We start from the raw sequence: 288,358 nt of genomic DNA, 5'->3' as shown, positions 1-288,358 counted from the left end.
TAGGTCAGGGCGTGACTGGGGGGTATTCTAGTTTATTATTTCTATGTGGGGTTCTAGTTTATTATTTCTATGTTGGTGATTTGTATGATTCCCAATTAGAGGCAGCTGGAAATCGTTGTCTCTAATTGGGGATCATATTTAGGTAGCATTTTTCCCACCTGTTTTGTGGGATATTATTTTGTGTTTTGTGCACCACTTAGTCACGTTTCGTTTGATCATGTATTGTTTTGTGCGGTTCACTTAAATAAAATATGTGGAACCCAGAGCACGCTGCACGTTGGTCCGAGTATGCTTCCAGTTCGTACGACGAGCGTGACACTGTCTCATGAGTCGGAATCAATATACTGCAGCCAGTGTACAATATGACAGTTTCATTTCAACCAGTGTTTCCAACCTTGTACATGTATTTCTGTCTAATGCAATGAATCCCAAAATGTTTCTAAAATATGCTGTCTAATCCTTTTTTTGGTTTTGAATGGTGTGTTCTGTATCTTCCAAAAAATTCAACATGTACAATTGTGTCATTAAAATGTTTTTCAGTTTTATATGCAATGTCATTTCCACCACACTCTGTCATTACCACAACACTAAGTCTTTACCACTACTGTACATATTTTTGAGGAAAAGGGGTATTAAATCACAATTGATATTGATGATGTGATCTTAAAATAATAAAAAAAATAAGATTTGATGTGTCAAATACTGTCACAGGCTGGCTCGAAAAAAAACAGGAGAGGTAGAGTCAGGCGCAGGAGACAGAGAGTTCTTGACCACACTTCTTTATTCAAGAAAACTGGATGTGGTCGCCAAAAATATAGGGACGCAGCCCTTAAATAATTCTGCTGTGGTGTACACAATGAAACCAACCACAGGCAGAGAAAAACCAACACACGTTCCTATAGCACAAAACCTGACAAGAAACACAATCACGCACAAACACAGACATCCTACGCTAAACTAAATAACCCCCCCCCCCCTACTAATGACTAACCCAAAACAGGTGCGTGCCTACCTAGACCTAACCAACAGAAAGTGAAATAAAAAGGGATCGATGGCAGCTAGTAGGCCGGCGACGACGACCGCCGAGCTCCGCCCGGCCGAGGAGGGGCGCCACCATCCGTCGGTGTCGTGACAAATACATGTTTCTGAGTATCATCAAGGCATACATGGACATTTAGACATGAGAATGATGAGTACATATAATTAAGAAAACATGATTTAAAACAAATTCATGTGAAATGTTATTTAAAATACCTTAGGCACAAGTTCTGTCATTTCCTTTTCAACTAAAATAGCACAGTAGAGTATATGATGTGGTGGAAATGACATTAGCCCTCGGGTATTTGGGGAAACAGATACTATTTACTCTTTAAGAATATAAAATATTTGTATGGTCTCAGCCACTATTGGATCTTGTTTCCAGACAGAGTGAAGAAAATATTCAGATAGATAAAAAGCACTTTCAAGAGGTTTCATTTTCAAAAATATTTAACATCCAAAAGTGCCCGTATTTGCAAAATCAACCTGATACAGTGCCTTCAGAATTGTACATTAGCGTAGACCTTTTCTATAATCTGAGACAGAGGTGCTGCAGCAGCCATCTTATGCGGAGGCCACAGAGCGGGAAGACAGAGGAGGCAGTGGTGGATGCTCCCTCCTCCTCCTCGAAGGGGTTATTTGGCGGAACTGCTTGTTCATCAAAATGTAAATGAGGGGGTTGTACAGGGCTGAGCTCTTGGCAAAGAAGGCCGGAACTGTCATGCACAAGGGTCCAAAGGTAAGTCCCTAGTGGGTGAAGACGTACACAAAAATGCTAGCACCCAGCACACCATGAAGGAGCTAACCATCATGATGTCTATACGGGTGACCTCCCTCCCAGCCTCCTGGGGTATTTCAGACTCCTGCTGGGCAGAAGTAGCCTCCTTGACGACACAGAGCAGGTTGCCGAAGGAGATGATAACCAGGGGAATGGTGAAGTGGCAGATGAACATGTAGATGACAAAATAATCGTTTTTGACCTCTGGTGTAATAGTCAATACCGCGTGAGCACTGCATGCCCTCTTGGATGTAAACGTGATCAGCCGAACAGAGGGGGCACGGAACCAGCAGCAGTCTTCACCCAGGTGAATGCCACACCTGTGATGGCATGGCTCTCCTCGAAGCAGAAGTTGGTTAAAGCCCTCAATGGTGCAGCTGAAGGCGAAGTAGCCGTTCATGGAGGTGTTGAGCATGGTGGTGAAACCGCTAAACACTGTGAAGAGATCGGCCACAGCCAGGTTGACCAGGATGGAGTTGAGGGCCATCCGCAGCTTCTTGTGTTTCATGATGAGGTAGAGTGTGAGGAAGTTGATGGGAAAGCAGGTGATGATGAGGAAGAACATGTATGCGGACAGACATGCGTAGGCCCAGGGCTCAGCCAGGTGGTACTGAGGGAACTCATAGGGGCTCCACACCACTCCTGTAGCGTTGGACATAGGGATATAGAATGTGGGTCCCTCTGTGCCGTCCATGGTTGCTGTGTCTGTGTAGAGTCTGTGGGTGTATGTGGGTAACCCTTGAGGGGTCCTGAGAAGGTGGTACTGGGATACTCTGAGATACCCACTGAGCACTGACCCCCAATGGTCAGCCTTATAAAGGGGTTCACCTGATTACCAGGACTGATGTGGCGGCATGAATTGATGAATTGATCAATAATCAGTGCTGCTTTGAGTTGACAAGCAACTGATCAGATTATTAGGGTTAATATGTCCATCATCATTAATCCGACTGTGCTCTGAACTAGCTACTCATCAAGTTATTCACGTGATTAGGGCCATTAGGGATATTATTAGAGTTATTATGGCTAATAGGAGGATACCTGTCAATCATCATTAGAATAATTGGTCTAAATTGACACAACACTGTGTGTGTTGGAATCTTCACTGAGAGTCAATTACTCAGATATACAGTAAAGGCCTGCATGGTGCTTTGTCCTACTCCCTTTCCCCCCAACAATGGCATATTTTGAGAATTTAAAATAGCGGCTGTTTTCCACACATTTTGGATAATCAATTAAGAATCACCATAGGGAGTTTGAATTGTGTTTAATTACAATGCAGTGTACCTCATTGCTCCTGGCAGGGAATTAAGCTCAGATCGTTTTTGTAGCATGATAATTAAAATGAAATCAATATACCTTTTTGTGACAATTAAAAAATACCATTCCTATATATTCAAGATCTGTTAACATAATACTGGCATACTTGGAAATATTGCATTGGTCGCTTTTAGTTTAAATCTTCAGAATAAACATCCTTAATAACAATGATATGTTGAAGTGTTTCAATGGTAAGACAGGGCCCGGTTTCCCAAAAGCATCTTAAGGTTAATCCTAGAACCATAGGATCCTACTCTAACGATGAACTTAACCTTAAGATACTTTTGGGAAACTGGGCGCAGGAATGTTTAGGTTGCATTGGTATCCCAAATGAACCGTGTATTTCTTTGTTTGTATTCAAGTAGGTATCAGAGTGCCATCCTATGGTCAACATGTGAAATCACATCCACCCTGTATGTGATCTGACCTATCCCAGTGTTTTGCCTGGACATGCCAGAATTGTACTGTGCTGGTGGCAGAAATATGGCTCTCTACAGAACAATATGTCACACAGGCAGACATTAAGGGATTGAATGATGTGCTAAGGCAGGGTACCTCAACCAAATTTGGCCCGCTGGTGGTTTTATTTAGCCCCCCAAGTTTCCTGAGCAAAACAATATATATATATATTTAATTTGCATGTTTTATTGTTGGACATAAAAGGGATGAATGAGAACACTAGAGGTTTTCCCTGTAGCTAGTTTATTAGAATGGGATGTTGAATGTTGCCCATTCTCGTTCAAGGCCATTGGTTGGGAATGACCTATCGTTCTCTGTCACTAGGAGTGGTGTCTGTAGATTCACAGATCAATATCTTCTGTGGTAGCTATTTTACTGCATGGTAGGAGCCAAGGCTGAGTGTTCTTCTCTGCAGCGCTTCACAAGCCTTATTTATACATCATGATTTCACAGCCCTGGGACACATCTCAGAGATGGAGATGATGCGCCTTCTGCTGTTGATCAAAATAATGGACAGGTCTTTCGGTGAGATATGGTGCAACAGGGTTTCAGTCTTTAACATAAAATGTCAAAAATGTACAATGTTAAAAAATATTACTTTACACCACAGATGTTTCTGCTTTGGCTCGCCATTTGGTCCTTCCACTCCATGCTGAGGGCTTTCAAAGGACATGAGAGTCGCGGCTCAGCATGACTTCACTTGACACCTGTCTACACTCTACACTCTTTCTGACCATTAGAGAGCGGCCCCTGTCTAGATACAATTTTGGAAAACAACAGAAAAGCAAAGGAATATTGTTGGTGTTTGGGAGACTTGGTTGACTGATAAATTATTTGGTGAATTATATAAAAGGGTTTATCTCCATATATGTGAGGAGGGAGTTGGTGTGGGGAGATATGGTGATTTCAGTAAAAACACTGATTCACCTCTTTTCCCTCTGTCTGAATGAACAAAGAAAGTCTCTCTCACTCTAGTACCATCTCCTGTGTCAGGGAGTTACAGCCCCAGAACTGCACTTAACGCTTCTCACATAGTCCACATAAATCACTAGATGAAAGGCCTTATTTATCATGTAGTGTGTTAGAGATAAAGATTAACTGTGCAGGAGGTGTCTAATAAATCTTTGGCTACCGGTTGCAGAGATTTTCAGAGAAAACGCATGCAAATGAAAATAGTTCTGGCATTTTCTAACAGCAGTTTGTCTTTGCTCAGTTGGGGAGAATGTTGAGCCAAAGGGTTAGTTGAGCCACCCGTTGTTTCTAGGAAACCATACACAAAATTAATCATGTGACCAAATCTTTAGGAAGAGGTCATAATTTAATGGAGTCTGTGAAGGAAGAAATGACAAGGAAAAAGTGGTATGCAATCTTAGTTGTAAAAAACATTTTCACAAAGTGAAATCAATTTGTACTATACTGTAGGTTTCATGATGCTTGTATCTAAACCAAAGTAAATTGTTTTAAGATTGTTTTGCACATCAGTTAGGGTCTCTAAGCTTCAATATGAGGTCCTAAACCTAGCATGAAAGTGCATCCTTGTAGCTGTGTGGGCTAATATAGTCCAAATGTTTTCCCTGGGGTAAGTTGAGCCAATGGTCACCATACCCCATACAAATGATTACATTTAGTCATTTTTCTGCATAATATGCATAGTATTTTTGCAATGTGTCATGCATGTAAACTCATTTTTGTTGGTACAGAGCAGACATTATCATACCACGTGTATACAAACATAAAACAAGCAGGGGTCTAGCCCCCCCTTGAGGTTCTTGAGAGGTCAACCAAGGAAGTCAGAAGGGAAGAAATCCATTTGAGCAGCAGCAAGGGATGAAAAAATAGACCTTATGACACTGAAGAGGAACATTAAATAAACCAACATGTACCTGTGTGAAAGAGAGGCTGTGGTAGACTAGCAGAAAAAAAAACTTATCTGATGACATGGAGTCTGAGCTTGCTAAACATATCAAGAATCTCACGGACCAATTTCATGGGCTTAGTAGCCTCAAACGCAAAGAACTTGCCCACGAACTGGCCCAGACAACTGCTCAAGAAATGGAAGGGTAAGTTACATTGAACAGAGAGATCTATATCTCAGTGTAGGCACACATTTAAGATATACAATATACCACACCCCCATTCCACTAAACATTTATCTACCAGCATCCACTGTCACAGGAAACCCCTACCCACTTACCCCAAGGCGGCTCAACTTACCCTGTCCCTATGGTCAACTTAACCCATACCCGGGGTAAGTTGTGCCAAGAGACCACTTTATTTTGGACAAGCTATGTTTTTGAAAACTTATGTTTACATGAATTCTGATTATTTCCAGGGATACACAACATCCTGAAATACACTGTGTACAAAACATTAGGAAGACCTTCCTAACATTGAGTTGCACCCCCTTTTGCCCTCAGCTGTCGAAAGCATTCCACAGGGATGCTGGCCCATGTTGACTCCAATGCTTCCCACAGTTGTGTCAAGTTGGCTGGATGTCCTTTGGGTGGTGGACCATTCTTTACACACACAGGAAACTATTGAGTTTCAAAAATCCAGCAGCGTTGCAGTTCTTGACACACTCAAACCGGTGTGCCTGGCACATACTACCATACCCCATTCAAAGGCACTTATATCTTTTGTATTGCCCATTCAAATCAAATGTATTTATATAGCCCTTCGTACATCAGCTGATATCTCAAAGTGCTGTACAGAAACCCAGCCTAAAACCCCAAACAGCAAGCAATGCATGTGAAAGAAGCACGGTGGCTAGGGAAAACTCCCTAGGAAAGACTCCCTAGAAAGGCCAAAAACCTAGGAAGAAACCTAGAGAGGAACCAGGCTATGAGGGGTGTCCAGTCCTCTTCTGGCTGTGCCGGGTGGATATTATAACAGAACATGGTCAAGATGTTAAAATGTTCATAAATGACCAGCATGGTCAAATAATAATAATCATAGTAGTTGTCGAGGGTGCAACAAGCACGTCCGGTGAACAGGTCAGGGTTCCATAGCCGCAGGCAGAACAGTTGAAACTGGAGCAGCAGCACGGCCAGGTGGACTGGGAACAGCAAGGAGTCATCATGCCAGGTAGTCCTGAGGCATGGTCCTAGGGCTCAGGTCCTCCGAGAGAAAGAAAGAAAGAGAGAAAGAGAGAGAGAATTAGAGAGAGCATATTTAAATTCACACAGGACACCAGATAAGACAAGAGAAATACTCCAGATGTAACAGACTGACCCTAGCCCCCCGACACATAAACTACTGCAGCATAAATATTGGAGGCTGAGACAGGAGGGATCAGAAGACACTGTGGCCCCATCCGATGATACCCCCGGACACCCTCTGAATGGCCCACATACACAATCTCAATTGTCTCAAGGCTTAAAAATCCTTCTTTAACCTGTCTCCTCCTCTTTATCTACACTGATTGAAGTGGATTTAACAGGTGACATCAATAAGGGATCATAGACTGACCAGGTGAAAGCTATGTCAGGTCTTCCCAACCCTCTTCCTGGATATCTACAGTCCTGTAGGTTTTCGGTCCAACCCTAATTTAGCGTATCTGATTCAGCTAGTTAAGGTCTTGTTGAGCAGCTAATTAGTAGAATCAGGTGTGTTAAATTAGGGTTGGAGTGAAAACCCACAGACCTCCAGGAAGAGGGTTGGGCAGCCCTGGTCTATGTCATTAAAGATCAGGTGTTCCTAATGTTGGTACACTCAGTGTCTGTGTAGATATCTTGTTAGAAAGAATACTATATTTCCCATTTTGTTCAGTTAGCCACATAGAAATATGTGTAGGGCTGATGATGACCTGTAGCCTCTTCCAATGAGAAGGTAGTTTCATTGCCTCTGGACACTGCACTGCACATTGTGTATGTACCTTTTCATATCGTCGCAATTCAGTTGAACTGAGGTCTTATCCAGGGAACACAAACGGCAGTGTTTTGCAGTGGGCTTTCAACACACACAGTGCCCTTCCACAGAGGGACTTACACAGGAGATACAATGCATGCAAATCAGCCTGCGGTTTGCAAAGTACAACACACACGAGCACATGAGATATCCATCTGCTGGTTGACCTGACTGAGTAGAAAAATTGAAATGCTAAAAGATTTATTTGTAATAAACATTCCAACACAATGGCTTTTTTGTGCGACCTGGTATTGTAAGCATACTGACTGTGCTGTAATGGACTCCAGAGCTTTGTTTTCTCCAGGGTCTTCAACCATCACTAACTATCAAACAATCCTGAGACTTTCTTCCTCACTCCTGTTTTAGGGATTATTTTTGTTATTGCAGAACAAAGCCCCTTTACCATATGGAACAAAGACAGACACTCTTTAGGCTTCAGGCTGACCATGGCTAGCCGTAAACTTCCTGCTCTCTGGGGCCCGGAGCCTGCAGGGGACCCTTCACTGTGGAGCGGGCTTTGGGAATGGTCAATAACAGTCTAGACTCCATGTTGACCAGTGGCCTCTCTGTTAAGTAAAAGGGGATTCCCTGGACATTCATGTTCTCTGGTTGCATGTGTGTGCATACAGACAATAACATTTGTCCCAATCCATCTGGATAGGCGAAAGCTAAAAAGTGAACGGTATCTGCAATATTGTTTTCACCTATCCCATTCTTTCAGTATTCTTTATGACCTCAGCTCAGTCAAAGATTGTATCACTGACATTTGAAAAATTGCTGATTGCTGAATGTTTTTAAGTAACTCTACCATTGTCACACCCTGATCTGTTTCACCTGTCTTTGTGATTGTCTCCACCCCCCTCCAGGTGTTGCCCATCTTCCCCATTATCCCCTGTGTATTTATTCCTGTGTTCTCTGTTTGTCTGTTGCCAGTTCGTTTTGTTTGTCAAACCTTCCAGTGTTTGTTTTCCTGCTCCTGTTTTCTAGTTCTTCCCGGTTTTGACTGTTCTGCCTGCCCTGACCCTGAGATTGTCTGCAGTTTTATACCTTACCCCACCGTTCTGGATTATTGACCCCTGCCTGTCGTTTACCTGCCCCTGTTGTTAGGAATAAACCTTTATTTCTTCAACTCTGTCTGCATCTGGGTCATACCTCAAACATGATAACCATAAAGTCTTGTGATAATGAAAAATAACAAATGAACATTATCTATAGACATCTAAATAAAACTGTCAGCAGAAATCCTGCCCAGTGAATCAAGGACAAATGACAGCCCCTCAGTATGTATGCCAGTGGTGTCATTATTACGTATGTGTGGACATTATTATTATTATCACCTTATATTGGGTGTGCTTATGTACAGTAGAGTGGTAAATCCATTGGCACAGCTATGCAGCAACCAGGAAGATATTTTTTCTCTCTCAATTATTTAGGAGGTTATTACAGATATATTGTGGCTTGCATCAATGTAATGGTCTGCATAATTTCCAAACCCCCATATTTTTTTGTTGTAAATATATATAAAATATATATATATTTTTTATATATTTTCCTTTATTTTCCCCTAACCCTCCCCTAATTGGAGTAAACTAATGGGAAACAACAGGCTTCTACTTCCAGCTTATACATACTATATACATTTTACGGGCCAATATACAGTGGGGCAAAAAAGTATTTAGTCAGCCACCAATTGTGCAAGTTCTCCCACTTAAAAAGATGAGAGAGGCCTGTAATTCATCATAGGTACACTTCAACTATGATGACAAAATGAGAAAAAAATATACAGAAAATGACATTGTAGGATTTTTTATGAATTTATTTGCAAATTATGGTGGAAAATAAGTATTTGGTCAATAATAAGTTTATCTCAATACTTTGTTATATACCCTTTGTTGGCAATGACACAGGTCAAACGTTTTCTGTAAGTCTTCACAAGGTTTTCACACACTGTTGCTGGTATTTTGGCCCATTCCTACATGCAGATCTCCTCCAGAGCAATGATGTTTTGGGGCTGTCGCTGGGCAACACAGACTTTCAACTCCCTCCAAAGATTTTCTATGGGGTTGAGATCTGGAGACTGGCTGGGCCACTCCAGGACCTTGAAATGCTTCTTACGAAGCCACTCCTTCGTTTCCCGGGCGGTGTGTTTGGGATCATTGTCATGCTGAAAGACCCAGCCACATTTCATCTTCAATGCCCTTGCTGATGGAAGGAGGTTTTCACTCAAAATCTCACGATACATGGCCCCATTCATTCTTTCCTTTACACTGATCAGTCGTCCTGGTCCCTTTGCAGAAAAACAGCCCCAAAGCATGATGTTTCCACCCCCATGCTTCACAGTAGGTATGGTGTTCATTGGATGCAACTCAGCATTCTTTGTCCTCCAAACACGACGAGTTGAGTTTTTACCAAAAAGTTCTATTTTGGTTTCATCTGACCATATGACATTCTCCCAATCCTCTTCTGGATCATCCAAATGCTGTCTAGCAAACTTCAGACGGGCCTGGACATGTACTGGCTTAAGCAGGGGGACACGTCTGGCACTGCAGGATTTGAGTCCCTGGCGGCGTAGTGTGTTACTGATGGTAGGCTTTGCTCCTTTGGTCCCAGCTCTCTGCAGGTCATTCACTAGGTCCCCCCGTGTGGTTCTGGGATTTTTGCTCACCGTTCTTGTGATCATTTTGACCCCACGGGGTGAGATCTTGCGTGGACCCCAGATCGAGGCAGATTATCAGTGGTCTTGTATGTCTTCCATTTCCTAATAATTGCTCCCACAGTTGATTTCTTCAAACCAAGCTGCTTACCTATTGCAGATTCAGTCTTCCCAGCCTGGTGCAGGTCTACAATTTTGTTTCTGGTGTCCTTTGACAGCTCTTTGATCTTGGCCATAGTGGAGTTTGGATTGTGACTGTTTGAGGTTGTGGACAGGTGTCTTTTATACTGATAACAAGTTCAAACAGGTGCCATTAATACAGGTAACGAGTGGAGGACAGAGGAGCCTCTTAAAGAAGAAGTTACAGGTCTGTGAGCCAGAAATCTTGCTTGTTTGTGGGTGACCAAATACTTATTTTCCACCATAATTTGCAAATAAATTCATTAAAAATCCTACAATGTGATTTTCTGGATTTTCTTTTCTCATTTTGTCTGTCATAGTTGAAGTGTACCTATGATGGAAATTACAGGCCTCTCTCATCTTTTTAAGTGGGAGAACTTGCACAATTGGTGGCTGACTAAATACTTTTTTGCCCCACTGTATTTTGCAATAGTTATCTTTTGTTTTTAGTCCCATCCTTCAGCTACCCTCAAACACCTCACATCTATCTCTGAACACCATCCATTTTTTTATTTCTATCCGCCATATATATTTCAATTGTGCTGTTTCATAAAAGTTCTGAACCTATATACATTTTACAGACACAGTATATTTTACATGAGTTATCTTGTTATTTTTAGTCCCACCCTTTAGCTCCACTCAACCCCTTCCATCTATCTCTGAACACCATCCAGTTTTGATTTCTCTTTGCCATATATGATTGTTTCACAAATGTTCTGAACCTTTCTATTCTCATAGTTTCTACAGATTGTAAATGGAAGATAGTTTTTGCTAAGAGTATTATTATATTATTGGTCGATTGACTATGACTTTTTAAATCACCCAGCAGTGCTATTTGCAGAGTTAGATCCAGGTAAATGTTGCAATTATTCAGCCATTCCTGAATGTGCGACCAAAAACAAGCTACATATGGAGAGGACCAAAACAAATGATCTAATGATTCTGTCTCTTGACATGCAAAATCTGCAGAGCTGGGATGTTTCTATCCCCCATATATTTAACATTCTATTGGTTGCAAGAATTTGGATAATCGTTTAATTTGAAAAATACTCTGTTTTGAATCCAGCGTCATTTTGTGTATCAGTTTATAAACCATGTACCTGTCATGACTTCCGCCGAAGTCGGTTCCTCTCCTTGTTCGGGCGGCGTTCGGCGGTCGACGTCACCAGTCTTCTAGCCATCGCCGATCCACCTTTCATTTCCATTTGTTTTGTCTTGTTTTCCCACACACCTGGTTTACATTTCCCTCATTACTTGTCGTGTATTTAATCCTCTGTTCCCCCCATGTCTGTGTGTGAAGTTGTTTATTGTTTCGTGTACACGCACATTAGACTGGTTGTGCTGGGTTATGTCAACCCATATTGTGTTTAGTGTTCTTTGTGCCGTGTGTTTTATTCGCCTAAATAAAAGGCTCTGTTTGCTACCCAAATTCTGCTCTCCTGCGCCTGACTCCCTTACAACCAGTTACGCATACCTAACAGTGCCATGGAATCGGTACATCAAAAATCTCTTCCCAACTATTTTACAATCTGCAGTATACGGCACAGCTGTCAATTTTTTTGTCCTTAAATGAAACTGGTATACTTTTTTATTCATCACAATTTTCTTTAACCAATTTTGGTCTTTAATGCAGGGCAGACATGTTCCTTACTTTGTCCCCCTTCCTCTTACCACTTCCATTTTTGCGGTAATGGTTGTACTTTTGAGTAGAGCAGACATTTCCATATATTTTTGTTAGCTGCATGTATTACATAACTCCACCAGTCCTATTTATGGTATCATTTACAAAGATTATACCATTTTACTTTTTATTTTTCAAAAATATATATATTTTTTTAATCAATTAGTATATTTGAGTTTAACCATAATATTTGTCGTAATATTTGTTCTGTCTTTTCAGGTGGATTAAACTGAAATTGCAACCAAATGTCTATGGCTTGTTTTAAAAATAGCAATATTTTGGAGATTATTTAATCTTCAAGTAACCGAAAGTGAGAGGTTGCAATCTGATTAAATGGAAAAAGGCCATTCTTGAACATGGGGTGATCTGCTAGAGAACCAGTTCGGATTTAAGTATAACTTTTGTATGACTGAAGCCTTTAGTGTGAGGTCTAATGCTTTAAAAACTTCTTAGGGCTAGGCATCCTGCTAGCGGGACAACTTCCAGTGAAACTGGAGGGTGTGCAATTCAAATAAATAATCATAAAAATTATGGATATTAAACATGTAGCTACATACAAGTGTCTTATACTGGTTGAAAGCTTAAATTCTTGTTAATCTAACTGCACTGTCCTATTTACAGTAGCCATTATAGCGAAAGCATGCCATGCAATTGTTTGAGGACAGCGCCCCACATCAAAATATTTTTCCAACGGCACAGGTTTCATAAATTCACAAATAGCGATTAAATATTCACTTACTTTTTGAAAATCTTCCTCTTATTTGTCATCTAAAGGGTCCAAGCTTTAACATGTAGTGTCGTTTTGTTAGATAAAATCCTTCTTTATATCCCAAAAAGTCAGTTTAGTTGGCGCCATCAATTTGAGTAATCGACTCGTTCAACATGCAGAGAAAGGAATCCAAAAATCTAACGCTAAACTTTGGTTAAACAAGTCAAAATACATTTCTATTGACTCCTCAGATACCCTAAAATGTAATAAAACTATAATATTTCATACAGAAAGAAGTATGTTCAGTAGGAAACCGATATTAGCAGGTGCGTCTTGTCTTCTTGGCGTGCCCAATCACACATTTCCAATAGTGTGTCCCAGTACTAAAACTCCTATTTCTTACTCGTTTTGGAAGAAACAAGCCTGGTGCCTTGAACACAGAGTGCTGACACCCTGTGGAAGCCATAGAAATTGCATACTGGGAGCTAGATTTAATAATTTCCCTATACTGTCCATTGTAAGAGCATTGGCTCTCAAAAAAAAAGAAATCTGGTTGGTTTTTCTTTGGATTTTCTCCTACCATATCTATTGTGTTATACACATTCTACATTCTATTGTGTCTCCTACATTATTTTAACATTTCTACTAACTTCAAAGTGTTTTCTTTCCAATGGTATCAATTATATGCATATCCTGGCTTCAGGGCCTGAGCAACAGGCAGTTTACTTTGGGCATGTCAGTCACGCGGAAATTAAGAAAAAAGGACCCTAGCCTGATGAAGTTGTTAATATGTAATCATTCATGCCCTCCGAATTCCTATTCATTATACACTGCTCAAAAAAATAAAGGGAACACTTAAACAACACATCCTAGATCTGAATGAAAGAAATCATCTTATTAAATACTTTTTTCTTTACATAGTTGAATGTGCTGACAACAAAATCACACAAAAATAATCAATGGAAATCCAATTTATCAACCCATGGAGGTCTGGATTTGGAGTCACACTCAAAATTAAAGTGGAAAACCACACTACAGGCTGATCCAACTTTGATGTAATGTCCTTAAAACAAGTCAAAATGAGGCTCAGTAGTGTGTGTGGCCTCCACGTGCCTGTATGACCTCCCTACAACGCTTGGGCATGCTCCTGATGAGGTGGCGGATGGTCTCCTGAGGGATCTCCTCCCAGACCTGGACAAAAGCATCCGCCAACTCCTGGACAGTCTGTGGTGCAACGTGGCGTTGGTGGATGGAGCGAGACATGATGTCCCAGATGTGCTCAATTGGATTCAGGTCTGGGGAATGGGCGGGCCAGTCCATAGCATCAATGCCTTCCTCTTGCAGGAACTGCTGACACACTCCAGCCACATGAGGTCTAGCATTGTCTTGCATTAGGAGGAACCCAGGGCCAACCGCACCAGCATATGGTCTCACAAGGGGTCTGAGGATCTCATCTCGGTACCTAATGGCAGTCAGGCTACCTCTGGCGAGCACATGGAGGGCTGTGCGGCCCACCAAAGAAATGCCACCCCACACCATGACTGACCCACCGCCAAACCGGTCATGCTGGAGGATGTTGCAGGCAGCAGAACGTTCTCCACGGCGTCTCCAGACTCTGTCACGTCTGTCACGTGCTCAGTGTGAACCTGCTTTCATCTGTGAAGAGCACAGGGTGCCAGTGGCGAATTTGCCTATCTTGGTGTTCTCTGGCAAATGCCAAACGTCCTGCACGGTGTTGGGCTGTAAGCACAACCCCCACCTGTGGACGTCGGGCCCTCATACCACCCTCATGGAGTCTGTTTCTGACCGTTTGAGCAGACACATGCACATTTGTGGCCGGCTGGAGGTCATTTTGCAGGGCTCTGGCAGTGCTCCTCCTGCTCCTCCTTGCACAAAGGCGGAGGTAGCGGTCCTGCTGCTGGGTTGTTGCCCTCCTACGGCCTCCTCCACGTCTCCTGATGTACTGGCCTGTCTCCTGGTAGCGCCTCCATGCTCTGGACACTACGCTGACAGACACAGCAAACGTTCTTGCCACAGCTCGCATTGATGTGCCATCCTGGATGAGCTGCACTACCTGAGCCACTTGTGTGGGTTGTAGACTCCGTCTCATGCTACCACTAGAGTGAAAGCACCGCCAGCATTCAAAAGTGACCAAAACATCAGCCAGGAAGATAGGAACTGAGAAGTGGTCTGTGGTCTCCACCTGCAGAACCAATCCTTTATTGGGGGTGTCTTGCTTATTGCCTATAATTTCCACCTGTTGTCTATTCCATTTGCACAACAGCATGTGAAATGTATTGTCAATCAGTGTTGCTTCCTAAGTGGACAGTTTGATTTCACAGAAGTGTGATTGACTTGGAGTTACATTGTATTGTTTAAGTGTTCCCTTTATTTTTTTGAGCAGTATATAAATAGGCCCATTTAAGTTTGCCTGGCTTGCCATTCCAAATAAAATTGAATGTTTTCTGCTCATATCATTTTAAAAAATGAGTTGCTTCAGTAGGTGTATGCATGACCATAAGCAAATGGGTAAACTGGGATGTGACTAAAGAGTTAATCATGGTGATTTTTCCACAAATATTTTCCTTTCCAAGGTAGCAAGATCTTATCTATTTTTGCAAATTTTCTATTAAAATGTATTGTAGTGAGATCATTTCTTTCTTTTCGGGATATGAATACCGAGTATGTCCACTTCACTGTCCAACCATTTTATTGGTAAACCACACAGTAATTTTTTTTCACACCTTTATTTAACCAGGTAGGCCAGTTGAGAACAAGTTCTCATTTACAACTGTGACCTGGCCAAGATAAAGCAAAGCAATGTGACACAAACAACAATACAGAGTTACACATAGAATAAACAAACGTACAGTCAATAACACAATAGAAAAAATCTAGTGATCCAATATGTTATCATAATTTGTTTGTAATCCAGAGAGGTTAGAAAAAGTATCTAGATCCTCTGAGGTTGTGGAAGGATCCAAATTGTGGATTTAAAAGAAAACATGAATCATCAGCGTACAATGACACCTTTGTTTTTAAGCCCTGGATTTCTAGGCCCTTGATATTATTGTTGGATCTGATTTTAATAGCTGACATTGCTATGGCCATATTAAATAGATATTCCGATAATGGACAACCTTGTTTAACTCCTCTTGACAGTTTAATACTTTTGGAGAAGTAGCCATTATTTACTATTTTACACCTAGGGTTACTATACATAACTTTTACCCATTGTATTCTCCAAAATGTAAATGTATATATAAATCCCAGTCGTACTGTATCAAAAGCCTTTTAAAATGTCAACTATGAATACCAGGCCTGGTTTCATAGATTTTTCATAGTGTTCTATTGTTTCCTGTACTTGTCTTATATTATCTCCAATGTATCATCCATGTAAAAATGAATAATAGCCAACAATACCTTTTAAATTCTATGCGCTATGCATTTTGCTAGAATTTTTACATGACAACACTGAAGTGTAAGGGGCCTCGAATTTTTTAAATGGACTGGATCTTTATAAGGTCCTGTTTCAGTAATAATGAAATTAGACCTTCTTTTTGAGTATCTGATCATTTACATTTGTATAGGAATGGTTAAAACATGCTGATAAAGGTCTTCTGAGTACATCAAAAAGGTGTGATATACCTACATTGGTATGCCATCCAGGCCTGGAGTTTTCTCGGACTAAAATGCTTTAATTGCTTTCAAGAAATTCCTCCTCTGTAATTTGGCCTTCACATGAGTCTTTCTGTACAGCTGTTAATTTGACATTGTTCATAGAATAAAATACTTACAATTAACTTCCGTTAGTGGAAATGGAAGAGACTGAAACAAAAACATATGCTTAAAGTACTTTGCTTCCTATCAAAATATTGTTAGGTGAATCATGGGTGACTCTGTCATTTGTAACAAGTTTCAGTAAATTATTTTTGGTAGCATTTCTGTGTTGAAGATTGAAAAAGACTTTGGTGCATTTTTCCCCATATTCCATCCAGTTTGCTTTATTTTTATAATATATTACACTTGTTTTACTTCTTCTATCTCAAGGCTTCTATCTCAAGGCCATCAGACTGCCATGCCCTGACCATAGAGAGCCCTTGGTTCTCTATGGTGTTTAGGTCAGAGCGTGACTAGGGGGGTGTTCTAGTCATTCTTTTTCTATGTTGGTGGTTTGTATGGTTCCCAATTAGAGGCAGCTGGTAATCGTTGCCTCTAATTGGGGATCATATTTAGGAAGCCCTTTCTCCCACCTGAATTTGTGGGATATTGTTTTGGTTAGTGCTTTCTGTGCTCCGTGACTGGACGGTTGTTATATTCTTTGTTGTTTTGTTGTAAGTTTCACTATTAAATATAATGTGGAACTCTACGCACGCTGCGCCTTGGTCCACTCTTTTCAACAAGCATGACAGAATATCCCACCAACGCAGGACCAAGCAGCGTGTTATGGAGGTTAAGGAGTTTTGGACATGGGAGGAAATCATGTCCGGATGTGAGACCCTTCCTTGGAAGGAGACACCAAGGAAGGTGGAAGGGCAGCGACGACGCCAGGGACCGTGGCCCCAGAAACCCCAATATTTTTTTGGGGAGGGGTGGTCGGCGGAGCAGTGGAGTGTGGAAGAGTGGGTCATCAGTCATCAGCCATCTGTGCCAGCTCCCCGTACTCACCCTGAAGAGCCAGAGACCGTCAGGGAGGCAATGGAGAAGTTGGGAGAGAGAGAGATGAGAGAGATGTTGGTCAAGTGTGTTCTGCTCAACATTCGACCTGAAGAGCCTGTTAGCAGTCTGGTGAAGCCTGTGCCGGCTTCACGCATCTGGCATCCAGTGCGCCTTCCCAGTCCGGTACGTCCTGTGCCAGCTCCCCGCACACGCCCTGAAGTGTGTGTCATCAGTCCGGTGAAACCTGTACCGGCTCCAAGCACCAGGCCTCCAGTGCGCCTCCCCAGCCCGGTACGTCCTGTGCCTGCTCCCCGCACTCGCCCTGAAGTGTGTGTCACCAGTCTGGTGCCACCTGTGCCGGCTCCACGCATCAGGCCTCCAGTGCGCCTCCCCAGTCCGGTACGTCCTGTGCCGGCTCCACGCACCAGGCCTCCAGTGCGCCTCCCCAGCCCGGTACGTCCTGTGCCTGCTCCCCGCACTCGCCCTGAAGTGCGTGTCACCAGACCGTTGCCACCTGTGCCGGATCCACACACCAGGCCTCCAGTGTGCCTCCCCAGCCCGGTACGTCCTGTGCCGGCTCCACGCACTAGGCCTCCAGTGCGCCTCTACAGCCCGGAACCTCCAGCGACGGTTGGAGGTTGAAAACAGGATGCACCTGAGCTCATTTTTGAGTCTCATAGCAAAGGGTCTGAATACTTATGTAAGTAAGGTATTTTTGTTTTATTTCTAATAAATGTGCAATCATTCTAAAAACCTGTTGTTGCTCATTATGGGGTATTGTGTGTAGATTGATGAGGAAATTAATGCATTTTAGAATAAGGCTGTAATGTAACAAAATGTGGAAAAAGTCAAGGGTTCTGAATAGTTTCCGAATGCACTGTATATCTCACTATGTCAGGATATTTACGCCTCCATATATCCACTAGTTACAATATATCCATGATATTCGTGACACCCTTAAGTGCACAAGGGTGATAGTTTGTAGTGTGATTTCCTTTATGGCTCATTCAGGTATTTAAAACCGTATTATAATCTCCCACTATAATAATAGAGTATTGTATTGCTTGTAGACTTGATAAAATACAGTAAGGGAAAAATGTATTTGATCCCCTGCTGATTTTGTACATTTTCCCACTGACAAAGAAATGATCAGTCTATAATTTTAATGGTAGGTTTATTTGAACTGTGAGAGACAGAATAACAACAAAAAATCCAGAAAAACGCATGTCAAAAATATTATAAATTGATTTGCATTTTAATGAGGGAAATTAGTATTTGACCCTCTCTCAATCAGAAAGATTTCTGGCTCCCAGGTGTCTTTTATACAGGTAACGAGCTGAGATTAGGAGCACACTCTTAAAGGAAGTGCTCCTAATCTCAGTTTGTTACCTGTATAAAAGACACCTGTCCACAGAAGCAATCAATCAGATTCCAAACTCTTCACCATGACCAAAGAGCTCTCCAAGGATGTCAGAGACAAGATTGTAGACCTACACAAGGCTGGAATGGGCTACAAGACCATCGCCAAGCAGCTTGGTAAGAAAGTGACAACAGTTGGTGCGATTATTCGCAAAGGGAAGAAACACAAAAGAACTGTCAATCTTCCTCGGCCTGGGGCTCCATGCAAGTTCTCACCTCGTGGAGTTGCAATGATCATGAGAACGGTGAGGAATCAGCCCAGAACTACACGGGAGGATCTTGTCAATGATCTCAAGGCAGCTGGGACCATAGTCACCAAGAAAACAATTGGTAACACACTACGCCGTGAAGGACTGAAATCCTGCAGCACCCGCAAGGTCCCCCTGCTCAAGAAAGCACATATACATGCCGGTCTGAAGTTTGCCAATGAACATCTGAATGATTCAGAGGACAACTGGGTGAAAGTGTTGTGGTCAGATGAGACCAAAATGGAGCTCTTTGGCATCAACTCAACTCGCCGTGTTTGGAGGAGGAGGAATGCTGCCTATGACCCAAGAAAACCATCCCCACCATCAAACATGGAGGTGGAAACATTATGCTTTGGGGGTGTTTTTCTGCTAAGGGGACAGGACAACTTCACCGCATCAAAGGGACAATGGACTGGGCCATGTACCGTCAAATCTTGGGAGAGAACCTCCTTCCCTCAGCCAGGGCTTTGAAAATGGGTCGTGGATGGGTATTCCAGCATGACAATGACCCAAAACACACGGCCAAGGCAACAAAGGAGTGGCTCAAGAAGAAGCACATTAAGGTCCTGGAGTGGCCTAGCCAGTCTCCAGACCTTAATCCCATAGAATATCTGTAGAGGGAGCTGAAGGTTCGAGTTGCCAAACGTCAGCCTCGAAACCTTAATGACTTGGAGAAGATCTGCAAAGAGGAGTGGGACAAAATCCCTTCTGAGATGTGTGCAAACCTGGTGGCCAACTACAAGAAACGTCTGACCTCTGTGATTGCCAACAAGGGTTTTGCCACCAAGAACTAAGTCATGTTTTGCAGAGGGGTCAAATACTTATTTCCCTCATTAAAATGCAAATCATTTTATAACATGCGTTTTAATGGATTTTTTTGTTGTTATTCTGTCTCTCACTGTTCAAATAAACCTACCATTAAAATTATAGACTGATCATTTCTTTGTCAGTGGGCAAATGTACAAAATCAGCAGGGGATCAAATACTTTTTCCCCTCACTGTATTACATATATTTTCAAAGAAGCGTGGATCATCATTATTTGGACTGCATAGATTAATGAGACAAATCTGTTTATGGTCCAATAACATATTTAAAAGAATCCTTCTACCTTCCAGATCTGTTTGAACAATTTGCACGTTAGTATCAAAATTGTTAATTATTATCATCACCCCTTTTGAGTTTCTTTGCCCATGGGAGAAGTATATTTTAACACACTCACCTCGATTTGTATTTTATACAGTTATTAAAAAATGTACAGTTCCAGTCAAAAGTTTGGACACACCTACTCATTCAAGGGTTTTTCTTTATTTTTTACTGTTGTCTACATTGTAGAATAATAGCAAAGACATCAAAACTATGAAATAAAAAATATGAAATCATGTAATAACCAAATTAGTGTTAATCAAATCAAAATATATTTTATATTTGAGATTCTCTCAAAGTAGCCACCCTCTGCTTTGATGACAGCTCTGAACAATCTTTGCATTCTCTCAACCAGCTTCATGAGGTAGTCACTTGGAATGCATTTCAATAAACAGGTGTGCCTTGTTAAAAGTACATTTGTGGAATTTCTTTCATTCTTAATGCGTTTGAGCCAATCAGTTGTGTTGTGACAAGGTAGTGGTGGTATACAGAAGATAGCCCCATTTGGTAAAAGACCAAGTTCATATTATGGCAAAAACAGCTGAAATAAGCAATGAGAAAAGACAGCTATCATTATTTTAAGACATGAAGGTCAGTCAATCCAGAACATTTCAAGAACTTTGAAAGTTTCTTCAAGTGCAGTCGCAAAAACCATCAAGCGCTATGATGAAAGTGGCTCTCATGAGGACCGCCACAGGAAAGGAAGACCCAGAATTCAAGTAACAGACACATCTCAACATCCACTGTAAAGAGGAGACTGCGTGAATCAGGCCTTCATTGTCGAATTGCTGCAAAGAAACCACTACTAAAGGACATCAATAAGATGAAGAGATTTTCTTCGGCCAAGAAACCCGAGCAATGAACATTAGACCGGTGGAAATCTGTCCTTGGTCTGATGAGTCTAAATTTGAGATTTTTAGTTCCAACCGCTGTGTCTTTATGAGACGCAGTGTAGGTGAACGGATGATCTCTGCATGTGTGGTTCACACCATGAAGCATGGAGGAGGTGTGATGGTGTGGGGGTGCTTTGCTGGGGACACTGTCTGTCGGCCTCTAGGATCCGGAACCATCACACACATCACCAAACCACTCACCCTCACTGTGGAGCCCAATCAACAGGAAAACATCCCCTTCTTCATCACCAGTTCACAAGATCATCCTAGGCCTACCTTGGCTTCAGCGCCATGACCCTACCATCTCATGGTCGAGGATGAGAATCACCGACTGGTCACTTGAATACCAGAATACCTGCTTTCCTGTCCCCTGTGGTTCCACGTTGGTTGAGAGTCCTGTGGTTGCACTCCAGCCCAACATCCCAGAGGAATATCAGGATCTAAGGGAGGTATTCTCCAAGACCCTCGCTACCTTTCTCCCTGGAGCTGCAGAATTCCTACAATCTCATTCGCATCCGGGAGGGGGATGAGTGGAACTCAGCGTTCAGCACAATGTCTGGTCACCGTGAGAACTTGGTTATGCCCTTTGGCTTAGCCAATGCTCTGTCAGTGTTCCAGGCATTCATCAACGAGGTGTTCAGGGACATACTCGGATGTCAGGTGATTGTGTACATCGATGACATCCTGATCTTCTCAACCAACCTGGAAGATCACATCACTCTCGTTCGAGCAGTCCTGGAACGCCTGTTAGCTAACCACCTGTTCGTCAAGTCAGAGAAGTGCCAATTCCACCAGAGGGCTGTCTCCTTCTTTGGCTACCAAATCAGCCCGCAAGGAGTGAGGATGGAGGACAAGAAGGTAGATGCGGTAAGGTCATGGCCAGTCCCAACCACCATTAAGGGGTTACAACGGTTTTTGAGGTTTGCTTACTTTTACTGCCGCTTCATGAGGAACTTCGTTTCTGCCACTCTCACCTCCCTCCTCAAGGGTGGGCCTCGTAAATTGGTTTGGTTTCCAGCAGCCGATGAGGCCTTTCGTCTCCTCAAGGGGCATTTCACCTCCGCTCCCTTGCCAAAACACCCATATCCCACACTACCTTTTGAGGTTGAGGTAGACGCATCGGAGGTGGTTGTGGGGGCAGTTTTGTCACAAAGACAGGGGGACCCACTAAAATTCTATCCTTGTGCATACATTATCCTTTCTTCTCTTGTGTAACGGCGTACTATCTTATGTTAGTGTTATGTTCTTGGTTTTGTGGTTTAATTAAAACGTTTCATCTGCACCTTCTTCCGACTCACCGCCCCATCATTACAAAGGCAGAGGATGGCTACTTTGAAGAATATAAAATATATTTTTATTTTTTTAACCCTTTTTGTTTACTACATGATTCCATATGTGTCATTTTCATAGTTTTGATGTCTTCACTATTATTCTACAATTGTCACGCCCTGGCCAGGGTGGGCATTCTATGTCCTTTTTTCTATGTTTTTGTATTTCTTTGTTTTGGCCTGGTATGGCTCTCAATCAGGGAAAGCTGTACATCGTTGTTGCTGATTGGGAGCCATACTTAGGCAGCCTGTTTTCCTTTGGGGTTTTGTGGGTAGTTGTTTTCTGTCTTGTGTTTTTCACATGACAGAACTGTTGGCTTTCGTTTTTGTTTCTTTGTTTAAGTGTTTCGTCATTTATAATAAATTATGACCACTTACCATGCTACATTTTGGTCCCCTCTGTCAGACGATCGTTACAACAATGTAGAAAATAGTACAAATAAAGAGAAACCCTTGAATTAGTAGGTGTGTCCAAACTTTTGACTAGTACTGTGTATATATAAAAAAAATCTTGCATCTCTTAATTTATTTCCACAATAACAAATAACATAACCAGGAAGAGAGGTTACTGGAAATGGGGTATTAAGGGTGCCTGGCCAAGTGGAGTTACGGTAAATCATGTGTACTCTGGGCAAAGAGTATGTGAGAAATAATGATGACAGAAGGGGCAGGGATGGGTACTGTGGAATCAAGATTACTGTATGACCATTGATATGATCATGCGATGTGATCATGAGATGAAAATCTGTCTGCAGTGTAATGATGGGAGGGGTTGATTGATGGATGCAGGGAGGGGATATAACTGGAAACTACTGCAGAAAGGTGACAGGAAAGAGGATGTCTAAGGAAAGGTTTTATTATAGATAGGGAATTGTGGAAGATTGGATTTTGAAAGATAGGGAAGAACAAGTGAGTAACTGAGCGAGCTTCCTCCTTCCTTCCACTCTGTAGTGCCGTGAGTTGGAATGGCTAAGATGTTACCATACGCTAGAACTCACTGTTTGGCACCCTGTGTAGTGTATATTTCCCCTTTGAGACACGAGTTTTGCTGGTAAGGTGTTAGAACCTGCCAAGTATTGGAGCCTACCTCAGGTCCGCTTGGCTGGGGGGAAGGAGTGGTCACTTCCTTGAATTCTTTGCGGCACCCCCCCTTCTCAACCAGTGAGGAAGCACATGTTCATGGCCCATGGCCAGATCTCAGGTCTTACGGTAAGTAGGTGAATGAGAGGTGTGTATCACCACTGCTTTGGGAGGGGTTACATCCTCTGAGAAGGCAGGGCTGTGCCGCTGAGGGGGAATTCACAATGGGGCTGGGGCTGGTGCTGAGATCGGACCTCAGAGACATACGACATACCACACACAGATGAGTTGAGCAACCCCTGGACGTGACCTTCCTCATGGAGGGACAGGACAGACTTCCTGGGTGGAACCAAGACCCTTCTTGACCTGGTGTTCTGATTGGGCTGTGTTTGAGGGAGGAGTGGTAGACGGGGAAGTGACAGGGAAGTGACCGTTCTCTGTCTGGTCTGACGCAGCAACCGGTAGTAAGAGTGGGTCACAGTCACACAGAATTTCAGATGAGACTCCAGGTCTGTGGGAAAACAGCATTGAGCATGCTCCATGACTCCACTGGGCAGACCGAGCAGGCCAGTGGCATCCTCTAGGGAATGACCTCAGAGGACATCCAAGTTGCCTGCTGGGGAGAGAAAATAGAATCTCTCTCACACACAGACAGATCTCTCTCTCTTTCTACCACCCACCCTCTCTCTCTCTATCTCTCTCTCTCTCTCGTTCTCTCTCTCTCCTTTCTCTGTCTGTCTCTGAGATTTGCTCACACAGTAATTTCATGCCATTGACTTTACCCGTTATCACAGCTCAGAAATAATATAGTTTAGTTTACAGGAAGGTTTAAGCTGACCTTTCGGGTATACACGCACACGCACACACACACGGCCATGGATAAACAAGGTGGTAAAGCTGTAGTGACACTACACAGACTCAGGGGGCTTTGCTCAGTGAACCCTCTAGTTTTACGGCAGCATGTGCATGCCTGTTTCTGGCATGGTTTTCCCACTTGTCTGAGACTAGACTGATGTAGCAGAGCAGTGAGTGCTATGCGTACATACTGTAAGTACCGTGACGTCTGCATACCCTGGGAGATTTCAAGGCTGTTCAAGTGGGCTACGGAGAGCTGTCTGTGTCACCCCATTCAGAGAGCACAGCACAATAACAGCATCACCGTGATGTCACTATCCTTGTTATTGTTATTGCCTGTGCTAATATTGTCATTAGTCAATGTTCCACTGTTTAGATACTTTGTTCAGCTGTCTCAATGTTCAGTTATAGACTCTGTTACTCAAGTGTTTCACAAAACATTATTATCTGCTGAACATAACAAAATATCAGATCAGTAGAGGACATCCCAAACACATACACGCACACATACACGCACACACACAATTATCTGTAATTAGGTGGCTGATAGGACATTGATACTGTGATGACCTCATGGTGATCCTTGACCCCCTCGCTAACCTCTCTCTTACCCACAGATCAGTGCTCCACACGGGTAGCCCTGCTGTTAGCCCTGTTGTCCTGCATGCTGTAAGTTACTGTCTGGGTATGTAGACCCCCCTCCCCTGACCTTTTCTTTGACCCTTTCTACCAGAGGCTGTCTGAAGGTCAACTGGGGTTATCATGCCCTGCTATCAGTTTATATGGGTCTGACTGATTTTCCTGGCTGCAACTCAGCTCTCCCATCAGGATAGCAGTTTAAACTACCAGGCTACCATCCCAAACCCCACCACTGATATCACTTTGACCTCTGACCTCTGTGCCACGCTCTGTGGACCTCTGGAGAGGGTCTTCTTGACATGATTAATGATGTGTGCAAAGAGCCCACAGATGTGGAGGAATTTAGCATCTCCCCTGGTAAACCCACATTGGCTATGAAGATGAGGTAACTTAACCCAACCAGAGTCGTGTACTACGAATCTAGATAGAGGAGTTAGCGAGCTAACTTTGGTTCAACTTGGGATAACCGGTGACACGAATGTGGCTCACCTTTTAGCCAGGTACATTTTTATGGCGAAAGTTCCTTCAGAACTAGCCTGCTAACTCAGGCCGTGTGCGTGTGTGTGTATACCCGAAAGGTCAGCTTAAACCTTCCTGTAACTAAACTATAGGCTAACTCAGTGCTAACTCTACTTATCCTGAATGTGTTTGAGGCGTGAGTTGAGTACCAATCAAATTACATTCCCTCTATCTCGCAAAGATTGCGTCATCATCCCTTCATTCTCTGACAATATCTGAGGAATATTTTATTAATCAAATGTTCTTGTGTGTTAAAAGAGGGATTGGAATTGGTTCAGGGAACAGAACCGAAAACTGGAAAATAACCTCATTTTTTGAGGAACAAAAACAGAACCGCGAGCAAAAGTGATCTATGCTGTTCCGAAACATAACTGTTATTTTAACAGCATGAGAACCGATTAATAACTTTCTTTTATGTTCTGGGCATTTTTTCCAGCCTCGCAAAAAAAATGTAGCAAAAGCAACTATGCAAAGCCTTCACTCTGTCACTCAGTAACTTCTTCCATTGTCTGCCTGCCAGCTGAAAATCTTTGCCAGTGTGTGTGCCTGTCTAGGCTACCTGAACCTCCCCCTCCGAAGCATAGGCTACTATAATGACATTGCAAGTGTGATTCAGAAGATAGGGAGAGGTGTTTAATGTTTAATAATCTTACCTTTTTGTAGTTAGTAAATCCAATGTGAAATGTGATAACTATAGTATCCTTACCTAGCATTGAAAAGTGAATCCATTCTCTAAATATTATAGAAGAATGGATTCACTTTTTCAATGTTAGTTAAAGACACTATAGTTATCACGTTTCACATTGGATTTATTAACTACAAAAGGGTAAGAGGTGTTTTAATTCTGCTGCCGCTCTGCACACATAAGCTTGTTAACTATATCTGGTCCAGCACTAAGCCAACCCTCGGAAGTTCAAAGTTGGTCCATAGAAGCCGCTCCTCCGTATCTAGGTATATTTCTGTGGGCCGATTTCAGATAATGAATGTCATAACAAGATGCCCAGTGCTTCAAGCCAAGCCTCCTCCTTCACCCTCTCTAGCTCTCCCCCCACGCACAAAATGTCATTCTTATCTCGTGCCTTACGCTTGTCTGTCCATCACGCATTTAAACAACTAGCTTGCCGGCTCCATAGAAAGCTGTTCTATTCACATTGACTGGTGAAGTAATATAATGAGCTAAATGTAAAAAGCGGTCGATTTCACAAGTTAAAAAAGGAGCAATATAAACTGTATTTTTCTTTTGTTTCGAACCGGTTCAGAATTGTATTTTGCTGGTCAGAACAAAAATGTTATTGTGGCACTGACTAGCCCATGGATTGATCTTGTTTCAGCATTGTCTCAAAGCAAACTTTGGCGATTGACTAGCCATGTGCGATGTGGACTCGCAGTTACAAGCCTGACTCGAGTAAGTGGCGGATGCACAATCAATATCTACCTCTGTAATATGGATGAAGCCTGAGCTGAAATGTGAAAAATCCTAATGTCAGAAAAGTCTGAGTGCATCTAGCTTCATTCGTAGTATACACCTCAGGGCCTGTGGTGGCCCGGGGATCTCCAGTGCTCTATGCTGTAGTAACACTTTAATGCAGAGAGTTGTGGAACTTTGAAGTGTGACAGCCTGTCATCACCTGAAGAAACCAGGGCCAAATGGGTAGGTTTCCCAGTGGAGTGGTTAGGGAGAACATAGCTTATTTGCCTGTAGGATGTGGAGAGTATGTTATGTTGAAGTTGTGATGAAAGGTCTACTGTGTATAAACCCACGCTCTCTGGCCGCTTCATCTCTCTCTCTACCCCTCCATTTCTCCCTCTTTTATCACTTCCTGCATGGCTCCATCCAACCTTAGAACCCTTCAACCCCCTCTCTATCGCTCTGCTTCGCTCTGTCCCTCCCTCTACCCCTGTAACCCTCTTTGTCTCCCCACTGCCTCTCCCCTACAACCCTGCAGATAGACGCCCACCCGTCCTGCTCTCTGTTTTGACCCATTAAGATGGCTGAAAACATGATGTTATTCACCCTAGAACAGGGAGGAGGCGACAGGGGGAGAGGAAGAAAGAAAGGAGAGAAAGGTTGTATATCCCATCCCTTCCTTAATCTGGTTGCCATTAATTAGAAGGGAGAGTGTTTTGAATAAGGCACATTCCCAGGATTGTCCAGCTATCAGCTCTGTACAATGGAGCGGAGAGCACAAACCACGGGTGGTGTGTGTGTGTGTGTGTGTGTGTGTGTGTGTGTGTGTGTGTGGGGGGGGGGGGGGGGGGGGGGGGGGGGGGGGTGGTGACTGAGGTGATTTAAGAGAGAAGAGATTTGGGTGTATCAGCAACAATGATGAAAATGATGTTCTCTGTGTCTTTGTTTCTCCTTCTGTCTCGGACTCTCTGTGTCTAACTTTCGAAACACACATGCCTACTTTATATCAGGCAGTGTGTCTGTCACTGCTCCGAGAGTGAACAAGGTAGTTTACAGATGCAATGAGCTCCACTTAGTCTTGTCCCAGTCTGTCAATAAAGCTTTGTACTTGCAGTACGTGTGTATGTTTTCCACTCCGTAATCATATGACGTTCTATCAGTCGTTCATTCATCTCAGGTATTCCTTTCCGCTGATCCAAGAAGTAGATGTTTAACTATTCTCTCTCTCTCTCTTTCGGTGGCCTGTATCCCCAGTCACGTCAAGCAGAGACCTGGCTGTGGACCGTGGCATGTGGTGTATAGCTATAAAACAGTGATCCTGTGTTAAAGACTGGCTTTGGCTCTGGGTTATCACCTTCAGGCCTGCACGTCACGGCGTCTGGAGGCCTTATCAGCCACATACTGTAGCTCTGTCCATTAGCAGCTCTTTCATCTGCCCTCTGTTCCTCAGCCACACCACCAGGTTCTCCTTTTCTTCCCCCCTCTAATGAAGCCGTTTGGGGGATTATCTTTCAGCGGGGCTCCAGGGGCTGGAGGCTGGGGACCTGAGAACCACAGGCCCCAGCGTCTAGGAGTCTGACTCAGGTCCATCAGGAATAGTGCTACTGAGACTCTATGAACAGGTCCTCCCGTGTTCCCAGTTGGAAGCAGTGTGTTTGGAAGCAGTGTGTTTTTAACAGCAGCAGCAGCCTTGGGAACTGGTGTTAGAATGGTTTAGCATTGCTCTGCTACCACTACAGCCTGTGGGGAAGCCTGGCTGGGGACCCCAGTATACATACTGTATCACCTGAAGGGCTACGGCCTGGACTATGTCCTGAGCTACAGCCTGGACTACGACCTGGACTACGACCTGGACTACGACCTGGACTACGACCTGGACTACGACCTGGACTACGACCTGGGCTACGACCTGGGCTACGGCCTGGACTACGACCTGACCTACAGCCTGGACTACAGCCTGGACTACAGCCTGGACTACAGCCTGGACTACAGCCTGGACTACAGCCTGGACTACGACCTGGACTATGACCTGACCTACAGCCTGGACTACAGCCTGGCCTATGACCTGGACTACAGCCTGGACTACGACCTGGACTACAGCCTAGACTACAGCCTGGACTACGACCTGGACTACAGCCTGGACTACGACCTGGACTACAGCCTGGACTACGACCTGGATTACAGCCTGGACTATGACCTGGACTACAGCCTGGACTACGACCTGGACTACGACCTGGGCTACAGCCTGGACTACAGCCTGGACTACGACCTGGACTACGACCTGGACTACGACCTGGACTACAGCCTGGACTACGACCTGGACTACGACCTGGGCTACAGCCTGGACTACAGCCTGGACTACGACCTGGACTACAGCCTGGACTACGACCTGGACTACGGCCTGGACCACGGCCTGGCCAGCTCTGTCCACCCCAGCTCATTTCACCACTCCCAGGAATACCCCCCATACACACATACCTCAGCAGTACGGAATGTGAAATCATAACAATACACAAGGGGAACATGAGAAGAATGTTCATTAGAAATGAATGCTTTTCTATATGTTTCATGTTGAAAGTGAGTGGTGATTAATCTTCAGGTTTTTAGGAAAATATGGTCCTGTTAAGGGAGGACTTGGATTTAATAGCTAAACCCGTAGATATTCTATTGCGTTTTTCTCTGTGAGTGTGTGTGCGTGTGTGCGGGTGCGTGTGCGTGTGTTTCGAACTTCTTGAGTGCTTTCTAATGCTGTTGATAAGATATCCTGTTCCCACCTCAGTCTGGGGAAAAGGTTGGAGAGATGTAACTAATGGGACAAGGCCAGCACTGAGTCCAACCGCTAACTGCAGATGTAAGATCTTAATTTGAGCCAGTCTGCTACAGCAGGAAAATTATTCTGCAGCAACAGAACAATTTAATTATTATGTGGATTATAGTTCATCAACATTTTTGTAGGGGTTAATACATTTTTCGTAAGGTAAAATCAAGTCTTACATTTCAAAGTGGAAATTACAAACTTCAGAATCCTTTTTAAACCTCAAATACACTACAAGTTTTAAATGTCCTGCTTTGCAGGAAAGTTCTCCTGCAACAGGGTGATCAAATTAAGATCCTACATCTGTAGCACTACTCCAAGATGTCCCTGTCAACACACTCCCTGACACCATAATCACTACCGTCAACTGTTACCTTAACCTCCTCTACACATGGCTACTGGAAACACAAACTCTGTGTTATTACCTGAGTATTACTTTACATGCCAGCCCCTGTCATCACTACTCACTCACAGCTTTATAAAAGCCGGAAAATGACTGTTTGCTTGGATGTGTACCACTTTCTTACACTAACAATCTCACGCTGAGGGATTTTGTCGTCCCCCCCTTTCACCTCTTAACCTAGACTGCTCTTTTCACAGACTCAGCAGAATCTTGCTGTTTGTTTGTGTATTTGTCCCTTGGCTATAGTTTCTGTCCTGCTTATATATATATATATATATGTGTGTGTGTGTGTGTGTGTGTGTGTGTGTGTGTGTGTGTGTGTGTGTGTGTGTGTGTGTGTGTGTGTGTCTGTCTCTTTAGCCATGTTTGTGGTTTACCTCCCTGCTGAGTTTACAGGACTTTGATGCTGAGTCTGGGGAACAGGGATGATCTCTGGTTTGACTCTTGTCTTTTCTTCTCCCTCTAATCCTTGCCACGAGATGCAGCTGTGCTCTAAGCTCATCCCTCGGTGACGGTTGTAAGTAAAGGTATACTGCTTTATCCTCTTGCTCTCTTTTTCTCTCTGACCCTCCCACTCTCTCACACTCTGTTTCTCTTTCTCCGTATCCCCTCTCTCTTATCAATCCAGCACTTCCTATAGGAACACGTCCTTCTCAGAGACAACTTGTAAACAACAGGATTGCGGTATCACTTTATACACTCTCTAAGTTTCTTCTATTCAGATGCAGTACGTGCTTGTGTTTGTGTCATGCCTTGGAGAGATTGAGGATATTGACATGATTTTCCCTCCATGGTTACAGTATGCTGTAGAGTTCCAGTGTAACTGTCCCACTGTCGCTCAGTGTTGAGTTGAGCCGAAGGGCTGCAGGGCTGAAGGGAGAGGTTGCGGGGAGCGTGTAGTGCGATACTGCTTCATAAGCTAGGGTCACCACGATCACACTTCTTACGTAAGGCGCCCAACAACAGCGCTCTTTGATTAACACGCACCTTCCAAACAACCGCAGGGTTGATGATGGAGGCAGTGAAATGTTGGCTGCTGAGGAGGCCTGGAAGCCTGCAGTTAATCTGATTTAGGAGGCTTTACTCCTATCTACGTAGGCTCTGGGTGCATGGTAAAAAGTGAATGTGAGAGAGGGGGGGGGACGATAGGGAGAGAGGGATGGACTGAGAGAGAGAAGGAGGGGTAAATAAGTGGAGAGAGCGTGATCGTTTACAGTGAGAATAAGGAGTCATCTGAGGTGAATCAACTGTCTTTAGAGCGTCAGCTCTCAATGACTATGACTAAAAACAATGTACAACGGCTTTAAGAAAAAGGACAGACATTAAATCAAACCCCAAACCCTGTCAACAGAAAAAAAGTTATCTAACATTACACTTCCTGGGTTGGTCTTCGATGCCAACAATGGTCGTCACGGGATCCGTTATAATTGCAAAGAAGCCTGCCATGTTTCACCGCTTTGTGTCAATTGCATCTTGTTTTGTAATTAAGATTTTTATTATGCTGATCCTTTTTTGAACACACAGGACTAGAAGAATCCCAAGACAGACCCAGCATGCCAACCACAGACCATTTTCCATATTTTTATCTGTCTGAACACTCAACAAGAACATCCTCAATGGCCATGGCAGAACACATCCAAACCAGACCGTTTGTCTGTGACTTTTCAGAGACATCTTGCACGAATATCGTTGGATTTCCAAATGTTTCAGAAATCAGGCCTGCCACTCCCATTAGTGTGTTGGTGGGCCATGTGAATAAACATTCCTCACTCTGGAGGAGGGAGGGGAGAAAAGCACAGGCATTCTGACACAGGCAATGATGAATTAACAAGATTTAATTGAATAAACGGATGTGTATACGCGTTGGTGTTTGCTGCGGCGGATGCATTACACTCCTTCCTTCCTGGCTCTGCTCCAGACTGGCCATAGCTCGTGTTCATTGTGTTCAAGGATCTCTGATGTCTTCACAGGGCTAGGGTGGAGGTGTGTACCACAAGTAAGAAAACAGGTTCAAGGACTTTCCAACAAATCCACTTATACTGTCTTAGGCCTGCAGACAGTATATTATTTTTATTAGGATCCCCATTAGCCGACGCCAATGGCGACAGCTAGTCTTCTTGGGGTCCGACACATGATGAAAAAGACATTAAAGACAAAAAATATATAATTTACATTTAAAACATGAACATAGACATTGTGGCAGGCCAGGTACCTGTACTGTCACGCCCTGATCTGTTTTACCTGTCCTTGTGCTTGTCTCCACCCACCTCCAGTTGTCGCCCAGTTCCACACTTATCCCCTGGGTATTTATACCTGTGTTTTCTGTCTGTCTGGGACATTTTGTCTTGTTTGTTCAAGTCAACCAGCGTTTTGTCTCAGCTCCTGCTTTTCCTCAGTCTCTCTTTTTCTCATCCTCCTGGTTTTGCTCCTTGCCTGTCCTGACTCTGAGCCTGCCTGCCGTCTTGTGCCTTTGCCCCTACTCTGGATTACTGACCTCTGCCTGACCTGACCCTGGGCCTGCCTGCCATCCTGTACCTTGGCCCCACTACTCTGTATTATTGATCGCTGCCTGCCTTGACCTGTCATTTGCCTGCCCCTGTTGTTGCAATAAACATTTTTGCTTCAACACAGTCTGCACTTGGGTCTTACCTGAAACCTGATAGAACGAACTGGCCATGACTGACCCAGCAGACTTGGACCAGCTCCGCAATGCCATCTCCTCCCAAGGAGTCCTCATTGGTAGACACGAGGAGTTGCATCTTGGTCTGATGGAAGGGTTCCAGGATGTGGCCGACTGTCATGACCTAGCATTGGACGCTTTGCAGGAGCAATTCTGTGGGTTGCCTACTAGAAAGCCTACAACGACGGTAACCTCCCAGCCCCTCAGTAACCCGGCTGGTAGCAGCGCAGTCACCCCGGTTTCCCGCTCCCCTAGAGCGCTACGATGGAGATTCCAGAACCTGCCGGGCCTTTCTCTCCCAGTGCTCCCTCGTTTTCAAGCTGCAGCCTTCTTCGTTCCCCTCGGACCTCTCGAAGATAGCATACATTATTACGCTGATGTCCGGGAGGGTACTCGCCTGGGCCATGGCGGTATGGGAGCAACAATCCACCATCTGCCTCAGTCTGGAGGTATTCATGGTGGAGGTGAAAAAAGTTTTAGAGGCTCCTGTGTCTGGGAGAGAGGCTGCCCGGAAGTTACTCCAGTGTGGCAGACTATGTGATGGATTTCCACACGCTAACAGCGGAGAGTGCCTGGAACCCAGAAGCACTATTCGACACGTGCCTGCATGGATTATCGGAGGAAGTAAAGGACGAGCTTGCTGCCCGGGAACTACCGACGGATCTTGAATCACTCATCGCTTTAATCATTCGGATCGATGGTCGGTTACAGGAACATCGGAGGGAGAAGAGGTCTAATTACGGTCCCAATCGCTCACTCAAGTATCCCACCTTGTATCTGATGAACTCCGGAGGTCCCCGGCGTCTTCGTCCACGAAAGCATCCGAGCTGACCCGAGTTCCTCTAAGAGCCTCCGAAGACTGCCGATTTCCCCTTCCCAAGCCGATGCAGATCGGCAGGGCTAGGCTGTCTCCAGCCGAACACGTACGCAGACTTAACACCCAGAGTTGTCTGTATTGCAGTACTACAGGTCATTATGTGTCTACCTGTCCCTTCAAGAGACCTAGCTCATTGGTAGGAATGAGTACTCTGGTGGGTCTTATTAAGGATAATGTTGCTTCTTCCCCTACTCGCCCCCTCTAAATGCCACCCTGCTGTGGGGCGACCAGTCCAAGTCTCTCCAAATACTCATCGACTCGGAGGCCAATGCGAGTCTTACGGACGTTATCCTGGCGTCCGAGCTGGGCATCCCCACTCAACCCCTCTCCATTCCCATGGATGTTAGAGCGCTGGACTGGTGCTCTATAGGCTGGGTCACCCACCATACCACCCCCATCAACCTATGAGTGTCGGGGAACCACAGCGAGATGATCCAATTCCTGCTAATTGAGTCTCCGCAGCTTCCTGTGGTATTGGGATTCTCTTGGCTCTAGCAACACAATCCCTCGATTGACTGGTCTACTGGTGCCATCGTGGGCTGGAGCCCGTTCTGCCACGCCCATTGCCTGAAATCAGCTCTGCCTGCCCCGGGACGTCTTTCTGGGGGCTTGGAAATTGCCCCGAACCTCTCCGCCATTCCCGCAGAGTACCAGGACCTCCAGGAGGGGTTCAGTAAGGCCCGGGCCACTTCGCTTCCACAACACCGACCGGTACCCAAGGAAGTTAAGCCGGATGCGCTGGCACGCCACTATAGCCCCGCAGCTACACCCCCAGAAGCCGAGACCTTTCCCCCCTGCTCCAAAATCAATAGCCCCTCTACTGTTGGTCCTCTGTTGCCCCGTACCCTCTGTATACTTCCTACTTTTCATGTTTCTAGATCTAAACCCATGTTTCACAGCCTTTTGTCTCCTGTTTCCTTTGTCTTACCTGAAACCTGATATGTACACTGACTTCGGTCGCCAGTTGCACAGTGTTTCCTCATTGGTGCAGCTGGCTTCCGGGTTAAGAGAGCAGATTTAATTAACATCTGAGAGTTGGCGTGTAGAGAAGGCCTTGATGGCAGTGGAATGGATCCATACAGTAATTGTGGCTCCTAAACACATGAAACCCTGAGGAATTTCATGGTTATCAGATAAGCAATAACATCTTCGGCTCGCTGTTAGACAAGAAAGATCCTCAAGTCACCCAAAGGGGTACAGAGGTTTCAGTCAAGTCATTCAGCGTCTCATGATTTGTTTGTTCATTCTCAAATACACAGTTATGTGCACCATCCCAAATAGCTACAGTTTTCTACAACATATGTAACAGAATCCACCATTTCTCCAAGGTCCTGTTTTGCATTCTACTAACACTGTGTTTTAGTCCAGTTATTTCTCTCCTCCTCCTCTCAGAGTAAGTAATGACAAAGATGTTTTTATAGGAACTGTTAGTGTTAGGATAAGCCCTGCATTGTCTCTGTAGCTTGTCCTCACACCCCAACCCATTACTCACAGGAATCTTGGCCTCTTTTCACTGAGGTCTGCTCTGCCCTCTCTCATTCCTCCACTACCCGCTTCTCTCTCACTCCCCTATCTCTCCCTTGCTCTCTCTATCCCTCTCATCCCTTCATTGCATTACTATTCTTCCCTCTTTCTTGAAATCTCTAAGGATCATAAAGAGATGGGAATACATAGAGGTAGGGACCTATGATAAACTGAGAGAGAGATGGAGAGAAGCACCTGGGCAGAAGAGGCCATTGACCTTATGGGATACAGACATCACAGACAGGGGAAAGAGGTGAGAGAGAGGTACTGTATATACAGCACAATTAGTCTATTTAGTCTATTCAATAACCTCCCAAGGACATATCAGCCACCACAAGAAGAAGCAATACAGAAAGACAAATGAGACTCATACGGAGGAGACTGGGTTAGAATGTTTGCTGCAGTTATCCTCACTTGGACATGAGCCACAGAAATGCACACACATCTTTGTTTATGTCACTGTGAATTATCATTATCCCTCTATAAACCACCACTCCAGTCTAGACCTCCCCAGCTGTGGTGTGTGTATTGTAGACTAAGTAAACCATGCCTGCAGTGCACTGTCAATATTGTACATACACCTTCATTCATCTTGTTCTGTCTGTCCATCCGTCCTGCATAACTGTGATCACTTCTGTTAGGTGGGAACTGTAAAAATATGCCCCAAACAGAGTAAGATGGAGCACATGTCAATGGCATATTCTCTATACAGGAGCCACAAGCTTGGTCAAATCTCAATGGTGGTGGGTTCTTTTTTAGCAATTAGTGAAGTTAGTCCCAGGTCATTCTCCCTCCTCCCAAAATATGTTAATACAGCGATTCCTGTGTACTCTCGTACTTTGATTTGTCTCACTGTGTAAACACCAAATGATGATCCCTCTCCCTACCCAGCCACCCATTTCCTGTGAGGAATAGCAGAATGAGGGTGCCCGTGGCCGAGGGAGGTAAGGAAGTCACACAGTGCCCTGGGAACTCATACAATTTAGATTGGGGTCATCTCTGGTCTGTTGTCCTGGGGCTAAGCCTTGTTATCTGTGCCCTCCTCACAGAGACCCTGGACAACCCACTGGCCAATCACCACACAGCAGGTGCGTGTGCGTGTGCGTGCGTGTGTGTGCGTGTGTGTGTGTAAGCAAGAAGTGAAACTTAAATTAAACATTGCCCTTAAACAAAATGAAATCATGAATTATGAAAATAATCTCTTATTCCTAGGCAAATTCTATGCAAGTTTGTTACAGCATGTGCATGTGTGTGCTCCCTCGCTCGCTAGCTCACGTCATCATTGTATATATTAGCCTCTCTATTAAGATAAATGGAAGACAGAAGTGTGGATTTGATCTGGTGACATGGTCAAGTGATTCCATGTAAGAGTGGTTGAGTCCATTTCCAAGAAGCACATAGATTTGACTGCAGTCAGGTATCTCTTGACATGTTTAAATAGGACCTGGTGTTTGGTGTTTGTTGATGCTTGAGCAGCTGGTCTGAATAAGGCCTAATAGCTTGTTAAACCTGCTGTAACCTTGGTGTAAAGGGCTTTGTATTCATTGGGTAAAGGTAGGATTTCCAACGAATAAGAGCAGTGTTATCGTAAAAGTACACTTGCCACTTGTGATAAACCTGCCAAAAGGTTTGTCTGGAGTCTCATTTTAGGGTTTGCCTGTTATCAGAATCAAATGAAAACCTGTTGTCTTTATGCACTCCCTGCAACAATGTTGTATTTTGTTAAATGAGTGAGCAGTGTGAGTGGAGTGGAGTGGAGCAAGACCGTTGTCATAACGGGACACCATGTGACTTGGCTCCTCTCAGCAGTGACTTCATCTCAGTCCATTCACACACACTGCTCTGAGAAACATCAGCCAGGCCAGGACATGAACTCTACTCAGCATGTTCTGACACTCCCTCTATCTCTGCTGAACTGATAACAGAGAAACATTTGAAATACAGAGATGACTAAAACAGTGAGTGAAGACATTCAAGACAAACTGCTCCTTTTCTGTCTCGTGGTGCTCTCTCTCCTCTCTTTCTCTCTCTCTCTCTCTCTCTCTCTCTCTCTCTCTCTCAATTCAAGGGGCTTTATTGGCATGGGAAACATATGTTAACATTGCCAAAGCAAGTTAAGTAGATAATATACAAAAGGGAAATAAACAAATAATAACAGTAAACATTACACTCATAGAAATTCTAAAAGAAAGAATACATTACAAATGTCATATTATGTATATATACACAGTGTTGTAACGATGTACAAATGGTACAAAAGGGAAAATAAATAAACATAAATATGGGTTGTATTTACAATGGTGTTTGTTGGGAGTTTATCAAAATCGGCTTTGTTTTCGAATTCTTTGTGGATCTGTGTAATCTGAGTGAAATATGTGTCTCTAACATGGTCATACATTGGGCAGGAGGTTAGGAAGTGCAGCTCAGTTTCCACCTAATTTTGTGGGCAGTGTTCACATAGCCTGTCTTCTCTTGAGAGCCAGGTCTGCCTACGGCGGCCTTTCTCAATAGCAAGGCTATGCTCACTGAGTCTGTACATAGACAAAGCTTTCCTTAACTTTGGGTCAGTCACATTGGTCAGGTGTTCTGCCACTGTGTACTCTCTGTTTAGGGCCAAATAGCATTCTAGTTTGCTCTGTTTTTTTGTTAATTCTTTCCCAATGTGTCAAGTAAGTATCTTTTTGTTTTCTCATGATATGGTTGGGTCTATTGTGTTGCTGTCCTGGGGCTCTGTGGGGTCTGTTTGTGTTTGTGAACAGAGCCCCAGGACCAGCTTGCTTAGGGGACTCTTCTCCAGGTTCATCTCTCTGTAGGTGATGGCTTTGTTATGGAAGGTTAGGGAATCGCTTCCTTTTCGGTGGTTGTAGAATTTAACGTCTCTTTTCTGGATTTTGATAATTAGCGGGTATCGGCCTAATTCTGCTCTGCATGCATTATTTGGTGTTTTATGTTGTACACAGAGGATATTTTTGCAGAATTCTTAATGAAGAGTCTCAATTTGGTGTTTGTCCCATTTTGTGAATTTTTGGTTGGTGAAAGGACCACAGACCTCACAACCATAAAGGGTAATGGGTTCTATAACTGATTCAAGTATTTTTAGCCAGATCCTAATTGGTATGTCAAATTTTTTGTTCCTTTTGATGGCATAGAATGCCCTTCTTGCCTTGTCTCTCAGATCGTTCACAGCTTTGTGGAAGTTACCAGTGGCGCTGATGTTTAGGCCAAGGTATGTATTGTATATGTGTGTTCCAGAGCAACGGTGTCAAGATGGAATTTGTATTTGTGGTCCGGGCAACTGGACCTTATTTGGAACACCATTATTTTGATCTTACTGAGATTTACTGTCAGGGTCCTGGTCTGGAAGAATCTGTGCAGAAGATCTAGGTGCTGCTGTTGGCCCTCCTTGTTGGTGACAGACGCACCAGATCATCAGCAAACAGTAGACATTTGACTTCAGATTCTAGTAGGGTGAGCCCGGGTGCTGCAGACGTTTCTAGTGCCCTCGCCAGTTCGTTGATATATATGTTGAAGAGGGTGAGGCTTAAGCTGCATCCCTGTCTCACCCCACGACCCTGTGGGAAGAAATGTGTGTTTTTTGCCTATTTTAACCACACACTTGTTGTTTGTTGTACATGGATTTTATAATGTTGTATGTTTTTCCCCGAACACCACTTTCCATCAATTTGTACAGCAGACCCTCATGCCAAATTGAGTTGAATTTTTTTTTTTTAAATCAACAAAGCATGAGAAGACTTTGCCTTTGTTTTGGTTTGTTCGTTTGTCAATTAGGGTGTGCAGGGTGAATACGTGGTCTGTCGTATGATAATTTGGTAAAAAGCCAATTTGATATTTGCTCAATACAATGTTTTCACTGAGGAAATGTACGAGTCTGCTGTTAATGATAATGCAGAGGATTTTCCCAAGGTTGCTGTTGACACATACCCCACGGTAGTTATTGGGGTCAAATTTGTCTCCAGTTTTGTGGATTGGGGTGATCAGTCCTTGGTTCCAAATATTGGGGAAGGTGCCAGAGCTAAGATGATGTTAAAGAGTTTTAGTATAGCCAATTGGAATTTGTGGTCTGTATATTTTATCATTTCATTGAGAATACCATCAACACCACAGACCTTTTTGGGTTGGAGGGTTTTTATTTTGTCCTGTAGTTCATTCAAGGTAATTGGAGAATACAGTGGGTTCTGGTAGTCTTTAATAGTTGATTCTAAGATTTGTATTTGATCATGTATGTTTTTGCTTTTTGTTCTTTGTTATAGAGCCCAAAAGATTGGAGAAGTGGTTTACCCATACATCTCCATTTTGGATAGATAATTCTCTGTGTTGTTTGTTTAGTGTTTTCCAATTTTCCCAGAAGTGGTTAGAGTCTATGGATTCTTCGATTACATTGAGCTGGTTTCTGACGTGCTGTTCCTAATTTTCCGTAGACTCAGGTTTTCTGGGTTTCTATGATTTTGGTTGGACAGGTTTATCAATTTCTTTATTAGGTTTTTGCATTCTTCATCAAACCATTTGTCATTGTTGTTCATTTTCTTCGGTTTTCTGTTTGATATTTTTAGATTTGATAGGGAAGCTGAGTGTCACGAGTGCTGTCTTCGTATTCCCCGTCATAAATTAGCCAAGGCGCAGCGTGCCGGTAGTTCCACATATTTTGTTGTGAACTCGAACAAAAACAATAAACAGGTGAAACTGAAACAAACATGACGTTCTGGGGCTGCTCACACACAGCTGCACAAAAACAAGATCCCACAAAAACACAGGGAAAAACCGGCTGCCTAAGTATGGCTTCCAATCAGAGACAACGATAGACAGTTGCCTCTGACTGGAAACCATACCCGGCCAAAACATAGAAAAATAAACATAGAATGCCCACCCACCTATCACACCCTGACCTAACTAAACATTGAAAACACAGCTCTCCTAGGTCAGAGCGTGACACTGAGAGGTCAAATATACTGTTTAGGTATTCTACTGCCAGGTTTACAGCTTCACTATTACAGTGAAACATTTTGTCCAGGAACTTGTCTAGAAGGGATTAAATTTGTTGCTGCCCAATAGTTTTTTGGTAGATTTCCACACTACTCTCCTTTTATCTATAGCATTTCTTATCTATAGCATTCCGTAGACGCCTGAAACCCCACCTCTTTAAGGAATACCTGGGATAGGATATAGTAATCCTTCTAACCCCCCCCCAAAAAAAAAAATATATATACAAATGTACTATTATAAAGTGGTTGTTCCACTGGATATCATAAGGTGAATGCACCAATTTGTAAGTCGCTCTGGATAAGAGCGTCTGCTAAATGACGTAAATGTAAATGTAAATGTTAATATTATACAGCTCCTTTGGCTTTGATGACTCATGATTGAGCAAAGCTCTGTTCAAGTAGAGTGCGATTTTGCTGTGATTTGATAGGGGTGTCAGTGGACTGACTGTGAACGCTCTGAGAGACTCTGGGTTGAGGTCGGTGATAAAGTAGTCTACAGTACTACTGCCAAGAGATGAGCTATATGTGTACCTACCATAGGAGTCCCCTCAAAGCCTACCATTGACTATGTATATACTCAGCGTGTGACAGAGCTGCAGGAGTTGTGACCCGTTTTTGTTGGTTATATTGTCGTAGTTGTGTCTAGGGGGGCATATGGGGGAGAGAATGCTGTCCCCTCCAGGTAGGTGTTTGTCCCCCTGTGTGCTGAGGTTGTCAGGTTCTTGTCCAGTTCTGGCATGTAGGTCGCCACAGACTAGTACATGACCCTGGGCCTGGAAATTGTTGATCTCCCCCTCTAAGATGGAGAAGCTGTCATCGTTAAAGTATGGGGATTCTATTGGGGGTATATAGGTAGCACACATGAGGACATTTTTCTCTGTTGAGATAATTTCCTTAATAATTTCTAGCCAGATATAAAATTTTCCTGTTTTAACTAATTTAATAGAGTGGGTTAGGTCTGCTCTATACCAAATTAGCATACCCCCTGAGTCTCTTCCCTGTTTCACACCTGGTAGTTTGGTGGATGGGACTACCAGCTCTCTGTAGCCTAGAGGGCAACCAGTGGGTCCATCTCTTTTATACCATGTTTCTTGCAGGATGACAATGTCTGTATTTCCAATTTCTTTGATGAAGTCTGGGTTCCTGCTCTTTTGGCCAGAGGCAGATGACCTCAGACCTTGTATATTCCAGGATGAGATAGTAAAAACGTTGTGTTCCATATTGTCTAGTGTTGTTTTAGTGTGGTTTAGGTCTGGACCATCACAGTAGGTAAGAGCAGAGCATGTTGAGCATCTGATACATACTGTACCTCTTAGGTCGTATGATGGGGCTTGGGCGGGTGTAATAGTGGGGGTTGGGCCTGTTGCTCTACTCACGGCCTGGGCATATGTCCTGCTATCATGTTGAGGTCCTTGCCGCAGAAGGGGCATAGGTCTGATATGGGGGGGGGGGGGGGCTATATAGAGTGTGGCCAGGGTTTGCTTGGGGTGGTTTTAGCTGGATGGGGTGTGGCTGGTGCTGCTGTGGTCTGGGTGTAGGTCCTCTTGGCGTGGGATCTCTCGGTGCAGGTCCTTCAGGAGGGGTTCTTGCAAGTCTGAGAAGGTGTCTCACTGGTATCGGCGGGGTGTCCGTTGCTCTTTTGCTCCTGTGTGAGGTGCTGGGGCTACGGTTGAGGGTGACGTCCTTCAGCGTCCTGGCAAATGTTGGGATGGCTGCCTTGTGGAGGTGGACCTGGTCGTAAAGTCTGTTCAAGTCCAGGGTGGAGTGGTGGGCCTGGTAAACATTAGGTCACTCAGCAAGGAAGAAGCCACTGCTCCAAAACTGCCATAAAAAAAGCCAGACTACGGTTTGCAACTGCACATTGAGACAAAGATCGTACTTTTTGGAGAAATATCCGTCATACCGCTCAGGAAGGAGACGCGTTCTGTCTCCTAGAGATGAATGTACTTTGGTGCGAGAAGTGCAAATTAATCCCAGAACAACAGCAAAGGAACTTGTGAAGATGCTGGAGGAAACGGGTACAAAACTATCTATATCCACAGTAAAACGAGTCCTATATTGACATAACCTGAAAGGCCTCTCAGCAAGGAAGAAGCCACTGCTCCAAAACTGCCATAAAAAAGCCACGGTTTGTAACTGCACATGGGGACAAAGATCATACTTTTTAGAGAAATGTCCTCTGGACTGATGATACAAAAATAGAACTGTTTGGCCATAATGACCATTGTTATGTTTGGAGGTAAAAGGGGGAGGCTTGCAAGCCGAAGAACACCATCCAACCGTGAAGCGTGGGGGTGCTTTCCTGCAGGATTGGTGCACTTCACAAAATAGATGGCATCATGAGGAGGAAAATTATGTGGATATATTGAAGCAACATCTCAAGACATCAGTCAGGAAGTTAAAGCTTGGTCACAAATGGGTCTTCCAAATGGACAATGACAACAAGCATGCTTCCAAAGTTGTGGCAAAATGGCTTAAGGACAACAAAGTCAAGGTATTGGAGTGGCCATCACAAAGCTCTGACCTCAATCCTATATAAAATTTGTGGGCAGAACTGAAAAAGCTTGGGCGAGCAAGGCCTACAAACTTGAAACAGCTACACCAGCTCTGTCAGGAAGAATGGGCCAAAATTCACCCAACTTATTGTGGGAAGCTTGTGGAAGGCTACCCGAAATGTTTGACCGAAGTTAAACAATTTAAATATATATATATATATATATATAGTGTGCATTCGGAAAGAATTCAGACCCCTTGACTTTTTCCACATTTTGTTACTGTACGTTGCAGCCTTATTCTAAAATGGATTAAATCTTTTTATTTCTTCATCAATCTACACATAATACCCTATAATGACAAAGCAAAATAAGGTTTTTAGAAATGTTTGCAAATGTATTAAAAATAAAAAACGGAAATATCACATTTACATGTATTCAGACCCTTTACTCAGTACTTTGTTGAAGGACCTTGGGTAGCGACTACAGCATCGAGTCTTCTTGGGAATGACGCTACAAGCTTAGCACACCTGTATTTGGGGAGTTTCTTCCATTCTTCTCTGCCGATCCTCTCAAACTCTGTCAGGTTGGATGGGGAGCATTGCTGCACATCTATTTTCAGGTCTCTCCAGAGATGTTCGATCGGGTTCAAGTCCGGGCTCTGGCTGGGCCACTCAAGGACATTCAGAGACTTGTCCCGAAGCCACTCCTGCATCGTCTTGGCTGTGTGCTTAGAGTCGTTGACCTACTGGAAGGTGAACCTCCGATGCAGTCTGAGGTCCTGAGCGCTCTGGAGCAGGTTTTCATCAATGCTTCCGTCTGGCCACTCTACCATAAAGACCTGATTGGTGGAGTGCTGCAGAGATGGTTGTCCTTCTGGAAGGTTCTCCCATCTCCACAGAGGAACTCTGTCAGAGTGATCCCTGCCCTTCTCCCCCGATTGCTCAGTTTGGCTGGGTGGAGATCTCTAGGAAGAGTCTTGGTTGTTCCAAACTTCTTCCATTTAAGAATGATGGAGGCCACTGTGTTCTTGGGGACCTTCAATGCTACAGACATTTTTTGGTATACTTCCCCAGCTCTGTGCCTCGACACAATCCTGCCTCGGACAATTCCTTCTACCTCATGGCTTGGTTTTTGCTCTGACATGCACTGTAAACTGTGGGACCTTATATAGACAGGTATGTGCCTTTCCAAATCATGTCCAGTCAATTCAATATACCACAGATGGACTCCAATCAAGTTGTAGAAACATCTCAAGGTTGATTAATTGAAACAGGATGCACCTGAGCTAAATTTTTTGTCTCATAGCAAAGGGTCTGAATACTTATATAAATAAGGTATTTCTCTTTTTTATTTTTAATACATTTGCTAAAACCTTTTTTTGCTTTGTCTTTATGGGGTATTGTGTGTAGATTGCTGAGGATTTTTTTTAATTCCTTTTTAAACAGGGAAGTCTGTAACGTAAAAAAATATGATCTGCCAAACCACGCTTCTTAACACCCGCCTGCTTAACCCGGAAGACAGCCGCACCAATGTGTCGGAGGAAACACCGTTTAACTGACGACGGGGTCAGCCTGCAGGCGCCAGGTCCGCCACAAGGAGTCGCTGGAGTGTGATGAGCCAATTAAAGCCCACCCTGGCCAAACCCTCCCCCAACCCGGATGACGCTGGGCTAATTTTGCGCCGTTTTATGGGACTCCCAATCACAGCCACTACAAACCCGGGTCTGTAGTGACGCCTCTAGCACTACGATGCAGTGCCTTAGACCGCTGCGCCACTCGGGAGGCCCTAGGAAGGGGTTTTTAATGTTTTGTACACTCAGTGTATATAGATATCTTTGTTAGAAATAATATTATATTTCCTTTGACGGAGTGATGCTGAATATAAAAAACTTCTCAACTTACCCGACTCTCCCCTACCTGACCACACTGGTGAAATTAATGCTGTTTGTGTTTTATCACTTGGAGGTCTTTGTTTTTGATCTGAAGTCTGTGCAGCACATTTGTTGTCCTCAGAGAAAACCAGTATCTGAGGCTGCCTAGAAAATCATAATAATCATAAACAAAAGAGGCACTGCTTCCTTGTGGTTGTGTGGCACACATCTGGACTTCCCTCAGATTAAACATTCCATATGTGACCTGAGCTGGAAACGATTTGTTCACCGGCAGTGCCGTCACTCCTGCCAAAAGGAAAAGGGGGTTGAGAAACGGACCACTCCAGTGAAAGGATTCTAGGTATGGAGTTAATTTGGCCAAAGGTCTTGGTTGAAGTAGGATGATATTTGGCAGAGTTTAAACATGTAATCTCCCATTTGATTTTCATTCACTGGGCAGGATGGGAGGGTGCCAGTCCCCTTCTCCCGGGAGTAAGACATCCCACCCATATCAAGGTCAAGCTGGCTCTTTATAAACATTGATTAAATGCCCTGGAAATTGCCCTCTGGCTTATTTTTACACATGAAAGACAAGAGTACCATGTTGTGAAAGAAAGAAAAAGATAGAAAGAAAGAAATAAAGAAATCACAAGACATTAGTTTACAGTGCCTTCAGAAAGTACTCACACCCCTTTGACTTTGTCCACGTTTTGTTGTGTTACAGCAGGAATTTAAAATAGATTCAATTGTGATTTTTATCACCCATCTACACACAATACCCCATAATGTGAAAGTGGAATTATGTTTTTCAATTTTTTTTAAACAAATTAATATTAAAGGAAAAGCTGTAATGTCTTGAGTTAATAAGTATTCAACCCCTTCGTTATGGCAAGCCTAAAGAAATTCAGGAGTAAAAATGTGCTTAGGTAATAAGTTGCATGGACTCAATAATAGTGTTTAACATGATTTTTGAATGACTACCTCATCTCTGTACCCGCACACATAACATTTTCTGTAAGTTTCCTCAGTCAAGCAGTGAATTTGTCAGAGGAAGGCCCTAAACATTGTCAAAGACTCCAGCCACTCTAGTCATAGACTGTTCTCTCAGCTACCGCACGGCAAGCGGTACCGGAGCGCCAAGTCTAGGTCCAAGAGGCTTCTAAACAGCTTCTACCAGCAAGCCATAAGACTCCTGAACATCTAATCAAATGGCTACCCAGACTATTTGCATTGCCCCCCTACCCCCTTTACGCCATTTCTACTCTGTTATTATCTATGCATAGTCACTTTATTAACTCTACCTTCATGTACATATTACCTCAATTACCTCGACTAACCAGTGCCCCCGCATATTGACTCAGTACCGGTACCCCCTGTATATAGTCTCGCTATTGTTATTTTACTGCTGCTCTTGAACTACTTGTTACTTTTATTTCTTATTCGTATTTTTAAAACTGCATTGTTGGTTAGGGCTTGTAAGTAAGCATTTCCCTGCAAGGTCTACACCTGTTGTATTTGGCTCATGTGACTATTACAATTTGATTTGATTTGAATTTCAAACACAGATTCAACCACAAATACCAGGGAGGTTTTCCAATGACTCGCAAAGAAAAGCACATATTGGTGGATGGGTAAACATTTAAAAAGCAGACATTGAATATCCCTTTGAGCATGGTGAATTTATTAATTACACTTTGGATGGTGTATCAATTGACCCAATCACTGCAAAGATACAGGCGACCTTACTAACTCAGTTGCTGAGGAGGAAGGAAACTGCTCAGTGATTTCACCATGAGGCCAATGGTGACTTTAAAACAGTTAAGAGTTTAATGGCTGTGATAGGAGAAAACTGAGGATGGATCAACATCACTGAAATTACTCCACAATACTAACCTAACTGACATGGTGAAAAGAACGAAGCCTGTACAGAATGAAAATATTCCATTACATGCGTCCTGTTTGCAACAAGGCACTAAAGTAATACTGCAAAAAGTGTGGCAAAGCAATTCACTTTTTGCCCTGAATACAAAGTATTATGTTTGGAGTAAATCCTACACAACACATTATTGAGTACCACTCTCCATATTTTAAAGCATAGTTGTGGTTGCATCATGTTATGGGTATGCTTGTAATAGTTAAGGACTGGGGAGTTTTTCAGGATCAAAATTCAATGGAATGGAGCTAAGCACAGGCAAAATCCTAGAGGAAAACCTGGTTCAGTCTGCTTTCCACCAGACACTGGGAGTTAAACTCACCTTTCAGCAGGACAATAACTTAACACATGGCCAAATCTACACTGAAGTTGCTTACCAAGAAGAAAGTGAATTTTCCGGAGTAGTAAAGTTACAGTTTTGACTTAAATCTACTTGATAATCTATGGCAAGATCTGAAAATAGTTGTTGAGCAATGATCAACAACCAATTTGACAGAGCTTGAAGAATTTTGAAAATAGTAATGGGCAAATGTTGCACAATCCTGGTATGGAAAGCTCTTAGACTTACCCAGAAAGACTTATAGATGTAATTGCAGCCAAAGGTTATTCTAACATGTATTGACTCAGGGATGTGAATACACATTTTTCTGTATTTCATTTTCAATAAATGTGCAAAGATTTCTAAAAACATGTTTTCACTTTGTCGCTATGGGTTATTGTGTGTAGATGGGGGAGAAAAAATATATACTTAATCCATTTTGAATTCAGGCTGTGACAACAAAATGTGAAATAAGGGGGATGAATACTTTGACAACACTGTAACAGCTGAATAATTGCTTTTCAGGATTTTCTCTTGATTCATATTTGTTTTATCATCAGACTGCATCCCAATTGAAGCAAAACGATTAAGAGATATCATTGTGCAACTGTGTCTGGCCTTGTCACTCAAAGAGCAGTCCTGTTTTACAACTGTTAGCAGCAGTCTATAACAAACTGCTCACATGGACTTGGCACCAGTTTATTCAACACAATGTTGACCAAACCAATCTACAAAAAGCTTGAATGGATTTACTCTCTAGGAGTTCTGGTGGGCCTTCGCGCTTCAGCAAACAAAGTAAAGGAGGGGTACTCAACAACAATGACAAAAATCATGAGAATGACTTACCAAGAAAAACTTCCAAAAGGACTAATTCAAGGTAAAAAGGAGATGGAGCACTCAACAAAAAATGTGTATTAATAATAATAATAGGGGAGGGGGTGTAGTTAAAAAATTAACCCCAAAAGGTTATTGAAAAGGTTATTTGAGGATCATTTAAAAGAGGTTCTTTGAAGAACCCTTTTAAAGGGTTCTTCGAATAACTTATAGGCGTTCCCCCAAAGTTTCAATTAGAAAAACCCCTAAAGGATACTCCAGGAACCTTTTACATTTACATTTTAGTCATTTAGCAGATGCTCTTATCCAGAGCGACTTACAGTAGTGAATGCATACATTTCATACAATTTCATACATTTTTTTTTCTGTGCTTTTCTGTTTAGAATGTAGTTAGCATAAGCTGCTTGTTACCCCGGTACTTTAAAAAAACGCACCTTTGCCAAAACATTTCATGAAATAACAAAAAAAGTGTAAACTGTAGCCATTTATTTCCCTTTATAGTTTATTGGCCTAAGCATGACCTTCATCCACAATGTTTGTGTCAGCAATTAGACATTGTTCTTAGGGGGGGCTAGTTACTCCCTAGTACCCTACAGGATGCGGACAGATGACTGACTTTTCAGCGTCAGTCTTCCTCAGAGTGACCTGATCATTGTACTTAGCTCCTATTTATAGCCTAGTGGCTTGAGACACAACAATATAAACAAATTATAATGATAATTTGGAATTGGCATATTATAGCACAAAATTAAAATATAAATATTGTGTCTTGTTAATCAATAGGCCATGTCAAAATATACATAGGTGATAAAGTATTTGGGTTTTTGTGAATCCTGAGACACTGAGACCGAAAAATCATGGCAACAACAGTATAGAAACGAGGACAGTGAAAAATAATCGTTTAGTCCCTTTGGATCCACAGTGTCTGATAAGTACTGACAGGATCCCTCTCTTTGTTTTAGTTTACATAAGATGTTCTATGGCTACAAAGTGCAGGGAGGGAGGTGAGCCATGGTTGGCTTGGATGCAGTGGAGCGCAATAAATAACATAGTCCATGTTTTATTTCGAATAGCAGCCTTATGTTCTGCAATGCAAAGTTTCAATGCGAAGTTTAGTTTGACCAATATAAGCAGCCCCGCAAATACATTTGAGCATGGATATGACAATTATGACATAATTAACCTTCGGTTTTTGTATTCTTTACCTGTTACAGGGTGGTAAAACACTTTAGTATTTGTCGTACTTTCACAATGTACACAGTGTCCACACTTGTAATTGCCATTGGGCGGGCCTGGGAGCCAAGTGTCACCCTTCTTGGGTAGCTGTGTGCTGTGCGTAACAGAATCGGCTACAGTATATTACGCGCACGAAGAAAAATGCGAAGGGGCAATGTTGTGAACTCTCGTAGATTTGGATCACTTTTGAGAATCTTCTAGTGTTTCAATACAATGGATTTGACGCGACCGGCATATGGGCTGTACTCTGTGGAAAAACACAAACGTGGGGGCGTTTTGTCCTGGTTTGACGTGCAGTCTCTGTAGCACGGGTATAGATTGGCCGGTTCAACGACACCCTTCATTAGCTTTGCACTCTAAATCTATGTCCTACAGTTACGTCGGAGTCTTAGGAATTGACCCATCGGTATGTTCCGTTTAAGGTGTAGGGTAATAGGGGGTAACTATCCTCCTCTAAACAATGTTTAATGGCTGACACAAAAAAACTATGTTTGGAAAACAATTGGTATGTGGATGAAGGTCATGCTTAGGCCAATAAACCATAAAGGGAAATAAATGGCTACAGTTACGACTTTTTTTTAGATATTTCATGAAATGTTGTTTTCAGAAAAGTATACTTTTTTTAAAGTACCGGGGTAACTGCCCCCACCCCCCCTGCACATTTCTGCTGTTTCTTTGTTGTTCCTTTTCCATACAATCGACTATACACAATTGCACAAAATAATATTGGAATAACGCAAGATTTTAAATACCAGCAGTCTTTAAAATGACATTCACAGAAGCAAAAGGTTTTCAACAGTTGTTTTTAATTAATTAAAAACATATTCATTGGAATATAATATTGGGATGAAATATAACATTATATAACTTTAAATAATAACATTGGAATATAACATTTAATAACAATAAATAATAACTTAACTAATTCAGTGTAACATCGATGTTGCATCTCTTATACTCTGCTATTGCACAATTCCAATAGGTCACAAATTAAGCTATCCCCAGGAAAATTATGAGCCCACCTCCTGCACTGCTCACACCTAATCCAGTCCCCACCTGTGACTGAAAACAGCTCCTCACAGAAAATACACTCCGAATCCCCTTCATTGGTGGCTGATGTGGCTTGTGTTGCAACAACCTTCTTTGAGACAACCTTTTTTGAAGAACCTGCTTCTTTTTCTTACTCTCTCTCTCTTTTCTTCTTGTTGATGTTTCTGTCGAGCCCTTTCCTCCAGCAACCTTTTGTAAGGTGGGGCTGTCAGTGTGCTGCAGACTCTGTCGTCCTCTTCCTCGGCCTCGCCTCCTGGATCCTCAGTCTCGGGGACAAACCCAATAGAACTGCTGCAGCTGTTGGTTGTTGTTTAAGCAAAAACAAACAAACAAGAACACATGAGTATTGGTACAATAAACACTTCTAAACATTATATGCAAATATATATTCCCTTTTTTTTCTTACCAACATTTGGAGCAAGGGTAGGCTGCAGAGTGGAGGTTGTGGCGGAGGTAGATGTTTTGGCGTTAGAGCTGTTGGCGGTGGAGGTAGAGCTAGTGATGTGGTGGTAGAGGTGGCGACGGTAGAGCTGGTGGCAGTATTGGTAGAGGTGGCGGCAGTAGAGCTGGTGGCCGTATCGGTGGAGGTGGCAGCAGTGGTGGTAGAGCACTGTGGATTTAGATTACCTTTTCTTACCGGCAATGGGCTCAGGCCTCTCTATAACCTCAGTGGCCACGAAGTCCACCTCTGTGAAGATATCCTTCTCCAAAGGCCACAGCCCACTGGCCAGGAAGCCCCCCACCCCTCTCTCCAAACTGGCCACCTTGTTATAGGCCTTTGCGAAGAGGCCAGCCATTTGGTATATACCTATCCTTTTCCCAGGAAGCGTCATCATCCACTGATCTGTTGCCCTGATGTAAAAGGCCTTCAGACCCTTGAAGACGGTACGGTCTAATGGCTGCATCTTGTAGATGCACCAGCGTGACATAGTGATGAGAATCACTCCCTGGCCTCTTGCTGTATGAACAGCCTCCAGGGTCTTATGGGAGTTGTGCCCATCGAGGATGAGGATATGGGGTTCCTCAGGGGTGCAACCAACGCTGTGGGCCAAGTGGTGGTGCCAGTCAACAAACATGGTACTGTCGACCCAGCCTGAGTTACTCACCCTTCCAACGGACCCTGGAGGTGCTTCAACCAGCAGCTGTTCGTTCATCCTCTTCCGGGGGAAGATGAAGAAAGGCGGTACATACTGCCCCGCTGCACTGATAGCACAAATTACTGTGACTGTGAAGCCCCTCTCTGGGCTGGTCATCTGTGCAAACTGTTTTGCTCCCTTGGTGGCCACCACAGTCAACAGTTTCTGGAGATATTATATTCCCGTCTCATCCATGTTCCAACTCTTTGTTGGCCCGACGTCCCTGATGCTGTTTAAAACGTCCTTGTAGGCCATAAAAAACTGGTCAACCTTAAGCTTATTAAAGCCCACCTTTCCAAGACTGGTTGCTTGCAGTACGCAAACTGACAGTGGAGGGTTGCACTTCATTAAGCCACTGAACCAATCCACCCCTGCATACCACTTTCCTTTGTTGAACCTGTGCTTTATTCCCATCCTCTCTGCCAGATTGAAGGCGAGTCTTCTCACGTCCCATGATGTTAGGCCAAACAGGGCTCTGTCCATTTGTTGAATGTGGTTGACAAGGTCACTTTCATACATTTAAGAGAAGACTGGCATCCCACCCATTTGTCTGAAGCCTGGGTTTTTCACCTCCTTTCCTCGGTGGTGCTGTAGGGTTCTTGGTGGAATCTTGAACACCCTGGCAGCCCCCTTTAAGGTCCGCCCATTTTCTATTGCCTTCAGGTCATGCTGTATCACCTCAGAGCCATAGCTTCCACGGTTTGTTTTCTTCTCGTATGTTCTCATCTGAAAACAGGTTAAGGAACTGACCCTAAACCTAAGCCCTGACCACTAATCTAACATATGGCCCCTAACCCTTACCCAAAACCCTCCCTAACCTTAACCCCTAATCTAACAGATGGCCCCTTACCCTAACTACCCCACACAGGACTGTGTAACTTAAGACGAGCCAGTTTCTTTCAAAGCACCTGACGCAAATATTATTATTAACTTTGCAGGGGGGAGAGGTGCCAATTTAAAAGTGCTCTCTTAAAAATGTAGCTAGCTAGCTAGCTATATGACATAAAATGCTGTGTAAAATAGCTAAAAGGCTATAAGTAAGATTAACTGTAAAGCTGCCAGTCACTAGTGGAAACATTTACAACTTCAACTAAGTTATCTTTTTATGTATTTTACCTCAGATCTTGTAGTAAGGTTGCTAGATAGCACTGTCATGCCCTGTTCTGTTTCACCTGTCCTTGTGATTGTCTCCAACCCCTCCAGGTGTCGCTGATTTTCCCCAGTGTATTTATCCCTGTGTTTCCTGTCTCTCTGTGCCAGTTCGTCTTGTGTATGTTTTTCAAGTCAACCAGCATTTTTCCCGTTCTCCTGCTTTTTGCTATTCTCCTTTTTCTAGTCCTTCCGGTTTTGACCCTTGCCTGTTTCTGGACTCTGTACCCGCCTGCCTGACCATTCTGCCTGCCTTGACCACGTAAACATTGAAAGACTCCCACTATCTGCCTCCTGTGTCTGCATCTGGGTCTTGCCTTGTGTCCTGATAAGCATGGCTAGCAACTTATGCTAACTAGCATTTACTGCTAGTGCGGTTGCTAGCTAGCAGGTTAGCATAAACTAGCACTAACTAAATGTCTAAATGACAGGTAGAAACACATTCATAACCATAAATGGGTAACTAGCTCCCAGGAGCCAGGAATAATGTGTCCCTGAACAACGGGGGCCACCAGCTGCATTAAGTACTGCAGTGCATCTCCTCCTCATGGACTGCACCAGATTTGCCAGGTCTTGCTGTGAGATGTTACCCCACTCTTCCACCAAGACACCTGCAAGTTCCCGGGCATTTCTGGGGGGAATGGCCCTAGCCCTCACCCTCCGATCCAACAGGTCCCAGACGTGCTCAATGGGATTGAGATCGGGGGTCTTCGCTGGCCATGGCAGAACACTGACATTCCTGTCTTGCAGGAAATCACGCACAGAATGAGCAATATGGCTGGTGGCATTGTCATAGTGGAGGGTCATGTGAGGATGAGCCTGCAGGAAGGGTACCACATGAGGGAGGAGGATGTTTTCCCTGTAGCGCACAGCGTTGAAATTGCCTTCAATGACAACAAGCTCAGTCCGATGATGCTGTGACACACCGCCCCAGACCATGACGGACACTGCACCTCCAAATCGATCCCGCTCCAGAGTACAGGCCTCGGTGTAACGCTCATTCCTTCGACGATAAACGCGAATCCGACCATCACCCCTGGTGAGACAAAACCGCGACTCGTCAGTGAAGAGCACTTTTTGCCAGTCCTGTCTGGTCCAGCGACGGTGGGTTTGTACCCATAGGCGACATTGTTGCCAGTGATGTCTGGTGCGAACCTGCCTAACAACAAGCCTACAAGCCCTTAGTCCAGCCTCTCTCAGCCTATTGCGGACAGTGTGATGTTCAGTGATGTTCGGATGTACTGATCCTGTGCAGGTGTTGTTACACATGGTCTGCCACTGCGAGGACGATCAGCTGTCCGTCCTGTCTCCTTGTAGCGCTGTCTTAGGCATCTCACAGTATGGACATTGCAATTTATTGCCCTGGCCACATCTGCAGTCCTCATGCCTCCTTGCAGCATGCCTATGGCACGTTCACACAGATGAGCAGGGTCCCTGGGAATCTTCGTTTAGTGTTTTTCAGAGTCAGTCGAAAGGCCTCTTTAGTGTCCTAAGTTTTCATAACTGTGACCTTAATTACCTATTGTCTGTAAGGTGTTAGTGTCTTAACGACCGTTCCACAGGTGCATGTTCATTAATTGTTTATGTTTAATTGAACAAGCATGAGAAACAGTGTTTAAACCCTTTACAATGAAGATCTGTGAAGTTATTTGGATTTTTACGAAATCTCTTTGAAAGACAGGGTCCTGAAAAAGTTAAGTTTCTTTTTTTGCTGAGTTTATATACACTACCATTCAAAGGTTTGGGGTCACTAAGACATTTTCTTGTTTTTTAAAGAAAAGCTCATTTTTTGTCTTTTAAAATAACATAAAATTGATCAGAAATACATTGTTAATGTTGTAAATTACTTTTGTAACTGTAAACGGCTGATTTTTAATGGAATATCTACATAGGGATATAGAGGCCCATTATCAGCAATCATCACTCCTGTGTTCCAGGCTAATTGATCATTAGAAAAACCTTTTGCAATTATGTTAGCACAGCTGAAAACTGTTGTGCTGATTAAAGAACCAATCAAACGGGCCTTCTTTAGACTTGTTGAGGATCTGGAGCATCAGCATCTGTAGGTTCGATTACAGGCTCAAAATGGCCAGAAACAAAGCACTTTCTTCTGAAACGCGTCAGTTTATTCTTGTTCTGAAGAATGTAGGCTATTCCATGCGAAAAATTGCCAAGAAACTGAAGATCTTGTACAACGCTGTGTACTACTCCCTTCACAGAACAGCGCAAACTGTCTCTAACCAGAGTAGAAAGAGGAGTGGGCAAGAGGACAAGTACATTAGAGTGTCTAGTCTGAGAAACAGACGCCTCCAAGTCCTCAACTGGCAGCTTCATTAAACAGTACCCGCAAAACACCAGTCTCAACGTCAACAGTAAAGAGGCGACTCCGGGATGCTGGCCTTCTGGGCTGAGTTCCTCTGTCCAGTGTCTGTGTTCTTTTGCCCATCTTAATTTTGTATTTTGATTGGCCAGTCTGAGATATGGCTTTTTCTTTGCAACTCTGCCTGGAAGGCCAGCATCCTGGAGTCGCCTCTTCACTGTTGACGTTGAGACTCACTATCATATTGTTCCCTGCTTAATACCACAATAGACCCTCCGCCTCCTGTACAATAGATTAAAGTGAGCAATAAGAAATCGACTTGCTTTTTTTGATGAGTACTCCAACTCCTTTTTACCTCGTATTAGTACTTTTGGAAGTTTTTCTTGGTAAGTCCTTTTTGGGATTTGTTCTCTACTTCTCTCTTTTTATTTTCATCTCTTCATCATGATATTTGAAGCAGCTGTTCTATACTCTGAATAATACCTACACGTTATCTATGATCATATCTTACAACGCTAAGTTGAATGTGTTTGATCAAGCGTGAAAAAAGGATGCCTCAGGTCCCCTCACAGAAGAGTGTGCTATTGATTTCATCTGTTTTATTACAACCAGAGAATAACTAATGTAAGGTAGGAGGCATGAAAAGATGCCTGAGCGGAGTTCCCACATCCGTTTTTAAGTTAGGATGAAAATACTTTATCCCTGAAAACCAGTTGTTAGCCGTTTCTGCCGACCCCACATAGTCTACAGAGGAGCTGATGTCAGTATCAGCAGCCCTGAAAAGAGCCTAACTGGAAAATACTTCACCTGCTGCTGAGATCCTGTTATACTATACAATAACATGAACATTAGCGGTGTGTTTTTTTTCACAAGTTGGTCACAATTACAGCTGAACTTTGCACAAGAACAGTATGTGGAAGAGCCGTGTCCAATTCAACTGACTAGAGTTAAAATGGAACTGAGCCACCTAACTCAGGTTACATGACTCAATGGAAGTTGTCTTACTCCCATTGTAACCTAATGAAGAGCTCTTCAATGGATACATGTCTGAGAGTCAACTACTTAAGAACTACCGGTTTGACAGGAGAGGTACAGTATATTTGACATAATGAGTTTCTTCAGGAAGACCTAGAGGCAAAGGCAAGGAGGAACCACGCATTGCTACCAGTGCTTCAGGTTTTGATGGCCCTGCATTTCTTCGCAATGGGAAGTTTCCAATGAGTGCTGTGTAAAGTTTTTAATGTGCACAAGTCCTCTGTGTGTAGGGTTTAATTAATTAAAATGTCCAACACAGGCTGAACAAAACATACTTGCCATTGAGTTCCACGTCATAGCAGGGTTACCAAGAGTTTGTGGAGCGATGCACAGTGCTGTCCTGTGTTCTCCATCCAAACTCAGCCAGATAGTCTGGGAGAACTAAAGGATGGATACTTTCCTCTCCAAAAGGAAGTCTAAAGCAAAAACACAGATCAAAATGAAGCCCTGCTTCCTTTTAAGAGTCAAAAGGCAACATAGTCTGCTAGAAATCCAAGCTCAGCTTGTCTATGAGAGAGACTTGAGCACAGACTACCAACCTGGTCTTTTCATATTATTAAGTAAATCCGAAAAACTCCTTTTAGTATGATATATTGCGTTTTGTATTGTATGTATTCATTTGTGGCTGTCCAGCACCCATTTTGTATGATATGTTATGAATTACAATTCGTATTATATGTATTTAAATTTGCAAAATGTACAATACGTTACGAATTTGCAATGTACAATATGTTACGAATTCTAGCTAGGTGGCTAACGGTAGCTAGCTCCCTAATGTTAGCTAAGGGTTAGGGTTAGTGGTTAGGGTTAATATTAAAATTAAGGGTTAAGTTTTGGAGTTAGGTTAAAGGGTTAAGGTTATGGGAATGGTTAGGGTTAGGTAAAAGGGTTATCTAAAGGGTTAAGGTTAGGGGTAGCCTAGTTGCTAAAAAGTAGTAAGTAGTTGAAAAGTTGCTAAAAGTCTGTGACGAGATTCGAACTCGCAACCTTTGGGTTGCTAGACGTCCGCATTATACGTCTACCCATCCACCTCAACCAACCACCCTACTTTCATGAAGATCACTGACGTCATCATGATACGACCTTGTTTTTTTCTGAGTTCCCAGTTGTCTTCAAAGCACCATAAATCCAGAGAATGCCAGACTTTAATGACAAAGTTTGTTGACAAAATTTGCCCACAAGAATGACCGCAGCGCCACCTTCCTGTTCAAGTGAGCACAGCACAACAAGTTGAGTCCAAAAATGTATTGTATGCTGCTGCATAAATGATGTAATATGCCAGGGAGATATGTATACTGTAGCTAAGAAAGTAATAGAAAGTGTATGTTTTGTAGTACCCTCCAGTCCCTAGACTTCCTGGCGCTGACGGAAACATGGATTACCACAGATAACACTGCTACTCCTACTGCTCTCTCCTCGTCTGCCCACGTATTCTCGCATACCCCTAGAGCATCGAGCCAGCGGGGTGGTGGCACTGGAATCCTCATCTCTCCCAAGTGGACATTCTCTCTTTCTCCCCTGACCCATCTGTCTATCTCCTCATTTGAATTCCATGCTGTCACAGTTACCAGCCCTTTCAAGCTTAACATCCTTATCATTTATCGCCCTGCAGGTTCCCTTGGAGAGTTCATCAATGAGCTTGACGCCTTGATAAGTTCCTTTCCTGAGGATGGCTCACCTCTCACAGTTCTGGGTGACTTTAACCTCCCCACGTCTAACTTAGACTCATTCCTCTCTGCCTCCTTCTTTCCACTCCTCTCCTCTTTTGACCTCACCCTCTCACCTTCCCCCCCTACTCACAAGGCAGGCAATACGCTTGACCTCATCTTTACTAGATGCTGTTCTTCCACTAATCTCATTGCAACTCCCCTCCAAATCTCCGACCACTACCTTGTATCCTTTTCCCTCTCGCTCTCATCCAACACTTCTCACTCTGCCCCTACTCGGATGGTATTGCGCCGTCCCAACCTTCACTCTCTCTCTCCCGCTACTCTCTCCTCTTCCATCCTATCATCTCTTCCCTCTGCTCAAACCTTCTCCAACCTATCTCCTGATTCTGCCTCCTCAACCCTCCTCTCCTCCCTTTCTGCATCCTTTGATTTTCTCTGTCCCCTATCCTCCAGGCCGGCTCGGTCCTCCCCTCCTGCTCCGTGGCTCGACGACTCACTGCGAGCTCACAGAACAGGGCTCCGGGCAGCCGAGCGGAAATGGAGGAAAACTCGCCTCCCTGCGGACCTGGCATCCTTTCACTCCCTCCTCTCTACATTCTCCTCTTCTGTCTCTGCTGCTAAAGCCACTTTCTACCACTCTAAATTCCAAGCATCTGCCTCTAACCCTAGGAAGCTCTTTGCTACCTTCTCCTCCCTCCTGAATCCTCCTCCCCCTCCCCCCCCTCCCTCTCTGCGGATGACTTCGTCAACCATTTTGAAAAGAAGGTTGACGATATCCGATCCTCGTTTGCTAAGTCAAACGACACCGCTGGTCCTGCTCACACTGCCCTACCCTGTGCTTTGACCTCTTTCTCCCCTCTCTCTCCAGATGAAATTTCACGTCTTGTGACGGCCGGCCGCCCAACAACCTGCCCACTTGACCCTATCCCCTCCTCTCTTCTCCAGACCATTTCCGGAGACCTTCTCCCCTACCTCACCTCGCTCATCAACTCATCCTTGACCGCTGGCTACGTCCCTTCTGTCTTCAAGAGAGCGAGAGTTGCACCCCTTCTGAAAAAACCTACACTCGATCCCTCCCATGTCAACAACTACAGACCAGTATCCCTTCTTTCTTTTCTCTCCAAAACTCTTGAACGTGCCGTCCTTGGCCAGCTCTCCTGCTATCTCTCTCAGAATGACCTTCTTGATCCTAATCAGTCAGGTTTCAAGACTGGGCATTCAACTGAGACTGCTCTTCTCTGTGTCACGGAGGCTCTCCGCACTGCTAAAGCTAACTCTCTCTCCTCTGCTCTCATCCTTCTAGAAATATCTGCTGCCTTTGATAATGTGAACCATCAGATCCTCCTCTCCACCCTCTCCGAGTTGGGCATCTCCGGCGCGGCCCACGCTTGGATTGCGTCCTACCTGACAGGTCGCTCCTACCAGGTGGCGTGGCGAGAATCTGTCTCCGCACCATGCGCTCTCACCACTGGTGTCCCCCAGGGCTCTGTTCTAGGCCCTCTCCTATTCTCGCTATACACCAAGTCACTTGGCTCTGTCATATCCTCACATGGTCTCTCCTATCATTGCTATGCAGACGACACACAATTAATCTTCTCCTTTCCCCCTTCTGATAACCAGGCGGCGAATCGCATCTCTGCATGTCTGGCAGACATATCAGTGTGGATGACGGATCACCACCTCAAGCTGAACCTCGGCAAGACGGAGCTGCTCTTCCTCCCGGGAAAGGACTGCCCGTTCCATGATCTCGCCATCACGGTTGACAACTCCCTTGTGTCCTCCTCCCAGAGTGCTAAGAACCTTGGCGTGATCCTGGACAACACCCTGTCGTTCTCCACTAACATCAAGGCGGTGACCCGATCCTGTAGGTTCATGCTCTACAACATTCGCAGAGTACGACCCTGCCTCACACAGGAAGCGACGCAGGTCCTAATCCAGGCACTTGTCATCTCCCGTCTGGATTACTGCAACTCGCTGTTGGCTGGGCTCCCTGCCTGTGCCATTAAACCCCTACAACTCATCCAGAACGCCGCAGCCCATCTGGTGTTCAACCTTCCCAAGTTCTCTCACGTCACCCCGCTCCTCCGCTCTCTCCACTGGCTTCCAGTTGAAGCTCGCATCCGCTACAAGACCATGGTGCTTGCCTACGGAGCTGTGAGGGGAATGGCACCTCCATACCTTCAGGCTCTGATCAGGCCCTACACCCAAACAAGGGCAGTGCGTTCATCCACCTCTGGCCTGCTGGCCCCCCTACCTCTGAGGTAGCACGGTTCCCGCTCAGCCCAGTCCAAACTGTTCGCTGCTCTGGCACCCCAATGGTGGAACAAGCTCCCTCACGACGCCAGGACAGCGGAGTCAATCACCACCTTCCGGAGACACCTGAAACCCCACCTCTTTAAGGAATACCTGGGATAGGATAAAGTAATCCTTCTATCCCCCCCCCTTAAAAGATTTAGATGCACTATTGTAAAGTGGTTGTTCCACTGGATATCATAAGGTGAATGCACCAATTTGTAAGTCGCTCTGGATAAGAGCGTCTGCTAAATGACTTAAATGTAAATGTAATGTAATGTAGTAAGCTGTTAGTAGCCTATTTGCCTCACCCAAATAATTTAGGGTCTATTTTGCCCTCTTAATTTCACCTACTGTTCTGACTTGGTGGTGCACATTTAGCCTATAACCTGTTTTAGAGAAATGTAATCATCAAATATTGTAAGAGCTTTCATTGTCTGCTTATATGCCCCCTTCATTTATCCTATGCTTCTGACTTGGTGTATAAGGAGAACACTGTGAGAACAGCCCATGTTCTGAATTCTGTCAGTGTACATTTCAAAAGTGCTGAACAAATTGTTATGTTGACTATGTCCGTCCTAACTCGGTCATTAATGTCTTATTTTAAATTACGGATGGCCTCTTATCCACTCGTCGTCCCCTTATGCCATAGTTTGTACATCTCAATTGTCAGTAGAAACCACATTTGTTTTAGCAAGTCAGCCATATTAGCTATGTTTTTTTATAGGCAGTAAATGAGGCTGAATTAACTGTTTCGCTGCCAGACAAGGCTCCGCTAAAAGCCAGGTGTAGCGGTGGTAAGGTGTTGGGACTGCTGTTGGGACTCTACTGTTGGGACAGCTTTATGTAGGCCCTAACAGTTTGTGGGAACAGTTTGTACCCGTTATAGTGCAATTTATGTATTGTTTAGTGTTGTGTTGTGTGTATGCATCCCCCAATTATTATTTTTTGCCCCACCAAGATTGACATGCTAAAATCGCCACTGCACCTTGTAATATGGTAACCTACTGTTTAAACACAGCTAGCTAGACAAACTTCAGGTACAGTAGACAATATTATGAAAGGATAGTGGGCCAAAAAACAGTGGATCTCCTCAGAGATAAGCAGATTGGACTGAGGGACTCATCAGGTTAAAAGCTACAGCCTAATAAAATGGAAATTATCTAATTATGTTTAAGGGGATATTCACATGTTGCTCATTTGGACTCCAGACTCTGGTGTTAAATGATTTTGTTTTGGTAGAGCTTTTATTATAATATGAAAGACTAAGAGCATATAACCAATACAGTGGGCCCAAATCATTGTTCACAGTTTTATCAGAACAATTAGAGCTGGACCAAGCATACTGTATATGGAAATTCTGAAATTGCAACATCTCTTCGAGTCCACACCAGAGCTCCTGTGGAAGATTTGGCCAGGGTAACAAAAGTCAAAAAATGTTTAGACTTTTTCTTCCCTGCCTCGAGACACATAGTCAACATGTTTATGCTTCTGGCATTTAATTAAATATAATAATATGCTGTTTTTTTTAAACGTCCTCCCTCTTGATTTGAGCAACGGCAGAAATATTTGGGGAGAGCTGTAGCATTAAAATGCAGTTAGACGTTCGGAAGGCCTTTTTTATAAACTAAAATAGTTAACTGCAGTTTTCAAATAATTCTCAATACGAACCCTAAGAATAAAAAAATTACAGGGTGTGTAATTTTGGAACAGAAACCAGATACCAGTCCTGTACTCCGGGGTTTTGATGGACAAATAGTGGTTTCCAGTTCAAAGGGCAGCTGCAATAATCCTGATTCTTTCCTAAAATACATAAACAGTGGAGAAAAGTCTGCCTCCATGTAGAATACTTGAACAATCATCCATAGGCTTCCCTCGCTTTAAACAGGGCCCATCAATTCCCATTGTTGTCAGCTCCTGTGGATTCTCAGTTCAAGATTAAAAGCATGCACACATCGGCTGATGTTTTGTTGTTGTTGGTCAAAACCAATAAAATACTGTGAGTATGCTTTTTAAATAATTGGTTCAATAGTTAGTTGAAGCCTAAAGGTAAACTCAGTAACTTGTGAAAAAAGGGCTTCTAATGTGTGATTTAACTGCTTGTTTTCATTTGACCATGAACACAAATAAAATGTAATACCTAAAGTCAATAAAACCCAAATGCACCAAGTCAACCTATAATACACAGGTGTTGTTAGGGGACATTATTTAAAGTCTTTCAGGGAAAGCCGATGATGCAGTTTTGAAATTCGTTTAGATATGGTTTGTGTGGGAATCTTCTTTAGTATTAATGAAAATACAATCCATTCTAGTAGATTCACATGCCTGTCTGTGTCTTCTCTGATGATTTGCTAAGAATGTATCTTATGCCTCGATCACACCGACAGCGTCATTGCGTATGAGTCAAACTGTATGCGTAGACAGCTTGACAGAAATGGTAGCAGAAGGTGAACTTTGGTTGCATACATATCAAGATGATGTTGTGTACCATTTTGCGCAACGACTGTAGGTGTGATCAAGGCGTTACTGTAAGTTGAGTAGGGGCCTCCAAAAGGTGAACCCTTTCTGCAGACAGGGTCTGTATTACACTTTTTAACAGTCACTTTATTATGCTATAATCCACTTTTGAACTTGGCTAGTTTTTTTCATCATAACAACACACTTCAAAATTGCCCCTGCTCCAGCTCTTCTACTACTACTACTACTACTACTACTGCTGCTGCTACTAGTACTGCCACTTCTGATTTTAGAATACATTCATGATCATGAGAATGTACAGATGGCAGTTGCTATTGGTTTTGAGGACTGCGGTTTCTAATTGCATCCTATTGCATTAAGACACTTTGGAACCACGAAGATATGGCAGCAACAAGCCCTGCAAAATGGCAGAGGTTCTCTCTGTTCACCCCACTCTCCCTCTCTTCTGTTCCCCTCTCCCTCTCCCTCCCCCCTCTTCCTCCCTCCCTTCCTTCGTTCCCCTGTCCTTTTCTGCCTGCTCTGTGGGCCAACCTCCCTGCCAGTGGTTAGTATCACAGATGGAGATTAGGAACACCCTGGTTGGCCATTGTCCTTTGCCATGGAGTCCCAGAAGGACACACTGAACACTCGATAGCAGTGTGTAATAAGAGACAGACATTTTTTTCACTCCTTTATCAGCTGCAATAGCTTCCGTTGAGGTCACTACCTCATCTCATTTTGCTACCCCCTCCCCTCGTCATCTAGATAATCAGGTCATTAGTTTTAGAGGATGGGGGAATGGTGGAGGAGAAGAGAAGCTTTGCAAAGCCTTTGAAACTTGTTAAGTATGAATTATTGTAGTACTTATTCTCGTCTACCCAAGGTCTCAAAACCCAGACAGACCACTGGGACAGCAATCGTTTAGATGAAAGAAAATTCTCCTGGTTTAAAATATTCTAAAGAGGCGACAAGTTGGATGTATTGAAAAATAACACTTTAAAAAAATTATACACTCCAGAATGACAAAATGCATTGTTGAAAAACATATGAATCCATTATTTAGCCTTTTTTTCAGAGCATGTTGAAAACAGAGCAGTTTCAGATGGAGTTTCAGGAAATCACCGGGTCAAAAGGGATCCCTCTCAGCCTGCTCTCAACCGTGCGTTTGGTACACAAACTACAAAGGTAGGCACCCTCGTGAATAGAGCAAAAATATAGTGTGAGCACTACAGGATGTCCAATAGACTCCAAGCAAGAAAAGGGAAACGTATGCAACAAACATGGAAAGGAAAGAGAAAAAGTAATGATTTGTTTCTATAATATCTGTATTAGTTTTACAATAGATACAGGGAGGGGAAAAAAGTATTTGATCCCCTGCTGATTTTGTACGTTTGCCCACTGACAAAGAAATGATCAGTCTATAATTTTAATGGTAGGTTTATTTGAACAGTGAGAGACAGAATAACAACAAAAAAATCCAGAAAAACGCATGTAAAAAATGTTATAAATTGATTTTCATTTTAATGAGGGAAATAAGTATTTGACCCCCTCTCAATCAGAAAGATTTCTGGCTCCCAGGTGTCTTTTATACAGATAACGAGTTGAGATTAGGAGCACACTCTTAAAGGGAGTACTCCTAATGTCAGTTTGTTACCTGTATAAAAGACACCTGTCCACAGAAGAAATCAATCAATCAGATTCCAAACTCTCCACCATAGCTAAGACCAAAGAGCTCTCCAAGGATGTCAGGGACAAGATTGTAGACCTACACAAGGCTGGAATGGGCTACAAGACCATCGCCAAGCAGCTTGGTGAGAAGGTGACAACAGTTGGTGCGATTATTCGCAAATGGAAGAAACACAAAAGAACTGTCAATCTCCCTGGACCTGGGGCTCCATGCAAGATCTCACCTCGTGGAGTTGCAATGATCATGAGAACGGTGAGGAATCAGCCCAGAACTACATGGGAGGATCTTGTCAATGATCTCAAGGCAGCTGGGACCATAGTCACCAAGAAAACAATTGGTAACGCACTACGCCGTGAAGGACTGAAATCCTGCAGCATCCGCAAGGTCCCCCTGCTCAAGAAAGCACATATACATGCCGGTCTGAAGTTTGCCAATGAACATCTGAATGATTCAGAGGACAACTGGGTGAAAGTGTTGTGGTCAGATGAGACCAAAATGGAGCTCTTTGGCATCAACTCAACTCGCCGTGTTTGGAGGAGGAGGAATGCTGCCTATGACCCTAAGAACACCATCCCCACCGTCAAACATGGAGGTGGAAACATTATGCTTTGGGGGTGTTTTTCTGCTAAGGGGACAGGACAACTTCACCGCATCAAAGGGACAATGGACGGGGCCATGTACTGTCAAATCTTGGGTGAGAACCTCCTTCCCTCAGCCAGGACATTGAAAATGGGTCGTGGATGGGTATTCCAGCATGACAATGACCCAAAACACACGGCCAAGGCAACAAAGGAGTGGCTCAAGAAGAAGCACACTAAGGTCCTGGAGTGGCCTAGCCAGTCTCCAGACCTTAATCCCATAGCAAATCTGTGGAGGGAGCTGAAGGTTCGAGTTGCCAAACGTCAGCCTCGAAACCTTAATGACTTGGAGAAGATCTGCAAAGAGGAGTGGGACAAAATCCCTCCTGAGATGTGTGCAAACCTGGTGGCCAACTACAAGAAACGTCTGACCTCTGTGATTGCCAACAACGGTTTTCCCACCAAGTACTAAGTCATGTTTTGCAGAGGGGTCAAATACTTATTTCCCTCATTAAAATGCAAATCATTTTATAACATTTTCGACATGCGTTTTTCTGGATTTTTTTGTTGTTATTCTGTCTCTCACTGTTCAAATAAACCTACCATTAAAATTATAGACTGATCATTTTTTTTGTCAGTGGGCAAACGTACAAAATCAGCAGTGGATCAAATACTTTTTTCCCTCACTGTAACACAGTTATCAGTTCATAGGGTCAGACTGGATGTTGTTGATTTCCATTCTCAGAGCTAGGCATGGTGGGAAACCAGCTGTGGAACACAGACTTGCCATTCCGCCCTGATTACAAGCCAATCAATGTTTGACCACCATTAGTTGATTGTGGTATTTCTCCCTGGTCTAATCTTTGATAATTACCCCTCTGAATTACATTTTGTTTCTGGAGTCTGTATGTAAAAAGTCACATAAAAAATGGTGTACCTCCCACTCAGGCAATAGCTGTCAGTGTCGTTTTCCACCACTCCTAATTCACCCCAATTTTTAAATCTGCCATTTAAAATGCCATGTGTTGTTATTGTGTCATGGTTGGCATTCCTGTCAAATTAAAACATTCTTGTTGAACAGGACCCATTCTCCACTACAAAACTGAACGGATATGATTAACAACGATGTGCCACCAGAGACGATCATGATGAATGTGTTTTCTGTCGTTAGGCATGTTAAGTATGAGAGAAGGATCACTCCCCCACATGTCAGAATGCCAAGTATTATGTTGTGCTTCATTCCCTGGAGCTTCTGCCCATGCCATACCATAACAGCACAGCACACCACAGACCTGACATTGACTTTTCCTAGAAACACTGCTCATTAACCTTTTACTACAGTGGGCTAAATCAGGGTCATAAAGTGTTTCTTGGTAGTCTTAAACAAATCTACTTTGAAACACCTCACACACATGATTATGGGTTTGAAATAATATATAACAAAACCGGTTGACATAGAAACACCAGATTTCCAGCAGAATCTTTTGAAATTATGTTTATTAATTATGAAATTATGAAAAATATGAATAACATTCCAACCATGAGGCCACTAGTCATTTCACTGCAGGAAGGGCTACAGAACTAACGTATGGATCAACACACACAGTGGATGCCTTTGGGTGGTACCTCAATTGCGGTGGCATTTGCTTTCCTCTCTTTTGCAACCATGAAAAACAACTATTGTGACAAACAGTTACACGCCATACATGTTTTTGTCTCCTTTGGGTGGTACTTGAATTGCGGTGGCATTTGCTTTCCTCGCTTTTGCAACCATGAAAAACAACTGTTGTGACAAATAGTTACACATCATACATGTTTTTTTCTATATTGAAATGTTTATCAATGATGAAACATAATGTAAGTCCTTTATTCTGCAAAATGTCATGTTTATGCATTGTTTAAAGTACTTGGGGCAAGCAAATTGGCTTGTCCCAGTAGTGACACAGTAGAGTAGTGAGTAGTGACATGTTTTGGAGATTTAGAGATATTCATCTATTATTTTGAATGCTAGAAAGTAAGCCAAAGTCTGTCGTTCAGCGCCTGAGCAAGGCAGTTAACCCACTGTTCCCCGGGCGCTGAAGACGTGGCTGTCGATTAAGGCAGCCCCCCGCACCTCTCTGATTCAGAGAGGTTAGGTTAAATGTGGAAGACACATTTCAGTTGAATACTTTCAGTTGGACATTTTAGGGCGAAAATTGAAAAAAGGGGGGATCCTTATTTATAAACAATAAACATCTACTAATAAAATGTCTAAAAACCTACAATTATAATGTGTCCCTAAGTTTGATGTCATTGGTGTTGCCGCCTTGAAAATCAGTCATTACAAAGATATACCAGGACCTTGTGTCACAGGCGTCGAAATGAGTAGACCAAGGCGTAGCGTGTATAGTGCTCATTTTTAAACCTTTAATGAAGACACTTGAACCAAAACAATAAAACGACCGACAACAGTTCCGTAATGTACACTCTGACAAAACGGAAAACAACTACCCACAAAACCCAAAGGAAAAACAGGCTGCCAAAATATGGCTTCCAATCAGAGACAATGAAAGACACCTGCCTCTGATTGGAAACCATACCCAGCCAAAACATATAAAACAAAACATAGAAATAGAAATCTAGAAAAACCCCACATATAAACAGAAAACCCAAAACCACCCAAAACAACCACCTGTCACGCCCTGACCACTCTACTATGGCAAATTACCTCTTACAAGGGTCAGGACGTGACACCTTGAGCATTCCCTCCAGTGGCAAACTGTTATCAGGGGAGGGGTCTATACTAAAGAAAATAGTTAGCTAATCCCACCCTCATAAATTTGAGGATTCCATTGATCGTTATTTTTACTCAATTTAAATTAAGGGAAATTACATTGTAAGCAAAATTAATAATCATATCACTTTAGTTAATTCTTTTTCAAGGGTTAATGACCTTAGATTTGAGAATCTGTGGCCTCCATTTAAGACAATCCTAAATAAGCTGTAGACCACATTATCTACAAAGAGAGTTCTCAAGTATATTATTCGTAGCCATCTATTTACCACCACAGACCAATGCTGGCACTAAGTCCGCACTCAACCAACTCTATAAGGCCATAAGCAAACAAGAAAATTCTCACCCAGAAGCGGTGCTCCTAGTGGCCGGAGACTTTGATGCAGGCAAACTTAAATCAGTTTTACCAGCATGTCACATGTGCAACCAGAGGGAAAAACACTCTAGACCACCTTTACCCCACACACAGAGATGCGTACAAAGCTCTCCCCCGCCCTCCACTTGGCAAATCTGACTATAATTCTATCCTCCTGATTCCTGCTTACAAGCAAAATCAAAAGCAGGAAGCACCAGTGACTCGCTCAATACAGAAGTGGTCAGATGACACGGATGCTACGCTATAGGACTGTTTTGCTAGCACAGACTGGAATATGTTCCGGGATTCATCCAATGGCATTGAGGAGTATACCACCTCAGTCATCAGCTTCATCAATAAGTGCATCAACAACGTCGTCCCAACAGTGACCATACATACATATCCCAACCAGAATCCATGGATTACATGCAACATTCGCAACGAGCTAAAGGCTAAAGCTGCCACTTTCAAGGAGCGGGACACTAATCGGGACGCCTATAAGAAATCCTGCTATGACCTCAGATGAACCATCAAACAAGCAAAACGTCAGTCCAGGATTAAGATTGAATCCTACTACGCTCGTCCAGGATTAAGATTGAATCCTATGATGCTCGTCGGATGTGGCAGGGCTGGAAAACTATTATTGACTACAAAGGGAAACCCAGACGTGAGCTGCCCAGTGATGCGAGCCCACCAGACGAGCGAAATGCCTTTTATGCTTGCTTCAAGGCAAGCAACACTGAAGCACTGAAGCATGCACGAGAGCACCAGCTGTTCTGGATGACTGTGTGATTACACTCTCGGTTGCCGATGTAAGCAAGACCTTTAAACCAGTCAACATTCACAAAGTCGCGGGGCCAGACGGATTACCAGGACGTGTACTCAAAGCATGCACTGACCAACTGGCAAGTGTCTTCACTGACATTTTCAACCTCTCCCTGACTGAGTCAGTAATACCTACATGTTTCAAGCAGACCACCATAGTCCCTGTGCCCAAGGAAGCGAAGGTAACCTGCCTAAATGATTTTCGCCCCGTAGCACTCATGTTGGTAGCCATGAAGTGCTTTGAAAGGCTGGTCATGGCTCACATCAACAGCATCCTCCCGGATACCTTAGACCCACTCCAATTCGCATACCGCCCCAACAGATCCACAGATGACGCAATCTCAATCGCACTCCACACTTCCCTTTCCCACCTGGACAAAAGAAACACCTTTGTGAGAATGCTGTTCATTGACTACAGCTCAGCGTTCAACACCATAGTGCCCACGAACCTCATCACTAAGCTTAGGACCCTGGGACTAAACACCTCCCACTGCAACTGGATCCTGGACTTCCTGACCCATCCCCAGGTGGTAAGTGTAGGCAACAACATGTCTGCCACGCTGATCCTCAACACTGGGCCACCTCAGGGGTGTGTACTTAGTCCTCGCCTGTAGTCCCTGTTTACCCACGAGTGCGTGGCCAAGCGCGACTCCAACACCATCATTAAGTTTGCTGATGACATTACAGTGGTAGGCCAGATCACCGACAATGATTATACAGCCTAGAGTGACGTCAGATAATTGGCAGGTTGGAGCCAGGACAACAACCTCTCCCTCAATGTGAGCAAGATAAAGGAGCTGATCGTGGACTACAGGAAAAGGCAGGCCGAACAGGCCCTCATTAACATCAACGGGGCTGTAGTAGAGTGGGTCGAGAGTTTCAAGTTCCTTAATGTCCACATCACCAACGATCTATCATAGTCCAAACATACCAAGAAAGTTGTGAAGAGGGCACGACAAAACCTTTTCCCCCTCAGGAGACTTAAAAGATTTGGCGTGGGTCCCCAGACCCTCAAAAAGTTCTACAGCTGCACCATCAAGAGCATCCTGACTGGTTGCATCACCGCTTGGTATGGCAACTGCTCGGAATCTGATCATAAGGCGCTACAGAGCGTAGTGCGTATTGCCCAATACATCACTGGGGCCAAGCTTCCTGCAATCCAGGACCTATATAATAGGCTGTGTCAGAGGAAAGCCCATAAAATTGTCAGAGACTCCAGTCACCCAAGTCATAGACTGTTTTCTCTGCTACCGCACGGCAAGCAGTACCGGAGCTCCAAGTCTAGGACCAAAAGGCTCCTCGACAGCTTCTACCCCCAAGCCATAAGACTGCTGAACAATTAATCAAATGGCTACCAGACTACTACATTGACCCCCCCCCCCCACCCCCCATTTGTTTTGTACACTTCTGCTACTCGCTGTTTATTATCTATGCATAGTCACTTCACCTCTACCTACATGTACAAATTACCTCTAACCTGTACCCCCGCACACTGACTCAGTACCGGTACCCCCTGTATATAGCCTAGTTTTTGTTATGTTATTGTTACTTTTTACTTTAGTTTATTTGGTAAATATTTTCTTAACTCCTCTTGAACTGCACTGTTGGTTAAGGGCTTGTAAGTAAGTATTTCATGGTAAGGTCTACACTTGTATTCGACACATGTGACAAATAAAGTTTAATTTGATTTGGTGTTACTATCATTGGTGTTTCTACTCCTACTGGTGGCACCATGTTATCATAATGGTATCATCATGGTTATCATAATGGTATCATCATGGTTATCATAATATTACAAAATATTTTTTATTTTTAAGTCATTTAGAATTAATGTGAAAATGTACCAAAATACAATTAAATAAATACAAAAATGAAGTGTACCCAAATACATTTAGATAAATACAAATTTAGAAAAATGAAGAAAACTTTTCCAAAATGCACAAATGCCACCACAATTCAAGTACGTGCCCTTTACCAGTGTTGTTTCTGTTGAAATGCATCTGTTATGTTGCAATTCTGATATATTATGTGTGAATATGAATGAGTCAAATGATGAATGACTCTAATGCACAGAAATCCGAGACCTAGGGCAACATCACTAGGTCTGGGTAACATGGGCCACTTTGAAAGGGGAGAAACAACTCTGCCAACAAATAATACGTTTGGATAGGCAGGGCTCAAAATGTGAGCGGGAATTGTGCTCTTGAAAAAGAATCCCCTCGGAAACATGAAAGAGATGGACACAATGCGGACGCAGATAGCTAGGCTTATTATAGTCACAGCCAGTCAATTGTTGAAATCTTATAGTGCTGATGTTAGCCGTCATGGCACATGCAAACTACTCACATGTAAAATACTCTCATTGAAAATGACCTACATTTAACTAGCTTCCAATTTTTACACTTGGGCACTAATGGGCTCCGGACAAATTTTCTGCATGTCTATTTCTGCCCATCCCAGAGGATGCTTGTACCTCTGCAGACGTGTATGTTGGAACATTGTTAATGTGGGAGGCAACCTGCCTGCCTTGGGAGACATGCACAATGGCTGGATTTGATTAAATCCAACCTACAGTAGGTTCTGCCTTCTCACTGAGCTCAAACTACAAAAACAACAGGGATTTCCAAACCATACTCTGACCAAGGTTAAATCACCCTTACCATAACATCGACCACAGCGGTGACAAAGCAGAGTACCGAATCCCACAGGGAGAATAACTCAACGGTAACCTGTAGGGGAAACAATGTGAGGTGTGGATAGATAGACCCTCACGATGGGACCAATGTGAAAATGAATCCTGTGGTGACCTAAGGATGGGGGAGTAAATGTGAAAAACATGACTGCCGGGGCTGCAGAGGGTTAATATCACTGCTTCAGGGTGCTTCCCATGCCTTCCCCTTGGGTCAGGAGGGGAACCTAATTAGCCGGCATGAAACTCTAGCCGTATTGGTTACACAAGCTGGGCTTTTCCCCAACCCGCTGGTCACAGCTGAGCTGACCATCCAGGGGCTGGACTAGGCCGGGCACTCTGTAGTAGTGGAGTGACCACCCCCTTGTCACTGGTCTAAAACCAGTAGCAGTGTGTGGGTAAAATCACTGGGGAGGCCAAGCAAGAAAAAAAGCCTTAATATATTACAACCTATGTGTTGTGATAATTGCGTTGTCTGTTCTATAATCTGTTAGTTCATATGCCTTGCGACCGTGATACATAGGCCTGAAGGCAGAGACAATAAGAAGACACAGTGGCAGAATAAAATCAACCACACCTTTGTTTCATCACAAAACCGGAGAGCAACCTCTGTCCGTTGAAGTCCGCAAAGCATATCGCATGTAACAAACAGTTACATAACCTCCAGGATGGTCAAGCAAGTTAATGTTTCGACATTTTCAGACCACTAAACAACTATTGATTTAGAACCACGGAGAGAAAAGAAAACAGCAGCTGCCACCACTATTCCAGCACAATTTCAACATCATGAATGCTCACTAGCCTAACTTCCTTTCATGGGCAACGTTAGCCAGGTAACATTAGCCTTCTACATCTAGCTACATATTGAACATCCATCCTCTTAGTCCAGGGGCACAATGTATGAATTTATGGTTGGATCTGAATCTCCATTAGAATCAATGGCCAGTACGGAAAATTAAGTAAAACCACAAGTACAAATCCCTATCTCCAGCAATGGCTAATTTAGGAAAGGGACAGTTTTAGCTAGCTAGCTAGCTAGCCACCAGAGGACAACAACACAACGAGATGTAATAATTTAAGTTGTTTCTGTCAATTACGTATTGCTCTTGATGCGATGTGACAGAAGAGAAGCCAAATCAAAACTGGCTTCCCTTGAAAAAAATGTGGGTGGGCCAGGACGATTTACAGTTGAGCTCATTCAGTTTAGCTCAACACTGACTGGCTATCATTTTATACTTTATTATCAAGGGAGGCCAAATGCTTGCTGGCTTCCCTTGCATTCAACACTACGGGCTGCAACAATATCATACTCTTTATGACCAGACAGCATCAGATAGCTGGCCTACACATACAGAGAGAGAGAGGGCCACTGTTTCGCGTCTTCGGATGCTTCCCTTGACATCCATGAATACACGCCACTGTCTAAAACATTCATATGGGCACTCAGTGAACCCACCATGACCTCTGCTCAGGTCAGTGCTGCTCTACACTGATCCAAATTATAAGGGTTTGCTAGGAGACGTCTCTATTTCCTTCTTTGGATGATGAATGGATATCCTACAATAGGATGAAGTCATTCTACATTCTTTTATCGTAGCAATTTTTCAACTTATGGGAGACACAATAACTGAGGAAACCCTATTCTGTTTTATAAGTTAGTTTTGGATATAGGGCTCATTGCTAGTACAGTATTGTTCCCTTGGGTTTGTTTTATTTTTTCCCTGGAAAACAAAGAAACCTTAATAAAGGACATACTCGTGCCCCGCAATCCTCTCCACTAAAGAAGATTGAGTGTTTCATTGTATATATTTCAAAGGAATCACAGCCGTTTGACATGGGATATTTCCTGTACCTCCGAAGCCATCCATTCCTAAACAGAAATGTACACAGAAGAGGAGCTGTGGTCAGAAAATCAATTCTTCTGGGAGCGAGGGGGGAATGAGAGCACAGCACCAACGCAGACATTCTTCCTCATCACAGCTGTTTTCAACATAAATCCACACAAGTCAAATTGTATTTGTCACATGTACCAAATACAACAGACATTACATTTTAGTCATTTAGCAGACACTCTTATCCAGAGCGACTTACAGTAGTGAATGCATACATTTCATATATTTTTTCCCATACTGGTCCCCCGTGGGAATCAAACCCACAACCCTGGCATTGCAAACACCATGTCCTACCAACTGAGCCACACGGGACCTTACAGTGAAATGCTTACTTACAAGCCCTTAACCAACAATGTAGTTTTAAGAAGAATACCCCCCCAAAAAGAAATAAAAGTAACAAATAATTAAAGAGCCGCAGTAAAATAACAATAGCGAGGCTATATACAGGGGTACCGGTACAGAATCAATGTGCATGGGCAGCGGTTAGTCGAGGTAATTGAATATGTTTTGGAGTGGTTTTGTCGTGCCCTCTTCACAACGGTCTTGGTGTGCTTGGACCATGTTAGTTTGTTGGTGATGTGGACACCAAGGAACTCGAATCTCTCAACCTGCACAACTACAGCCCCGTCAATGAGAATGGGGGCGAAGCTCGGTCCTCCTTTTCCTGTAGTCCACAATCATCTCCTTAGTCTTGATCACATTGAGGGAGAGGTTTTTGTCCTGGCACCACACGTCTAGGTCTCTGACCTCCTCCCTCCATGCTTTCTCATCGTTGCTGGTGATCAGGCATACCACTGTTGTGTCATCGGCAAACTTAATGATGGTGTTGGAGTCGTGCCTGGCTGTGCAGTCATGAGCGAACAGGGAGTACAGGAGGGGACTGAGCACGCAATTCTGAGGGGCCCCTTTGTTAAGGATCAGCGTGGCGGATGTGTTGTTGGCTACCCTTACCACCTGGGGGCGGCCCGTCAGGAAGTCCAGGATCCAGTTGCAGAGGGAGGTGTTTAGTCCCAGGGTCCTTAGCATAGTGATGAGCTAAGGACTGAAATGGGGCTTCTGCCTCCAATTCATACATATAGTACTGCATGGCTGGCCTTTCTCTCTATAGTAGTTTTATTGTTGTTTAACTTGGCATGGGTGATGCCAAGAAATATATATATAAGTATAGTTCACCCAAATTACTAAATGACACATTGGTTTCCTTACCCTGTAAGCAGCCTATGGACAAGTTATGACAGCAATCCATGCTTTGGTTAAGTTTCCCTGGCACTAACGGTTCAGCATTTATGGCACAAATCTCATTCAAGTCATGGGACCAATATTAGAATTGTTGTGCATCATGTCCAAATCATCCCAAAGTATCTAAACATAAATAATGTGTGTGTGTGTTACAATGCTTTAGGATGGAGTTCTTTGATGTTTTTCTGTGTGATGCTCAAGGTCATTTCTCATTGAGTATAAATTGAGTGAATGTCTATGAGGGCTACAGTACAGAGACAGAGGCAGGATACTGTACTGTACTGTACTGTACTTCAGATGTGTTGTCTTTGTTTCAGTTCAGCCTGAAGTGATTATAGAGGTGACTCACTGCACTGTGCCATGCAAAGAGACAATATGAAAGCATTAACACACAACCGACCGTGCGTTGTCAGGAAATAACCGAACACCTCAGCGATGTGAGAATGCCCTACTTCAGGCCCTTTCTGCAAAAAAGTTATTTAGGTGTGGGACTGTAAGATGTATTTTTTAAATTTTAAGATAACTGTCATTGAAGTTTGTTCTGCTGCCGACACTTGCCTCTTGGGATGACATGCAACTAAATAAATTGCCAATACTCAAACTAACTCTCCGCAGTTGGACGAGTCCAGTACGCGCACCCGTGGGGGCAGAGAAGCGAGGGAGGGGGAATTTTCCAAGATTCAAGCTAGATAGTTTATAGGGCAATTCTTATAAGTATAATTCACCCAAATTACTAAATGACACATTGGTTTCCTTACCCTGTAAGCAGTCTATGGACAAGTTATGACAGCAATCCATGCTTTGGTTAAGTTTCCCTGGCACTAATGTTTTAGCATTTGTGGCCCAAATCCTATTCAAGTCATGGGACCAATATTAGAATAGTTGTGCATCATGTCCAAGTCATCCAAAAGTATCTAAAATATATTATGAAGCTCAACAAAGTAACTTAAATATTATTGGAACATGATGCGTGAGAAATGCTAATATCGGTCCTATGATTTGCATTTAATTGTGCCACAAATGCTAGAACGTTAGCATGTGGAAACAGTGCCAGGAAAACTAAACCAAAGCAAGGATTGCTGTCATACCTTGTCCATAGACTTCTTACAGGGTAAGGAAACCGATCATTTTGTAATTAATATTTAAAATAATACGAGTAAAAAGAGAAACTAAAAGTAAAATCTAAATGTATTAGTTAAAAACGGCAACAATCTGAAAGGGTACTTTTCTCATAGGAAGGGAAAAGGGCATACTATTGAACTCAACTTTTTCATACAACTGTTACGATTGAATGATTTATACAATTCTTGCACAAAGTCAAAAGTGTTCAAGCCTTCATCCCCATTGGAAATGGTTTATGTGCAGTTATACTACATACTGGTTCTCTCTACTTTCTTCCTACTTTAAGTAAACCCTCTTAGCGTGACAGGAACGTTGTTTGGTCTTGAAGGGGTTCGTCATGTCTATGGTGTTTGTCCCCTCCCATCCAGTGGAGGTCCCGTGCACACTGCTGTGCTCCTGTCATCTGCAGTGAGCCTAGCGGTCCCTGTCAGTCCCTGTCGGCCCCTGACACAGTGGGGCTGCCAGCGGGACCCGGGCCAGCCTATTCTCCAGGCCCTGACAGCTACAGAATAGAGTCCCTGACCCAGAACACTAAACTATATCTAATACGACAAAAGGAGCAGTACCCAGGCAGCTAGAGCATAGGGGAAACAAATCTACATCTAGCAGCCATTTGTGGGTTTAAAGATAACCCTGTACCCCTCCAATCCCTCCTGTTTTTTACACACCCTGTTTACTGTGAGGCTCAGTTCAGGTCTGAGCTGTCTTCATCTCGTTAAGGTCATTCAAGACACCCTGGACTTAGAATGATGTGTTAGACACTCTGTGCTGTCTTCATCTCGTTAACATAGTTTAAGAGACCTGGAATTAGAATGTGTTAGACACCACAATGCATGCTTACAGTGTAAAAGCATTGATTCTGTATTATGAAGTTAAATGAATGAGGATAACGTTTTACATTTTACATTTTAGTCATTTAGCAGACGCTCTTATCCAGAGCGACTTACAGACTTACAGTACAGACCATAATAAAGTGGTCTTATAAACTACCTGACTTGGGTGACCTGGAATGAGAAACAGAACACTCTGTGCTCACGACAATAATTCATTTATGACAAATTATCACACTGTATTTCTGGAGACACCCGTGTATCTAAGGAGAGTCTCTGTATGGCGCCCAATCAAAGGATCAAAGAAAAGAACATTGTGTTGGCTGTATTCCCTTTTCTCCTCGTGACATTCTGCATTTTTGGAGTAAGGAATCTAAAATAAAAGTTGTTTTTTAGTGAGAGGAGAGGTGGTGTTAACCCTACGGCCCCCCTACTAACTCTCTCTTTTCTCATGCTCACACTCCTTTTCCAGCTGCCTCATATCAATACACTGGCTTGGGTTGGAAAGGGTGTTGGGTTATCTTTTCAATTTCTCTCACAGCTGAGAATGATTAGGTCATCATGTTGTCCTTTTGTTAAGCACAGGATGACAAGTGAGAGGGGGGAACTGGCCCAGTGCTGCTAACAGATGACATACGGACTCGGAGAACTGATATTACTACTTTCCCCAAAATGGTCTGTCACATCCATTTCAAGTCAAACAAGGTCTGTCTGTCTCGCAACTGCAGTGTTACACCCCTCCCTGCCCCCTGTCACCACCACCACTACCACCACCACAACACGGCTCTACAGTTCACTGTCCATGTAATGATGTTATGAAAGAATACATGCCCTTCAAAACCTTCAGCAGGGGAAGAATGACTCACTACGTATTCATTTGGCATGTAAACAGAGAATTTGGTGGAAGTGTTGAGAGGTTTTTGGAAGTTGGAGACTACACAGCTGGAGGCTTTCTTAGTGTGTGGCACATCCAATGGTACGGCTAGACTTTGCAATTTTTATCAATTCTTTACGTTTCTCTAATCTCTGGTCTCAAACCCTGATAAATATCTGCTTTGGCATGTTGCTATTGTTGCCATTCCATAGAGAGCTTTGATATCTGGGAAGCATTCAAATTTGGGAAAGACTGCCTGGCAGCTGCACTACCACTTGGGCAGTGTCCAGACCTCTAGCTCACCGTCTGTGAAAGCTCAAAAAAGGCCTAATTGCATTTCAGAAGTTCGGCCTTGTTTTTGGTATTCTCTCCCAACGTAAACTATCCCAGGAACATCCTAAAAGCCCACTTATCAGCATGGTCTCATGGACTAGACCTAACATATGTAAATCTGGGACACTGAAATTAGTATGATGTGTTACTTTTTGTATGGTTACAAAAGATAGAAAGTTATTTAAGGTAAAAAAATGAAAGGAGGGTGGATGGGTGAGTGTACAATGCAAACAAAATGAGGGTGATTGGTCTGGTTGGATGGATGGATGGGCATATAATGAGAAAGTCTAGCAACCCAAAGTTTGCCTGTTCAAATCTCATCATGGACAACTTTAGCTAATTAGCAGCTTTTCAACTACTTACTACTTTTTAGCTACTTTGCAACTACTTAGCATGTTACCTAACCCTACCCCTAACATTAACCCTTCCCCTAACCTTAACCTTAAACCCTAAACCTAACCCCTAGCCTAGCTAATGTTAGCCAGCTAGCTAACCTTAGCGTTAGCCACCTACCCACCTAGCTAACGTTAGCCACAACAAATTAGATTTTGTAACATATCATACGTTTTGCAAATTTGGACACATTATATATATTTGCAAATTCATAACATATTGTACGTTTTTGAAATTCGTAATATATCATACGAAATGGATGATGGACATCCACAAATTAATACGTACCATATGAAACGTAAAATATGATACTAAATGGAGTATTTCTCGGATTTACGTACAGAATAAGACAAAATGATCTGAGACCAGGTTGCATTTTTAGCATCTCCCTGCTAAAGTCCTCAATGCTTGCAGCACTGTCTGAAGCACTACTTAAGAGGCTGTGGACATGTGACACAGCTTTATTGTTTTTAAATTACTGTGTCAAAGTTATTCTTTTCAGTTTAATTGCAGTCTTTTTTTCTGCCAGTATGTTCACATATTTCTTAAATATTCATGAACAGTTGTCAATCAGCATTGTTACAGTTATGTGACACAGCTTGTTATGTTTGTGTGTGACAGTGTATGTGTCTCTGTGTGCATGCGCACATAAGAATGTAAATGTACACGTGAGTGTGTGCCTGTGTGTGTGTGCGCACGTGCGTGTGTGTGCCTGTTTGTGTGTGCGCACGCGTGTGTGTATCCGTCTGCCTGTGTCTGCATGTGGGTGTCTGTCTGCAGGTCCTAGGGAGCTGTAGTCTCTCGATGTTTACCCAATTACTGGTGGAAGTGCAAACGGTCCCATCCTGCAGGAAGTAATAAGTGTAAGAGGGTTCTCAGGACCGAGGAGTTATCAAACACCACTTTCCTCTCACAGGAACCCAAACACTCATCCTCAGCTCCTAATCACCACAATCATACACGTCCCTGCCATTTCAACTTCAAATCCTTTGCTGTACACACCACACACACATGTCCCTTCTTCAAAAGGATTTTCTTCCCTGCGGCCAAGGAGGATCCTCCTCACACTGCTCAAGAAAAACGTTGTTGTGAAATCAACAGAATCAGAGCAAGAAATGTAAAACAGAAAGCATAACTGTATGTGCACCTTATGCCCTACTGACTATGTTCAAGAGTTGCATTTTTTTATTTTCCAAGGAAAGGCAATTGAGCATTTTCTCACAGGGAATATCATGGGAAAAAGTATCTTGGTGTGTCACAGTGGTGAAGAGAGACCAGGGCATTTCTCAACTACTATCCCCTGACAGGACCCCAGCTGGAAAGGTCAGCGAGACAACTGAGGTTAAGAGCCTTGAGTGCCTCATACAAAAATGTAATGTAGACAGCAGCATATAGCCAGCTGTCAATGCATGTGAATACAGTCTATATCAGCCCTATTTGTGCAGAACCAAAGCACAGAGGAACTGATGAGTGCTGAAAACTATGGCCAGCCAATCAGAATCACCTTTATTAGCCTAGTACATTTACATATACCCATAATTCAATTTGGTGAAATGGTGCTGCCACAGTAAACAGAATATAGATGATAAGCATAATACATAGACAGAATATATCGATAAAGAATTTATGAATACACTATAAACAGCTAAATCTGAATAATTATGCATGGTATGGATGTATAAACAATTTACAATGGATGGTGTGCAATGGAGCGGACCTATATGCAGTCATTCAGCGCAGAGTTTAAAAAAGAAGGTGCAAATAGAGTGCCTTTGGTAAGTATTCAGACCCCTTGAATTTTTCCACATTTTGTTACGTTAAAGCCTTATTCTAAAATGAATGAAAAGTTTTTTTCCTCAATCTACACACAATACCCCATAATAACAAAGCAAAAACTGGATAAGAAATTTTAGCTAATTTATAAAATAAACTGAAATATAACATTTACATAATTATTCAGACCCTGTACTCAGTACTTTGCTGAAGTGCCTTTGGCAGCGATTACAGCATCGAGTCTTCTTGGGTATGATGCTACAAGCTTGGCACACCTGTATTTGGGAAGTTTCTCCCATTCTTCTCTGCAGATCCTCTCAAGCTCTGTCAGGTTGGATGGGTAGAGTTGCTACACAGCTATTTTCAGGTCTCTCCAAAGATGTTCGATTGGGTTCAAGTCCGGGATCTGGCTGGACCACTCCAGGACATTCAGAGACTTGTCCTGAATCCACTCTTGCGTTGTCTTGGCTGTGTGCTTAAAAAAAATAATAATTGGAAGGTGAACCTTCGACCCAGTCTGACGTCTTGAGCACTCTGGAGCAGGTTTTCATCAAGGATCTCTCTGTACTTTGCTCAGACTTAGTCTTGGTGGATCCAAACTTCTTCCATTTAAGAATGATGGAGGCCACTGTGTTCTTGGGGATCTTCAATGCTGCAGACATTTTTTGGTTCCCTTCCCCAGTTCTGTGCCTCGACACAATCCTGTCTATGAGCTCTACGGTCAATTCCTTCGATCTCATGGCTTGGTTTTTGCTCTGACATGCACTGTCAACTGTGGGACCTTATATAGTGTCACGTCCTGACCAGTAATAGGGGTTATTTGTATTGTAGATTGGTCAGGACGTGGCAGAGGGTATTTGTTTTATGTGGTTCGGGGTGGTGGTTTGTTTAGAAGGGTGTTTGATTTATTATTCCCGGGTTTTGGGTTATGTTCTATGTTTTTGTATTTCTATGTTCTCTCTAGTTTAGTATTTCTATGTTAGGTAATTGGGTGTTGGACTCTCAATTGGAGGCAGGTGTTTGTAGTTGCCTTTGATTGAGAGTCCTATATATAGGTATGTGTTTTGTTTGTGTTTTGTGGGAGATTGTTCTGTGTATAGCCTTGTGCCTTACCAGCCTGTGATTAGTCGTTGTGTTAGCTTTGTGTACGCGTTTGTTTTGGTTCTCCTTCTTGTCCGTTTATAATAAAGAAGATGAGTGCACATTTCCCCGCTGTGTTTTTGTCTAAATCCGACGACAACCGTTACATATAGACAGGTGTGTGTCTTTCCAAATTATGTCCAATCAGTTGAATTTAGCACAGGTGGACTCCAATCAAGTTGTAGAGACATCTTAAGGATGATCAATGGAAACAGGAGGCACCTGAGCTCAATTTCAAGTCTCACAGCAAAGGGTCTGAATACCTATATAAATAAGGTATTTCTCTTTTTAATTTTTAATACATTTGCAAAAATTCAAGAAACCTGTTTTCGCTTTGTCATAATGGGGGTATTATGTGTAGATTTCTGAGGATTTTTAAAAATGTAATCCATTTAAGAAAAAGTCTGTAACGTAATTCTTTTTTGAAAAAGTCAAGGCGTCTAAATACTTTCCTAAGGCACTGTATGCAAGAATGTGCAGAGGTAGTGGAATGAAACTGCACATATCCTGCTGGTGTCCCAACACAGCACACATGGACCTCACCCAATAATCAACACAAGTTCAGTACGGCAAGGAAGTTAGTCATGAGGGGAGGAAGGGGGATGTTAAAAGCAATTAGGTTTCTCTCTTTGAAACCCCAGGACAGAATTCAGCCTCCATTCAAGCTTTTCAGACCTTATCGGCCGTCATCGGAACAGGAGGGGAAGTGAAGTTTACACTGTCTTGAGGAGGCTGCCCTCAGTATGCTGCCTGTTACTGTTCCTTCCCAGGCCAGGCCAGGCTCGGCAGCTCCATTGACCTCAGTGACTGTCCAATGAGAATAACCATGGGGTCCATGACCTCCTGCCACCAGCCTATTGAGGGAGGCCAACAGTAGCCTAACAGCCTGTTCAGAACAGCACAATGACAAATTCATACAACCCTATACAATAAGTCAACTGCTAAGCATCAAGTCAACTGCACCACCACTATTGTATTTTAATCTGAAAGCAATGCCTTGTGGCAATTATCTAGGTATTTTTTTTTCTCTTCCCCATGACCCCTATGTTGTAAAAAGGTTTATGGAGAGTTCTAGGAATGGGATAATTGTAATTGACAGGTTACTTTTAAAGGGGTTCCTGGAAGTAGGATGCGCCACTGTACTGGGCCAACAGTGCGTTTTTATGGTGTGTTCTGAGGAAGAAGTCCAAAACAGCAAGAAGATCCAGAGGGAGCATTGCTCGTGTCTGCATACTGCATGTTTGGAGAGATTGCATGAATATGCTTTATTGGATAGCGAGACAGTGGGAAAGATAGAGGAGAGAGTGTGCTGGAATTGCAGTGGTTGGGATTTAAACCCATGCTGCAGCGGTATATTTGCACCAGAAGGAGCGCCTTACACCGCTAGACCACCCTAGGCCACTACTGTAGGTTTTTTAAATGACTCTGCAGTTAACAGTTAATTTTACAATGGCAAGGTAGTGGCTAGAATACTCACTACACTGAGTATTAGCCAGTAAAAATCATCTATTCTTGGTTGCAACACTCACTACACTGTTACAAACTGCCTCTGGAAGCAATGTCAGCACAAGAACTGTTCGTTGGGAGCTTCATGAAATGGGTTTACATGGCTGAGCAGCCGCACACAAGCCTAAGATCACCATGAGCAATGCCAGGCATCGCCTGGAGTGGTCTAAAACCCGCCGCCATTGGAAACGCGTTCTCTGGCGTGATGAATCACGCTTTACCATCTGGCAGTCCGACGGACAAATCTGGGTTTGGTGGATGCCAGGAGAAGGCTACCTCCCCGAATGCATAGTGCCAACTATAAAGTTTGGTGGAGGAGGAATAATGGTCTGGGGCTTTTTTTTTCATGGTTCGGGCTAGGCCGCTAAGTTCCAGTGAAGGGAAATGTTAACGCTACAGCATACAATTACATTCTAGACGATTCTGTGCTTCCAACTTTGTGGGCCCTTTCGTGTTTCAGCATCACTATGCCCCCATGCACAAAGCGAGTTCCATTTAAAAATGGTTTGTTAAGATCGGTGTGGAAGAACTTGACTGGCCTATACAGAGCCCTGACCTCAACCCCATCGAACACCTTTGGGATGAATTGGAACACCGATGTGAGCCAGGCCTAATCGCCCAACATCAGTGCCCAACCCCACTAATGCTCTTGTGGCTGCATGGAAGCAAGTCCCCGCAGCAATGTTCCAACATCTAGTGGAAAGCCTTCCCAGAAGAGTGGAGGCTGTTATAGCAGCAAAGGGAGGGACCAACTACATAGTAATGCCCATGATTTTAGAATGAGATGTTCGACGAGCAGGTGTCCACATACCATGTAGTGTATGTATACTGTATGCCTTTGAGTTTGGTCCCAGATTGGCTTAACAAAGCATGACGTCTATAGTATCTAATGATCTAATATGCTGAGTCAGATAATCCAACAGATTTTCTCATCATTTAAAATACAAAAAAAGAAGTCATGATTTACAAAATTAATTAATAGAGGTTTGAACTTCATACTGTATGTTAACCAACATACATGTTGTACAAGCTGGTTGGCTACCACAATTTAGTTTGTCTGTTATCCATCAAAAAAGCTCCTGTGGTTAAGCTGCAATGTTTTTATTTCCTGAGCCCACCACAGGCATTTCCTATGAGGCTATTGTTTAAGGTGTGCACCTGCAAACCATGTTAACGGTTATAATGGTCATGTGTGTTGATCGTACCAAAGTAATTAGCTGTAACGTCCCATCTGCTAACATTTATCACTATGTACTCTGGGAGGAGACCAGGAATCGAGAGAGAGAGAGACAGACAGACAGACAGACAGACAGACAGACAGACAGACAGACAGACACAGACAGACAGACAGACAGACAGACAGACAGAGAGAGAGAGAGAGAGAGAGAGAGAGAGAGATTGAAATAGGGACAGAGAGAGAGAGCGAGATTGAAAGAGGGACAGAGAGAGAGCAAAACTGAAAGAGGGACAGAGAGAGACAGCGACATTGAAAGAGGGACAGAGAGAGACACAGAGAGACAGACAGACAGACAGACAGACAGACAGACAGACAGACAGACAGACAGACAGAGAGAGACAGAGACAGAGAAATTGGATTTATACCAAAACATAGCACGACTGATCATATTTACACCCTACACACCCTGATAGGTAAACATATCCACCGAAATAATACCAAAATATACACTTGCTTTATCAACTTCCAAAAAGCATTTGATAATATTTGGCATACAGGACTGTTCTACAAAGTTATTAAAAGTGGTGTAGGGGGTAAAACATATGACATAATTAAATCAATGTATACTGGTAATACGTGCAGCATTAAAATTGGCAGGGACGGGGCCTTCGCCAGGGTTGCAATCTGAGCCCTGCACTCTTCAATATTTACATCAACGAATTGCCCACTATTCTAGAAAAATCCTCAGCCCCTGGTGTTAGTCTCCACAATTCAGAGGTTAAATGCCTCTTCGCAGATGACCTATGCCACCCAAAGTACATGGCCTACAGCAGAGCCTGGACCTGCTAGAGCAGTACTGCCAGACCTGGGCCCTGGCAGTAAATGTAACGGTTGCAGTCGGATAAAGCAGACCAAGACGCAGCGGGGAAATGTGCACTAATCTCATTTTTTATTTAATTGTCAAAGAAGGTGAACCAAAAATAAACACGTACACCAAAAAAGACAACTAACAGTCTGGTAAGGCTATACACAGAACAATCTCCCACAAAACACAAACAAAACACATACCTATATATAGAACTCTCAATCAAAGGCAACTACAAACACCTGCCTCCAATTGAGAGTCCAACACCCAATTACCTAACATGGAAATACTAAACTAGAGAGAACATAGAAATACAAAAAACATACAACATAACCCAAAACCCGGAAATAATAAATCAAACACCCTTCTAAACAAACCACCACCCCGAACCACATAAAACAAATACCCTCTGCCACATCCTGACCAAACTACAATACAAATAACCCCTATTACTGGTTAGGACGTGACAGAAAACCCCAAAAAGACTAAAATAAGGATTTTCCAGAGACGATCCACATCTCAGGGAATTAGACAAAGTTCTCAATTGGTACAAAATATATAGAGTACTGCACACACTACAATTACTTAGGTTTAAAAATGGACACCTTAATGAGGCAGTGAATGAACTGAGAGAGAAAGCACGCAGGGCATTCTACGCCATTAAAAACAAATTCAAATTGAAATACCAATTCAAATTTGGCTAAAACTAATTGAATGTATCATTGAACCAATTGCACTTTATGGCAGTGAGGTGTGGGGTCCACTTGCAAAACAAGATTTCACCAAATGGGACAAACACCCCATTGAAACCCTGCATGCAGAGTTCTGTAAGATTCTCCTACATGTCCTGAGGAAAACTACAAACAATGCATGCAGGGAAGAATTAGGTCAATATCCACCATTAATAAAAACTCAAAAAAGAGCAATTAAGTTTTGGAAACATCTAAAATACAGTGACCCCCTCTCATATCATTACCAAGCCCTGCAATGCCAAGAGCTGAGCAAAGAAAAGAGTCCCCTCATCCAGCTGGTCTTGGGGCTGAGTTCACAAACCTGTTCTACTAACACACTGAAGCCTCAGGACCAGAACATCCAACCAATCAGAATAAACCAAATTACAACACAGTCAAAACAAAACTACATTGCTTATTGGAAAACACAAGCACAAAGCAAAATGCAATGCTATCTGGCCCTAAATCGACAGTACACCGTGGCTAACTATTTGACCATGGTTACTGATAAAAACCTTTGAAAAACCTTGAGAGAGAGAGAGAGAGGGAGATATGGCTGGAGACATTTAGAAGAACCCAATGACGTTCAATTCTAAATGTAATGATCCCAGCAAATCCTAATTTGTAAAGACACAGTGAATGAGGTAGATTCCGTAGAAGGCTAGATGTGGAGTAGATAGATCTACGAACCCTTAGATCTCAGTGTCATTACAAAGGAGACCATGTAGGCTAATGCCAGGATGAAGATGTATCCTAACAAAGCCATCAGTAAACAGTAAGCGATGCCTTTATAATGCCTTTATACATCAAATGATTCAATGTACCATGACTTATCCAGCTATACTATCCAATAAAATAAAATGTTATTCTTCACGTGCTTCGCAAACAACAGGTGTAGACTAACAGTGAAATGCTTACTCACAGGCCTTTCCCAACAATGCAGAGAGAAAGAAAATAGAGAAATAATAGAACAGTAAAAATAAAAGTAATCATAAATAAACAATGAGTAATGATAACTTGGCTATATACACAGGGTATCAGTACCGAGTCGATGTTCAGGGCTATGAGGTAATTGAGGTAGATATGTACATATAACTAGGAATGGAGTGACTAGGCAACAGGATAGATAGTAAACAGAAGCAGCAGTGTATGTGATGAATCACAAAACGTTTGTGCAAAAAGGGTCAATGCAGATTGTCTGGGTAGCTATTTGGTTAACTATTTAACTAACTATTTAGCAGTCTAATGGCTTGGGGGTAGAAGTTGTTCAGGGTCCTGTTGGTTCCAGACTTGGTGCATCGGTACCGCTTGCCGTGCAGTAGCAGAGAGAACAGTCTATGACTTAGGTGGCTGGAGTCTTTGACAATTTTTAGGGCCTTTCTCTGACATTGCCTGGTATAGAGGTCCTGGTTGGAAGGGAGCTCAGCCACACTGATTTACTGGGCCATACGCACTACCCTCTGTAGTGCCTTGCGTTCGGATGCCAAGCAGTTGCCATACCAAGTGGTGATGCAGCCAGTCAAGATGCTCTCAATGGTGCAGCTGTATAACTTTTTGAGGATCTGAGGGCCCATGTTTGGCTCCTCCGTATAGGCTTTTTTTCCTGAGCCCACCACAGGCATTTCCTATGAGGCTATTGTTTAAGGTGTGCACCTGCAAACCATGTTAACGGTTATAATGGTCATGTGTGTTGATCGTACCAAAGAAATTAGCTGTAACGTCCCATCTGCTAACATTTATCACTACGTGGAGACCAGGAATCTAGTGTTGTGGTGCACTGGTTGCAGTGGTGACACACTGATCAAACCAAGGGAGTGTGTAAGCAGTGCTTAGTGGCATCTATGTTACACGTTCAACTATTCTAGCCCTGGTCAGTGTTGTAACAAGGATATTTAGACTAGTTTTAATCTCAGGAACATGACTGCCTGGTGAAAACGTATTTCTTCATGTCCTAAGCTGACAGAGCTGAGCTGACAGAGCCTTCCAGGTGAGTTGAGGGGAGACATTTAGAGGAACTCAATGACGTTCAATTCTAAATGTAATGATCCCAGCAAATCCTAATTTGTAAAGACACAGTGAATAAGGTAGATTCAGTAGAAGGCTAGATGTGGACTAGATAGATCTACGAACCCTTAGATCTCAGTGTCATTACAAAGGAGACCATGTAGGCTAATGCCAGGAGGAAGATGTATCCTAACAAAGCCATCAGTAAACAGTAAGCGATGCCTTTATAATGCCTTTATACATCAAATGATTCAATGTACCATGACTTATCCAGCTGTACTTCCTTCATGGTTTCCAGTTAAAGAACATCTCCACCACCACCAGCAATCATTATTGAAGATGTTTAACTCAAGTCATTTCAGTGATACATCAATCATACTGTAGGCCTAAGTGAATTCTGTATGTATGTCACAGAAACGGGAGTGGCTTGTTTAAAAGGGCGTGCTCCAGTAATGTACCTTTCACTAATCCCGCCCCCCACATCAGCAGTCTGTGGTGTGTGCAGTGTAGCCCACCACAGTTGTCTCTCCGACCCTTCTCTCTGCAGTAAGCATGTTCGCCAGGGTATCTGCGAACCGCTCACGACCCAACGCACGTTACCGGTGAGAAACCCCCCCACCGAAGAGTCAAGGATAATCGATTTGGATGTGGCGCGCACTTGAGAGTTTGAATACGGTGGTAAGCCCGAGTGACCGGAGCACCGGCAGTGAAGGAGGAATACTATATTCGGGGTGGCGCTCTCTACTTAACGTGGACAATCATGCATATGCTGTTTTGGGGACTAGGGTTTTTGCTATTTCTCCCTGACTTTTTGAATGTAGTGTCATCCACGGGGAGATCGCTATTGAGTTCAAGAAAAGGTAACGTATTTCGACTTGCCACAAAACAATGACCCTGTGATGTGTTATGTTGTAGGCTAACCGGCAGACAGAGAATGAATGACTTTTTTCAGGATCAGCAAAGCACATGACTTGGAATGCATTTATAATGGTCTTATGTTTCTTGAATGACTTCATTTCACAGAGGCAAACGTAATTAACTCAAATAACATTATTATTATTGTTATCATTATCATAAGCCTATTACTAGCCAATTAACATTGCTAATTCTATACACGTTATACCATGGGTTTCTTCTCCAGCTAAAATTTCCGAGCAGCTTGGCGCATATGAGATTGTAACTCCAGAGCGAGTGAATGAAGCCGGTGACAACTTTCCCACGAGCGTGCACTTCAAAAGGAAAAAGCGTAGTGTGGAGGGTAGCCCAGGCAACTCCTCTGATCAATGGGCCTTGCCATCAATCCATTACAAAATATCTGCGTTTGGACAGAACTATCACCTCAACCTGACACTCGAGTCGGGATTTATCGCTCCGCTATACACTGTGACAGTACTTGGAGCACCTATAGTTAACATAACGGATTTCACCCCGGAGGAGGAGACGGAGGAGGATACGGAGTATCAGCACTGCTTCTATAAAGGACATGTGAATGCTCAAACGGAGAACACCGCAGTCATCAGTCTCTGCTCTGGATTGGTGAGTCCAAGCACTTTGAGTAGCCTTCCCTTGATACAGTGTGATACAATGTTTCTCTGCACTATGATGGGCGCACCTGTTTTCTGACCAGATATGAAACTGTAATGCTAATAGTTTATACAGCTGTTGTAATACTATGACAACATGAGAACATAAGGGGAACCTTAGCCTGGAGTGCTGTAATGGAGTGTATTTCTACCTCTGCACAAAACGCGCTTTTCCAGCCTTGCGCATTTGTGTTCAACTTAAGTGGTTTGACTGTTAGCGAGAGAATGCCATTTATGTTAACTCTTTTATCCCTGACCATTTCACATGTAAATGAGCTGCTCACATAAATAACTTTAAGCCTAGTAGCCCCATTCTGCTCCTCAACTTCAGCCATCACACTCTGCATGCAGTGTCATGCACGCTTCTCCGGTAACCGGTGACGTCCTACGTTACGCACATCAGTGCAGAGGGAGCGCCAGTGGTGCTGACGTCATCGCGATTGAGTATCAGACAGCGACATAATCCCCATGCGTGCATGACGTTGTGTTGAGTTGAAATTCACTAGGGATTCTTATAGATTGTAATAATAACAATTAAATTCCCAATGTGAATATCATTGAGGTCATCACAAATTAAACAAATGGGACTTGCCTGCACCATATGCCTAGTAGGCTTGGAGACCATTTGACATTAAAATAAAACAAGGTTAATAATGTTAGTGTATTGGTGTGGTTCAGGCCAATAAAATGCACTATTAGAAAGTTACAATGATTCACGTATGTATAGGCTATTCATTCATATACATCTAAGGACTTTTACTTGCTCTGGACCTATTCACAGGAAAACAGTTGAAAGCAGGTATATGACCACTGATACATTATGAATTATATCCACTCAGGGGAGCCAGGCCCACCCAATCAGATTGAGAAAAAAAAGCATTCATTTTTTTAACGCTCTTTACTTGGCAGTGTTCCAAACGGGACATTATTTGTCTTTTTACCTCAACATGCAAACACCATCAGATATACTGTAATTCTGTACTTTAATTCATAGCAAGCATTGCACTGGGTTAATCAGATTTGATTAAATATAACAGAACAGATAAACTGGAATTACATTCACTCTCACGGGATGGGTTGCCAGAAGAACTAACTGAAAGCCACAACCCCAATTAGCCACCAATATGACTGCATTGAGGCATATGTCACTGTGCTTCTATGGCTATATACACCAACACGAGAGCTTGGGACTGACTATAAGGTTCAATCTGCAAAAATATTATTCTGAGGTAATTGTCTTCAACCTTTTACTGCAGTGGGATAAATCAGGGTCACACAGAGTGATTATTGGTTTTCTTAAACAAATCTACTTTGAAACAAAAGTATACACCTCACACACATGGTTATGGGCTTAACAAAATGAAGCAAGCAGCAACTCAGTACCCTTCCATTTTGAGTTTGCATCCCAATATTACACTGTTTGACATAGAAACACTGGATTTGTCATTTTGTAATTTATTTATTTATTAATGATGAAATATTAATAACATTCCACCCATGAGGCCAAAGAGGGTGCTTTTGGTCAATGACTGCAGCAAAGGGCTACAGTTCCGAACCCTAATTGGTTTGATTGGTGGCAGCTATTTTTATTTTGCATTCTTTTGAACATAACATGAATTGGGGTATTTAGATTACTATATAGGAAGAACACTGAACTGAACAAAGCTGCGTCAATGATCAATTTGGACATGAAATGCAGATAGAATCTTACCAAGCTCTCGCCATGCCACTGCCTATTTCATTTGTTCATTTAGCAAAAAACAGCTCATCATTCCGTGCCTTTATCACAGTCAACACTAGGCTTGGGCGATATTCCAATTGTCGTCTCTTCATACCGACCTGGTGCCATACCGGGATTTTTGGTAATACCGGTACTGCACACCAAGGGAGCTATTTTCAAACCTCACTGAACCTTTGTAATCTGAAGGTTAGCAACACTAACAAGTACATGTTGAATCCCATTGAGAACTCTAACCAAATGCTAACGAGTGTATTGCTAACATTTTATAAAGTCTCTGACCTAAACTATTTTCAGGACAGACATCCCAGCTCATAAAGTTATACAAGTAACTCAAAAATGCTACTCACAGTTTGCTAAATGCACAAAACAAATATTAGACAGCAAGGCTCTTGATGCAGGAGGGCCAATGCTGTTACCGGCCAACAAAGCTTGATTTAGGAAGAAGCTAACCACTTAGCCATATAGCTAACGAGCTACTAAATTATCAAACCAAATGTACAACTGCAGAGCATTTAGCATTTTAGGCAATACCCCGACACATTGACTCGGTACCAGCACTCCCTTTATATAGCCTCGTTATTGTTATTTTATTGTGTTACTTTTAATTTTAAAAATTACTTTATTTTATTTAGTGAATATTTTCTTAACTCTATTTCTTGAGTTGCATTGTTGGTTAAGGCCTTGTAAGTAAGCATTTCACGGTAAGGTCTACACCTGCTGTATTCGGCACATGTGACAAATACAATTTGATTAGATTTGGAATAGTTTTAAGATGTCTAGCTGGCAAACATTTAGTTGTCTTCTTCTTCGGTGGTGTTTAATGACAGTTGGCATCCAATATGTTGCAATACCGCACCCAACTGGACTATAGTATAAATCCATTATACCTTGTGATCCAAAATGGAAAAAGGGGAAAATAAACAACCTTCCAACTAACCCTACACTCATTTAAAAACCCACTACCCCATTCTACTACTTTGACCCTATCTGCTCCTGCACCATGCCAACGGCCTGGGAGGACGAGACACCACCACTCAACACACCCTGTAACTCTTCCGAAGTCAAATGTTGTACTTTTCTGCAGCTGCCACTACAACATATATTTTCTGGGATTTACGTTCCATTTCTGCAGTACAGTTAATAACCATTGCTATGAACGCTAAGAAGCCAACCTTACTGAAGCATATGTCACACCTTTCAGTATCCCTCACCCTTAACCTTAACCCATCCTCCTCTACTTTCTTCACTGCCTCAGCATATGACACTTTCTGCACTACTCTGACTCTTGCCACCTCAACCTGCCTTTCTCGCACCGGACAATTCCGATCTCCAGTAACATGAGCACCCCTAGAGTTGACACACACAACTTTATCCAACATTTAGTTGTGAATTCCATACTGTAACTAGATCACCTGGCACGTGCTACACAACAGTGAGTGACTCACAAGGCTTCGGTTTCTCGTCGTTGTGTGCTTGTAAACAAACACCATGTGACTGGGTACTACCGGTAAAACTTCAGAAGGAAAAATTACGTGACAGGTGAAATTAAGAACGCAATCTTCTTTATCTCCTAACATATTGCACAAGACTGTAGGTACTTAGAAATTAGCTACAAATATTCAAATAATAATAAAAAACACTTCAAAGAAATTGTTTCAATTGTATTGACGGTACTAAAAGAACATCCCATGGCTATTTCCAAATATCCCGGCATACTGTATAGACGGTATACTGCCCAAGCCTAGTCAACACACCTCTGTTAGCTTTAATTAGCTTAAATAAATGCTAAATGTGTAGAATAGCATGAGATGAGCTATTAAACAAATTTAGCACACAAAAAAATGATTGTTCAAAATAGTACCAGAAAGGGGTTATTTGGTTTGTAACCATAGTGGAACCCTTTTTGGTGCTATATAGAACCTTTTGTTGAAGATTCAATAAAGAAACATGCTCATAAGGTTCTAAATGGAACCTTTATGGTGCTATTAAAAAAGGTTCTATATAGCACCAAAAAAAGGTTCCACTATGGTTACAACACTGTTTGGGGCTATATAGAACATTTCTATAAAGAACCATTCTGAATCTGAAGGTTCTTTGTAAATCCTTTTGAAGAACCATACTGGGCTTTTTATTCTGGTCAGCCATATTATACTGTTAAAATTCCATAAGTGTTATTATTGTGCTAATTGACAAGTTGAATAAAGTGAGCCACCTCTGGTAGAGCTGGTGGTATCTGAGAAGAGAATCGAGAACCATTCATTGATTTAGTCAACTGTTCTCAATTGGCACAAGGCCATACAGGAGTCTTTCACAAGACACTGTCACTGGCCATAGTCAATTATAACTTGTATTGGCATGACACAACACATTAGATGAACTGGAATGACACTCTCACTCACGGTAGCACAAAATGTTGCTGCCCCCAATACCCCCTCCATAATACTACGAGTGGCTCCCACAACTAAATCAATAGTTGGTGTTGTCATTATATCTTGTGTGCATTTGAGCACAATTGTGAATGTTCCCAATAGTCATTACATTTTGCATACAGCAGACCTGCAGTATATTTGTGAGATTCCCTTTTCACTACTTTGAGGTGGTTTCAGTCTTTTCATCATACATAAACAATGAAATATAATTTCATGGTGAATTAGACTTACTGAGGGCCACCCTATTGGTCTGTAGCATTGAGCAGTGCAGCATTGTCCAATTCATTCTAGATTCGAAATAAGTGCTGTTTCCACATTGCCTAGCTTGGCACTTCACATGTCTGGTGTATCTTTGACCTCCAAGTTAACTAGTAGCACTGCCTTTATGAAATGGAACAAGGCTTCCATCGAGTCTGCAAACTGTGCCAAGAAACAAACAATAAGACTCACATTGTTTTCTGATAGGCATCATAGGCCTCATTCTTCTCATTTTTCCTCTCTTTTTCAGGGACCATTTTACTAATATGCATGCAAATACATGTATTTCAGCACATAATCATAAAATGATTAGCTGTGAATCAAAGCCAGTGGGGGCTCTGACAAGGACCATTTCCAGAACTCTGTGGAGTGTGCCCATGCAGTACGCTCCAATGATACTGCACTTATTTCAAACCATTCTAATTCCTCCTTTTTTCTCCCCCTCAGCTTGGCACTTTCAGGTCACCGGAAGGGGAATATTTTGTGGAGCCCCTTCACAGCTACGATGGAGAACTCTATGAAGAAGAACACACCAAACCTCATATTGTGTACAGAAAGAAAGCCTCTGAGAATGAGGCAGCTGTGGAGGACACTGCTTGTGACACATCAGGTACACTGAAATTATAAGAGTAGAGGTGCAATGGACATGTTTGGTCTGAGATGAGTGTTTTTGGTGTGTTATAGAGTTTGTCAGGAGGATTTTGGACACGCACACACACACACACACACAGAGAGAGAGAGAGAGCTACAGCTAGCTGAGTCAGTCCATTGAGTCAACTGACAGACTTTCACCTGGTGTCTTCCTCTTGGTGCTTCTGCACTCTGATGGCTCTGAGAGGAGAGGAGATGAGATGAGAGAGAATGGGACTCCCTGTGAGAACTGCTACGTGTGGAAACAAATGTGTGTGTGTGTGTGTGTGTGTGTGTGTGTGTGTGTGTGTGTGTGTGTGTGTGTGTGTGTGTGTGTGTGTGTGTGTGTGTGTGTGTGTGTGTGTGTCAGTCTCCCTGATAAAACCCCCCTCGTTACCCGGCCTTTAACGAGTTCCAACAGACAAGGAAGGATAATCGTTGTCTCTCATATACAGTATTATATCCTAAAACGCCAGTATATGATTTGCAATAGGAACTTAAGTCATTTTATAGTCATTTTACTATTACAGGCATGACCATACTACTGTTATGTCATGTTTAGACTTTGATGTAAAGCAGTGGCATAATTTGGCTCATAAAAAAACACAGTAAGAACTATTTCAAAGTTGTGCATTTTTGTTGTAAGGCAGATACAGTATAACAGATTATGAGTGGTTCTTCAGTGACTGACATATCTGATAGACAACGTAACTGTATGGATTCACTCATATGATCCCACCATCAGTCAGTCAAACTAATTGTGGCACAGCAACCTCACATGAACAACTGATTGCAGAGAGTTGTATCCAGATGGAATACCCACTACAATGCATTATGGGCAAAAGGTCAGAGGTTATTCATGTTTCCAAGAGAAAAGGGCAGGATATGGATGCATCTCACCTCTAATTTCCCAAGTTATTCTGTAACTAGGTGCTTTTTCAGCTCAGGCACAGGAAAATCATTTTGGAAGTTCTTCCTAGTATCGCCAAATCTCAGTTTATTGCCACAAGTTCCTGTTGACTCTGGCACTTCCTGTGGTCCTTTGGTAAGAAAACACGATGGGCCCAGTACCATGAAGACACTGTGTATATTGTATTGTATGAAAGTGATGCCAACTTCAAACATTTAACTATTCATTACTATGAAAATAAAGCTGAATGATATTGATTTGAGTAAAACGCAAGACATGTCACTGCACATAGTTGTTTTTCACATCTGAGAAAGGTCTTTGTGGTAGGGTGTGTGTGTGTGTGTGTGTGTGTGTGTGTGTGTGTGTGTGCGTGTGCGTGTGCGCGTGCGCGTGCGTGCGTGTGTGTGTGTGCGTGCGTGCGTGCGTGTGTACATAGAGGCATTTTGAAGTTGAAATGGCAGAGATGTGTATGATTGTGGTGATTAGGAGCTGAGGATGAGTGTGTTTCTGTGAGAGGAAAGTGGTGTTTGATTGCGTGTGTTACATTTCAGATTGTATGACCTGTAAAATGAATATTAAGTCTTAGAAATACATTTGAGTATGTTTTTTTTAACCAGTGGGGATGAATATAAGACATTGTGTTGGCTTTTACAAAGGCCCTCTGTAGCTCCGGATTTGAAATAAAAGAATATGTTGAATTCTGATAAGAATCATGGTGAACAGGAAACAGTTCAACCTTTGTGCTGGAGACAGAGTCCTGTTTCTATGACTGGTGTTGCATTGCAATTGGTGTAGATTTAGTGATCTTTCTTCTAAGAAAACAAGAGTGAAGAGGTACTAGTGCTACTCCATTGAGGTTGGTTGTCATCTCAAGATTACAATCCGACTCAGAAGTCACCCTCCAACCCCTGAAAAACAAAAAGTCAGTGTAGTCTGGCATCCAGTCCATGACACTCCTCCTTAATATGTTGGGACTTTGCTCCATCTTTGGTGTGTGGCAGAGTGCCAGGCTTACCTAAAGTGAACCCCACCCAACCCCTCATCTCTCCTCCTCTTCACTCCTTCTCTCTCCAGGCCCTTGGACCTCAACTCATTCATTTTGACTCATTCCTTCAGCAATAATATTTAAAGAAGAGCAGCAGCATATTTACTTTGGAAGCATTCCCAAGCATGCTCTAGTAGTAAAAACAGGGCTTTCAAGGAAGCGAGTGAGAGTTGATTGTATGATACATTCAATAGCCTGTGATCCCAGCTTGCAGTATACGCTTGTGGTTCATATTGTGTGTATTATATTCATTGGACCATCTCTTTTCCAGGACATAAACACAGACACAAGAGGAACAGCGACAAGATGAAGAGACGTCCGCTGTCCAGCAGTAGCAGCAGCATGCTGGATGACCTGGACAGCCTGTCTGCAGGCCTGACTGCCGATCCCTTCTCCAGAACAGAGCGAGAGAGCGGCAGACGGCCGGCTAATGACAGCAGCGGCGACTCAGGACCTCACAGGAGATCAAAGCGCTTCCTCTCCTATCCCCGCTTTGTAGAAGTCATGGTGGTGGCAGATAGCAAGATGGTGGAACATCACGGGAGCAACCTTCAGCACTACATACTCACGTTAATGTCTATCGTAAGTTCTGCTCAGTTAACTGACAGCAAGCGAGCCAGCCAGCTTCTTTGATTGTAGGGGAAGCCCAGGGAAGGAGTAAACAAAATGTTCAAACGGTCAGGAGAGGGGCAGCGTGAGGTGGACCTGCCTGAGAGCTTTGATGAATGTGTAAAAATAATATCAGGCATGTTGCATAGATGGCATCCTTGTGTCCACTTCAAATAAATGCTTCTTCAGGCGTTTGTGGCTCAGTGCCTATGGGGTAGCTAAACTAGCCCTTTATTGTGATCCTGGACGTCTCCATTCTCTACAAGATCTGACTGCAGCCATAACCAACCTCTCAAACAGGACTATGAGTCCAGGTTTTTCTTCCCTTAAAACTGCATGTTGATTTATAATATCTGAACCACTGATTGAGTCGACTCCTAAGTTCTGGAGACTGAAATGTATTGATAAAAAAAACAGTGTCTATAATCTTTCCCTTCAGGTGTCTTCCATCTACAAGGATCCCAGCATCGGAAATCTGATTAACGTTGTGATTGTGAAGTTAGTCATAATCAACAATGAGCTGGTGAGATCACAGCTCTAAAACACAGCATTCATTCATCAGTTCCAGCAGCACATTACAGTACTGTAAACATCTCCCTTTTACTCTCTGCTGTAGGATGGCCCAACCATTTCCTTCAATGCACAGACCACTTTAAAGAACTTCTGTATCTGGCAACAGAGGCAAAATCACCAAGATGAGAATCATCACTCCCACCACGACACAGCCATTCTCATCACCAGGTACACTGTCACTCCCACCACGACACAGCCATTCTCATCACCAGGTACACTGTCACTCCCACCACGACACAGCCATTCTCATCACCAGGTACACTGTCACTGCTACCACGACACAACCATTCTCATCACCAGGTACACTGTCACTCCCACCACGACACAGCCATTCTCATCACCAGGTACACTGTCACTGCTACCACGACACAACCATTCTCATCACCAGGTACACTGTCACTGCTACCACGACACAACCATTCTCATCACCAGGTACACTGTCACTCCCACCACGACACAACCATTCTCATCACCAGGTACACTGTCACTCCCACCACGACACAACCATTCTCATCACCAGGTACACTGTCACTGCTACCACGACACAACCATTCTCATCACCAGGTACACTGTCACTGCTACCACGACAGAACCATTCTCATCACCAGGTACACTGTCACTGCTACCACGACACAACCATTCTCATCACCAGGTACACTGTCACTCCCACCACGACACAACCATTCTCATCACCAGGTACACTGTCACTCCCACCACGACACAACCATTCTCATCACCAGGTACACTGTCACTGCTACCACGACACAACCATTCTCATCACCAGGTACACTGTCACTGCTACCACGACACAGCCATTCTCATCACCAGGTACACTGTCACTCCCACCACGACACAACCATTCTCATCACCAGGTACACTGTCACTCCCACCACGACACAACCATTCTCATCACCAGGTACACTGTCACTCCCACCATGACACAACCATTCTCATCACCAGGTACACTGTCACTCCCACCACGACACAACCATTCTCATCACCAGGTACACTGTCACTCCCACCACGACACAGCCATTCTCATCACCATCTCTTGGTGTAACGGCTAAAGTGTTGTGTTGACAGTCGCTGGGCCTAGTTTGGAGCCCTGGTTGGGGCTACACCCTGAATTCGCTGCAATATATTGTCTTTAGTTGACACAAACGAGTACACTAGTTGACATAGGGCATCTCTGGTGTCACCGTTCTGGGGTGTGAAACCAGTGGCATAACTTCCATCTGTGTGTTCTTCACAGGCAAGACATCTGCCGAGCGCGGGACAAGTGTGACACTTTAGGTAAGAGGAGCTCTTAGGACACATGCGATAGGCTGTACAACATAACATCTGATTGATGACAGTTTCATAAGCATATTGATGTACTTCTAATGATTCTGCTTTTGATAGTGCTGATGACAATGTAATGATGATGATGATAATGGTGATGCTGTTGGCTTGCAGGGCTTGCAGAGCTGGGCACCGTGTGTGATCCATACAGAAGCTGCAGTATTAGTGAGGATAATGGGCTCAGCACTGCGTTCACTATCGCCCATGAACTGGGCCATGTGTGAGTACGGCATGCTGTTTATTCTTTCATTGATTTCATGTCATTACAATTTTAACGCTGTATTTGTGTGTCATGCTATCTCAGACAGGTGTCTTATGTGGCACTGGTTTTCCTCTTAAAATGTCTCCAAGCTTCAAGACCTAAGTCTGCATGTGCAACGTCCCAAGTCAGCATGCACCAGCCAGCCTTCATCCAGCTTGGCAATACAACCCCAGGCCGCTACATTGGAGACTGTTACAGACTTTAACAACCCTTAGTCAAATAATGTTAACAAACCAATCTTAGTCAAATAATGTTTTTTTGCCACACACTCAAAAGGTGGGGTTGTTGAATTCCATTCTTATTGGCATCAAGCGGTGTCAAGTCTGCTTAGCGACAAAGCTTGGTGGAATACAGTACCTACCTGTCATACTGTACCGTAGAGAGGTACCATACAGTACAGTACAGTACTGTAGGAGAGAGGTACCATACAGTACAGTACAGTACCATAGGAGAGAGGTACCATACAGTACAGTACCGTAGGAGAGAGGTACCATACAGTACAGTACCGTAGGAGAGAGGTACCATACGGTACAGTACATTACTGTAGGAGAGAGGTACCATACAGTACAGTACAGTACCATAGGAGAGAGGTACCATACAGTACAGTACCGTAGGAGAGAAGTACCATACAGTACAGTACCGTAGGAGAGAGGTACCATACTGTACAGTACAGTACCATAGGAGAGAGGTACCATACAGTACAGTACAGTACCGTAGGAGAGAGGTACCATACAGTACAGTACAGTACCATAGGAGAGAGGTACCATACAGTACAGTACAGTATCATAGGAGAGGTACCATACAGTACAGTACAGTACCGTAGGAGAGCGGTACCATACAGTACAGTACAGTACCATAGGAGAGAGGTACCATACAGTACAGTACAGTACCATAGGAGAGAGGTACCATACAGTACAGTACCATAGGAGAGAGGTACCATACAGTACAGTACAGTACCGTAGGAGAGCGGTACCATACAGTACAGTACAGTACAGTACCATAGGAGAGAGGTACCATACAGTACAGTACAGTACCATAGGAGAGAGGTACCATACAGTACAGTACAGTACCATAGGAGAGAGGTACCATACAGTACAGTACAGTACCATAGGAGAGAGGTACCATACAGTACAGTACAGTACCATAGGAGAGAGGTACCATACTATATAATACCTATTCCCTGTGACCTCTACCAGACTCTACCAGACTCTACCAGACACTGGCCCCTGCACAGACCTGCTGCTAATGTTAACCCCAACCAGCCCAGTCATTTAACCCTGTGTGTTACCAGTCTGCTGCTAATGTTAACCCCAACCAGCCCAGTCATTTAACCCTGTGTGTTACCAGTCTGCTGCTAATGTTAACCCCAACCAGCCCAGTCATTTAACCCTGTGTGTTACCAGTCTGCTGCTAATGTTAACCCCAACCAGCCCAGTCATTTAACCCTGTGTGTTACCAGTCTGCTGCTAATGTTAACCCCAACCAGCCCAGTCATTTAACCCTGTGTGTTACCAGTCTGCTGCTAATGTTAACCCCAACCAGCCCAGTCATTTAACCCTGTGTGTTACCAGTCTGCTGCTTAAAGGATGATGCTTTATTTACCACAGTCAAACAAATCTCCCAAAACCGGTCCTTTAGTGCTTAGTTTAGCAATCAGCCTAACATGTAGGTCTACTGATGGTGGGTTAGACCTGTGTGTTGTGGTGAATATATGTTCTCACTTGTGGTTTGGCCTCCTGACAGATTCAACATGCCCCATGATGACAGCAACAAGTGCAAAGAGGAGGGGGTTAAAATACAGCAGCATGTGATGGCGCCCACACTCAACTACTACACTAACCCCTGGATGTGGTCCAAGTGTAGCAGGAAATACATCACAGAGTTCCTTGAGTATGTAACGGCCATTGTTTTCTATTTTAGACAAGCATGTCATTATGGAGAAGAGTTATTGTCGTTAACGTTAGTAGCACCACACTGCAGTAAGGGTTAAATGACCAGTCAGCTATTCAATCAAAACTGGTATCTGCACATTTCTGGGTTAAAGGAAAACAACATGACTTCTGTGTTGTTAGTGTATATTTGGAATGTTTATTACTTCCGTATATATAATTTTTGATTGAATAGAGCTCCAGCTCTTGTTTTCATAGCAATAGCCTTGTAGTAGGTACAGTAGGGGTTCTGTTATTTACAGGATACTACCTCTCCATCTGTACTGAGTGTGTTTTCTGTCTGTTTGTGTCTTTGTTTTTTTTTCCTTTTTTCTTTAAGTCATTTTATTTTTATTTCTTAATAGCACAGGGTATGGCGAGTGCTTACTTGATGAGCCCATTTCTAGGCCATACAGTCTGTCGCAGCAGCTGCCTGGACGGATATACAATGTCAATAAACAATGTGAATTGATATTTGGGCCGGGGACACAGGTGTGCCCATATATGGTAAGAGAATGGACCACTCAGAATTCAAATGACAGTTCACTGTCTAGTCCTACATTATTACAGTCTATGGTTCTAGACATTCTATACTAGGGTCACCTTATTCTGTTAGTTGGCTATCTCTCAGCTTGGCCTTCTGTACGGTATGTGTTAAAGCATTTGTTTACACACTACTCCTCCTGTGATTGAATGTGCCCTGCAAACCGCTGGGCTTGATGTTTGTCAGTGCTTAGCTCCAGGCTTTGTTTAAAGGGCACACGCCTTGTAAGACATGGAAGAGTATATAGCACTGTGTGTGTGTTTGTGGATGGGGCTCAGGCAAGGGAATGGTAACTGTGTGTGTTTGTGGATGGGGCTCAGGCAAGGGAATGGTAACTGTGTGTGTGTGTGTGTGTGTGTGTGTGTGTGTGTGTGTGTGTGTGTGTGTGTGTGTGTGTGTGTGTGTGAATGTTCTATAGGTCCAGTGCCGCAGACTGTGGTGCACCAGCCCAGAGGGGGCCCAGAGGGGCTGCAGGACCCAACACATGCCTTGGGCCGACGGGACTGAGTGCTCTCCAGGAAAGGCAAGTATCAGAGAGATGTACCGCAAGATGAAAGGATCTGATAGGGAAAGGGAAGGAAATGGACAGATGGGGATAAATAGAAAGGGTGAGATGAAGAGAAAGATAGAGTGAGACTTGCACCAGATACTTATGTAGTGTGTACACACAGAGAGAGAGAGAGAGACTTAAATAGTTTCATACACATCTGTGCATGAACACACAACACATTCACATACAACCAAGCCAGCTTCATCACTATGCTGGAGCATACTGGAACATTCAATGTTATGAACTGTCAAAATACACCCCATAAATAACCACAAAGGAAACTTAGATTTTAACTTTCTTTGTTCCTGCCGCTATTTAAATGACTCACAACTACAAAATGTATTTTTTCAAAAGCCCAAATGACAAAAGAAAACAACAAGATCACAGAAACCTGCCAAGAAATCAATTCACCAATGAAGACTCGATATAAACTCGTAGTTGAACAGGAGTGGGACGTACGTGGCAGTTGCTCCAAATTCCTCCATTTGTTTAAACATGGATTTGTTTGCTTCAGAGACTGTATTATTATTAGGCAATAACAGGCTTATGGTGGAGCTGTGAATGGAGGCTTGTGGAGATTTCCCTTTCCATTACTGCTTTAGTGTAGCTTCTAATTAGGCCCTGTACCAAACCCTTCACTTCCTGCCTGTCTGTCTGACATAAAAGGGCTGCGGGGCGGCCGGGCCGGGTTGCTGAGGTCCCACAGCACACATGTTCAGAGCCTGTTCTGTTTACACATTGTATTCCTGCACACAAACCAACCTCATGCCAAGCCTATGCCAGGCTCCTCACCGAGGTTGCCGCTGTTTAGAATGCAGTCGTTGTCACCAAGGGAAATGGATCGTCGGCTATAAACTGAAACATATCTTCCCCTTTGTGTTCACTTCCTCTCAGACAGACACATTTGTAATGGGTGTCTTTTTGGGTTCTGTCTTTTTCCAGTCGTCTTGTCATTTTTCCCAGATTAACATCAAAGGAGGTTGTGAAGTGCTTTCAGGATCATGTGTTGCCAGTGTGCAGACGAAGGTTTCCTACTATCATGCTCTTCCTCTCGCTCTCGCTCTCGCTCTCTCTCTCTCTCTCTCTCTCTCTCTCTCTCTCTCTCTCCACAGCACTGTAAACATGGCCAGTGCATTCCCAAGGAGCACGACGCCACCCTCGTGGACGGGGCGTGGGGAGGCTGGTCTCCGTTTGGCTCCTGCTCGCGGACGTGTGGCGGGGGCATCAAGATTGCTGTGCGCGAGTGCAACCAACCTGTGTAAGCACAGTCTTTGTAGTCATGCACATCTACTGGACTGTGTCTCCCTATGAGCCGCAGTGGTCAATGTACCGTAACATCAAGCCTCCTTAAATGAATTCTTTCCAGAGCAATTCTAAAGTACAGTCACAGCAGATTTGACGCTGTATCTATCTACCACCTTCCTCCAGGCCCAAGAACGGGGGGAAGTACTGTGTGGGGCGCAGGATGAAGTTCCGCTCGTGTAACTCAGAGCCCTGCTCCAAGCAGAAGAAAGACTTCAGAGAGGAGCAGTGTGCTGCCTTTGATGGCCGGCACTTCAACATCAACGGTCTACCTCCTAACGTGCGCTGGGTACCCAAGTACAGCGGAAGTAAGAACATCTCCTCTCTCTTTACGCATTCTTGGTTTTGCATCTTACTAACACAGAGAAAAATGAACTGGACTGTTAGGCCTTTAGAATGGGTGCCGTTGTAAGCTAACTAAGATTTCCTGTAGATGTGCACAAAGCATTCAGAGTGCTCGGTGAATCGATGCGATATAGCATGAGAAGTTATGTGAAGTTGTTGGAACATCCAAATGGTTGAATTTTCATTAGCCCCTATAATGTGGTCAGTGGACTGTTTTCACCATTCCCCCTTCCTCTTCTGTCCTGTAGTTCAGATGAAGGATCGCTGTAAGCTGTTCTGCAGGGTGGCTGGCAGCACGGCCTACTATCAGCTCAGGGACCGGGTCATCGACGGCACGCCATGTGGCCCCGACACCAACGACATCTGTGTGCAGGGCTTGTGCAGGGTGAGACTGACACACAGCCTTTAACGACCTCAGCCTGACAGTTAACCTGATATGCCATTCGTAACAGTCATAAGAGCTGTTATAACAGCTGTCATGATGGCATTATTTTAAAATGAGGAGAATATTATTCATGGAGGAGGTGTGGTTCTTCATTTTACTGTACTCTTGGGCTAAAGTCCATCGTCCCTATTCCTAGCAACAGACTAAAACCAATTATACCAGAATAGAGTTTCACTGTGGTGCTATTTACAATAGAGAATGTCTGTCAGGTGTGTTACAGTTAGATGAATTTAACACACGTAACCGGGTTCGATTCTGTGTATTAGGAAACAATTTATTAGGTTTTATCCCTGCAGGCTGGTAGAAGGTTGCAGGGCACAGTACAGAATTTCATAAGAAATTTCACTACTTTAATGACACTTCTTTCCCCCCGTTTTCTCCTCCTCCACTTCCTTCTCCTCATTTTCCTTCTCTCCTTTCTCCTCCTCATCCCTGTGCAGCAAGCGGGATGTGACCATGTGTTGAATTCCAAGGCGAGGAGAGATAAGTGTGGTGTGTGTGGCGGTGACAACTCCTCGTGCAAGACCGTGGCAGGCACCTTCAACATGGTGCGCTACGGTGAGCCAAACTGTGTGTTATCACAGTGACTGAAAAGTGTCACTGAAACCTTTTCACTATCCCATTATATACTGACCGCCATGGTCACTCAGAGACATTGAGTTCTCCTCTGCTTGTTGTGCTGCAGGATACAACGAAGTGGTGAGAATACCCAGTGGTGCTACAAATATTGATGTGCGTCAACACAGCTACTCAGGGAAACCAGAGGACGATAACTACCTCGGTAAGGCTCAGACTCACGATCAAAACACTTTTAGGGTCTTGTTGGCTGTTGAATTTGAAACATTAGCTGGAGGATTTGATTTGTCACTGTCTGTTATGTCAAAGTTCAGTATGCCTAAAATTCAGAGGTGTCAACAGGTTAAGTATTCTCTTCTTGAGCAGATATGTTATGTCTGGTTGTAGGTGCTAATGTAGTGTCCTGCCTGTCCTCAGCGGAGAGCTTTGGAGGGCCTGTTGAACCTGGCATGTTGGAGAGTTTGGGGCACACATGCTAAAACGTTAATTACCCAGAACTCACATAGCCCTCTGGGTGTAATTTCATTCTCTCTGTGCTGCTCATAAAAGTGTAAAAGCTACTATGCTTGTGTTTCTTGGTGTTTCTTTGTTCGCGTGTGCATGTGCGTGCGTGTGTGACTCTCTGCGGGTGCGCTGGGGCCTAAGGGGGAACAGGGAGAGAACAGGGGGTAGGGGGGCTTGTGGGAAGTGGGCTGGTCTCTGTGGCCACATTACTGTGATGTGTGAAATGGCGAGGAAAGTAACTCAGGAAATTAGCTCCATAATCGCATTAGTGTGAATGTGTGCAGCAGACTGTCTGATGAACAGAACAGGAGGACTGAGATTCCTCCAGTAGAAATGTAGGATTATTTTACCCGAGTTAGGTTTATCTGCTCTCTGGTGCAGCCCTTACTGTAAATGAAAACATCAACTGTTATGCTGCTCTATGTTTTTATCACTGTGTTAAGTGAAAGTTGTTTACAGTTGACTGACTCTCTTTTCAAAGCCAACTCTACAGTTTGCCCATGCAAACACTATGTTCCATTTCCTCAAGGAAGGAAAAAGGAGTTTAGCGAACTTAATAAAGACACTTGTGGTTTTGCACCCTGTCCCGCACTGTACTTTCAAAATCTTATGCTATCTTATTTACTCATGACAGTGTCACCTCCTCTGTCTTATTCTCCAGCTGTTTCAAACAGTCGTGGGGACTTCCTGCTCAATGGCGAGTTTGTCGTCAGCATGTTTAAAAGGGAAATCAAAGTGGGCAATGCCGTCATCGAGTACAGCGGATCCGACCACGTCATCGAGAGAATCAACTGCACTGACCGCATCGAGGAGGAGATCATTGTCCAGGTAGCAACTCCTTACATGACTGTTGAGAAGGTTATGTAAAATGGTTATGATGCAAATGGAACAGTGGAACTGTACTGATCGTTCTGTTTGTCTGCCCTCCGATCCCTCCTCAGGTGCTTTCTGTAGGTAACTTGTACAACCCAGACGTCAGGTACTCCTATAACATCCCCATCGAGGATAAACCCCAGCAGTTTGTCTGGGATGCCTACGGGCCCTGGCAGGACTGCAGCAGGCCCTGCCAAGGTGAGGGATGGGAAGGGAACGTAAGGGGTGTAGTGGTGGGGTGTGGGAAAGGTTGAGGTGGTGGAGAGGTGTGGATGAAAGGTGATGGCGTGTGGGAAAGGAGGTGTGGAGGGAGGTGAAAGGTTGAGGGAGAGAGAAGGTGAGGCTTTATGTGGTTGTATCTGACCACTATTAAGTCCAATATTGGCTCCAAGGCTCCTGCAACCATGTACTAAGAATTTCTCATGAAATAGTGGAGAATAGTGGACCGTACAGTGTTGTCAGGGCGGTGGGAAGCATCAGGAGTCAGATGGAATTCAGGAGCAAAATGGTGGTATTAATGAACAGATGTAGAAGGTGAGCTGGATCTGCAGTATTAATATTGACAGGATGTTGATGGACACTGACTTACAGACTTATAGAGTCAATATACTGAAGCTACATTTGCCTTCTAAGACAGAATAATAATAATAAATGCCATTCAGCAGACACTTTTATCCAAAGCGACTTACATTGTATGTATGGGTGGTCCCGGGAATCAAACCCACTACCCTGGCATTACAAGTGCCCTGCTTTACCAACTGAGCTACAAAGGACCACCTTCAAACAAGACAGAGCACCTTTAACTTTGACAACGCGCCAATAATTCCTCACACAGCTGAGTTTAGCAGAGTCTGGGACAACATGTCAGTCCAGCCTATGCACTCTTGAAAGTTCTTCTTCTTCTTCTGTAGTGTTTTAGGGCAGACTACACCTGAAACGTTGTATTGCCGCCCACTACTGGATGCGGGAAATAAAAAAGGGGGGAAATCCAAAACAACAAAATCCACTCAGAGCACTACTCAGATCTGGTGACCTGAGAGGACAGAACTGCTGCTCCATTCAGTATGCCATGCAGCTCCTCACCTGTTTCATCCTTCATTCCCAAAAAGCGTTCAGCTGCAGATAAGTTGATATTGATCTTTCTTGAGATCTTAGCCACTCCTGCAGTGCAGTTTATCGCCATAGCAATAAATGACAAAATATCGACTTTCTTCACGACAAGGGTATCTGGATCCTGCACCTTGCGAATGGAACCCACAGCACTGAAGGTTGGTGTCTCCATGGCAACCGAACCACTAGAACATTATTTACATTTTCTCGCAGCCTCTGCTTAGGAGGCACGCTGAACAGCTTTTAACCTAGCAATCTCTGCCTCCTTCACCCTTACAGGACATTTCCTTGGAATGCGTCAATAGCCGAGCACCAACTGTTCCAGGAATTTTTATTGTGATCTTCTTAGCCCTAACTTCTACATAGAATCCAGAAATCACGCCCTTGATTGGTGCCCTGCTCCGAAAATCGAAGGCAGTCACCTCTTTCTTCTTGAATCTGCTAAGGCGCAACGCACACTCCTTTTGTTCTGCCGACATGCAAAAATCTACGACATTCCACTTCTGTTCACCCTAACGGATTCCACAGTACACTTTCTTCAATATCTTGGCAACATAAAATGGATCTCCCAGATACATCTTCTTATCCTCAAACTGCACTCCTACTACAAACTGTGAAGTAGTTGTGCTAGGAGCAGTAGGCTTACTAGACAGCGTTTTAACTGTGATTTTAGCGCTCTTTATCCGTCCTTTATCGACTGTAGTCCATCCAGTATTGTCATCACCTTCATTCTTAATCTCAGCTTTGCTAGCGCCATCAGATTCAAACTCAGTATCCACTTCCGCCATTCTCTCTAGCTCTCGCAATCAGAGATCTTGCCCTCTCTTGAATATGGACATCTGAACAGGTTTAAAGCCCAACCTCTAACACTGGGATAATCCCAAAAGCATCTAAACAAGTATTTCATCAATTAACATTAGCCTAATAATTCCCTTCAAAATTAGTACTTCTCAATAGTTATCATATCAATGACCAATCAATCCATAATACATTTCATCATATGAGGACAAAATATCACATTAATGTTCAATGAATATAGATATTTGGAAAACCTCCCTCAATATAGAACATTGTAATGGACAACTATGATGGATGACTATGATGAATAACTATGATGGACAACTATGATGGATAACTATGATGAATAACAATGCGCATGTGACCGGTCGGCGTGGTCTCCAAATCAGTCCATAAAACAATCTGCCGTGGAGAGTACAGATTGGCAAAACAAATGTATCTTAACTTCTAATTAAACAATGATACATTTCTACTCGCATGTGACTTTTTCTCTAACAACAGTGGGACGTGTTTTGCATTGAAAACATTAGCAACATGAACAACCATTAGCAAACCATTAGCAATAGAATGAAATGTCAAAAATAACTTTAGAATATAATCTTTGAAGATGTAGGGCTCTATTTTAACAACCTAACGCAATGGTAAATCTTAGCACTGGTGGTAGCGCTATAGGTCTGGGCGTGTGTCAGAAATATTTGTGCTATTTTTACAGTGGGAATTATGGGCGCAATAGCTGGCGGTGGTGTGAAAGCGCTGGGTTTTGATGAATAAATAAATTGTAGGTTGACGGAGGGCTTGATCATTCACTGGCCAATCAACGTGTTCCATGGCTTAATACTGCGGAGCGGTTACCTCAAGTTGTGTAGGTTATTGACCGTCTTTGCGTTGCCATCAACTTCAATTTGGCTGGGGAGCACAGCAATATTCTCCTCCTAGTCCGTTTATTAAATAGCATAGGCTACAGTAATGAATAATAGCAACAACAAAATACAGTTTTGGCAGTCAACATTGTTGTACTTGCTTAACCTATAGGCCTATACAGGTCGTTCCACCAATTGGGTGCCTTTTGAGTAGTGTAACTTGGTGATTTATTAACCTAATTTAAACATTCTGTCATAAAGAGCACATGTTCAACTTAATAAAAATCTTGTTTTCCCATCTCAAGAGGTTAAATAAACAAAATTACGATAGTAAGTGCCAAGTAAAGTAACAGGGTTGACCATAACAGGGTTGACGATTTCATCTTAAATCAAATACCCATGTTACAGGGAGAATGGAAGCTTTTTGTGTGCAACAGAGAAGGTCAACTAAATTCAAGCTTGACAAAAAACATTGAAATTGTTAAAACATTTCTAGTCTGTCTATCTATGGGTCACAGGGTTGACATATTATGCTTGACCTACTCAATTTTCCACCACAAAACACCCGAAAATGTCAAAAAAGATTAGAACCAGCTCACCTGCTTTTACACTAGGGTTTGACTATAATGTTTATTTTAGTTTTTTTTTCATTTTATTAAAAGGAATAGTTTTACCTTTTTTAAATGAGAGTTCAGTTCACATAACAGGGTTGACCTTAAAATGAGGGGATTTGTTTTTATAAATGTTTTTATGAATCACTAATCACATTAAATAAATGAATAACAATCGCCACAATTGACTTTGTCAAAGCAACATAATAACTAGGGCTTTACAATGATGGTGAAAACTTTGAGAAATGTTGTGGTTTAAGTCACAGATGGTGCTCAGAGGGACATGTCAAAATGTTGAATTGTGGCACTTTAGCAAGTCTTTATTCATATAAAAAAACAGATGTATTAAATTTTCCATCTGGTGTATATTAAAAGGGCACTTTATTTAATATAACAGGCTTTTAAAATACTATATTGATGCACAATTTCTACTGAAAATATCACTCATTTCGTGGAACGACTCATACATGCGTGTCTTTACGCATCACACTTTTTCTGAAATGAAGAACACTAGGCTCCCTTTAAACTGTATTGTAGACTATGTGTGAGGCACATTTGCAAGAACCAAAATATAGACCTATCCATCATTGATATGGCATTATAGGACTAAATAATTTGAATAAGAAAAGAGAAGTGAGGCACTCTGGAAATGGGGATGGATATCAGCGAAATGGTGTATGCAGGTAGGCCTATGTGAATTGTGAATAATGCAAAAGCAAAATGGCAAGTAGACCATTTAGAAACCTTTTATGGATGGGCTACTTGGCTAATGCATGGCCAGGATAAGAGAGATACCCGACTCATTGTTGTTGAACCAGCTTTCATTATAGTAGTGTAAGGGTAGCCTACTGAGGGATTGGTTTTTAATCTAATGAAATGAAAAACAAGACACTGTTACAGGAAAATAACTTAAACATTTCTAAAAACGAGGGTCACTGGCATCATCTCTCGCTCCAAGAACTGGCTAAAATAATGTAGCCTACAATACATAGATTAAAAGGGGATGTCCGCTTACTGTTTTGCTGCTCCCAAATTGACCTTTTAATAAAGCTTTGGTGATAAAGATTTATTAAAAAGCTATCTCTTGAACCAAACCCTTTATTGATAGTCTTGGCTACTTGGTGAATGGATAGGGCAGGAGAAAAAAACAGCCAGATTGTCACAGCAGTCGATTAGAGGAGACCAAGGCGCAGTGTGTAGTGTGCTCGTCGTTGTATATTGTAATGGAAACGAACACTAGACAAAATAACAAAATGACAGCCAACAGTTCCGTCAGGTTTACAAACTAAACAGAAAGCAACTACCCACGAAAACGAAAGGAAAAAAGTCTGCCTAAGTATGGCTTCCAATTAGAGACAACGATAGACAGCTGCCTCCGATTGGAAACCATACCCGGCCAAAACATAGAAATACAAACATAGAATGTCCACCATCTATCACACCCTGACCTAACTAAACAGAGAAAAAACAGCTCTCTAGGTCAGTGTGACACAGATGGCTATGCTTGGTTTTAAATTAAATTAAACGAAATGGAGAAAAAAACATAATATTACAACATATTTATTTAAAACAAAATCATTTTCATAAAAAATAAAAGAAATGTTCGTTTTTTTTATTGTAGAAAAAACAGTATACATACAAGTATACAAACAGACATATGCTAGGGGGTACAACAAATTATTATACAAAGACCTTAAAAGATACACATGTATAGATTTTTTTTAACAGCTTTCTTATTAGAAGAATGTACAATGCTCTTTATGTATTGCTCAAATTCCTTATAGAAAACACAGAAGAGTGTTTTTTTATTAGTGAATTTACATTTATGAATATTAAATTTTTTCATTAGCACAATTAGATTCATGAGGTAAAACATTTTTTCTTTATCCTTATTATAGTTAAGGAAACCGAGCAGCACATTCTCCCATAGAAAAACAAAAGTCATCAAGAATAGTAGCAATTATAAAACTATGAATATCTTGCCATAATTTCTTTACATGTAGACAATGCCAAAATAATTGAAAAACTGTGTCTGGATGCTCAACACAAAAATACAGTTAATGTTAATGTGTTTTTTGAGTTTCTTCAGGTAATGATTCTGGTTACACCTCTAAACAACATGAGAGTTCCAGATGGAATATCATCAAAGACTATGGCGAACTCTTTAGGTGTAACAAGGATATTGTAATGAGATAAAAATTCCTCATAATTGAGTAACAATCCTTCTGCATAAAAAAATTGACTCACCAGCAGCATATGATTATTTAACCAGTTCTTTAAAAAATGAAGACTTGTTTCTATACAAAATATCCTTATTGTTCCAAAATGAAATACCTACGCAGGGAAAAGCACACATCTCTTGTTCCATGAGCATATGGGCACTGTCTGTCACTGCTGGATAGGCTGCGCTTCCGCTGTCAAAATCAATGTCATAATCATCCACGTTACCATTAAGACCTGCTTTTGGTGAGTCTTAAATCACTGAATGAAAATGTCACTTGTGCTAGTTTTAAAAACACATCTCAAATATTCCCACCATCCCACCTCATGGCAAGTAAGCTGATGTCAGACAGGTAAATTGCTGAATCTGGCTGACAATATTGCCTGCAGTGTATTTCTTCACTAATACATATATATTTATCTATGGGGTTTTACTGCAAGTTTTACTGATTTACAGCTCATAATGCTTGGTTATAAAAATTGAGAACAGAAGGTATAGGTGGAAGAGTGCTTTTTAGAATGCTTTTTTAAAATAAAAATGATTTTGCTATGATTTAAGCCACACGATTCCTGGAGGCACACACTCCTGCTGGTTTTCCTTCTTACCTTTTGACAAGTGTCTGATTTAGACTCCAAAGAATCCAAGCTTGCATGGACTTTCTAGCCAATCGATTTATTGATTCAATGCCAGATCCTGGGAGAAACTAAAAGCAGCAGGACCATGACCAAGGAACTAAACCCTCTCTCCCACCCCATCAGGAGAGCGTAAGAGGAAGATCCTGTGTAGTAGAGAGTCGGACCGTGTGGTGGTCTCAGACCAGAGGTGCCATGGGGCCGCCAGACCAGCCATGGTCACAGAACCCTGCAACGCAGAGTGTGAAATCAGGTACTGCCTAAACCACTCTCAATCGATTTATCTGTCCATATCGCAGATTTTTTTATCACTATCAGTCTTTATATCTGTGATATGTATGCTGTTTGATACAAAGTTCAGTTTTATCCTGTCAGCGTCTTTCACTTATGACCTTTCCTGTCTGTGTAGGTGGCATGTGGCGAGGAAGAGCGAGTGTACAGTCGCATGTGGAGTGGGATATCGTACGCTGGAGATCTACTGCGCCAAACTCAGCCGGGCCGATGGAAAGACCCAGAAGGTGGACGAGCGTTACTGCAGCAGTCAACGCAAACCTGACGACAAGGAGAGTTGCCATGGAGACTGTAACCCAGGAGGATGGGAGTACTCATCTTGGTCAGAGGTGAGACCGCCTGTTATAGTTTTAAGGGATTTATAAAAAGAGAAAGAAAAGGTTTAATACGTGTGGGCATGTGTTGCAGTGTTCCAAAAGCTGTGGAGGAGGGTCCCGGCGTCGGGCGGCTGTGTGTGGAAAGTCTTCTGAGGCAGGAAGTGATGAGAGCAAGTGCAGCCAGAGAGACAAGCTGACCACCATCCAGAACTGCAATGAGTTCCTATGTCCTGCGTGGAAGACCGGAGACTGGTCTGAGGTCAGTTCGATGGAGAATGTTTGGACTACGATTTGGGAATGTTGCTTAGCATTTGAAGCTAATTGAGGAATTTTGAACCCAGATGGCCTTTTTACACTAAGACCAGTTTGCAGCCAAATCAGGGTTCTGACTCTATACCTGACAGCAGACATAGTGTAAAAATAACATTTGCAGGACAGAATTATGGGAATAATCTTGAATTTGTTTGACTAAGGAATTCTACTCCTATAATATAAAGAGGAAGTAGTAAACATGTAAAAATGACTGGGCACCAGTGAAGTAGGTCAAAGGAAAATCCTAATGTTGATAATGAGTTTCATAGGTATGACTTGTCATGTACGGTGCACTACTGTACTAGTGTTTGTGGGGTAGTAACTAGCTTTATTGTATAGTTTACACGTTCTGTCCAGCAGTTCAAAAGGCTTTGAGTGCGCCTACACAAACAAACACTCTACACACATAGCTAGCCTACTGTACAAGTCAATCTATGTGCCGCTGTTTCTCATTGTGCCCGTTGACTGTTGTTGCAGTGCCTGGTGACGTGTGGGAAAGGGTACAAGCATCGGCAGACATGGTGCCAGTTTGCGGAGGACCGACTGGACGACCGCTTCTGTGACTCTATGTCCAAGCCTGAGTCAGTCCAGACGTGTCAGCTGCAGGATTGTGCTTCGTGGCAGGTCGGACCATGGGGACAGGTGAGTCACGCGTGTTGTACAGTTGATATACAGTAGGGTGACATGTTTTGTGGCAGGTAATATTATGATCTGTTTGCCTAGTGGCACCCACTGTGTTTCAGGTGACATCTGTGACTTCCAGTCACCCCCTGTTCCTCAAAGACTATAGTGTTGTGTCTTGTAACAGCTAACGATTATCTGAACTTATTATGTGTCATTCCAACTGTGTCCAACTGTTTCTAATATTAGAATATGACCCAATGAAGCAGCTATTTATACAATCTATGATAATAAACCCATTTTGCTTCAGAGTTTTAGTTATGTGACCATGAGGCTATACTGAGCCTAATGTGATTTAAAAAGAAAAATCTCCTATGAACTTTCTTCAGATCACAGGAGGTTGGTTTAATTGGGGAGGATGGGCTTGTGGTAATGGCTGGAGCAGAATCAGTGGAATGGCATTCAATACATCAAACACATGGTTTCCATGTGGTTGTCACAGGCGTCAAAAGGATTAGACCAAGGCGCAGCGTGTATAGTGCTCATCTTCATTTATTTTGAGAGAACACTTAAACAAAATAACCAAACGACAAACAGTTCCGTAAGGTACACAGACTATACGGAAAATAACCACCCACAAAACCCAAAGGAAAACAGGCTGCCTAAGTAAGGCTTCCAACCAGAGACAACGAAAGACACCTACCTCTGATTGGAAACCACACTCGGCCAAACCTGGAAAACGAAACATAGAAAATTAAAACTAGAACACATTCCCCTAGAAACAAACAAACCCCAAAACACACAAAACAACCCCCCTGCCACGCCCTGACCATACTACTACGGCAAATGACCCTTTTCACTGGTCAGGACTTGACAGTGGTTGATACCATTCCATTTGCTCCGTTCCAGACATTATTATGAGCCGTCCTCCCCTCAGCAGCCTCCACTATTCCAGATGTAGAACAATGACAGGAGAAAGATAAGCCACTCAATTAGTCTATCCCCCATTTACTCTGCTGTTTAGGCACATTGCTGACCATGCCAAAATAAGCATATACAATCTGTACACAATCTGTGTAGACATACTCCCCTATATTTATGTTTGCTAATGCATTGCCAGTTTATATCTCTCAGGACGCAAAAAAAACGTTCTCTGTAGCAATTCTGTAGCAAGGTGTCGCAACGTTTTGCAAATCAAAACTGGGCACTTCATCTTAACACAGCTTGTGTGTGCAAACTGCCTGTAAGCCTAAACATGTGATGGAGATTAGGTGTTCCTATACCATGGCATAGGCAATCATGTTAAATGTATATTTGAAGCTGTTTAATGAAGCGCGTGGAATCTTAGCTGAAGTTGCTGCCACACAAGTTTGACCTCATTTCATTGGAGTCAGTGAGGTAGAAGAGAGTGTGGTGTGTACCCACTGACTTGGCTACAGTGGAAAAAAGAAGTGGAAAGTAGATGAATTACTCATGCATTATGATCCTGAAGGCTGTTATCTGCTGCCACTAGTCTGACCAGGCTCATCAGGGAGTGCACTTCTTTTCCATTCAGTTACTCATTTTTGGAGAGATTTGCTACATTGGCTTGTTTTTCTCCCTCTCTGTCTTTCTCTCCATTGCTCTCATTCTTTATGTCTCTCTTTTCTCTTACTCTCTCTTTGGTGGACTCAGTGCACTACCTCGTGTGGACCCGGCTACCAGATGCGAGCGGTGAAGTGTGTTGTGGGGTCATACGGGTCCGTCATGGACGACACTGAATGTAACGCTGCCACGCGGCCCACTGACACTCAGGTAAGGACACAGTCCACTAAGACCCATCTCAACATCTCTACAACTTCCCCTCATCTCCTCTGCACTGATCTGGACAATTGACACAGGATAAGTGAAAGCAATGTGGTGGATTCCTTCTCATTTTGTGAGAATGCTTTTATATACTGCCCTTGGATACTACTCAGTTTTCAAGTGATATTTGTGAGAATATAACTTTTAGGGAGGCCTACATGCAATTTGCTCAGTATTAGGCCACCCAGGTCTTGACTGTCAGACTCAGTAGACCACACAAGACCCTAACCCGCTCCTGACACACTACTTGAATGCTTGGTTGTGAGCTGACCATGTGACTTGCCCTATCCCCTCCAGTTGTAGAATGGTGTTCAATTCTATAGTGAGGAAAGGGGGGTTCCCCGTGCAGGCTGAGACACAGGTACAGTCACTGGCACACTGAGGTAGGAAGGAAGTCCCACACCCAGTCCATTACCACCTGGACTCAATAAGGCCTTGTTGTCTAGACAGGGGTTAGATGGGGGCTGTGCTTACCCCCAGACGGAGACACATAGCTGGGATTGTCTCCCTCCAGCAGTCCATCCCCTTACCAAGCATGAGGGAGGAGGAAAGAGGGCCTGTCCACGGCAGGTCCCCACAACAGCTCCTGTCAAGGAGCAGGAGGGGGTCTGGGGATGGGTGATGGAGGGGGAGTGGGAGCTGGCTCTAACCCCAGAAACAGAACGATTTTGCAGTAACAGTAGGCCATGGGGCAGGACTGGTGATGAGGCAAAACATTCCTGTATTATTTGTGGAAAATGTCCTCACCTTGGTTATGTAAACCTACAGTCTGCTAGGGGTATCGTTTGTCTGTAAAGAGTCTTGTAGTGTAGTGTAATAGTATAGTTTCCCACCTTAATGTCTGTCTGTCAACACCTTATGTGAACCTATCTGAAAAACCTCTTCAGTAAGACAATTCCCGCTCTATTGAAGTGTCATGACCAAGACGTAGATGGTGAACACAAACAGTTGCGGAATAATCGTCACACATTTCATGAGCCTCTACTTTTATGAACCTCTCCGTGCATCAATTTAGTTTATTAGGCCTTGCTTCTTTCTTCTTCATGCTAATAGTGGGAAGGTAGGATGGAGCGTTTTCCCGGGGCATGGCGGGCGGGTCATGGTTGAGTGGGGTGTGGAGGGGTGGGGTGGGCCATAAACACAGGCTGAGACTCCGGTCACAGGGAGGCCCCCCTGGTCCAGGCCTTAATTCCCGACTCAGCCATCATGCCCAGTGACCCTGAACCAGTCACTTCATCTCCCTGTGATTCCAGCCAGTCATCCGTGAAGTCAGCTCCGAGGCCGCACACCCTAAACCACTCCGGGGCTGGAAAAGGGGGAAAGACGACAGAATGGAGCTTATGTTTCAGGACGCCTGTCTCCACCTCAGTTGACCAGTGAGGAGGAGGGGAGAAAAACAAAAAAATACACAACAATGACTGAACACTTGCCTCCTACACACCTACCCTCAGACGGGTACGCAACATGGTCTTTCTAGGGTACTAGTGATCGTTTCTTGTAGTGGACAACTGGAGCTGTTGCAAAGTTATTCATAATAATTGTGAATACATTAAGATATAAAGGGTGGAACATAAATACATTCAATATAATTCATGAGTTGAATCAAAATCTGTGTTTAAACTCTTTCTCATGCTTGGAGTCTTCACAGATTTGGCAAAAATCGTGTGACATAAAATACTTCCTTACTTTCCTTACATTTATGATACTGTTATATCATATACTAACAATTTAACAATTGAATTACACATTGAACATGATCCTGTAAAAGTCCTGGATGTTGCTGTCAGACTCTTTTTTTTGTAATGAGGTCTTGGAAGTGTACTGTAACCTCATAACATTTCGTATCTGTTGTGGTGTGATAACAGTTTTCATGGACACACATGTCCCAAATAATGGATGGAATTATTCATTAATTAATGCAAAACCGAAAGCTTCTAACAGAAAGAGTAACTTGAACAAAAATAATCAAACAAAAATCGATACTGTCATTAGTAGCGTTCTTCAATAATTATAGTTGTTTGATGCGCATTTGATGTCTAGCTGTTAAGTTACGTGGGGAAATGATCAGCTGAATCAGGAAAGGATTATGAAGTTATTAAAAGCTGGAGTGATACAGCATGCGATTGAACAGCAGCCAAAGTGCAGAAATGAACGTTGATCTGGAGAATTGACAGAACATGTTGGTGTCTATATTGCTGGGGAGGTCAAGTTAATTAGCCTATGTCGTGAACATTCCTGAGGTAAGATTACATACGGTCCGTGTACTTTTTGATCGCAGTAGCGGTGCGTGTGTAAAATCACCGGGGAACCCAAGGCCCCCCCAAAAAAGCCATATTACATCCTATGTTTTGTGATAGTTGCGTTGTTTGCTCTATAAGCAAACAGCGCATAGTTCATATTCATTGACACAGTGATATATAGGCCTAAAGGCTGAGACAATAAGAAGACACAGTGGCAGAATAAATTCAACCACACTTTTGTTTCATCACAAACCCGGAGAGCAACATCTGTCCGGTGGAGTCCACAAAGCATATTGCATGTTACATGACCTTCAGCATGGTCAAGCAAGTTAATGTTCCTGACATTTTCGGACCACTAAACAACTATTGATTTAGAACCACAGAGAGAAAAGAAAACAGGAGCTGCCTCCACTATTCCAGCACAATTTCAAATGTAACATTTCAACATTATCTAATCACCTATGCTTAGTCTAATACAGTGACAACTAAAAGATACCAAAAACAATTTAGTCCAATAAACGTAAATTAAATATTATGTGGCTTTACCTGGTACTGATTTCTGTGTGTGTGTGCGTACGTGCATGCTTGCAAGTATAAGAAAATGTGTTGACTCACCCTAATTGTAGAGAAACGCCAATGTCATCCTCCTCTTTCATGTTGCCTGAACGGTCTATGACTCTGTCATGCAGTACACGCTTTACGTTTTTGTTGACCTAGTCTACCTGGCTAAAATGCTTGCTAGTCTAACTTCCTTTCATGGGCAACCATGAGCCAGCTAGTTAACATTAGCCTTCTACATCTAGCTACATATTAAACTTCCATCCTCTCAGGCCAGGGGCACAATGTATTCATTTATGGTTAATTCGCCATTATAATCATTGGCCAGTACAGAGAATTAAGAAAAACTTATTAAAAAGTATTAAGTCCAAATCCCTCTCTCCATTGATGGCTAATTTAGGAAAGGGGCAATTTTAGCTAGCTAGCTACCCACCGGTGGACAACAGCATAATGAGATGCAACAATTCAATGACGTTTGGCTTATGATGTGATTGGTGTGAAACCAAATCCAAACTGTCTTCCATTGACACTTTTTGTTGGTGTGCCAGCACCATTCACAGCTGAACTTGTTCAGTTTAGACAGAGGGGCGCTGTTTTGTTCACAGATACTTTCTCCGGTGAGATACATTCAGCCTGTTGCGAATTGAAGGACATTTTGGAAACAGAGACGAAAGATACATTATTTTGTTTCTTTTTTTTCTTGGTACATTTTTGGAGGAAGCCTGGCTTCCCTTGACTCCCAAGAATACACGCCACTGTTTGAGCCACTGTTTGATCGTTTGTTTTCCGAGTTAAAAAATGTAAAATGACTTGTTTAGCTGTTCTTGAATAGAAATATAAGAAGAAAAATTGCTTGTTTTTCATTTTTGCATATGAAACCAAAACAAATACTTAATATTTCGATTTTCACATGTAGATGGGGTTAAATATGGAATGCCTGTCATTGGTTAAGTGCACAGCCAACACTTCCTGTCCTTTCAAAGTAGGACTTCACCCTTCCAACTGTTTTGCCCATGCTACAGAAGGCTATATTGGTCGCTAATACAGGACTAGTAAAGGCCCAGTGCACTACTTTTGTGAAAAAATGTAACTTACAAAAATGTAATAATATTTGCCTGCGCAACAGAAGGCTATATCGGTCTGATAATACAGGACTAGTAAAGGCCCGGTGCACTACTTTTGTGAAGGTAAAAAAATGTCCCCCAAAAATGTACAACATTCATATCCACTTCCCGTGGATATGAACAACAGTATCTATTGCTAGACTAGAGATACGGCCCGACTGTAGCTATAGTTAGTCAGTGGTTGCACATCTAACTACCTTGAATTAAGCAAGGGTGTGAATGATGGAGACTGTGTTCAGCTACCCAGAACTGTCTGATCAGCCTGGTAGGGTGCCGTGGGTGTGTCTAGCTTACACCTGTGCAAATCCATGTGTGAATAGCAATGGAATGAAGCATCCAACCAATGCCTTGAGTCGTGCTGTAGGTCCACCACACGTCCCTTGAGTCGTGCTGTAGGTCCACCACATGTCCCTTGAGTCGTGCTGTAGGTCCACCACACTTCCTGTCCAGAAGCAGCCCCTACTCCTAGACACTTGTGGAGATCTGAGAGGATTGGACAGGTGTAAGCAATACCGCCAAATTTCCACCAAGCCTTTCAGAAGGTAAGCTGGAGCTCTCACCATGTCACCACCAATCAATCCCTCTCAGATCTCCAGAAGTGTCTAGACTCTGGGCAGTAGGGGCTAGGGGTTGTTTCTGGACAGGCCATGGGTATTATGGTAGAGCAGTCAGTCAGTCAGCCTGGAACTGTCTAAAAATGTTAAAGAGGCAGTGCATTTAAAAACAAGATTTTGGTCTGTTTTTTAATGAGATTTCCACACACACACTATGAGGTAGGGCCGGAACGATATCAGTATTGCAATATTTTTTCCATGGCAAACATTTTAACACAAAACAGACCAAACTCTTTGGTCCTTTAAAAACCAGCTGTATGTAAAATATTGTGTGCTATTGTATAGCTTGGAGAATAAATACATGTGACTCTGGATGACAACATAATGGTGTTTGTATCCAACATTAGGGGTGTTTTCCTAAAGAAGTTAAATCCGCTAAGTGTTTTGTTTCTTTGGCACAATACTAATGAGTATTGTGATATTGGCATACTATGAGGTCGAAATAAAACTCTGAAATTGTGAAAATTATAATAAATCAAATGAAATTTTATTTGTCACATACACATGGTTAGCAGATGTTAATGCGAGTGTAGCGAAATGCTTGTGTTTCTAGTTCCGACAATGCAGTAATATCCAACGAGTAATCTAACCTAACAATTTCACAACAATTACCTTATACACACAAGTGTAAAGGAATGAATAAGAATATGTACATAAAAAAATATATGAATGAGTGATGGTATAGAACGGCATAGGCAAGATGCAGTGGATGGTATAGAGTACAGTACATACATATGAGATGAGTAATGTAGGATATGTAAACATATAAAAGTGGCATTGTTTAAAGTGGCTAGTGATACATTACATCAGGATGGCAAAATGCAGTAGATGGTATAGAGTACAGTATATACATATGAGATGAGTAATGTAGGGTATGTAAACATATAAAACTGTCATTGTTTAAAGTGGCTAGTGATACATTACATCAAGATTCAGTAGATGGTATAGAGTACAGTATGTACATATGAGATGAGTAATGTAGGGTATGTAAACATTATATGAAGTGGCATTGTAAAGTGGCTGGTGATACATTTATTACATCGATTTTTCCATTATTAAAGTGGCTGGAGTTGAGTCAGTATGTTGGCAGCAGCCACTCAATGTTAGTGATGGCTGTTTAACAGTCTGATGGCCTTGAGATAGAAGCTGTTTTTCAGTCTCTCGGTCCCTGCTTTGATGTACCTGTACTGACCTCGGCTTCTGGATGATAGTGGGGTGAACAGGCAGTGGCTCGGGTGGTTGTTGTCCTTGATGATCTTTTTGGCCTTCCTGTGACATCGGGTGGTGTAGGTGTCCTGGAGGGCAGGTAGTTTGCCCCCGGTGATGCGTTGTGCAGACCTCACTACCCTCTGGAGAGCCTTACGGTTATGGGCGGAGCAATTGCCGTACCAGGCGGTGATACAGCCCAACAGGATGCTCTCGGTTGTGCATCTGTAAAAGTTTGTGAGTGTTTTTGGTGACAAGCCGAATTTCTTCAGCCTCCTGAGGTTGAAGAGGCGCTGCTGCGCCTTCTTCACCACGCTGTCTGTGTGGTTGGACCATTTCAGTTTGTCCGTGATATGTACGCCGAGGAACTTAAAACTTTCTACCCTCTCCACTACTGTCCCGTCGATGTGGATAGGGGGGTGCTCCCTCTGCTGTTTCCTGAAGTCCACGATCATCTCCTTTGTTTTGTTGACGTTGAGTGTGAGGTTATTTTCCTGACACCACACTCCGAGGGCCCTCACCTCCTCCCTGTAGGCCGTCTCGTCGTTGTTGGTAATCAAGCCTACCACTGTAGTGTCGTCGGCAAACTTGATGATTGAGTTGGAGGCGTGCATGGCCATGCAGTCGTAGGTGAACAGGGAGTACAGGAGAGGGCTGAGAACGCACCCTTGTGGGGCCCCAGTGTTGAGGATCAGCGGAGTGGCGATGTTGTTACCTACCCTCACCACCTGGTGGCGGCCCGTCAGGAAGTCCAGGACCCAGTTGCACAGGGCGGGGTTGAGACCCAGGGTCTCGAGCTTGATGACGAGTTTGGAGGGTACTATGGTGTTAAATGCTGAGCTGTAGTCGATGAACAGCATTCTCACATAGGTATTCCTCTTCTCCAGATGGGTTAGGGCAGTGTGCAGTGTGATTGCGATTGCATTGTCTGTGGACCTATTGGAGCGGTAAGCAAATTGGAGTGGGTCTAGAGTGTCAGGTAGGGTGGAGGTGATATGGTCCTTGACTAGTCACTCAAAGCACTTCATGATGACGGAAGTGAGTGCTACGGGGCGGTAGTCATTTAGCTCAGTTACCTTAGCTTTCTTGGGAACAGGAACAATGGTGGCCCTCTTGAAGCATGTGGGGACAGCAGACTGGGATACGGATTGATTGAATATGTCCGTAAACACACCAGCCAGCTGGTCTGCGCATGCTCTGAGGACGCGGCTGGGGATGCCGTCTGGGCCTGCAGCCTTGCGAGGGTTGACACGTTTAAATGTTTTGCTCACGTCGGCTGCAGTGAAGGAGAGCCCGCAGGTTTTGGTAGCGGGCTGTGTCAGTGGCACTGTATTGTCCTCAAAGCAAGCAAAGAAGTTGTTTAGTCTGTCTGGGAGCAAGACATCCCGGTCCGCGACGGGGCTGGTTTTCCTTTTATAGTCCGTGATTGACTGTAGACCCTGCCACATACCTCTCGTGTCTGAGCCGTTGAATTGTGACTCTACTTTGTCTCTATACTGACACTTAGCTTGTTTGATTACCTTGCGGAGGGAATAGCTACACTGTTTGTATTCGGTCATGTTTCCGGTCACCTTGCCCTGATTAAAAGCAGTGATTCACGCTTTCAGTTTTGCGCGAATGCTGCCATCAATACACGGTTTCTGGTTTGGGAATGTTTTATTAGACGCTGTGGGTACGACATCGCGATGCACTTGCTAATAAACCCGCTCACCGACTCAGCGTATTCGTCAATGTTGTTGTTCGCCGCAATGCGGAACATATCCCAGTCCACGTGATCGATGGCCTTTTTGTGGCCTTTTTTGTGTAAGAGCTGTTTGAAAAAAAAATCTGGAATTTCGGTTCAGGTGGGTTCAGGTGGGATGGACCTTTTGGCCCACATCATGACGTCATAATGTGATATGATTATCATAGACCAATGACTGTTCATCTGGGAAAGGGGGTGGGCTCTAGACCATCCTATCAGCCAATCAGGGCTGTGTATGTAAATATCTTCACATTTGTTTCCTAACTCCCACATGATCAATCTGAGCATTTCAAGGACCAAAGGAGGCTCAGGGAAATAAATGAAAAATACTTTGGTGATTTATTATTAGACATACAGTGATGATTTAAAAAATATAATTACAAAGACTGCATGGGGGCAAATCAGATTCTCCTCTTGTTTACCCCATTCCTCACCTCCTCCTCAAAGCACATTGGGGGAGAGGAGTGAAGGTTCCTCCCCTCCAGCTGCAATGCACTTTCAAGGAGAGGTAAGGAGTGGAGGAAACAAGGACAGAGGAAGAAATAATAGTTTTCAGACACAGCCACACACACACACACACACAATGCTTGAAGAGTTTACTGATTATAATGATTTCATTATTGGTTATTATTAATGTCAATGATTTTGTTGACAGAACCCATTGTATTATTATTATTTCATTATATTATATTATTAGATTCACTATTAAAACATATAGAAATGATGTTGTTTATCTTTTTCGTTGTCCAGGAATGTTTAGCATGGCTTTAAATGATAGAGAATTTGACCAAAGCACAAAAAGACCTGGCAACTAGGCATGACAAAGAAACATGCAGTGTTTCTTGTGATATTTTGAATTATGTTTTGTTGTTGCTAGGTGGAATTATGGTCTCATTGTGCCTATCTATAGTTTTATTCCTGTAACTACACCTGTGAAGCTGCAAGAAAATCATATTTAAATGTATATCTAACCATTTTGAAATGTTGACCCTGATGTCACACATTGGCCCCTTTATTTATATAAGGACGCACATACATCAACACACACCCACAGTCATAGACAGGTCTTGGTTGCCTCCTTCATTCTTTCTCTTATTATTCCCACCACCATGTTTTACAATGTATTTAACTGTGTTAGTGTAAGGCTGCGGAGGCTGTGTTCTCCAGCCTGCCTGGCTGCCAGTGTCCTGTTTATTTCCACTCAGAGGATGAGTGTGGAATGTGGAGCCCTCTGTCACACAGCTATACCTAAGTTAGGCCCCTCTCTGCTCACCTCTCTGCTCAACCCAGAACTAGGGGGTCAAAGGTCATGAGAGGGCTCTGGGGAGGAGAGCACGGCGGAAGAAGGAGGAGCCCAGTAACACGCCAGTGTTGGCATTGGAGCCTGGGATACCTCTCCACTGTGACATGTTATGACAGGCATCAGGTTATTCCGATGGAGGGGTTTAACACTGTATTTCTGGGATCCGTCAGGGTAACACTGTTACTTTTAGTCTGATGATGGGTACACGTCTGTCAGAGCTGTACAGTAAGTAGATGACAGTACAGTATGCTGTGTTTCTGTCACTGTAATTGGTTTAATGGATGTGTATGGTTGTCCCTGTAGGACTGTGAACTGACCCAGTGTCCCATCAGCCACCCGGTTCCCCCGGGGACCAAAGTGCCCTCCCACCTCCCACACAAAACCCAGTGGAGGTTCGGCTCCTGGACACAGGTTGGTTCTATCAGTTACTCCACCACTCAATGAAGCAATTACATACTCTGTGTGTTGTACTGTATTGTACTACGATTGTACTAATTGCCTCCATCTCCACCACAGTGTAGCGCCACCTGCGGCAAAGGGACCCGGATGCGCTATGTCAGTTGCCGTGACAACCAGGGTGGGGTTGCAGAGGATTCTGCCTGCTCCCACCTGGCCAAGCCCCCGGCCAGGGAGGTGTGCTCTGTAGTGGCCTGCGGACAGTGGAAGGTCCTTGAATGGACATCTGTAAGTAACTACTTTCGTTCAATCAACCACCAATGTTTAATGTGTTTGCCATGTACACTTAAAATATTTGACATTACTACAGGGTCTTGTGGCTAAGGATATTAAATTCATATATCCATTATATCCATTACTAATGTCTTTGAAGTTCCAATGCAGCTGTTTTTATCTCAATATCAAATAATTTCTGAGTAACAATTATGTACCTTACTGTGATTATTTTCAATTAAAATGGTAAAAAAAATTATTATAATTGCTTTTTAGCACAGAGCAATTTCTCAAGTAAGAATTCTGCTAGGACTGTCTGGGAGTGGTCTACAATATATGTACAAAAGTATGTGGACACCCCTTCAAATGAGTGGATTCGGCTATTTCAGCCACAACTGTGGCTGATAGGTACATAAAATTGAGTACACAGCCATGCAATCTCCATAGACAAACGTTGGCAGTAGAATGGCCTTACTGAAGAGCTCGTCTGTACTCGGTTGCAACACTCACTACCGATTTCCAAACTGCCTCTAGAAGCAACGTCAGCACAAGAACTGTTCGTTGGGAGCTTCATGAAATGGGTTTCCATCGGCTGGAGTGGTGTAAAGCTTACCACCATTGGACTGTGGAGCAGTGGAAACGCGTTCTCTGGAGTGATAAATCACTCTTCGACATCTAGCAGTCCAACGGACGAATCTGGGTTTGGCGGATGCCAGGAGAACTCTGCCAACTGTAAAGTTTTGTGGAGGAGCTAGACCCCTTAGTTCCAGGGAAGGGAAATCTTAACCCTACACCATACGACAACATTCTAGACAATTCTGTGCTTCCATCTTTGTGGCAACAGCTTGGGGAGGCCCTTTCCTGTTTCAGCATGACAATGCCCCCATGCACAAAGCAAGGTCCATACAGAAATGGTTTGTCAAGATCGGTGTGAAGGAACTTGACTGGCCTGCATAGAGCCCTGACGTCAACCCAATGAAATACCTTCATATTAATGCCCATGTTTTTGGAATGAGATGTTCAACGAGCACGTGTCCACATACTTTTGGTCATGTAGTGTAAGTGTGGAGGGGAAAACTGAAATCTAGCTGTTATTGGCAGAGAGGTTTGGAACTCTCTTTCTTATTTAACGAATCATTCCAACCTCATAGTGTGGAAATATATATAAAACACAGCAAAATCAAGTTTTTGACTGCACTGGGCCTTTAACCTTCAATTCCATAGTGAACTCTTCGAGAGGGAAATCTGACTACCATTATATGCTCTGTCGGCACTGTTCATTAAGTTGTATTTCACAATGGAATCCCTAGCCAGCTCAGTGGATTATAATATCTGAGGTTTGTTTAGCTGTGGTTTGAACCTTTCAGACCACTGTTCATAATCACTTTGTGTGATTGTGTGTTTCTCTGGTCCAAGGGGAGGAGGAGATGAAACAGGCTTTGGTGTGTTTGGAGGGTTGGCAAGGGGATAGAGGGACGCGTGAGGAACAAGGGGCTGGAGAGAGGGGCTAGGGACCATGTTTGCAGATGTTTCTCATCAGACAGAGAGCCCTAGTCATACTCCCACCATGCTGCAGTTATGACCACCACGCACAAACACACACACGCACAAATGCACACACAGAGATAGCTAGATACAGGCTGTGGGAGGGAGAGTCTCTCTGACTGCTTATTTATTCCAGAGCAACTCAGTGGGCTCCAGGAAGGCAGGAAGCAGCTCAGCCCAAGGCCACAGCAAACAGAGCCACAGAGAGAGACCGCTCTGACTGTAAACGTTCACTTTACACGCTCTTGATATGGAATGGAACCGGAAATGAACCCTGATGGAGGGAGTGATAGTTATGGCATGGTGGATGTCCCAGTTAGGCCATGTAGTTTAATGGCTGTTCTACCATTATAAGACCTAACTGTAAAAGCAGCCTCAGTGTTGTAGTTTTAACTTGTGCATAGGCCTACACAGGGCCTGTTAAAGTGCAGTAACGACACCATTTTTCGGATTGGGAGATGCTTGTGCAATATCCACACCTATTTGAAATAGGCAGCATTGTTGAGTCCTAGACAGTAAACCCTTGGCTCAGTAGCATGGTACAGTACAGTACAGTGGACAGTTGTTGCATAATGCCAGGTCTTATGCAAGACAGATACAGTCCAGTTTACTCCACTTGGCCAGACGTAATTGGAGCAGCATGAGTCTTTGGCAGAAGCTCTTCTCTGTTTCATTTTCTTTAAGGAAGATCGGTTTGGGTCAACCATGTTTAAAGAGACAAGACACTGACCTAAGCTGCTGCAGAAAATTCTGTTTGTGTTTATATGCTTTGTTTCTTACTGTGAGAATGTGTGTGTGCACAGTGCTCTGTATCCTGCGGGCAGGGGAAGACCACGCGCCAGGTGCTGTGTGTGAACTTCAGTGATCAGATAGTGGACGTAGTGGAGTGTGACGCTGATGACCGTCCGGCCACAGAGCAGGAGTGTGCCATGTCCCAGTGCCCTGCTTCCCGCTCCAGTGACTCTCGCCCCCTCCCCTCACCCAGCGGGGGCCCCCGCAATAACCTGCCCACGACTGCCGACGGGCGCGGTGGAGGGCGAGCCCAGGCCCACCAGTGGAGAACAGGACCCTGGGGAGCGGTGAGTTTCTTACCACCATTTACAATCATCTTGGAGTCCTAGGTTCCTTAACATTAAATTAATGCATACAACCTAAGTGGTCTTCCATTACAATCGTATAAGTGGGAAGGCAGCACAGCTGAGCACTATCTCAGCCTTGTGTTGATGTTGACCTTTATGAGGCTGCCTGTCTGTGACATAACAACGTCATGTATCCTAACCCAAGAAGTCAATGAGTTTTTGCTGATGGTTTTGGCAGTTAGTAGCCTATTGTATAGCTGTTATTCAAAACGGGGATATTACAGTTAGTTGCACAGCAATCTGTGTCCCCAAATAGCTGGTGTTATTTAAAAGATCATGGGAAATAGCAAGGGCTATTTTTGGGATCTCTTCCTTCCTTTTCCAGAGGATATGTGTTTTAATATAGCAGTGCATTATCCATCCAGTTTCCTAAAGCACATAGTCTCTGAGGTCAATCTGACACTTGCAAGAATGATGTATGTGTGCTTTTGTATACTTGTCTGTCAATGGGTGCCTTTTTGCACATACTGTGTGTTAGTTTGTTGTCGTTTGTATTTAAAAATGGTGTGTTGGTCTTTGTGTGTGCACTTGTTTCATTGTAGCTGGTGTGTGTATGTGCAAAGGTCTGCAGTATGTGACACTGTTTCTTGGTAAATGTATTCTTGTTGTCACCCATTGTTTGAGTGAGGTATGTGTGTATAGATGAGCGCCATACATTTGCATGGATGAGTACATGTATTAGTGTTTGGATGTCTACTTGCGTGTCTCTGAGTTAGTGCACACATACCTGTACGTGTGAGAGTGTGTTATCCATCTGTCTCAAACGGTGTTCTCCTCCATGTGACGTCAGTGCTCTAGCACGTGTGCCGGCGGCTTCCAGAGGCGTGTGGTGGTGTGCCAGGATGAGAATGGTTATGCTGTCAACAACTGTGAGGAGCGCTCCAAACCCATCGAGCAGCGCTCCTGTGAGTCCGGACCCTGTCCACAGTGGGTCTATGGGAACTGGGGAGAGGTGAGAGAACACAATCCGTCCTACAGCACTGATACACTGCCTGGTTTAGTTGCACTTTGATGACTTCATCCCATCGTTATGAATCTTGGCGTTCTGACAGCGGTTATTATTCTATAATTCCATTCTTCTGAAATTGCTGGGCTGTATGTCTTCATGTGCCTCCTGGGTTGTGTTGGGGGTGAGGGGTTAAAGGTTAGAAATTAGGGGTTAGATGTCCTAGATAGGTAGGTGTATGTTGGGTGGAGATGACATACTGTACGTTAGATAAGCAATGGCGGGAATCAACTGTCCTAACTTTGTCTACACACTCTTACCTCTGCTCTGTCCTGCAGTGTACCAAGCCGTGTGGGGGAGGAATAAAGACACGGCTCGTGGCGTGTCAAAGGCCCAACGGAGAGCGCTTTAACGATCTGAGCTGTGAGATTCTTGACAAACCGCCCGACCGTGAGCAGTGCAATACTCAGTCGTGCCCGTCTAACCCCCACTGGAGCACAGACCCATGGAGCTCGGTACGCTCGTAAATATATCCCTTTTGTTTTCTTCCCCCTCTTTTTTTTAACAGTCCTCTCATTTCACCACACACAGTTTCACCACTAAACTGTGTAGCATGACAAAGCAAAACAAACAAAGAATTAAACTTGAGGGAGAAGGATGGTTCTGTAGACTTACATGCTGGAAACTCCATTTTTCACCTCACCTCCACCTCACCTTTACCCTTTCCCTTGGTGCCTGAGACTGGTCATCCTTCTAGAGACAGATGGGAATTGATTTCTGTTGCACTTAAGAGAAAAGATAAACACACAATATACGCAAAAAGTACAACATATGAAATGCTTCATTGACAGCTGTGACCATAAGAAGACTTTCTCTGTTATCAGTCTTAGTCAGTGTTCAAAATTCAGGATCAGTTGGTATTTCAGAATCAAAGCTAGTTTGTAAGATATTGTTTTAAAATATAATTTATTACTTAAGAGATTTTCTTCTTGGTTTCCTTTGTATATACAGTACCATTAACCTCCAAAGTTTCTTTCATACCTCTTTGTATTCGCACACAGTCAATCGTTGTTCATATGCAATATTGATGAATGTTTCTGTATATCAGGAATTTAAGATGCCTTGTTTTTTTTGTAAACACCCAAAGAATGGAGATACAGTATACTCAAGTGTTGGTGCTATTCATAGTTTTTTTTACACGTGGCATAGAAAATAACCTGGAAAGAGTCCAAGTGAATGCACCAACTCCATTGGGACTATATCATTTTTTTGTACTCTAGAGATATACAGTGCCTTCGGAAAGTATTCAGATCCTTTGACTTTTTCCACATTTTGTTACGTTACAGCCTTATTCAAAAATTGATTTTTTTTTTAAATCCTCAGCTTTCTACACACAATAACTCATAATGACAAAGCGAAAATAGGTTTTTTGAATTTTTTTCAAATATATCAAATATATTGACCTTATATTGACCAAATACAAAGACCTTATTTACATAAGTACTCAAACCCTTTGCAATGAGACTCGAAATTGAGCTCAAGTGCATCCTGTTTTCATTGATCATCCTTGAGATGTTTATACAACTTGATTGCAGACCACCTGTGGTAAATTCAATTGATTGGACATGATTTGGAACTGTCTATATAAGGCCCCACAGTTGACAGTGCATGTCAGAGCAAAAACCAAGCCATGAGATCGATGGAATTTTCCATAGAGCTTCGAGACAGGATTGTGTCGAGGCACAGATCTGGGGGAAGGGTACCAAAACATTTCTGCAGCATTGAAGGTCCCCAAGAACACAGTGGCCTCCATCATTCTTAAATTGAAGAAGTTTGGAACCCCCAAAACTCTTCCTACAGCTGGCTGCTCGGCCAAACTGAGCAATCGGGAGAGAAGGGCCTTGGTCAGGGAGGTGATGGTCACTCTGACAGAGCTCTAGAGTTATTTTGTGGAGATGGGAGAACCTTCCAGATGGACAACCATCTCTGCAGCACTCCACCAATCAGGCCCTTTATGGTAGATTGGCCAGATGGAAGCCACTCGACAGTAAAAGTCACATGACAGATTAACCAAGATTGAACTCTTTAGCCTGACTGTCTAGCGTCACGTCTGGAGGAAACCTGGCACCATCCCTACAGTGAAGCATGGTGGTGGCAGCATCATGTGTGGGGATGTTTTTCAGTGGCAGGGACTGGGAGACTAGTCAGGATCAAGGCAAAGATGAACGGAGCAAAGAACAGAGAGATCCTTAATGAAAACCTGCTCCAGAGCGCTTAGGACCTCAGACTGGTGGTGAAGGTTCACATTTTTATAAATTAGCAAACATTTCTAAAAACCTGTTTTTGCTTTGTCATTATGGGGTATTGTGTGTCGATTGATGAGGGGGGAAAAAACGATTTAATAATAAGTAATAAAAAAGCTGTAACCTAACAAATATGGAAAAAGTTTAGGGGTCTGAATACTTTCCGAAGGCACTATATATATCATTCTGATGCTAAAGCTTTATTGACCATCATAACTGTAAGAATTCAATTGGTCTTAAAGGGGCAATCTGCAGTTCAAACAATAACAAAGCATCAACCCACCACTGTTTCAGTAAACAGCTGAGGGATGGGGCTGGAGAAATGTAACCACTGTCAAAGTCATAGACAGATCTATGGATGCATGGACTGACCATCCATGTTTTAACCATGTTTTAATACAGTGTTTTGTTTACAATTACATTGTTCACCAACAAAGGGGTGAAACAAGCTTACATATTTAAAAGTAAAAAAACAGATGTAGCAATCGCAGATTGCTCCTTATTAATTATAGAGAAGTTACTAATTATCTTATGTTTCTGCCTTATTTTACAGTCCACTGTTATTTAGTCAGAAATTACGTTGTAAAATGGTAATTACATGGTAATGAACTAATAATTACTTTTTAGTCATGTATGGGCTGGCTAGTTACCAATTATGCTAAATTCTTAAAGAAACAATAGGGTTTCTCAGTAAAGAACAAGTAAACACCAGCTGAAATAGGACTGTAGAATAAGGTGATAGCCATGTTATTTGATATATTATGTGGTTCTTCAAGGTAATAGTCATTTTACCACAGCTTGAAGTCCTGACCCAGATTCCCTCCTTTTTACTAGCACAGACATAAGCACCCAGCCAAACCAGTAGGTCCAAGGCCCACCGCTCAAAAGGTGCTTGATATGAGTGTATTTATGTCTTGTTAGATATGTCTATATATTTGCTTTGTAAATAGTTTATTTTGGTGTGTTCACCAGTGCTCAATACACATGTGAAAATATGCTATGCTCAACCATACCTCACTTAGAACAAACACAACTCAACTAGCCATTAACTTATGATACTTACAATGGTGCTTTTGCAAAACAAGGGAGAAATGAGATGTAAACATTAAAAAAATAACAAAAATAACTTAAGTCACAAACTGTCTACTGTGACATAGAGATATGTATGTAAACACCTGTTGTTTTGAGTCATTTTTCATAATCAATTTTTTGCCCAATTTTTTTTCATGATGAGTTGATTATTGATTATGTAAAAAAAAAATAGTTATGTTAGGTGAAAATGTGTTATAGTTTTTTTTAAAGGTAAAGATAACTTTTGAAGTGTGTTCCATTTATTCACCACCAAACCTGTTTTTGTTGTAGCTGAAAGAGAATGCCCCTTGTCCTAGCATTGTGAACACAGTCAGTACCTGCGACCACAGGGAGAGTTTATAGTGTTCTATATACCTGGAGCTTATCCTCTGAGCCAGTCGTATGTGTCTACCTCATTCTCTATTAACCCCACCCGCCTTTATCTTCTGCTGGAGGGCTGCATTCTCATTCTAATTCATCATGATGTTAAGGCCATCCAAGGATGTTGGCCCTTAGCACAGATCCAGGGTCTGTGTTTTGTTCTACCTCTTAATAGTTGAGTGGAATCGGGGTAGTGAAAGCTGATCTTGGACCTGTGGTTAGGCGTAACCTCTGCCTGGAGCTCACCCAGTCATTCCTAAGGCTAACTGTAACCTCCTGGTAATTAATGTGTGTGCATAAGTTGCAGACATCACACCTTATTTTAAGGGCCTGTTAACACAGCTCTCAAGCATTAAGTGAGTGTATTTCTTACCACACCTTGTTCACTAAAGAAAAACTATCATTTCTAACAATCTCCATATGAGTATTGACAAGGTAGCATAAGGTTTGGGTTGATTATGACAAATCCAATAAGAGTGTGTAACTTTTTACCCTACTTGAAACAACTCCACACGCATTAAGTCTCATTGCAATGTGGAATTGTCGATCATTTGATGTGTAGAATACAACACAGTTGTATTATTTTATCTAGAGCCACAAATTACAGCTGGCTCCTTGTTGGAGTTGATGGTGCATATTTTAGCAGTAAGGCATGATGCATTTACAATGTGTTTGATGATATGAACAGGCTCTTGAAATAAAATACTCTATGCCTCTCATTCCATATGGCAGTATTAGTCTGGGTTTCAAGGACATTTGTGCGTATTTATGTAATTATCTGTATTTATTTCTACTTCATTATAATGTCATGTCAATATTTAATTTTATTTGAACTTGCTGAATTTGTTCGCTCACAGAAAGGTAACTATTAAAGTGAAGTAGAGGTACTATTAAAAAGCAATGTTTCTTTCATTTATATTATTTACCGTAAAAGATAATGTTCACAATTCACGAACCATCACGAACAAGTGCTTATTCTCAAACTAAGTTCCAAAACATCCATTTATACTTATTTCCTTTCTAGTCAGTCCTCTAGCTAGTTTATTTAGCGTGCAGAAACATGTTTTATTGTATGGATCATATGAGAGAAGAGAGACAAGACATCTGCACTCCTGACCTTATCTTAGTTACAGTAGGACTAGTGCTTAGGGGGAAAACTGATACCTACCCTCCGGAACACTTTGTTAAAAATAGTTTTATTAAATGAGATAATTGCCATGAAGAACCACTAACAGTGAAGTGAACACATTCACTTATACTACCACAGGCAACCTTGTAGTCCTGTTAAAAATCTCATCAACATGGCTGTGCTTTAATTACGAAGATTACCTTTAGATTACCGGTTTTGGCTTTACACTAATTACAGTAGGAACATGGAAGTGGAAGTGGTCCATATAGTTAACCAAATCACCTATGGATTAGATAGGAAATTCTCTGCAAGTTATCTCTGCAGAGAACATTACTCAAGCTCTCTAACTGGTGTTTTGAAAGGGGCGTTTTCAGTGAATGAAAATGTACAAATCACTGAGCAATATCTCTGTTGTCTTATGAGGTCAGGGACCCAGTGATCTCTTTGAGCAATTATGATTTTTCTGTCTCTGCGAGAGTTCAATGCCTTTCGTACCAAGGTAAATCTTTATTCTCTGTAACACTGGCTAGAAGGACTCCCATTTACTGTGCTCATTCCTAATGGCTGACATGTTTTTTTGTGCGCCTGACGACACGTTCTCTTCAACTACGTCACCCCCTCATCCGCCTCTCGCCAGTCCCCCCCTTGCCCCTTTTCACTGGCGGGTTGATGACATTGTTCCGATGGCGGGGGGCCAGTGACAGTGACTCAAATGAGAGCCCGTCAGAAAGACAATGCAGGAGTGCATTGGGGGTCAAGGGTCACGTTTGATCTGGGAGGGGCCCCTTCCCTGTACATCTAATCAGCATGGATGGGCTTCTGGGAAAGGGCTGTGATCCCAGGAAAAAAAGCCAGGAAAGCCCTGTTGTCTGTGGGGGCCCGAAAGGCCCTGTCGCCTGGGTTCTTTAGAATTCCAGGACGGAACGCAGGCATCGGAATGTGGTGTATTCTAAGCACAAGTAGTGGTCTGTCAGAGGCACTGTTTTATTTGATACTGTAATAAAAGCATCTGATTGAATGATAAAATAAAATAGTGTCTGAATGCGTGATAGTTGAAAATAGTGTTGTAGATAAAAGGTAGTTTTGTGATGATTACAGTTTACATTGACATGAAAGTATAAATCTCACTCGGAGTATGCTAAAATCAAGTCTAGTTTATTAAATGGTTGGCACGTGGTAGGTTGTAGGCTAAATTCCAGCATGGAACACGCACACTAGCTAACTACATGAAAGGAAGGTGTCTAGTGGATACCCATAGTATTTGTAGATATAGAGAATTGGTTGGTGATTTACTTCCCCAGTGTTGTAATGATTCCGAAGGTAATAGAAAGTTATTGGTGCAGAGCACTATGGCTGGAAAGCTCATTTAAAGAGTATATAAAACCTTGAGGAATGGTCTGACATTTAAAAAGCAGCAGTCTGGCTGCCTGCCCCTCATCGTAAATGCATTTTATTAAATGATTTAAACCTTTGTAAAATGTTATTTCTCCTAAATGGCCCTCCATGACCATGATCGTAGCCTGTGTGTGTACTCTTCGTGTCTACCTCACTCCAAATTCCAAACACCACTGTGACGTCTGCTCATAGGCCAATGGGTGAATCAATAGTATCACATTTTTTATGGTAACTAAAACACCATAGATGGACAATAACTGCACCTTAAAAGTAGAAGTGTGCTGCACGCTCTGAGGCTGTGTTTACTCACACAGGCAGCCCAATTCTGATCTTTGTTCCATTAATTGGTCTTTTCACCAATCAGATCAGCTGTTTTACCAATAATTCTGCAAAATATTAGAATTGCGCTGCCTATGTAAACGCAGCCTCAAGTTGTCATGCAGACTGATATCTGGCCTCAAGTGGTTATTATAAAGGAGAGCTAACTGTAACTGGTGACAGACTCTCACACTGCTGGGCCCCAATAACAGCCTCTCCCAGATGTATGCATGTGGGGAACATCTGGGCGACTAAGTCAGATTGCCTAAATGTAAAAAAACACATACAGTACAGTACTCACATTTAAATGTTCTCCCTTATGTGTATTGAAATTCATTAGAGCAAAGAAATACAGCAAGTAATCACACGTTGTTGGTGTTTTGGCTTCATTTTCTATTTGTTAATGGAACAAACTAACATTCGATGGAAGGTTTCATTTTCAATCAAGTTTATTATATGAAATTGGTGTCTGTGGTTATATATCTAAAACAATTTGTGATTCATCACTGTACAGCATCAATCCCTTAAATTAAATGAATTTAGTAACATATTTGTCATTCCTTGTCATTTTGTGCTTTTTGTTTTAATTTGTTAATATAAAATGAAATGCCTATGATGTATAATAAGCAAATCCGTTCACAGGGCGCTCACCTCTACAGTCATTTCCGGGGGGGGGGGGGGGGGGGGGGGGGGGGGGTGTAACTTCCTCCTTATTGAGCCATTCGTTGTCCTATGGGCTCTGGTGATATTTAGCCCCGCCCTCCCTCTCCTAAATGAGGTGAAAGGTCGTTGTGGGTTCCTGTCCGGCGCGATCCCTCGCTGAGCAGCGCAGTGCGTCATGCTGGGCTACGCACTCGTTCAACCCAGGGCCTGTCGCATCCTATCTGTCCTCACACTCTGAGACGCTTTGATTACCCAACCCCAACCCAACAGCCCCACTGAACTCACAGGCCTGGGAGCGCCTGACTGTGCTGGGGGGTGCTGGTGTGTGGGGTGCCTGCCTGTCAGACAGAGTTAGACCTGGGCCAGCTCAATGAACCTGGATGTGAACGTGGCTGGTGACTGTGTGCTGCTTGGCTCTCATGACTCTACCTTCTGTGGACTTCATCTGTTTAACAGAGGGGCCTCCGCTTCCGTCGAACATTTCTGTACGCTCAGCTTGCATTCACTAAAATCTAAAATGCTATACTGTAGAGATTGTTTTGTGTGTAAATGGCAGTGCATTGGTATCTTAAGTCATGTCAAAGTGCTAAATGTATGTCTCAAACCTATTCACATGAGCTTATGTCCCACCTCATGTTACATACTGTATTTGCTAATGAAAATGTCACTAACCTGTTGTGTACTCTGAAGCCCTGTACATGTGATCTTGTTCTCAAGTAGACTGAAAAACTATTCAAGTGAATGATAAAAGTGTTCTATAAACAATTTATTACGTTTGACCTCCTCTTGACCTCCTGTTGCAGTGCTCTGCCGCCTGTGGTAAAGGAACGAAGAACCGTAAGGTGAGCTGTGTGACCCGATCCGGTCGACCTGTTCCAGAGGACAACTGTAAACACCTGACCCAACCCAGCAAGGAGAGGAGCTGCCGGGGGCGCCGCTGCCCCAAATGGAAGACAGGGAGCTGGGGAGAGGTACTCTTTAAACCTGAAATAAACACTACATGCTACCACCACCAATCACGCTCCCAGTTCAGCACTCATTATTTTTCATTTTAATGCTCATTAACTTGCTGATTCACTGGTGCACTGTGAGGTATGTGTCTGAGTTGGATTTTTTTCTAACATGCATGACTGTCCAGTAATACGTGTTCTGTGGCACCTCAAAATGTGGTCTGTCTTCTGGGTTGTAGCTCATCACTCTGGCAGTTTGAGAGGATCCCATACTGGGCTGCTATCTGGGGCAGTGGGAGGGAGGGATAGCCATGCCTCCACTTTCATCTGGGCTTGGCTGAGGTAGACTTTAGCCAGCATGAAGTTCCCCCTCGCCACGCTCCTTCCCTCCCGCCCGCCTGCCCTCCTATCCTATACCTCCCCAATTAGAAACATGTGTCAGAGGCTCCTCTTCCTCTACCCAGCCAGAGCAGTCTGGTCCCATAGACTAGAAGTAACATAGAAAATGAAAATCCATGACACTCAAATTAGTATGATATGTTACATTTGGTATGGTTACATTATTTTATTTTATTCATTGAACCTTTATTTAACTAGGTAAGTCAGTTAAGAACAAATTCTTATTTACAATGGCGGCCTAGGAACAGTGGGTTAACTGCCTTGTTCAGGGGCAGAACGACAGATATTTTTGATGATTTGTTACGTTTGGTATAGTATGTATTATTTTGTGGATGTAAAATAAATAAATAAAAGCTAGGTGGCTAACGTTAGCTAGGCTAGGGGTTAGAGGTTAAGGTTAGGGTTAGAAGTTAGGTTAAAGGGTTAAGGTTAGTGTTAGGGGAAGGGTTAGCTAACATGCTAAGTAGTAGTTGCAAAGTTGCTTATTAGCTAAAATGCTAAAGTTTTCCGTGATGAGATTCGAACATGCAACCTTTGGGTTGCTAGACGTTTGCGTTATATGTCGACCCATCCACCCCGACCAACCACACTACTTGTGTTTTTGCATTAAGTAACCTTCTGTCTTCTGTCTTTGGGCTCCCGGGTGACATGCATCTCAGTGCTAGAGGCATCACTACAGACCCTGGTTAGATTCCAGGCTGTATCACAACCGGCCGTGATTGGGAGTCCCATAGGGCGGCGCACAATTGGCCCAGCGTCGTCTCGGGTTAGGATTTGGCCGTGGTAGACCGTCATTGTAAATAAGAATTTGTTCTTAACTGACTTGCCTAGTTAAATAAAGGTTACATTTAAAAATGTAAAAAAATACTAGTCACGGATTTTCGTTTACTATGTTATGCCTACCCCTGAGTCCATGTTGGCCTGAGAGACAATCCACTTACCACAGCAGGCCAGACACATTCCCAACAAGCACCTCCCCAGCTGGAGAGCCTGGTGCTCTTTCCCCCTCTATTCCTCTCTGTCTCTTTCTCTTCCTCTCTCTCCACTGATCAGGGCCCCAGAAGAGATACACATCTGCCCTCCATACCTCAGAGGACTTGTTGTCTATCTCAAACAGCTCTATTGCATACATCTCCCTAACAATCGTATTAATATAACCAGGTAACAGCTGATTTCACTGAATGTACTGTACCATAATTATTTAACAGACACTCTATGGTAGCCATGGACCATTTTACAAAATGTAGAAATGCACACCAAAAAAATTACATCCAAAATTGGCAGATAAAGAAAAACAAAAAATAACACTCCACATGTTACCTAACACCTGACATCCTATGCATGTACCCAGTGGTCGAAGGAAAACACTGCTCAAACACCATCTTACATGTAAATGTTTTACATCTTCAACTTTTGAAGATATAGAACTTTCAAAATACAGAAAGTGTCATGCAAAACGCATCATACTGTGACACATTCTGTATTTTGACTGTTATTGAGTGGTATTTGCCTTTAAGCCATAGTGAGTAGTTCCTTCATAAACAATCAGCTTTATTTTGAATGTGATTATGAAATATGACGTTCAAGAAATCATTAGTCATTCGTAATATAGTCTTAAAGATAGACTCAGCGATATGATGTAGATGCAGAAAATAAACACCTTTGTGGGTACATTTCCACAACAACTAAGAGCGTTGATGCATGAGGCTAAACTTCTCCCCTGTTTTGATGCCCTGGCTACCACGCTGTGAACAGCGTTAAGCGAACCCATGCACTTGTCCAGATACTGTGTGTGACTGTGTGAGAGTGAAGTGTTGCATCTCACTCATCTCAATATCTCCGGTGCTGCTCGTGGCAACGTCATTTAGCTGAGTCTACCTTTAAATACTACAATTATGGCATTTCAGACTGGAAATATTCCTTCTTCAAGCAGGTGAACCTAATATGAAAGAAATCCAATGAAAGCTTTTTCAGTAATCACATTTAGTTTTTCTTGTTTTGACAATTAAATGAATACACATTGTTGAAATATAGAGAGGATAGGTAGCATAAAGAGATGGGATGCTTGGGGCTTTTAATGGTTAACATGCAACTAATTTAACAAGGTGATTTCTTACCTCTCGCTCTGTGAGGCTCAGGAGGGTATGGACATCTGGATGTGTTTACTGATCCACACACGCACACACACAGTGCTCTAACCTTTAAGAGCATGTACAGTTGAATGGGTGGTAATAACATGTACACACACACACACAATAATATACACATTAACAGATAGGCAAACTCTCACACACACAATAATATACACATTAACAGATAGACAAACTCACACACACACACAATAATATACACATTAACAGATAGACAAACTCACACACACACACAATAATATACACATTAACAGTCTAGACAAACTCACACACACACAATAATATACACATTAACAGATAGACAAACTCACACACACACAATAATATACATATTAACAGATAGACAAACTCTCACACAAATACTCACTCAAAAACACACCAATAAATGCACTTTATAATCAATTAAGACACTTTATAATCATTTAAGGCATGTGTAATAATGGTCTTCATGTGACATTACCACGTAAAAGCTCCCTTAAGAAAATGCCCTGTTAGCCATTAATGTTGGTGCACAAAACCAATTCAAATGTAAGTACAAACAGTATCAGGATTAACAGTATTGAAAGTGGCTCTTTTTCTTTTAAGACGATAAGCATACACATTAAACATATAAACATGATTAGATTTGCCTTATTAATGTCATTTTATGTTTCTAATACAGTATTTTTAAAAGACCTAGATAGGCCTGCTGAACATGCACAAATGTGAGGAAAACAAGGTAGTAGTGAACATTACATTCTTAGAAAAAAATGGTTCCAAAGGGGTTCTGCGGCTGTCCCCATAGGAGAACCCCTTTCGGTTTCAGGTAGAACCCTTTTTGGTTCCAGTTAGAACTATTTTGGGTTCCATGTAGAACCCACTCTAGAAATGGTTCTACATGACACCTAAAATGGTTTTACCTGGAACTAAACGGGGTTCTTTAAAGGGTTCTCCTATGGGGACAGCCGGAGAAAACTTTTTGGTTCTAGATAGCACCTTTTTTTCTAAGAGTGTACCCACCAACCAATATCATTCTTTCTACTTACATGTTGGGATTTTCCTCCAGATGTATTTCTGTTGTGTGCAGCTGTAGATTAAATTGATTAAATGTTTTACATTTCTTGCATTTTTTAAGTTAAAAAACTGGGTTAAATCAGCAAGACATTATACATTCAAAATGCAATGTCCTCAAGGCAGAGGTTCAAACTTGACTGTCTAGTGGAGAGAAACCCACACCCCCACTCCCTCTTCCTCGCTCCCTCTCTCGAGCTCTTCACAGAGGGTTGAAATCTGCTCTTTAATAACACAGAGGAGTCGGAACACACGTGTGTAAAGAACCCCATCCTGCTGGAGGGTTTTCACTGTGGTTACACTCTGCCCCACTTTTTAAGACACTTTTTTAAATTCTGCAAACACAACCTTGATTCAAGCTTACATTTCTCTTGCACACAAAGTCCTGTGGTTAGATCTTTTGGATCAAAGCTCTAGACCAATACTTTTTGGAATAATACAATATCATGTTATGCAATGATTATGATGTGTTAGCTTTACTTAGAAGTATTGCTGTTGATATTGAGGCAAATTGTAGTGAATGATATTGAATTAAAATTGTAGTGGTACAGCAGTCAAAGGCTTAATAATAAGCTGTGTCCTTCAACCTGAAGCCAGCATGTAATTCTAAGTCAAGTTGTATTACATATAAACCACAGTGGGGTCTGGTGTGAGTCAACAAACAAAATGACAAACCATTTATGCCATTTAACTACGTTTCTACCTGTATCTTTCAAAACATTAGTTTCCCAGGCACATGTAACCGAAGTGCTTTGCTTGTTAGTGTAGTCTCGTGCAGGGACATAACCTAAAATACATGGCCTTCCCTGTAGCTCAGCTGGTAGAGCATGGTGTTTGCAACGCCAGGGTTGTGGGTTTGATTCCCACGGGGGGCCAGTACAAAAATAAAAAAGATGTATGAAATGTATGCATTCACTACTGTAAGTCACTCTGGATAAGAGTGTCTGCTAAATGACTAAAATGTAAATGTAAATAACCTTATTGAAGACCTAAAGACTTATGCTAGCTAACCCAGGTTAAACCAGTGTGTGTGACTGACATCTTTGCTGTGCTGTGCAAAGTAAGGAAGGTGGGTGTAGCGTAGCCTTGACTAGTGCAACCACCTTCCCTGCATGTGGTTCCTGAATTCAATTCCACACAGGTCTAAAATGAGGGTAATAAACATAGAAATGAATAATGAAACTCTACAGAGCATCTTAATCTGAGCAGGACAAGAATCATGCAGCAATAGGAAATGTGAATTATTTTGTGGATTATAATTAACGGGCATTTGTGTAGGGGTTGATACATTTTTCATAAGGGAAAATCGAGGCTGAAATTACAAAGTGGAAAGGATCAACTTCAGAAGGCTTTTTAAACGTCAAATACACTACATGTATGTTAAAGAGTACATAATTTGCATATTTGGTTTCAACAAGTGTATAATTTGAATGTAGGAAGTAGTTGGCTGGACTAGTTGTTCCACTGAGACAGGTGATTAGAAGACTAAAGAGAGCGATGTGACACTTGTATCGCCATATACGATCCTTTGAGGTTATACCAATTGCAGAGATAAGAATAACAGTGCGTCTAATCATTTTTGTTTGAATTACATTGAGTTCAATAATGCATGATTCATTGAAATTCTGCTTCCTGTGCTTTTTATTGTCAATTAAAATTCCGAAAAATAATAGTTCATTTATAAAAAAAAAATATCACACATTGATTTCATTTTTACAGTCAACTTGTACACATCACAATCACGTAAATATCAGACGTGTAGAGAATCGTTTTTAATACATCTTACCTTCTGTCCTGTTCTGTTTCAGTGCTCAGCGTCATGTGGCAATGGAATACAAGAGCGGGAAGTTTTCTGTGAGGTTGGAAACCGGCGCAGCCCGGAGGAGACTGAATGCCCCCCATCCTCCCGCCCGGCCTCCAGCCAGACCTGCCGGGTCACTGACTGCCCCTCTCCGTACCGGTGGAGCAAGGGAGAGTGGCAATCGGTAAGTGCAGCCTCTCGGGATAACACCATTTGCATGTTCTCCGAAATAAACAAACAGCGTGCGCATCGGCGTGTCCATTCAGTTGGCGCGTGGATATTTCGCGCACTGCAGTTTCAAGCGAGGTGTAGGGCAGCTGACAGACAGAGTGGGACCTCACGCTCGTCCCAGAGACATTCGCTGTCAGGAGGGGGCTGAGGGAGCTCCAGAGCGCGCAGAGGCGCGTGTGTATCGAATTACTTTTGTGCCTTTAATGTCAAGCAAACCTTTTTAATTGGAGAACAACATTCTTACTATTGCAAAACAAAATAATGATTTGGAAAACAAAACATTAACCAAAAGTTTTGAGAGCAAAATAAATATAGCAAGGAAATCATTTTGAAAGGCAAGAACAAATTAATTGTAAAAACATTTATGCAAAAAAAAAAAACATTTTTAGAGAAACATTTTCAGTGATAACTTTCCTCTTTGCTTGCAATTTAAAAATAATCTTTGGTTAACTTACCCTGCCATTTGCTTTCTCTGCCTTTTTTTGCTTTTGCCAAGTTTTGCCACATTCATTCCCTGTACATGGGGTTTAGAGGGAGGCATAGATGATGCGTCTCTATTGGTCAACCTTTTTTGGAGTGACAGTTCATCCTCATTTGTGACCACTGCCTTATTATGTAGCAACATTTGAAATTGTGTTTTTTTACATTGAATAAAAGTAGAGACTCAGTGATAGAAAATGTTATACCATACATAGCAGTTGAGGAACAATGGGAAAGTAATTATTCTTTGAAAGTTGATCAATTTGTAACCACACTTTTGAGAAAATGGCCCTTGAATGTTTTGGTACACCTACTGGAGAGCTCTTCTTTGTCTACACCCATTCAGCATCGTTCACACCCTCTTAAGCCTTAGCTCAACCCATCTCTTTAATGATTCACATGTGACGCCATGTACTAAACTGAGTGAGTAGTTTAGTAAACAACCAAAGATTTCAAGACTTAAAGTTGTAAAAGTAGTAGCCTACAATAAGGAAAAACTCCAGGTAAAAATACACTTTATCTAGTCCTTGGCCTTATAACGACACAGGGCGAGACCCAGATGCAGACACTGGAGGCAGATGATTCGAGTCTCTGATATTTATTGAAAAACAAGGGGCAGGCAAGAGGCAGATCAAGGACAAGCAGAAGTTCATAAACCAGATCAGAGTCCAAAAGGTACTGGGCGGCAGGCAGGCTCATGGTCAGGGCAGGCTGAATGGTCAGGCAGGCGGGTACAGTGTCAGGGCAGGCAAAGAGTCAGAACCGGGAGGACTAGAAAAACAGAGACTAGGTAAAACAGGAGCATGGAAAAAACACGCTGGTTGACTTGACATGTCCTGGTACTCTGCGGGAATGGCAGAGAAATCCGAGGTTTTACCTAAACCCGTAGGAGGACAGCCCGGGGGAGGCAGCGCCGCCTTAAGGCAATATGAGTGGAAGAATGGGCTCTAGCCCAGGATAGAACCAGTGGTCCAGTCAATAACGGGGTTGTGCCTCTGGAGCCATGAAAATCCAGAGGGAGAATCTGTATGGACTTACTGTGATTGCCTGATACCCGCAGGTTAGTGGGAACTGTGCTGTGCGTGACTCTGCCAATGGAGTGTCCGTCCAGTGCTCTGGTGTCCATGGGAACAGAGAGGAGTTGTGAGGAGATACCTAGGTTAAATACCGTGTGGCTCAGTTGGTAGAGCATGGTGTTTGCAACGCCAGGGTTGTGCGTTCGATTCCCACGGGGGGCCAGTACGGAGGAAAAATGTATGAAATGTATGCATTCACTACTGTAAGTCGCTCTGGATAAGAGCGTCTGCTAAATGACTAAAATGTAAATGTAAATACCAGAGTAGCGTCCATAAAACTCTCATCAGACCCAGAGTCAATGAGCACCCGGAGAGATTTAGACCACAGAGAGTTTAGAGTCACCCCACAGCAGGATAACACGAAAAGGAATACAAAGAATGGGAGTTAGAGAACTCCCAGTCTGGCCCACCAGTGTACATGTACCTACTGATGAGCCTGGTCTTTTACTGGGCAGGTGGCTATGAATAATGGGAGTTAGAGAACTCCCAGTCTGGCCCACCAGTGTACATGTACCTACTGATGAGCCTGGTCTTTTACTGGGCAGGTGGCTATGAATAATGGGAGTTAGAGAACTCCCAGTCTGGCCCACCAGTGTACATGTACCTACTGATGAGCCTGGTCTTTTACTGGGCAGGTGGCTATGAATAATGGGAGTTAGAGAACTCCCAGTCTGGCCCACCAGTGTACATGTACCTACTGATGAGCCTGGTCTTTTACTGGGCAGGTGGCTATGAATAATGGGAGTTAGAGAACTCCCAGTCTGGCCCACCAGTGTACATGTACCTACTGATGAGCCTGGTCTTTTACTGGGCAGGTGGCTATGTAATGCCCCGCAGCACCACAATACAGACAACTGTTGGAGCTCAGCCTACGTGAACATTCCTTAGGCGATAATCTAGCTCTGCCCAGTTGCGTGGGCTCCAGAGTGAACGAGTCGCCCGTCCTTGATGATTCCCGAGGGATCTCGGGTGGCTTCGGCTCCTCTCGGAAGAACAGTCGTCGGGGACTTCTGGGGAGCGTTGCTGCACAGCTATTTTCAGGTCTCTCCAGAGATGTTCGATCGGGTTCAAGTCCGGGCTCTGTCTGGGCCACTCATGGACATTCAGAGACTTGTCTCAAAGCCACTCTTGCGTTGTCTTGGCTGTGTGCTTAGTGTCGTTGTCCTGTTGGAAGGTGACCCTTCGCCCCAGTCTGAGGTCCTGACCGCTCTGGAGCAGGTTTTCATCAAGGATCACTCTGTACTTTGGTCTGTTCCCTGCCTCTGAAAAACATCCCCACAGCATGATGCTGCCACCACCATGCTTCACTGTAGGGATAGTGCCAGGTTTCCTCCAGACATGACACTTGGCATTCAGGCCAAAGAGTTTAATCTTGGTTTAATCAGACCAGAGAATCTTGTTTCTCATGGTCTGAGAGTCCTTTAGGTGCCCTTTGGCAAACTCCAAGCGGGCTGTCATGTGCCTTTTACTGAGGAGGGGCTTCCGTCTGGCCACTCTAACATAAAGGTCTGATTGGTGGAGTGCTGCAGAGATGTTTGTCCTTCTGGATTGTTCTCCCATTTCCACAGAGGAACTCGGTCACCTACCTGACCAAGGCCCTACTCCCCAGATTGCTCAGTTTGACCGGGCAGCCAGCTCTAGGAAGAGTCTTGGTTGTTTCAAACTTATTCCATTTAAGAATGATGGAGGCCACTCTGTTCTTAGGGACCTTCAATGCTACAGACATGTTTTGGTACCCTTCCCCAGATCTGTGGCTCGACACAATCCTGTCTCAGATCTCTACGGACAATTCCTTCTACCTCATGGCTTGGTTTTTGCTCTGACATGTACTGTCAACTGTGAGACCTTATAGACAGGTGTGTGCCTTTCCAAATCATGTCCAATCAATTTAATTTACTACAGGTGGAGTTGTAGAAACATCTCAAGTTGTATAAGGATGATCAATGGAAACAGGATGCACCTGAGCTCAATTTCGAGTCTCATAGCAAAGGGTCTGATACTTATGTAAATAAGGTATTTCTGTTTTTATCAGGATGTAACATTACTTTTAGGTCAAACCAAATTGAAACTGCCTGTGAGTAGAATCAGTGCCAAGTAAAGACTTGTAATGACTTGCAACCATAGAGTAAAATACTATTTACGTGATCTACCTCTATGCTTGCAACCTCTACCTACTATCTATCCAAGTAGTAGCAGACCTAATATAGGATAACTATTATCAGCAGGTATGATGAACTCCATGAGGATTAGCTCCTACATTTGCTCACTACTGAGTGAAAATGCCCTCCACTGTTGTCCGCCACCACTCTTATCCAGCCACATCTGGAACTACTAAACAGATAGACAGTCAGGCAGGCAGACAGGAGAGACAGATGGACACACACACACACACACACACACACACACACACACACACACACACACACACTCACTCACAGCCAGTGTGAGAGCCAGGCCGCAAAAAAATAAACAAATGCTAAACCAAATTGTCTACAGTACATGTACCGTGTACTCTAATTAAAAGCTTTCAGATAGTAGTGCCCTAGCTCTTGAAAACCCAAGGCCATACAGCACTGGAGTCCCCTAGTAGTGCCCTTGTTCTTGAACAGCCACATACCACTAGAGTAACTTCAGTGCATCATATCTTGCTTGCTGGCTGTGATAGAAATGATTTAATCATGCTAGTTAGCTAGCTTGCAAATTGTTTCAATATATTTTCTAAATGTGAAATTACAAGACACAAAAGACACCTAAGTGTGTTTCCCGATGTCCTCATTAATGTAAAGTTAATGCTGTCTAGCTAGGCTAGTCAGTCCCAGTGACTAGCTAGTAGCCACTTAGCCCTTTTTATCCAAAATGGAAATAAATAAAAAACAATCATGCTTTTTCATACACTAGCTCGCTAGTTAGCAGAAAACACTTTTGCCTCTCAGCATTGCCAGCTAGCTAGGTAGCTATCTAACATAGCTGTACTGGCCATTGTTTTAAGCTGCTAACTTTAGCTGGGATTTAAAAAATGAGGTTGAACTTTCACTCCAAAACAGGTTGACCAATAGATACACATCATCTATGCCTCCCTCTAAACCCACCTACACGGAATGATATGCCAAAACTTTTCAAATGCAAAAAAAGGCAGAGAAAGCAAATGGCAGAGTAGCTTAAACAAATATATAAAAGGTTGCAGGCAAAGAGGGAAGCGTTTCACTGAAAATGTTGTTTTTTTTGCGTTCATTTACAATTCCTTTGTCTTGCTTTTCAAAAAGATTTCCTTGCAATATTATTCATTTTACTCTCAATATTTTTGGGTTCATGTTTTTGCTTTCAATATCAGTATTTTTGTTTGCTGTAATAAGAATTTCGTTCTCAAATTCAAAAGGTTTGCTTGATACTAAAGGCACAAAAGTTAATCCATATGTGTGAGAGCAGTGCCTGTGATAGAAATCAGATGACTCCCTTTCTCTCATATTCCCCCTGCAGGATTCAACTCCTTTACAAATACAGTAGGCCCATAGAGCTGAAAACATACTGGATACGAGCTTCAGAGGCACACTGTGTTTCAACTTCTCAAGAAATGTTTTATTGAACATAGTACCTCAACCCAATCTGATCTTGTCAACTAATTTTCTTTAGGTAAGATAGGCCCATGATCGGCAAGTTATCAAACACTGCTTTCAGGCTATGTTGGTTGGGGGTAGTATTTTTGTTCAGGAAGCCTTAAATCTAGGTCAACAAGCAGCATGAAATCACTGCACTCAGAGGAGAGTGTAGCCTAATTAGTCGAGAGAGCTCGGCACCCCCTCACGCTGCAAACAGCTGGAGGTAATTATGGCAGTTCACCTCCTGCTGCTGTGGGACGTTTGGCGGGTCAAGTTCAGTCTCGAAAACTCGACCCTAAGCAGTTACTGTTGCCTAGGGTAGGGTTTTCGAGACTAGGTCATGTTGCCTCACCTAAAGTTCCAGATGCGGGAATTTCTTGTGCCTTTCTAGTCTGTTTAGCCACTTTTATACTTCAATATGCTTCATCCACATCTAAAAGAATTGTATAGGTAGAGGGCCTACAGCAAGCAATAGCTCAAACATGTGCTCTGACAGCTAGACACGTTCATTTCCGCCATATCCTATCCTTTTTAGGCCTAGTGCTTAAGTGGGCTATGGGTAGGGCCTGGTTTCTGGACCAGCCGATATAGCCAGTTAACCCGAGAGCTTGAGGAAAGGGTTTAGTGGAAATCTGTTGTTTATTTTTCTCACCATATATTGTAATAACATAGGCTATGCCACTCATTCTAATAACTAGGAGTTCTAATATATCATTCTATGAGCTAGGCTATGTTTCTCTGTCCTTCTGTCCAATATAGGTATTTGTAAGTATAGGCTACTTTGAGCTGTTCAAGTAATAATTTTATAATACCACATTTAGAATGTTTTTATATTAGCCCAAACTCAAGTCACACCATGGCTGCTCAGCTCACAACAACAATTCCAGGTATTTTAGTTGTTTGACAGCGTTGGACCCATAAGGTAGATGAAGACCAGCTGGAGTGCATTCGTAAGAGCTGAGGTGTTTCTGACGCAAGGCAAGGCCTCTCTAAGCCCTTCCAAAAAAGCTTGTAGCTTGGATTACCACCATAACACAGTCCCACAGCGTCACAACACATACTAGATACATCTGGATATAGAGAACCAGGGTGACGGCCTGAGACTTCACTCAGCTTCAGTCAGTCCGGACTATAAACACATCACAACTGCTGTTAAGTCCATAGCACACTGCCATCATGTTATTTAGTCAATTCTCACGCTTCATCCAGCATATTTGTCCAAGACTGTGTCAGATCAACAAGGTCACATACTGTAAGAAGTCTTACAGAAAGTCAAAAGAACGTGTTGAAATTGTGCAAATCCTAGTGTTGTAGTATTACCGTTAGTGGTCAGGCTCAGTAATGTTTTCCGCCTCCTATCTCCTGTTTTGATATCCGTATTTGATGTAGGTAAGGGTCTTAGATCAAACATAAAATAAATCTGTACATAAATCACCTTGACATTTGGAACCAACCTTTTGCTGGTGCTGAAAACAAACCCTAACCCCACCCCTTCAGTCTTTTCAACTCTGAAGACTCAGACAAGGGCTATGGGAAGGATCTTGTGGTTGTTTTTGACGACATTAACTTTGTTTTTCTCATTGTTTGTGATGTTCCCGCTTCCATTCCAGTGTAGTAAGTCGTGTGGGTCGGGCCACCGGCGTCGAGCGGTGCTGTGTATGGACCAGACAGGGGAGGAGGTCCATGAGATGTTCTGTGTGGATCAGAGAAGGCCAGATGACTCTGAGAGCTGTAATTCCCACGTCTGTGAGTTCATCTGGATCACAGGGGACTGGACAGAGGTGAGAGTCAATGAATGGGCCTGTTTCACTTTAATAATGTTATCTAACATTACTGTCCTACCTGATCGTGCTTGATTGCAGTGTTGTTATCTTATCGCATTTTCTCTCTCCCGTGGCAGTGCTCGGCCAGCTGTGGACAGGGATACCACAGACGCCTAGTCTCCTGCAGTGAGGTGCATGCTGGGAATGATAACTATGAGTATGGGCATCAGTCTTTGTCCAACTGCCCTGGGACCCCCCCTGAGAGCTACATGCCGTGTAGCCAAGGCCCCTGTCCTCCAACACACGAGTGGAGAGTTGGAGTCTGGGGACCTGTGAGTGGCTTCCTGTCTCTATGTATTATCAGTGTTACAGTATGTTTAGTGCTTTTTTCATCCTGGCAGGCTCCCTTACACCTGCTCTTCTCTCCCCCTCAGTGTTCAGTAAGCTGTGGAGGTGGGGTGATGGAGAGGACAGTGCAGTGTGCGTCTACTGAGCGACAAGGCAGTGACAGTTGTCCCTCAGACACTAAACCAGAAGCCAGCAAGGTCTGCAGCAGCCCTGCCTGTGAGTAGACATACAGTAGCCTCAGCCTCCACAGACTCCATAACTCCTGTTATACTGTATATGTGTGATAAACCTCTATACCATAGCTATACCTCTCCTAAATATGTCCTTTGTTCTCTCTCTTAGGCCATCTGCCCACTAGCTGCAGTGACGTCCAGAGTCTGTCTGGCGTCCAGCCTGATGGTGAACAGTTTCTCAACGTACAAGGAAAAGCACTCAAAGTAAGACTATGATATCATCTTTCTTATTAAGTGCACTGTGCACCGTTTTATAACATTTTATATAGTGATTACTGACTTATTTTGCAAATGGAAATGGTAAATGAATAGAGAGAGTATCTATGCCAATGTCAGTCAACAAAAATCCTGTTGGCCAGTGATCATACTTGGCTTTACTGTCTGGTATAGTCTCACTGACAGCTGCAATACATTAGAAAATGATTGAAACTGAAGGGAAGTTCTTTAGACTGTCTGTCTGTCTGTCTGGTTGGCTGTCTGTCTGTCTGTCTGTCTGTCTGTCTGTCTGTCTGTCTGTCTGTCTGTCTGTCTGTCTGTCTGTCTGTCTGTCTGTCTGTCTGTCTGTCTGTCTGTCTGTCTGTCTGTCTGTCTGTCTGGTTGGCTGTCTGTCTGGTTGTCTGGCTTTCTGGCTGTCCATTTGAGAACCAGGCCAACCCAGGTCAGGTTTAGAAATAGCGTGTGTCGTCCTGAAGAGGTTTTGATTTTAATTTCTGGGCTCGTTCCTCACTCCTTCCTCCTTCTCCACCTCCTCTTTTTCCTCAGGTCTACTGTGCAGGAATGCAGACTGACAGGCCGCGGGAGTACATCACCTTGACGACCGGAGAGGGAGAGAACTACTCTGAAGTCTTTGGCTTCAGGTAAAGCAACCTATGGGGCTGTGGATTACTTCATTTATCATCATGTAACACTGTCAAAAGTGTGGAGGACACATTTTCTATGAACTTGGTTGCTCTTTTTCTCTTCAGACTGATAGACCCCACACAGTGCCCTTCTAACGGGACCAGGAGAGAGGACTGTGAGTGTAGGAGAGACTACACCGCTGCTGGCCTCTCCACCTTCACCAGAGTACGACTGGACCTCAGCAAGATGCACATCATCAGTGAGTGGGCCAGAACCAGCTGCAGGACACATTCAGCAAGGCCACATAGACTAGCCTACCAATTATAGAAACACACACACACACACACACACACACACTACATCAGATTTCATTACACTAACCTGAATGTCAATGCTAACCAGCTAGTGTCAGAGTACCATGCTTGACTCCCCCAACATGCTTGGAAGTCAGAGCCTCCTCCCCACTTCTCTCTATCCTCACATAGACATTTCATTAAGTCCAAGCAGAGTGGGGTTAATGGGATCAAGATGTCTTTTAGGAGCACACAATTAAAGGGCCTTAGGGGATTTGTTTAAATTGCACTAAGTAGATGGAATTATACTGATATTGCCATTATGGTGACCCCTAAAAGCAAGACTGGATTCAGGTTATATGAAAGTGTACTCATTTTGGAAGATGCAGGCTGTTCTTTTGATGTTATGTGAGCTGTCGTAGCAATGCTGACCAGTCAAACAGACCGAGCTATGTTCCCGATTCATTTTTCACCAAGCTTCTGTCATGTTTACTAATATGTCCTGCCATTGTTTCTCTCTCTTGTCGTTCAGCCATAGACTGGCAGTTTGCTTTCACACGCGACGGCCACAGAGTTCCCTTTGCCACAGCTGGAGACTGCTACAGCGCTGCCCGGTGTCCACAGGTAAGAACTGCATGGCCAGGGAGCCACTGGGAGTGAACTAGTGCAGAATAAAAAGGTTTGACTCAAGTCTTCACTAGGGCGTGAGTTCTGAGGTTAGGACTAAGGACTTGTATGGACTTAACTAGTCTTGGTTCATCTTGTTTACCAGCTGTGTCTTCGGTAGTGTGTCTGACCGTATAATTGTGCTGTTGAGTTCAATGTGTGCTTAGTTCCAGCAGAGCCTAATGCTCAAGAGGTTAGTCAGATGCTGAGTGTGGTGATACTGTGAACAGAGAGAGCAGGGGTGTATTCTGTGAGTGGGGACAGAGCAGAGCAGACACACATGGCCTGAGGACAGAGAGGCCCGTCTGTCTGAGGGGAGATTTGGAAACACTCCCTGCCTGTGCCAGTGTCTGCAGATCAGATCCTGTTAGTCTGTGAGAGGAGACGGCTGACACACACACACACACACACACACACACACACACACACACACACACACACACACACACACACACACACACACCAAGCCCTGGTAAACACACACCAAATACACCCTGTCTACAGCTGGCAAACCGACACACCATGTGCTATCCCTCTACACTCTCTCCCCTCACCACAGATGCTGTATGTGAGACTGTATTAGCCCCATGTCTCTCTGGTGTTGTGCAACGTCTCCCTCATCTGGGGTCTGCCCTCATATCAGAGACAGGGGAGTGTGTGAGGTACAGGAGCAAATGGAATGGCACCAAGCGCATGGAGACCATGTATTTGATGTATTTGATACCATTCCACCTATTCCACTCCAGCCATTACCATGAGCCTGTCCTCCCCAATTAATGTGCCACCAACCTCCTGTGGTGTGAGGGAGTGCACCGGTACAAGGCTGTGGAGGGTGTCTCTGTATGTGTGTGCTATCATGCGTGTATGTATCTATGTGTACACGTGTGTGTGTGAGCACAAGCTCCAGCCAGTGCATGAAGAAGGGGTTCTACTGTATGTGTATATGTCACCTTTCCCACAGTCCCATCCAGCTCCCAATGTGCAGCACGTTCAGTGTCTTCAGAAAGTATTCTCACCCCTGGACTTTTTTCACATTTTGTTGGGTTGCAGCCTGAATATAAAATGGATTCAATTGAGATTTTGTGTCACTGGCCTACACACAATACCCCATAATGTCAAAGTGCAATTATGTTTTGAGACATTTTTGTTCATGAATAAAAAATGATAAGCTGAAATGTCTTGAGTCAATAAGTATTCAACTCCTATGTTATGGCAAGTCTAAATTAGTTCAGGTTTAAAATGTCTTAACAAGTCACAAGTTGCATGGACTCGCTCTGTGTGCAATAATAGTGTTTAACATCATTTTTGAATGACTACCTCATCTCTGTACCCCTCACATACAATTAGCTGTAGGGTCTTTCAGTCACGCAGTGAACACAGATTCAACCACAAAGACCAGGGAGGTTTTCCAATGCCTCACAAAGAAGGGCACCTATTGGTAGATGGGTAAAAAAGAAAATAACTAGACATTGAACATCCCTTTGAGCATGGTGAATTTATGCATTACAATTTGGATGGTGTATCAATACACCCAGTCACTACAAAGATACAGGCGTCCTTCCTAACTCAGTTGCCAGACAGGAAGGAAACCGCTCAGGGATTTCACCATGAGGCCAATAGTGACTTTAAAACATTTACAGAGGTTAATGGCTGTGATAGGAGAAAACTGAGGATGGATCAACAACGTTGTTATTCCACAATACTAACCTAATTGACAGTGTTTGCAATAAGGCACTAAAGTAAAACTACAAATATGTGGCAAAGAAATTATGTTTATGTCCTGAATACAAACCGTTATGTTTGGGGCAAATACAACACATCACCAGAGTACCAGTCTTCATATTTTCAAGCATGGTGGTGGCTGCGTCATGTTATGGGTATGCTTGTCATCGGCAAGGACTATGGAGTTTTTTTTAGGATAAAAACAAATTGTATACAGCTAAGCACAGGAAAAATCCTAGAGGAAAACCTGGTTCAGTCTGCTTTCCAACAGACGCTGGGAGATGAATTCATCTTTCAGCAGGACAATAACCTAAAACACAAGGCCAAATATACACTGGAGTTACTTACCAAGACGACATTGAATGTTGCTGAGTGGTCTAGTTACGGTTTTGACTTAGGTGTGCAAATCTCGTAGAGAGTTACCCAGAAAGACTCACAGCTGTAAACCCTGCCAAAGGTGATTCTAACATGTATTGACTCAGGGGTGTGAATACTAATGTAAATGAGATATTTCTCTATTGCCTTCTCAATAAATTTGCAAAAATCTCAGATTTTTTTTTTATTCACTTTGTCATTATGGGGTATAGTGTGTAGATGATAGAGAAAAAAACATATTTAATGAATTTTGAATTCAGGCTGTAACACAACAAAATATGTCATAAGTCAAGGGGTATGAATACTTTCTGATTGCACTGTATGATTTGTCTCCAGAGTGTCGCAGACTGCAGTCCTACATCCTTCAAAGACACCGGTTCACCTGCTTTCCCCTCACTTTTCCTCCCCTCTTCGGAGTCATTTCAGGAGATGTGTTTCCAATGACCCAAAAAGACCCCAATGAAAGCTATTTGCCAAAACATGTTGGCTTTGATAAGTTAATAAAGAAACATTCTATTGTTTGCCAAGAGTTAGTGAACATGTTTTTCATTTCCATCAACACAACACACCACTTATCCACGCATTTAAATTAGCCATACACTACACCAGGGTTTCCCAAACTCGGTCCTTGGGCCCCCCCTGGGGGACCGTTGTGGTTTTTGCCCTAGCACTACACAGCTGATTCAAATAACCAACTAATCCCCATTATTTGATCATTTGAATAACTTGTGTAGTGTTAGGGCAAAAAACTAAATGTGCACCCCTTGCGGTCCAGAGGATTGAGTTTGGGAAACGCTGCACTACACCATGCTCTGTAAACTTGACAAATATTTATGCTTCCATACGAGAGTTTCAAGAGACACTCAACTGTAGACGCTTACCTCTGGCTGAATGATCTACCCCCCTCTGTTTATAGCTGTTGGTACCGTAAAACGTCTGGTATTTGTCACTGGGTTTTGTCTGGCTTATATCAGCTGGGCTTTGATGAAACCTAAATAAAGCTGCTGCATGTTAGTGAACTGCCCTCTACTGCTTTCTGTGGTTGGTGTGGTGGGGGTGCTGATATCTCCCCCTCTCTCTCTCGCTCTCTCTCTCATTTTCTCTTTCTCTTCTTCCCTCCCTCCTCCCTACTTCTATGTTTCCTCAGGGTCGATTCAGCATCAACCTCTCAGGGACAGGCTTCCAGCTAGCTGAGGAAACCAAGTGGATCTCCCAAGGAAACTACGCAGTTGCTGATATACACAAATCCCAGGTAACAATATGATGCACATTCACATAGCCTCACGGACGGAGTGATTTAGATTAGTGTCTTATATTCACATTCCTGGTTTCAGACAACGTCATTCTCCACTTTCCCTCCTTTCTTCTCTCCCTGCCACCCTACCTCTCTCCATCCTTCCCTCCCTCCCTCCTTTCCTCTTGGCTTCAGAGGTGCCTCTGCTCTGGGCATTAGCCCAAGTGGACTCTGTATCCCAGACTCCCCTGGTGCCTTAATGCTGTTTTTCGACTGTAACACTAGTGCAGGGATCATCAACTAGATTCAGCATCGGGACTATTTTCCATAGCTAATTCTAACAGTGAGGACTTGTGAATAGCAGAGGCAACAACCTCTGCATAATCAAAACAGTTGCTTGGTGAGAAGGTGTTGAAGTTCACAGTTAGCCACTGTTATTTAAATGAAAAATGAAAAGTACCAGAGGCCTGGCTTTGGCCCCAAGTGAGTGCAGGTCCGCTGGAACCATGGCCGAATGAGACAAAGGGGCTGGCCTGCGTAGATGGAAAGAGAAAAGTCTGAGCCTTTTGGGTAAACCACTGAGGTAAATCATGTATGGAAATGTGCTGTTATGTGACTGGTGAGAGAGGAGCCTTATTGGGTAGCTGGCGAGTGAAGTGGGCCCTCCTGGTTTTGTAATGGAGATCAGGCTGAAGACTGTTTTTGGCAGGGAGAAAAAGGTTGAATCTGTCTCAAAGCCAGTGGAGCTTTGGACACTCAAGGTTAGCTGAACACTGGTTGTTTTAAGTCAAGTGTGCTGGAGGGCACTCAAAATGAGAGTTGCCAAACTTCAGAGGAAATGCCGCTCCTATTCATTCCATGGGATAGATTTCTGGGGAAATGTTTTACCTGTGTATTTCTAAACCTTTCTAAGCTGAGTGTTCTGCGTCTGTGCTTATGCTAATGCTATTTTATTTTATTCATTAAAGAGGCCCCATTTAAAAAAAATAATAATCATAATTGTTTTCACCTTTATTTAACCAGGTAGGCCAGTTAGACCAGACCCTGAAATCACATTCAACTGAGTGTGCATGATATGTGAGGGGATACATTGTGATTTGTGTTACTGTCACTAAAACATGTGGTATCCTGTTTACAGTTTTATCGCTTTGGTACTATTTTCACAAGTATGTGGTGAATTTTCAAAACTGTTAGTACAAAACTCAAACTGGTAACACTTGTAACGCAGCCAGTCTTACATTCAAAACCTTTCATTGTGCATTCATTGATCCAAAATATAAGTTTACTGGGAAATACTATATAATACATTGGTTTAATCACCAGAACACAACATAATAATATCGTCTCAATTTAGTTATTTTAGCAACCAGTTAAAATCAAATAACAAAAAATGTGAGATACATGTTTCAAAATTGTCCTTTGAATGTAGTATGCTACAGTGCTGTAGATTAGGCAATACACTTGCACTACCCATAAAAATATACTGAACATCACGTTTTCATAATTTGTGTGATCAAAGTTGTGATCATTGAAGACTTCTTTCACGATATAATCAAATGAAATAAATGAAAGAAACAATGTTTAGCAGGCACTAGTTTGCATCAAGCCTGTCTTGAGCATTTGGCCATAGGTTCTTATCAAAATCGCAGTACATATCCTCATTGTTCACGCACCTGGTGAAAAACCTTTTGGCCAATCCAAGCCTGACATACTGGTCTGGATTGAAACCATTGCATACCTCACCCATGGCTTGAAGGAGGGTGGTACGCTCATATGGTTGTCAATCATACATCTTCCACCGGTATTGTGATTGTGTATTGTATTTTACAGTATTGTATTGTACTTGTGCAGTGGTCCTGTACGTGGCTTAGTTCATAAGAGCATAGCTCTAGCAACACCAGAGTTGGGTGTTCGATTCCCACTGGGGTCACATACCAAATGTGTGGACTTTTGTAACTTTGGTTAAAAACGTCTTCTACGTAAATGCCATATATTACGATATTATGGTACTGTATTGGCCATTGCAATTTTAATAAAGCACTGTGAACTGAGTAGTTCTCAAAATCTGTAGACAAACTGGTTTACATGTCTATCAAATGGCTAAGTTATTATCAATTAAGAGCAGTCAGAGTAATGTGAGCATTGCATTGTGAAAGGCAATTACATTATATGAACATGTATTGCAATGTGAAACGTATTTCTAGATGAAACACTGACACTGTAAGTAAGCATTTCACTGTAAGGTCTACCTACACTTGTTGTATTCGGCGCATGTGACAAATAACATTTGATTTGATTTGATTACGTTTGGTGAAAAAGTGACTGTATGATTTTGTCTGTTGTACTTAGTTATTTCAACACGTGCTTAAAGTTTTGAAACAACTGCCTTTTTGATGATATGTTTAGAATTTTGTACTAAGAGTTGTGAAAATGTACCACATACTTTGCACCAGAGCGCTAAATAAAAAACAACTGCTTTATAGCGGAGTAAATATTGTTCCTCGTTTGTCCACAGGATGGCAGCAGAGTAACAGGAATGTGTGGGGGTTACTGTGGGAAATGCACTCCGTCCTCCGGTTCTTACCTGCTCATTACAGTGGCCTCAACCTACAGTGTTTAACCAGGTGTGTGTAATACTAACTATCCTTTAGAAATAGATCGTGTTTTATAGCTTCAGTTTGTTATTATATGTACCACCATTCCCCTCCTCATCCTAAACATGTGTTTGTATAGTAAAGTATGTGGTTTTGGCATCCCTTTCTCGCTTCACAGCTCTCTTCAAGCCAAGACGTCCAGCCTCTCAGTGGTGCTACAGTAATGAGGATTCCATCCTCCAAATGACCTCTATTCCCTCCAATGTGTAAATATGTCAATAGAACAGGTGTAAGTACTGTACATAACATGCAAAATGACTTATTTATTATACTATATACTCAACATTTATTTTTGTATTGTAAGATAATTTAAGGATTGTGTTTTCTTTCTCTGCAACAAACACCATGGACATCTATTTACATTGCATTAACTAGAACATAAAAATGTGCCTTAGAAATATTTAACATATTCAGTCCAGAGTCGTTGCTTGTGTTTCTTGCATTGTTGTTTCTCTCATATTGTGGCAGTGTTGCAGCCTGGTTCTTCTATGTCTTCTGAGGCAGAAGGGAGACTGTCTGTTTTGCTTCACGTTTGTGTGTACGGACGTGGGCACTTTGTATGTACTTCCTCTTTTACACTCGTAGCTGTGTTATGGTCTCGGCATCCTTCAGCCCGGTTTTTCTTATGTCGTGTGGTGTCACTATCCAACCTTGTTCAGTGTTCTGAGTGTTTATCAACCAGTGTAGTACGTGTTACTGTATGTTCCTACCTGGGTCTTAGTGTGAAGGCTGTTTAGGCCGGTCTAATTACCTGGTCTACACAGTCGCCAGCGGTGAGCAGTGGGCTGGTACATTAGTCAGGTGCTTTTGCTTTCTAAGGCAGATGGGAGAGACAGCCGTGCACAGCTCTGGTACAGAGACGGTGTAGTGAACCGTAACGCAGCGTGCTGTAAAGGTCGATCTGGGACAGCCAGGGGGAGTGCTGGTGCTGTCGAGGCTAGCACAGGCAGCTGCTGCAGAGGCAGACCCAGCCAGGTGTTACTACCACAGAGGAACAACCCTGAGATGGGCCGTATGCAGAGAGGAATGGGAATGAGTGCTTTAAAGAGATAGCCATCCCTGTAAAGTTGAGGAGTTCAAGAATTCAGAAGCAGGGAAATTGAGAGAGAGAGAGAGAGAGAGAGAGAGAGAGAGAGAGCGACTGTCAACCCCTGCCTTGGTGGGGCATACTTGAATATTTTTGCTGAGAGAGAAAAGTGAATGACATGAAAGTAGTGATGCAGAACCTTAACGTTTCATACTTATCAAGTGGAAGTACAAGGTGTCACCCACCCAGAGGGAGTGTGTCAGGGGAATAGACAGTGGAGTGCCCCTGGGGGCTTTAAGGCCAGAGCAGAGACACAGCTAGATGAGGAGAGGGAGGAGAGGCTTGCAGGCTAATAGATCCAGAGAGATGTGCTTCAAAGCATCAGAAAGACTCACCTTTTGCTTTGTTTGTTCTGGGTCTCTCAGGTGTTGTGACAGGGAATAGCCGTTATTCCTTAGTTTTGAGAGAGAGGCCGTATTCCCATGGCTATAACTACATGAATCAAGCAGAGTTTACCTCAGGCCTACAACAACACCACTGCTCCATAGAGATTGGTTGATGCCTTAAAGGTCTAGGTGTCCAAATGCTGCCTCTAAGAACTGCTTACTGTACCTCCACTCAAACAACTTAGCTTTTTTTCTCAGCCTTTATCTTATTGCCTTTCAACAGTCAGTCCATCATTTTTCTATATGATGTAAGTGTTTTGACAATATCAGGGTACTTTCTGTTTGAATGTGTGTTTTCTTTATCTTATACACTTTTTGCAACCAATGCCCTTCATTAGATTTTTTTAGAAGACTTTTTATAGAAAATGAATGACAAATAATAAGAAAAACTATAATAATTTGTATGATTCTTTTAACATGATAAGATACTTATCCCAAAATGAATAATGTAAGTGACTGTGATGTTATAAGGAAGTTTAGTATCTCACCTTACTGTACACATGTGAGGTTATTCTCCTGTGTATTTATTTGTTTGACAGGGTTTGGTGGGGTGGATGAACATTGGTACCTTAGATTCAGAGGACAAAGCCATATTTGCTACTTTTGCCTTTTTTATAAATGATGCCTTGAGCATATCAGCAGGACATTTTAATGCCGGTGCAACTCTTACTTTGTCATGGTTCCATCCAACCTTTAGCTAAAAGGGAATTCCACAACATTGTAACCAATAGCCATTCTGAATTTATTTTTGGAATCATATTAGTTTAGATTTAATTCAATTAAAAAATGTTGAATGTTAACGTTAAATGTTTTATTGTCCAAATAATATCCTCCAGTGAAAAGGGATTGAAACTTTAGTCTGATTGTGAATATCTGATGATCCAGATTGTATATTTATTCTCAGGTGTTAAAATAAAGGGATTATTTGAACATTATTATATGTATTATATTTATGTAACAATTTATAAACTCAGCAAAAAAAGAAACGTCCTCTCACTGTCAACTGCGTTTATTTTCAGCAAACTTAACATGTGTAAGTATTTGTATGAACATAACAAGATTCAACAACTGAGACATAAACTGAACAAGTTCCACAGACATGTGACTAACAGAAATGGAATAATGTGTCCCTGAACAAAGGGGGGGTCAAAATCAAAAGTAACAGTCCGTATCTGGTGTGGCCACCAGCTGCATTAAGTACTGCAGTGCATCTCCTCCTCATGGACTGCACCAGATTTGCCCATTCCTGCTGTGAGATGTTACCCCACTCTTCCACCAAGGCACCTGCAAGTACCCGGATATTTCTGGGGGGAATGGCCCTAGCCCTCACCCTCCGATCCAACAGGTCCCAGACGTGCTCAATGGGATTGAGATCCGGGCTCTTCGCTGGCCATGGCAGAACACTGACATTCCTGTCTTGCAAGAAATCACGCACAGAACGAGCAGTATGGCTGGTGGCATTGTCATGCTGGAGGGTCATGTCAGGATGAGCCTGCAGGAAGGGTACCACATGAGGGAGGAGGATGTCTTCCCTGTAACGCACAGCGTTGAGATTGCCTGCAATGACAACAAGCTCAGTCTGATGATGCACCGCCCCAGACCATGACGGACCCTCCACCTCCAAATTGATTCCAAGTACAGGCCTCGGTGTAACACTCATTCCGTCGACGATAAACGCGAATCTGACCATCACCCCTGGTGAGACAAAACCGCGACTCATCAGTGAACAGCACTTTTTGCCAGTCCTGTCTGGTCCAGCGACGGTGGGTTTGTGCCCATAGGCGACGTTGTTGCCGGTGGTGTCTGGTGAGGACCTGCCTTACAACAGGCCTACAAGCCCTCAGTCCAGCCTCTCTCAACCTATTATGGACAGTCTGAGCACTGATGGAGGGATTGTGCGTTCCTGGTGTAACTCAGGTAGTTGTTGTTGCCATCCTGTACCTGTCCCGCAGGTGTGATGTTCGGATGTACCGATCCTGTGCAGGTGTTGTTACACGTGGTCTGCCACTACGAGGACAATCAGCTGTCCGTCCTGTCTCCCTGTAGCGCTGTCTTAGGCGTCTCACAATATGGACATTGCAATTTATTGCCCTGGCCACATCTGCAGTCCTCATGCCTCCTTGCAGCATGCCTAAGGCACGTTCACGCAGATGAGCAGGGACCCTGGACATCTTTCTTTTGGTGTTTTTCAGAGTCAGTAGAAAGGCCTCTTTAGTGTCTTAAGTTTTCATAACTGTGACCTTAATTGACCATCACCCCTGGTGAGACAAAACCGCGACTCATCAGTGAACAGCACTTTTTGCCAGTCCTGTCTGGTCCAGCGACGGTGGGTTTTTGCCCATAGGCGACGTTGTTGCCGGTGGTGTCTGGTGAGGACCTGCCTTAACAGACACCACGTGTCTTAACGAGCGTTCCACAGGTGCATGTTCATTAATTGTTTATGGTTCATTGAACAAGCATGGGAAACCGTGTTTAAACCCTTTACAATGAAGATCTGTGAAGTTATTTGTATTTTTACGAATTATCTTTGAAAGACAGGGTCCTGAAAAAGGGACGTTTCTTTTTTTGCTGAATTTATATATATCTTATTCCACATTTCCCTCATTGTTGACCTTTTGATAAGTCTATGTATTTTTTCTTTTTTTTCTACTTTTAAATGATCTTAACAAGTATTATAATAAGAAATCATACATGCTTTTGTTTAATATGCAAGTACTTATTGTACCTTTGAATCATAAATGATTATGAATTATAATGCAATTGTGACCTAAATAAAACGTACCTCTTTAATACAAATCATACCACTTTATTTGCTCCAGGCAAGCCATTTCTCCCAGCAAATGTTCATATTTATATGTCATGTCTGCATAATATTTCACATAGTTTAATTCTACGATATGAAATGTATGATTAATGTATGAGATGAGATAAGGGAAGGATCAGAGGAAATCAAGTCACTGACACAGCTCATCCATTCCTATGAGCACATCTTATGCTAATACATCGTTTTCATACACAAACCTGACCTTGATGTAACAAGCTATGATGCCTATGATGCTCCAATCAATGAAAGGATATGCCTCTGCCATAAAGCTCACATTGCTTTTGTTATTGTCACTTTGTAATTATTGCACTTTCCCCACCATACCATAAAGAACTGGTTTATGCTGCGCATATGTTTCTGTGGATCTAGCTCTAACGCCCACTGCGTTAGAATTATTGTTTAACTGCCTGTGTTTGGTTTGTCTATGAGGGTCTCAGCAATTACAGGTTGGTAGGTTTCTCTAAAATGTGCAGTACTGTGACCATGGTCTAGTCCAGCCTGTACTGTTGACTTCCTGTCATGGGAATACAAAGCCAATGTTATGACTGTGGGGCACCATGAATATGCATTCAAGTAAGTAGTGTGCTGAGGCTCCAGCTAGTTTGTACAAGTCCTTTAATCTATATTACATTTTTGTGCCAACTCTCAGGTGTATTGTAGGGAGCGAATGGAATTATTTTAGCAATGACTGTTAGTTGTCAACAGACCCAGGGGGCTCTGTTAAACTCAAGAATGTTTCTTTAGTAGCATAAGTGAGGAGCGAGAGAGACAAAGAGAGAGAAAGTGGGAGAGCGCTATCATTCTACCAAGCGGAAGGATCTGACAGTGCCAAGCCAGAATACCTTGTGTTTTAAAAGTGCTGTTCCTAGAAATGACATGACAGATTTTTATGCTCACAGGGAAATTATTATTGGTAAGTACAGTAGATATTGCACTGTGTACCCTCAATGTAATAAGGTTGGTCTTGCCCTTCAGAAAAATTATAACAAAATGAAACCAGTTGTATTCGGGTCCAGACAGTTTGTGTTGTATCCATGTAGTTGGTATGTTGGGGATCTAACATACAAGGACAGTTAATTTACCATGTTAGCATTTTATCTTTACAAAACCAATGGTGTTTGGCAGAGAATCCCTCATCACAGAAATAACATCAGATATATTGTAGCAGCCTACATGGACCAGATGTATGGACATTCCCCCAGATCTCAGGTTAAATTACATTACCCACTAAATCTCATGTTTTCCCATGTAAGATGTAGGTCCTCTGTAATATGTCATGGTCATTGGTTCAGCACTAATCGGATGCCAGAAAAACAGATCTATTCATATAGTGGTTATTATGAGCATTATATTGATTGTTTTAAAAGCATGGTGTTCACTGTTGTGTAATGTATTAACTACACCCTCATTGTCGTTTAGATCGACATCTCTGACAGTAGAACTGTCTAGTGGGGTTTAAATGGTGGTAAGTTTGTTGCTTCTCTAATGTGGTCTGTTTGATGTGTGTGTGTGTGTGTGTTTGTGTGTTCCCTTCAACTCACCTGATTTAGTTACTGTTTACTATCTCCAAGGATCCCTCACGTAGACGTGTTCTGTTTTAAACCCGGCAAACACCTGTCTACAGAGGCCAGGTGCTAGAAACACACGCTGTTATTCACAACTCCAATTCCACCTATCACTGTTAAAAGAAGAAGAGCAAACAACTACTCCAAAAGGTAAGTGGACTTATTTTATTAACAGATGAACTTCTTTCGGTAATGAATTTCTTATACGCTTTCTGAGTTAGAATCGCTCAGTGGACTTTATTTACTTTATTTATTTGATCATTATCACACATATTTGATCTGTTTTCATAAGTAGTTATATTGAGGTGCTTGTATGTTATGGCTTGAGCTCAATCTAACCTTATCAACAATTCCTACACGACTGCTCTTCCCTTACTCACTCGCCTTTTGACAATACTCAAGCTGGAGCAGACTGCTGAGTAAGTGTAAATATCTCGTTTTCATGGGAACTGTCCAGATCAAGTGTTTTTCCTGGTGGTAAGAATAGCCGCAGTGTCCCACCTGGACCATTGCCTCATGCCCTGTGGGCTCTTTCAGCGTCCCTGCACCCAATATCATCCACCGGAGACCTGTACCATGCCTTCTAAGTGGTATCAGCCAGAGACAGATTACCCCTCTGTGGGCTTGGTACTAAAAGCACCTTTGTATGCAGTGTTCCATCTGCAAAGCTTTGACATTGCCCCCCTTTAGCAGTGCAGAGAGAGAAACCTTTGAATTATGCATTAGAGCAAGTGTAGCTGTTTCTTTCAGCTAACCTTGTGGAGCTGTGCAGACTGCACACTCATATTTATCAGAGCACATTTCATTCTGGGTGTGGTTGGAGAATCTGTCACTGTGGAATATGCGTGGTGTGAATTATGTCAGGTCATCATCTTGTTCTGGACGCTATTTCAAATGAATTTAATTGGGTGTTATTCCATATTTGTAGTTATTTTTCCATATCTGCAGTTAATATCGTTGTTTGGAATCAGATGGGTAGTAATACAACACAGCCTCTCAATACACACACATGCCCGCCCGCACATAAGCACACATGCGTGTCCATGTGTCTGTCTGTGTCTTTGTCTGTATCTGTACCTGTGTGTCTGTGTGTGCTGAAATCACTAAATACCAATCAATCAATCAAATGTATTATACATCATCAGATTTCACAAGGTGCTTAAACAGAAACCCAGCCATGGTTTGTTCTCAGACACATTCCCAGACCTTCCCACACAGATTAAAGTGGTGACCTCAATCCTAATAGGTCCTAGGTCTCTACTCTACTTTCCTAACACCTCTGACCTTCACACTAAGGGCATTTTATTTCTGAACACTGAAAATGTGAGGGTAATGGCATGTACCGGAAATAATAAGTCTATGTATGAGAAAAATATATGAGATTCCTTTGATTTCAAACACAGCCCTACTTATCTGGTGGGTTCTTGTAATACTTGTCCATGTGTCTTTTCTAATCATGTAAAGGTGGCTACTATTAGACCCTCCTTAGGCCATGATGATCTCCAGTCCTGTATTTAGATGACATCAAGATGATCCTAAAACCAGCAACAGATAAAGTACCCTGTAGGACCACTCCCCTGGGTAATTAGACACAGACAGCTTTGAACTTACACTAGGTTTGATTAGCCTCCAGCTTTCTGTACACACACAAACAATGTGGACCTTCATGTTTGTGTCTGTTGTAGTGTGTGCATGCGTGTGTGTGCGTTCTCTATGTATCATCTCTTTCGGGCATCTCTTTCTTCTTCTTCTCTCTCTCTCCCTCTCTCTCTCTCTCTCTCCCTCTCTCTCTCTCCCTGTCTCTTTCTCTCTCTCTCTCTCTCTCTCTCTCTCTCTCTCTCTCCCTCCCTCTCTCTCTCCCTCCCTCCCTCCCTCCCTCTCTCTCTGTCTGTATAGAGGCTGCTGATATGGAACATTGTGGTTGTTTAGTCCACCCACAGGTGTGAGGAAGTGTCTGAAGGTCACAGCTCTCACCAAGACACAGCAGAGAGTTATGTCACACATAGACACGTGTCTATCTTCATTTTCTCTACACTTCCGTTCATCAGTACTGCTTGGCCAAAGTAATTTAACCTTGTGTCACATTCAAAAGCTCCTGAAAACAGATGTGGGAAGTGGGAAGCGAAGCAAGTTCAGAACATAGAAAGTTAGTGCATTGAGTGGTACACGAGCATGTCGAAGATAGAGAAAAGCCAAGAGGGAACTCAAAAAGTTGTGTAATATATTAGTTAATAATACCATCCTTTGAAGGGTAAGAGAAGAATATACATAGTAGCCCAGTAAAGTGAACAGAGCCCTGAGCATGGAGATTCTTCCTGGGATATTCTTAACATGGCTCTGTTCTCCTTGAAGAATTCTCCTTTGAGAGGAAAGGCCTTGGGACTCAAAGCTCTCTTGAGTGCATTGAGCCTGTCTGTCTGTCGAGGTAATGCGGCAAAGCTTTTCTCTGGTGATAAATGGCAAGCACTTGTTGGAGAGCCAACTCTGTCTGCATTACCTCACAGGAAATTGAAATGGGAAATCCCTGAGTGGGAGGCAGAAGTCAGACGCTTCATCAAACAAATGGGGGGTAGAATTAATGATTTCTGTTCTCATGTGATTTAGCACTCAGAGAGACAACACTGTACAGTGTCCTCAGTCTTGTTTGAAAAGGGGAGTTTCTCCTGGTAACCTGGTAACCTTGGGGTTGGCTTGGTTACAGTCTAGTGATGAAGAATTTTCATGGCAAGATCTCATGAAGGATCAAGGCAATGTCAAAGTTTCTCAACTAATCTACTGTTTGGTTTGTTTCGTACTCTAGGCCTACATGATAGAACAACTGCTCTATATGCCCTTCAATTTTAGAAAAATTCCCTCTGACAATTCACTTATGTCACTTATATTTTGATTCTACGTAATGAATGTAGTGAATATGGATAACACTTTACTTTTACAAATGCAATTAATAAGGACAGTGTAAAGTTAAGTGTTACCTGCAATATTTTACTTTCAAGATTATTAACATCGTCTGTGGAATTAGCTGATTCTATTGGCTGAAAGGCAATAAGGTGGAGCTGGCACCGTCGGTCGTATCCGGAAACCGCGTTCCTTCATTCATTAATGAAACGGGGTAACGGGATAGGACCGCGAGGGCTCTGTTTGGTTGAGGAACGTCGAGCGCCACCGTGGGGATTTGTTTACGAAAGTGCGTGGACACTCTCCAAGTGTCCCTTTTGCGTTATTGGTCTCAGTTCTCAGCCCGCTATCCTGGAACAAGACTGTCATGTTCACTCGCAGCTCCAAGAAGAGAGAATCCAGCAGATCGGTGAGTGATACAAATTGTAGTTTTTCCATAGGATCCCACGTTTTTGCAGAAATGTGGTACAGTACGGTTGCATGACGCGCGCGCGACCACGGCGAGCTGTTTAATCCCGGTGTCCAGATACACTGTGCTGTGGTTTAAGTCTATATAAATGAAATGATATTTTGCAGTCTGTGGACTTTGTTTCTTAATCGGTAAAGCAGTAACGTTAAATTCCTAGTCCTCTTCGCACCTCTCATTTGATCGGGAGAGAACGCATCCAACCAGTACAATTCAAAGGCTCATTAAACAACATTATCCCGCTGATGGAAGAATAGTTGGTTTGTATTCTACGAATCTAACCCAATACGCATACTTTGTTAAACCTTTCAGTTCACTGCACCAAACATTTCTTTCATAAGTGTTTGCCCTCATTTGTGTTCCACACATGAACCCAGAGGCAATCGACTATACTGAGTTCTGTATTTAGTAGTTACTATTTTTAAAAGAATTTGGGCCAAATCATATATAGGCTTGATGTCATTGCAATGTCTCATTATTTCAATGTTTTTGGGGTTTGATTATGACTAATTATGACTCTGAATACTTTTTTTCCCTTCTCTAAATAGTTAGACTTCTGAAGTCTTCTGTAAACCCGCTCTGTCCCAATGTGAATTGTCATGTGAGAGACAGCATGTGTTTGATGAATCTAGAATAGATGAGCGATAACAGCAGGTATCATGTGACCATTAACTATATAGGTTCTTCTCTCCATCACCAGCTGAACACCCTTGATGAGCCAGAGAGAGGACAGCCGTGTAACGTGTGTGGAGACCAGTGTCCCGGCTTCACTCTGCACAAATGGAGGTAGGGTTCCTCTCTCTCCTTCTCTATCTTATCCCTTACTGTGGCTAGGCATCCCTCCGCCCCTCCCAGCCAAAAACTTCAGTCCACTTAAAGTTCAAAGTTTCAGTGGTGGCAGTTGGTACCGTGGAATGCTGTTTGCTCCCTGCCTTAGAAAACGTCTTGAGGGAATTGAATACATACTGCTCTTGAGTAGTATGAACCATGTCTCTATGCCAGTTTGATGCAGTGGACACTTCCCCCTCTGCAAGGCACTGGTCTGGAGGACACCTTTTGAGGGTTACTGAAGCCATCCTGTTTTTGCTAAATGGACTCAGCCGTGCGTATCAGAGTCGGCAAGGCATTGTTCAGAATCTGTGTGCCCTAACTCAACAGTTTAGCCATTCATGCAATATGGGAGATTTAAGCAGACATTCTACACACGCTCTCCACTGTTGTATTTGCTTTAGAGTGAAAGGAAAGAGCGCTGGGTAGTTTGTCTTTGATATGCCGCACATATAAGCTGTGTTTGTTTGATTCACTCTTAGAGAGGCTATATATTTAAGACATCATGAGTTTTCCAGAACTGTTTACAAGAGTTATTACTAAAACATGCATTGCCCTGAATATGGCAAGCGAAATCTGCAGTGGTGTGGTTCAACCTGGTCTCAGAGCATTTCGTATGATTCTGTACGTAAGTCCGCGACACTCCATTTAGTATGATATGTTAGGTAAATCAGGGCACTCCTCAATTATGAATACAGTTTCTAAATTGAAAGCAATTACTTTACCCCTACATAATGGTTTTATTTCCTGCAAGAAAAAGTACAAAGTCCCTCTGTGCCACCTCCACTTAAAGAGTCGTCTGTAGCAGCAATGTAAGCAGCCCTAACGAAAGCAAAGCCTGGTCTGTCTAAAGGCGTCCGCATGATTCCCAGCTGAAACAGTTCGGTAGAGTTCGTGCATACGTTGTGACGACATTTAGTGATGTTTTGGACTTCAACAAGTTTTTGGGGGGGCTGTTCGGGCACACAAAGGGCAAGCCGAAGTTCGGAGCCTAAGTCTACCCCCCTCTGTCGGTGATTGGCCAACGGTAGGGATTCTTCAATAAAGAGGCGACTCTTTTTTTATGCACATTTGTTCATTGAAAAATACTCCACCAAACATCTTAGTTAAATGTAAAATTGCGCGACCAAGATCGCTTCAGCAAAAACGTAAACATTTATGACAAATTTCTTGAGTTAGATTAATTCAGACTATTTTAAGGAAGTGTATACTGGCTACGGTGTCTCAAAATGGACAAACAGAACTATTGCCGCTTTTTTCTCATTTTTCAAGCGAAGGTCTTTTAAGGGAGTATGTGAGTAAAGTCATTTGGCTAGGTGCCAGCCGAACTGAAGCATGCTATCATCATAAGCGAATCTACAAGGAGAGAGGGAGGAGGGGAGGGGCTGGCATGTTAGGCAGAGGATCATCATGATTCAGGCCTCCATTCTGTAAACCATTACAGGACAACAGTCAACCTCTGGAATGTGCCTTTAATTGCCTTTCTTTGCAGTGCCACAATAAAAGTCAACTTTTTCCCGAAAAACCAACCCTACAGCAGACATTTCTTACAGACGGATCGTGGAAACCCTGCGTTGTGTGTAGAAGCTGGAACGGTACGGGGGAACTTTATGGCTACAAACCCTGCGTTGTGTGTAGAAGCTGGAACGGTACGGGGGAACTTTATGGCTACAAACCCTGCGTTGTGTGTAGAAGCTGGAACGGTACGGGGGAACTTTATGGCTACAAACCCTGCGTTGTGTGTAGAAGCTGGAACGGTACGGGGGAACTTTATGGCTACAAACCCTGCGTTGTGTGTAGAAGCTGGAACGGTATGGGGAACTTTATGGCTACAAACCCTGCGTTGTGTGTAGAAGCTGGAACGGTATGGGGAACTTTATGGCTACAAACCCTGCGTTGTGTGTAGAAGCTGGAACGGTACGGGGGAACTTTATGGCTACAAACCCTGCGTTGTGTGTAGAAGCTGGAACGGTACGGGGGAACTTTATGGCTACAAACCCTGCGTTGTGTGTAGAAGCTGGAACGGTACGGGAGAACTTTATGGCTACAAACCCTGCGTTGTGTGTAGAAGCTGGAACGGTACGGGGGAACTTTATGGCTACAAACCCTGCGTTGTGTGTAGAAGCTGGAACGGTACGGGGGAACTTTATGGCTACAAACCCTGCGTTGTGTGTAGAAGCTGGAACGGTACGGGGGAACTTTATGGCTACAAACCCTGCGTTGTGTGTAGAAGCTGGAACGGTACGGGGGAACTTTATGGCTACAAACCCTGCGTTGTGTGTAGAAGCTGGAACGGTACGGGGGAACTTTATGGCTACAAACCCTGCGTTGTGTGTAGAAGCTGGAACGGTACGGGGGAACTTTATGGCTACAAACCCTGCGTTGTGTGTAGAAGCTGGAACGGTACGGGGGAACTTTATGGCTACAAACCCTGCGTTGTGTGTAGAAGCTGGAACGGTACGGGGGAACTTTATGGCTACAAACCCTGCGTTGTGTGTAGAAGCTGGAACGGTACGGGAGAACTTTATGGCTACAAACCCTGCGTTGTGTGTAGAAGCTGGAACGGTACGGGGGAACTTTATGGCTACAAACCCTGCGTTGTGTGTAGAAGCTGGAACGGTACGGGGGAACTTTATGGCTACAAACCCTGCGTTGTGTGTGGAAGCTGGAACGGTACGGGGGAACTTTATGGCTACAAACCCTGCGTTGTGTGTAGAAGCTGGAACGGTACGGGGGAACTTTATGGCTACAAACATCCCTGAACCTCTTTGTTCCTTCTTGGAAAGAAAATGCTCCAACCAGTCTCTTCCTCTCTTTCTCAGGAAAGCCTGTTTTCATGCCGATTGATACAGATATGGGTGTTTTTATTTGGAATGTGGACTTTAGCTGACCTCAGTGTTGTAGATTAGGGAATCAGAGAAAGGAGTGCGTACATTGTAGGTTGGCTACCATATCAACCCTGCTGTTTATTAACTAAGAGTGACAAAACAACGGTTTCTATGTCAACACAGGGATCTGCCAGACTGCCAAAATTAGACCTTGAATTGTCTCCTTTGGGGCATTATTGATGAGGATCATGGTGTGTTTGTGTGGGAGGGGATCGTGACTGTTTCAAGTTCTCTATAACAGGATGAGCTCTTTAATCAGCCTCAGTTTAAAGGTTGCTGATGTCAGACATGTAATTGCACAGCAGCACACACTTTGATGACATACAAAATGTGAGTCTGAAGGAAAGCCAGGGAGGCTGGGAGAGCCAGGCCATTTAAGAACTGGGTTAAAATCTCAGGGAAAAAGAAATAACTACAGTAAACGGGACTGGGTTAAGTAAGCGCTGAGACCAACATCCCCCTACCATTCCCTACACTTTAACATGTGTGTATGGCTCTGAATTCTCTAAAATATTCATGTTTTTCTAAATATTCAGGCGCTTGAGATATCAGGAAGAGATGGTACGTTTTTTTCTTCGTTCTTCCCTTCTTCCGCGCTATATAAAGAAGCTTCCGCTAAGCTGGTGTCTTGGGGGTTCATGCCTACTCTTCCACTGTGGTTTTACTGTGTTTGCTGGGTCCATTCAGGTCCTACTTCTCCATCTACCACTGTTGAGCTTTCATCCAACCAATCACATTCGTTCCGCCCTCAGAAAAAGATCAACTAAGGAAAACTCCAATGAGAGAATTTGTCACTTTTTTTTTTTCTAACACGATTTGCTCTCAGAAAAGCAACTTGTGTGAACAGTAATATAATATGTAATGAGCTACTGTGAGCTTCACTATTCTAAATAGACAAGTGTCTGCCTAGTTCGTGATATTGATTCAGAGGATTGGTCTGATTGCCTCTGGCTTCAGACCAATTCAATCTACCTATCTTTTCAAGACTGGCGACATTCTGCTGAAGAGTAGCAGCATGTTACTAACCCCACTGCCAGTGTGTCAGAGAGCCAATAGTGCTGTGTAAACAGAGTTGTCAGCTCTAGGCAGGATAGGATAGGGAAAGACAGGAGTGGATTTAACTTGTGCAACACGCTCCTTTGAATTATTAATGCTAGCCGTTGGCTTGATTGATTTTCTTTGTACTAATGAGACTCATTACAGAGCTTATTAACACGAACGGTGTGTGTGTGAGCCAGATATCTGATCAGCCTAATCATGTGACCCACTTAACTCTGCACCTGTATGTTTTTAAAACTGCCTTCAATAACTCACCCAATGCTCCACCGAGACATGTTAGCGCACCGCTGTCAATGATAATGGTTTTTCAATGTTAACACTTTACCTGTAGTTAATATTGGGGAAGGTTTTAAGTAAAATTTTCTGTTAGTTGATTTCTGTAAAATGTCCCCATTTGCAGTCATTTCCTATTGCCAGCACCTTAATTTGCACTGTACAGTATGCTAGTGATGGTATTTGCAATACTGTTTGGACAAAGCCTGCTCTTGTATGCACCAAGGCCTAAATTGAAATCCAAGCTGGACTAAAAGCAGAGGAGAGGGGGGTTGGCGGTGGGATTTGGGTTGAGTTGGGCTGAAAGCCCGCTGACGTCTGTCCTCACAGTAACCCGATCTGATCTGCATAACACAGGCCCACCCTGCTATTCAGCATGTTAACAAGCAGCCCAGTCAAATAAAACTGTCAGACTGGTTTGGCATATGAATGGCCCTTTAAAAGGGAGTCTCTCGGTTTAGTACTGAAGAGGCCACAGCCTATAAGGGTGGGGGGGGAGACCCTGGTGACCACCACCACACAATAGGCCTGGTGGATTTACTAATGTTCTTCTCTGTACTACCATGGAGATAGAGGCCAACCTCCAGTGAAAGCAGTGGAGAGGTTTACTGGTAATGGGCCCAAATCATTATCTCCTCCAGTCCACTCCCGTGGCCTTTGAAGTGGAAAGCAGCAACATCTGTGCCGCATGGTAACACTCATTTGGGTCAGGAGGCAAATGAGATGTTGGGGGGCTTTTTATCGTGTAAATGGAATGTTTTGTCTTTGTCGTTTAAGAGGGTCCATTTTGAAAGGGTTTGTGTTTTGACAGCCCCAGAGGGTTTTTTGATAGATGACTGATGCTCAGCAATAATACAAACCCAGAGAAATCTCTAATCCTGATATAAATCATAGTTTGACATTTACAGATCCTCTGACAGGTCCCTTCCTCTCTATCTCTCTCTTACTCTCTCTTTTTCTGCATCGAAGGCTGGTCCAAGATCAGTTGCTTTTTTGGCTTCTCTATGAGCTCAAGAGGGAGAGGGAGAGTCTTTGATTGGCTGTCTTTCAATTATGGATGGTGGTCACGGAAACGGGAAGCGGGGCACATGCATGTGGTAGCCCGGTGAGGCACAGAGGGCCAATCGGACGGCTCAGGATTTCAAATGGAGTGGCATTTCAAAAGTCGAGATTAGCCAGGGTTAGCTGCCTCTCAGACAGAGGTCATTGTGGAAGGATCCCTACCCAGATAACAGAGCCTGGATAAACTAAAACAACAGGGTCTTTCCCATCCAGCGCTCTCCTTTGATAGCAAGTGATATTGACATATTGTGTCTGTCAGAGCAGCTCTTTATGGTCTTTCTGTGTTTGTCTACCTTGAGAGGGGCAATTATATCTGATTATACCTCTGTAACAGATGCTGAACCCAGCTCGGGGAGATGAAACGGGTGTATGTGTGTCTTGCATTACAAGGGTGCCATATCAGGCTAATGATTACATGACGGATGTGTTTTGTGTTCTTATATTCACTATGGTTATCTGATGACTGTGTTGTGTCTTTGTCATAGGGAGAGGGTTTTCCTATTCACCAGCCGTTGTATGGGGCATGTAAGAGGAGAAGCGGTCATAGGTGTTGGGTTGCTCTGGTCCAGTGTGGCTATCATCTCTTTTCTCAAACAGAAACTACATGTCTTTTGTCATTAGTATCATGTTTTTCACATTCCTACAACCCATCTACTTGCATCTTGTTCTTTAATCCTTAAGAGTCTATTGACGCACATGGGTGTCAATCTAAGTGACAAAATAAAAAAAAGTTTAAGCTGGAGATATCATTTTTGCATGGGCTGCATCTCAATCCACCGCATCGCCTATGTCGCCCTTCCGCGTCTGCGGTGGGAGGTGGCCGAGCTACAGCGGTGTTTATCAGACCATGAGACATCCCGAAAATCGGTCTTCTAATGAAAACGTCTGTAGTGTCTGAACGGTTTGGCCTACATGATGTTGTCTTTTTGCTCTACGACCCCCACAAGTGTCACGGGACTCGTCTGAAGGCAACTCATACAAGTGAATGGAAGTATGGAGGTAGTTTTGTGCCAACAAAGTGAGCTCTAACTTTTAGAGGTTAAACAGCCTAATAGCTCAATTGAAGCGCTATTGATTCAAGTTTTGGCCCGTTCAGACAACAGAAGTACTCTCTCTACCCTGACTTTGACTCTGTGGAGTAGAGGCAACCTCCAGTGTGCCAGAAAACCCACACAATCAGAGAGGCAGCCCAGCAGTCAGTTGCCAAATGGGCTCTCTCTTTCTCATCATGCAAAAGTGACTGCACGTTCAGCGATTATGATTTGCATTTTAAAGTTTATACATTCTGTGTTCAGGTGTAACTTTCCTTGTCATCTAATTATATTAGACCGAGCTCAGGCGAGCCTTGTTCAGTTGTTTGTGTTTACTGTCCCGGCGGTGAAGCGCTCCTGTTTGTCCACAGGGAGGCGAAACATACTCTTCATAGATTAGATTAGACTAGAGTAGAAATCCCAAAGGGAAATTTGTTTGCAGCAAGCAGGCATCAGGTATGGATGTACAAAATGGAACAGTCACCTAGCTTTTATCACTTGTGTGATTGTGTTTTTAATTGTTGGTACTGATAGTGAGCTGCAATGTCTATTTTTTTGCAAAAATCAGTAGACTCCTTATGGCACTGCGTGGGTACGACAGCTGACCTCTGAACAAAAGCATAGTCATCTTGTGCCAGACTAGAGGCATCTCTGTGACTCTCCTGTGATAGTTTAAGTCTACAGCTAAGTCTGATCCCCATCTATTTTCCCAGACTGTGTTATCAGAGGTCATCCTGAGCAGGTGCCAAAGCACTCTGGGTAATGGACAGAGACGGATAGGCATCAGAAAACCCCTCTTTGTCCCTGGGGAAGTGGCAGAAGTCATACTCACTAGATAGTGGTGTAGTAGACCAGCTTATCCGCATTATGTAGGGAGACTGAATCCAGTTGTACAGTTAAGACTGTCTTTTGGATCTATAGTCATATAATCTCCGCTATAATGATTGCATTTGTATCCACAAGCACGCACATCATTTTGTAGTTTGTCTCTCATAGACTTGAGACATATATTTTTTTTATCAGAGAGAAGCTCAAGCTGATGGATATAGTTGTCTGTATGTGTGTCACTCAGCTCTTCCATGGGTGGGTGCTTACCGTGGTCAAACTAACATGTGGTTCTGGTGGAGGCAGCCTTTACCTAGGGGATAGAGTTCAGCTAGAGTTTAAGGCAGGGAGCGAGAGAGTGGGAAAGACATGGAAATAGAGTGCGAGAGTGAATCCCAATGGCTGGAGAAGTGCATTTGGAATTTTAAACATCGATTTGTAACAAACTGTCCAAGGACATTGGATGACTGTAGAAAAACGTTCTTCCTCGTGATTTTGTAAAAAAAAGGATTTTGCTTGCAACCTTGCTATTGCTGTTTATATCTTTGTTCCACTCTAAAATTAGGAAAATGTTCTATTGATCAATGCACTCTCCCCCTTGATGTGAATAAACCATGGCTTTGCCTGAGAGTTCCATCCCCAGGAGTTTCCAGCCATGCAGACAGCGCTCTGCCCCGGTGCTGATCTGGCCTTAATGAAGGCTTAGCATCCAGAGCTACCTTTGAACTGTCACCTGGAATAAAGGGGGGAGTCTCACAGCCGTCAGCCCCACACTGACTTTAACATTCACTACGTACTACAGCCTACAATTTCCACCCGCCCACACTTTTTAGGGTTTACATTGTTCATTCACCTCACTTTACATGTTCTCCTGTTGACATTCCTCTATGCAATTAGACTTTGGATATTCTATTATTTCTACTCATTAAATAGAATTCAGTCGAACTGCAGGTGATTGCTTTTTCGAGTGTTAAAACTTCAGGAAGATGTCACCATTACATCAACACTGAACAAAAATATAAGCACAAAATGTTAGTGTTGGTCCCATGAAATAAAAGATCGCAAAATTCTTCCATACGCACTAAAAGCTTATTTCTCTAAAAATAATTGCACAAACTGGTTTACATTACTGTTAGTGAACATTTCTCCTTTTCCAAGATAATCCATCCACCTGACAGGTGTGGCATATCAAGAAGCTGATTAAACAGCAGGATCATTACATAGGTGCACCTTCTGCTGGGGACAATAAAAGGGAGCATGCAATTGGCATGCTGACTGCAGGAATGTCCATTAGAGCTGTTGCCAGAGAATTTTATGTTAAGTTCTCTACCATAAGCCGCCTCCAACGTTGTTTTAGAGAATTTGGAAGTACGTCCAACCGGCCTAACAACCGAAGACCACATGTAACTACGCCAGCCCAGGACCTGCACATCTGGCTTCTTCACCTGTGGGATCGTATGAGACCAGCCACCCAGACAGCTGATGAAACTGTCTGTAATAAAGCCCTTTTGTGGGGAAAAACTCATTCTGATTGGCTGGGCCTGGCTCCCCAGTGGGTGGGCCTGGCTCCCAAGTGCCCCTGCGCCCCTGTCCAGTCATATGAAATACATAGATTAGGGCCTAATGAATTTATTTAAATTGACTGATTTCCTTATATGAACTGTAACTCAGTAAAATCGTTGAAATTGGCCCATGTTGCGTTTTTATATTTTTGTTCAGTATATATCAGGTCCATTGCTGGACAGTTGGAGTTAGACTATATTGATACAGAGGATTTGATATCCCACACAGTACTTTCTAGTAAAAGCTCATATTAATAGAGCTATGGTTTCAGTCCACAGACGTCTGGCCCGGGCTCAGGTTCAGCCTAGCACAGTGGGATGGCAGATAGTCAGTCCCAGATTAGCAGCAGGAGACACAGTCATGGCCTGTATGTCCCTTTAGGCCAGGGTTAGACATTAACACTGAAACACACACTGGATCAGATACACCACACAGCTGTGGAGGTCTCTAACTCCTCACCCACCAGCCCTCTCATCTGTCTAACTTTTATGTTAACTTCCCGTGACTATACGGTATGAAAGTGACAATTCCTGGATCCTTGTTTGTAGGCTAAGAATTAACCTCAAATTTGCATTCTCAGTCATAACAATGTGGTTCATTTAAGATGTATAATAAATATATGCGTGTTTCAAAATGAATTTACTTACCACATGCTCGTTTTCAAAGTATTTTATGGTCAAGAAGAAACAACTGTTTCAATTGGAACTACACACATGAACTGCAACTCCCACCAGCTTTATGTCTCACTTTCAACAGCTTGCCGGTCTACAAAAGAAATAGAACATTAAACACATCAAACAGTCTGTAACTGATGGGTTCTTACAGTCCTATGAGTCCTCAACTTGAGCAGGCATGCTCCAGCATGCTAACAAGGCTGCAGGAGTTCAAATGAGGCATCGGGTATGAGAAAATCAATACACAAATATTAATATAATGTTATATGTAATCTTGAAGCCTAGTTGAGAGATTATAGGACATGACCCAGAAGTATGACGTAGGAACGTGTTACTTTCATATCGTATTGGCACATTCAGCAGTATAATTTATACCTTCTCAATCCCTTTCATTCATCCATACATCCCCTTCTCCCTGCATTCCATCTCCCATCTCTCAATCCCTCCCTCCCTCTGTCCCACCCTCTCTCTATGCACCAAGGTGCAGTGTTCAGGTAGCCAGCAGACTGCAGATTGCAGTGGGACCTTCAGTTGGAGCAGTGCGCCGCTTCAAAGACTCCTTTGATTTTGTACTCTTTTTTTTCCTCCTCCTCTCTCTCTCTGTTTCTCTCTCCAGTCACATGTTCCTGTATGGGGAGAGAACCCCACACCACCACCACTACCATAATAGAGAATGTTACTGCAGATTAGAATGGTGTATGCCATTCCAGATGAGTTGTGTGTGCTTTTTAGGAATTTTTGGAGAGGTTTTGATGATTCTATGTTTCTGCTATGGAGAACGTATAAGTCCTTTAACGTGTATGAGGATGAGTTTGCTGTTACATCACCCCTAGATTTCTTGTTGCTGTTCAGATTTCTCGGAGATGTTTCAGCTCCAGAGTCCCCAGCAGAGGTCAGTGTTGGATCTGACGTTATCGCCTGACATTTTCAGCATCAATATGGCTAGAAGTGTTTTTGTCAAAGTCGTTTCATAAATATAATGCGTATAAAATAAACTTTACAGACACCAAACATTCAACATTATTCTACATCTCACATCAGAAGATGTGGTGACTAAAAGACAAAACAGACATTTTCACACTTAGCGTTTTATCCTTTTTGTGCAGAACAGTTTGAAATGTCCTGTTACTGAATCCCATTGAAACAGTATTCATTTGTTTAGCCAATAAAAATTGGCTTGATGACACAGCAGGCATTGTTGAGGTATTTGATTGGTTTATTGATTTAGCCAACTGTCTTTAGGAGCATATTGATCTGTGAGCTGTTGTCCAACTCAGTATTCATCATTGCATGCACCAGGGCCAGAATTCAATCTAATCTGTACTTTGGGAAATCACATTGTTCCTTCTCTTTTAAAGTATGAATCACATTTGAGTGATGCAGTTAATTCCATGTTTATTAGCTAAAACCCAAATGTTCTGGTGTGTGGGTTTGATTTTTATCTGACCCAAGATGTCTTGCAAGCTGTGTTGTATCTATTCCCTCGTTCTGAGGCTCTGCGTATTCTCCATCAGAGGAGTGGGCGAAGTGTTATTTTTATCCCAATCACATCCACAGCTCACAATGACTCAAAGCACACAGCAGAATCCATTAATGACGCAGCTCAACAACAAAACAGACAAAGCTTTGTCTGCTAAATGACTAAAATGTATGATACTCTTATTCAGAGTGACTTACAGTTAATGTGTTCGTCTTAAGATAGTTAGGTGGGACAATCACATATCGCAGTGATGACGGCATGAACTAAAGGGGGGGGGGGGATTATTTAAGACCTACCTTTTGAAGAGGTTAGGGTTTTTGAAGATGGGCAGGGACTAAGAGGTGGCAGAACAGATTGCTTGGGTTGGGGTGTAGGGTTTGAGCATAGCCTGAAGGTAGGGAGGGATAGTTCCTCTTGCTGCTCCGTAGGCAAGTCCCATGGTCTTGTAGTGGATGCGAGCTTCGTCTGGAAGCCAGTGGAGTGTGCAGAAGAGCAGGGTGACATGGCAGATCTTGGGAAGGTTGAACACCAGTAGGGCTGCAGTGCTCTGGATAAGTGGGGAGCCCATCCAACAGTGAGTTGCGGTAGTCCAGATGACAAGTGCCTGGATTAGGGGCCTGCACCACTTCCTGTGTGAGGTAGGGTTGTACTCTACGGATGTTGTAGAGCATTAACCTGCAGGAGCGAGATGGTGTTGAAACAGGCAGGCCTTTCCTGGGAGGAAGAGCAGCTCCGTCTTGTCGAGGTTGAGCTCGAAGTGGTGGGCCGACATCCAAACTGAGATATCTGCCAGGCACACAGAGATGTGTGTCGCCACCTGGGTGTCAGAAGAGCGTAAGAAGAAAAGTAGTTGAGTGTCATCCACTGAGAAATGATAGGAGAGACCATGTGAGGATATGAAGGTACCGAGTGACTTGGTGTGTAGAGAGAAGAGTGTACGTGGTGCAGACACAGATCCTCTCCACGTCACCTGGTAGGAGTGGCCTTAAAGTTAGGATGCAATCCATGTGCAGAGCCTGAGAAGCCCAGCCCTGAGAGGTGTGGAGAGGAGGATCTGATGGTTCACGGTGTCGAAGGCAGTGGATAGATCTAGGAGGAAGAGAATGAAGGAGAGCGAGAGAAAGAGAGACAGCTTTGGCAATGCAGAGAGCCTCTGTGACACAGAGAAGAGCAGTCTCAGTTGAGTGACCCCTCTTGAAGCCTGACTGGTTAGTGTCAAGAAGATCGTTCTGAGAGAGATAGCGAGAGAGTTGGTCAGAGACAGAACAATCAAGTGTTTTGGAAAGAAAAGAACGAAGAGATACCGGTCTGTAATTTTTGACATCAAAGGGGTCAAGTGTTGGTTTCTTGAGGAGGGAAGCGACTTAGGCCATAGTAAAGTTAGAGGGAATGCAGCCAGTGGTCAGGGATGAGTTGCTGAGGGAAGTGAGGAATGGGAGAAGGTCTCCAAAGATGTTCTGGAGAAGGGAGGAAGGGAAGGAGTCGAAGGCAGGTTGTCGGATGGCCAGACCTCACTAGTCGTAGGATTTAATCTGGAGATGGAGGGGAGAAAGAGGTCAAGGCGTAGGGTAGTTCTGTGTGCGTGGGACCAGTGGACTCAATAGGCTGAGTGAATGAGGAGCAGATGTTGTGAACCTTTTCAAAGTGGTTGACAAAGTCGTCCGCAGAGAGGGAGGGGGAGGGGTGGAGGATTAAGGATGGAGGTAGAAGCTTGAAATTTAGAAAGGATTTAGAAAGAGGACAGTGCGAGTCCTAGGATGTAGAAAGGGAGGAGAGTAGGTTCAAGAGGCAGAATCAGGAGACAGGAGGGAGAAAGATTTAGCAGAAGGCAGAGATGATAGGATAGAAGAGGAGAGAGTGGTGGGAGAGAGAGCAAAGATTGCGACGGGGGGGTGCAGCGAGATTCGTAGGCCTCTAGTAAAGACGAGGTCAAGGTTATTGCCTGCCTTGTGAGTGGGAGGGGACTGGGAAAGGATGAGATCAAGAGCCAAGGAGGGGAAGGAGAGAGTTGGAAAGAAATTAATCGAAGGCAGACATCAGGAGGTTGAAGTTGCCAAGTACAAAGAGCGGTGAGCCATCATCAGGAAATTGGCTCATCAAGGTGTGAAGCTCATTGAGAAACTCTCTAAGGGCACCTGGTAGGTGATCGATGACAATGTTAAGCTTGAGTGGACAAGTGACAGCATGGAATTCAATTGAGGAGAAGGACAGGTGAGTGAGGGAGAAAAGGGAAAATCTCTACCTAGGAGAAATTAGTATCTCCCTGTGCCACCACCATGACGACCAGATGCTCTCGGGCTGAGAGAGAGAACTTAGTCAGATGAAGAGAGAGCAGCTGGAGTAGCAGTGTTCTCTGGAGTGATCCATGTCTCCATCAGGATGAAAAAGTCAATGGACTGAAGGGCAGCATAGGCCGAGATGAACTCTGCGTTCTTGACCACAGATCGGCAGTTCCAAACTACAGGGAGAGGAGCGAGCACGTATGGAAAACACACACATAGTTGCCAAAGCTACAAAAGAGCAAAATAAGATCTGAAAAAATCACTAGGTGATATACTCAAGGGAGATAGAAGGCGTCTCCACACCACTCTTTCCTTCCTCGAATAACTCTGCAGAACAACTCAGCAGGACCGTCTTTCTTTCGGTGACGGTTTTAGTTTTGCGACGAGACCGCCGCTGACACGGCTGCCATTGAGAGAACGGGAGGCTCAAGTACTAATAGTAATTGATAAATGCCTTGCAAAGTGAAGGGCACACCTCCTGGTACTAATTGCTGATTGCCTAGGAGAGGAGAAACAATTCCTCCTCCAAAACAAAAATGACACAACAGAAAACCAAACAGACAGTTGCCAGGCTGTTGGTTTGTTTGAAACTGCGTAGAAAGTGCTGTTCCACATTAGTGACACTACATCAGCATCCAGAGAGAGGAGGGAGGTGTGAGAGTGATGCCCTATGATGTAGAACCCCTCCATGATGTCTCAGTCCCCAGTGAACCTGCAGTCTTCTCCTGGTTAACTTCAACAAATGGCAACCTGCGTATCCCCCATGTCACTCTCCCAGGTCGGTATAGTGATATACAGTACTAACCCTAACAGTAACCTGTGACGCCATGGACTGACAGATTCTGGTCACTAGATATGACATTGTGTGAATAGTCAAAGCTAATTTGAACACGTTCAACTTCAAATTGAGTGAAAGAAGAACGCTTCCTGCTAGCTCAAACTACAAGGATATCAGGTTGAGCGATAAATCACTGAGTGGCCTTAAAATGAAAGGGGACTTTCCTTGTTACTTATATGGTTGATTATTTCACAAGACACAAGGCCCTAAACCTTTTAAATGTAGGGCATACTTTATGAGTTTAAGCATTCTATGGGACTCTGCTACACTGGAAATACAGGGAAAATGCAGGTAATTTATTTACATAACTATCAATCCCTCAACAGCCCAATAAATGTTCTGGTTGTCATTCTGCATAGTCAATGTATTTTGTGTTTAGGAAGGGACACTTACCTGATGTGAAATACTTGAAAATGACTCTATACCTCACAAAGTGCTTCATTCTGACTTGCCTAGTTAAATAAAGGTTATATAAAACAAATTAAATAAAAAATATATTTTAGAACTTGGTGGCACTTATCTTCAGACACAACAAAAGAAGATCAAGGTAGAAGATGCAAAACATTGATATTGTTAACTGTATTAATTTCAGTTAACTCAATCCAAGTTCCTCTTTCAGCCTCAACTTTACTGCAGTACTCTATGGACTCAAACCGTGCAGCAGCACTGAGCTGTTGTCAGACATGCAGTGTAACTAACCAGACAAGGAGGACAAAACAAGCTCACTGGAGTCGAAAGCCAATTACATTCACAAAAGAGCTGTGTTTCTCTCTTCTGTAGCCTTCCTTTCTTTCACTGTTAATCTGGTTGTTGTATAGGCCCTGCCTGTAGGCTCTCTGACCATTGTAACCCTACTAATGGTAATGCCTCTGTTATTCTAGCATGGCCAGTTGTCAAGATACCAGCCGACTCTGGTCACTCACACACATCTCCTTGGCAACCAGTCAATTTACACGGATAAACTTGGCCGTACAAGAGAGAGCATGAGTGTTGTGTTGGAATATGCAGTGCTATATGGAGCTGCCGGAGCAAGAGTTCTAGCTTATTGTGCAATGATTCTCCTCTAGGAATGGAGGATTTAATTGGGTGATAAAGGCTTGAGCCTGATATTGGGGCCCACAAACCCCACATGGTGCTCATTCTGAAATATTCTAAGCGCTGCCTCCTATCTCCTTTTCTCTACCGCACGCATGCACATATGTAAATCCATAAACATGATGTAGAATAGACTTTTAAAAGTATTACGTTTTCTCAAGTTTCAGATGGAAGACCTTTACAGTGCCCAGTGGTGGCCTTACTTTCGGATGTCGTTACGGTTTTTATTTGTATTGATTTATTTATTTATTTTAATCTTTATTTAACTAGGTAAGTCAGTTAACGCCTCTAGCATTGAGATGCAGTGCCTTAGACCGCTGCACCTCTTGGGAGCACAGGTTACACTCAGCAGAGTGTGTGTGTGTGTGTGTGTGTGTGTGTGTGTGTGTGTGTTGGCCTGAGTGTCAGGGAGTTCAGCGTCTCTGGATGCTGTCCATTGTTCTCTGATCACAGGAAGTTGGCAGTGCCTCCTCTCTCCTGTTAGGGCCCACTTCCTGCCCTCTCTTTTAAGATGCATTGATAGGCAAAGCAGCTACTCTTTCATCCATGAAAAACAGGGCTCACTAGCAGCCTCCTGGCTATTAATACATACACAGTCACGTAAAAAGTATGGACATACACACACACTGCTCAATATGCATATGCAAGAGAAAACTACTTCTACAGTCCATTCGGAAAGTATTCAGACCCCTTGACTTTTTTCACATTTTGTTATGTTACAGCCTTATTCTAGAACCTACACACAATACCCCATAATGACAAGGCAATAAAAACAAAAATATCACATTTATGTAAGTACTCAGACCCTTTACGCAGTACTTTGTTGAAGCTCCTTTGGCAGCGATTACAGCCTTGAGTCTTCTTGGGTATGACGCTACAAACAAGGCACACCTGTATTTGGGGAGTTTCTTTCATTCTTCCCTACAGATCTTCTCAAGATCTGTCAGGTTGGATGGGGAGCTATTTTCAGGTCTCTCCAGAGATGTACGATTGGGTTAAAGTCCGGGCTCTGGCTGGGCCACTCAAGGACATTCAGAGACTTGTCCCGAAGCCACTCCTGCGTTGCCTTGGCTGTGTGTTTAGTGTCATTGTCCTGTTGGAAGGTGAACCTTCACCCCAGTCTGAGGTCCTGAGAGCTCTAAAGCAGGTTTTCATCAAGGACCTCTCTGTACTTTGCTCTGTTCATCTTTCCCTTGATCCTGACTAGTCTTCCAGTCCATGCCACTGAAGAACATCCCCACAGCATGATGCTACCGTGCTTCAATGTAGGGATGGTGCCCGGTTTACTCCAGATGTGACGCTTGGCATTCAGGCCAAAGAGTTCAATATTGGTTTCATCAGACCAGAGAATCTTTCTCAGAGCTCTGTCAGAGTGACCATCGGATTCTTGGTCATCTCCCTGACCAGGCCCTTTTCTCCCAATTGCTCATTTTGGCCAGGTGGCCAGCTCTAGGAAGAGTTTTGGTGGTTCCAAACTTCTTTCATTTAAGAATGATGGAGGCCACTGAGTTCTTGGGGACCTACAATGCTGCATAAATGTTTTGGTACTCTTCCCCAGATCTGTGCCTCGACACAATCCTGTCTCGGAGCTCTACGGACAATTTCTTTGACCTCATGGCTTGGTTTTTGCTCTGACATGCACTGTCAACTGTGGGACTTTATATAGACAGGTGTGTGCTTTCCAAATCATGTCCAATCAATTGAATTTACCACAGCTGGACTCCAATCAAGTTGTAGAAACATCTGAAAGATGATCAATGGAAACAGGATGCATAGCAAAGTCTCATAGCAAAGGGTCTGAATACTTATGTAAATAAGGTATTTCTGTTAGTTGTTTTATATATATTTGCCAACATTTCTAAAAACCTGTTTTTTATGAGGTATTGTGTATAGATTGCTGAGAATTCTGTTTTATTTCATCCATTTTAGAATAACGCTGTAACGTAACAACAAAATGTGGAAAAAGTCAAGGGGTCTGAATACTTTCCAAAGTCACTGTAGGTAGGGGTAAAGTGTCTAGGCAACATGATAACATAATCCAGTTGTATGTTTCACTATAACTAGTTCAGCTACAAAGCAAATAATGAACATGGCTTTCAGTACAGCAAAGTATTGAAGGAAAACATTTACATTTTAGTCATTTAGCAGACACTCTTATACAAAGCGACTTACAGTAGTGAATGCATACATTTCATTTCATACATTTTTTTCTGTGCTGGCCCCCCATGGGAATCGAACCCACAACCCTGGCGTTACAAACACCATGCGTTGCAAACACCATGCTCTGCCAACTGAGCTATCCTATTCTCCATTCTCATGAAATGCCAATGTTATAACAAACTGATACCGAATGAACAGCTTCTACCCAAGTACCATAAGACTGCTGAACAGTTAATTAAACGGCTACCTGGACTTTCTGCTTTTCACCTCCTACCCACATGTACTTCAATCAATCAATCACCTAACCAAACCTACATTTACGTATTACCTCAATTAATCACCCCAGTACACTGACTCTGTACTGGTACTCCTTGTATATAGCCTGTATATAACCTCATTTTATTGTGTTGCTATTTTCTTTTTATCTATTTGTTAATTTTCGTACTTTTTAACTGCATTGTTGGGAAAGGGCTCGTAAGTAAGCATTTCAGTGTAAATCTACACTTGTTTAATTCAGCACATGTGACAAATACAATTTTATTTGATCCTGACAATATTTTACTGCATGATATTTCTGGTATTATGATTGGTATTTGTGCTTTACCTTAGCTTAAACTTTATTGTACAAAATGTTTCTTTAACTTTCCAGTTTAAGTGTTTCCTCATGCTGTCCACACCTGGACTGCTAAATGTTCAGACTAACCGCCACTGTAGTCCCCTTGACTCTGGGTCTGTGCTCTTGACTCTGGGTCTGTGCTCTTGACTCTGGGTCTGTGCTCTTGACTCTGGGTCTGTGCTCTTGACTCACAGCTCTGTGCTGCATACTATTAGAGTCAGGTTAACTTTTGTCATGACGTTGCCCTCTGGGTTTTCTATGCACCATCCCCCGACCTCTATACTTCTGACACAAGGCTGTGTGAAGGCGGTCGTAAAATTCCAAAGGAGAATGTCCTGCCTCATGGCCCCAGTATAAAGAGACAGTGTTTTCATGGAGAGAACAAAGGATTCTTCCACCTCACAGAATTGGAGAACTGAACGACATTTATGTTCTGGAGAAGGTATAAAAGATCGGTGAAGAATCCAGCTACGAACTGGTCCGCTTGGTACAATTTTGTGAGGCTCATTAGAGACAATGTGGCCATATTAGCATACTAAGGTTTATATACTAGCCTCAGCGATGAGACTTACATCTAATGGTTGTATAAAATGATTTAATAAGATTAAAGCTATTTGGAATATGTTGAGATGCTATGTACTGATGTTAATGTGAGAATTGTATTTCTGTACATAGCTTAACTCAGTCATCGGCATGCCCCCAGGGACACAGACAGGACAAGGCGTCATGTGACAGCTTTTCTATGTTCAGCATAAAACCCCATCCCAGAATTTCTTTCTTCAGACCAGCTTACCTCAGAAGAGAGAGCCAAGGTTTGACCATGCATCTCTCTACTGATCTTTAACCATACCACGTGGTTAAACTTTTAGACTATCGATACCGACAGAATAATAACAAGTCTTTGATATTAGTTACTAGTCTGCAGCTAGAAATTCGGTATCATTGAACGCGAAGACCGACGAAACATCCATCTATAACGACATGAACGAATGTCGCTTTGAAAGATCCATTCTAACCGAGAGAGAGAGAGAGAGCGCGGACAAAAACTCTCCAACAAGGATCCCGACGACACACTGAGCGTATATATTTTGATTGCAATTGTTCCCGAATGAGTGATTGTTCATGTGCAAAGGGTTAGCATATCAATTGTTAATATTTATCAACTCTGTAGGGTCTTCTCAGCTGACCCCCACCACCCTTTGTTTAACAAGCCGCCATGCCGGTTTAGCCCACTAGGGCACATTACTCTACCAGTTCTTTGTAACGATAACTACTGTTTGTATGCTTTCTGTGAATTACTTAGTTTAGTAAATAAATGATTTTAAGACAATTGATGTATGGATGACTTAGTGAAGACTGGGTTTGTGCAGATAACCAACAATTTACGACGTTTGGAATGAGACTGGATGAGGTAAAGAATACACCATTTAAACCAAAAGATAACCGGTCAGATACTATAATATAATATATAATGTTTTATATTAGGAAAATTATAACTTTGTAATCTGAATATTTTCCTTGGTGCCCCGATCTCCTAGTTAATTACAGTTAAACAATTAATCAGTTTAATCGCATAATAATAATTACAGGGAGTTATTTGATAAACATGTCTTCAGTTTAATGGTGCCCCAAAGACACGACACTTTGCCTCAGTTAAACCCTTCATTGTAAAGCAAGCCTCAGTCTATATCATCACACACACACTCTCTCACACACACACACACACACTCTAATTTCTGTCTGTAGAGTGGCTCTTTCTTATTCAGCGCAGATATCAAAGGCTCACATATTTATCAGTCTTCTTGGGGTGTAATTGATTTCTAGTTTGATTGTAACAAGAGCAGGCCTGATCTGGTCTTATTTATTTACTCATCCTCCTCTTCCATATTTAGCCTCTTTCATGTCTTTGCCGATTTGAAGCCAAATAGACATACTGTATAATGAATGCTGTATGCGGAGTAAAATGTCAACTGTTTACGTAGAGGGAGTGATGCATAAGACATAAAAAGGCTGTTTTTGACCTATGGAAAACCGTCCTGTACACAGCAGTGTGGGAATCTTCTGTCATGTCGTGTGGGGACACATTGCCCATAAACAGTGACTTAGCCTCAGCAGGCCCGTATGGGTTTCAAGGTGCATCTGGTTTGGATCACAATCCCTGTGTTTGTTTGTCTTTTGATGTGTTTAAATAGTGATGCAGACTATGATTACTCTGACTGTGGATCCAGAGCATTGATGCATGTGTAAACGTTACAACTGGTTCCTGCTCTGGTATCCACTCCTGGCTGAGACGACTGCATAGTCCCAAATGTCTCTTTCTCTCTAGATGTTCACGGAAGAGTGAAAGTGATATGTTTCAATGTAGGGACGTTAGGGCTTGTGTTGGCAGGGGAGGTGTGTGTGTGTGTGTTTTCAGAAGGATAGGCATGTGGTCTGTGACATCGCCCTGCTCCTCTCCTGTCTGACGTGTCCCTGAGTGAGATTGTTACAGCTCTTTGTCTGTCTCACAGGTGGGGTTGGGAGACGTGTGTTTGGCATCATGGGGTAGGGTGGGGTACAGGCTGGGGGTGTGAGTAGGTGCCAAATGCCTGATACTCTCCTGTGACAAAGGGATGCCCAAAGGCTTGTGTGTGCGCCTCCATGTTAGGAGGGGATTTGTTGACACGCTTCCTGTCAGCTTGTATATCTATCCATTCATATGGTCCAGTTTGGTGTGTTTTGATGGATGTCTATGGGAGCCCCAGACAGACTGTCTGACCTGTAGAGACTTTAGGCCTGGGTATGAATGTCTGTGTTGTGTAAATGTGATGCTGGTCTTCAGAAGAACAGTGGCCTTGCCTGTGTCTCAAACTTGACATTTTATTATTAAATCTAAAATGAATCCATTTCAATCAACTGATGACTGAGGTTGCTATGTCCCATCAGACAGACACACACACACACGCACATACACAGACTGTGTCTTTGTTCCAGGGGTCCAGCTCTGTAAGGATAGAAGAGCACTCCCATGGTGAGTGTTAAGGCCTCAGCCTCCGTCTACGCCAGCGACGGACATCATGTGACATACATCATATCATGTGAAGCCTCAGTTATGCAGACCACGAGCAAGAGATTCTTCCTCTATTTCACTCTTTCTCCCCTCCCTCTGCCTCTCCACTTCTCTTTATCTGGTCAGTCAGGCATGCCCTGTGTGTGGATTGGTGCCACAGCCTCTCTCTCAATGCAGACTCAGCTTCTGCCCTGTTTGAACTCAAACTCAGCTGGGCACATTTTTAGAAATAATGAATAATGAATTTGGACTAGAAGGAGAATGTTTGATCTGCGTGTGAGTGCGTGTTGTGAGTTTGTGTGTAGGCCAGGTGGTGACGATTTGAATGGAATACATAAGATCAAGATGTGCCCCAGCCTTCTCTCCTACTGGGACTCACTGTGACAATTCCTTATTTTACTAAAGAAGGATCAATATTTGTCAGTCAATGGAGATTTGAAAGAAGTCCATAAAAGAGGGATTGTGCGGGTGTGTGCGCAAGCGTGCATGCGTGCATATGCCTGTGTGTGTCAGTCAGGCCTCATTGTATTAGCCTTAGGTAAAACCAGTGCATATATTAGCCCGAGGCAATGGACTGTCGCCTGTGATTAATGGCGTGACACAATTGAGTGGAGAGTGGACATGCCTTCTGCCCAAACACAAAGAGTATGTCTCTACACCCACAAAGACCCTGGCCCAATACAGGCAGCTTCATCACTGAGACAGTTATCAGGCCTGACCTGCTGGAATTGGATTTGGAGCAGCCAGCACCTGTGAACCCCAGTAGGTTCGAATGACGAGGGAGAGACCAATACACCACAGTCCTTCTGTATTGGAAATGGGCCCCGAAGGGCCACAATCATAATATTAATTCAGAGGGGCTGCTCAGGCGTTTGTGTTTAGGCTGACAGCTCTAAGTGATCTTCAGGGTCTTCCGCTTGGCTGTGCAGTCAGTGTGCTTCGCTAAGAACCGTGGGGATTTCAGAGCTACACTATTGCTGAATGGCAGCCATAATTCATTGCTGTCTGATGAAAACCTCCATTCATGTACTGAAAGCAGTAACTCCCCTAAATGTACTCTGAACATTTCATGACTCTAGGTCCAATAAAATGTTTTCAAAATAGCTTCTGAATATTCATAATTGTATGTTCGTTAATGGGGAAAAAAGGTGTTTTTCCATTTCCTGAGAAGTGTCTTTTGGAGATGAGAGGTAAAAGTAAAGTGAAACAAAGGGCCTACACATTATACAGTAGTTATTCCTCCCATACAACATTGCTACAATGGTTTGGTCTGTGTTTTTCTCTTAACAACACCTTAGTGCAAAATGATGGGGCGTATGACAATGCTGATTTCAAAACCATTACAAAAGTGTAATAATTTGCTCCTCTATTCTTACAACTTTGTTTTCTAGCTTTTCACCCACCTATTGTTGAGGCCCTTTGTACTTGCTCAATACCAGGGTGAGGGCTATTCATTTGTGCATCCTTCAATCCCATTTCAATGAGCCTCTGAGACTGACTGACTGTTTACATTGATTGACCTGGGAATATGTTCTCAGCCAGACAGGTTGTTGTGGTGCTCTGTGTGTGTTACAACCAAGCCTCTAGTGCTGTGTTGTCCGTTAGTTTACTCCAATTAGAGGAGGGGTGGTAGGGTTAGGGGACAATAAATATATATATATATTTTTTGTGTGTGTGTGTGTGTGTGTGTGTGTGTGTGTATTTACAAACAAATTTATGTGGAATTAGAAATGATGCAGACAATTACATTGATGGAAGCCACAATCTATCTGCATCTAGCTGATCAAAAAAAAAATATATATATATATATTTTTTTAAAGCCTCTAGTGCTGATGATCAAACCCGTCGTATACGGTTTAATAGCTGTGCTCTTGGCACCGTGGAAATGATGGCTTTCTGAAGAGGCCTCTCTCTCCTCAGAGCTGTGGATCTCACCACTACATCAGACTCCTTCTGCGTCAGACCCCAAATTATCAGGCTATTTTCAGACAGCATGATTCCCCTCTTTCCCCTGTTCAAAGGCTTCTCCCTCCCTGCGCCTTCCTTTCTTCCTGGTGCGATAATGCTCTCCAATTGAGGGGGCTCAAAATATTTGTAATCTTCATAAAGAGCTGCAAATTGAATTATTATTTTAAAATCTCTGTGGCTGATTATCTCGCATTTTATTGCGTAATAAGGGGTTTCATAGCTTGAGTAGATCAAATTTGGTGTTTTGGTTATGATTTGACATGATATGTAAGGGTGTTGGGAGGGTAAGCCTCTGCTGCTGCTAAGCCAGCCAATCCCAGATCCTTTCTTTGTAAACATGAGTATATGAATAGGGGTCGCTAAACAAGATTACATGATGAGAGTTCTGCATTGTAATTTGGAGGGTTTCTTTTACAAGTCGCTCTTCAGTTGTTGCCTTTCTCTCTGTACACACACACACGCACGCACACACTAGGTTCCATACAGTTCAGTAATGCATGAGTAGCTTTATGATTACTCTGCAGACCTGTGCTTAACTTAAACTTGACTGTGACAGAGTTTGCAGTAATCCTTTGCCCGCCATCTGTTGTTTGACCTCCTCCTGGTCAACAGAGAGCGGATGAGGAACCAGCTCTTTTAGGCCCTGTCTGTCTGGCTGTCTCTGTCCGTCAGTGTGTGACTGTCAGTCAGTGAGTCAGCTGAGCTGGGACCAGGGGTGAGGCGTCATTAGTAAGCCCCAGTGTAGGCCTTGTTTTGGGTAAATAGGGTCAAGAACTTGCCCAACGTCCACATGTGGAAGCTATTTTGGTGGGCATCAGTCATACTCAGTTGTCAGAGCAGATGCACACCGTAGCAATGGCTGGAGGATGTGACTATTATTATCTGAAATCATGATGAAAAACAGACTTCATTCAGTCTCCACATGCCCTTAACGTATAGCTTGTAGGACAACAGATCGTTTTACATAGGCCTAGGACATTTGACAAGTTTGACAAGTGAGAAGTCATTACCGATTTGGATTGTCAATGAATACGTACGTTTACATGCACACTAATAATTGGATATTAAACTGATTATGGCAGTAGTCGTGTAAAACTCTTACTCTGCTTATCTTAATCGAAGGAAGGTCAAAATCAAAGTAAGCATATGGCGATTAAAGCACCTGGTTTTCTGAGCAATCTTTCAAATTCTTAGGACATATAAACGGCTTAATCGGAAGTGTATTTGATCAGCACATATGCCAGCACCGGAAAAACTGAAAGTATTCATCTTCAAAATAGTTTTCACATACAAACTTTATATATCCAAACTCCGAATGAACTAGGCTTCACAAAAATAACATGGTCAATGAGGTAGAATGTTTATTTTGTTTGTACATTTCCTGCATTTATCAAAAGTCCCATCAGGTAACCTGATCTCAGATTTAAACAAACTATTATATTAATCCTATCCTCTAGAATCTTATTATTATGTACATGTAACCATGCTCAATTACAAATTGTAGCTCAGTCTGACCTGGTTTTGTCTCATTGGCTTGCTGGCTACCAGGGTCAGTTATCATGAGTCCGTATGAGGCTGTGGGACCCCACAGTGAGACCCTGTCCAGAGCTCTCATATCAGGACCAGTCATCACTCTGCTTAGTCATACCAGTCAGATCCTCCACAGCCCAGTCCAGGTCCAGACCTACTCAATGGCCAATCAGACACATTCATCAAGCCACTCTCTTTCTCCCCCCACTGAGCCTGAGCCCGGTGTGTTTTGACTCACATCAGATGGAATGGGTTAATTATGAGCTGCAGCCCTGGTCTTATTATTGGTGAAGTGCGGAGGTGTTGGGTCATTACGAGCTGCAGCCCTGGTCTTATTATTGGTGGAGTGCGGGGGTGTTGGGTCATTACGAGCTGCAGCCCTGGTCTTATTATTGGTGGAGTGCGGGGGTGTTGGGTCATTACGAGCTGCAGCCCTGGTCTTATTATTGGTGGAGTGCGGGGGTGTTGGGTCATTACGAGCTGCAGCCCTGGTCTTATTATTGGTGGAGTGCGGGGGTGTTGGGTCATTACGAGCTGCAGCCCTGGTCTTATTATTGGTGGAGTGCGGGGGTGTTGGGTCATTACGAGCTGCAGCCCTGGTCTTATTATTAGTGGAGTGCGGGGGTGTTGGGTCATTACGAGCTGCGGCCCTGGTCTTATTATTGGTGGAGTGCGGGGGTGTTGGGTCATTACGAGCTGCAGCCCTGGTCTTAATTATTGGTGGAGTGTGGGGGTGTTGGGTCATTACGAGCTGCAGCCCTGGTCTTAACTATTGGTGGAGTGTGGGGATGTTGGGTCATTACGAGCTGCAGCCCTGGTCTTATTATTGGTGGAGTTTCGGGGTGTTGGGTCATTACGAGCTGCAGCCCTGGTCTTATTATTGGTGGAGTGCGGGGGTGTTGGGTCATTACGAGCTGCAGCCCTGGTCTTATTATTGGTGGAGTGCGGGGGTGTTGGGTCATTACGAGCTGCAGCCCTGGTCTTAATTATTGGTGGAGTGTGGGGGTGTTGGGTCATTACGAGCTGCAGCCCTGGTCTTAACTATTGGTGGAGTGTGGGGATGTTGGGTCATTACGAGCTGCAGCCCTGGTCTTATTATTGGTGGAGTTTCGGGGTGTTGGGTCATTACGAGCTGCAGCCCTGGTCTTATTATTGGTGGAGTGCGGGGGTGTTAGGCCATTAAGTTTTTTTTAAAGAGAACCGATTTGATTCAATTGAAGGTAGCCTAAATAGCATTTTTCAGACTTTGATTGAAGAAGACATTTCTACAGAGAGATTTCTGATACTGGAATTGATTTTTACATCTAAAATGTCTCAACCTTGTTTTATTTTCGAAATGGTTGGATAACATCACATCTTTCCTAGGGGTGTTTTTTTAACTGAGTTCCTTGGAGAAAGGTTCTGCACTGCATGAGCCTTATAGTGCTGGATATGCTATGTGCTTTTCAGAAAGCTAAGTCCTGCTCTTGTGCCATCTCACGCATGGAGACACACACACACACACACACAGTAGTCACACAAATGCACAATGCCGCCAACCTGAAAACCAGGCTAACTTTGAGTACTTTGGCAGGCTCAGCCTAGTGGATCCTTCCAAGTTCTCACAGAGATGGTAATGAATTAGAAAGCCCAATCAGTCCATTCCTAATACTGCTGTCCTAAAACCTCATTAAGACACAGTGATGGGTATGAAGGGTACAGTTGAGCTTTCCTTGCCTTTCTCCTGCGTAAGCATTGTTCAAATCCCAGAGTTGAGGAGCACTGAAGCCAAGAGCTCTGCTCAACAGACTGAACTACTTAGTGATTTGTGTTGCGATTAATGCATTTCCCATATGCTGCTGCACACAAACCCTGCCAGAGCAGCAGCATAAGCCAACGGTATGCACCCCTCACTTTTATGAGTTTACCTTCCAAGTGGCTCATATGAAATGGGCTCCACCACACGGACTGTGGATTTGTGTTAACACAACATTGTGAGTGTAAGTCAGTGGCGACCCGTCATTCAGGGCAGGTGGGGTTTTGAGCCCCACATCAGTTTGCAAACAATGTTAAAAAATTTTTTTTCAAAGAATAGTAATTGAGAATAAAGCATAAAGCCGCATACAAACATGGTCTCTTTTTTTGTTGTTGTTGCCTTCTTAAGGCAGCTCCAAAATGCAGGTGTTTCAGCCTAGCTCAGTGCTTTCTGTGGTGGTGGGGCAGCCAGCAGAAAATACAGAGCAGGAGTTGTTAATGTTCTGTAGTTGCGCCTTGATTGGCTCAGTGTTCTGTCACTCATGGGGACATTACGTCACCGCCAAATATAAGGGTAGAGCTCGAAAACTCAAGCCCCTTGGGTGCTGCCATAGAGTTACATCCAAGAAGGCTCAAGGTCATTGGCCACAGATAAAGTGACGTCAATTCACGTTATAGCTACAGTAGCTTTTATTGGACTGATCATGTAAACGTCATACTTTTCAAATCTTAGCTAGCAGTCATCATTGTGAATCAAGTCAACAATCTACTGGCAAATCCTTTTAATCCTTGTCATATGAAGAGAAATAATGAAGAGAAACTATAAATAAAACGTATCGGTGCTCATCGGCCATTGGACATGAACGTTACACAACAAGTTGGAAATCGCAAATTCAACAATGAGTGGTTTGGAAGGAATCAATGACTAACTGCAAGCATTGCAAAGCAATCACTAGCCTGCTATTCAGTGGTGGCTGTGTGGTCCCAAGTCTGGGTTTAAGAGTTTCTTTTCCATGCTTAAAATTATAAACATTCAACATTGGCCATGCTGTCAATCCAGCATGATTTCTGCCGTGCTCAAAACAACTGTTAACTTGGAACTGGGAAATCTGACTTTTTAAACGGTCAGGCAACTCGGAATTGCAAGTTGGGAACTCGGGCCTCTTTCTAGAGCTACGACCTGAAAATCACTGACATCATTATGATTCGACCTTGTTTTTTTCCAAGTTCCCAGTTGTCTTGAAAGCAGCAATAATCCAGAGAATGCCAGATGACAAAATTTGCCCAAGAAGGACTGCCGCGCCACCTTCCTGTTCATGTGAGCACAACAAGGTGAGTCAAAAAATGTACTGTATGCTCCTGCTTAATTAAGTGATGTAATATGCCAGGGAGATATGTATGCTGTAGCTAATAAAGTAAAAGTGTATGTTGTGTAGTAAGCTGTTAGTAGCCCATGTGCCTTATCCTAATAATTTGGTCTATTTTCCCCTCTTAATTTTGCCTAATGTTCTGACTTGGTGGTGCACATGTAGCCTATAACCTGTTTTAGAGAAATGTAATAATTTTGTATGAGCTTTCATTGTCTGCTTATATGCCCCCTTTATTTATCCTACGGTTCTGACTTGGTGTACAGTCTGTCGCTGTACATTTCAAAAGTGCTGAACAAGGGAACAAAATGGCGCCGTAGAGAGAACACGGTGTTTCAGCGAGCTCACGCGGTATTCGTAAATTTATATCCTTACATTAATCTCCTAGCTTGAAAAAGTGGTAGAATTGGCTAAATAAGTTACCCTACAATGAGTCTTGGCGACTATTTCTCAAAAATCTCCGACAACATGCCCAACAGAGCTACTAAGAAGTCGACCAAAACCGTCATCCCTGTAGAGGTGCAGGAGGAGCTAGCTAACGTTAGCGAATCTAACAACATTGCGGATCCAGGCACAATGGACCTGGTGATTCAAAGGATGACAGATAACATTACTAAAGTGATCGATATTAAGATAAGAACGGTCCTGGAAGCAATAGCAGGCCATTCAGCTGAACTACAGAGGGTTGTCAAACGCGGAAGGAAGAATTGCTACTGTGGAAACTTCAACTACATCCATGGACACTAAGATAAAAGCACTTGAGAAGCAGGTGCGCGAAATGGCGGAGCACATTGACGACTTGGATAATCGAGGACGCAGATGCAATATCCGTGTTGTGGGACTCCCGGAAAATTCTGAAGGGACACGTTCAGTAAAAATGTTTGAGGAATGGATCCCTGGCTACCTACAAATGGACACTAAGGCTGGTCGTGTGAAGCTAGACAGAGCACATCGCTCTCAAGCACCGATACCCGGTCCCAATCAGCGCCCACGACCAGTGGTTATAAAGTTCCACAACTTTACCGACAAGCAGCGCGTCATGGATGCGGCTAGAAACATCGGTTCTGACGGTAGTCAACGTAAAGGTCCAAAGGTCTCATTCTTCAATGATTATTCCACAGCGGTTGTACGAAGGCGCAAAGCGTTTGATGAGGTGAAGGCTCGACTCAAAAGAATGAAGATCGACTACGCACTGCTGTACCCGGCCACATTGAAGATTATGGTCAATGGATCGCCTAAAAAACTCTACACATCTGAAGAGGCTGCTGCGTTTATTGACTCTCTCGGGTAAATAACCTTAAGCTGCACCTCCGCAGCATAGGATAACGTCTTATTTTATTTTGAATCTGATCATGAAACATTGGTGTAAGTTCTCATGTGCTCCTGTTCAGTAATATTCGTATCGGCATTATTTTTCTTGCTAAAGTAACTGCCGCCGTAGCTCAGACTGAGATATGTGTGAACCTATATTGGTGCCCAGGCTTGGTTTTAGGTGGAAGAGCCTCAATCTTCTTCTATTGATTTTAATTTCCACATATATAAAGGATGAGGCTATTGAGTGGCAATGCGGACTTAAGAGTCTACATTGGAAAGTTGAAATCCCCTGCATGTTAGCTAGTGGGAAAACCCCCTTTTGGATTTTTACATGTTTATTTTTTGGGTTTTGTATAGTTCAAGTTCAGGGTTCATATCGTTTGTTTACGCTCAGTGAGATAGAGGAGAGTTCAACACATGGAAAAAGGTACCACCCCATTTTTACAGTAAGATTCAGGCTGGATATTGAATGGTCAAAGCGCAATGGCAGGTAACAGACTACGTGTATGTACATGGAACATTAGAGGGAGCCATAACCCCATTAAAAGGAAGAAGATACTATCCTTTTTGAAAAAAGAAAATATTGATATTGCCCTGTTACAAGAAACCCATTTGAATGATAAGGAGCATCTGAAATTACAACAAGGGGGGTTTGGTCAAGTGTATTTTTCATCATTTACATCCAGAAGTAGAGGTGTAGCAATTCTTGTGAAAAAGAACCTGCCACTTAAGGTCTTGAAGTGTGTGAAAGATAAATTGGGTCGCTTTGTTATAATTAATGGTACTTTACAAGGGCAGAGCATTTCCATAATGAATATTTACTTCCCCCCTGCCCACCCCCCTGACTTCCTCACTAAGGTATTTCTAGACTTTTCAGAATTAAACTCAGACACTGCAGTGGTCGGAGGGGATTTTAATTGTTTGTTGAACCCCCTTATTGATAAGCTTCCCAGTGGTATAGCCTCGCTCTCTCCTCAAGCTAAGTCACTTACAGCCATTTGTGATGATCTGGGGTATGCGGATGTTTGGAGAGCTTTTCATCCCTCCAACAGAGATTTCACTTTTTTCTCTGCACCTCATGGATGTCAGACTAGAATAGATTACTTTTTTATGCCCAGGACGTCGCTGCAGTCTGTTTTATCTGCTAGGATAGGAAGCATAGTCATATCTGATCATGCGGAGGTGATCCTGGACATAAAACTCAACGGGGCATTCAATCAGTCAAGACATTGGAGGTTGAATACAACCATTCTTAAAGACCATACATTCACATCATATTTTATTACAGAGTTTAAAGCATTTTTCTCTAACTCTCAATCAACAGATAACCCCTCACTCCTTTGGGAAACCTGTAAGGCATACGCCAGGGGTCTGATTATGTCATACGCAGCCACTAAGAGGCGGAAAAAGCGTGAAAAGCAAAAAACACTAGAGGGTGAATTGGGAACTAAAGAGAAGGACTACATTAAAACTCCCACTCCTGCCCTATTAAAGGAAATAGCAGTCATTAGATCAACGCGGGACTCCCTCCTAACACAGGACGCTGAAAAGAAAATGAGATTTGTCAAGCAAAAGCTATATGAACATGGCGATAAGCCAGGAAAGTACTTGGCGTACCTAGCTAAAAAGAGAGCTTACTCACAGTCAATTGCGGCTATTACTGATTCTGATGGCAATCATTTATATGAAAATAAGTTGATAAATGACTCATTTAAGACATTTTATGCAAATCTTTACGCCTCAGAACTGCCAAATGACGCACCCAAGTTAATGGAGAACTTATTTTCTAAGATTGAGGTCCCTACTATCTCCGAAGAACAGAAGTCTCTCCTTAATGCCCCTATTACTGAGGAAGAGATAATGTCCGCAATTAAGAATCTGCAAAATGGTAAGGCCCCAGGACCGGACGGGTTTTGTAGTGAGTTCTATAAAGAGTTCCATGGCCTGATCCTTGAGCCATTGCGTGATATGTTTAACCACTCATTTTCAAATGACCAGCTCCCCCAAACGCTGCGAGAAGCCAACATATCACTTATTCTCAAAAAGGGAAAATGTCCGGAGTCTTGTTCCTCGTACAGACCAATTTCCCTTCTGAATGTGGATAGAAAATTGCTTTCTAAAATTCTAGCCACAAGATTAGAGGACTCACTGCCACTGATTGTGAAAGGAGACCAAACTGGCTTCATTAAGGGACGTAGGTCATGTAACAATGTCAGACGGCTCCTTAATGTAATTGAAGTCTACCAACAAAGTGCTATGGATGATCTTGTGCTCTCCCTAGATGCTGAGAAAGCATTTGATCGTGTGGAGTGGTCTTACCTATTCTTTGCTCTAAATAAATTTGGTCTGGGGGACAACTTTATAAAATGGGTGAAAGTTTTATATGATGATCCTCAGGCTGCTGTCCTTACTAATGGACTACGGTCAAATAGCTTCTCTATACACAGAGGTACCAGACAGGGCTGTCCTCTGTCCCCCCTCCTATTTGCACTTGTTATGGAACCACTGGCCGAGGCCATCAGGGTAACGCCTGCTATACAGGGGCTGCTCATTGGTGATGTTCACCATACAAGCTTATTTTATGCTGATGATGTCCTGATATTTATTTCTAATCCCGAGACTTCAATCACATCTCTGATTAACACTATTGAGTTATTCAGCGAATTATCAGGCTACAAGATTAACCTAACTAAATCAGAGGCTATGCCACTTGGTAACCTTCACTCTGTACCTAACACTTCTCCCCCCTTCCCTTTTAAATGGTCTCCCTCAGGTTTTACGTATCTGGGTATATTTGTAACTCCTAAATTCCAACAAATGTACAAAGCCAATTTTGTTCCCTTGTTTGACACAATAAGACAGGATCTGGAGCGCTGGAACTCGCTTCTGATTTCATGGTTGGGTAGAATATCCCTCTTGAAAATGAACATTTTACCTAGGCTACTTTACCCAATCCAAATGATCCCAGTATTACTCTCCAATAAGGTAATAAAGGATGTAAATGGATGGCTAAGTTCCTTTATATGGAGTAAACGCAAGCCAAGACTTAAGATGGCAATATTGCAGCTGCCAAATTTTATGGGTGGCTTGGATCTACCCAATATCAGGCTCTATCAGTGGTGTGCCCACCTATGTTATATCTCAGACTGGATCACAAACGATGACTCCTCTATTTGGTTAGACATTGAGACTTCTCTTTCAAAATACCCTTTACAGGACCTTTTGTTTCTCACAAGTTTCAAGTCTGTAAAAGATCGCTGTAACAACCCCATTACACTTAACACACTCAAAGTATGGAGGTCAGTTCAACGTTTCCTGGGAAGGTCCAAACTAACCTCTGCTCTTACCCCAATTCTTAACAACCCAGATTTTGTCCCAGGATTGCTGGATGCTAGCTTTAACGTTTGGCTTAATAAGGGCATACGCAGACTAAATGACTTATTTGCGGATAAGATTTTGTCATTTGAGCAGATGGTCGAGAAATATCAACTCCCAAAGCAGGACTTTTTCCGTTTCCTACAAGTAAGACACTATATTCTGAAGAGCACCACCTTAATTGGTAACCCTGATATGTCTGTCATTGAAAGAATGCTTTTTTCCCCACAAAGGAAAATGTCTGTAAGTCTGTTTTATGATGCTTTAAGGTCCTTTTCCGCTGTCGACACACAGAGAGTGAAACAAGTGTGGGAGAAAGAACTGTCTGTTACCATTGACGAAGAGATGTGGGAGGACATTTGGAAATATGCAAAAACAATATCTATATGTAATCGTACTAGAGCAATTCAATTAAGAATAATACACAGATTGCATATATCCCCAAATCGCAGACATGCATTTAGCCCCGCTTCCTCCTCTCCTCAGTGTCTCAAATGTAAAACTGATACAGGCACCCTAACACATTGTTTATGGTCATGTCCCAAAATACAAAGATATTGGTCTGGTGTTCTGCAAGAGATTGAAAAGATCCTAGGGGTCGATCTAGAATTGGACCCAGTTTCTCTACTGTTAGGTCTCCCTAGTAGGCATGTAACTTCTGTGGGTAAGAGGAGGCTTTACAACATCCTCACCTTGGCAGCGAGAAAAAACATACTTTTACAGTGGATTAGTGATAAGGTTCCCTCTATTAAAGATTGGCATAAGATACTATTTGAATGGGTCCCGCTGGAATATCTGACATGTACATTGCACTTTAAGACAGATCAGTTCTACAAAGTATGGGAACCTTACCTAAATTACCTAGAACCTGAAGTATCAGCTATTATGCTGCAAGGATTCTCTTAGAATGGTGATCTATGTATTCCAGAATTACACTGTACGGTCCGTGTGAGGAACTCAACTTCTTGGTTTAAACTGAGCATTTTATTTTATTTATTTATTATGTCTTTATTGTTGTTTTTTTTCTGTTTATGTTTGTTTAAAATGTATGTATTGAGGGATGCAATGAGAGGGATGGGGTGAGAGAAGCGGGGAGAGGGAAACGGTGGGTGTGTGTGTACGTGCGTGCATACATACGGATATGTGTAAGCGAGTGCTGTTTTTTTGCCTTGTCTTTGTTGTTGTATCTCTTAATATGGGTGAAAATTGTGAAACTCCAATAAAAAATACTGTTACAAAAAAGTGCTGAACAAATATTTATTTTGACTACGTCCGTCCTAGCTCGCTCATTGACGTCTTATTTTAAATGACGGATTGCCTCTTATCCACACGTCGTCCCCTTATGCCATAGTTTGTACATCTCAATTATCAGTAGAAACCACATTTGTTTAAGCAAGTCAGCCATATCAGCTATGTTTTTTTTTTAAAGGCAGTAAATGAGGCTGAATGAACTGTTTCACTGCCAGACAAGGCACCGCAGATAGCCAGGTGTAGCAGTGGTAAAGTGCTGGGACTCTGCTGTTGGGACAGCTTTATGTAGGCCCTAACAGTTTGTGGACACCGTTTGGCACCGTTATAGTGCAGTTAGTGTATTGTTTATTGTGTTGTGTTGTGTAGAGTCTTTGCTGGCATGCATCCCTGCAAAATTTGTTGGTTTGCCCCACCAAGATTTATATGCTAAAATCGCCACTGGTGTAAGTAGAGGGCAGGTTGGCTGTTCTCCGCAGTCATAATCTGACTATATTAGATGTAATGACCCATATGGGCTTCCTCTGCCATCTCCCTCTCTGGACAACGGGTCTGCCTGGAGTGGGAGGGCAGGCAGCCTGGTGTCTCTGTGAAACGTGGGTGAAACGGGGAAGGCAGCTTGGGTGAGGGTAGGTCTGCGTGTGATGTTAGCTTTATTAGAAGTCATCTTTAATTAAACCACCTGGCTCAGAGGAGCCAGTCTGTCCAGAACAGAACCCATCGCACCGCCATGCTGTAGTCTGAAGGAAAAGGACTCTGACTGCAGGTCCAATGGAGGAGACTGTAAATCAGTTTTGAAAAGTTTGTGTTCTGGACATTTCACCACCTTAACAGTAGCTTCTTCCCAGAGAAAAGACAGGCTTTGCTGGTGTGTGCGCGTGCATTCGCGTTTTGTGCGTGTGTGTCAGCTCTTGTTTCCAAGTGGTGTAAATTGGCTGCTAATAGCGGAGTCTGGGCCAGTCTCCATGGGAGGTGGATTTAGAGATGACCTGTTGCAGGATCACCGGCAGGGATGATTATCTCACCAGACCAACACTTTGAAGTTGTGCCCTCCTTCTGTTTATCTCTCGCTCGCATTGATTTACATCTGCTAGTTGCTAAGCTTTGTAGTGCAAAAAGAAACGCAGCTTCACGTTCCGCTAATGAGCTCCCATTTCCAGAAATGAATATCTTTTAGGAATGAGGCAGACCTTTTTCAGGTGAAAAATATGCAATGCTAGTGCAATTAATCTTTTTTTTGTGAAATGGGGCCATCTTATTGAAGTTTGTTCATCTGTAACTTTTTGTCATCATGGACTACTGTTTAGAGAGCGGTATACTGCAGCACTGTGACATCAGTCTGTCTGTTTGAGCTCTGAAATAGACTTTCAGTAAAGTGTCATCCTTCCTTTGTGTGTGATGTATGGTCTACTGGGACATCTAGCTATGTCTATTGATGTTTTCTTTTCTTTTCAGATGCAGTACACAGCCTGGGGTTGGCAGAGATGGGCAGATAAAGAGAGTGAAGGAGAGAAAGGTCTGTGAGAGGGACAGAGAGACAGACAGGGAAAGATGACAGGGAGCCTGAGAAAGATGGAGAGAGCGAGACAGGGGAGCCTGAGAAGGAACCACTTTCCATGGTTTGGATGTGACTCATTACAGACGTGATTCAGGATCAGTTCAATAACAGTCATCTCGCTTGAGCCCATGTTCTCCCTCTCTGTTGCTCATCCCTTTTCACGACTCTCGTCTCTGCTCTCCACTCATACCCATCAGTCAGAAAGAAAACAGATGGAGTATTTAACATTAAAAAAACAGTTCATCTTCCAAGATAGCTATAATTTGTCCTACATTGTGGGTTTCAGCAGTATACCTTTTCTGTTATGTGCTGTATAAACTGTCAAGCTGTGGAGAGAAGACTAGTCTGTGGTCTAAACACCACATGAAGAGAAGCAAGATATTGACGGTAGAGTGTTTTTGCCTGGTACCGTATTTATCTTCCACATCTGCTTTGCATACAGTGCCTTCGAAAATTATTCAGATCCCTTGACTTTTTCCACATTGTTACGTTACAGCCTTATTCTAAAATTTATTAAATCGTTTTTTTCCCCTCACCAACCTACACAAAATACCCCATAATGACAAAGCAAAAACTGGTTTTTAGAAATGTTTTAAACTGAAATATTATATTTACAATAGTATTCAGACCCTTTACTCAGTACTTTGTTGAAGCACCTTTTGTCAGCGATTGTAGCATCGATTCTTCTTGGGTATGACACAACAAGCTTGGCAAACCTTTATTTGGGGAGTTTCTCCCATTCTTCTCTGCAGATCATCTCAAGCTCTGTCGGGTTGGATGGGGAGTGTTGCTGCACAGCTATTTTCAGGTCTCTTCAGAGATGTTCGATCGAGCTGGGCCACTCACAGACATTCAGAGACTTTTCCCAAAGCCACTCCTGCGTTGTCTTGGTTGTGTGCTTAGGGTTGTTGTCCTGTTGGAAGGTGAACCTTCGCCCCAGTCTGAGGACCTGGACACTCTTGATCTCGCTATACTTTGCTCCGTACATCTTTGCCTCGATCCTGACAAGTCTCCCAGTCCATGCCGCTGAAAAACATCCCCACAGCATGATGCTGCCACCACCATGCTTCATCGTAGGAACGGTGGCAGGTTTCCTCCAGACGTGACGCTTGGCATTCAGGCCAAAAAGTTAAATCTTGGTTTCATCAGAACAAAGAATCTTGTTTCTCATGGTCTGAGAGTCTTTAGGTGCCTTTTGGCAAACTCCAAGCGGGCTGTCATGTGCCTTTTGCTGATGAGTGGCTTCCGTCTGGCCACTCTACCATAAAGTCCTGATTGGTGGAGTTCTGCAGAGATGTTTGTCCTTCTGGAGGAATTCTAGAGCTCTGTCAGTGACCAACGGGTTCTTGGTCACCTCCCTGACCAAGACCCTTCTCCCCCGATTGCTCAGTTTGGCCGGGCAGCCAGCTCTAGGAAGAGTCTTGGTTGATCCAAACTTCTTCCATTTAAGAATGATGAAGGCCACTGTGTTCTTGGGGACCTTCAATGCTGCATACATTTTTTGGTACCCTTTCCCAGATCTGTGCCTTGACACAATGCTGTCTCGGAGCTCTACGGACAATGCCTTTGACCTCATGGTTTGGTTTTTGCTCTGACATGCATTGTCGACTGTGGGACCTTATATAGACAAGTGTGTGCCTTTCCAAATCATGTCCAATCAATTGAATTTACCACGGATGGACTCCAATCAAGTTTTAGAAACATCTCAAGGCTGATCAATGGAAACAGGATGCCCCTGAGCTCAATTTCTCATAGCTAAGGGTTTGAATACTTATGTGAATAAGGTATTTTTTGTTTTTAATACATTTCCCAAATTTCTAAAATCCTGTTTTGTCTTTGTCGTTATGAAGTATTGTGTGTAGATTGCTGAGTTTTTTTTAAATGTATATAATCCATTTTAGAATAAGTCTGTAACATAACAAAATGTGGAAAAAGTCAAGGTCTGAATACTTTCAAAAGTTCATTCGATTTTCACAGGATAATCAAATTAACTATTAATTTGAGTCATTACATTCATCAAATCAAATAATTACATTTGTTTGTAAAACTCCCTTGCGGCAGGACAAAGCTATGTTTTATCCTTTCCGCTCTCTCTCTTGCTCTCTCTCTCCACCAGAGGTTTGTCCAATGTTTTTGTGAAAATTACTTGTGGGTGAGAGAGGGAAAGACTGAGAGACTGAGATGGAGGGACAAGAATGAAAGAGAAGATGAGGGCATGATAAGAAGATAATCGTATTTTCTCTCCCTCCGGATAATTTTTTTTTCTTCACTTTTTCTGTCTCCAAAAATGTATCTCGCTCCCCCTCACATGTTTTTGTAGTTTTAGGACAGCTTTTAGTGCGCACTGTGCTACTAGTATCGAAAACCCAACCCTAGACAACACCCACTGGGCCAAAAACTTTTGAATAAATGTTGTTTCCACGTCATTTCAACAAAAAAATGTAATCTGATGATGTTGAATCAATGTGGACAACAGATTTGGATGTGCAAAAAGTAATCAACGTAAGCAATTTTCATCTTTTATTTTGTTGAATTCACGTTAGTTGACAACTCAACCAAATGTAAATCAAAACTAGACATTGAACTGATGTCTGTGCCCAGTGGGAAGTGACTGGTTTCAATGATGGACTCTTTTGGCATAGAGGAACTACCTCACTGCCTACGTCACTAATTTACAGTGGCGACCTGTCATTCAGAACGAAGCCCCACCTGATTTGCGCCCCACCTGTTTAGCTATAAAAAATGGTAAACATTTGATTTTATTTTTGCCTGTTTTTCATGTTATTTATCCATTAATACGTGTCGCATATCAGTTTGCCAACAATGTAAAAAAGAATAATAATAATTTAGTTAATAAAGCCGCAGACTAACATGGTCTCTTTTTTGTTTTCTTGAGTAAGGCAGCTCCAAAATGTAGGTTTTTCAGTTTAGCTCAGTGCTTTCTGTGGTGGTGGGGCAGCCAGCAGAAAATACGGAGTGTAGGGGTTGTTAATTTTCCGTAGTTGCACTGTGATTGGATCAGTATTCTGTCAATCATGGGGACACTATGTGACCACAAAATCTACGGGGAGAGCTAGAAAATTCAAGACCCTTGGGTACTGTCATTGGACTGATCATGGCAACATCATACTATCAAAATCTTAGCTAGCAAGCTAGACAAGCAGTCATCTTCATGAATCACGTTGACAATCTACTGGCAAATCCTTTTCAATCATATGAAGAGAAATGATATATAAAACATTTCGGTGCTCATCAGCCATTGGACATAAACATTACACAACAAGTTGGAAATCGCAAATTCAACAATGAGTGGTTTGGAAGGAATCAGTGGCTAAATGCAAACAATCACTAGCCTGCTATTCAGTGGAGAGGGTTTGAGGTCCAAGTCTGGGTTTAAGGGTCTCTTTACTATGCTATATTGACTATGTCCATCCTAGCTCACTCATTAAATGTCTTAATCAGAATTACAGATTGCATCTTATCTGCTCGTTGTCCCCTTATGCCATAGTTTGTACATCTCAATTGTCAGTAGAAACCACATTTGTATAAGCAAGTCATCCCTATCAGCTAGGTTTTTTTAAAGGCAGTAAATTCAACTGAATGAACTGTTTTGATGCCAGACAAGGCTCCGCTGATATCCAGGTGTAGCAGTGGTAAGGATTTACTCCATGGTGCTGAAAATAAAGTTCTGCTGTTTTGGATAGCTTTACGTAGGCCCTAACAGTTTGTGGGCACCGTTATAGTGCAATTAATGTATTGTTTCGTGTTGTGTAGTGGCTTTGCTGGCGTGCATAAAAAAAACATCCTGGGGAGTTTGCCCCACCAAGATTTACATGCTAAAAAATCGCCACTGCTAATTTATCTGCTTGAATAAAATACAACGTAGGAGCTAGCAAATGGAGATTACTGAGGTTATTTTTAATGAGTGCATTTCGCAAGTAGATAGTTGATGCAAACTACCTTCACTAAAACCACTGCAAGAATTCTGCCTGCAAACTTTGGTTTTGAATGTAGACATTCTGGCCTGTCTGCCTTGTAATTTGTTAGGAGAGTTGTCTGTCTGAAGGCAGCCCACCCTTTTTTTTGCCAATATAGTCCATAATTGTATCCAAACCCTAGTCACTGTTGCCTCGGGTTGGGTTTTCGAGACTACTGTGCTACCAACATATAGGACCTAGCCAGAGAGGCAGAATTTCTAATCTAAAATGTATGAATTTGTATTTCTCCTCATGTTCAACCTTCACCAGGGACAGAGTGGTGTTAGCAGATTTATATTTTTTTTTTAAAGATTATTATTATTATTTTTTTACAGACAGGAAATAAGCAACTCATCTGAGAGATTTAGAACCCCTGAACCATGAACAGCTAGACCTGGATACAGATAGGACACACCGTGTGTGTGTGTGTGTGTCATATCACTGTCACCCAGGTCCATAGAGAGACGCCAGCCTCGCGCCAGCTCACTTGGTGGTGTCTCGACTGTTGTCTGTCAGCCCAGACCTTAAATCTCACAGCTGACATACTAGACACTCATTACAGATATTGATGCCTATTTGAGAGTCCTTCTTACGAGTCTACCTATAGTTTGCATGCATAATGACATACAGGGAATTCCATTTTTTCCTTGATATTTAGCAGTTGTTCATAGACCAAATGAATCTTCATATTATAATTAATTCAACAAAATCCAACCTATTATTTTGGTGATAACAATATGCTCCTTTAGTAATGTAATGTAGAGTAGATTTCTGTCTCGTAGCCAGTCAAATTCCTCTTATGAATTCATTCTTCTCTTTGAGAACCAGCTCTTTGATTTCTGACACATATTCCCATTCCATCTTCCATCCAACCCTCTCCTTTTAGACTGACATGTACAGGTCGGCACCAGCAGATCATATAATGGCTCATCTGACAACCACTTATTGTGCCATGTTCTATAAATACGCCAGAAAGTAAAAGAGCAATTGAATAGCCTTTCATTGCAGAAGTGATTTAGCTCACTGCAAATTACTTTCTGTATTGTATTCCACAGAGAACTAACTATAAGGGGGCTGGTGTAATTGTCAAAGGGGGGTAGATGGATACAGTAGCCAGGTCACATTACAGTGAAGTGACCCCACCCTGTTACTGCTGCTTATTATTAAATAATTCCCGAGGTCTCTCCTTTTGTGTTGTGTGCTCTTTTATATTCATGTGTGTTGGGCACATGGAGTGTGTAGGGCCTGCTGACCCTCTCCTTACTTCACAGACAAAGGCAGCCTTTGAGCGCCTGCTTTCCATGGCCCTCAGATCATCCCTTTGTTCCTCTCCTCCCTGTCTGCCCAGAAGACCAGAGGGAAGGTCTGTTGGCTCGCTCCTGCTCTCTCCCTACCTGCTTACCCCCCTTTCTGTCTGTTCTCTCTCTCCCTACCTCCCTCCCCTCTCTCTCTGACTGAAAGGGGGTTTGTTTGGCTTCCTTGGAGAGTCTGATATATGACATCTGTTTGTCTGGTCGTCCCTAGTGGCACATGGAAATGCATCTCCGGTATTTTCTCTGTGCTGTCTAAGCGGAGGGATGAAAAGGGATGGCGGGGTGTGGGGGAGCCTCTCAGTGTGAGAGGAGGACCTGCTTTTCTGAGAGATAAAAATCGCTCATGTGGAACTGGGAGAGGAGCTGACACTGGCTTCATGAAGTTTACATGTTGCTGTCAGGGAGCTTATTGCCTTTTTTCATCCCTTTGATAGACTGTGTAAAACTGCTGTCTTCCTCTGGAGTGTAGTTTCACCCTCTGCTTCCTGTCCAGTTCAGCTCCTAACCTCACTAATGGCTCTCCCTCAATCTGCATCTTAGCAGCTCTCTGTCAGAAGGGAGACATTACCGAAACATATATAGGTCTTCTGTGATCTCATTTTCAATGTCATTTTATTTCCAACGCCTCATTTTCCCTTAAATACTTTTAACCCATTTGAAACCCCCTTCTTTAAACAGTCACTCTATTATGCATGCAAAGAAATCATAGTAAATTAAATATTCATAAGGTCATACACAGTGGCCCCCAAGGAAAGGATAATTTTGTGCTGTCTGATTGGGTTAGTGGCCAGGATCTATAGATTGAGCGTGTGAGGAAGAGGAGAGATGAAATGAAAAGGGAGAGAGAAAAGAGAAAGATGTGGAAGGGACAATGATGGAAACAGGGAAGGGATGAAATATTTAAGGAGCGAGGCATGAAGGAGGATGAGAGCGAGCGAGGGTGAGGCAGAGTGGGTGGTAACAACATAGAGGGACTCTTCTGGCCACTGTCAATAGAGGCAATATCTTCTGATTGATAGTGTCACTGTTTAACACAGAGAGCTGGTCTCGGGGGGGGGGGGGGGTTCAGCTGTTGTTGGGCTGGGCCACGCGTGGATCTGGAGGGAATGTTAAGGGAATTTTAGATTGGAATATGGGACCATTTGCCTTTGATTGGGACACTTTTCAAATCAAATGTTATTAGTCACATACGCCGAATACAACAGGTGTAGACCATGCAGTGAAATGCTTACTTATGAGCCCCTAACCAACAGTGCAGTTTCCAAAAAATATGGATAAGAATAAGAGATAAAAGTAACAAGTAATTAAAGAGCAGCAGTAAAAAATAACAATATATACACAGGGGGTGCCGGTACAGAGTCAATGTGCGGGGGCACCGGTTAGTTGAGGTAGTATGTACATGTAGGTAGAGTTATTAAAGTGACTATGCATAGATGACAACAGAGAGTGGCAGTGGCGTGTGTGTGTGTGGGGGGGGCAAATAACTAGTCTGGGTAGCCATTTGACTAGAGGTTCAGGGGACTTATGGCTTGGTGGTAGAAGCTGTTTAGAAGCCTCTTGGACCAAGACTTGGCGCTCTGGTACCGCTTGCCGTGCGGTAGCAGAGAGAACAGTCTATGTGGACACCAACGAACTTGAAGCTCTCAACCTGCTCCACTGTAGCCCCGTCGATGAGAATGGGGGCGTGCTCGGTCCTCTTTTTCCTGTAGTCCACAATCATCTCCTTTGTCTTGATCACGTTGAGGGAGAGGTTGTTGTCCTGGCACCACACGGCCAGGTCTCTGGTCTCCCTATAGGCTGTCTCTTTGTTGTCGGTGATCAGGCTTACCACTGTTGTGTCATCTGCAAATGTAATGATGGTGTTGGAATCGTGCCTGGCCGTGCAGTCATGAGTGAACAGGGAGTACAGGAGGGGGCTGAGCACACTCCCTTGAGGGGCCCCTGTGTTGAGGATCAGCGTGGCGGATGTGTTGTTACCTACCCTTACCACCAGGGGGCGGCCCGTCAGGAAGTCCAGGATCAAGTTGCAGAGGGAGGTGTTTGGTTCCAGGGTCCTTAGTGTAACCGATGTGAAATGGCTAGTTAGTTAGCGGTGGTGCGCGTTTAATAGCGTTTCAATCGGTGACGTCACTCGCTCTGAGACCTGAAGTGGTTGTTCCCCTTGCGTTGCAAGGGCCGCAGCGTTTGTGGCGCGATGGGTAACGATGCTTCGTGGGTGTCAGTTGTTGATGTGTGCAAGGGTCCCTGGTTCGAGCCCAGGTTGGGGCGAAGAGAGGGACGGAACCTTCACTGTTACATTAGCTTATTGATGAGCTTTGAGGGCACTATGGTGTTGAACGCTGAGCTGTAGTCAATGAACAGCATTCTCACATAGGTGTTCCTTTTGTCCAGGTGGGCAAGGGCAGTGTGGAGTGCAATAGAGATTGCATCATCTGTGGCTCTGTTGGGGCGGTATGCAAATTGGAGTGGGTCTAGGGTTTCTGGGATGATGGTGTTGATGTGAGCCATGACCTGCCTTTCAAAGCACTTCATGTCTACAGACATGAGTGCCACGGGTTGGTGGTCATTTTGGCAGGTTACCTTAGTGTTCTTGGGCACAGGCACTATGATGGTCTGCTTGAAACATGTTGGTATTACAGACTCGGACAGGGAGAGGTTGAAAATGTCAGTGAAGACACATGCTAGTTGGTCAGCGCATGCTCGCAGTACACATCCTGGTAATGCGTCTGGCCCTGTGACCTTGTGAATGTTGACCTGTCTAAAGGTCTTACTCGCTGCAGAGAGCGTGATCACACAGTTTTCCAGTACAGCTGGCGCTCTCATGCATGTTTCAGTGTTATTTCCCTCGAAGCGAGCATAGAAGTAGTTTAGCTCGTCTGTTAGGCTCGTGTCACTGGGCAACTCTCGGCTGTGCTTCCCTTTGTAGTTTGTAATGGTTTGCAAGCCCTGCCATATCCGACGAGCGTCAGAGCCGGTGTAGTACAACTCGATCTTAGTCCTGTGATGACGCTTTGCCTGTTTGATGAGAGCGAGCGAGTCCCACTTCCTGAATGCGGCAGCTCTAGCCTTTAGCTCAGTGCGAATGCTGCTTGTAATCCATGGCTTCTGGTTGGGGTATGTACGTACGGTCACTGTAGGGATGATGTCATTGATGCATTTATTGATGAAGCCAATGACAGATGTGGTGTACTCCTCAATGCCATTGGAGGAATCCTGGAACATATTCCAGTCTTTACTAGCAAAACAGTCCTGTAGCTTAGCATCTGCTTCATCTGACCACTTTTTTTAATCTAGTCACTGGTGCTTCCTGCTTTAATTTTTGCTTGTAAGCAGGAATCAGGAGAATGGAATTCAGATTTGCCAAATGGAGGGCGAGGGAGAGCTTTGTATGTCTGTCTGTGTGTGGAGTATAGGTGGTCCAGAGTTATTTTCCCTCTTGTTGCACATTTAGAAATTTGGTAAAACTGATTTAAGTTTCCCTGCATTAAAGTCCCCGGCTACTAGGAGCGCGTTTTCTTTGCTTATGGCGGAATAAAGCTCATTCAATGCTATCTTAGTGCCAACCTCTGACTGAGGTGGTATGTAAACAGCTACTAAGAATACAGATGAAAACTCTCTCGGTTGGGGGCACGTAAAACGTCTGCCTTCTGCTCCGGCACCATTTTAAATATTTTGAGGGAAGCAATGGGTTTTAGATCAGAGGAGGAGGGAAGGGAGAGAGCATGTGTTTTGCGTCATTGTGGATGGGCTTGCTGATGAGCGGGAAAAGCATTTCATGTGTTTACACCCCAGGATTTCAGAAGAAAAAACATTGTTAGAGTTCACTCTCTGCCTGCCAAAAAAAAATACATCTCGTGTGGAAGACAAACACGGGACAAACATTCCAGGGTTTTTCTTAATTTTTCTACATTGTAGAATAATAGTGAAGACATCAAAACTATGAAAAAACACAGTATGGAATCATGTAGTAACCAAAAAAGTGTTTTATATTTGAGATATTTCAAAGTAGCCACTTTTTGACTTGATGACAGCTTTGCACACTCTTCGTATTCTCTCAACCAACTTTATCATGTAGTCACCTGGAATGCATTTCAATTAACAGGTGTGCCTTGTGAAAAGTACATTTGTGGAATTTATTTCCTTCTTAATGCGTTTGAGCCAATCAGTTGTTGTGACAAGGTAGGGGTGGTATACAGAAGATACACAAAATGTCAACAGCTTTGAAAGTTTCTTCAAGTGCAGTCGCAAAAAGTGTGCAAAGCTGTCATCAAGGTGGCTACTTTGAAGAATCTCATATCTAAATATATATTTTGATTTGTTTAACACTTTTTTGGTTATTACATGATTCCAGATGTTTTGATGTCTTCAATATTATTCTACACTGTCGAAAATAGTACAAATAAAGATAAACCCTGAGTAGAGTAGGTGTATCCAAAATTTTGACTGGTACTGTATAATAAAGGAGGCTGCAGTGATGATGCAGTGAATGGATCATGCTCAATTCCCATCCTGTGAATGTGTAGCAGATGGACGGTCTATAATCAGAGGCAGCAGAGGTCTGTAGCTCAGCTGTGATGGGCGGGCTGGCTGGCTGCATTCTGTGGTTTTGCAGTCAGTGACTCCATCCCGCTGAGAATGAGTTACAGATGGCTGATGCTGCAAAGCCGCTGGCTGCCGGGAACTGACTCAGGAGTCACATCCCTATGACCCTCTCACCTCCTGTTCACTGGGGGATTACACTCCCAACTCTATGGATAGACCAGGGTTCTAACAGGACTTAGTCTTGTTTTAATTTCCTTTTGGTGGCCACAGATCTGAAAGAGGGCTGCACTGGATAGAACAATATGCTGTAGCTTCATCTACATATTTATGGGTCTCCACCATGTTGAGTATCTCTGACCTATCCTATCAGGTAATGTATATGACCAGTAGCCAGAAGACAGGGGGAATGAGATGAGACACCCAGGCTGTATCATCACTGTCTTTCGTGAAGAATTAGGATGAGGTCAAGGCTCCCTCAGTCTCTCTCTGTGTAATAAGTCACTGCTACAATGGGGTACTGTAAAGCTGTCGCTTTCAAGGAGAGGGACACTAATCCTGCCGTCACAGACTTGTGCGTGCACATGTGCGCGAGCCTGTGTGTGTATACAACTATCCCTGGAGAGAGGACATGTCTGGATGGGAGGAGTAGATGAACGGCAGAGAGTAGGAAGGGTGAAAGGAGGGATGAGAGAAAAGGCTTGAGCCTTCTGTAGCAGTGGCTTGATCCTCAGCTCTGATCCCAGTCCCCAGAGTCTATGTTCTGTTTTGGAGTCTCCAAACTGCAGGTTGGAATTTGCATGGGCTTTCTGGAGAGGGAAACAGCTGGGCATTGTGAAACTAAATCCATCCTCTAAGTGGCAGGAAGTCTTTTCAACCTCATTCATCTACTGTCTGCTCTCATCTCCGTCCGTTCAGAGAATAAACAGATCGAAAAAGAGCTGTCAGAGACAAATCTGTCTCCTCTCTGCCGACCCTGGCCCCTGACCTCCGTTAACTTTGTACTGCAGTCATACTGTAGATATGTCTTTCTCTGTCGCGCTCTCTCCTCTCGCTATCTCCTCTCTCTTTCCCCCTCTTTCCTCTCTCTCCTCTCTCAATTCAATTTAAAGGGCTTTATTGGCATGCGAAACACATGTTTACATTGCCAAAGCAAGTGAAATAGATAATAAACAAAAGTGAAATACATTACACTTACAAAAGTTCCAAAAGAATAGAGACATCAGAACTCAGGATAAGACCCAGATGCAGACAGTTCAAATCACAGAAGATGAGACAGAGGGCTGTGAGACAGAGGTTTAATTCTTGATACATGTTGTGACTTTACTTTCATTAATTTGATGACTTATTTATTTAATCCACTAACTATGTTTAATTGTTACCCAAATTAAATTACTCATGTAACAACTAACTCATTAGGAATTTGGGGCACCACGGAAGAGGTTGTTTAAAGAGTTACAATCTCACAAATTAAACTCAAAGGTATACAGTGAGGGGGAAAAAGTATTTGATCCCCTGCTGATTTTGTACATAAGCCCACTGACAAAGAAATGATCAGTCTATAATTTTAATGGTAGGTTTATTTGAACAGTGAGAGACAGAATAACAACAAAAAAATCCAGAAAAATGTTATAAAATGATTTGCATTTTAATGAGGGAAATAAGTATTTGACCCCTCTGCAAAACATGACTTAGTACTTGGTGGCAAAACCCTTGTTGGCAATCACAGAGGTCAGACGTTTCTTGTAGTTGGCCACCAGGTTTGCACATATCCCACTCCTCTTTGCAGATCTTCTCCAAGTCATTAAGGTTTCGAGGCTGACGTTTGGCAACTCGAACCTTCAGCTCCCTCCACAGATGTTCTATGGGTCATTGGCCGTGTGTTTTGGGTCATTGTCATGCTGGAATACCCATCCACGACCCATTTTCAATGCCCTGGCTGTGGGAAGGAGGTTCTCATCCAAGATTTGACGGTACATGGCCCCGTCCATTGTCCCTTTGATGCGGTGAAGTTGTCCTGTCCCCTTAGCAGAAAAACACCCCCAAAGCATAATGTTTCCACCTCCATGTTTGACGGTGGGGATGGTGTTCTTAGGGTCATAGGCAGCATTCCTCCTCCTCCAAACACGGTGAGTTGTGTTGATGCCAAAGAGCTCCATTTTGGTCTCATCTGACCACAACACTTTCCCCAGTTGTTCTCTGAATCATTCAGATGTTAATTGGCAAACTTCAGACGGGCATGTATATGTGGTTTCTTGAGCAGGGGGACCTTGCGGGTGCTGCAGGATTTCAGTCCTTCACGGCGTAGAGTGTTACCAATTGTTTTCTTGGCGACTATGGTCCCAGGTGCCTTGAGATCATTGACAAGATCCTCCCGTGTAGTTCTGGGCTGATTCCTCACCATTCTCATGATCATTGCAACTCCACGAGGTGTGATCTTGCATGGAGCCCCAGGCCGAGGGAGATTGACAGTTCTTTTGTGCTTCTTCCATTTGAAAATAATCGCACCAACTGTTGTCACCTTCTCACCAAGCTGCTTGGCGATGGTCTTGTAGCCCATTCCAGACTTGCGTTTTTCTGGATTTTTTTGTTGTTATTCTGTCTCTCACTGTTCAAATAAACCTACCATTAAAATTATAGACTGATCATTTCTTTGTCAGTGGGCAAATGTACAAAATCAGCAGGGGATCAAATACTTTTTTCCCTCACTGTGTATCTATTACATCGATAAACAGTCACTCTTATCATATTGTCATTCTGAACAGTCGAAACCTCATGCATCTGTAAAAACCCCAGCCTTACTCATGATTCAGCCCTACACAAATTGGTTTAATTATTTATTTACTAGCTAACTAAATACTAACACAGAATAAACATACACCCTTTACATGAGACACATGTCCCTAGTGGACTGACTAAAATATGATGGATTGTTACAACGAATGAAGAGGGGAGAGAGAGATGTTCACTCTGGAAGATAGCTAGCCAGCCGTGTCGACGGTTCCCATTGGTGATGATAGTCGGAGAATACGGGGATTTGAGAGTAGGATGGGATGTTTTGAAGAGTAGTAGGATGGTCCTTCTTAGATTCGCTTTCCTCAATATTTGACTCAAGACAGCTTATCAGCTGTCTCAGTGATTGTCTGGGAGGTAAGCTTCTCGCCTACACCTCGTTGATTATTCAGGATTTGGACCACAATGGACACGGGCTGCAGCTTGCCATCTCTCTGGTCTAAAGGAAGGTGAGTTTATTTCTTCACCTCGTGTGTTGAGGTTCAAAGTTCCAACCATTTTAAGCATGTAGCTACCGCTTCACATTTCCTGGTCTAATGTTAATTTCGTTGGCAATGGTTTTTATGCACTCTCGTCAAAAGGGGATTGTTCCGTCAGTCTGACACGCTCTCCGACCTCACTCGGGGCATGGCTACTTACTTATACACAGGTTATAGGAGATGCAGTTGAAGTCGAAGTTTACATACACCTTAGCCAAATACATTTAAACTCAATTTTTCACAATTCCTGACATTTAAACCTAGTAAAATTGCCCTGTCTTAGGTCAGTTAGGATCACCACTTTATTTTAAGAATGTGAAATGTCAGAATAATAGTAGAGACAATGATCTATTTCAGCTTTTATTTCTTTCATCACATTCCCAGTGGGTTAGAAGTTTACATACACTCAATTAGTATTTGGTAGCATTGCCTTTAAATTGTTTAACTTGGGTAAAATGTTTCGGGTAGCCTTCCACAAGCTTTCCACAATAAGTTGGGTGACTTTTGTCCCATTCCTCCTGTCAGAGCTGGTGTAACTGAGTCAGGTTTGTAGGCCTCCTTGCTCGCACATGCTTTTTCATTTCTGCCCACAAATTTTCTATAGGATTGAGGTCAGGGCTTTGTGATGGCCACTCCAATACCTTGACTTTGTTGTCCTTAAGCCATTTTGCCACAACTTTGGAAGTATGCTTGGGATCATTGTCCATTTGGAAGACCCATTTGCGACCAAGCTTTAACTTCCTGACTGATGTCTTGAGATGTTGCTTCAATATATCCACATAATGTTTCTTCCTCATGATGCCATCTATTTTGTGAAGTGCACCAGTCCCTCCTGCAGCAAAGCACTCCCACAACATGATGCTGCCAACCCCGTGCTTCATGGTTGGATGGTGTTCTTCAGCTTGCAAGCTTCCCCCTTTTTCCTCCAAACATAACATAGTCATAATGGCCAAACAGTTCTATTTTTGTTTCATCTGACCAGAGGACATTTCTCTAAAAAGTACGATCTTTGTCCCCATGTGCAGTTGCAAACCGTAGTCTGGCTTTTTTTTATGGCGGTTTTGGAGCAGTGGCTTCTTCCTTGCTGAGCAGCCTTTCAGGTTATGTCGATTTAGGACTCATTTTACTGTGGATATAGATACTTTTGTACCTGTTTCCTCCAGCATTTTCACACGGTCCTTTGCTGTTGTTCTGGGATTGATTTGCACTTTTCGCACCAAAGTATGTTCATCTCTAGGAGACAGAACGTGTCTCCTTCCTGAGCGGTATGACGGCTGCGTGGTCCCATGGTGTTTATACTTGCGTACTATTGTTTGTACAGATGAACGTGGTACCTTCAGGCGTTTGGAAACTGCTCCCAAGGATGAACCAAACTTGTGGAAGTCTACAATTTCTTTTCTGAGGTCTTGGCTGATTTCTTTGATTTTCCCATGATGTCAAGCAAAGAGGCACTGAGTTTGAAGGTAGGCCTTGAAATACATCCACAGGTACACCTCCAATTGACTCAAATGATGTCAATTAGCCTATCAGAAGCTTCTAAAGCCATGACATCCTTTTCTGGCATTTTCTAAGCTGTTTAAAGGCACAGTCAACTTAGTGTATGTAAACTTCTGACCCACTGGAATTATGATACAGTGAATTATAAGTGAAATAATCTGTCTGTAAACAATTGTTGGAAAAATTACTTGTGTCATGCACGAACCGACTTGCCAAAACTATAGTTTGTGAACAAGAAATTTGTGGTGGTTGAAAAACTAGTTTTAATGACTCCAACCTAAGTGTAAGTAAACTTCCGACTTCAACTGTAGATTCTCTCATACCTCCTAAAATCACATACCTATCTTAACAAAAATATGTGAATAATTTGTCATTATATGCACAACGTAAAGCAGACTGTTTTTGTCCCCTCGCCAATTAGTTGATTTGTATGTCTAAGAGGGTGTGGCTTAAGCTGCATCCCTGTCTCACCCCCCGGCACTGTGGAAAGAAATGTGGGTGTTTTTTTGCCTATTTTAACTGCACATTTGTTGTTTGTGTTTATGGATTTTATAATGTCGTATATTTTTCCCCCAACACCACTTTCCATCAATTTGTATAGCAGGCCGTCATGCCATTTTTTGAAATCAACAAAGCATGAGAAGACTGACTTTGTTTCTCTCTATTTTCTCTCTATTTTCTCTCTATTTTCTCTCTATTTTCTCTCTCTCTCTCTCTCTCTCTCTCTCTCTCTCTCTCTCTCTCTCTCTCTCTCTCTCTCTCTCTCTCTCTCTCTCTCTCTCTCTCTCTCTCTCTGTTTCTCTCTCTCTGTTTCTCTCTATCTGTTGCGCTTTTTCTTTCTGTCACTCTCTATCACCTTGTGTGGATTGCATGAAACTCGTTCCAAAGTTTCAGTGTTGGTTTAACCTTGCTCTCTCCTCATCTGTCATTTTGGATCCCCCCCTCCTTCCTCTCCCAGTATTACCCAGACACAATGGATACCAGAGGGCCTGCCAAAAGGCTTGCTGCCAGGCCAGTGCAGAGATTAGGGGAGTGGTCTCTCTCTCTTTCCCAACTCTTTCTCCTCTTCTTTCTTCACCCCCCCTCTCCTCATATTGGCTGAGGGTCAGCCTGTGGTCTAAGCAAGCCTATCCTCCCATCTGGGGTCTGAAAGTGGAAACCTAGGCATGGCAATGTACCAGTGAGCTGACCGTCAGAGCCCGAGCTGACAAGGTAAAAATCTGTCATTCTGCCCCTGAGCAAGGCAGTTAACCCACTGTTCCCCGGTCGCCGAAGATGTGGATGTCGATTAAGGCAGCCCCCCGCACCTCTCTGATTCAGAGGGATTGGGTTAAATGCAGAAGACACATTTCAGTTGAAGGCATTCAGTTGTACAACTGACTAGGTATCCCCCTTACCCTTTCCATAATAAGCCCAGTGTTATGCCCAGTGTGGATAGCCTGGACCAGAGCTCCCATCCTCAGCTCCACCCTTGTTGTGGTTGGGCTCTGCATCAGGATACCAGTCTCAGACAGGAGTCCTCCTAATACTCTTCTACAGGCTCTGTCTAGACTCATGCTCATTGGCTGAAGCATAGTGGTTCTTTTGATACTATTGAGAAGTACCATGTCAGATTTTTTTTCTTCTCACTAAATCAGGATTCTTTTCTTCCTCACTCTGCCTGTCAACTGTCCCTCTAATGGCTTCAGAGTCAGAGAAGAAAGCAGATTTCCAGCGAGAGACAGATGCAGTGTTTTTGATCGTGATGACTCTATTATGTGTATAAGACAATTTTCTCCGTGACACAATACTTTGTGGAATGGAGAGATTACTTGACAGTCTCTCTTGCTGAGAAGAGAACATTTATTTAGATATTTAGGCAACTAACCATCCTGTACCAGTTCTACATTTCCTGTCATCATTGATGACCTTTGCCAAGTTGCCAATGCAGCATTATGTCTGTTTATTTCAGACTCTTGATTAGTTGCCTGGGAAATTTGATTAACTTTCATTACACTATACCATGCTGTTTATTTTTGAATGTTATAATAAATAGTCATGTCTTTTTTCAAGTCTCCTTATAAGGGAGATGGTTCATGATAGGAGAGAGGAGCAGCTCAGAACTGGTTGTGATAAACACACACTCTCCTTTCATTCAGGTAGTTAGCTTGCCACCTCTGTCACTCTCTGTGTGTGCTGTTGGCCCAGGTTCCCCTCTCTGTGGGACTGTGGGATTGATTGATCACTTCATTTAGTCCTGGGGGGCAGACTAGTTAACCTCTCCGTAGGCTGGGGGGTGGAGGGATGGGGTGGAGTAGGGGAGAGTCACATTGACCAAATCCCAAAGGACCTCTAAACCCTACGCCTTATGCACTCGTGGAGATCTGACAGGATTTGATTGGTATAAGCAATATGGTCAAACTTCCACTTCGCCTATCAGAGGGCATACTTTCCTCTACATGACCACGTACAGTATACACTTCGCCTATCAGAGGGCATACTTTCCTCTACATGACCACGTACAGTATCATCATCACATCTTTAGACTTTTCAGTATTACGTCGGTTAAAACATCAACACATCTTTCAGTGTTTTTCTAAATGTATTCTTTACTAGTGATCTCAACATGTTTTGGGCATTAGCTATTCCTCTGTATCATACATAAATTATTATCCACTTTAGGAGGCCCTCCATAGTAGCAAAAAGTAGCAACATCTGAGACATTCTTCAGGGTGAGTGTGGCTCGTTGCCTGCTACTGGGCTAATGTTAGGAGGGATACGCGTGCCACTGGAGAATGTTTATGGCTGTTCAACATGGCATTGTGCTCTCCGTGTGTGCATGTGTGCGTGTGTGTGATGGTCAGAAAGAGAACACTGGCACTCATTGTCAGGTATAATGATGTGTTGCTCTCCTGGCGTGATTCCTTGTTGTCTTCCACCACAGGAATCCATATGGATTTATGGGAATGAATCAGAGTATCCTGCTGCCTGTGGAACAGTAGTTGTACAGTGTAGAGCGCTGCTGTACAACAGATCATATTCTACCCGCAGCACACTACTGACGGGTCCAGAAACCTCACTCTGGCCCTCTGGTGATAGATGGCTCTGCTCTAACCTGTTCCTCTATTTATGGGTATGTGATTGGCATGGGGAGGGGGAGGGGGGGGGTGACTGAAGAGGGGGCGGTTTGGAGAGAGAAGAGGTTTAGGTTTGGCTCAGAGAAGCCTATGGTGAGTTGAGGCCACACTCCATCTGTATTGATTTATGTCTGTAACTCTCTGCAGGTAAATCAGTGGACAGCTACTAGCTGCACATCACATTGAATCTGGCTCTACAGAAAGTACTATAGCAGATGTTTCCATCCAGTACAGTTCAGGGGGATGTTTGGAAGTCGAGAGAGACTACAGTGAAAGGATGCCGGCAGTCGTGGTACCCTGTTTCTCTACACTGCTTGCTTCTCCAGTGTTTCAGTAGGCGGAGGATAGACTGTAGAAGACTAACATACCACAGTCCAACTTGAAGTTAACCTTCTATTGTTGTCCATTTAGATTTCACATCATGTTCATGATTCCTCTTTTCCCTTGCTCTTCACTTTGGTGCTCTATCTAACCTCCAAGCTAACTGGACACCCTAATGAATCTAATCAGGGTCTAGTTGCTAAGCTGTGATTGGCTTAGAGCTGGTGACTCACACCTTTAGGGGAGATAAGGGGTGTGGTTAGGGGTGTTTAGGGGAGTTCTGGCTACGGAGGCTGCCTGCTCAGCTCTTAAATTGGTGATCAGCCCTTATCACATTCCTCTGGTGGGCAGCTCTCGTGCTCTCTCTCTCTCTCTCTCTTTCTCTCTCTCTCTCTCTCTCTCTCTCACACTCTCTTTCTCTCTCTCTCTCTCACACTCTCTCTCTCTCTCTCTCTCACTCTCACTCTCACTCTCACTCTCACTTCACACATCCACATGGTTGTGCCACCAGCTGCAGTTTAGAGAAGTCTTCAGCTCAGCAACACACTCAATGCTATCATCTCCATGTCAGTCTCTCTCCCTCCTCTCCTGGTCATCTGAGAAAGGAACAGACTTTTTCAATTACAGAGACGTTGAAAGTGTTTTCTTCTGGTTATGGTGCTGCAATGATTATCCTCTAAGAGGCTCTGTTGTTTGACCGTGTGATCCCCAGTCCTTGCTCAGCCAGCCGGAGGGGAAGTGGTGAGTAACTTTTACATATTCATAGCAAACATGCCATTTCACACACAGACTGACTGACAGCCATGGGATCTCCGCCTGGATACAGTCATGTTAGTTTGGTAGCTTCTGTCATGAATTAGGTATTTCAGCGCCTTTTTCTCTCTTTGATTAAATACTTTCAGCTTCAGTGATTGACTGTCTTGTTTCTTTAGGCTAGTTTTGACACAACTTTGTGTTTTTTAAGTTGATTTAGAATATTTACATTCATCTTGATTTCTGTGTCTATAAGCCTTGTCATGACAATTTGTAGGATTCTGCTATCTTGTGTGCTACACTACAGTATGGTAGCTTATGATATTTAGTGATTTAAACATCTTTGGAACCATGTCCTCCCTTTTCTTTTGCACTGCTCTGTGGAGCCTGCCAAGTAGGATGTTGGGAGTGGGTGGCTTCATCTTTAGAGAGAGAGCGATGGGGGATAAAAAGAGGGAGGGAGATAAAGAAAAAAAATGAGGGAAACATTGGGAAGAGCAAAAGAGGGAGAGAGAAATAATAAAAGGAAAGAGACTGAGAGAAGGGAAGAGGCAGTATAGAGGCAGTCTCCTGTCATCTCAGCTGTTGTGAATCAAGTGGACTGACAGCACACATCTCCCTGCATCTCACAGCTGTGCGACATGCCTTCCACTTTATTTTTAACTCCACTTATATTGGGCTACGGCAGGGACAGGGAACAGCCTATTGTCTCTCAGCAATGTGGGCACGGTGTGTGTGTGTGTGTGTGTGTGTGTGTGTGTGTGTGTGTGTGTGTGTGTGTGTGTGTGTGTGTGTGTAGTTGGCTGTGCATATCAGGGGAGTCTAGGCATTTACACCTAAAGCTGTTGGTGTATGTTATGCGTCAAAATTATTGTCAGATATGACAAGTTAAAGTACAGTTTATATCTGAGCGGTACACTGCTGGGTCTGCTGTCTTTATTGACCGTGTGAGTGTGTCTATAAATCTCAAGGTACATTCCACAATAGACGTGCTGCGCGCTCTGTTTATGGCACCCGGGTCTGAGTGGCTGGCCCTGGCCTAGTAGGGAAAAGAATAGGGTTTGACACATAGCAGGTTGTGGCTTCCTGAACACTCCGCTCTCTTTCTGTGCCATAGTTTCTCTATACCTGCACCAAAGCAACTCCATCCCCAAAATGGCCTCTGTGTTGACATTTAGAGCCAGTGGTTAAACCAGGCACAATAAAACAGATCATCTTTGGCGGGAAAATGACATGTATATCAATAGGGATCTTGGAAAATAAATCACATTTTGGGTTCCAACAAGCCATTTAAACCTTTACTATGAGCCACATACTGAAGGCTAGTGCTGACTGTCCCCTGCATCCATCCACACAGACCCAGAAGAAATCGCCTCCTCTCAATACAATACTCTCAGGAGGAGAGGATAAGAGCGAGGGATCTGCTGAGCACAGAGGAGGAGAAAATTAAAGGAGAGAGGGAGAGTGAAAGACAATGGGCTGGATGGATGGGGTGTGTTGAGTGGATCCCCAGGCAGTGAGTGTGCCCATTGATTTAGAGAGTGAGTGGGCGTGTGGTTCGCCCCCATGCTGCTGCCAACCCCATTTCCTCCTCTAACTCTGTTAACCGATCAATGTCCTTCCTGGACACAGCTCGCAACGAGCCACACCAATGGGGAGATTTCATTGCTAATCATATATAATCTCTAACACTGGTTTAATGTTGCCAATCATCCATCTTCAGCTTGTTCTACTGTTGTAGCTCTTCCTGTCCTAGTATAACAACATAACCGCATCATGCCAGTCAACTGTCCACTGACGAGTTTGAACAAGAAAGACATGAGTGACGTTGATATGCAACCAAACCCCTCAGTGAGCTCTATGCAGACTGCCTCGGGTGAAATCACAGCGTAAGCCTACAACTTGTAACTGGTTAGGGATAGGGAAGTGTGGTAACTGGGTAGGGATAGGGAAGTGTGGTAACTGGGTAGGGTTAGGGAAGCGTGGTAACTGGGTAGGGATAGGGAAGCGTGGTAACTGGGTAGGGATAGGGAAGCGTGGTAACTGGGTAGGGATAGGGAAGCGTGGTAACTGGGTAGGGATAGGGAAGCGTGGTAACTGGGTAGGGTTAGGGAAACGTGGTAACTGGGTAGGGATAGGGAAGCGTGGTAACTGGGTAGGGTTAGGGAAGCGTGGTAACTGGGTAGGGTTAGGGAAGCGTGGTAACTGGGTAGGGTTAGGGAAGCGTGGTAACTGGGTAGGGTTAGGGAAGCGTGGTAACTGGGTAGGGTTAGGGAAGCGTGGTAACTGGGTAGGGATAGGGAAGCGTGGTAACTGGGTAGGGTTAGGGAAGCGTGGTAACTGGGTAGGGTTAGGGAAGCGTGGTAACTGGGTAGGGTTAGGGAAGCGTGGTAACTGGGTAGGGTTAGGGAAGCGTGGTAACTGGGTAGGGATAGGGAAGCGTGGTAACTGGGTAGGGATAGGGAAGCGTGGTAACTGGGTAGGGATAGGGAAGCGTGGTAACTGGGTAGGGATAGGGAAGCTTGGTAAGGAAGCGTGGTAACTGGGTAGGTATAGGGAAGCGTGGTAACTGGGTAGGGATAGGGAAGTGTGGTAACTGGGTAGGCAAGCGTGATAACTGGGTAGGGATAGGGAAGCGTGGTTTTGGGACAGTGTAAAGTCCATGGAGAATAAGAGCACCTCCTCCCAGAGGCTAGGAAACACTGTCACCACCGATAAATCCACGATAATCGAGAATTTCAATGAGCATTTCTCTACGGCTGGCCATGCTTTCCTCCTGGCTACCCCAGCCAACAGCTCCGCATCCTCCGTAGCTACTTGCCCAAGCCTTCCCAGCTTATCCTTCACCCAAATCCAGATAGCAGATGTTCTGAAAGAGCTGCAAAACCTGGACCCGTACAAATCAGCTGGGCTAGACAATCTGGACCCTCTCTTTCTAAAACTATCCGCCACCATTGTTGCAACCCCTATTACCAGTCTGTTCAACCTCTTTCGTATCGTCCGAGATTCCTAAAGATTGGAAAGCTGCCGCGGTGGGGTGACACTCTAGACCCAAACTGTTACAAACCTATATCCATCCTGCCCTGCCTTTCTAAAGTCTTTGATAGCCAAGTTAACAAACAGATCACTGACCATTTCGAATCCCACCGTACCTTCTCCACTGTGCAATCTGGGTTCCGAGCTGGTTACGGGTACACCTCAGCCACGCTCAAGGTACTAAACGATGTCATAACCGCCATTAATAAAAGACAGTACTGTGCAGCCATCTTCATCGACCTGGCCAAGGCTTTTGACTCTGTCATTCACCGTATTCTTATCGGCAGACTCAACAGCCTTGGTCTCTCAAATGACTGCCTCGCCTGGTACACCAATTACTTCTCAGATAGAGTTCAGTGTGTCAAATCGGAGGGCCTGTTGTCCGGACCTCTGGCAGTCTCTATGGGGGTACCACAGGGTTAAATTCACGGGCCAACTCTTTTCTCTGTATATATCAACGATGTCGCTCTTGCTGCGGGTGATTCCTTGATCCACCTCTACGCAGACGACACCATTCTGTATACATCTGGTCCTTCTTTGGGCACTGTGTCAACAAACCTCCAAACGAGCTTCAATGCCATACAACACTCCTTCTGTGGCCTCCAACTGCTCTTAAATGCTAGTAAAACTAAATGCATGATCTTCAACCGATCGCTGCCCGCACCCGCCTGCCCGCCAGACTAGCATCACTATACTGGACGGTTCTGACTTAGAATATGTGGACAACTACAAATGCCTAGGTGTCTGGCTAGACTGTAAACTCTCCTTCCAGACTCATATTAAACATCTCCAATCCAAAATTAAATCTAGAAATCCCCAAATCCAACACGGCCTTTGGCCGCCTTTCCTTCCAGTTCTCTGCTGCCAATGACTGGAACAAATTGCAAAAATCACTGAAGTTGGAGACTTATCTCCCTCACTAACTTTTAGCATCAGCTGTCAGACCAGCTTACTGACCGCTGCAGCTGTACACAGCCCATCTGTAAATAGCCCATCAACTACCTACCTCATCTCTATATTGTTTTTACTTACTTTTTTGCTCTTTTGCACACCAGTATTTCTACTTGCACATCATCATCTGCACATCTATCACTCCAGTGTTCATTTTCTAAATTGTAATTACTTCGCTACTATAGCCTATTTATTGCCTTACCTCCTCACGCCATTTTGCACACACTATATATAGACTTTTTCTATTGTATTATTGACTGTAGGTTTGTTTATTACATGTGCAACTCTGTGTTGTTGTTTGTGTGAAACTGCTTTGCTTTATCTTGGCCAGGTCGCAGTTGTAAATGAGAACTTGTTCTCAACTGGCCTACCTGGTTAAATAAAGGCAAAATAAAAAAACAGGGTAAGGAAGCGTGATAACTGGGTAGGGATACTGATGCGTGGTCGCCAACATCAGCATGAACAAGTTTATTCAAGCCACTAGAAATGTTTTTGTTGTTTTTTTCAACAATGGCGTCTGAATGACATTAAGTAGGCTTATATTACACGTCCAACAGATTTGATTAGATTTTCTTTGTGTGGTAAGTCAACAGTATCTTTGTCTCCAATATTTGTCTCAACACTCCCACCACTCATGAGTCTGCCAGAGAACTAAGAGAGCTGGCTCACTAACCAGCCTGCCATCTGATAGGCCAGGGAGGTGATTGCTCTCAGCTCCTGACTGTCAAACACAAGGGCTTCCTTCCCCCACTCGAGAGAGAGAGGGGGTGGGAGAGGGTTAGAGAGGAGAGTGAGGGAGAGATAAATATAAAGAGAGTGTGGGGGAGTATGGGGTGGGAGAGGAAGAGGACGTGAATGAGAGTGACAGAGAGAGGGATGGAAAAAATGTGTAAAATAACAGATGAAATGATGAGGGCATACTGAGGGGAAAGGAGTGGAGGTACAGAATGAAAAGAGGGAGAGAGAGACCCTCTATCTGCCAGCCAAACCACCCCTGTCTGTGTAAAATAACAGATGAAATGATGAGGGCATACTGAGGGGAAAGGAGTGGAGGTACAGAATGAAAAGAGGGAGAAAGAGACCCTCTATCTGCCAGCCAAACCACCCCTGTCTGCTCTTCAACACTCAACACAGTCCCAGTCCCATGTCATCTCTCTGTCATGGATCTAACCAGAACACATTCCTCTGTTCCCTCCACTCTGCCCACAACTCACCATCCTCTCATTTTCATATTGTTTACTCGCTAAACCAGATTATGTTTCATAGAATTAAACACATTATCATAAAATCTGATGGAAATCATGTCAAATCCAAGTAGCTCCAATGACAATACAATAGGGCTTTCTCTGCTGAGGGCTTTCTTATCATATAAAATAGTCATACCAGATTTTTCCCCCTAGAGGAATGTAAATTGGTTGGTTGGCTCAGAACTCAAGACCATCATCCCCTCTATTTCTACCTTGTTGTCTATAAACTTGTATATTTGTGCTGACAGAGCAGAGACACAGAAATTAATTCTGCCAGTGCTGCCTTTTCTACAGAGGATGGTCACATCATTCTATTGTGAGTTATTTGTCTCCTTGATAGACTGCAATACTCACACATATGCAGGCAGGCACACATACGAACAAACACATTCCCTCTCCCTCCTCTCTCTCTCTCTCTGATCTATATTGTAGATAATCAGTCATTAAAGAAGCCTCAGATGATGCAGATCTTTAGCTTTCTCCGTTAGCCATCTCTTTACATTGTAGTGAAAGTGGTTTGTAAAGCTCTAATTTGACTAAGGCTTGCCTCCTAACCGTGGGTTCATTAGACAACATGAAAGGCTGTATTGGAGTTTCATTGGCGAGAACGAGCAGCCTCAGATCTCTCTTCTAGAGTTAATGAAAAGATGAGACACACAGCTGAGCAATAGAGCTCTGTTAATTGGGTTTAACTCCCAATCATCATTTCCTTGTTTTTCATTCCTGTTTGCTTAGGGAATAAAATACTAGGGGCCAAGCCCACCACTTCTAAAACTTACCAGTTAACACTGGAAAGTTCAGGCAATTGAAAGTTTGGCGGTTGGGATTCTGCTTCTCGAATATTTCCAGCATCTGCATTTCCTGTTTGTCTCTTGATTCAACACAGATGGGCCTATAGCCTGGAATGGCTGGATGACGGGTGCTCATTTGTCAGACTCTGACAGACCTGATTTAGCGGTGAACTGTGGGCAAATGAGTCCCGGGTCATGTGTTAATGCTGTCCTGTCAGATGTCACTTCCCAATCAGTCAGTCCCAACGGCCTGGCGTATACCTGGCCTGGGACGTGGTGGTTGTGAGCTAGCTAGAGCTGTGGAGATGCCGGCCGTGTTGACAAAGTAACTGTCACTGTGATCGGTGTCAGATAGCCGCTCTGTTTCATTCTGCAAATGCATAAAAGAGTTCTATTTTCTGTCTTCAGATAATGTGAAGGAGTTCGGTTCATTGTCTCCCATAGACAGGAAAGCCAAACATTAACACTCATCAGACATGGCTGTCTTAAATGTTACTACAGCACACACCACATGCCAAAGGGCAGTGGGTCAGAGCTGTCTCTGTCAAGAGGACAGAGGACAACAGCATGCCATGAATTCAGATGCCATGTTAAATGGGGCTTGCTTCTTTACCAGAAGGTCAAAGTGCTATCAGCCACAGCACATTATATGACAGCGCTGTGGAGTAGCAAACCCTGGGCATTTAACTCTGCCGCTAGGGCTCCTGGGAAGTTTCCTCTGTCTCTATGGTGACGTGTGGAGGGCTTGTTACGGTTGTTATAAGTTCTCCTTTTATCTCCTGTTTATAATGTCAAGCTTCCCTAAGTTAAATACAGGACCAGAGGGACTAATGATGTTCATCTACTGCGGCCGTGGGCAAACTGAGCCTTAATTGGACAATGCCATCCATATGTGATGTAGGTAGTGGTGGTCGCCACCCCTGTGGTCCTAAAGTTTACAGGCAGGGTTCTTGGGAGGACAGGGTGGGGTAAAGGTGTGGGTGGGTGGCAGGGTTTTTATGAGATGGTTGGTCTATATGGAGGCGGGACTTGGGGCTCTGCAGCTACCCAGGTCTCTGTGCACTGACTGCATTGCAGATGGCTTCAGTGTGCCATAAGGCAGGGGTCGGCAACAGCGAGTAAAAAAGAAATAAAAATTTAGGCCCCCAAAAGTTTTTAGTAGAAAAATATATAGATTTTGTGGGGAGGGGGTTAGTTTTTGGTTTTAATAAAGTCTGTGGAATCACCAGGATTTCAGCCCCCAAAAAATGTATTTAGGAAGTCTGTTTCCAAGTATTCCCACAAATAAAAATATGTGATCGTATCTCAATGTAATCAAGGTATGAAATTATAGTTATTTTCGAATACAATGTACTGTATTTTTGGGCTTAGTTCTGGTCAATTTGCAGTGTACTAATTATTTTCCGTCCACCCGGCCATTCGCTCTGCCAACAATCGGCCGTGGCTGGATCTATATAGTTGCCTACCCCTGCCATAAGGTATATAGACACTCACAGAAGACAGGAGATCCAGGAAAGCATGATGCTGTTGACGCTCACTTTGCCACCCACCCCTCTGCCACGTGTCACGCATAGGTCCCATGAGGCTGTGGACATCACCAGGTGCCAATTATACCACTATCAGGCTTCCAACCCACACACACACACACACACACACACACTGAACACGCACCAGTGACTCCTCAGCTTTCCCATTTTGCACGCGATGCTCACAGAGGACAGATGAGGTGAGCACAGTGCAGAGGGCACCCACTGGCACAGAGAGCAGGAGGAGGAAGAGCAGGAGGAAGGCTGGAGTTCACGCAGCCTGACAGGTTTAGGATTATTGGGTTAACAGAGAGGAGGAACAGTGTGGGGGTCGGGAGATGCATAGAGAAACAGAAAGAGGAATGGGGATGGAGAGAGAGAGATGTGGAGGGAAGTAACTACATTAAAGGGGAGAAAGAAGTTACTGTAGGTATGTGGGGGAGAAGAGAGAGAGGGCGAGAGAGGGACAAAGATGGAGGGAGCGCTGCCAAGCTGTCCCGTGGGTGATAAATGAGGCCTTAATGAAGTATCTGTGCTTGTCTCTCTCTGTCTGGAGAAAACCGCAGCCTTGGCACAGAGCAGGCCTCGCTCTATCACGCCATGGAGAAACACACACACACACAGACCTCTCATCTACATCAAGTGTGCTCTGATTCTCTCCACACATACTATGTGAGTCCTACCCGGGCCTGGCAGGGTGGCTTACTTTGTTTAGGCCATTGTTCAGTGTGACAGGGCTGTAATGTGGAAGGCAGTGTGGTTTTCCTCACAGGGAGTGATGGAATAGAACACATGTTAATCCTTCTCTGGAGTAAACAACGGATGGTCTTCTGTGGCTTGTTGTCACTTTCTCACTGAGATGTTATTCTCTTAGTCGTCAAGATTTATAAACAGTGGATCTTCAGTGTGCAAAAAACCCGATAGTAGGGCATTTTAGTAAGATGACTGTGAAATGACCACAGTGTGTACGGGTGAGAGAGGGATCGAGAGAGACGGGGAAAAATTGAGAATTTTGCGAAAGACCGCACGCTAACTAAGAAGGCGATGATAGATCAAGAGACAGAGTTGGCTGTGTTTTATGAGAGAGAAAAGCATGAAAACCTCACACGGAGCAGCCAAAGCAAAACTTTATCCTGCACCTGAGGTGTGGCTGTGACAACGAGCTCCAGAAATACAGCCCTCCTGTGAATTCCATACCCAGTGTCAATCAGTATGGTTTGGACCAGGGCCAGGGAGTGTGTGGTGGGGGGAATGTGTGATTATTAAGTGGTCTATCTGGACCTGGGTCACGATGCCAACGCGGCGATGATGCGATGGGAGACATGGCCCTCTGCCTCTTAGGAAGACCGGTAGCTACAGGAGATATGTGTTTGTGTGGCTGCCTGAGTTCTGTCTCTCTGCCTGCATGTGTCACTTGATTGACAGAAAGCGTCTGTCTTTTTCCTTCCTGTTGTTGTAGCCTTGCCTTTGACCTAATGGCATTCTATTCCATAGAAAGCCTGAGCATGTTTGAGTCAGAGGAACTGTTTGTACATTATAGGGGTTGTGTAGAGAGGGAGGAGAGTGTAGGTTTGCGGTATGACTGTGTGGGCCGAGGCGAATTCATCCCAGTGGAAAAGGGGAGAGAAGAAACTTTTGCTGGAAAGTAGGACAAGGATAATGTGTGTGTGCTTGTGTGTATACAGTAACGTATACTTTGTGTGTCCTACATCCGGTGGTGTGGCGGTTGCAATGTTGGCGTATGCATGCCATCAGAGTTTTCCCAGTGTGCCATTTGATGTAAAGACCATATGTTTCAGGCAGCCAGCAGTCCAGGCCGTGCCCACCCCTATATGGCCAGCTGGCGCTCGATTCAGGGTCTCTCTCACCCCGCCACCTCCTCAAACCCCAAACCACCATGCCAACCCACCCCTCAAAGGCATGTATGACAGGGGTTCAGGGTATAAAGTGGTCCCCGCCTGGAATGCTGACCAACCTTGGCATATATTTGTAAACACACATACATTACATGCGTAAAGCATTCCCATAGGCCTTCTGTTCCCTGTAGGGCCCCTGGATATGAGTTTGTTCCTGCTGAGGAATGACCTCATTTCCCAGCATGCACCAGAGAGCATTAAGCAGCCCCCAGTATGTGGTTTTCCATGACCTTCATCCATCTGAAGCCCACAGCAGCAGATCTGATATAGTATAGATATACACAGAAACCCTCTACCTCTAGGTATTTTAGTTATTTAGTCCTGATAGTACAGTGTGGATAACATGACGTGTTTAGTAATATCAAGTTATTAGTCTGTGTGACTGTGCGAGATACAGTACCATTTCTCAGTTAGACAATACATCTATAGATGTACTATTTGGTGGCATATTTAGTAGTGATGGGGAGGAAATTGATAATTACGGTGCCTTCAGAAAGTATTCACACCCCTATTTCCACATTGTGTTGCAGCCTGAATTTAAAATTGATTAAATGTAGATTTTTTTTTGTCACTGGCTTACACACAATACCCCATAATGTCAAAGTGGAATTATTTTTTTTAGAAATGTTTACAAATTAATGAACAATAAAAAGCTGAAATGTCTTTAGTCAATAAGTATTCAACCCCTTTGTTATGGCAGCCTAAATAACTTCCGGAGTAAAGATGTGCTTAACAAGTTACATAATAAGTTGCATGGACTCACTCTGGGTGCAATAATAGTGGTTAACATGATTTTTGAATGACTGCCTCATCTCTGTACCCCACAAAATACAATTATCTGTAAGGTTCCTCAGTCGAGCAGTGAATTTCAAACACATCCACAAAGACCAGGGAGGTTTTCCATTGCCTCGCAATGAAGTGCAACTATTGGTAGATGGTAAAAATAAAAAAAGCAGTCATTGAATATCCCTTTCAGCATGGTGAAGTTATGAATTACTCTTTGGAAGGTGTATGAATACACCCAGCCACTACAAAGATACAGGTGTCCTTCCTAACTCAGTTGCCGGAGAGGAAGGAAACTACTCAGTCGCAGAGTTTAATGGCTGTGATTAGGAGAAAACTAAGGATTGATCAACAACATTGTAGTTACTCCACAATACTAACCAAATTGACAGAGTAAAAAGAAAGAAGCCTGTACAGAATAAAAATATTCCAAAAACATGCATCCTGTTTGCAACAAGGCACTAAAGTAATACTGCAAAAAAAATTGGCAAAGCAATTAACTTTTTTTCCTGAATACAAAGTGTTATGTTTGGGGCAAATCCAATACAACACATTACCGAGTACCACTCTCCATATTTTCAAGCATAGTAGTGGACGCATCATGTTATGCGCATGACATTAATCGTTAAGGACTGGGGAGTTTTTCAGAATAAAAATTTAACGGAATAGAGCAAAGCACCGGCAACATCCCAGAGAAAAACCTGGTTCAGTCTGGTTTCCACCAGACACTTGGAGATGAATTCACCTTTCAGCAGGACAATAACCTAAAACACAAGCCCAAATCTACACTGAAGTTGCTTACCAACAAGACAGTGAATGTTCCTGAGTGGCCACGTTACATTTTTGACTTAAATCTACATGAAAAGCTATGGCAAGTCATGAAAATGGTTGTCTATCAATGATCAACAACCAATGTGACAGAGCTTGAAGAATTTTGAAAAGAATAATGGGCAAGTATTGCACAATCCAGGAGTGGAACCCTCTTAGAGACTTACCCAGAAGGCTCACAGATGTAATCGCTGCCAAAGCTGCTTCTACAAAGTATTGACTCAGGGGTGTGAATGTTTATGTAAATGAAATACTTTCTGAAGGCACTGTACATATCGCAATATTATTTGTGGATGATATTATTTTGATAGTTGACTCCAGGTATTGATTTGTAAAATATATATATATATATATTTTACAAATCAATACCTGGATATATATACATATATACAAATCATTTGCGACTGTAGGTAGCTTTAGCTAGCACTAGTCGGCTTTACCTGCGCCAAAACTCCAGTATTTTTCATCCTGTAGCTTCCTATAGCTTGTTCTCCATCTTCTTTTTTAGATAGTGAGCCAATATGTTTTCGGGCACTTTTATTTCCCTGACTGATCAAAACTCGTCTTTCTTGTCGCTCTGGAGCAGACATATAGTGAGTCATATGTTTGGAACATCAAATCACAATACAAATAGAATCGTGAGAATCATGACAATCTCTATACATATTGTATCAGCACCTAAGTATGGTGATAATATTGTATCGTGAGGTCCCTGGCAATTCCCAGCCCTAATATTTTGTTTCAGTGACTGTAGGGAATGTTCATGGCCATAGTAGCCTAGTCCCTCCCCATGTAGCCCAGCTGAGGCCAAGCAGAACCAGGCTATGACCCGCCTTATCGTGATGGGGGTTGTAGTAGTGATGGTGGTGATAGGAGTTGTTGTAGTGCTGGTGGTGATGGGGGTATACAGTATGTGCTTTTGACTCAGAGCAACACAAACAAGCTCCAGCCTGGTGAACTCAGCAGCCATAGCCCGCTCCCTCCCTCCGTATAATTCTCTATCTCTTGCTCTCCATTTCCCCTCTCTTCCTCTTCAGGGAAAATGGTTTCATGGGGTCATTTCCAGCAGTCTGTGATCCGTGTCTCCTACTAATTGTTTTCCCAAATCCTGGGCTGGTGTGTTTAGGACAGAAGGGTGGAATGCAGGGGAAGGTTCCCATCTTCCCACTATTACACACATGAACCTTTCTGTCTGTAGCCCAACATGCTGCTACGCTACACAGAGTGGCAGATCTCCATTAAATGCTGTCTGGGTTTTCATCAGGGAAGATGCATACAGAATGTGTGGTTGATGTAGGCTATGTTTCAGTTGAGAGGGAGAAATAGGGTCAGAGAGAGACAAAACAGAAAGGGAGAGGGGGGGTCTGACAAAGGTAAAGAAAGAGACTATATATGTGTTTTGGGGTGGCAGGTAGCCTAGTGGTTAGAGCGTAGGGCCAGTACCTGAACCGCCCCTGAACAAGGCAGTTAGTAGGCCGTCATTGTAAATAAAAATGTATTCTTAACTGACTTGCCTAGTTAAATGAAAAGAATAAACGTAGAGAAGAGAGATGCAGAGTGAGTGAAACAGAACGAGGGAGAAGAGAGGCCCGTGGGTGCAGTGTAAAGGTCAGTGTGTATGTGAGCGTGTTAAGAACTGGTGTGAGGCTGAGGATAATTAGAATGTGTCTGAGCTCACCACACTCCTCTACACACTCGGGAAGACTGCCTGTCCAGGGGCCGAGTTCACACACACACACACACTCAAAAAACGGGGCCGAGTACACATGGACAAACGTGCAGATGCATGCGCACACAAGTTACAACCCCAATCCCTCGCCTTCTCACTAAAGCAATTCCACCCTCATTTGCCACGTCGAGCAGCTCATATTCCCACACTTGATGCGTTTGTTATATTGCAGTATAATATCCTGTCTATGTTCCTATTCTTTCTGTTTAGAATTCTCAATCAGTCTCATAACTCAAAGTATCTTTGATCTGAACTTCCCAACTGGAGTACTAAAAGCCTATTACTAGTGCTGAAACTTTTGTTTTTGGGAGGTGTGTGTGCGTGTGTGTGTGTGTGTGTGTGTGTGTGTGTAGCTTTGCCTGTCCCTGCGGTATTATTTCACAGGACTTGCTAAGCATTTATGAGCTAATTAAGGTTGCAGAGCTGGTGAGCTGGTGATAAGGCCCATGTCCGGCCCCATTATTAATGTTCCACGCTCCACTGGGGCTCCAGAGGGGCCCAGACCTGCAAGCAGCCTAATTGGAAGCACTGAATCTGTTTGGGGAGAAATCTGATGACTTTCAGAACAAAGTGTGTGTGAATTTGTGTGTCTGCGGGTTTGTGCTTGTTTGTGTGTGTATCTACTTGGGGTGTACTGCATGTGGGTGTGTTTGTGACTGGGTGTGTTTGGCAATTTTGTGTTTGGCAAGCATGTAGCCCAGCTCTGCTCTGACCCACATTTCAGAGTGAGCCCCATTGTCTGGTCTCTTGAAGTATGTTTCACTTGGGAAAAACACAGCACAGAGCTCCAGACCACCCCTGGAAATTCCCACAGCCTCCAGAACATAAAAAAGAGCTGCCAATATCATGATTATAAATGTTCCTAATGTTGTATTGCAAATTGCATTTTGTCATGGTTTGTTTTCTTTCAAACGCTCAGCCAGCACCCCCACTAAGAAATGTGAGGTGTCATGAAGTTGTGAAATAGCAACTGCCTTTACCACGGGTCCAAGGTAGAGGCTACTGTTTGCTCAGGGTCAATGTTAATGTGAGTGGTGAAAGTTTCCTTTTCCTTTCCCCCATCTCTGACCCCATGACGACTGTAGCCACGACGACCCCCTCCCCCCGAACCTAGAGCCCAGACCCCGTGGTGTCTGTCTGTGTCTGTCATAAAACAGCACATAAAGAGAGCCCCGCCTTTGAAGCCGGACAATGACCTCAAACTTGTTGCTCTCTGAAACACCCCTCTGCCATTGTGGTGGTCGCAAAAAACCCAGCGGGAGAGACTTCCTGCAAAAAAAAACATTTGGTGTGTGTTGGACTTTGTGCCAAGGAGATGGGAGAGGGCCTATGGAGAGTGGGGGTTGGGTGTGGTTTTCAGTGTTGGTCGTTAAAGTTCCTTCCTGCCTGAGCGTTGATGTCATCGGTGCAAGCCTGAAACCAACACAGCTCTGCATGAGGCTGCAAACTGTTCTGCCCACAAACACGCACAGAAAATGGGAAACACATTCATGGTATTAATGAATTGCCTGTTTAAATACTCTGATCCAGCTTGCTCCCTACTCACACAGAAAAATATGTCTAGTACCCTCTCTTCTGTGTGTGAATCACCACCTAAGTGGTTGAGGGAATATTCTGCCGTGCCACAGCAAAGACATCAAACACAAGTGCAACTAACAGTATAAAATGGCTGAACTCCCTAAGAGACTGCAATAGTGCCATGAGAGACTGCAATAGTGCCATGAGAGACTGCAATAGTGCCATGAGAGACTGCAATAGTGCCATGAGAGACTGCAATAGTGCCATGAGAGACTGCAATAGTGCCATGAGAGACTGCAATAGTGCCATGAGAGACTGCAATAGTGCCATGAGAGACTGCAATAGTGCCATGAGAGACTGCAATAGTGCCATGAGAGACTGCAATGGTGCCATGAGAGACTGCAATGGTGCCATGAGAGACTGCAATGGTGCCATGAGAGACTGCAATGGTGCCATGAGAGACTGCAATAGTGCCAAGAGAGACTCCAATAGTGCCATGAGAAACTGCAATGCTGCCAAGAGGGACTGCAATGCTACCAAGAGGGACTGCAATGCTGCCAAGAGGGACTGCAATGCTGCCAAGAGGGACTGCAATGCTACCAAGAGGGACTGCAATGCTACCAAGGGGGACTGCAATGCTACCAAGAGGGACTGCAATGCTGCCAAGAGGGACTGCAATGCTGCCAAGAGGGACTGCAATGCTACCAAGAGGGACTGCAATGCTACCAAGAGGGACTGCAATGCTACCAAGAGGGACTGCAATGCTACCAAGAGGGACTGCAATGGTACGAAGCGAACATGTTTGCCAACAACTCATTATGTTGTAAATTTGCCTCATCTGTTTTCTAATTTGGTCTCTCAGCTGTTTTTCCCTCCCAGAATAAATGTCTTCCATTTGCAAACGATTATGCTTGTCCCCAGTGTCGGTGCTGTGTGTCGGTGCTGTGTGTCGGTGCTGTGTGTCGGTGCTGTGTGTCGGTGCTGTGTGTCGGTGCTGTGTGTCCGAGCTGTGTCCGCATGCTGGTCTAAGGACAGGACTATTCCATTCCTAATGAAAGACACTGAGCTGGAATCACATTGACTTGATGCCTTCCCTCACCTCGCTTCAAATTGTGTTCAAACCTTTGTCATGTCATCAATTCATCTGCTCTATTCATACACCACACACATACATACACACACACACACACACACACACACACTGTATAAACACCTCCACACCAGGCATCTCGCATAACCCAAATCTGTCACATTCCACATTAAACGATTCCACATTTTTATTTTATCACAGCCAAAACTTTCCTCTTCAAAGTAAAAACATAAAACGTAGACAACATCCGTTTTCTGTCTCCGAGTTTTTGTCCTCTGAAGTTCATTGTCATATCCCCAGTCTTTCCTCATCACGTTTGTGTGGTGTGACGCTGGTACAGAAGTAGCTGTCCATGTGTGTGAGTCTGTCCCTGTCACAGAGAGCGAGAGCCTTCATATGGGAGGACAGGCAGGACAGGGTGACACTGGTGAATCACGTCTGCTGGGTGTTAATGTCATCTCCTGGTAATTAGCTGCCTCAGTGTGATGCAGGGAGCAGACAATGAAAGGGACACGGAATGAATCACCACCTAATTACTCTCCCTACATACCACACCGCATCGATCCCGTCACATTCGGATTCTAGCACTATGTTTTATTCAAATCATTATGGGCTATTTATCATCATTTCCCAATCTGAGACTTTTATCCACAGCCATTTGCTAGGCTGCTGTGGTAGATGATGGTTGATGTAGAGCTGTATGTGGCCATATGTATTCAGCTGGGTCCATTCTGAGGAGGCAGAGGTGGAGAGCTTTTCTCAAGGACACAGCAGAAATACCTGACCTTGATGTGGGTGACAGGAAAGTCCAGCCCTCTAGCCGCCGTTCAATGTCCACACTTCTACCTTCTCTCCTTTTAGTGAGTTGATTTTTCTCTTCTTTTTTTTTACCTACCACTGGCCCTATTCTTTGGAGGACAACTTCATTTCTATCTGTACCTTTAGTCGATACACAATATGATGTGTGCAGTGAAGTGAAGCTGCATCTGTTTGCATCCAGGCCCACCCCTATCGCTGTGGGATAGGACTTTCTCTTTTCGAAGTACACCCCAACACCCATCAGCGGCTGTTCCTCTGAGTGTGTGTCCCTGACCTCTGAACCGTGGACTGTGGTCTGGACCCACTCACCACAGGGACACCAGATGTGGTGGGCCCACCTCGCAGGCCAACCAATGGCTGGTTAAGGACTGGCTATACACACACTAGACATGGTACCAGAGGAGCAAAGACACTAAACAAAGACTGGGGTTTAGAATGAGGTTTACAGAGAATGCTATCTGTCTTCAAGCTTGAAGTTAATCAATGGCCTTGACTTCTTTAACTGCCTGTATGTGACACATTGAACTTTATCTTGACTTCTTCTCGTGACTTTTGAGCATAAGTGCGTTTCTGTTCATAGAAATTGCCCCTGTGGTCCATAAAGACTACATTGACTTGGTCTTTTTGTGTGTACAGTATATACAGCAGGGATATTAAATTCTGGTCCTGGAGGGCCAACACGTTTTTTTGTTTCTACCTGGTAGTTAGTTGCACTCACCTGGTGTCCCAGGTCTGAATTGGCCCCTGATTTAGAAGGAGAGGATGAAAAACAGAAGTGTTTGGGCCCTCCAGGACCGGAATTGAATAGCCCTGCTGTACAGTATGAGTGGAGGGCTTCCCCAATTTTAAGAGCTGTGTCTGTGGGCCGACACAGGATCTCTAAAGTTTACCCAGCTTGCCAGCCAAGGGGTGACACATTTCAACCCTCTGCTCTAAAACGGTAATTTGCAGCTGAGAATGCTGGGAGTTTGAAGGAGCTCGTTATGGAAGTCCCTGCTTGGTTGGTTACTCTGTCCTCTCTCTGTCTCTCTGTCTCTCTGTCTGTTCAATTTAAGGGGTTTTTTGGCATGGGAAACATATGTTAACATTGTCAAAGCAAGTGAAGTAGATAAATCAAAGTTTATTCGTCACGTGCTCCGAATACAACAGGTGTAGACCTTACAGTGAAATGCTTACTTACAGGCTCTAACCAATAGTGTAAAATGGTATTAGGTGAAGAATAGGTAAGTAAAGAAATAAAACAGTAAAATGACAGGTTATATACAGTAGCGAGGCTATAATAGTAGCGAGGCTACATACAGACACCGGTTAGTCAGGCTGATTGAGGTAGTATGTACATGTAGATATGGTTAAAGTGACTATGCATATATGGTGAACAGAGAGTAGCAGTTTCCAAAACTTAATTGCTCTTTTTTGAGTTTTTATTAATGGTGGATATTGACCTAATTCTTCCCTGCATTCATTGTTTGTAGTTTTCCTCAGGACATGTAGGAGAATCTTACAGAACTCTGCATGCAGGGTTTCAATGGGGTGTTTGTCCCATTTGGTGAAATCTTGTTTTGCAAGTGGACCCCACACCTCACTGCCATAAAGTGCAATTGGTTCAATGATACATTCAATTTGTTTTAGCCAAATTTTAAGAGGTATTTCAATTTGAATTTGTTTTTTAATGGCGTAAAATGCCCTGCATGCTTTCTCTCTGTTCATTCACTGCCTCATTTTATTTTTGTATTTATTTATTTCACCTTTATTTAACCAGGTAGGCTAGTTGAGAACAAGTTCTCATTTACAACTGCGACCTGGCCAAGATAAAGCAAAGCAGTTCGACACATATAACAACACAGAGTTACACATGGAGTAAAACAAACATACAGTCAATAATACAGTAGAAAAATAAGTCTATATACAATGTGAGCAAATGAGGTGAGATAAGGGAGGTAAAGGCAATAAATAGGCCATGGTGAAGTAAATACAATATAGCAATTAAAACACTGAAATGGTAGATTTGACAGTAGATGAGTGTGCAAAGTAGAAATACTGGCGTGCAAAGGTTAAGGTGTCAATTTTTAAACCTAAGTAATTGTAGTGTGTGCAGTAAGCTATATATTTTGTACCAATTGAGAACTTTGGTCTAATTCCCTGAGATCTGGATCTTCTCTGGAAAATGATTATTTTAGTCTTTTGGGGGTTTGGCAGTACTGCTCTAGCAGGTCCTGGCTCTGCTGTAGGCCATGTGCTGTGGGTGGCATAGGTCATCTGCGAAGAGTAGGAATTTAACCTCTGAATTGTGGAGACTAACACCAGGGACTGAGGATTTTTCTAGAATAGTGGGCAATTCGTTGATGTAAATATTGAAGAGTGCAGGGCTCAGATTGCAACCCTGGCGAAGGCCCCACGCCTGGTTAAAGAATTCTGTTATTTTCTTGCCAATTTTAATGCTGCAGGTATTACCAGTATACATTGATTTAATTATGTCATATGTTTTACCCCCTACACCACTTTCAATAACTTTGTAGAACAGTCCTGTATGCCAAATAGAATAAAATGATTTTTGGAAGTCGATAAAGCAAGTGTATATTTTGGTATTATTTTGGTGGACATGTTTACCTATCAGGGTGTGTAGGGTGTAAATATGATCAGTCGTGCTATGTTTTGGTATAAATCCAATTTCTCTCTCTGTTTCTCTCTCTGTTTCTCTCTCTGTTTCTCTCTCTGTTTCTCTCTCTCTCTGTTTCTCTCTCTCTCTGTTTCTCTCTCTCTCTGTCTGTCTGTCTGTCTGTCTGTCTGTCTGTCTGTCTGTCTGTCTGTCTGTCTGTCTGTCTGTCTGTCTGTCTGTCTGTCTGTCTGTCTGTCTGTCTGTCTGTCTGTCTGTCTGTCTGTCTGTCTGTCTGTCTGTCTGTCTGTCTGTCTGTCTGTCTGTCTGTCTGTCTGTCTGTCTGTCTGTCTGTCTGTCTGTCTGTCTGTCTGTCTGTCTGTCTGTCTGTCTGTCTGTCTGTGTCTCTGTCTGTCTGTGTCTCTGTCTCTGTCTCTGTCTCTGTCTCTGTCTCTGTCTCTGTGTCTGTGTCTGTCGCTGTCCCTCTGTCTGTGTCTGTCGCGCTGTCGCTGTCCCTCTGTCTGTGTCTGTCGCGCTGTCGCTGTCCCTCTCGCTGTCCCTCTGTCTCTCTCTCGCTGTCCCTCTGTCTCTCTCTCGCTGTCCCTCTGTCTCTCTCTCGCTGTCCCTCTGTCTCTCTCTCGCTGTCCCTCTGTCTCTCTCTCGCTGTCCCTCTGTCTCTCTCTCGCTGTCCCTCTGTCTCTGTCGCTGTCCCTCTGTCTCTCTCTCGCTGTCCCTCTGTCTCTGTCGCTGTCCCTCTGTCTCTGTCGCTGTCCCTCTCTCTGTCTCTGTCGCTGTCCCTCTCTCTCTCTCTCTCTCTCGCTGTCCCTCTCTCTCTCTCTCTCTCGCTGTCCCTCTCTCTCTCTCTCTCGCTGTCCCTCTCTCTCTCTCTCTCGCTGTCCCTCTCTCTCTCTCTCTCGCTGTCCCTCTCTCTCTCTCTCTCTCTCTCGCTGTCCCTCTCTCTCTCTCTCTCTCGCTGTCCCTCTCTCTCTCTCGCTGTCTCTCTCTCTCTCGCCTGTCTCTCTCTCTCTCGCTGTCCCTCTCTCTCTCTCTCTCTCTCTCGCTCTGTCCCTCTCTCTCTCTCTCTCTCGCTGTCCCTCTCTCTCTCTCGCTGTCTCTCTCTCTCTCGCTGTCTCTCTCTCTCTCTCTCGCTGTCTCTCTCTCTCTCTCTCGCTCTCTCTCTCTCTGTCTCTGTCTCTGTCTCTCTCTGTCTCTCTCTCTCCTGTCTCTCTCTCTCCTCCTCTCTCTCCTCTTCTGTCTCTCTCTCTCTCTCTTCTGTCTCTCTCTCTCTCTCTTCTGTCTCTCTCTCTCTCTCTCTCTCTCTCTTCTGTCTCTCTCTCTCTCTCTCTCTCTTCTGTCTCTCTCTCTCTCTCTCTCTCTTCTGTCTCTCTCTCTCTTCTGTCTCTCTCTCTCTCTCTCTTCTGTCTCTGAATCTATCTCTTTGTTTGGCAGACTCTATACTTTGCTTACTTATGCTTAAGTCAGAAAATAACAAATTCAAATTTGTGTCAAAAGGTTAAAGACTTCTCAAATGTTCTTTTTGGGAAATATGTAATCATTTGCACATGTATACTAAATGCGTCCCAGATGGCAGGGTTCATGTGTTCAGCTTTTTTGTGCAACCCTCAGATTCATGCTATGTCATCAACAAATGTGCTCACTCATGTCCTTTTCTAATGTGGAAGACATCTTATACGGCTTGTTTTTTATTTCTGTATTTATCTATCCATTTTCTGTGACAATCCATCCATTTACACTATCTAAAGAAACTGCAGCTGTATTGATATGAAATGGTTAACCTCCCCTATGTCCACATGAAAGGGTCTGCGTTTCGTGAGTAATCAATGGAGTTTAGGTAGCAGCAGGAGTTGATTTGATTTTGACCAAGTCAGATAAATGACCTCTCTCATGCTGTCTCCCTCTCCTTCTCTTTCTCTTCTCTCTCTCATTCGCTCTCTCTCTGTTTGTCTGTCTCTCTCTCGATCTCTTTCTCTCTCTTTGGCAGTCTGTTTTCTCTGACCTCCTCATCCTCCTTAAGGCTGGGTGGGCAGGCTGAGGGTGATTCAACTGGACACCAGGCAGCGCTGTCTTCCGGCTGGCAGAGCAGTGGCACGCAGGCTGTATCATAAACATTAAGAGCGTTGGGCCAGTAACTGAAAGGTTGCTGGTTCGAATCCCCAAGCCGACTAGGTAAAAGATCTGTCAGTGCCCTTAAGCAAGGCACTTAACCCTAATTGCTCCTGTAAGTCGCTCTGGATAGGAGTGTCAGCTAAATTCCTAAAATGTAAATGTTAACGCCAAGTTTAAGAGTCAAAGGGGCTTTCGGGGGAATCTAAAGTGGATTGAAGTCTTCAGAAGGAAAATTGTGCTGCTGATTATTTTTCTTTTTTTTCTTATTATCCAAAACAGACCTCAGCTGACGTTCAGTAGCAAATATGCAATGTTCTACTTTTCTAATGATTGTATATTTACACTGTTTAACTAATGTATAATGGAGAAGGGGTTGAGCCTGACGCATCAGATTCATATTGGAGGCCTATGTAGAACGTGGCAGCATTGCTATCTGGTTTTCCTGGTCAATATTACCACGTCAGTGAACAATCTTTTTTATTTCCATTGATTTATGTGGTGCTATTTAAAAGCAACCCACACATGGATAGATGAGGGTTGGAAATAGCGACAGTTAGCAGCAGAATCACAGCCCACCAGTACTTCAGAAATGTCAACCTAGGTAAATGTCTGCTATTTTAGATCTTAGTACATTACATTTCACCCCCCCCCCCCCCCCCCCCCCGTGAACTCCGAAAACTACGGAGGGAACTCAATATTGTACATGTATGTCTTCAGTTTGGGTGTGCATGTTCCTAGAGTTGTTTTGAGATCTTATGGTATCTGGGTTGGTAGCACAGTCCTTCCAGGCTGTGAATTAAAACAGTCGGTTCATTTATGATACAGTTTCTCATCCTCCACTACCCGCAGGCACTGTTACCAAGAACCAAATCCCAAACACACTGTTCCTCCAGTCTCCCTCCATCACAGGGACTGCTTTGAATAATCTCCATACATAATCACTGGCATTGTGCAGTGAGTGGAGGGGGCAGGAGAGGGCCTAGCAGGCGGTAGTCCAATGCTGAAAGAGGGCTTCCCATATGTGGGTCACAGCATGTCCTGTGTCTGGGCTCTGGGGCTCCAGGAGGGCAGGGGGTGTTTGTTCTCTCCATGCCTGTGCCGTGCAGCCCTGGTTGGGCACACAGAGGACTGTCTGTGCCTGGAGAACCACAGGGGCGCCGGGCGCCTGCGGGGAGATAAACGTGCTCAGAGTGTGGAGTGTGAAAGGGGCAGGACACAGGATTTACTTTAGAATAGCCGGCTTCGCCCTCCCCCTCTATACACACATACACGGTGTGGTTCACAGTTCAAATAAACAGGGGCGAATGGCAGGCTGGGTGTTATGAACAGCCTTGTGCCAGGGTCATTTAGTTCCTCTCAGGGTGTTGCTCTCTCACTGATTTCCAAGTCTACATGGGGGGGGGGGGGGGTAGAAGCTACAGTGGGGAGCGGGGAAAGACGTGGTGGAGGAGCTCCTGATTGTCTCAATACCTCCACCTTTTGTTGGACTGTCTGCAACTTGTGTGTGTGTATTTGTGCGTGTCTGTGTTCTGCTGAGTTTTCATGATTACACAGTACACGTGGATTCTAAATGAGTCATCATGTATTCTCAGACCTCCAATCAGTCTCAACGCTACACATACTCGGTTGAGTGGTGGGGTCACACTCACTCTGTGTCTGGTAACAGAAATCCACAGCTCACTCCAAAGATCCTACCACTGCCAATCCCTCTTCAGTTACCAATCCATAACTGCTACCGGAGCTGGACCAGACCGCCCCTGTGGAGAAAGCAGCGGTGGTCATATCGACATGGAGCTTGTGTGTCATCGGCTCATCATCGATCACAGCTTGATGCAGGAAATCGGATAATTAAATGGATCTTGGGGTGGAATGAATGGCCTGACCAAAGTGAACAAAGTCCTTTTTATTAGTTGGTGAATTGGATGGGTGGTTGTTTTATTTCAGGGTTGGTTGAGATGAAACACTGTTAATTGGATGAGGACCCCCCTCCTCCTCCCAGAACCTCTGCTGTGTGGTTAGGAAGTCATCCTCTTTATGACTTTATTGACCACTTAGATAAGCTCTGGGCCTTTTGTTCTGCTGGCTCTGAAATCAGGTTGAAGTGTTTTAAATCCCCCGTTTTCTCTTCATCTAGTTTCATCTGTTCATAACAGACAACTCTATTTAATCCTGGCTCTACACACCTTCACTTCTAACTCATTCTGCAAAACCTCTATCAATTAAATACATTTTTATTTCAGAATAGCCTGTAGTACTCTAAGCATAAGTCCCCTGTGAGAACGTTATCCAAGTGAAACGCTTTAGGTTGGATTACTGAGGTGGAAGGGTAGAAATGGATTAGTGAAGAAACCAGGTCTGTTTTTTATTCCTGGGTAGACATTGCTCATTCTGATATTTCCTCATTTCTTGTTGTGTGTATTCAGATGGGGTTTACAGTAGCAGATTGGTTAGAAGCTTTTCGTACAGGACCAATCGTATTTTGACAACACCAACCCATCGAACTGACTGGAGCTTGGTGTTTGTAACAGGCAAGTAATAGGCTGATTGGACTCTGATCTGATTTTTCAGAGGTTTTATATTTGCTATTGCAAATTACAAAGGTATTTCAAACAGGAGCCAAGGGTAATATTTTTCTTAGCAGATGAATGAGAGTGTCCTGGCTTTCTCTAAGTTTCTCTGTCTCGTTCTCTCTCTCTCGCTCGCTCTCCTGTAACAGGAGAGTCCATCCTGGACTCGGGTCCACGCCTTCCCTGATCCCTAACCCTGATACATTTACCAGACTGCAGTGTGTATGTGAGCGTGCACGCCTTTAAGAAAGCAAGAGCCCTATATGGTCTTTTTTGCCAGTACACATTAATTGCCACTTGTCGTCTTTCTAAGTTTAGAGGTGTACCCTTACTGGCACAAATTACATCTGACCGATTTAAAATGGCAGTTATAAAAGCTTAATAAATGTAAATCTTCTGTTTTCTTAGTCTACTACATTTTATTATTTGTGGAACAGCAAGGAGGAAACTCTCCTCTAGACAGTTGTCTGAGGAATGTTCTGCCATGGCCTTGGATTGTGTTGATAACAAATTGAAAATCTAACGGAGCTGTAAGTGGACATAAGCAGAGCACTGTTCTCCCTCCTGGTCCCTGACAATAATGGACAGACAGAACCCCCTCAGGCAGACCCACCACTGTTTGACTGATCCTTCTCCCCTTCCAGCCAGTCTTTCTCAACTAAATATTTAAACATGGCATACTTAAGCAAGGGTTTATTTAACTAGAAGTTTGAATTGCTGAGGTTTAAACCATTACAGGAGGCTCTGGAGAAAGTGGAGCACGACCCAGGTGATTGGCTAAAACAGGAGACGGTAATCACACACGTTGGCTGTGTTTAGATCACTGGGGAGTTGTACTCCCCTTCCTAGACCACAGACTGTGTTCAATTTGGCATCTTCTATTCCTCTCTTCAAGCGGTATGCATTAGCAATATGTACTGTTGTTCTGCGTAGCTGGCTGTGGTGTTGTAGAGTACATCTGAGGCTTTAGTATACTGACAGAATGGGGCAATATCATGTATCAAGCGGCTGGTGTTGTTGCTATGCTGTGGTCACCCTAATGAGGCTGATCATATCTATTATGAATGAAACATCTGGTCACTCCTCTCCATATGGCAACTGTGGCGCATGCAGGGAGAGAGAAGAGGGCTGAGGAGCTCCAAGGAGGAGAAGGTTCTAGAATGGAACCATGCGGTGTTCCAGAACCCTGCAGTCTGACTGAATGGGAGTGACCAGCTTTAGAGACTGCTGCCCTATGTACATAGTCATTGAACCCTGGTCACTTTAATAATGTTTACATACGTTTTACCTACTTCATATGTCTATACTGTATTCTAGTCAAGGCTCATCCTATATAACTACTGCTGTACACACCTTTTCTATTCATATACTGTCTATACACACCATTATACAATACATATACATACACATACCTACCTACCGACTGACCGACCGAACGGACTCTGTCATTGCTCATTCTGATATTTCCTCATTTCTTGTTGTGTGTATTGCTAGGTATTACTGCACTGTTGGAGCTACAAACACAAGCATTTCGTGCTGCACCTGCGATAACGATAGCAAATCTGGGTATGCGACTAATACAATTTGATTTGATTTAAATCCTCCCGCTGGAGGATGTATGGGAGCTTAGTCATAAAACAGACCTAGGATGTTTGGTGTGGGAGGATTAGACGGCAGGCTGTTCACTGAAGAGGCTTTTCCATTTTCTTACTTCACGTTGATGCAAAATCATTTCTCTCTCAATTGCTCATGTTTATCAGTTGACATTTCCCTTTGCATCTTCTACACATACCTTTTTACTGACTCCCACACCTTTCTCAGCCGGAGGCAAACGTGACCCAGTTATGTTTTGAATCTGAATCCACATGTAGGACTGGGAAAGCTCACAGAGAGACGGGGGTAGGGTAATGTACTGTACACTGAGGAACGTGCTCCACAGCCCCTGAGGGCCAGGCTGTCTGTGGCTTGAGATGGATGGTCTGATGGCTGGGGTCCTAGCAACACGTTTCTTCACGCTGAAGAGCTCTTGTTGTAAGTGGGCCAGCAAGGGCTGAAATAGCCTGCCCCTCAAGAGCCTCTCCTCAAGGCCACTCCAGAGCCCAGGCCCCTTCCATGCATGGAGCTGGAGCAGGAGAACACACGCTCTCCTTGTGGCCTAATGACTTCCCCAGCCTGGCTATAGCAGGGCCACTAGACGGAAGGACGGACGGATTATAATTTCAGCCAAACTGGCTACTCTTCTCGTTATTCCTTTCCCCCCTTTTTCCTCTCTATAAAAAAAAAAATATATATATATATATATAATAATCACTTATCTGCTGGGAGAATTATTGTAGAAGTGCTCTTGAGCTGAGCTGATTATCCATCCACAGCCTTAGTCCCCCTTAGTACTTGGCTGGGAATTACTCCAACCCCCTATCTGAGGCTGAAAACAAGGTTAGATTCAACTTCCTTTCCCTCAGACTATCTAACTGGCTTGTTGGTCGCAAATGATTTGATGCGAGCCCTGTCTCTAAAAATGTACGTGGTTATCTCTGAGTAGTCATACCAGAAAAGGACTATTCTCTCTCTGTCTCTCTCCTCAGTGATCAGCTCTGTCTCTCTCCTCAGTGATCAGCTCTGTCTCTCTCCTCAGTGATCAGCTCTGTCTCTCTCCTCAGTGATCAGCTCAGTGATCAGCTGTTGGGGTGAGTCTTGGTAGCCTAGTGGTTAGAGCAGGGGTGGGCAATTCCAGGCCTTGAGGGCCTGATTGTGGTCACAGTTTTGCCCCAGCTAATACACCTGACTCCAATAATCACCTAATCATGATCTTCAGTTTAGAATGCAAGTTGATTAATCAGCTGTGTTTGCTAGGGACGGATAAAAATGTGACACCAATCAGGCCCTTGGGGACTGGAGTTGCCCACCCTTGGGTTAGAGCGTTGGGCCAGTAACCGGAAGGTTGTTGGATTGAATCCCAGAGCTGACCAGGTAAAAATCTGTCGTTCTGCCCCTGAGCAAGGCAGTTAACCCACTGTTCCTAGGGTGCCGAAGCCATGGATGTCGATTATGGCAGCCCCCCACACCTCTCTGATTCAGAGGGGTTGGATTAAATGCGGAAGACACATTTCAGTTGAATGCCTTCCATTGTACAACTGACTAGATATCCCCCTTTCCCTTAGCTGCCTTGATGTTGACTCAGTGATAGTCATCATCAGCATTTGCCACATGAAAGGATGTGAAGAGGATGGTGGTGTTAAAACATTCAATTATGGGTCAATTTGGACCAACGCAAGCTTGGAAAAACCGCTGGTTTCTTATACTGACAAATTTCATTTTTTCTTTGTACTTCACTTCCTTCCTTGGTAAGGTTTAGATAATATTGGTGTATGATAAATCAAATCAAAGTGTATTGGTTGTGTACAAAGATTTGCAGATGTTATCCCACATGCAAGCAAAATGCTTGTTTCTAGCTCCAACAGTGCAGTAATACCTAGAAATATGTACTAAACAAAAATATAAACGCAACATGTAAAGTGTTGGTCCCATGTCTCATGAGCTGAAATAAAATATCCCAGGCACTGCATCTCAATGCTTGAGGCGTCACTACAACCCCGAGTTAGATCCCAGGCTGTGTCACAGCCGGCCGTGACTGGGAGACCCATTAAGCACAATTGGCACAGCGTTGTCCGGGTTAGGGGAGGGTTTGGCAGTTGGGATTTCCTTGTCCCATTGCACTCTAGCAACTCCTTGTGGCGGGCCGGGCGCCTGCAAGCTGACTTCGGCCACCAGCTGGACGGTGTTTCCTCTGACACATTGGTGCGGCTGGCTTCTGGGTTAAACGAGCAGTGTGTCAAGAAGCAGTGTGGCTTGGCAGGGTCGTGTTACGGAGGACGCATGGCTCTCGACCTTCGCCTCTCCTGAGTCCGTTGGTGGAGTTGCAGCGATGGGACAAGACTTTAACTACCAATTGGATATCACAAAATTGGGGGAGAAAAAAGGGGTAAAGATTTCATTGAAAAAATAGGAATGTCCACCAGTGCTGTTGACAGATAATTTAATGTTAATTTTTCTACCATATACCTACAATGTCGTTTTAGAGAATTTGGAAGTACGTCCAACAGGCCTCACAACCGCAGACCTCGTGTAACCATGCCAGCCCAGGACCTCAACGCCAGGCATAGTCACCTGTGGGACCGTCTGAGACCAGCCACCTGGACAGCTAATGAAACTGTGGGTTTGCACAAATGAAGAATTTCTGCACAAACTGTCAGAAACCGTCTCAGGGAAGCTCATCTGCCTGCTCGTCATCCTCAGTAGAGTCTTGTCCTGACCGCAGTTCGATGTCATAATCGACTTCACTGGACAAATGCTCACCTTCCAGGACCACTGGCAGGCTGGAGAAGTGGTGCTCTTCATGGATGACTCCCGGTTTCAACTGTACAGGGCAGATGGCAGACAGCTTGTATGGCGTTGTGTGGGCAAGCAGTTTGCTAATGTCAACGTTGTGAACAGAGTGCCCCGTGGTGGAGGTGGGGTTATATTATGGGCAAATATAAGCTACGGACAACAAACACGATTGCATTTTATTGATGGCAATTTAAATGCACAGAGATACTGTGACAAGACCCTAAGGCCATTGACGTGCCCTTCATCTGCTCCATCACCGCATGTTTCAGCATGATACTGCACGGCCCCATGTCGCAAGGATCTGGACACAATTCCTGGAAGCTGAAAATGTCCCAGTTCTTTCATGGCCTGCATACTCACCAGACATATCACCTACTGAGCATGTTTGGGATGCTCTGGATTGACGAGTACGACATCGTGTTCCAGTTCCCGGCAATATCCAACTTCGCACAGCGATTGAAGAGGATTGGGACCACATTTCACAGGACACAATCATCAGCCTGATCAACTCTATGCGAAGGAGATGTATCACGCTTAGAAAGGCAACTGGTGATCACACCAGATACTGACTTTTTTATTTTATTTTTTTATCCACACCCCTACTTTTTTAAAGTTATTATTATTATCTGTGACCAACAGATACATATTTGTATTCCCAGGCATATGAAATCCAGATTAGGGCCTAATGAATTTATTTATATTGATTGACTTTTCTATGAACTGTAACTCAGTAAAATCTTTGAAATTGTTGCATGTTGCATTTTATGTTTTTGTTCAGTGTATATAAAAATCTAAAAAAAATAAGAATACACACAATTCAGAAAGAAATGCCAGATAAGATCCTCTCAGGAAGTGCAACTATAAAACATATTTCAAATGGCTTGTTTACACTATCGTTCATCCTCTGATCGGGACAAAGTAACTGATATGATAATGCATGCTTTAGAATGGAGTAAACCTGTTCTCCTTAACTAAAATGACCATCCAGAGGCACTAAAGTAAATTTTACCCATGGCATGTTCCCCAAGCTGGCCCGTATGTTTTTATTAGAGCAGTAAAGAAACTAGGCCCTGGATCAGTTTATTGGGGAAAGGCTAAAGCCCATATGAAGCAGCGACAGGCCCCAGACCAGTTGACCCGCTCTGCGGCTGTGAACTGGGGACGCTGTCACTTACAGTTCCTCATAAAAGCCTGTGGAAAGGCCTTAAATACAGGGTGAGGGGTAATTGATACTCTTGTGTTTGTAAAGGGGTTGTGTACTTGTATGTGGGGCTAAAGACTGGCAGCCAGGGAGAGGCGCTCCGCCACGTGTGAAGGGGGAATCCAGGCCAGACATGCAGCATCGGGAGAGAAAGCTGTAGGCTGACTCCAAGAGGTAAAGGAGGACAGAAAGACAACTGCAACTTCCTCAAACTGAGAAAGTTGTCCAGAGCCACCAGCAGTTTTTAGCAGCTTCACAAACTGTCTCAACGAGTTCTGTTCAGTTATTTTACTTTCCTTTTTCCTCTGCTAAAACACTGCTGAGGAGGCATTTGAGGAAAAATAAACACATCTTGATTTAATTACTAACTCCCCCTCATTATACTGTTTCCCCTTTGAAATTAACCATAAATCCGTTAAGCATATTTCACCAGAAATAAATCGATTTTGTTGGGTTTGGTCATCATTTTCCCTCTCTCGACCCATTCAATGCAAAACAAATAAGCAAATTAGCAGCAGTATTCGGACATTGTTAAACACTCCTAACACTAATTCTGGAAAGGAGCTTGGATAGCATTACAGCCTTAGAGCTGTGCAAGTGTTTGTAAGATTACGATGGCTCAAAATAGCCAAGATGTAAGTAATCTGGTTTGAGTCCACAAATAAACCTCACAAATAAACCTTTCAATACCAAATCACCTCTCCAAAGGCGACAACTAATTGTGACTGACATAGTTAAGTCAAGTATATATTTTGGTTTGTAACGGGATACACTGATTTCATTCTAAAAGTGGAACTATTTATTTTGGTCTCAAACAGAACCCTAGGACCCAGTCGTTACACTGATATGCTTAGGCCTATATATCCATTTTTCTACATTAGCTTTCAAGTTGTTTTACTATGATGTGAATATATACTTTGGAGCGGCAAGTGGTTAGAGCGTTGGGCCAGTAACCGAAAGTTTGCTAGATCGAATCCCCGAGCTGACAAAGTAAAGATCTGACGTTCTGCCCCTGAACAAGGCACTGTTCCTAGGCCATCATTGTAAATAAGAATTTGTTCTTAACTGACTTGCCTAGTTATATAAAGGTTAAATAAAAAATAAATAAAACATACTGAACAAAAATATAAACGCAACAATTGTCTAAGATTTGCTGAGTTACAGTTCATATAAGGAAATCAGTCAATTGAAATACATTCATTAGGCCCTAATTTATGGATTTCACATGACTGGGAAGGCTGGAGCCATGGGTGGACCTGGGAGGGCATAGGCCACCCTCTTGGGAGCCAGTCCCACCCAATGGGGCGCAAGGCCCAGCCAATCAGAATGAATTTTCCCCCACAAAATAGGCTTTATTACAGACAGAAATACTTCTCAGCACCCTGGCCCCCCTTCGCACAGAAGGTGCAGAAGCCGGATGAGGAGGTCCTGGGCTGGCGTGGTTACACGGGGTCTGCGATTGTGAGGCTGGTTCTCTAACACAACATTGGAGGTGGCTTATGGTAGAGAAATAAACATTTAATTATCTGGCAACAGTTCAGGTGGATATTCCTGTGTCATCATGGCTGATGACTGATGATTGGCTGAGATAAATTGATGATAAAATTATTGGGGGGGCTGTCTTGTTAGACTTCAGTGCAGCTTTTGACATTATCGATCATAGTCTGCTTCTGGAAAAACATGTGTTATGGTTTTACACCCCCTGCTATAAAGTGGATAAAGAGCTACTTGTCTAACAGAACACAGAGGGTGTGCTTTAATGGAGGCCTCTCAAATATAATCCAGTTATAATCAGGAATACCCCAGGGTAGCTGTTTAGGCCCCTTGCTTTTTTCAATTTTTACTAACGACATGCCACTGACTTTGAGTAAAGCCAGAGTGTCTATGTATGCGGATGACTCAACACTATACATGTCAGCTACTACAGCGACTGAAATGACTAGAACACTCAAAGAGCTGCAGTTAGTTTGAGTGGGTGGCAAGGAATAAGTTAGCCCTAAATATTTCTTAACCTAAAAGCATTGTATATGGAACAAAACACTCACTAAACCCTAAACCTCAACTAATTCTTGTAATAAATAATGTGGAAGCAAGTTGAGATGACTAAACTGCTTGGAGTAACCCTAGATTGTAAACTGTCATGGTCAGAACATATTAATGCTGTAGTAGCTAAGAGGAGAAGTCTGTCTATAATAAGGCAATGTTCTGCCTTCTTAACAACACTATCAACAAGGCAGGTCCTACAGGCCCTAGTTTTGTCGCACCTTGACTACAGTTCAGTTGTGTGGTCAGGTGCCACAAAAAAAGGACTTAGGAAAATTGCAATTGGCTCAGAACAAGGCAGCACAGCTGACCCTTGGACGTACACAGAGAGCTAATATTAATAATATGCATGTCAATTTCTCCTGGCTGAAAGTGAAGGAGAGACTGACTTCATCACTACTTTTATTTATGTTGAATGCTCCGAGCTGTCTGTCTAAACTACTGGCACACAGCTCGGACACCCATGCATACCCCACAAGAAATGCCACAAGAGGTCTCTTCACAGTCCCGAACAGACTATGGGAGGCACACAGTACTACATGGAACTCTATTCCACATCAAGTAACTGACACAAGCAGTAAAATTTGATTTAAAAAAAAAAAAAAAAAAAAACACCTTATGGGACAGCAGGGACTGTGAAGCAACACAAACATTGGTACAGACACATGCATACAAACACACACACACACACACACACACGATAGTATACGCACTATACGTACATACACATGGATTTAGTACTGTAGATCTGTGGTAGTGGTGCAGTATGGGCCTGAGGGCACACAGTGTGCTGTGAAATCTGTGAATTTATTGTAATGTTTTAAAAATTGTATAAACGGCCTTACTTTTGCTGGACCCCAGGAAGAGTAGCTGATGAGGATCCATAATAAATGCAAATACAATTACATGCTGCCTCAAAACTTGAGACATCTATGACAAAACTGCACATTTTTAGTGTCCTTATATTGTTCCTGGCACAAGGTGTACCTGTGTAATGATCATGATGTTTAATCAGCTTCTTGATATGCCACACCTGTCAGGTGGATGGATTATCTTGACAAAAGCATAAATACTCACTAACAGGGATCAAAAAAAAATTGTGCATAAAATTAGAAAGAATACACTTTTTGTGAGTATGAAAAATGTCTTGGATATTTTCGGTGTAGATTGGAAGTACAGTCAATTATGAACAGTTTTGTTCCAACTATGTTCCAATAGCCTAGTGTTCAAAAACGTTCTTGCCTGTCACACTTCCTTCCTGTTCATTGATGTGGATGAGCTGAAAGGTGAAGCTATTGTTCACCTCTGTGGTCCTGCAGAAAGTAGTCAATGACAGGGAGCTATTTCAGAGGCCTAGTAACAATGTTTTATATATATATATATCTGTTGATAAACTGCTTATAAGCATTTGATAACCAAGCAGTATATAAAATGACCTCTTATACTACAGTGTATTGGGAAATAAAGGCAGTTTGATTACCTTACTCCAGTCCACACTAGTATTCTGTAGACCATAGGCTATGACCCTTCTCCTCCATTATATTGGTAATTGTTATGCATTTTGTTTAGTGGCTTATACCTCCGATACCCCACAGTCTATTCCTTTTCTCATTGCCTGGGGGCAGTTGATTCGGGGAAATGGTTTAATTTGCATGCAAATGATTACAAAACACCAGTCATTCACACCGCTAATTATACCAACATTAGGACGGTGACTTCCTGACATCACCGTTGGTCGTTGGCATTCGGGAGGGAGGAGGTGGTGGTGCTGGCAAGGACAGCCAGGCACTCATTCAGCCAGGCACTCAGGCGAGTAAGTCGCTGCTCAGCACTCTGTATGGTTACGCACTAAAAGTCCCTGTGGAACATTTTTTTTACTTTCTAGGTTTCTGTTGCTGCTTCCAAAAGGATTGTTTTGGATTTGTTCGGAACGTACACATTTTAGGCTATTGCATTATCTCAACATAGGTGGACTAACTGTAGGGGTATTTGTGTACAACCACTTATTGTTTTTTTTTTATACGTATAGCTTTACTTCCAAGAATCCGTGCGCTTGTCGGATGTGTTTGCGGAGCAGCGTGACTAAAATACTCGCGGAGCGAGGGGGACAATAGTCTAGGAACATATTGCGGCTTCGCACGGACCAGAGAGTGAGAGTGCAGGATTCGTAAAACTGTGACGCATGAATAGTAGGCTAGCCTAGACTATGAAAAGGCTTGCAATGATTAAAGTGTGTTTGAAAATTACCATCACCGGAAGCAGAGCCGTGCTCTCCCTCTCACCTACTTTGTAATAAGGTAAGCAAAGCCGATATTCTACCCTTTGCTCCATTATTATGTATCAAGCTGTTATTGCGCAGTTGACAAGGCTATCTTTGCGCCCTGTTGTGTCCCAACCTTCACGACACTATCCATTTCGGTTTTTAACTTGTGGTTTTGTTCAGTGATTCTGCCCTCATGTGCATTTTACCAGTAAGCCTATGCTCTCGTGAGTCTTCTCACGTACCCCCCGTGGATAGGCCAAGTAACCCCAGGGGTCCTAGTTACCCCGGTTGGGAACCACTGGTTTAGTTTACGAGGAAGAAATGACAGAAAACTGCCAGCCTGGGTGAACTATTAATGCGGTTGAAAGGTCTTGTTGAAAGTGGATTTGATATTTTCTCACCGCAAGATAGGCTACATTTGTTGCCCGCTGTGTTCTACTGTGTAGCCTATGTGGCTCTCATGGTGTGCTCGATTAAAAATAAATAATCATATCAATATCAGTGGGCTATGAGTTTAAATGTATTTGACAATTAAGCGTTCATGGTTTAGAAGTAGGCTAAATGTTACCATTGCTGGTGCTACTACTTAGGAACGTATCATTCTTTAATAAAAAAAAAAAGTGTGTTCTCGCACGCAATAGTAGAAATAATCTCACTATCTTCACCTCTCATTCATAGGCTATCCTCTGTAATGGATGTGTTATTATACCCTTTCTCTTCTCTTCGTGGTGCGTGGTAAAAAACGAACCAGTGCCTTTCAGGGATTAGATTTTGTTGTGTTGCCTCTAATGGTCTGGCACTGGCCGGACGCGGGATTGATTGAGTCAGGATAGGTCATTTTGGATTCGCATATAAACGGATTTACTGGGGAATAATTGACACTCCAGCAGCTGGATACGAGTCCAGGGGTAATGGAAATATCAGGCTGTATTGCTCTGAAACATCTATACTACCGGTTGCCTCAATTCATAGGCAACCAACCATCTGTCTTGGATGCAAAAGGTCCGTTTTTGACCATCCATTTTCAACACCATGACATTTTTTAATTCCGTCCATTAGGCTACATTTAGACTAGTTGTGTTTGTCAGCTTTTCAAACTTGCTGATCATTTTACAGATGGTTTCCCCAATGACAGTTTGACAGTCTCTCATGAGATAACCATAGCAACAGTTCCATATGAGGACTGAAGTCTCAGGAGCCTGCCCTCTCTGTGACTTGCCATGCATATGTAGCAGTTACAGAACAAGTAAACACTTATGAATAATGAATATGATCTTCTGGTATGAAGCTGCTGTAGCTGAAAAGCATCATGCTCAGTTAGATGTTACATAACTCTAATCCTTGCTCACTTCCTGCACTTCCCACTCTAAATCTGCACATCACAAAGAGGCAGTGTAGAGAGATGACTGGCCTTTTCCCCCCAATCTACTTCTCTGAGACAAACTATGTTATGTGATAGTGTCCCGTGTGTGTGTGGCTGCTTATCATATTCTGTGTTGTCAGGTGCCTGTGTGTGTTGGAGAGAATGGATTGTGATTTATTGCGTCAGGTGGTCGCAGGGCTAATCTCCATTAGATGGAACATATTGGATCGAGTCACCAGTAATTAGCTGCTAATAACAAATGCCTTTGTTGAGTTTGATTCCTCTTCAGAATGTTGTGCAGTTCAGTGATTTTAAAACTGAACGTGCATGCTTCAATAAACGACCAAATTAGGCCAAACAAAGACTAAATACTTTGTTACTGTTTCCTTTGACACAGTACCATTTGCATGTTCAAGGGTTTTCAGGAATGTAATCTTAATAGCGCTGAATGGAAATGTTCATCTGATCTCAGAACAAAAGGCAGTTAAAAAAAGAAAGAATATGTCCTCCTCTTCTCCATGCAAAACAAAAGCAGCAGAGAAATCTTTCTGCTGCCGACCTCCAGCTGTTCCTCGAAACCTCTCCTCTGGGCTGCCGTTTAAACATGGTGTCTAATCTGTCCGGAATGATGCCATGAAAAGCAGCATTTGCTCTGGGAGCTACTCCAGAATGAGTCTGGGATGGGGTTCTTTTCGAATACCACATCAAGCCCTCTCAACTCCATGGCTGTTTTTCAGGAAGACGAGCATTGTGGATGTGTTGCACACTTTAGAGGAGGTGTTTACGACCTGAATGACAACTTACCCTATGGCAGATGTACCACCACCACTCAATCCAACCTGTTGAGGATTCCCTCAGTTGGCAGAGGATTTGTACCAGTACCTCAGAGGATTTGTACCAGTACCTCAGAGGATTTGTACTAGTCCGTAGGTGTTTAAAGAAATCCAGAGTGGTGAATAAATAATGCTTAATAAAATACAGTACGTATCTCTAGTCTAGTTAGAACTTGTTTGTGTGTGGGTCAGTCTAGTTTCTTGGGCATCGGTTTCACCAGTGGATTGAGCCTGTGCGGTTGGTGTGTCTACTGACTGTGCAGTGTGTCAGACTGTAGCTGTTTAACTTGGCTGTTGCCGGGGAGATGTGGAGGAGCGATGCGATGATTAACACTGCGGTGGTGAATGATTGTCTGCTTACATCAGTCTCAGGGATTATTGTCCTCTCGGATACCTTCCAGTCCGTAAAGGGTTCCTGCTGTGCTCTGGGAATGGAAGGCTTTACCTGCCCCAGGAGAGGAAAGGCTAGTCATGTTTAAAGGGGAAACCGTCTACTTAATTTACTTCGTTCTCCTCCCTTCGTGGAGGCGTTGGTGATGCACTTGTATTACCAGAGTACTCAATTCCCCCTAATTGAAGACGTGTAGATGACTAGTGTAACATGGGATAGTGTTTCAAGCTGGAAATCCCAGTCATGTGCAGCGTGTTGTAAATCAGAGGCTTAGGCCCTGGGCATATCTCTGCCAATTCTGAAGCAGGGAGATCAGATGTTTGGGAGGTGAATCACTGGACGATGTCCTCCATCTGGAGAGAGAGAGACTCATGGGTCTCACGGGACTCCAGCCCTCCTGCTCACATGCCCAGCTCAAAGACAAGGAGAAACATTGGCTTGGTGTTTTGTAAGGCCTCTGTCTGTATCATTTTAAAACAGAGACACTACTCTAACCAGGAATGCAGTGTCAAACACTCTCCTCCAGGCCCAATGTACTCCTCCAGGCTATATTTAAACCCCTATTGCTAAGCCTGCTCGCCACCAAAAAGGCAGAAGGAATCCGCTAGCATCAAGAGGAGTGGGAGATGTGTGTGTGTGTGTGGCATATTTATATAAAAAAAGTTTCTTTTGGCGTGGCTTCCTGAATCATCTCTCCTGTGTTCTAACGTACATTCGGTGTGTGTGTGTGTGTGTGTGTATGCGAGTATGTGTGTTTGTCTCCTGTTAATCACACATCCATTAGTAATGATGGGGGACTGCTGTATTGTAATGAGAGGACTCCGGATGCTTTAGCCCCAGGCTAGGTGTCCTACCTCTGGGATGGGCTGTTTAATTATCTATTCTCCTCCACTGTACGGATGGACTGCTTGTCAGAGAGCTGACGACTTAGTCTGTAAGGCCTGGCTCCATGTACTACTTACCACTTCCATCAGTATTCATAGATTAGATATCTTGGCATTTCAGTATATGTTGCTTTAATATTCATGGAGACTGCTCTCTGAAGCCAGTCGCCTCCAGGAGCTCAGGTAGATTGCCCTTGCCAAAGGATATTGAAGAAGCAGAGATCTGCCTATTAGACATGTACTCGACCCCAGACATGCATCACTAGTTTAACTATTTTTAACATGTCAGAAGGTTTTCCACTAACGTAATTGGGGAATCCATCTTTACAAAACCATGTGTCTTTTTTTGTTGTTCTCAATAGTAATCAGCCACCTCTCTATTTCACTTCACAATGCTCATTTAAATAACTGGTTAATAACAACCCAGTGCAGATGCAAATGTTTAGTTTGCCGTTTATAAAGGCAGAAACACTCTTTGGGTGGTGAGGCTGTATCAGGTGGTGTACCTAGCTAACTACACTGTTCCCAGTAAGAGCCTCTGTTTCTTTTTGCCGTTAAAGAGGCCTTAAGCCGCTGTTCTTCTGACCCTGTGCTGCCCACCAGGCGTCTGTCTGGATTATGGGTTAGGCTGCCTGAGGGGCAGCAGAGGAGGTTAGTGGATATGACCTGCAGGCTAACCCTGGTTACAGGGTCTGCTGACCAAACAGAGGACTTTCACCATGTTTGTCTGGGTGTAGCCTAGTTCACATCTTCAGTTTGTTCTGTTTTTAAGGGGGGGGGGGGGGGGGCACTAGTCACATATACTATGCTTAGACTGAAAAGGACATAAAAACGAAAGCGCCACACTCTTACAAACATTTGCAGTCGTTCTTCTGTATGCAAACAAAACGGATACCTTGTGTGGGCTTGTTAACCCGTTGTCTGGTTCTTGATGAATGAGAACAGAGTTTTATCCTGTCTGAGCATCTGAGACAGTTTGAAGGTAACCTTGTAAAGACAGGAGGAGAAATGTGTATTTACAGTACTGCTTTCCATCACTGTCAGTAGCTCGGCGAATCATTTCCTTAACCGGTTTGTCATTATGTCCTCACTCGCGTTACCTAGAGAATTGTGGGAGCTAGAATGTCTCCGAGATCCTTCTTCCTCGGTGAGACGCGCGGCAGGAAGCCTTGACATTTGAACCCTGGCCCTTGAACTATTGTGGAGTTTAAATATCACATGCTTCGTTGCTTTGCAATAGAAAACCCTCAAAACAAAGATAGACATCGAAAGAGTTCTGAACTCGACCCACATTTTGCCGTACGTACAAGACATATGTCCTGGTTGGCTAGCCACAGTGTTTAATATCACCATTCACGTGGACATGTGTCCACTCGAAGCTTGGCCTATGGATAACTGTTGATCACTTTTATCTTCCCTGAAGAAAGATCTGTGTCTACTGTAAGCTTTTATAACTCGTCGCTGACCTCTGCTCTCTGTCCCTGTGTCCTGTAGGAAGATCTGTGTCCATTGTAAGTGCAGGCTTGAGGAGCATGTGATGACAGCCGTGCCTCTGGAGATGGAGAAGACCGTCACTAAGCTGATGTATGACTTCCAGAGGAACTCCACCTCAGACGACGACTCAGGCTGCGCGCTGGAGGAGTATGCCTGGGTGCCCCCAGGGCTCAAACCTGAACAGGTATGAAAGATCGACACACCGGGGTGTAGGGTTTGATTTCCCTATTCCATCTCCTCTGTGTTGAATCAAAGTTTCATTCACCATCTTATGCTGCGTGTTTGGTGTTCAAGTAAGCCGATTTGGTTTACAAGGATTATAGGATGCCGGGTGTTGAATTAATATCTAATTCATTCTGCTTGCAAACTGTTTACTCGTGGTTTCACAAGCCCGTTGTTGACTTTGTTAGGCTGGGATATGCAGAAACACATCACATGGCCTGTGAGCATCCAAGAAAAACCATCTTCACAAGGCTCTTGTGTACTGAAGGTGTGCGTGTGTGGGAGTTTTTATTGGACAATGAAACCTTTATACATATGAGTTTCATTTTCTTGATGAACTGAAAGCAAGCCTTATTGCCTGTGCAATGGGGTGGTCAATACGCTGTTAACTCATCCCCCATTTCAGTTGCGCAAGGCTGAGCACAGCCATTTTTCATCCCCGAGGGTCACGTGACCTCCAGTCAATTACGCTCCACTTTAAAAAAGCAGCAGAACACCGGCCTGCCAAACTGGAGACTGAAGAGGATAGACTGACTGATAGCTTTCCAAAGCAGTAGGGCAGTGAGACTGTGAATGTTGCCGTTAAAGGAGAGGCTTTGCATTGAGGAAAAAGGCTATAGTTTGTAGGATTTACTGCGGGTTGCATAATTATGTACATTGAATTTCCACGTATACAGTTAAGCTCTTCCAAACCTGACGTACAAGTCAGTCGAGTCATAGAAATGTGTTTTTTTGACCTTGCACGGCGGGGGGAGGAGACTTTTCAACGCCCTGCCCAGCCACAGAGGGAGATGGTGAATACCACCAGTTAATCTGTACAATCTGAGCTCCATCCAGGTGTAGGTTTCTCCTCAGGGACACAGTCCCACTGCTCCATCAGGAGGAGCCTGCTATTCAGTCTACACTGGTGTCAAGTCACCATTCTGTAACTACGGATTTTAGCAGTCCACAAAGACTGTGGGAATAACTAAACGTGATTTCCCCTTGTTCTGTAATGAATGTCTGGATTCGTGCAGTAACACAATTGTATTAGCAATGTGAAACAAAGAATTTCAGCTGCAGTCCAACTACAATAATCATGTTTTTGTTGTCTCTGAAACCAGGTATCAGAGTTTATTGGTTTTTAATTCATAGGGAACTGAGTTTCCTGAACATTGCTTTTACTCTTTTTTTTTAATAGGACTGCCATTATTGGCTGTTCTGGTCTCAGGAAGGCCCAGCCAATATTCTCTCTCTCTCTCTGTCTCTCTCTGTCTCGCTGTCTCTCTGTCTCTCTGTCTCTCTGTCTCTCTGTCTCTCTGTCTCTCTGTCTCTCTGTCTCTCTGTCTCTCTGTCTCTCTGTCTCTCTCTCTCTCTCTCTCTCTCTCTCTCTCTCTCTCTGTCTCTCTCTGTCTCTCTCTGTCTCTCTCTGTCTCTCTCTGTCTCTCTCTGTCTCGCGCTGTCTCTCTCTCGCTCTCTCTCTCGCTGTCTCTCTCTCTCTCGCTGTCTCTCTCTCGCTGTCTCTCTCTCCCTCTCTCTCTCTCTCGCTGTCTCTCTCTCTCTCGCTCTCTCTCGCTCTCGCTCTCTCTCGCTCTGTCTCGCTCTCTCTCGCTCTGTCTCTCTCTCTCGCTCTGTCTCTCTCGCTCTCTCTCTCTCTCTCTCGCTCTGTCTCTCTGTCTCTCGCTCTCTCGCTCTGTCTCTCTCTCTCTCTCTCTCTCGCTCTGTCTCGCTCTCTCTCGCTCTGTCTCTCTCTCTCGCTCTGTCTCTCTGTCTCTCTCTCTCTCGCTCTGTCTCTCTGTCTCTCTCTCTCTCGCTCTGTCTCTCTCTCTCTCGCTCTGTCTCTCTCTCTCTCTCTCGCTCTGTCTCTCTCTCTCTCTCTCTCTCTCTCTCTCTCTCGCTCTGTCTCTCTCTCTCTCTCTCGCTCTGTCTCTCTCTCTCTCTCGCTCTGTCTCTCTCTCTCTCTCACTCTGTCTCTCTCTCTCTCTCGCTCTGTCTCTCTCTCGCTCTGTCTCGCTCTCTCTCTCTCTCTCTCGCTCTGTCTCTCTCTCTCTCTCGCTCTGTCTCTCTCTCTCTCTCTCTCTCGCTCTGTCTCTCTCTCTCGCTCTGTCTCTCTCTCTGTCTCTCTCTCTCTCTCTCTCTCTCTCTCTCTCTCGCGCTGTCTCGCGCTGTCTCTCTCTCGCTGTCTCTCTCTCGCTCTCTCTCTCGCTGTCTCTCTCTCGCTGTCTCTCTCTCTCTCTCTCGCTGTCTCTCTCTCGCTGTCTCTCTCTCTCTCTCTCGCTGTCTCTCTCTCGCTGTCTCTCTCTCTCGCTGTCTCTCTCGCTCTCGCTCTCTCTCGCTCTGTCTCGCTCTCGCTCTCTCTCGCTCTGTCTCTCTCTCTCGCTCTGTCTCTCTCGCTCTCTCTCTCTCTCTCGCTCTGTCTCTCTCTCGCTCTGTCTCTCTCTCTCTCGCTCTCTCGCTCTGTCTCTCTCTCTCTCTCTCTCGCTCTCTCTCGCTCTCTCTCGCTCTCTCTCGCTCTGTCTCTCTCTCTCGCTCTGTCTCTCTCTCTCTCGCTCTGTCTCTCTCTCTCTCTCGCTCTGTCTCTCTCTCTCTCTCTCTCTGTCTCTCTCTCTCTCTCTCGCTCTGTCTCTCTCTCTCTCTCTCGCTCTGTCTCTCTCTCTCTCTCTCGCTCTGTCTCGCTCTGTCTCTCTCTCGCTCTGTCTCGCTCTGTCTCTCTCTCGCTCTGTCTCGCTCTCTCTCTCTCTCTCGCTCTGTCTCTCTCTCTCTCGCTCTCTCTCGCTCTGTCTCTCTCTCTCTCTCTCTCTCTCGCTCTGTCTCTCTCTCTCTCTCTCGCTCTGTCTCTCTCTCTCTCTCTCTCTCGCTCTGTCTCTCTCTCTCTCTCTCTCTCTCTCTCGCTCTGTCTCTCTCTCTCTCTCTCTCTCTCGCTCTGTCTCTCTCTCTCTCTCTCTCTCTCGCTCTGTCTCTCTCTCTCTGTCTCTCTCTCTCTCTCTCTCTCTCTCTCTCTCTCTGTCTCTCTCTCTCTCTCTCTCTCTGTCTCTCTCAATGTCAGAGCTAATAAAATGTAAGGAAGTTGCCAGGATACGGGAAGTTGAGACCAAATATGTTACTAAAGCAGCCATTACTGATGTCTCTGCTGTTGAAGAGGCAGATCACGCAGTGTCACAAGAGATAGGGAAGAATCTGCTTTTGTCATCCAAGAGGAAATTCAATCTTAAGCTTTTATTATGTCATGCTTTTGTAGATGTAAAGATAACCTTTACACTTACATTAAAGGAAATGGCAGTCTGTTACCATTTATTGTACTTTGGAATGGCAGTCCTCCCTTCTTGCCCATGTGTGGCAGGCTGTTGCCATGGTGTTTTGTTAAAGTGTGATATGTCCAATAAACACTCACTGTTGCTTGTTATAGTGTGTCAGGATTGGTCTTTGGTTGTGTCCTAGACGCTGTCAGTGTCTCCCGTGAACAGAGATGAAAAACAGCTGTGAGGGGAGGTTGGTTTCTAACATAAACCCTGCTATTAGATTTATCCTTTAAAAGCTGTATATTCTCTGTACAATTAGAGAGGAGATTCAATCTGAGGCCATTTACACTGAACAAAAATATAAACGCAACATGTTAAGTGTTTCATGAGCTGAAGTAAAAGATCCCAGAAAGGTTCCATACGCACAAAAAGCTTATTTCTCTCCGATTCTGTGCACTAATTTGTTTACATCCTTGTTAGTGAGACATTTCTCCTTTACCAAGATAAACCATCCACCTGACAGGTGTGGCATATCAAGAAGCTGATTAAACAGCATGATCATTACACAGGTGCACCTTGTGCTGGGGACAATAAAAGGCCACTCTAAAATGTGCAGTTGTGTCACAAAACACAATGCCACAGATGTCTAAAGTTTTTAGGGAGCGTGCAGGAATGTTCTCCAGAGCTATTGCTAGAGAATGGAATGTTAATTTCTCGACTATAAGCCGCCTATAACATCGTTTTAGAGTATTTGGCACTAATTCCAACCGGCCTCACAACTGCAGACCACGTGTAACCACGCCAGCCCAGGACCTCCACATCCAGCTATTTCACCTGTGGGATCATCTGGGAACAGCCACCCGGACAGCTGATGAAACTGTGGGTTTGCACAACCGAAGAATTTCTGCACAAACTGTCAGAAGCCGTCTTATGGAGGCTCATCTGCGTGCTCGTCATCCTCAGCAGGGTCCTGACCTGACTGCAGTTTGGTTTCGTAACCGACTTCAGTGGGCAAATGCTAACCTTCAGTGGCCAATAGCACGCTGAAGAAGTGTGCTCTTCATGGATGAATCCCGGTGTCTACTGTACCGGGCAGATGGACACGAACACAATTGCTTTTTATTGATGGCAATTTGAATGCACAGAGATACTGTGATGAGATCCTGAGGCCCATTGTTGTGCCATTCATCCGCCACCATCACCTCATGTTTCAGTATGATAATGCACAGCCCGAGGCATAAGGATCTGTACACAATTCCTGGAAGCTAAAAATGTCCCAGTTCTTCCATGGCCTGCATACTCACCAGACATGTCATCCATTGAGCACGTTTGGGATGCTCTGGATCGACGTGTACGGCAGCGTGTTCCAGTTCCCGGCTAATATCCATCAACTTCGCACAGCCCTTGAATAGGGGTGGGACATCATTCCACAGGTCAGTCTATAGTCTGATCAACTCTATGTGAAGGAGATGTGTCACGCTGCAGGAGGGAAATGGTCACACCAGATACTGACTAATGAATTTATTTAAATTGACTGATTTCCTTATATGAACTGTAACTCAGTAAAATCTTTGAAATTGTTGCATGTTGCCTCTATATTTTTGTTCAGTGTAGTTTCTATGGCCCTAATTACGATGATTATTATTATTATTATCCCAATCTGCTCATCCTTACTGGCTCTGGGGGGGGTTGGTGTGTGTGTGTGTGTGTGTGTGTGAGAGAGACCGTTTCTCAGTGCACCTCGTTATTTCCAAGAATCACAGATTTGCTGTCATAGAACATGTTGCAGAGTTTTTGTTTAAGTTTGGACATCAGAGGCTTTCAATATCTATATATTTGTTGTTGTTTTGTAGCAGTGAATAAATGCAGAAGGCTTCTTCATTATTCAGGGATATCCATATTGTTTTGGTGGCAGGCCCTTGGTACCGCACCCAAGGACAAAGCTGACAGGTTCCAGTCCAAAGATCCATTCATTAGATAGATGGGCCATTAAAATTGGCTACCTGTGGCCCTGTGGTCAGCACATATTAATTGCCTCTCCTGTACTTCTGGCGCCCTAATCTCTCCATCCCTCTCTCTCTTTCCCTCTTCTGGCGCTCGATGCTCCTGAAATCATGGCCATTGATGAACACTGGTCCCGAATTTATGCTTTCCCCACCGTGTAACTCTGAAAGACGAATACATTTCACCAAGATGGCATTCATTGTTGGCCGGCATAATGTAAAGAATGTAGCAGTCATTTTGAAAAGCGAGATGAGCGTTAAGCCTCTGTCTGACACACACACGGTTAATTACTGTAATGTGTGTGTATGTACTGTATATGTATGTTCCTGTGGAAGGGGTTTCAAGTGGTAGTAACCACTTTTGGTTACTAAATGATTCCATATGTGTTTATTTCATAGAGTTGATGTCTTCACTATTATTCTACAATGTAGAAAATAATAAAAATAAATAAGAACACTTGAATGAGTAGGTGTGTCCAAACTTTTGACATTTTCTTCCTTACTCCTATAGCCTACAGGGTTCCAATACATGTTAATTTGCCACTTATGGGCCAATCTCTGTACCATGTCACTAGTATTAGTGGTAGTGGTCTGACCAGCCCTGGTCTCTCTCCGTCAGGTTCATCACTACTACAGCTCCCTGCCCGAGGACAAGGTTCCCTATGTGAACAGCCCAGGAGAGAAGCACCGCATCAAACAGCTCCTCCATCAGCTGCCCCCCCATGACAATGAGGTGAGACCCTTATCCCTCCTCCCATCTGCCCCCCGCCCCCCGGGCACCCTTATCCCTCCTCCCGTCTGCCCCCCGGGCACACACATATTGGGAAGGGGGCATTTGTCACCGTGACATCTTAACTCTCTAGTGTCTCTAACTCTGGATCATTTGTGTTTGTCTCTGCAGCCCTCTATTACATGTTGATTAATCTCTGTGTGTTTTTCCAGGTGCGTTACTGTAACACTTTGGACGATGAAGAGAAGAGGGAGCTCAAACTCTTCAGTAACCAACGGAAACGGGAGAATCTGGGCCGCGGCAATGTGAGACCATTTCCCGTGACGATGACTGGAGCGATCTGTGAGCAGGTACGGTAACTCCGGTGGGAATGGGATTGGTTCACTCACAGGCGCTCACACGAGAAGGGCAGAGGTAGGACAGACACACGGTAGAGGTTATACAGGGGTGGCCATAGTTGGATGGATATGATAGAAATGCGCGTATAGCCATCTCTCACACGAAAAAACACATTACAAAAGTGATCAAAGAAAATACTGTATAGGCGAAGGACTCGCCTTTCTTTTGTGGTAGAATCTGACAGTGACATTTCTGTCTTTTATTGTGATTCACCCCGTGAAGAACTCAGCTGACATTTTAAAAGAAGCTGATAAAATGGAGCCTCACATTCAAGTCATGACCCAGCCTCTCAACTGTGGTAGATTTGCCTGTCTGCCTGTCTGTGCTTTCCCTCATCTCTCCCAGTAGCTTGGCCAGAACCGATGTCACACTGACACACTGATGCCTTATAGGATCCTTGATGCTGTGTTTTTGATCCTAACTCTTCACCTTATGTTATACTGTGCCTTGGAACGTACATTCCAGATTCAATCTCCTGAAGGTACATCGCAGTCTAGATAAACAAATCTTGATATTGCTTTAGTCTACACATTGTTTTCATTCAGAAACACACTCAGCCCCCAGTCATTCCCTTACTGACCTGAGGCAGTTCTGCAGTGCTCTGTTATGCTTATGCCCTGTTTGTATCCATGTTTTACTCACTGGGTTTCTTGCTAAGCAGACAACAACAGGAGTGAGTGTGTGAGGAAACAGGATGTTCTAAGGGTGTGTATTGATTGAATTCCCTCCCCTGGCTGACCTCTATGCGTAACAGGTCTGTGTGCCAGTTAGATCATCTGATTCTCTTCTCTCCTTTTCTGTCTCTGTCCCACCCCTCTAAATGTCCCTCTGTCTCCTTCACACTCTCCCCCTCCTTTCTCTCCTCCCTACCATCTCTCAACGTCTCGCCCCCTCATTCCCACTCCCTGTACCTTTCTCCTCTTCAAATCTTCCTCTCCCTGCTTCCTTTTTCTCTTCTCTACCATCTCTCTATCTCTCCTCTGCCATCTCTCTCTCTCTCCTCTGCCATCTCTCTCTCTCTCCTCTGCCATCTCTCTCTCTCTCCTCTGCCATCTCTCTCTCTACCATCTCTCTCTCTCCCCTCTACCATCTCTCTCTCTCTCTTTCTCTCTCTCTCTCTTTCTCTCTTTCTCTCTCCTCTACCACCTCTCTCTCTCCTCTACCATCTCTCTCTCTCCTCTACCATCTCTCTCTCTCCTCTACCATCTCTCTCTCTCCTCTACCATCTCTCTCTCTCTCCTCTACCATCTCTCTCTCTCCTCTACCATCTCTCTCTCTCTCCTCTACCATCTCTCTCTCTCTCCTCTACCATCTCTCTCTCTCTCCTCTACCATCTCTCTCTCTCTCCTCTACCATCTCTCTCTCTCTCCTCTACCATCTCTCTCTCTCTCCTCTACCATCTCTCTCTCTCTCCTCTACCATCTCTCTCTCTCTCTCTCCTCTACCATCTCTCTCTCCTCTACCATCTCTCTCTCTCTCTCTCCTCTACCATCTCTCTCTCCTCTACCATCTCTCTCTCCTCTACCATCTCTCTCCTCTCTTTTTTTTCCTCTCTCTATCTCTCTCTCTATCTCTCTCTATCTCTCTCTCTATCTCTCTATCTCCCAGTGTGGGGGGCAGATAAACGGAGGTGACATTGCAGTGTTTGCGTCGCGGGCGGGCCACGGCGTGTGTTGGCACCCTGGCTGCTTCGTGTGCAGCATGTGTGATGAGCTGCTGGTGGACCTCATCTACTTCTACCAGGAAGGGAAGATCTACTGTGGTCGGCACCACGCAGAGAGACTCAAACCACGCTGCTCCGCCTGCGACGAGGTAGGAACAGATCCTGCTAAACACACACACGCACACAAATCACATTGTATTGGTCACATGCGCTGAATACAACAGGTGTAGACTTTACAGTGAAATGTTTACTTATGAGCCCATTCCCAAAAGTGCAGAGTTAAAAAGTAAGACAAATATTTGCTAAATTAAAAAAATCAATAGTAACACAAAACAATAGCGACGCTATATAAACTCAGCAAAAAAAAGAAATGACCCTTTTTCAGGACCCTGTCTTTCAAAGATAATTTGTAAAAATCCAAATAACTTCACAGATCTTCTTTGTAAAGGGTTTAAACACTGTTTCCCATGCTTGTTCAATGAACCATAAACAATGAACATGCACCTGTGGAACGGTCGTTAAGACACTAACAGCTTACAGACTGTAGGCAATTAAGGTTACAGTTATGAAAACCTAGTACACTAAAGAGGCCTTTCTACTGACTCTGAAAAACACCAAAAGAAAGATGCCCAGGGTCCCTGCTCATCTGCGTGAACGTGCCTTAGGCATGCTGCAAGGAGGCATGAGGACTGCAGATGTGTCCAGGGCAATAAATTGCAATGTCAATACTGTGAGACGCCTAAGACATCGCTACAGGGAGACAGGACGGACAGCTGATCGTCCTCCCAGTGGCAGACCACGTGTAACAACACCCGCACAGGATCGGTACATCCGAACATCACACCTGTGGAACAGGTACAGGATGGCAACAACAACTGCCTGAGTTACACCAGGAACGAAAAATCCCTCCATCAGTGCTCAGACTGTCCGCAATAGGCTGAGAGAGGCTGGACTGAGGGCTTGTAGGCCTGTTGTAAGGCAGATCCTCAACAGACATCACTGACAACAATGTTGCCTATGGGCACAAATCCACCGTCGCTGGACCAGACAGGACTGGCAAAAAGTGCTCTTCACTGACAAGTCGCGATTTTGTCTCACCAGGGGTGATGGTCGGATTTGCGTTCATCGTCGAAGGAATAAGTGTTACACCGAGGCCTGTACTCTGGAGCGGGATCGATTTGGAGGTGGAGGATCCGTCATGGTCTGGGGTGGTGTGTTACAGGGAAGATATCCTCCTCCCTCATGTGGTACCCTTCCTGCAGGCTCATCCTGACATGACCCTCCAGCATGACAATGCCACCAGCCATACTGCTCGTTCTGTGCGTGATTTCCTGCAAGACAGGAATGTCAGTGTTCTGCCATGGCCAGCGAAGAGCCAGGATCTCAATCCCATTGAGCACGTCTGGGACCTGTTGGATCGGAGGGTGAGGGCTAGGGCCATTCCCCCCAGATATATCTGGGAACCTGCAGGTGCCTTGGTGGAAGAGTGGGGTAACATCTCACAGCAAGAACTGGCAACTCTGGTTCAGTCCATGAGGAGGAGATGCACTGCAGTACTTAATGCAGCTGGAGGCCACACCAGATACTGACTGTTACTTTTGATTTTGACCCCCACTTTGTTCAGGGACAGATTATTCAATTTCTGTTAGTCACATGACTGTGGAACTTGATCAGTTTGTCTCAGTTGTTGAATTTTGTTATGTTCATACAAATATTTACACATGTTAAGTTTGCTGAAAATAAACGCAGTTGACAGTGAGAGGACGTTTCTTTTTTTGCTGAGTTTACAAGGAGTACCAGTACAGTGTCAATGTGCAGGGGTACGAAGTAGTTGAGGTAATACAGTATGTAGGGGTAAAAGTGACTAGGCAATCAGGATAGAGTAGCAGCAGTGTGTGGGGCATCAGTGTGAGTGTTGGAGTGTTGGCGTGTCAGTGTATGAGTGTAGTGTGTGTATGAGTGTAGTGTGTGTATGAGTGTAGTGTGTGTATGAGTGTAGTGTGTATGAGTGTAGTGTGTGTATGAGTGTAGTGTGTGTATGAGTGTAGTGTGTGTATGAGTGTAGTGTGTGTATGAGTGTAGTGTGTGTATGAGTGTAGTGTGTGTATGAGTGTAGTGTGTATGAGTGTAGTGTGTATGAGTGTGAGTGTAGTGTGTATGAGTGTCGGAGTGTCAGTGTAGTGTGTCAGTGTGTATGAGTGTCGGAGTGTCAGTGTAGTGTGTCAGTGTGTATGAGTGTCGGAGTGTCAGTGTAGTGTGTCAGTGTGTATGAGTGTCGGAGTGTCAGTGTAGTGTGTCAGTGTCTATGAGTGTCGGAGTGTCAGTGTAGTGTGTGTATGAGTGTGTGGGTAGAGTCTAGTGAGTGTGCATAGAGTCAGTGCAAAACAATTAATATGAGTGAATAAATAAATTAGGTGGTCAATGTAAATAGTCCTGGTAGCCATTTGATGAACTGTTCAGCAGACTTATTGCCCAGGAGTAGAAGCTGTTTGTGCCTTTTGGTTCCAGACTTGGCGCTCCAGTACCTCATGTTGTGCGGAAGCAGAGAGAACAGTCTATGACTTGGGTGACTGGAGTCTTTGACAATTTTTAGGGCCTTCCTCTGACACCGCCTGGTAAAGAGGTCCTGGATGGCAGGGAGTTCGGCCCCAGTGATGTACTGGGCCATACGCACTACCCTCTGTAGCACCTTACAGCCGGATGCCGAGCAGTTGCCATACCAAACGGTGATGCAGCCCGTCAAGATGCTCTTAATGGTGCAGCTGTGTAACTTTTTGAGGATCTGAGGGCCCATGCCAAATATTTGCAGCCTCCTGAGGGGGAAGAGACATTGTCGTGCCCTCTTCACGACTATGTTGGTGTGTTTGGACCATGATGGGTCCTTAGTGATGTGGACACAGAGGAACTTGAAGCTCTCAATCCGCTCCACTACAGCTCGTCGATGTGAATGGGGGTGTGCTCGGTCCTCCGTTTCCTGTAGTCCACAATAAGCGCCTTTTGTCTTGCCCACGTTGAGGGAGAGGTTGTTGTCCTGGCACCACACTTCCAGGTCTCTGAGCTCCCTATAGGCTGTCTCATTGTTGTCGGTGATCAGGCCTGCCATTGTCGTCATCAGGAAACTATGATGGTGTTGGAGTTGTCCGCAGCCACACAGTCGTGGGTGAACAAAGCATGTGTGTCCATGTATACTGCTGATACAACCATATACGCATCAGCAACCACAGCTAATGAAGTCACTGTAACCCTTAACAAAGAGTTGCAGTCTGTTTTGGAATGGGTGGCTAGTAATAAACTGGTCCTGAACATCTCTAAAACTAAGAGCATTGTATTTGGTACAAATCATTCCTTAAGTGCTAGACCTCAGCTGAATCTGGTAATGAATGGTGTGGCTGTTGAACAAGTTGAGGAGACTAAATGACTTGGTGTTACCTTAGATTGTAAACTGTCATGGTCAAAACATATAGATTCAATGTTTGGAAAGAGGTCTTGCTTTTTTGACACCACACTCCAAGAAGCAACTCCTGTAGGCTCTAGTTTTATCTTATTTTGATTATTGTCCATTCATATGGTCAAGCGCAGCAAGAAAAATCTGCAGCTGGCCCAGAACAGAGCCGCATGTCTTCATTGTAATCAGAGGTATAATATTAGTACTATGCATGTCAGTCTCTCTTGGCTTAGAGTTGAGGAAAGACTGACTGTGTCACTTCTTGGTTTTATAAGAAACGTGTTGGAAATTCCAAATTGATTGCATAGTTATCTTACACACAGCACTGACACACACATTTACCCCACCAGGGGCCTTTTTACAGTCTCCCGGTCCAGAACAAATTACGTACAGTATTATACAGGGCCATGAGTGCATGTAACTCTCTTCCATCTCATATAGCGCAAGTGAACAGCAATCCTGGTTTAAAAAAATCTAATAAAGCAACACTTGAAGTCGTCACAGCACAACGCCTCTCCCCATGTGACCTACTTGTTGTGTGTTTGTACTAACATGTATGTGGAACTGATAGATGCAAACACACTACATGTTAATGTTTTTAAATATATGTCAATTGTAAAGTTTTTCGTTATGTGCCGGACCCCAGTAATCCTCTCTGAGACTCAAACATGTCTAGGCCTTCCCATACTCATCCACATTTATAACAGAAGTACAACTAACAGTATATTGACTACTATAAGGGCTAGCGACACTAACTGCCATGCGAACAGTAGAGGATTTCAACATAGGCCTCCTCTGTTTTCCTATCATGTGTCTTGAAATGCACTGCTATAACATGGGAATAGTTAAACATTGATTTTCAGTAGATCTCCATACACATGATCCCAAAGAGGGGACAGAGTTGACGGTGTAATACAGTAGGACAGTGTCTGTCAGTATGGGGGAGGGATAGAGAGAGGGCTACAGTAGCAGGCAGCCAGACCTTTGAGTCTTTGTCCTGTCATTCTCTGTAATATGGTGAGCAGGGCCTTGCCTCAGAGAAAAGCAGCATGATAAATGATACCGTCCTCATCCCTGTCTCTGTCTGTAGATCATCTTTGCGGACGAGTGCACGGAGGCGGAGGGCAGGCACTGGCACATGAAGCACTTCTGCTGTTTCGAGTGTGAGACGGTGCTGGGCGGCCAGCGGTACATCATGAAGGAGGGCCGGCCCTACTGCTGCAGCTGTTTCGAGTCCCTCTACGCCGAGTACTGTGACTCCTGTGGGGAACACATCGGTACGCCACGCACCCACCCCATCCACCAGAGCCAACGCAGGGCCCTAGATCCAACAACACGAGCCCTAATCTAGAGAGCCAGAGCACTGGCATACGTCAAGCAAGACAAATAGGACTCTATTTCAGCTGCAAGATTTCAGTAATGTTAAGAAGAACAGAGGAATGACCTGGATTTAGCTTGGAGAAACATTTCAGGGAGAAATATGCATGGCTGCAAAGATTACATGCTTTTAATAGAATTTAACCGTGTCTATGATTTAACGCAACACTGGCATGCAGATACCTCACGGCACGGATACAAGTAGCGTCTTTTAAAACAGACTAGATGAGCTCAACAGCGTTTTCACAAAGGGGAAAAAGATCGGTGCGTGAACAATGTCAAATGTATTCAGTAGATATACATTTTCTTAAGGTCCTTTGCTGTACGTTAACCAAGCCCGTTCTGAGCAGGACGACTTGTCACAGGGTAAACATAGCGCCTAAACACCAGTGGGGCCAGTGCCACCTCTGTGCTTTCCTCTCAGTCCAGAGAGCCGCTTGCTTATCCCTCAACAGGATCCCCAGCTGTGATCTGGCACGGCCCTCAGCAAACAGACATGCAGCTCTGTAATTATTTGTTATACAGGATACAGAAAGTATTTGAGTAATACTGATTATAAATTGAAACCATCAGAAACCATTTTAAACCAGATGGCAGCCATTACCCGAGGACTGTTCTCCCCTGCAACTGCAAACATTCTTAAAATGCAATGCATGTTACATAATGAGTTTACCCCTAAACTCAGCTAAGTGTTGTAGCCCCAGGGCCTTTCTTCACTCAGGTTTACTTAGAACTTCCAACTCATTTCCTATTAAAATGGAGTTGGAACATTTTCCAGTTTATGGACGATATCTATATCTTTTGATAAGGGAGTTCTCCCTCTAGAGTATTTAGCTGATATTTTGTATTTGATTAGCCTTAATTTGCCTTATTTCCACAGTGATTAGTCTTGATGGTTCTCTGTTGCAGGCATTGACTCATTACAGAGCAAAAGAGTAAAGATTGTGTCCTTTTCATAAACATTTTGGCTTATAGTGGGGGGGAAAAGTATTTGATCCCCTGCTGATTTTCTACGTTTGCCCACTTACAAAGAAATGATCAGTCTATAATTTTAATAGTAGGTTTATTTGAACAGTGAGAGACAGAATAACAACAAAAAAATCCAGAAAAACGCATGTCAAAAATGTTATAAAATGATTTACATTTTAATGAGGGAAATAAGTATCTGACCCCTCTGCAAAACATGACTTAGTACTTGGTGGCAAAACCCTTGTCGGCAATCACAGAGGTCAGGCGATTCTTGTAGTTGGCCACCAGGTTTGCACACATCTCAGGAGGGATTTTGTCCCACTCCTCTTTGCAGATCTTCTCCAAGTCATGAAGGTTTCGAGGCTGACGTTTGGCAAGTCGAACCTTCAGCTCCCTCCACAGATTTTCTATGGGATTAAGGTCTGGAGACTGGCTAGGCCACTCCAGGACCTTAATGTGCTTCTTCTTGAGCCACTCCTTTGTTGCCTTGGCTGTGTGTTTTGGCTCATTGTCATGCTGGAATACACATCCACGACCCATTTTCAATGCCCTGGCTGAGGGAAGGAGGTTCTCACCCAAGATTTGACGGTACATGGCCCTGTCCATCGTCCCTTTGATGCGGTGAAGTTGTCCTGTCCCCTTAGCAGAAAAACACCCCCAAAGCATAATGTTTCCACCTCCATGTTTGACGGTGGAGATGGCGTTCTTGGGGTCATAGGCAGCATTCCTCCTCCTCCAAACACGGCGAGTTGAGTTGATGTCAAAGAGCTCCATTTTGGTCTCATCTGACCACAACACTTTCCCCAGTTGTCCTCTGAATCATTCAGATGTTCATTGGCAAACTTCAGACGGGCATGTATATGTATTCTTGAGCAGGGGGACCTTGCGGGTGCTGCAGGATTTCAGTCCTTCACGGCGTAGTGTGTTACCAATTGTTTTCTTGGTGACTATGGTCCCAGCTGCCTTGAGATCATTGACAAGATCCTCCCGTGTAGTTCTGGGCTGATTCCTCACCGTTCTCATGATCATTGCAACTCCACGAAGTGAGATCTTGCATGGAGCCCCAGGCCGAGGGATATTGACAGTTCTTTTGTGTTTCTTCCATTTGCGAATAATCACACCAAATGTTGTCACCTTCTCACCAAGCTGCTTGGCGATGGTCTTGTAGCCCATTCCAGACTTGTGTAGGTCTACAATCTTGTCCCTGACATACTTGGAGAGTTCTTTGGTCTTGGCCATGGTGGAGAGTTTGGAATCTGATTGATTGATTGCTTCTGTGGACAGGTGTCTTTTTTACAGGTAACAAACTGCGGTTAGAAACACTCCCTTTAAGAGTGTGCTCCTAATCTCAGCTCGTTACCTGTATAAAAGACTCCTGGGAGCCAGAAATCTTTCTGATTGAGAGGGGGTCAAATACTTATTTCCCTCATTAAAATGCAAATCAATTTATAACATTTCTGGCATGCGTTTTTCTGGATATTTTTTTGTTATTCTGTCTCTCACTGTTCAAATAAACCTACCATTAAAATTCTAGACTGATCCTTTCTTTGTCAGTGGGCAAACGTACAAAATCAGCAGGGGATCAAATACTTTTTTCCCCCACTGTAACTGTTTTTCCCTCTGTCCCTCAGGCATTGACCAGGGCCAGATGACATATGATGGTCAACACTGGCACGCCACAGAGGGCTGTTTCTGCTGTGCCCGCTGTAAGAGCTCCCTCTTAGGTCACCCCTTCCTGCCCAAACATGGACAGATCTTCTGCTCGCGCTCCTGCAGCCTGGGGGAGCAGCCTAACGGGTCAGACTCCTCAGACTCCGCCTTCCAGAGCGCACGCTCCACTCGAGAGTCCCGCCGCAGCTCCAAGGCTGGAAAGAACGGGGGCCAGGCGGGGAGGTGTCCAGGTGAGGTGGACCCTCTCTCCTTACAGATGGACCTGCTGAGTCTGTCTAGCCAGACGCCCAGTTTGACCCGCGAGCCGCCCGCATGGCAGAGCCAGGGACAGGGGGGTGACACGTGCCCCTACGAGGGCCGATCAGACCCCACAGCAACACCCACCCCACTCCATCTGCTCAGCCAATGCAACGTCAGGACTACATATAACTCCACCTCCCCTGGGCAGGGCAACCAACCAAACCACAGGTCCAAGGAGACGGGTGTCACCAAGAGGCCGCCCATCTCAGCCCTGAAAGGCCGCTCTATGAATGAGAACTGGTTCCATCAGGGTTCAGAGGACTACTACCCCCCCAAACTGAAACCCCAGCAAAGCTTTGACGTACCCCACGGCTTGTCCTACCACAACGGCTTCTCTGACAAGCGTTCGGTCAGTCTGCATGTGTTCCAGAGGGAGAACCAGAGGGACAGGGAGGTGGGGCTTCCCCAGCGGGGGCGCAGCAGGAACCCCATCAGTGCACTTAGCTTCACGGAGCAGCTCACTCCCCTAGAGCAGACACCCAGGGGTTCCATGGAGTCACTGGCCCTGTCCAACGCTACAGGTAACTCTTCCAAATTCACCATGGAGGGAAGATTAATTCATGTGATTGTATTTGAAGCAATATATTTAACTGCTTAGGACATTTATTTCTCACAGAATACTGCAACCGATCCAGAGCTAATTACATACTGTATGCCTTTCTCATAAGAGTGTAATGTCTATTATGTCAATGGTTATGAGATTTATTGACGTAATAATGATAACAATGAAGAAAACTGATGAAGTTAACCACTGACTAACGCGCCTGTTGTTTCTCTGAAGGAACGTCAGCAGACGGAGGAGGGAAGCGCCAGGAGCACCTGTCTCGTTTCTCCATGCCAGACCTGAGCAAAGACTCTGGCATGAACGTGTCAGAGAAGAGCAACATGGGCACCCTCAACTCCTCGGTCCAGTTCCACAGCTCTGACTCCATGCACAGCCTCACCTCAGGCCAGCCCTACATGGAGCTGGAGCCCCCAGTGCAGGTGCAGTACCCTCTGCAGTACTGTGAGCCCCCAGGCCTGGGGATGGGCATGAGCCACCTGCCAGCTGGCTTCACCTACCAGGAGGAGGACAGGGTCAGCCTGGTGAGCAGCGCCAACGCTGCCCGCCTCCCGCCCATCAGCGAGCGCACGCGGAGACGAGGAGAGGGCCCGGGCATGCCTGCCCCTGAAGACACCCCTCAGCGCCGGAGACACAATCACCACCGCTCCCGTCGCTCCAGACGCTCCCGCTCGGAGAACGCCCTGCACCTGGCCGCTGAGCGCAGGGAGAGGCCCCAGCTGAGAGTCAGAGAGGACTATGACCAGTTTCCCCCTCCGCGGGGCGCTAGGGACTCATTTGGGAGTGCAGGGGGGAGGTGCAGGGGGCCGGAGCCATTCAGGCAGTGCCCTCGCACCACCTCTGACCTCACCCTGCAGAAGCCCAGTGCCCACCGCCGTCTCGCCGGGCCCTACTCCTGGGACGACTACGAGGATGAGGACGAGTGGTGCTCCACCTGCTCTTCATCGTCGGAGTCGGAGGACGAGGGTTACTTCCTGGGAGAGCCCATCCCCAGGCCCGTGCAGCTGAGGTACCTGAGCAGCCAGGAGCTCCTCCACAAGTACAGCTCCACAGGGGTGGGCGGACCGCACCAAATGAGCGGCAGAGGGGGACAGCTGCACACCCGCAAACGCCGGAAAAGCAAGAACTGCATAATCTCTTAAAATTCGCACAATGGGAAGAGTCAAGAGAAAGTGCCCTCCCTCCCCCAGTATACACTAACATAGTTCATCTGTTCAGAAAAGAGAAACAAATGCTCTTCTGAAGTTGTTGAGTATTGTGAGGTTGACAGTGTTTTGATATGCAGTTGGGTAAACCGTTGACAGCACAAATGTTTTGCATGTTTATCCATTTAATGTTTCAGAACAAGTTATCCTGATTATTGATTATTTTTCTCTGACTCTCACACTGCACTCTGCTCGTCTGTCACCATATTTATCAAAGCCAACGTGCGATCGTAATAATAATGTCATTTCCATGCAGCAACAGTAAGGTCCAGCTTTTTCATGCAATGTGATTTAGGTATATACCATTGTACTCAAGTTCATAGGCTGTACTGTATATAAGTAAATGAATGAATAAATTCACTAAATTAAGGAAGCAATGTAAATACTATGTAAATGAGGTCCCACATATTTTTATATTTTGTATGGATAGAATCATTTATGTATTGAATATCTATAATGTAGGAATAGAAAATGCATGCCTGTAATGTGTTGATGTGGTCCTGCATTGGAATAAAATAGTATTTCAGACAGAGATTGACAGGTGTCCGTTCCCTCACTAGAGACCGCTGTGTTCTTGTGATAATTTGTCTGACAGTGAACAGTCACCCTCTCCATTTGCTCAACACACAAATGAATGAAAACATGGCAAAAGCGCTGATTAAAAAGTCACCCCTCAGTAAATGTCATTCCCCCATGAGGTCATGAAGTGATACAAATACTGTGACTATTGGGCCTTTGTGGCACTGTTTGCAAACAGATGTCTGTGAGCTGTAACTGAGCTAATCGTAAACCCAGATAATGTGCTGCTGATGCAGCTCTATGGATTAACGCATGAATAACTATATGGTTAGGATTCAAATGGGCTTTACTGAAGCACCATTTGTAGTAAACAAGCTATCTCCTCAATTAATACAGACTTTACATCCAAAACTACAGGAGTAGTTAACTTCTCTCGTCGTTTAAATTCTCTACATTTACACTTAGACAAGAGCTCCAGGTCAAGTTTGTGTTTGAAAGGTGAAGTAACAGGGCTCTAAATTGGCTTGTGTCTGATGTCCATGTGGTCAGAGGATTACAGTAGCTAAGTCTCTAGCCCCTGTAAACTGGGTGGACTCCAGTCCACACCCTCCCTTCTACTGCAGGTCTCAAAACCAGGTATTTAACTACACACACTAGATTAAAAGTGAGTGAAGACCAATCCCACTGGGCACAGACGTCAGTTCAATGTCTAGTTTTGATTTACATTGGTTGAGTTGTCAACTAACGTGAAATCATCAAAACAATCACAATGTCATTGGATTTAGGTAAAAATTTGGGTGAAAAAAAGACCAAATGCCCTTACGCGGATTACTTTTTGCAAATCCAATTCATTTTCCACATTGGTTCAACGTCGTCATATTGATTTTGGGGGTTTGAAATGATGTGGAAACAACGTTGATTCAATCAGTTTTTGCCCAGGGGGATGCTACTGACATGTTGGGTGAATTAGTGTGTTTATGTGGGTTTCTTTAGATGGCATGTCTTCCAGTGTTCATATATACTTTGCGGTGGTCAGGAGTTCTCATTTTGTTGACTGTTATGACCAAAACAGCTGCACAAACAGACACATTACTGCCCTGACAACTGAGCGATTTTGTATTTTTTCTTTTGCCTTTTTTACTGGGCCCCTAGGCCACTGGTGTCATGTCCAGATTTGTCTTGTTTTCTGTATTTCTCAGTTATCAAATTAATTACTAAACTTAATTTTTAAGCCCACGTTATATCATAATTGTTTGTAAAAAGATTTGTCAGCTGTATTTTACAGAGGGGGCACACTGACTGGACTAGGTGCAGGAGGAGGAGAGAGTAGAGTGACACACACAGCGTTTGATTTGATTTGAGCTGCCGGTGATGGGTAGGAGGTTTGTTTGTAAATGAATGTGATCAAGCTATGTAGCCTATTGATTCCTTCTTGATAAATAAATAAATCACAAATGTTTTGTTGTTTCTCTGTAATACTAGCCACCTAGCAATTTTATGAAGTTGGCTTTAGTTAGCCAGCTAGATATGTTCCCAATCTCCCAACATCATAACTAGCCGCCAAGCTATTTCAGGCTATCAATCAAGTTAGAGTAGCTTGTCTAACTATCTTAGCTGGCATGCCTGCTAGCAAGGTTGCTAGACTTTAGAAAAGCAAGCAATTAATAAATGTACTCAAACTCACATTAATTTCAATCTTTTACCTAGATTTTACCAGAAAAGCATAGTTTCTTTACTTGGTTTAAATGACAATTGAACAGGTAAAGAGATATGCTTAGGTCACCTATGCAGAAAAATAGACATACTTATTTACATATAATTAGGCATAATGATTATGGCCCTAGATTTCAGGAAGAAGCTGTTTCAGGTGTTTGAAAAATGCAAAAACCTTTCTGGACCACCCCGCCTCCATAATCACATACTTCTTGCCCCCAATAAAATAATGGGTGCATGACGCCCCTGCTGCCACTGCCTAAGTCATACCTGCAGAGATGCACATTGTCACTGCATCATTGTTTCCAAAGTAATGAGTCTTGGAAAAGAAAACTAAAAAGCCGCCTCTATCTCCAGTCATCTGCGTATTGATCTAACTGAACACATGGCTTCCAATTCAAGGGCAGCAGAAACTAATTTCAAACTCATCAGAGCACAGTTTTACTTCATCCACCCAACCCATATATTCATTCACATATTAATGAATTGAATTCTTCTCAGACCTGCAGGGCATTTCCCAAGGACGGAGGGGTTGTACTGTCAGTCAGTGTGTTGATGGTTTGGCACTGAGAGAAAGTCTGTGGGTTTTCCATGTGTTTAATTAAAGCAGAGCTAAGATGCTGTCAGAAGTGCTACAGATTGTGGCCATATGCTTTCTGGGCTGCACCATAGAGGATAATCCCTGAGTTGTGTTGATGCAGGACGGTGACAGTGATCTGGTCCACTGGGGACTGGCTGACTCCGGGCAGAATACACCCACTGGAGAGACCACACATCTCTGTGGATGGACAAACTCACTCAACCCAGTATGATCAATGACTTGTATCCAGATCCATATATTTATTCTAAATATATGGCTCTAGTTAGTGGTTCTAACATGTTATTTGTCTTACTGAATGTCGTGGTCCATGTCATATTTACACAGTACACTCTTATGGGAATGCGGTTTGGATACTTCTATACGTGTTTATCATATAGTGTTTGTATGGGGGCTTGTAAAAAGCACGGTATGTGTCAAAAGTATGTAACATCCAAAGCATGCCAACTTGAGAAAAGCTTGTCTTTCAATTTGCATATTAATTGTAGAATTAAGTTGATCCTGCCCAAGCTAATGACTATTACATATTTCAAATGAAGCTAAAGTACTCAAGGCCAACAAAGAGAGTGAAAAGAAGTCTAGCACTTCAGTTTTGTGACAGACCACCTGTTACTGTGGAAACTGCTAGCCAAGGTATATATATCTGTTATGTCTGTTTGTGCTTCTGACTGGCAGTCTCTTGTTTTCAGTTTAGGGCTCATGAATAGCATTCAGATTACTATAAATAGAATGTCTTTAGAATGTGACAGCCAATTAACCAATGTTCCTCACATTCCACTGGCCCAGGCATGCACGGCACTCAGGGTCATGTGACAACGCTAAAGTTAGAAGACAGAGGTCTTCATTGGATGAAACACAGAGAGAGTCTGAATCCCAGAGCTTGTTCCTGGATCATGACCATGACTGTTAACACTACCACATTGCCCAGCGATGCACACAGAACACATCTTTCTATTCTAGTGCGTCAGAGACGGTTCTGTTCTGAGAACACTAAGCTGTGTCTTGGTTAACTATGAGGTATGCACATGGGATGGTGGTCAGATGGACAGCTGAGACATAAAGATGGAGAACTCTCCTGTCTCTGCTGAGATCCCAGGGGCAGAAAGTACTGAATGTGTTTACGCACTTGAGTGTCCTTAAAATAATGACTTTTATAATTCACAATAATTACTTTTTAGAATTCGTTAACATATACAGTACCAGTCAAACGTTTGGTCACACCCACTCATTCAAGGGTTTTTCTTTATTTTTACTATTTTCTACATTATAATAATAGTGAAGACATGAAAACTATGAAATAACACATGGAATCATGTAGTAACCAAAAAAGTGTTAAACAAATCTAAATATATTGTATATTTTAGATTCTTCAAAGTAGCCACCCTTTGCCTTGATGACAGACCAAATGACAGATTTCCACAGGTCTAATGTCCATTGCTTAAGTTTCTTGGCCCAAGCAAGTCTCTTCTTCTTATTGGTGTCCTTTAGTAGTGGTTTCTTTGCAGCAATTAGACCATGAAGGCCTGATTCACGCAGTCTTCTCTGAACAGTTGACGTTGAGATGTGTCTGTTTCTTGAACTCTGTGAAGCATTTATTTGGGCTGCAATCTGAGGTGCAGTTAACTCTAATGAATTTATCCTCTCCAGCAGAGGTAACTCTGGGTCTTCCTTTCCTGTGGCGGAACTCATGAGAGCCAGTTTCATCATAGCGCTTGATGGTTTTTGCAACTTCGCTTGAAGAAACTTTCAAAGTTCTTGAAATTTTCCGGATTGACTGACCATTTCCTGTATACCACCTCTAACTTATCACAACACAACTGATTGGCATTAAGAAGGAAAGAAAATCCACAAATTAACTTTTAACAAGGCACACCTGTTAATTGAAATGTATTCCAGGTGACTACCTCATGAAGCTGGTTGAGAAAATGCCAAGAGTGTGCAAAGCTGTCATCAAGGCGAAGGGTGGCTACTTTGAAAAATCTCAAATATAAAACACTTTTTTGGTTACTACATGATTCCATGTGTTTTTTCATAGTTTTGATGTCTTCACTATTATTCTACAATGTAAAAAATAAAGAAAAACCCTGGAATGAGTAGGTGTGTCCAAACTTTTGACTGATACTGTATATAGTGAGAGAGTATTAGATCACATTAGGCATGTGGACAGAAGTTGGTCTCCGGATTTTCATTGGAAAATGTGCCTTTTCATACAGCACCTTGTCCCGACATGTCTAACAGCACAGATGTAAATTGTTCCCTACTTGGAGAAAGAAGTGAAGGTCTTGAGATGTATTGGAAGTCCCTAACAGGCATAATTACCGGTCCTTAAGAGCAAAACTGCACCAAATTACAGCTCCGCTCTGAGGGGACTTAAATAGCCTGATTCAATTATTTACAACTGAAGAATGCTGGTGTGTTATCACACTCTGCACACACACACAGCATATAGATACACACACACGGGGGCCCAGGCTGGTGAATAGAAGACGCGTGACAGGAATGGCTGAGGCTTTACTGACCATCTCCCCCTCGTCATGTGTGTCCAATTACCATGGTAAGAAGTCACCCTAACAACGCAGAGTCAGTCCACACACACACACACTGCACAGCGATATAGGTAGCCTAATACCTGACCTTTGATAGTAACTGACATTGAGATTGATGAATCAATGTGGGATGAAATCACTGTTGGAAGGCGAGAGGAGATAAAAAAAAATGAAAGGCTCAACTCCGCAATTTGTCAACCTCAGATGTTGATTATATTGATAAAGAGAGATTTGCAGGCTTTCTCTATATTCTGCTGACTAAAGCCCATAATCGTGCCTGAGGTTCAGGAGGGCAGGAGTGGATTTCCTTCTCTGATGACCACACAGAGTCCTCTCCTAAACGACTGGACCCACTCCTTCACATAGTTGTGCATGAGAGCCTTTGGCTGTCCTGATGGTGTGTTGATGAGGATGGTGTGTTGATGAGGATGGTGTGTTTATCTCGGGATTTTGGCAGTGAAGCTCTTTATCTACAGTACCAGTAAAAAGTTTGGACACACCTACTCATTACAGGGTTTTTCTTAATTTGTTTTACTATTTTCTACATTGTGGAATAATAGTGAAGACATTAAAAATATGAAATAACACATGGAATCATGTAGTAACTAGAAAAGTGTTAAAAATATATTTTATATTTGAGATTCTTCAAAGTAGCCACCCTTTGCCTTGATGGCAGCTTTGCACACTCTTGGTCTTCTTTCAACCAGCTTCATGAGGTAGTCACCTGGAATGTATTTCAATTAACAGGTGTGCCTTGTTAAAAGTTAATTTGTGGAATTTCTTTCCTTCTCTATGCGTTTGAGCCAATCGGTTGGGTTGTGACAAGGTAAGGGTGGTATACAGAAGATAGCCCTATTTGGTAAAAGACCAAGTCCATATTATGGCAAGAACAGCTCAAATAAGCAAATAGAAACGACAGTCCATCATTATTTCAAGACATGGAGGTCAGTCAATCCGGAAAATTTCAAGAGTTTCTTCAAGTGCAGTCGCAAAAACCATCAAGCGTCATGACAACCGCCACAGGAAAGGAAGACCCAGAGTTACCTCTGCTGCAGACGATAAGTTAATTAGAGTTACCAGCCTTAGAAATTGCAGCCCAAATAAATGCTTCACAGAGTTCAAGTAACAGACACATCTCAAGAACCACTATTCAGAGGAGACTGCGTGAATCAGGCCTTCATGGTCAAATTGCTGCAAGAAACCACTACTAAAGGACACCACTAAGAAGAAGAGACTTGCTTAGGCCAAGAAACACGAGCAATGGACATTAGACCGGTGGAAATCTGTCCTTTGGTCTGATGAATCCAAATTTGAGATTTTTGGTTCCAACTGCTGTGTCTTTGTGAGACGCAGAGTAGGTGAACGGATGATCTCCAAATGTGTGGTTCCCCCCCGTGAAGCATGGAGGAGGAGGTGTGATGGTGTGGGGGTGCTTTGCCGGTGATACAGTTTGTCATTTATTTAGAATTCAAGGCACACTTAACCAGCATGGCTACCACAGCATTCTGCAGCAATACGCCATCCAACCTGGTTGCGCTTAGTGGGACTATCATTTGTTTTTCAACTGGACAATGACCCAACACACCTCCAGGGTGTGTGAGGGCTGTTTGACAAAGATGGAGAGTGATGGAATGTTGCATCAGATGACCTGGCGTCCACAATCACCCGACCTCAACCCAATTGAGATGGTTTGGGATGAGTTGGACCGCAGAGTGAAGGAAAAGCAGCCAACAAGTGCTCAGTATATGTGGGAGCTCCTTCAAGACTGTTGGAAAAGCATTCCAGGTAAAGCTGATTGAGAGAATGCCAAGAGTGTGCAAAGCTGTCAAAGGCAAAGGGTGGCTACTTTGAAGAATGCAAAATGATTCCATATGTGTTATTTCATAGTTTTGATGTCTTCACTATTATTCTACAACGTAAAACATTGTAACTTGAATGAATAGGTATGTCCAAACTTTTGACTGGTACTGTACTTCCCCAGATTCAGATGAACTTGTGGATACCAATTTTAGGTCTCTGTTCAGTATGAAGCAAGTTATAGGTAGAGCCAATGCAAACTAGCCTTAGTGCAATGACTGGAAGTCCATGGTATCTACTCGCATGCTAGCAGTTAGACTTCCAGTCATTGCTTTAACTTCCAGTCATTGCATTTATGTCAGAGACATAAAAAGGGTTTCTACGAGTTCATCTGAATATGGGGAAGTAGATAAAGGGCTTCATTGCCAAAATCCTGAAGTATCCCTTTAATACAGGGTGACAGTAAGCCCTCTGTTTGGTATTAACGCCATCTGTTACACCTCCATGTACACTGGGCATCCCCCCACCACCAGCCCTCACTGCTTTAACTCTCACCCAGTTTCAGATTACAACCTGAGACATACAGTACTGGACCGACATCTCATTCCAGCTACCTACCTATATACCAAAGTGAGCAATTATGGGGTATCCCAGTCAAAATCATAGTAGGTAAGACTTGGACCTCACCTCAGCTCAACCCCAAACATCAGCCTAAGCTTAGTGCCAACCCAGTCCTCATCCTCAACCCTGGCCCTTGCCATGTCTTCCATCCACAGCCTTGCTTTAACTCTCACTTTAATCCAGGCTCTAACCTGCATCTCAGTAGGTATTGGTCTACTAGGTTGGACAATAATAAAAGGGTTTATCAGCCATCATGTCATGTATAATATACCCTGAGTATACAAAACATTAAGAACACCTGCTCTTTCCATGACATAGACTGACCAGGTGAAAGCTATGATCCCTTATTGATGTCACTTGTTAAATCCACTTCAATCAGTGTAGATGAAGGGGAGGAAACAGGTTAAAGAAGGATTTTTAAGCCTTGAGACAATTGAGATATGGATTGTGTATGTGTACCATTCAGAGGGTGAATGGACAAGACAAAAAAATGTAAGTGCCTTTGAACAGGGTATGGTAGTAGGTGCCAGGCGCACCGGTTTGTCTCAAGAACTGCAATGCTGCTGGGTTCCACCACCAGAAGGACATCTAACGAACTTGACACAACTGTGGGAAGCATTGGAGTCAACATGGACCAGCATCCCTGTGGAACGCTTTCAACAGCATTGTCCATGCCCCGACAAACTGACACTGTTCTGAGGGAAGGTGTTCCTAATGTTTGGTATACTCAGTGTATATTTACAGCTCTACATCAGTAGTATAATCATTCTGGAATCCTGGTTAAATTTGCATGCAGCATATAGGGGGGCTCACAATTGGCCCAGCGTCGTCCGGGTTAGGGTTTGACCTGGGTAGGCCGTCATTGTAAATAAGAATTAGTTCTTTACTGACTTGCCTAGTTAAATAAATATTTAATAATGTCTTGTTTCCTGATCTGCCACATCCACAGTGAAACTATGCCAGCTTGGGGGTGGGTAGTAATCCACAGATCAAACGACTGGGAAGCATCTCATGGTAATGTGGAGTGGCACACCGGGTACCTTTATCCAGCAGTGCCAGAGGGCTCCGTCTGGTTCATGATGTCACGTCCCCAGGCCCTCTGGCAGTGACTCATTAACGGGTCCAGGTCCCATCTGTGTGCCACCTGTACTAAATCACCACAACTACATCATATTATTCTCCATCGCTCACACACTCCTCTCTTTCTCTCTACCCCCCTCTCTCTATCTCTCGTTCTCCCTCTACTCCCCCCCCTCCCCCTCCCCCCTGTTGATGGGTGGACCACTTTAGTCCTGTAAATGAGGCAGAGAGTGTCTGTGATGTTCTTCCAGGACATCATTTTCTTTATTCACCACCAGGCTGGCACTCATTACTCAGAGTGGTTCGTACAGGGTTGCCATTACGTTGTTTGGTCCCATCCCAGTTTGTGCTTTAAAATAGTCTTTAAACTGTCACTGAACAATTCAAACCAGTTTGAGGTACTATATATCAGTGTGGCCAGGAGTCTATACGAAAGGTTGCAGTCACGTACATCTAAACTAGGTCATTTTACGGAACTGCCATGAATATGCCTTGTAAGTTTTGTTTGCAATATTGTTCCTGAGCGCTCAACATGGTGGAGCATGGATAAGAGTAAAGGATAGAGATTGGCCTTTCAAATAAATACATTCTCAGAGACATACAGTATTGTTGTATTGGGACGCATTGAGAAGCAGTATCAGTCAACCAAACCTATTTTTATCACTAAAGCCATAAGAGAAGATGTTAATATGTTAGTATGAATGTATTACAGTGCCACGTCATGGTTCAGTAATGTTCTCCTTACCTACTGTAGAAGATTCAACTCTGTGCTATCATGCATTGAATCAAGTTGTTTCCACAATGCAGAGAAACTCTGCCATCTGTCGAGAATATGATGTCACTACAGCACTAGAGATAATAAACCAATATTGTCTATCCCTCACACTTAAATATGCCAAAACTGAGCGTTCATCTTCCCAAGATCAATCTACTATTATTGACAGTTTAGTTTACAGTTTAGATATAGCACATTGCATGTGTCATGGATACTCTTTGGGCTAAGTCTAACCCTTCATTTGACACAAATGCTCAGACTGAAATACCTGCTGTATGTGTCCATTATATTTACCTCAGTGTCAGCATTTCCCATGAAACAGTAAAAGCAGCCCATTGGCCAGGCAGTGACCAGGCAGGAAGGTCTATGGGGAAAGACGGTTAGGCGTCACTATGGTAGCTCTAATTAATCCTCTAGTTAATCCCCTCTAGAGACAATGGAAACAGCGGCACGCTGATACACCATCTCACCCCAGCCAAGATAATGTCAATCATTCCCCATCCCCGAACGGGAGCTGTGCACCCAGCACGTTTAACTGCTAATGAAGACCCTGTGCCCAGCAGCAGCTGGCAGCCAGTGATAAGGGGAGCCCCTCAAAGAGCCAACAGCTCAAGGACCATACTGGAAAAGCCAACCCTCAAAGACCCAGCCACATCATTATGGACAAAGAGCCAGCTAAGAGGCTGAGGGAGTCCCTCACGTTGGCTATGGGTATCGGTTAAGTCTACAGGGTTCTTACTAATGAGTCTGTAAGAAATCAGACTTGGGGTGGATTTTATGTGGTGCATGTGTGCATATGATAAATTGAGAGATGAAGAGAGTGCATATTTGTCTTAGAAATGTCCTAGTATGAACCTCAGGAAAACAGAAGAACATTAGACCATATGGCTTTCTGTGACGTCATATAACAAAAGTTGGCAATAACATTTGTTTTAGGACTTTACAAGTAATTGAACCACTATTTGAAAGGGGATTTTTGAAGGAAATCAGAATAAACAGTATTTTATTATATTCAATCGGTCCATAAAACTAATTCAGATATATAACACTTGTACATGTTTTTATTGAATATGGTATATGGCTGTGAATGTACAGTGTATAAATATATAGGATGGACAATACTAAAATACAAACTAAACAACTCAGACAGAGTATAATACATCTCAGTTATTTTGCTTCCAACAGTTTTCCTAACTTAATCTCCAGGGTCTTGTCATGTGAGAGGGGTTTTACACACAGAGTGATGTTTTTAAACTCCCTGAGATCTCCAGGAGGGTTTTCTCCTTGGTCTCCAGTAGGTAGAAGAAGACATAGAGTGACGCCAACAGACACATGCAGGTGAACAGCACGAAGCTGAACGACTTGAGCAGCTCCTGTGGTTAAGAGAAGAGGCAGGTGAGTTCCTAGCGCTACAATAGCCAGGGGAACAACTTGGACGGTTGACTGAGAGCCTGTGATTAAATAGTCCTGGCCTATTGTTCTACTCATGGCTATGTTGAAGCCTTTCAATTTTTATATAATTCCACTGGTACCTAAATTAGAGCTCAGCTTTTTACACAGACTGGCTGAACAAAAGTAATACTGAGATGATAGAAAAAAGGTTTTAATATGATGTTCAAAGTATGGAATTACTGTAGGCCTGATATCTCTGGGGTATCAAACT

General features: G+C 43.6%; 2 protein-coding genes, 1 long non-coding RNA gene and 1 pseudogene across 6 annotated transcripts; 2 read left to right on the top strand and 2 right to left on the bottom strand.

Annotated features, from left to right (window-relative positions):
- Positions 1-1,785: 1,785 nt before the first annotated feature.
- LOC115150771 (rhodopsin, freshwater form-like) lies at positions 1,786-2,510 on the bottom strand (annotated as a pseudogene).
- Positions 2,511-87,301: 84,791 nt separating this feature from the next.
- Positions 87,302-159,480, top strand: LOC115150769 (A disintegrin and metalloproteinase with thrombospondin motifs 9). Of its 2 annotated transcripts, XM_029694430.1 has the most exons (40): positions 87,302-87,657; positions 87,939-88,333; positions 93,256-93,418; positions 95,665-95,975; positions 96,442-96,525; positions 96,619-96,743; positions 97,828-97,868; positions 98,031-98,136; positions 99,922-100,068; positions 100,472-100,613; positions 101,069-101,173; positions 102,313-102,458; positions 102,629-102,810; positions 103,096-103,232; positions 103,733-103,850; positions 103,978-104,073; positions 105,034-105,200; positions 105,314-105,443; positions 111,604-111,730; positions 111,887-112,097; positions 112,177-112,344; positions 112,875-113,039; positions 114,693-114,812; positions 123,956-124,063; positions 124,169-124,336; positions 126,670-126,945; positions 127,796-127,957; positions 128,290-128,466; positions 136,015-136,182; positions 141,569-141,745; positions 148,555-148,725; positions 148,845-149,039; positions 149,142-149,271; positions 149,398-149,492; positions 150,051-150,145; positions 150,254-150,387; positions 150,954-151,045; positions 154,332-154,436; positions 156,934-157,042; positions 157,191-159,480. In XM_029694430.1, exons 1-39 carry the CDS (start codon positions 87,558-87,560, stop codon positions 157,036-157,038), a joined length of 5,844 nt encoding a protein of 1,947 aa, XP_029550290.1. In that variant the 5' UTR covers positions 87,302-87,557; the 3' UTR covers positions 157,039-157,042; positions 157,191-159,480. The 2 variants fall into 2 exon arrangements, with proteins under 2 accessions (XP_029550290.1, XP_029550291.1); XM_029694431.1 differs by lacking the exon at positions 136,015-136,182.
- On the bottom strand, positions 138,099-141,659 carry LOC115150770 (uncharacterized). Its single transcript, XR_003867157.1, has 3 exons — positions 141,547-141,659; positions 139,736-139,776; positions 138,099-138,759 (listed from the first exon to the last, which is right to left on the bottom strand). It is a non-coding gene; the product is annotated as an uncharacterized LOC115150770 (long non-coding RNA).
- A 6,601-nt stretch (positions 159,481-166,081) lies between the features above and the next one.
- On the top strand, positions 166,082-277,580 carry LOC115150767 (prickle-like protein 2). Of its 3 annotated transcripts, XM_029694427.1 has the most exons (9): positions 166,082-166,238; positions 166,996-167,081; positions 259,283-259,466; positions 265,345-265,458; positions 265,668-265,805; positions 267,463-267,666; positions 272,053-272,239; positions 274,940-275,800; positions 276,061-277,580. In XM_029694427.1, the coding sequence occupies exons 1-9, from the start codon at positions 166,197-166,199 to the stop codon at positions 276,981-276,983; spliced, it is 2,739 nt and encodes a 912-aa protein (XP_029550287.1). In that variant the 5' UTR covers positions 166,082-166,196; the 3' UTR covers positions 276,984-277,580. The 3 variants fall into 3 exon arrangements, with proteins under 3 accessions (XP_029550287.1, XP_029550289.1, XP_029550288.1); XM_029694429.1 differs by lacking the exons at positions 166,082-166,238; positions 166,996-167,081 and adding an exon at positions 220,619-220,888; XM_029694428.1 differs by lacking the exons at positions 166,082-166,238; positions 166,996-167,081 and adding an exon at positions 253,813-254,351.
- The last annotated feature ends 10,778 nt before the right edge of the window (positions 277,581-288,358 follow it).

Source organism: Salmo trutta, chromosome 16 (assembly GCF_901001165.1).
Source record: "Salmo trutta chromosome 16, fSalTru1.1, whole genome shotgun sequence".
NCBI classification, from domain to species: domain Eukaryota; kingdom Metazoa; phylum Chordata; class Actinopteri; order Salmoniformes; family Salmonidae; genus Salmo; species Salmo trutta.
This window is presented reverse-complemented; position numbering and strand designations above follow the sequence as displayed.

Excerpts from the sequence above, each read along its gene's own strand:
- LOC115150769 (XM_029694430.1), top strand. The coding sequence starts at position 87,558 with ATGCATATGCTGTTTTGGGGACTAGGGTTTTTGCTATTTCTCCCTGAC. Across the intron at positions 93,419-95,664 it reads CACTGCTTGTGACACATCAG|GACATAAACACAGACACAAG; the intron begins GTACACTGAAAT and ends TCTCTTTTCCAG. Across the intron at positions 124,064-124,168 it reads GGTTCGGCTCCTGGACACAG|TGTAGCGCCACCTGCGGCAA; the intron begins GTTGGTTCTATC and ends TCTCCACCACAG.
- LOC115150767 (XM_029694427.1), top strand. The coding sequence starts at position 166,197 with ATGTTCACTCGCAGCTCCAAGAAGAGAGAATCCAGCAGATCG. Across the intron at positions 167,082-259,282 it reads TTCACTCTGCACAAATGGAG|GAAGATCTGTGTCCATTGTA; the intron begins GTAGGGTTCCTC and ends TGTGTCCTGTAG. Across the intron at positions 267,667-272,052 it reads GCTGCTCCGCCTGCGACGAG|ATCATCTTTGCGGACGAGTG; the intron begins GTAGGAACAGAT and ends CTCTGTCTGTAG.